This window comes from Ciconia boyciana, chromosome 2 (assembly GCF_034638445.1).
Source record: "Ciconia boyciana chromosome 2, ASM3463844v1, whole genome shotgun sequence".
In the NCBI taxonomy this organism is placed as follows: Eukaryota; Metazoa; Chordata; class Aves; order Ciconiiformes; family Ciconiidae; genus Ciconia; species Ciconia boyciana.
Window position 1 is genome coordinate 14,755,128 of NC_132935.1, and position 288,358 is coordinate 15,043,485.

Genomic DNA, 288,358 nt, shown 5'->3' on the forward strand with positions numbered 1-288,358 from the left:
TGAAGATGTATAAGCCAACTAGTAAGGCATACAGTCACAGCACGCTGGGTAACTACCGGTGAGCTCTTCAATACTGATGGCCCTCTAAACACCTATGTGGGTTAACAGGTATTTTTGATTGACTTTTTTTTTTTATGTCAGCACCTAAATTCTCTAAAAGTTTCACTTTGAATTCCTCATTTGGTTTTGGACGCTGCCTCAGTCCCCCTTCTGCTACGGGGGGGAGCAGAAGCTACCCTTGTACCAAGAGCTGAGACTTCAAACACTGAGATACATGACTGACTGTGGTGCAAGGGACATAGTAGGGAGAGCCAGCACTGAAGCGTATGGGAGGTATATAAATACTTCAGGACACCTGAGAGCTACAATACCTGTCATATTGCAAGCAGTGGAATAAACCTCAGGTTTAAGTGGAAATACTCAGCTACGCTGCCTCTGGTCTCATCTGCTGTGGCTGCAGTAGCTGCTACACCTTCTTATGATCTCATTGCCCTAATGGGAGCAGGTTGGTGTCTTGCTGTGACTCCTTGGGTGAAATTAGTACTTTTCAGGACAACTTAAAAACAGTAACAGCCAAAAAGCAGGAAGAGTCTGCTGAAACATGCAGAGAGTGATTATGTATGATCATTTCTACGTACAGATTACAGCTCAACTGACAAATGGCTCTGGTCCCCTTGACTGGAGATAGACAATTCAGAAACAAAGCTGTCCTTGGGTGAGAGGCCACTTTTCATCTTGACAAAAAGCATCAGAGGAAAGGAAAAGGAGACGCATTTCTTGGGACATTTAATAATAGCACATGATCACAGTCAGTTCTGCATGATATAATTGCATGACTTCTCAGAGAATTGGCTGGGTAGCCAGGAAGTTCTTTCCCATCAACAGCGCTGATTGAATGTACAGCTGGGTAACTCCCAGTGTGAAATTACCAGCTGTAAAACAGTTGAATTAGCTGATATTAAGTGGTGGTTATTAGGGATGTCGTTCAGTTGTTCACACATAGGTGTCTAGTGCCATTTGGAGTATCCTACAGTATTTAAGACATTCTCTGGGGCTTAGTCTCTAGATGTGATTTCAAGGGGCATGGGCTTCCCCGTAGGTCCTCTCCATCCTATAAGAATGTCTCAAATACCCTAAAGCATCTTTGCTGGCACTCAACATTTGTGTGTATGCAACAGAACCAAGCCCCTGGTTTCTGAGTTCAGATTCCAATTAGATAAGTAGAAGTAGATGCCATCACCCTGCTGCGATGCTTTTTCAGATTATCTGCAGATCGGGGAAAAGAGCATTGCATTAGCCCACGTGCCAAAGGTCATCTTTGCAATTACAAGCCCATTGTTAGGAGTTAATCTCGATAACTACTGGAAAATGGTATCATCAAAGAGCCTTTAAAATGTGGACAATTTGACCTTAATTATAAAATTTTTATTCCTGTGTAACATGCCTTCCTGAAGCTCTGCACATTGACAGCATTGTCTGTTTTTTTGCAAAAGAAAGAGTAATCAGCGAGAGTTAAGGTAAATGTTTTCTGTGCCTTCATCTTCCAAATACAATTTCCAACTGAACCAGAAGATAAGATTTTTTTTCTGTGACTATGTAGGAGACGAGGTCAAGGGGATTTATATTTGAATGGTCTCTGGAATGGAATACTGATGCTGCTGTAAGGAAGGTGAATCAATAACCCTCGGAAAATACTCTGTTAGGAGAGTGAACAATAATACAATCATGCAGATACTGTGGGTAATAGTGGGTAATGAAACAAAATTTTAAAAGTGTAATACATATTTTATCATGAAAATCGAACATTTAAGAGGGTAACTCAGTACCCTTTTGTAAATGCGGCTTTTAAGCATATTTTGTAACAGGCAATTTGCCTGCTGGAGTGTAATGGAAAATGAAATACTGATTTTTTAAAATATTCCAACAGGATCTTGTTGATTCTGGCAAAACAAACAAAGTACACACACATCCCAAACTGCAGTAACAAACAAAAGGGTGCAGTATCTTATCTTCAAAAAGCAGTTGAGCTGACTATGCTTATAAAACAAAACAGGCAACAGGAAAATGTAACATTAAGATCTTAAATACTTTCACGTTTCTTCCTTTCTAAGTTAACCCATAAAAGTTAGTCGGTTCCACCTGCCATATTTAAATGAGTTTTAATAAAATCTTATCTTGTTTCTAGAAATACTTTGCAGGTAAAGCAAGGCTGTTAGGGCACTTTGAGAACAGAAATTAAATGGATTCCCGATCCTGCAAACTACTAAGCATTTCTTCCGAGTGGAATCACTTAATATTTCCCAGGCTTTGCTCAACGTCACGCTTAATTAAACTTTTGTTAATAAACGTGGAGAGCTCGGTTTAGCCCCATTGCTGGACTCCATTGACAAAGCAGTTGTTCAGTCAAGCCTGCTTATCTGCCTGTGTATTTGTTTTTAGTTGATACATGCAGTGTTTGCACATATACAAATATTTTATAAAGATTTTAGAAATTGAAGATATGAAAAAAGTTTTAATTACTTCACAATGTAAATTAAAATTGTTTCTTTAAAGGAAATCTTTTGTTCGAGTAGCTTGTTACATTTGAAACTGAAATATTTCACAAACATTTATCTTTAAGATGTTCTTATCTAGTGCATTTTATGCTTGAATGTTCTGAAATGCAAAAGTATTAATTACAACTTTGTTCTTATTGAGAAGACAGGGTTAAGAATGTAAATTGTAAATTTAGTCACAAAAGTGCAATGGTTTTCTCCTCTGTGCTGCTATGAAGAAACATAACGGGACAGGACCTTTCCATACTACACCCTAACACCACACCTGCCTGGTGGATGCTCTTCTGGGTTCAACACTCATTTTGCTTCTAATTTAAAACCATCAACAAGAATTTTAAAACAAGGTATCTTGACTTTCTTTTTTTTTGCAAAAACTAATGGTTTGTACATACTATGTGTTTTCCAGCCACAATCTAGTAATAAGCATCATATTGCAGGTTTTGCTCAGGTAAAATTTTCCAGGGAGACTCAGTGGAGGTTTGCCTGAGAAGTGCAGGTAAGAACAAGTATTCCCTGAGTTATACTTGGGTACAAACAGAAAAGTATGATTTCTGTTCATCACAAGTTCCACTGCAAACCTGAGAGGGGAAAAAGAAGCATTTCCTAATTGGAAAAGCATAGAATAGAGGGATAATTTTTTTTTTTTTTCTGTTTAATACAAGAAACTCTAAAACCTGAAGAGGAAAACATAAATCCTAATGATTCAATTCTCCAGTCATTTATAGTTTGGAGTGAAGACATGAGTTTATCTGGTTCTAAGCCCAGCTATAGTTGGGAGGCTGTGCTCCAGCCGGGGCGCGATGGAGGGAAGGAGCAGAGGGTCTGTGGTAGCTCATCCAGAGGACGGGAGGAAAACGACACTCTTCTTTGGAGATCTCTCATCTTTTCATTCTGTAATCTGAAAAAGTCCACGAAAGCTATGGCCCATACAGTGTTATGAACCATATGAAGCTTTGTTAAGAGTAGGTGTGGTGGTATTTAATACCTTCAATGAGTTTTATTCCATCATTATGGTAACTTTGTCTTATTTTGTTCTCTTACCTCAAGGCCTTGTTTGTATGTTAGTTATCATTTGATAGTAAAGCAGCAGCCAGTTCACCCATTTTCCTTGAAATCTCAGGTTTGCTAAATGAGCACTGCTAATTTATGAAAAGCTGGTGAAGATGATCATGATAAAGAGCCACTCAAAAACAGACTAGTAAAAATGACAAAGAAAGCAGCCACCAAGACCTTCAAGAACCAATTTTTGAGCTGGAAGCAGAAAACAGGACCATTTTAATTATGTGGCAAAAGGAGCAGAAGAATAGGAAAAAAACCAAAATATGTGCATAAATCACTGATAGAGGCAAAACAGTCTGGTGGGCAAGGGCTGTCCTTTACAGCGGTGTTCCCCAGCGCGGTCTGCTTGGGCGCATGCAGCAGCGGGAGCATCTCCCAGTGGAGGAGGTGTTCAGCTGCTCAGGAGCTGTGTAACACCTCTTTGAAGTGGCCTGCAAACCACTAGCTGTCCACATACCGTACTCTAGAAACCATTTCGTAGAGGTCTCTGGGTAGAAGCACCTTAGGAACAGAAGCAAGAAGTTACACATAAAAATAAGAGAATTTCCTATGGCTCTAATCACTTGCAAATTCTGAAAAGAAATGACGATTATTCTTTGACAAGGCCATGCCAGTCGGCAACTGCTGTACTCTAAGTTCAGTGAGAGCTACAGTGATGTAGGATGGGAAAGGTATGCATGTACCGCAGCATTTTTATATAAAAGGCAATACAACAATTTGTGGTACCTAGCCTGCAGTGCCTCCTTCAAGCGTGTCCTCTCGAAGCTAAGCATTTAATTTTAAGCATGTGCTTATGCAACTTGAGTTTCAACAGTACTGGAAATGTACAGCTCCCATGGACAGTATGAGAATGGATACCTAACTGCAAAACAACAGCCATTTTTCTAGAGGACATTCAGTTTGACATTTAGAGCTATTCCCTTCTGAATATTTCTGAATTTTCCTGAGGAATTGCAAGTATAAAGACTCAGTATCTATACGTGAAACACTGTCTTTATGGTATAAATTCCTTGTATCGAGTCCTGTAACGTTCTTTGACATTCTTAGATTATCTCTTGCTTTAATGGCTCAGTTTAAAAATGAATGTGTAACTATTTATTTATGTACAAGTTTGTAGAGAAATCTAATGGTTTAAAATCACTCAGCTTCTCTGGAACATCAATGATATTTTTATCTGCACTGTGTGTATACAACAGGAATTATTACATTGGCAGTTACTATTTCTGTTTTATAAATAACACATGTATGTGAAAAATATAAGCCACATCACCCACCAGATAAAGAAAGACACATTTTAAAAGTATGATTTATGGAAACCTTTAATGGCAATTCTACTGTAAAAGGTTAGAAGTTTTCTCACTTTGTTTGAAGAGTGGTGTGGTCTAGCTTTACTTATACATGTGACATACACATGCTTTTTCACTTACACAAGTGGTCTAGTTCTAATTATACACTGGGAAGAAAATCATAATTGCAACAATTGATTTCTCAGCCTGTCTTGCATTAGGCAAACATTTTTGCAAACCATATTGTCTCAGTTTTTCCTGTCTCTAAAATTAGAATAAGTCTTATTTAGCAAAATTAACATTAAAAACCAGTATTTAATTCCCGATGTTATCTGAAATTATTAGAGCATTACCCCATAATCCGATCATTCTGTCTCCATCCACAGGGAAAAGGAAACCTCCATGCATCACAGCTGTCAGTGCAGATGAAGAAAGAAGTCAGTCACTCCTTCTTCTTCCTAATCCTCACACTACTTTCTTTGGCCATGTCTATGTTAGTACATCAAATCAGTACCGGGACTGTTCTCTGGTTCTAAGGCCAAGTGGCACAACACAGCCTGCATCCCTATGCCCAAATTCTGATCTCATGTTATTAGCTGAACTACACTTGGGCAATTTTCTCAATGTCTAGACCATGCTAAGGGGACATGCTGACCGTTAAACCAGTAATTGTGGGACAGTGTCAAAAATTTGACACATCCCTAGCACTCTGTAGTTATTAGTGAGGATATAACCAGAAAAGGAAGAAAATATTGAGACAAACATTCCTTCTGCATGACTTTTTCCTCCCAAACCTCTTCCTGAAGATAATCTCATAGAAGAGGGTAGTTGGACAGACCCACTGGTATTGCAGATGCTGCTATGACACCATTATGTCTTTTCGATGCTGACAATTTTATTTTCAGCTTCTATGGAGACCTAAAATGCAGACGATCAAATTCCGATACACTTGAAGTGGATTACTGCATTGTTTCATGAGTGAAATGCCTTCCATGGGACTAGCTGTGGAACCAGTGGTGTTCAATAGTATACACATGGTATTTGATCTTGATAAAGGTAATCAAAATTATGTATCTTGCAGGAAAAATGACAGAAGAAAAATAGGAGAAATATGCCACTGAATTAATGCTCCAATTAGCTTAACTGCTAGTTGAATTTAATTAACCATTATATTGCTTGAAGATGTTCTATAAATGACTTGCAAATGTACATGTGCAGAGGAGTGGCACTAATCTGTGTTATTAAGGCATAAAGATTTATTAGAGAATCTCACATGATCTATAGTAACCAAAAATACAATCACGTAAGAGAGCAAGTCTTACTAAAATGCCTATCTTTTTAACGAAGTTATTACTGCTGATGCCAGGGCTTTTTTCCTTTCTGGTTTCTTGCTTCAGTCCACACTGTGATAGCCATGCATCTCTTAAAGTGCCTCACTTCTGTGAATAATCTTACATTTCCCCTGCTACTTTGCAGGAAGCAAGGTGCTCTATTATATTCAAAATTCTGTGCCCTCTGAAGTGCATGAGAGTTTGACACTGGCTCCCATGGGATGTCTCGGAGGGTATGTATCACTATGTGCAGACAAACTGCAATTTAATTAGAAATGATACATTTTATAGCTTAATTGTTAACTTGGCACCCTTTTTCCCAAAATACAAAATTTCACTGCGGAGATAATTTGAATACCTTTGTCACATTGAAGAGGGAAAGAATTAATTAAATTCCAGATTGCCAATCAAGTTGAGACCACAATATGGAAATCCCCATTAAACAGCAGGCAAGTAATGGTGTTCAAATTGTGATAGTGACTAATGTATCTTGCAAATGAAAATGCCATCTCCAATCTGTAACATAATGATATGCACAGATTTCTCCCTGCCCCCATCCCCACTCTTTTTGCTCAAGTCTAAAGTGCACTCTGTAATGCATTATTAAGCTAAATTCTGACCCAGTTTCTTAATTATCTGTAAGCTACGGGGAACTTGTAGCAGAATATTAACTAAGGCAAGAGATGTAAGACAGAAGAATCCACGATGGCATTAGAAAGAATCATTAGCATTCTGCTAAGAAAATCCTTCACATTTTAATATTTAACCTAGCCTAACATGTAGAATTTATATTTTAAAGTGGTACGAAGTATCTACCAACCAAGCCACCAAAACAACCTGGGCAAAAAAGAAAAGAAAACAGAAGTATTTGGGGAAGCATTCCTGAATTCACAAAATCAAAAACCTGTAGCATACTGACACATTTCTGGGACAACAGGATTTTTTCCAACCGTTCTTAGTGGATACCATCGACAGTTGTTACAATCTCATATAATACTATGTGCTGAACTATTTATTTTAGATTAAGTCTAGAATATAATCTGCTATGTGTTATATATGTGTACCAAAATTTTGGGGGGTACAACAGGGATAAACAGCTGTCATAATAAATGACACTTTGGAAGAATCTTCCAAACACTTTTCTGCCTGGTTAGTGTCAAGTTAGCAGTTGCAGTTTTAGACCTCCCTGCACTGCTGCATATTAGTGGAATATGGGAAGTTTTCATGGTGAAAAATCAACCACGGATATGCTATATGAGAAACAAAGAACACATGGACTTCTACCTACAAAGTTGCAGGCATATGTGATTTTGAAGACTTGCTGTATCTCTGATGTAAAAGTGCTTGAGTGAAAAACATACTGCAAGAGCAATGTATTTAGTGACAACAATTTTTAATATAAAACATATTTCAAAATTATTTGAGGAAAAAATACTTTCCCCACCCCGTAATTGAAGGATTTGTGGTATGCTCATATAGAAAGTCAAGCTTTAATTGTAAAATTTAGACAGCAGAGAAAGTCTGCAATATATATTTATAATTTTGTGGAAAAGGATATATGTATTCAGTTCAAAGATCAAAGAAAACCCATGCAGTCCAATTACCATCGAGCTGAGGAGTCACCTAACTCAGCAGAATATGGCATTTGTATATGCATTTTTTAAAAAGATTTGTTTCATGAATTCATCAACGAAGAAATCCTACTGTTTGAAAAAGAGTGAGAGTCAGTTAAATACAATGTTTTATTAGTAATAGTGTCAAATGCAACTGATGTGGCAAGTCTGTAGTTTGCAAAACATTTGATGATTGGAAAGTGCTAACAAGCTTAATGTACATTCAAGTACATTGCTTCAATTTGAAGTGTACTTTCTCTAGTGGAGCATCTGGATGTGTCATTGCTAATGCTAACACTGTGAATTTCCCGCTTCAACCCACCAAATATTTTTCTTCTAGGAATAAAGGTGGCCAAAATTTCTCCAAGGTGACAAACAACAAGACTGAGACACCTTTCCTTTCCAGAAAAGGAAAAAAAAAATCAAGATTTTATATTTGAGCACCTAAACCAGTACGTAGGCATCTAAACAAATTTTCAAAGGCCAGATTTTGCAAAAGTACCACAGGCTTTTCCATTTGTCTTACAGTTTTACATTTTTCTTTCTAGACAGTCTTACATTTTTCTTTCTAGAATAAACTGTGTATTCGGTCAAACCCAAAAATTCATACCACAGTATTCCCTACAGAGAATGATCACCTTTTTTTCATGCATTTGCAGTTCGCTTGTGTTTGATTGCAATCAAGCCAGCATTCAGTCAGCTGTCCCTCGGCCCAAGGAGAGAGCAACTGCAGCAGCACATGATCCTGGGACAAAGCTGGACACCAGGAGGATGTTTACCGATTTAAATATGTCATGCAAACCGTCTGTGACATCCTGACCCCACAGTATTTGGTTCTTTAATCTCCTGAAGTGCTTTGATCCAGTGGTGGACTGTGAGGAAGTCTGCATGGCCTCTTAGGTGGGAAACCATTCTGACTGATGCAGACATGGCTGGACAGACAACCTAAAGGCCTCAACCTTGTCTCCATCGGGCAAAGAAAAGTCCTTAGTGAAAATATGCTGGTATCTATTGTTTGCTTCTTAGCATAATCACCAGTGCTATTATTGTTAAATGAAAGAGAGCCCCCCTCCCCTAAAAGCAAAATCATCTATTTAGACACAGCAACGTTCTGCCTCCTTGTGTCATGCCGCTCCATGGCCGTTGCTATTTCTCTCACAAAAATGTCCAGAAAGAGTTTTTTTCCTTCTCAGGACTCTATTTCTTCCATCACTTCCATCACAATCGTTCGAGGGCCGGTCAGGATGAGGTTGCTCACTGTCCTGTAATCCACGTGGAGAACGTTGAGGCCGTTGACAGACACGACAAATTGGCAAACCTGAGGAGAAAGGCAAGCAGCAAAAGTTACGCATTAGACGTTTTTTGATAAGGTTATTTACACAGAGGTACTATCAACTCCTGGGCATGAAAAACCTCCAGAACTCTTCATACCCTCTTATTCAGCACTCTTAAGAAAAACACATTTCTTAGAATTAATCTGGCAAGTTAATTTTCCGTAAAATTCTTTCTTTGAAATATCACTGCAACATTCAAATCTGTGGAATTTTTAAGTCCTACATCAATCATTTTTCTTATAACAATGACATTTTTCTTATAACAATTATATTTTCCGATGTCAATGATATTTTCTGATATCAATGGTGCTTTGCAGATAATATGGGGCAAGACGGCTCTGGCCATTGCCAAGAGTCTGTTATCCTTAGTTTGTCTTAAACACTTCCATAGAAACCATTTTAGACAGCTCTTGGTAGTCACAGTAAAAATATGCATCATGTTTCCCGGCTCAGGGCAAGGTCTGGATGATAACTTCACTAGATTCCATGCCAGAACCTTCACTTGTACAACATGAACCCAAGGGATCCAGATTCTAGGAAATAATATGGAAGTTGAAGTCAGTACTAGAATGGATTAAAATGTCACTGCCATTTTCAGGAGATATTCCTACACAGATTTAGTTCTTTCTACTTTTTATGTGAACAGGTTTTGGTTTTCTTCAGCAAGTATGGCTCATGAATTTATTTCAAATACACTAATATTTTGTTTTTAAAAGCCATAACTAATTCAAACATTGAAAGTCTCATATCATTAGAGGCCGTTTTCTGTCCAAAAAGTCTTGATGGAAATATTCTGACCAATGCCAATGTATATCTTAAAAGAGTTAATCAGAGAAAAAGTCACATCAGCATTGTAAAAACCTGACAAGGAAAAGAAAGATAACAATACCGATTCCTCAAAAACATTAAGCCTTCTCTGTATCTAATCATAATATTACAGTATTTGGTAAAAAGGCCAAAAATGTGTAATGTCTAGATCTGTGTTTTTAATGATAAAAATATGGAGCCTAAAGCAACAATAATATCATCCTGATGTTTCAATGAAACCAATGCATTCACCAGAAGGTTATCTTTCTTACCCATAAGTGATCTTCAGTCTGTATGAAAGAAGCTATGAAGTGAGTATCACTAGAAATTTTCACGCTTTATTTTATATTTTTACCTTTCCTATTTAGGCAGAAACACAACAGAGAAATGTATGCAGAAGAGGTGGGAAACATCTCTGGTGTCTTCCATTGCTAACTCTAAACCAGACTTTCTCACAAGCCAAGTCATTTCACTTTTGTGCATCAGCTACCTTCCCTCTCAAGTAAAACGTGTGGTGAAACTCATTTCATGTTTGTGCAAAATGTACAGAATGTAGCTATCGATGTTCTGTTTAAGGAAAATTACAGAGGAAGCAAAGCCAATCCAAAAATGTAACATTTCATCAAAAATACCACCAATGATTTTAATCTTCGCTCCTTAGAGCCTCTGCCCAGAAACAGCGGCGGCAGCCCTGAAGGGAGGGCAGACCTCTCTCTTGCACCTTACCCCTTCAAACTCAGAACTCCTCCGCAGAGCTGGCGATCCTGGAAGTCAGCCTTACTGGTAGCCTGAACGATCATCAAAGTATGGCAATCAGCAATACCACTTAGCCAGCTTCCATGGCAGTATGGATGTATCTTTCCTATACATTTATATGCTATATTTCAGCTACGAGTAGCACGAGGAAAATGGTTCAGCTTTTATGTGCAGACAAAGCCTTCTGAATTTTAAGGATTTTGGTTGAAAAGGTAACACATCATCCTCTGCAGTGTGCCTCGATTAGTATTTAAGAGGCACGTCTATTCAGTTTAAACTGCAGATTTTTGCAGTATCTATAGGTCTCTCAACTCCCAGCGGTATTTCCCAATGCTTTCTATGGCTTTCCAAGATTGTATCAAGTTTTACTGAATTATAGCTCTGGCTCCAGAATAATATTTGGGTTGATTTAAAACAGACCTGCAGAAATAACATTGTCTCTTCTGGCTTAATGCAATTTTTGGAAGTTGAATGGCTGACGTTTGTTTTAATGCTGCATACTCTCAGACTTCTTGAGTTATTGGAATCCCAATGCATGGGACTCGTGTTTGGTCAGGGACAGGCATGCAAGCATGTGCTGGATAAATCTGCATGCTGGGTTATGTCAGGGGCATTCGGGGACCTCCGGGGAACATCCCTGGCAGAGGAACAGCCTTTCCAGACCGGCCAGCCACTCGCACGAGGGCTGCAATGGCGTAAATGCGGACGGTACAGGCACCGCAGTAGTGAACAGCAATCTGGATGCCAAAGAGTGAATTTCTTACGCAAAAGACAAGAGTTGACACGTCTGCGTTCTCGATGTGTTTGTTTTAATGTATGCCCTTGGCAGTATTATTAATCAGCAATGCGTACAGGCTGAGAACAGTCCTCTGCGTGCCGTCCTTTGCACTGGATCCAAATGGCTTATTAGTTTCACCATTTCCAGTGGGTAGGATTAGATGCAAAAAGTCCACCCAAGCCAGATGAGAAGAGGAACGTAGAGAGGAGGACAAGGTGTAGAAGAGAGTACTTCTGTCCTAAAATTGCATGAAAAGACCCGTGAGGAACAGGAGATGATAATAAAGAGCCAGTCAGCCTGGGGGCAGAAAGCTCTCTCCATGGCCATGGCTTGGCCAGTGTCCCCAAGGGCTGAGTCTCTGCAAATTCCAGATCCGGCTCCCTCAGGGATAAAGAAATGTGGAGCCATTTGCCATGTCCTCCAGTCCTGACGAGGGGAGAGAGGTTTTCACAGTCCTGGGCCCTTCAGTATGCTGAGTGCCCTCGACTCACCCCGTTTTGGTCTCCCCACCCCAGTTTTCCATCCAGAGAAGCATCCAGCAAGGGGAAATGAAATGCAGCGCTGCTTCGTGCATTTTGGCCATCATCAATCCTGCCCCATCGTGCTTTTACTCTCTTGGTGGAGTTACAAAACGAGCGAGAACAAGCAAGTACCCACAAACCAGCCCTGACCGAGTGTATCAACCCACATATTATTATCTCAGGAATTTTCTTAAGGAGACTGGTTTACAAAATCACAATGATTTAATGTTACATTTACAAAAACACGTTTCAAAAAGCTGTAAGTGCTCAGCTCATAGCTACAGCTGTTAAGGTCTTTGTAACTATAAACATGTAAAATTTCTCTGTCGGTTTCCACACATCAGTAACTATAATAGATAATAAACTAAAGTTAAAAGAGTCTCAAAGAGCCTTTTATTGCTCATTTCCTCATAGCTCTCCAAGGAGCTTGACAGGAGATAAGCATCCATTTTTATCCCTCAGACTTCAAGAAATGACAAAGTCCAAATAAATTCCAACCATTTTGTTGATCAGGATGTGGCAATCTAAAAACCACAGAAACAATAACAGTTAAATAAAGTAACACTGAAATGAAAAGACTCCCTTAATTATTTTCAAATATTTAAATGTTACAGTAATAAACATTTATTGTTAAGTATTTGAATTTCCCACCCTAGCATACAGCAGCCCACAGAAGATAGCAGAAAAGGCACCTCTGTCTTTCTGCGGGTTTTCACTGGCACATACAGAAGATTTAACCAAGTCCAGGTGTTCCCAGGAAAAGGAAAGCTTCAACTTTGGGCTTACACTTGAACAGAAAGGATCTGGGAACCTATCGCTTAAGGGAGTTAGCAAAGATTTGTCATGCCATTTATCATCAAACTGAAGATGGCAAGAAGAGGAATTATAATTAGTTACCGTAACGTTTAATGGCCAAAGTCAGGATTGTGCTGTACTTGGAGCTGTACAACCCTTCCTCCCCCTCACTGGTTATTCTCTTCCCTCCGCAGCAAGCTTTGGCTGCCGGCCCCTCCTTGGTCTTGCCAGGCTGCCCTGGAGATGTACATCCACACCCCCTGATTTCCTGCCGGGAGAACTGCCCGCCGGCCAAACCAAAGCCCCGCACCCTCGCAGCGGGCTGTCTGCACCGGGGCTGCACGGCTGAGCCCGCGTTGATCAGGAGCTACAGTGAGGATGATCGCGGGATGCCCCCGAGGGATGTCAGAGACCGGCCACAGGCGTGGGCGTGGAATTGCACAACTACCTTAAAGCCAATTATTGAATAAAAACATTGTATACCTGTCACTAATTCTTACTTAGTGTTCTGCCTCAGGATGACCTTAACACTTATGAATGCTACAGAAATATTATTTGAGGATAGGCAGTTAGCCTAGATCCTAAGATATTCAGATGCTGTCTGCGCCGTAGACTTTAGTCACCTTTCCTTGTGGAGCCAGGCCTTGCTTGCTGAACTTCCTTCCATTTAATATATTAAAAAAATATCCTTTAAAAATTTCCTTTCTTTTTTCTAGGCACACTTTTTAGAAGGGTGCTGTGAAAGATCATGAAGAGCTGGAAATTCCCACTGCAGAATTTGGCTTAAGTGATGATTGCAAAGTTCTTTGAGACAGCCCTAAAAAGCATTTAAATTTACAGATGCAGTGAGCACAACCGTTCATCACTGGTCGCAAAGCAAGTAACAGCTGTGCAGAGTCAACAGATAATATGTCTCAAAACAGTAGGATAAGACCATGATTACACAGTTACTTTAATTTGACATAAATTTTAAAAAAAGCTTGAGATGAAGAGGAACGCAAATGCCTGTGCCAGCGTACAGGAGGCAGAGTGGCTGGGGGACTGCCCTTCTCCACAGCAGCAAACGTGTGCACCCCATTTCAGTGGCTGTGAGTTAAGGCTCTAATTCTCAATGGATTTATCATTTACATCTCAGTGTCAGGATCAGTGTCCGGAATCCACTCTGCTTTTTTTTTTTTTTTTGCTAACTTCTCTTTAAGAAAGAGAGTATAAACACTGTTACAAATACAGATCGAATAGGTACCAAAGAAATCAATGTTACCAAACACAACATAGGCTTGAAATTCTTGCATACAAAGCTAGATTATGCAATGACATATTAAAGATAGTGGCAAAACCACTGTTTTTCAGCAGTACTGATATTTTACCCAGTTATCTGGGCAGTAATGGGATCATTCAGGGTCTAAGACTGGCAGAAGTCTCTACCAGCACACTTGAGTTTTCTCCTCCAACAGCACCAAGGTCAACCAAACAGCGTAGGGATGCTGAAAACATTGCCACCAATTCATTGCCATTGAAGGTACAGATATTACTGTACATGTGGCAACTGCATGAAGGAAAAATCTTAAAAAAACACTGGAGGGAGAGAGTGAAATCCAGCCTTGCACTAATCTTTTGCTCCAGAGCAGGCAGGATTTCACTCCTGGAATCTGCGCAGATCTGAAACAGATTTCTAGCAGCTGGGGGCTCAAACCAGGGCCACATCCTGCTGCAAAGCAGATCCCTTTGAAACCAAGGTACTTCAAAAGTTATTAGCACATTGCACAGAAACATGCAGTTGTTGCGAAAGCTGTGTGCAAATCAGGGCTGGCTCAGTTGTCCACCATGAGACAGACTGGATTTAACCCTTTGCTCTGTTCATAATTTGTAGGCACACTGATTTACATATAGTTATCAGATAGTTTAGGACACGTTCCCTTAACTATTATTTCTTCTTATCATCTGATGTGACACCAAAGTCACACAGATAATTTTTTACTTTAAGACAAGCCATTCCCAAAATACCTGGAAAAATGTATTGGTTTCTTTTTGGTCTTTTTCTTTAAAACCTTATTAGCATCAAATAGAAATGATGCATTCAGGCAAATGTAGGAGTTATTTTCAACCCTGGAAAGTTCTTCAGCAATTTTCCTAAGAACTAAAATAAAAGCTTCTAAGTATAACTTATTTCAGAGCTGTCTAAAGAAAAGTGTATTTTGACAATTTTACAGAATAAAATTGATACCAGAATTGACAATAGAACTATTTCAAAAAGAAAATAATAGTCCAATGTTAGTGGTTTTGCTTTTCTTCTTGCTAATGAAAATTAAAATTAAATCCATTACAGAAACAGCCTGTTTACATTTCTGTTATAGACATACCCTCAATAATTGTAAATAAATGCTTTTTTATGTCCTACCAATCCTACAGGGACAAGGATCAGCTGGCCAGTTTGAGTAGCTCAAGCCTATAATTGTTTCATTATGGTATTCTGAAACTCACTGTGATCTTCCAGAGGAAAGGTTCTTCACACGTGGTTAGCAACCCCCATCTATTTTCTATGTGTAATCTGCACAAGACCTACGAGATCCTGATTTCTATTAAATATCAGGCCACGCTGTCAGTAAGAACACTTCCTTACAGGCACCCATGCAAATTGGGGCTGAAGGATTAACATTTTGCAACTGTCAGTGACCTGGAGATGTCTTAAGCAGAATACCCAACAAATCAAGCTCTTCACACTCTACAGATACTTTTTAAAACTCTGGGCCAGTTCTAAGATAGAAAACTTACTGGTTGATTCCTGTGGTATGGCCACAGCTCTCACCTGTGAAGGTTACTGAACTGCTGAAACTGAGAAGGAAAAAGCAAAGCAAAAAAAGAAAAGATATTCTTTACCATCGCTTGTTTAAAAAGGCGATATATCTGCTTTGGCTTTTCTTGTCTTGATGACAGATTTCAGCAAAATTTGGAGAAGGCTCAGGTGCTACAAGAACGTAACATCTGAAACGCAGCTTTCCAGCCTTCAGCAAGGAGGAAGGGCTGCCAAGCTTCCAACATTTTAAAGGAAGAGTTATGCTTCCAATGGGATTTCTCCCCCTCACATTCCCCTTCTCCTCTGGGTATGCTGGGAACTGCTGCTCCCATTCCTGCCTCCCGAGCACCACTGTGCTCTCAAGCAGACAGATGGAAATCAAGGCGTCATTTTTTAAATCTAATTTAAATATGACATATGAAGGAGTTGAGAAATGAGTGAAAGTAAATACTTACTCCCATCTAGGGATGTTATTTTGTCACAGAGGAACAAAAAATTACGCTGCTTCTACTTTTTATTGCAGTTACCATTTAAAAAGGAGCTATTTACAAGTGGGTAAACACACAGATTTGCCCTGCCAGTTGTTAGATCTCTTGAATAAATCTTCCGAGCTAATTACCACATCATCACCTTCTACCTCACACACCACGCCATGGGTTTGTACACAAAACCCTTAGCGACAAGATCAGAGAATGAGGTTTTCCTCTCCTTAGGGTGTAAAGAACTAATCTTACTTTTAAAAGAAACGTGGGGGGAAAAAAAGATTTCTTTATCAAAAGCTGGAGCAGTAACCTGATCTGGGACCCCACAACCCCTTCTGCTGGCAGAAACGGATACCCTCAGCCTGAATTGCCAAGGACTCTGTGGATCCAGCTATCAAACCTCTTCCAGAGAGGAGGAGGGTTCGTAGCAGGGGTTGGTGCCTGCACTCCCGAGAGGTGCTCTTGTCCCTTTCTGCTGGCTCCGGGGAGCAATGCGCCAAAGCCAGGCACCGCTCCCTTTTAATCTTGTGCCAGCAAAAATAAATAAATGAAAGGACTTGTCTCCAGGCAAAATAAGTTCCCTGATGTGCCTGACATGGTTGGAGGAAGACGGCAATAGGCACGTATCTGGTTGGAAGCAAAGGGAAAGAGGGAGATGAAAAGGAGGTGGAGATAGGATCAACCTTTCTGGCAGCTGCTTACACTTAGATCAGTAAACTGCAGCTTAAGTTATCAGATAACTTAAAGTCCCAGTGAAATCAATGGCAAGATGGATGTTAGGGTAGAAGGAACAAGCACGGAGAAATCTGAGGTAGAAAGAACAAGTGCAGATAAATCTGAGGCAGAAGAACAACGGTGGAGGAGAGAGGGTGCAGGGCTCAACTTCTTTCAAACCCTTACACACACAACCTGCATTTATGCTGATACAGGGGCTCTTCTATTTTAATAGGTAACCCATAGCCATAAAGCAGAGGAATCCCAATATTCAGCAAAGGGCCCAGGCCACAGAGATGCTGAACGTGCTGCCACAGAAGAGCCTAAGACACAAGACTAACCTTCCAAATAAAAGCAAACACAGGCAGCACTGAAGTATTTGCTCCCACTCTGCTAAGCTTTACATTGGCATGCTGGAATGAGAATAGCGATGAAAATCAGAGGTCCTAAAAGTTATGTTTCCAGTTGGATTTTTATCTTGTTGTTTTGTTTTTTTTTCCTAAGAATTCATGCAATCTTGCTAGGATTAGTAAATCAAAGCTGGAACCTAACAATTCAAAACCTACTGCATGTTGCCGGAAGGTTAAAAAATCATGCAATGTCCTTTTCTACATAATTGAGGTTACTGGATGAAACAGAATAAATTGCAGCTGTGTGTTCAGCTCTGTAAATATCTCTAGCAAATGTATAATTGGCTGTAGAGTGGGTGGTGTGGCAGTAGGCAAGTATCCAGGTCTTGCATAAACAGGATTTTCTCTCTAGAGGGACGCATTTCTTGTTCAAGGTCTACGCCAGTGTTAAGCTGGCTCACTGTCCCATCGGAGGGCTAGAAACTGGGTACCAGCAGAGCATGGTACAATGCATAGCAGAGAAAACCAAGTCCATTTACAGAATTACAAATGTAAGCGTGTACTTCTGGCTCTCCATCTTGATCTGTGGCTGCGGTCTGGTATGGCTGGTTTGCCTGAGCAAGGCTTCATTACATAGTTTCATTGCATACATTCATTACATACTTTTTTTTTTTTAAGGGAGCTGAATTTTTTGTAGTATTCCAAGCTCATCAGCCTCTAACTGAAAAAAACCCCCCAGAAATTAAACAACATAATATAAAAACTACATAATATAAAAAATTAATAAATACATCTAATAACATAGTATATATATTTATAACTTAATATAATAAGTCATAGAATATAAAATTAAGTCATAGATTCTCAAAGGGCCTCATCATTGATTCGGATGATCTCTCCCTCCCTCCCTCCCTTCCCACTGATGGGACTCAATGGGAATTTCAGTCTTTTTTTTCACCAGGAATAGAATGAAACCATTGCTGTGCAAACTCCACAAATAGAGTAGACAAATTAGAGGGGGAAAAGAGATGACTTAATAGCCCATGAGAACAACTCTTGTTTTGGGGTGGGTGGCTTTCGGTCTGCACGCAAGTCTTGGCTCTGCAGCGGCAGAATTTCCCCAACAGATTGACTGAGCGGTCAGACAAACGCCAACACAGCAAACGGGGAATACTCACGGAGGTAAACTAAAGCTATCTGTAGATACCTGGAGGGTAATAACAGTAAGGACCTAATACCCTGAAATGCAAACGTTCCATAAATAGGGAATAGGGAAATATAGGTCACTGCTTCTCATGGCCCTAATTGGGAATTGGTGTGTAAAATGACTAACTTAATCTGAGTCCAGCGAGAAATACCCACAGGTAAGGCCAAGCTGGACTGGGCCATGTCAGGAAAGCAAACCAGTGACTGCATGCTTAAATTTGTAAGCATTTTTATTGTGTACTGCAATTTGACACCTACCACGGAACAGCTCTGAAAATGTTAAATAACTCAAATGGCTAAAGGTGGCTCTGGGTGAAATACTGCATCAGCAGCAGAAGAACATGGAGTCTCTAGCTTGGAAATAACGTCTTTTTATGCTTGGGTTGACCTTTTAGTGTTCTTTTTTTTTTCCCTGGTATATCTATACCTAAACTAGAGTTGCTGAAAGAAAAACGTACATAATTAATAAAGAACTTTAAAACTTCAATTTACTTACAAGGTCAAATATAATTAGGCTAAACTAACTAAATGTAGCTCATTTAGGGCCCATATTAGTTAAAAATAGTCCCTAAACCAGCTCAAACAAGGGAGTTACAAGGGCAGCCAGATCTATGAAGGAATCCCTCAGCACCCTCCAGTATCAAGACCGTAGTGAGCACAGAATCATAGAATCATAAAATCATTTAGGTTGGAAAAGACCTTTAAGACCAAGTCCAGCTGTAAGCCTAACACTGCCAAGACCACCACTAAACCATGTCCTTAAGCACCACATCTACACGCCTTTTAAATACCTCCAGGGATGGTGACTCAGCCACTTCCCTGGGCAGCCTGTTCCAATGATTGACAACCCTTTTGGTGAAGACATTTTTCCTAATATTCAATCTAAACCTCCCCTGGCACAACTTGAGGCCATTTCCTCTCGTCCTATCGCTTGTTACTTGAGAGAAGAGACCGACCCCCACCTCTCTACAACCTCATTTCAGGTGGTTGTAGAGAGCGATAAGGTCTCCCCTGAGCCTCCTTTTCTCCAGGCTAAACAACCCCAGTTCCCTCAGCTGCTCCTCACGGGACTTGTGCTCCAGACCCTTCACCAGCAGGAACGGTCTGCGCCATTTGAGACAAACAGCTGCTCTCTGTTTGCACAGACAAAAGTGCAATTGTTTTTCCATGTGTTTGACTAGCTAAACAGAGCCTTGGCTTCAATGCAACATGTTTCCCAAATCATTCACTTATATCATGAAAGGAAGCCAGCTTGTGTCTTGAGCAGCAACAAGAAAAGACATGGAGAAGTGCAGGGAAGGTTCTGTAAAGTAGGCAGCCGAAGAGCGGCAGCATCCCCGAAGCGCTTGGGGCAGAGCTGCGATAGCCACGATGCTGTAAACCCAACAGCATCTGGGAAACCCTTCAAGGCTTCAAGTGAAATGGATATTGCAACTAAAACTAATAATACAAAATGCTTTTCATCCTCAATTGAGGGCAAAAGCACTTCAAAATGCCAGCATTTTGCTGTACTGGCCTCTAATTTTATGTCTTTTTTTAATAGACGCTTAGGATATTCTTTTTAAGGTTTCAGCCATTCTGCAGAAATCCAGCAGTGGGATAAGTTTTTCAGATGACAATCCTCTCTTTAGAGAGCCTGGACTACCTAAGAGTGACCTGCAATAGCCTAAGAAAGCTCGAGCAAGGGTAAGATCCCAGCTGTTCTGGCTGGCACTAAATCTCGCCGTTCAATGAGCTATAGACCACGCTGGAATTTGGAAGCTGTATCAAAACACAAGCACAGCCCTGTTTTACAGCGCAGCTGAAACCAAGACTGCTTTCTCCCTTTCTGAATGGCTACAGCTGTAAGACTTCAGAAACAATCAAGAAAGCACTTTCATAAATGCAGGGTGTTCAGATATCTGGGTTATCCTGCCACAAAACACCACTTACTCGAAAAGAATTTTTAAACCTACTTTTTATTAAAATGATGTGACTAAATTTAAGAAACCCACTGACCTCCAACTACAAACCTGCAGAGAATTTTTTTTTCTGAATTGTATTTGCTATTGATGAGAAGGAGCCAATGTACAGACACAAGTACAGTAGGTCACTTGTTGCTCAACAGCATTTTAGGTGACCGGCCTACAAACAAGTTCAATGTCAACTACACTGCTGTAAATACAGACGAAACAGCTCTGAGGTATTATGAAACTTTCTGTATTTGCATAAGGTTTCAGTTGTAAAGAAAAAAAAAAGTCATTTTATTGCTCAGTAAAACTCTCTCTCTGTTAAAAGAGTCTTTAGAAAAAAATCACACAGTTCTTGGAAATCCAATACTGTTCTGCAGAAAATTCGTCTGAGATAAGCAAGTAAAACCTTGCTAAACCTGTGTCCTACAAGTTTAGGGGGAAAAAAAGGAAATTCACTATTAAAGGTGAAATTTATACTCAAAAAGCTAAACCCACTCCCTTTATATTTTATGTAGGAATCCCCACTGCCTTAATTCCTTTTTTCACAGTGACTAACATGTGTCCTGTTGTCCAAAAACAGGACTGAAAAAACATAAAAAGTATTTTTCTCTGTTTTCTTTTGTGTGTGTAGTTTGTGGTTTGCATCCCACTGGAGTGACATTTGAGCACTGCCCTGCCTGTCTGCATGGGAGTGGATGTTTCCCATATTTTTTATACTTCAGGGGGGTGACTTTTCACATGCAGTTTTGATTTCTTTATCATATAACAGTCCCTGATAGCCACAGCAAGCACCTAGTCTCTAGTCCAATATAAAGCTGGCTGATTTTTTTTACGCGATTTTATGTCCACTGACTCAGAAGAACAGAAGCCCATGGTCCATTGAAGTGAGTGCAGTCCCGCACCCTGTCTGCTTGGTGGTGACTGTGCCCTCAGAGATACCTGCACAAGGGTGGAGCTCACTTAACCATCCAAAACAACTTCAACAGAAGTACTGGGGCCTCGGAAGAGATGTCTTCAAAACAAACTGATCCTTAAACAATTCTGTGGGCAAAGAAGCAAGGCAAACCAAGGAAACAAGCAGAGAAATGGAGATCCACCAAAAAAAGTAGGAATGTAGGATGAAATTCTGACATGTCTGAAGACCACAGGAGCTTTATCATGGCTTTAAAAGAACCAGGATGTCATACTTAAAGTCTAATGGCTTAATAGTGGAAAACAGAGAAAAATAGAGGAGAATTTTGGTAAAGACTAGCAGAGATTGGAATAAGGCGGCATTAGAAACAGAAAACCTCTACTCACCCCCAGAACAGTTACAACCTGGGCAGGGATGTCAGGGTAGTATGTTGCCAAGAAAGTATGTGGAGTTGATGCAAACACAAATTCCTCGTCAGGAGGAGGAGGATGGCTTAGCAAGAGGACAGTTGTACAGACCAAATTTTGAAACTCAGTGGAGCCTGTGCCGATGTAATGTTGCTGCACAGGAGTCCGGTAAGGTCCAGTCTGTAAATGTGGATCTACGTGTTGCTCTAAGATGGAGAAACCTAGACCATATGCTGTGAACCACAGCCCCAGGAAACACAAGGAAATTTTAGCAAACCTGGAATTTTATTGATTTGTACTGGTATGAAAATGGATCTACTCATCAAACTTTTTGATTATGTCAGATTTGTTGGCATTTTCCATCTGTCTAATCCCACAGTACTTTACAAGAATATCTATGTATTCTGTTAGGAAAACAGTCAATATGGTTGCACGGAGTTTGTGACAGGGTAAAGAAGAAAATCCAAATCCAAACTGTGTCTTCCATGGGGCCACCACGGGGCAGGTTCCACCAGCAGGCCAGTGGTACAGCGTCTCTAAGATAGTCTCCTGTCACTCAGAGAGGTCCAACAGTGATAGGGCTTCCACCATGGAAGAGGAATACAGCAGATGGAGTAGCTGGTGCAGCAAAGGGGCAGCAGAGGGACTGATTTGCAGCTCATCCAATGCTGCACTGGGATTTCCAATGACAAGGGGGAAGGGGGACTGCTGAGAAAACATTTCATGATTTCCATCAACCTAGAGACACTGTGCTAATGCAAAGGATGATCAAGGCCATAAGGACTCTGTTGTTGCACTAGTAGTATTCTGTAATGAAAGCAAAGGAGAGATTTGCCAAACCTTCTCTTCTTTTGGCAACCAGACAAAGTTCTGGCAGTGACGCACAATGCAGCTCCCAAAATAATGTTTTCCTTCAGTAAGAGAAGCCCCTAGCTGGTGAGAGGGCTGAAATCACAAAACTCTCAGACAAGAGGAGATGGGTACGATGCAGCCTGCTGCCCAGTACTCATAGAACTATGTTACTATCGTAATTTTGATGGCAATAATCCAAGTATAGTTAGAATACCAGGGTTTTAGGATATGTCCAACCTATTGAAAAGTGGGAACAGGACTCACTCTAAAAAATCTGGGAACTACTCATTGAGATTAATTAAACAGACCCACTGGAAATGGAAACTTTGTGACAGTTACAGAGGCATCACCACAGCTCACCAGCAAACTCCTTGAGCAAATGATGACCACAGAGCAAAAAGAGGAGGCAGGCATAGAGTAGGAACACCCAGGCACAGATTCATGCATCGATCGGGAAAGTACGGTGGCTGCTATACATGCTGTTAAACAGTTGTCAAGGACAACCAACCACTAATCCATTTTTCATGTCAATGGCAGAGTTGAGTATTTTCACATTCACAAATATTTGATCTCTTCCAACGTCTGTTGAATCATCATGCTACTGACTAACACAGCTGCCTTACTACATTTTTCTTCAGAGTCTTTTAGAAAGATTTCTATTAAAGATCAAATGAAAAAAAAATAGCATCCACACTGTTGACCATTATGTTCTTACTATGCTCTTAAAATGTCCTAATGTGACAACCGCTCTTCTTGAGCACAACTTACAAGATGTTCAAGGCTAATGGCTACCCTCCTCAGCTCACTCTCTCCAATCTCTGTGATGGATAGCAGCACATAAAATCTGAGGTTCTGGTCACAGCTGCATAAAGTGAAAGACCAAGCTACAACTTGTTTGAATTTTCTTTGGTTTTACAAAACCAGAGTTGATTTTATGGTAAAATATCAAATCTGGTTTCTTAAAATTAGGTTTCTCTAAAGCCATAGGTGCTTGAATACAGCTTCCACATTTCTATGGGGGAGAATGGACCTTTATGTTATAGTTTATAATTAAATACTACCAGAAAATGTGGCACTCACTTACAGAGACATGTTTGAAACTTATATATACATCTATATTCAAGCCCTACAGTAGTGGCATTCATCACACGAAGTGCTATGCACATTTAGCTCTGCTGCTTCTCTACTTATGGCCAAGCTATGAAAGCAGTTTGTCAGCAACTTTTTTTGAGTGTTCACATTACCAAATACATTCATTCTGAATTCACTCTAATGTAATTATCAAATTCAGCAGTGAGCTGGTAACACAGCTAAAGGAAAATACCAACCTGCCTCAGTGTTTTCATGCTGTAATTGAAAACAGATGGCAACTCGTGTAATTTATGCTTTTCTACAATCAGTAACATGTTGGTATAAGATAAGAATTTTAAGATTGAATTGCATCTGCTTCAACAACACCATATGCTAGTGCACAGTATAAATATTTATCCAAACCTACTTCATCTTCTCATTTAAAGCTCAGTCACATGAGATTGTGAAAGTACCCTTCGGATACCTTCAATTAGCACTGAAGCATCTCCCCAGTGCTTTAAAGGGTTAGAGTCCCAGCACCAAACACTGAGGGATTTTCCCTTTCCTAAGCTTCATGGAGAGGCTTAAATGGAGGCATGTTCATTGTGCCTTATTTATACAATATAAATCCCAGTCTTCAAGCTCTCGCTAGGCTGCCTTTAGGAGTTAAGAAGTTTCTCATGATGTCCAAGCTTCTCTACTTTTCCCACTATCCTGTAAAACATTGGAGATTGGCCACAGCCATAAATGAGATATTTTTTCCTGAGGGAATAATTTTTTTTAAGATTGTTAGACTGGTTTATCCTGCTGGTCAAACAGTTAAGCAATCAGTCTTCAGGTCAGATATTGGCAAGGACCATGGAGTGGGTTTTGCATTTCTCTGCAGCATGGGGTACGTTCAACCTCCCGAGAATTTCACAGTTCAAATTTCTTCCTATTGCAGCAACCAAAGGCATTGGCAATTCCTCTGATATCACATCCTTTTGGATTGGTTTCCCCCCCACTTGGCACCTTATAATGCATAGCTTTTAGACCTTTTTGTTACAAGCCTGTAAAATTTTGTGACTGTGGCAGTATTTGGACTCTGTGGGCTAATCAGAGAGTACCAATGTTCCTTTGATTGCACGGAGACTGGGCTGGATGACCTCGATGGACCTGACAGCAATCTGCTCCACAAAAACAGTGGCTACTTAGTTACACTTGAGATTTGGCTTTTATTCTGCTAGTGAAATCATTTGAGAACGCAGACCTGAAATAATCATTTGTGAATGTAGAAGACGATGGCACAAGCAGAAGATTTATGAGGCTGATCTCCTCCCTGTGCCTGCTTTTAAAGATCAGGAGAGCAGAACCATGCTGAAATGATCCTGGCTGTTTATCGTAATCCCCAAGCAGAGCTCAAAACAGGAGGGGTTGGTACCAGTGACCATACGTGGTCCCCCGAACTCCCTGCTAACTGAAATGAAGAAGAACTAGAATAGGGTAGAAAAGCTTGAGTGGCCATTGGCAATTTGTACGATACAAAGACCTTAGGCATAACAGCTATAAGTACTAATTTGCTCATAATCAGTTTAAGGAGACAGATACTCTTTAGCATTCTGCAAAGGTTAGGGCTGGGCACTGATTTCTCCAGCCAAAGGGAAGAAGAGATAATTAGCAAAATGAGTGATTAATTTGTCTCTTTCACAAGCCTCACACTAAGCTAGGTCTGCTCATTTTGTCACACTCTGTTGCAGTGATGTCACACTAAATAATGTGCAATGCATAATTTAAGTCACTAGTTTGAAGTCAAGTTATGTAACTTTTCAAAGAATACTTGTACCTCAAAACCAGAAATTAACTTACAGAATAAAACACTGAAAAAAGGGAGAAAAGAGTTTTCCTGACAACAACTGGCAATATTTAGCAGTGTCATCCACAGAGACCTGAATTTTGCAGCCAGTCAATACTGAATATTAAAGCAACCTGGGAACTTCAAAATGCTGCTGTTCCTGTCTTCCACTGCTGACGACAGCAGACAGCAAAACAGAGCTGCAAATAACTTAGAAGTACGCGTTGCAACACTGACTCCTTTCATAGCCCTGCGTCGCCTCCAGCTCCTACTTGTTCATGCGCTTACAGCAACCACGCTCTTCACAACGCTGTCACAGGCAACCGCACTTCAAAATATCAGGTCTAAAAATACTTTAATAAACCTAATTGACAAGATATTTATTAAATTATTTGCTCAGCTTCATACTTGAAACCTCAGATTGTAAATGGTAATCCTATTGACTGGCCCCAGAAGAGGTATCAAGATTTAAAGCCAAAACCATTACACCCTCTCACACCTCTTCAGCAGACCATGCTAGTAGGGATTTTCTCAGTATTAAATTGTCTGAAAATTCCCCCAGAAAAGGACGTCATGTATAACGAGATGGCAAGTGCTGCCACGCAGAGGTGCACGTGTGTGACGGAGACCCATGCATCCCAGCCGCCCCGTCCCGTGCCCACCACACAGCCGCTGTGTGTGGTCAGAGCTCTGTCCCAAGCTCATTGAGATTTCTACCGAGACTCCCAATTCACAGCGCTTTGGAGCAGGCCAGGAACCCAGCCAAGGTCAGGCTGAAAGCAAGACACCACAAAGTCCTTCAGGTATGTTGAGCCTGTAATGTTTACTGCTTTACATAAAACACGGTAGAGTTTTAAGTGCACAATGTGAGGTCCTACAATGAGATTGTAGGCAGCAGTCCTCTCTCAACAATTTGTCCAGCGTAACGCAAAGACAGGAATATAGTGCTCTCCAAGAGAGGTAAGTGCAAAATCACAAGCTTTACAAATAAAGACACTTCCAAAAACAATTACACTGGATACATCTCCTTAGGAGGAAAAACCCTGCTGCTACTGCCAAGAACTTTTCTACAAACTGCAACACCAAGTCTTGGCTCTTCTTCAAATTCTTGCCCTTTACATCATAGCCAACTTTCCTTGTTAGCGCTTCTTTGGTGTAGCGCTCAGAGCAACACTGGCAGACAAAAGCCTCTTGCACCAGCCCACCAGGAGTTACCGTGCCCAATAGTCTATTTTCAAAGTGCCCCTCCTGCAGCTTCCACACAGGGGAAGGTTTATTTTCAAGGAGCTGTCATCTTAAACCTGTCATACGATTCCTTTACATTTGACAGATTGAAGAGTTCTGTAAACAGATGGATTAAGTGACATAGTTTTTTAAAAATTTCAAATACTGCACTATAATTTACATACCTATTGCCATGGGAACACCTCAACAAAACCCCTTATTTTCAAAGAAACCTGGCATTTCTTCACCAGGGGCTAAAGGTATTCAGCGCTTCTGCAAATGGAATGCCAATTTTGGTGTCTGAACAGGGACTCTACTAATATGTGTGCAATCCTGCTCTGAAAAGCGGTTTTATATAAAGATAGCACCTTTGCAAATTATCAGATCTGTCCTTTGTGCAAATTCAGGGCTGTATATCCCAGTTTTACTGTCTAAAATACTGTTTGCTCCCCTCAGGACAGCAGACTATTTTCCATTCTTAAGTCTTGAATGGTTCAGGTAAACCCCTGTAACCCCATCAGAGCACATGAGCACGTGGAGAGCACAAATGGAAGACACAGGGACATAATTTCCTACATAAAACCCATTTCAGAGGTGAAACATGAAAGAACCCAGCTTAACTGAAATGTCCCAGTGTGTAGTTGCAGGGCTGTCAGCATGAAACCAAAAGTAAAAACAAACCAAAGGCCCACTATATTCAGCTTTAAGCTGCTGTGTTCAGAAGTAAAATCTCTAAGATTATACATACGACACCACAGTGTTATTTTTACAAGTCAGGTTTCAGAATAGAGCTACTTCATTGCTAGCTGCTACATTCAGAGGATAAAAGATGCTGTAAAGTACGAAACTCCCAAGTTCAGGATCTAGAACATACACACAAATAAATTCATTATTTTTAAGTTTAAGGCCTTTAAATTTTAGGCAGGATTACTTTTCGAAAACTATACTCTTCATATGAAAATTTTAACTGCGTATTATATTTAGGTATTGTGTAAAACATATAAAAAATCCCAGCTCCCTCAGGAATCAAGCCATTTGCCAGCAGGATGTGTCAGGGTGCTGCCTGCACCAACAGGCTCTGCAGCTGCCATTCCCCTTCCCAGGGGTTTGCCTGCCCACACTCAGAAAAAGTAAATGCTTCAAAGACAGTACATTCTTACAAGTTTCATGAAAAAACCCCAGAAGCCAGAGGGAAGAAACTGCTGTAGTGCATTTGCTAAGGAGGGTGCCACGGCAGGTCTGGCATCGTGTGATGGGCAGGACGCTCATCTCTGAAGTCGTGGCAGCGCACACGGCCTCCAGCTTGGTGGGTGTGAATATACGGGCGAGAGACAGCTGGCGTGAGTGTGATGGCAAAGGGAAATAACTTAGAAGGCAGGACAAAATTCGCAGCAAACTAGGCTGCATGTGGGATACTTCTGAAACCTTCATCTGTGTTGTTACCATACAATAAAACATGACATAAGCTGATCATTTAATCTTTGTGTCTGGCCCAGCCTGGACACCGGAGTAAGTGTCGCAGTTTCCCTTTCTTGCTTTTATCTGTACTTGGCATAATGCTTTGCTTTTATTTGTCCCACTGTACAAGAGAGTGAGTAATTCACAGATATATGTAGGATGTGATCCAAACCCACAGGTAAGTCAGTGGGCTCTGCATTAGCAGTACAAAAGCCTTCACATGGAATTTGTATTTATTCAATCTTAAAGCATGTATGAAAGTATTTAAACTCTTTATGAAATATGAAAGTATTGTACATTCCTCTTTCCAAAATGTCTTGAATCTTAACTGCTTTACAGTGAACAACGGGCTATGCTAGCTTCACTTTGAATCGGTATGTCTGACTTTGCCTCTTCCTATTGTCCTTCCAAGTCCTCTTTGGTGGACTTGGCAGTGCTACATTAACAGTTGGACTCGATTTTAAAGGTCTTTTCCAACCTAAACAATGCTATGACTTCTATGACTTCTATATAGGCAAAGTCCAGAAGCTGCATACCAACAACCACATAAATTGCAAAGTCAGGAGGAGGGAGGCTAAAATTGTGCAGAGCTGGAAAAAGGTGAAAATAAAAAAAAAACCCTACCACCAAACCCACAAAAAAAACAATCACCAAAACCAGCCAACCAACCAACCAAAAAAAAAAAAACCCACCAAAAAAGGGAAAAGCTCAAGAAAGCAACTTGGAAAAGATAAATGAATTTCATGTGAAAAAGGGACTTGAAGAATCTCAAGGACAGAAGAAAAGAAACAGGAGGGGGGGTGAAAGGCAGCAGAATTCACTGCCTGAAACTGAGACAATGATCCTCAACCCTGGAGCCAAAAGCACCTCTCCCTCCCCAAGTACAGGCAGCCCAAGACCTTCACTGAGCAGCACAAATAGCCCCGGTAAATCCTCCCATTTTGAAAACCCACCTTCATCCCAGCCGCGGCTGCCGGCCCGCTGGGGTCCACAGCCTGGATGTGGCAGGGCTTGCTCCCCCGCACCACAAAGCCCCAGCCCACCGCGTCACCAATGATCTGGAAAGAGAAAAGAAGGACGTGCTCACCTTCAGGCAGCTCGGTGAAGTTCAAGGGAGTAACATCTAAATGGTTCAAGACATAGTTTCAACATCTCTGCACTTCCAACATATAGGAAAGGACGTTGTGTACAGACTGCTGTATCACTCATGGGAAAGGCTCTATCCAAATTATTCCTCTTGCTTTTAATGAACTTTTTTTGTTGAACTAGGAGGCTGTAAAAAGCAAGGCTTCCGATGACTAGGGTCAAAAATGTCTTTACAGAAAGGCTTTCTCTAATAGTGAATATGAATCAAAATTTCTGTCCCATAATAGTCTAGAAAGACCTAAGTAGAAAACTTCAGTTTGAGTAGGTAATCAACTCCTGCAGCACATGTATTAACAGAAGCACAAAGTCTAGATGAGTTTGTATAATACAAATGTTATTGGCTTTATGTAATTTTACACTCCATTTAAGTCAGCAGTACTACATTGGCATAAAGACAGGATAAACAAGAGCAGAATCAGACCTGAAATGTGTGGAAGTACTGATAACAGAGTTTGGGATTTTAAAGTACAAACCTTAGCAAATGCAAATAAGCTCTAATTATCCCATCAGAAAATGTCTGTTTGGATTACCTTACACATACAACATGCAGAAAATGAAGAAAAATACTGGAGGCATACCGTAAAAGTTTTTCTTACGTATGGGGCTCCAGGCATCAAGAGCTCATCAGCAGTCACGGGTCTCTTCAATACTGTGGAGGTACATAAATGAATATTCAATATAAGCATTCCTCTAGAGTTTTACCTAATAAATAAGATACAGTGTTGGGATACAACATCTTTTTGGTCCCACTTCACATACACTCTTTCAGTTCTTGCAGACTTGCTTGAAAGTAGTAAAAGAGCCAAGGAAAAGAATGCAGAATAACTCTGAGTACAAATGATGAGATCTTTGGAAAATCAGGGCATTTAGCCAACAGACTTTGTTGTCCGCAATCAAGATCCACTAAACACTAGCACAAACATCAGAAATGGCGGTTCCCATGTCCAGTGTTGAAACAAGTGACCGACCTTACTGGCACGGAGCAGCTTTTCTTCCCGGCTTGTTCTGTGCATGTTGGGTGCTCTCTGCTATTTCATCTGAATCAGGTTTGAATCACAGAATTAAGTAATAAGAAAATTCTGCTTGAGTCAGGAATTATCTCAACAAAGAGACTTCTGCAATTGTAGGCACAGACATCTAACACCATCTTATCCAGGGACAGCCTAGGTAATCTATAGCTGGCTGGGATTTTACATGAAAGGAAATACCAGTGAGTTTCTGCAGGTTATTCCCCATTGCCTCGCTATGTAATGGGGTAATTTTCCCCTGAACAAAGTAAATGTAAAGTTCTGCCAAATCAGATCAATACTATTCTGCATACTAGTTCTTATCTGTCTATAAAATGCTTCACAAGATGGAGGACAATGGGAAGATATATGTTGTTCACCATATTTGCCTGCTTCACCTCTAAAATTACAGCTGCTTTTCTTTTAGTGATGAATAATTTTGATGATGTCTGCCTCTTCAGTCACAGGTGGAAGATAAAATTTCCCACAGATGGTATTCGAAGACATTCATGAGTTTCTTAATGACATTTATGGGAGCAGGGAGAATTCTAGCATACAAACCAATATGCATTTTTTTTCTTTCCCATGGATTTTGACAAACTGTCATTTAGCCACCGTTACACTTTGCAGAGCATGCCTGGTCAACATAAAAAACTTGAATGATTATGCTCATTCGACAAGTCAGAATCAGGTAAATCATCCACGCAGGACTCCTTTGCATGCCTCCTTTCATTATACCTCCAGAAATTTTTTTTGTTTGATGATTGTTTTTCTACATGACTGGTCAAGTCATGACCTGGGTTTTTTTTAAGTGTTTGCCTGCAAGAGAACAATATACCTCTGCCTTGTGTTTATTAGCGCGCTGTTCAGCAACATGCTCTGGTTCTGGATAGCAGGAAACTATTTGTGAAAAAAAGCACTTTATAGTCCAGCAGAGGGTTAAGAATTCCTCCATAACATTTACATCTGACAGCCTTATGTTAACCTCTGTGAGATGACGTGTGGATCTGTACTTGTGCTACGGGAGAAATTACCCTACATTGCCCGTAATCGTATAATTCTTAAAAATAAATCTGTTTATAAGTCTGTTGCTGTCTTCTTTCAAATATGAGTCTGTTAAAGCTATTCAGAATTTGAAAACTAGTCCTAAGGGAGAATTTCTTTTAAAAAATTAAGAATTTATGCAAGGGCAACATCAGCCTACCCTTTTTCTTCCAGTGTTGTGTAATCACCTGCATTAAAATAAACTTGTTCTCACTACTCATGGGTTGACACCTCGTATATAATCAGAACCATAAATGAATGGAATAGTTGGCATACTTCAGATAACACACACATTTATGGACAGCGCATGAATGCTGCTTTATCTGTCCCAGAAAATTTTCCAGGATGTAATTATTGATATACTGGTTCCAAAGAGCTCACCATACAAAATCTATCAGAGCGTTTCTGGGAAGTGTACCTGAGAGATATTCTGCCAAAACATGATAATGTGGAACTCTTCATATAGGGGCAAACACATTGCATATAGGGGCAAACACATTGCATATAGGGGCAAACACATCGGAAGGTGGTGCTGAACGCCCAACAGCAGCGCGCTCCAAGGGTGCAACGACCACCAGCGCTGCGAGCATTCCCCCAAGCTGGACAGCTGGTCTGGTGTAGGGCGTTATGGCTTCTGCAGTCATACTGAGTCCTTCAAACTATTTTAATTTAGAACCTCATACTGAATGCCCAGCAGAGCCTAAGGAGAGGGAAGGAAATGTGCTAAAAGGAGCAAGAAGGAAAATGTCCCCATAACTGTGCCTTTCTTTCTGATGGCCACTCTGCACAGCAGGAATGAAATGCACTTTAGCTCACTCATCTCCAGAGCAAATTGTCAATGTTTTGAACAGCATTCATATAGTGCTTGAGGCACTCTCTCGTAATCGTTTCAAATGCCAGCATCCCTTTGAAAGCAAAGCTTACACATATCCACTGAAGCCTTGCCCCATTGCACAACGCTCGCCAGACTGTCGGCAGAGACCCGGTAAATTTGAAATAATAAGGAGCACAAAGGTCACCAGGGACTCTGCTTTGAAATTCAGGGCTGTTTCTGAGGAAAATGGAAAGGCTGAAACAATATCTATCCTGGTCTCTTTTCCCCTTCCCAGATGTGCAGTAAGAAACAATTTTAAGTGAACTGTGGAAGAATGGGTGTGTTTAACCTTCCGGCGTGGGATAGGAAATCCTTTCAAAAGGAAAATAAGCTTCAACACTGCTTTTACCTTCCTAAACAGACCGGTGTAAGACCTAAACAAACGAAAATGTTGAAATTGTCCCTGGCAGGCTGGAACAACGCTGCCTCTTTTTTTACAGAGGAAAAAAAACAGAGGCTGCTGTTTTCCAAGTTGTGTTCTTTCACAACTGTGTTAACTCAAGCGGCCACTGGATAGTTAAACTCTCCTCTGACTTGCACCAAAGGAATGTCTCTAGGAGGAGATCTGAATCCGTTCAGAGCTTGGCAAAGAAGAGGCAAATCTGGGTCTCTGACTGCCTGTCCTCCTAAGAGATAAACTGCAGCTCAAACCACAGTTATGGGCTTGATGCAGAGATTATTGGAGACAGTCGTCTGGCTTGTGTTCAGCAGGACTTCAGGCTACAGGATGATAATAGCCCTTCTGGCCTACAAAACCTGTGACGCTGTGAATTTTTAATGTATCCTTGAAAAGATAAACTTAGACATGATGCTAGGCATTCTTCATGTCGCCTTCTCCCCAAACAGATGTCTGCGCCCTGGCTCCTGTGCATTGTAAGCGATGCTGGTGCTCACCGGATTTGGGGTTGCAGAGCACGGGGGGACTGCTGCTGAGCGTTGGGCTACTGCTGAAGTACCCGCTGCTGCCACAGCTACTCATGCTGCTCCTCCGTACCGCCGACACGATCTTTATCTCCTTGGTGGGGCTCACTACAAACAGAGAGAAAATACAGAGAGAAGGGGAACTGGTATCAATTATTAAACCCATTTCCCTGGTTTCTTTAAAACAATAGCAATACGCCATGCTTTCGCTGACAACACTGGGAAGGGGTTAGTGTGTTCTACATAGTTAGAAGAGTCACCGCATGAGTATGACATACTCATGTATACTGTAGCTAACACGAGGGCTGAACTGCGCCCATTGCAGTGTCTTCTAGGAGGCATCTCAATATAGGGAAATAATTTCTTCCATTTTTTCTTCTAGTTCCCGTTTATTCTTTCGGTTCCTGCTAGATATTGCTGTACAGCAAATGCTGCAGGACCCCCTCCTCTCACTTTTACTCTTCTCGAAAACTCCACATAGAATATGTAACTAATTACTTTGGGCTTGGAGGGATTTTAACCAGTTCTGTTTGTTCATGGACACTGATTTTTGATCAGCATCTGACATGCTATTGATACAGGTGCACAACCACCCCAGGGAGCTAAAGATTTGGTAAATCAAGTGAATGGACAATCCCTATGAACAAGGATACACAATACCCTGCCCTGCTTTTTTCAGATAAACACTGAAACTCCTTGGCCAAAAAAGGATTGTTTAACATCCCATGGAGTCTCCCTACAGACAGCAGTATAGTTGATGCGTCACCTGAGAGAAAACTGGTGTGTTTTCTGTTGTCATGGTTCTGCTTGCGCAGGCAAAACGGGCTGTCATGGCTTTCTGGCATCAAGCGAGATCTCTCAGTGAGGAGCTCCATTAATCGCCGCCGCCGGCGGAAATTCATTCTGCACTGGTAGAGCAAGTTGCTGTCCATAAAATGGTGCTTGTTGGACACTGGAAAAACAAATGGATAGAAAGTCTAGGCCTGGTAGGACTGAAATCAGAGTATACCTATCTGCAACGTGTGCACTGCACACCTTGGTGTAAGGAAGCAACACCCGGAGCTCGCCCCACTGCAGACTCAGAAAAAGGAGGAAGGTGGTCAGCTTCACGTGGGTAGCTTCAATATACACGCTTTTATAGCGTCTATAACAACACAGGAACTGTAGTGGTCATTGCTGAGAGGAATCTTTTACTGTACCTTGATGAATGACAAGCACTTCTTATTGTCAAGTGGAAATGGAAGTACTTTATCTTTCCGTGACAGGTTGCATAATGGTCCATTTCCACGCGTGCTCCCTCTGTATGCTGTTTGGTGCTGCTGGTCACTACAGACCAGACGTAGCTCCTTACATCGAGTTTTTTGTAAATTCATCAGTCTAGGGCAGCCCCTGGGAGCTCTGATTGACTGCCTCGTTCAGAGCCACAGGGCAGCAGAGAATCGAGACCTGTGTATTTCCTCTGTCGTGTTCACCACAGACACCATGTCCCAGACACTTCCTGCAGGCCACTTCCTCCCCTTTGCACAGGTTTGGGAACAGGCACCCGGCCAATAATCATTTCTTACATAACGAACAGAAGTCTTAATTACAACCTGTTTTGACACTGAGAGAAAAATCCCAGGTCGCTGGTGTCAGAGCAAGAGCGCCGAGCCCACCCGCAGACAGCAGTATCGCCGTAACGTCTGCGTGTTTGCTGCCACTGATGCTGCACCTTAATAGTGATGAAAAATGCAGCAGTTGGACGGAGTTCTGTGCCAGGTCCCAAAAGTGCTCTGACTCCTTCAGGGCTTGATCGCAGAAAAGCCCGCTGCAGTAGTCCCTGAATTAGTACTGCAGCATCTTAAATAGCTGCAGTGGATGTTTTGGCTGCATTTTCTCCATCTTCATCTAGCTCCCGTGATCATGTTCCACAGAAATGATTTCCCACAGTTGACCTTTTCCATGAAGGATCTAGATTCTGGATTTACCTAATTTATAAATTGCATTTCTTCCAATATCGAATCATAAGAACTGGTGGGTTATACATATTTATATGTAAAGTGTAAACAACAACAGAGATATGCACTCAGTCATCAGCCAAGTCTTGTGCTTCATTTGGACTCAACCTCCTACCACAGACACCGAACTTTTGCTTGGCTCTGCCTGGCACATGGGGTCCAAAAGCAGCAGAGCCCAAGGTGCTAAACCAGATCCAGAGCCTGGAGCCCTGCTGGCCCCCTCTCCGTTCATCCTCATCCCCAACACCCTCTTTCTTGCTCTCATCCCTTCTTAACAACACCTCTGTGTGTCTCAGATTGCTCTCTATGAGCCCCACAGAAGTACACCACATATATGATAGCCTTGCAAAAAAGGCTGTATTTAGACATAAATTTCCAGTACGTCATTTGATGCTTGTGAGCTGAAGGAATAGCCTCAAAGAGGAAAAAGCCCTGTCACCTTCTCCAGGAGCTGGTGGTCTCAGAGAGAATATTAATGCCAGGGATGTCAAGTCACCCAGACGATAAAGAAGACGCCAGTCCTAGCCTTGGTCCTCAGGGCACAGGCCTCCCTACGGATACAGAAACTGCCATTTGGGGTCGGACCATGTGTCCGTCTTGCAAAGAAGCATGTCTCTTGCCTGCCTGGGCCACTGTCAGAGAGGGGACACTGCCTGTACAAACGGACTTTTGCCTTTGGAACACAAGGAATAACCTGGACACAGGAGCTTTCTGAACTGCACGTGCTTGTGCCCGAGCTGCCATGCAGACTGGCTGCCCCAGAGTCCCGCAGCATGGCGTAGGCTGTAGGGCATTCCTTCGAGTTTTGAAAAAGGTAGAGTTTTGAAACTCTACCTTTTTTCATTAATAAAGCAGAAAGGTTTTGTCAGTCAGCCAAACTGCGAAGTTTCAAGTACCATCTACCCTGTTACCTAGATTGCCTGGTTCTGTTGAAGAGCTTTGGAAGAGCCAGGGCCACTTGGCTTTTCTCTGCTTCATTTTGGTGCTGAACCTGTTGTTTCCTCAAATCAGCCGTACGCATCCTCCATGAGCAAAATGGCTTTGCTAAGTCAAATTTAGCATTCCAAGCAATTCATTACTGTGTTTTGACATGTTAATTATTGCAGGCACACACTGCTGCTGTGCTCATCATTGTGGACACATATAGTATGCAATACTATTAAACAACACTTACTAATGATCGCTCTTTTTGAAGAACGGAAATAGAGGAGGAGAGATCTGGAGACTTGCCTACATCCCCCAAAGGATTCGCTGTCAGAGGCAGAGTTAATACGTAGGTGTTCACAGCTACCAGTCTCATTTTCAGACCACTGACACAATAAGTAAAAGTAGCAATATCTAGCAATAGCCTACCACATTGTTAGAATAACCTGATGCAAATACAAAAACCTTCCTTTTCTTTTTTTATGCCACCTTAAAGAGTTCCCTGAAACTTAAAAAGACAAGCTCTACTTATCCAGCACACTGCCAGGATTCACAACGTTAAGTGAAAGAGGGCCCCACAAATACTCACTTGGAAGTAGAATTACTGTTGCCAACCATTTGCAATATAACAAATATCAGTATGGCTTCTGATTCAAGTTAAATATTATGGCATTACAGTTCTTAAGTAAAACTACTCTGTTCTGTTTGTGTCATTAACTGAAGTGCTCTGCCAGTCTTCAGAAATTATGATAACCAGAGATCAACACACACTCGTGTTGCTGACATTGTAAAGCACTCTGAAATTCTAGAATAATCATTGACCATGAAACTACATAATACAAACTTTTTTATGCCAAGATACTGAACATATTTTAGAATAACAATACTTGTTTCGACTGAAATATTGTACCATTATATACTTAAAATAGCAAAGCTTAGGTCTTACATTGAAGTAATTCATCCCTGCTGTAACTGTTTTAGTCCATGGAAGGGTGAATTTTTATACAATAAATGAATACAAGTGGAAAAGGTAAGACCAATGACTATATATTGTAGAATATTTGTATATGATTTACACAACAAAGGGTTTGCAGCCAGAATGTTTATGACAAGTAGTATTAGTACAGAATCTGGAGTGCTCATTGACTTTCATAGTTTAATTCCTCATTTCTACAAGTTCACATTTCATGCAGGAGTGTTAGAATAACAGCGTGCATCCTCAGTTTGAGCAAGTAACATATTTGTAACACCATGTAACTTTTTGCATATTCCTTGACTAAAAGGTAATATTTATGTACATTTAAGGAGAAGCTCAAAAAATAAACAGGAGTAGTTAGCTCAAACCGCCTCCTTAAACATACATCATCAAATAAATATCTCACCAAAATTATTGGTGTGCCCCATGGGGCTTTTTTTTTTTTTTTTTTTTGAATGATCAACTTTCTGACATATTTGTGATTTGGGATGAAATGTCCATGCCGGGACTCTGCCTAAGGGTAAGTGTATCTGGAATGGTGTGGACAAAAACGGATTTCCACACCACGGATCAGAAGGAGGAGGTTGAGGAGGGGGAAGCAGACACCGGTGCAGGCTGTCTCTGAAGCTCTCCTCAGGTGCAGTGGCTGATTTTCAGCATTACCCAGGAGGAGCTACACATGCCCTTGTCCTTGATAAACCACAACTATGTGAATGCCGGATGCAGAGCACGCACAGAAGGTTGTTTTTGTTACGCTTGGTACATGCTGGGTGAGAGGTACCAGCGCAGGCACGGGTGCTCAGCTCAGCTGCTTTAACAGTCTGTGTTTTGCTGCAATCAGCAGGGAAAAGTGGGAGTGAAAAACTTTCCCAAACTGATTGCGGAATGCTGAGAGGACTGCACAGACTTGCTCGGGAGGGATTTCTTTAAAGGTAATTTAGAGGTTGTTACCTCGAGCTAATGTGGAGCGTTGACTCAGAGGCATCAGCAGATAAACTCGTGGTGCCCAACAAGGTTCCTGCTCCAGGTATCTGTCCCTCTCGTGGAAGCTGCTGCCTCCAGATAGGGATTGACTTAACTACTCCCAAATTAGTTCACTGCCCTTCATAATGCAGCACAGAAAAGCAAACTGGCACCCATTTCAGTTTGTCTTAAATTGTCAAGCCATGGCTGACGAAGATCAGGACCTGTATTTGTACATGAGGGTGACGTAAAGAGCAAGGTGGGGTGACTTTGTGGGGTTTTCGTTCCAATTTAATTCACCAGTGCTCGTGTGGCAACATGTTCATGTTACAATGTGCACGTTACGAAAGAGAAGGAAACTGTATCAAAGAGAGTAAAGAAAATATATGGTGACTGGCAACATCCAAAATCATAAAAGTGCACAAGAGCATTTGTGGTCCGGGAGGGAAAGGCACCAACAGTAATTCACAGTCACCAATGTCAAACTTTGGAGGTACAGTTACAACCCACCAGTCTAATCTCCCACACGGGCCACAAAATTTCTCCCAGAAACAGGATTAAAAAGATATCTTTTAATCTTACAAAACTATAGTTTAATCTTACTTTAAAGCAGCCTGTAATGACCACTTCACTCTTCCCCTTACGAGCCGTTCAAGCCTTCAGTTACTTTCCCTGCCAGGCAATAAGATTTAACCCAAGGCTGAATTTGTTTAACTTCAGCTGCTAATCCCTGGACTTTGTCACACCTTCATCAGAAAGTTACGTAAGAACTGGTCAGAAATCTTTGTAAAGAAGTCTGTGAAGCCATGAAGCCAACTCTCAAACACCTCTTCGATCAGCTGAATAAATAACACCCCTTAAGTTCTGACTTGGTTTTTTAGCCGTCCTCGAGTCCTCTTCAGATTTTCTTGATCCTTCCTAAAATCCAGCTATCAGAACTGCATGCTCGCAGTTTCAACCTCACGCCCCTTCCGTTACTTGCTGTCCTCCTTTCTGTGCATCTCAGGCTCACAGGAACAGTTAATACAGCTGTACTGCACGAAAAGCATAAGCTGGGAACAATTTGTGCCCTGTACATCCTCCTTTCCCTGCACAGCGTTGCTTCACACCACCGAGCGGAGCTTGTTTTCTCATTTCCTAGATGTACTGCCTTCTAGTTATACCATTAGTTATATGAAAACACATCTCTTTTTGGGTAATGACCATTTAATTAATAGAGTTCAATTATTTGTTTACTGTCTCGTCTATCCCTAGAGTTTGCAAACTTAATTGGCAAGGATTTTACATGGTTATTCCCCATGTACCTTACTGTTAAGAAGAGAAAAATCAGATTATTTATTTTGGCATTTCTCTGATTGGGAACACCTAATGTTGGAGCTTTAGTGGTTCTTGTGCCTGGCTGCCTCACAGTTTCTGTCCAGATACATAAAACATAAATTACAACGTCCATGCAAATCTTCTTTCAGCTTCTGATTCTGACATAAAATCCTGGGATCTGCATGGGGCTCAAACAGCCTTCTCTTTTCTTTTTTCGCAAGGAGGCTGATGCACAGCAGAGATAGAAATACTAGCTTTACATTGATTTCATAGAACTGAGGAGGCTTTAGAAAGTACAAAAGCCTATTTTAATAAGTGGTGTGACTCATGCCTTAAAAATCAGGCCATTTTCATAACTGGCTTTTCCCCCAAATCCCTCCCACAACTTCAATTCCCCATGATTTCAGCGCTGATAATCTGTGTACATCTCCACTGCTGTGATTAAAGCTTTCTACCAGCCGAAAGCTGCAGTCCCCAGTAGGCCACATCCAGCGATGCACTGCGCCTGCTCCGCACGTCCCCGAAACACGACGCTGTCACCAAGCGAGCACGTGGTTGGAGCCGGGGAACGGCTGCTCCGTGTCGAGGGAGCGGTGGGAAAGAGATCAAACTTCCCTGAAGAGCCAGACGAGCAGCTTCAAAGAGAGCAAAGGACATGCTGAAGTGTGTGCTTGTTTGTTTGTATGAGCGTGTGCTTGTGCTGGCGTTAAGAAGAAGAGGTTATAAAAGCATTCGCAGAGTATATGGAGTCTTCAGCGCTAATACGTCGTGTCTTTCCTCACTTAAAGGCAGAAGCAGCCCTGAACTCTTTCCAGTGGTGCACACAACACATTTCCAAGCCTTTCGCTGCATGAGGCAGTGACCCCAGACTATTTGCAAGTATACTTTATCTTTTTACTGAGGTAGTTTCCTCTATTAAAATAACGTTAAACCCAGTTTGAAGCTGCAGGAGATCAGTCTGGACCTTCACTATTACTGGCTGCGATGGTCTGCACCTTCATATAGCAAGTCACAGGTGACCATACCAGTTTTGACCTCTGAAGAGGCATTGCCCGGAAAGAGCTGACGAATGTAGGACGATGAGACACGCACTGGCGGGCTGCAGGGAGCGACGGGGGCTGCTGGTTTACCTGAAGGAGGGCACGGCCCGAGCTGCTCCCACCAGCTCCCGCAGCATGCCCGGGGAAGGGTCTGGCTCCAGCCCCGTCTCCTTTTGCTTCCTCACTCCCCTCTCCTAAGCAGAAGCAGTGTTTAAAAGGGAAGGAAACAAATCAACACTGCAAAATAAAAGTTCCTTAAAAAAAAGCCTCTCTCCATGGATAGCGCACAGCTTGCTGAGCCCATCTCCTCTGTGCCTCAGGCTTTTTGCCAGCTTGGTTTCGGTCCCTTGCCAGAGAAGCACTGGAAGTGCGTGTGTCCACTTTGGCTTGCGCAGAGCGGGCGTGAGCCCACGAGCTTGGAAAACACCGACCAGCTGCTGAGACCCGCACAGCGCAGCTCCCGGGCCATCACCTGGTCCTCGCCCCGGCTCCACGCTGCCCACCTCCGCCGCACTGCCCCGCCACTCCTGCCCCGACCCCCTTCCACTCCTGCCTTGCGCCAACGCACGTGCGGCCAGAGGAGAATAAGCGACACTTTATTCTGCATCGGACAATGCTTTTCCCACTCCTCTCAAAGCCTTCCTGTTTTTCTAAAGCTAATCGGGCATCTGCAAATGCCTTTTAATAATGGCACCTATTCAGATTAATTTCCTTTTACACATTGATGAATTCCACCTGCTTGGAGCTCCCTCAAATCAAGGCAGAGAGACTACAGATGTACGGCCAGCACAGGGCCGTGGGTCTTGGATTCCCTGCACCATATAAACACGACACTTGCATCTCCACCTTTTATGAATGTATATATGCTGCATAGATTGTAGATAAGCCCACCTGTGAATGTACTCAACCGGCATGTTAAACTCTTGGCAGTGCAGCTGTTCTAAATGGTATTGTTTTCTCATTTGGATTACAAGGAATTCACTTTCAACGGACAACAGATTTACGCTTGAACTGCTCTCATTTCCACCAACCCTCTCGTATAAAACTGCAAGGCAGATCCTGGCATTGAAATACAAAATCCAGAGAGCTGGTCCAGCTCATCCTAGCTAAGGGTGAAGCCAGTGAGCACGTCCAGAAGTAAGCAGGTCCTGGACCTATAAGTAGTTCCAGAAAAAAAGCTGTGGTATAATTAGAGAACCATGTCTCCTGAGCTGTTTCAATGAACTGTGGTATATTCATGTAGTGCAAAAAAATGTCTAGACAACTTTTATACTGCCTTTAAAGCATTAGGATTATGATAGACAACTGTCGAAAGTTCCTTGGGAACTGAAATACAGAGTATCCTGCTCTTATTAAAGTGGTATATTCTGCTCAGTGCATTAACATTTCATTTCAGCTGCCTTAAAATAGGTATGCAGATAAGTGTTTCTATATACATTTTGTCTTTCCAGTAGGTTTGCCATCTATTTGCAGTCTATTTTCAAATACACACGACTTACTCCAGCATGAAAAGCCAGTGTTGAATCACATGCATTTCAGCAGTCTTTTCAGTTTGTATATGAGGATTTATCATCTTTAATTTAGCAAGTTTACATAACATAGCCAACTGCTTTTCTTTGCTTCCAAATAAAGTATGGAAAGTACAGTCTATGGCAAGGGAAGCAGAAGATGAAAAGGCCCATCTGGGTATCTTTTTTCTGTTGCAGCTGTTAAAAACTGAAACCCATTCTCTGTCAGAAAAATAGAATTCGGTAGTTAATATGAAAAGAAGTCTTCATATGCTATTTACATAATGCATAGGACGTGTGGCTCTTTCAAACACCAAACCCATTCCTGCTTTAGATAAAGACAACTGCAAGAAGAGCACAATGAGAAGCTGATAGAATAGGAGCTGGAAGATTATACAATTACACGCAAAGTTCTTATTCTCCAACTTTCCTAACAGGGCAAAATCATGAAAAATACACAGTGGTCTCCAGATTTAGCACAAGGAGCTGAATTACTGTGGGTGAGGTTACTGTCCCTACGTATGGGAACTGCCGGGGAAGAACTACCACACAAATAATCAACTGAGTGCCTCTGCATGGCATCGCCTCGGGGGAACCGGGCTCATAATAAAAACAAAGTTGTGTTGCAGGACTTCAAAGACTAACTGAAGGTTTGTGTTTTACTGAGACAAATCAAGGCACCATCTGTAAAAATTTGATGTTTTATAATTTTTAGCATGGAGTATACACAAGGAATGCTTGGATATATATGACAGCTGATGTGATCCAGGTGTTAGATCAACTAGAAAAATTATATTAAAAATCTATGTGTTAATTTTGGAGCAGAAAACCTACAACCATTTAAGTCAAAGATTTATGCGATGGTTCAATGGCACTTATGAATTGCTACTTGCGGTTGATAGTTCCAAGAAAAGGGTTCCAAAGAGAAATCTCACATTAAGGCAGAAGTGTATATTTCACATATATGGCAAGTTTTCACTTACAAAGTAAGAAATGTCAGCTAACCAGAAGCAGTTGGCCATCTAAAGTAAATGTAACAACACATACTTTACAGAAACTTTAGATGAGAGGGAAAGCTTTTCAACAAAAGCAAAAGAAATAATACTTTGTAGCTATTTAATATACTTCCACAATTATAACAAACTTTCAACTGCATCTTGTATCTTGATGCTTAAAACTAAATGCACTGATCATCTTATTAAAGGAAATTTTGCTGTATAAAGGTACAGAGTCCTTGAAAAGAATAGGGAAAATTAAATATATGTTTTAAGACTTCTCTGGAGAGACAGGGAGATAGCATATGTCAATATTTACTGTTCCCACTAAGTCACTACAAAATGGTTGTTTTCATCTCTGAAAGTAATTTGCACAGTGGAGTTTGAAAGATGAACTCTTGAGAGGTGGTAAGCACCTGCTTCTGTGTAAGCCAGCAGAACATGTGCGTGCCTTGAACGCACCAGGTCTGGCCAAGTGCAATTAACTCAATAAAACTTTTTAAAGCTGAAAGGTATTCTAAAGGCGGGTGGGGGCAGGAGACACTTATATCCTGCCTAGGACATCTTACTACATATTTACTATCATTATAAAATCCTAGCACTGATAAAATGTTTCAAATAAAATACCTGCTAGCCAGTCATCTCCAAAAGAGATTTTTCCACCCCTCACTCATTCAGGAAAGCAAAGCCTATGGCCTTTCCAAAACCCATCACATGTGTTCCTTTGCTGGTCTAAGGCTGGGAATCTGCATCCCGCCCCCCTGGAGCAGAGTGGAGAGCCATGCAAACCGCTTCGTGCTGAACCGTGCTGTGGTCACTGCCTGGAGAAGCTGCTGGAGGGATGTCAGGTCCTGTGTGTCAGAGAGGAAATAACACCACGTGTGTTGCACTCAAAGGTAAGCAGCAGCTTGGAAAAGTAGCAACAGCAAAAGAGAGAGAACGTGATCCGGCACAGGAAGACGAGCTCTGCTGCTCAGGCCTGAACTTCTTGCCGACTTCTTGCAGGGAGCGCGGCACACGCCGTACTGTCTGCGGTGCAGGGCAATCGCTACGTGTCTACACTCCACAACGTATTGAAAAGTATTTCTAAATGTGCTATGGTTTGGTGGCTGCCACAGAGGAAATGCAAATATTCATCTTGCAAAGTGCAGGTGCTATCCTAAGAAGGCATAGGTTCCTCTTAACAGTATTAACCAGATTTTAAAATGGAAAGTATTTATCACTTGAGATTCCAGACCTTAAACCTTTCTGCAAGGCAGGCAGATGTTTCTCCATCTCCCCAGCTTCCGTACCCAACGAGTCCTCGGAGGAGGACAGGAGGACTTAGCCCGCCATGTCAGTGCTGCTCTGCTGCTGGGGCTGCGGGTGCAGGGTGAGTGCTGCAGCAAGTGCCGTAACCAAGTATGAGCCAACAAATGATGCCAGAAAGAGTTCTGTGGATACCCTCTTTCCCCCTTGGACATCTCAGTATCTCTGTTTTCCAGACTGCGCAAGCGCTGTACCTGTGTGTGGATGTTGATGCTCTCCTCTGCCTGCCTCCCAGCCCATCCTCGCCTTGGTCTGATCTACCCTGGAGCTGGCAGAGAACGTCCTTCTTCTCTTGCTGCACGTGAATTTTGACCACAGTAGCTAAGCTGTCTCACTATTTCCATATGAAGAACTAGGAAAGATCCAGTCTGCTGGAGGAAAGTCTTACCTGCTAATGTTACAAAGCTCTACATACTTCACTATACCAGAAATGGGCTTTTCTACAGCTGAGAAATGTGTTCTCTGTACCTTGAGTCCCTCCCCTTATTGAATATGCATCACCATGTTCATAATTCTTCGCACAATCGTTATTCCTATATTCTGGCGAAGACCATCAGTGTTCACAAATGCAGAATAATTCCTGGCAATTACACTGCCAACACAAGCCTTCGTGAAATGCACAGTGCATAATACCCTGCTACTTAATTTTTTTTTTTATTCCATAGTACCTGGGGGTACCGGTCCATAGGAAAGGACATCTGGCTCCTATTTGTGAAAACGGTGGTTTGTGGGTTACGATTTGTACGCACCAGTGGGATTTTGGAAGGAAGCAATTCAGCACTTAAGCACGTTTCATCATTTCCATGTATGGCAGGGGAAATATGTATAGTTACATATGCCCAAAGAGATCAGGAAGATTATTTTTAAACTGAAACATTTGATGTTTTTACAGCACTTATACAATCCCTCTTAAACCGCTGTTTTCCTTTTCAAAATTAGTATCAGTGTTTGTTTCCTGTGTGAAACCTGGTTTGTGTCTGACCAATTAAAGTGAAGATAAATGTGACAGGAAGCTGTTTTGAATACAGTACCTCAGCTGCAGAACTGAGCTCCTCTGAGTAATTGAAATGAAAGTCGGTATCAGTAAAAATAAATTGCACAATTCAGTTGCGGCTGGAAAATTATTACTGAGACCGGCAACTTGATGCAACTATTTCTATTACTTTCTATTGCATTAGGCAAGGTAATAAATACTTCATAAGAAGAGTAGCGCAAGCTTTATTTTATTCCATATTGTGGATATCAAACAATACTGCTAGCAAAAGATTGCCTTTAGGGCAGGAAAATATTTTATTCTCCACTCCTGCACAGTCAAGAGTCTTTCTGCTGGTTCTGCCGACAAGGATGCCAATTAGTGTCAAGTAACATTTTGGTACTGCTGCTGAGATACAAAAGAAAGGGAGCATAGTATGGTGAAATGAATTTACTGTACTAAGAGATAGAAAAATACCTTTTTTTTTTTTAATTGGAACTAGAATTCAGTAAGACAAGGAGAAAAAAGAGAATACCAGTCCTGCCGTTTTACAGTTTACATCCCCAATTCTGTACCGGGAGTTCTCATTTCGAGCTCCCTTCTTAGAGGAAACCAGCATTACATAAATCTTCAAAATGCACAGATCGTATCCACTTGCTAAGGTGGATCTCACACCAGCTCTGTGTTAATTCTGCTAGTACTTTCATCAATATTCCTAACACTATCTAGACAAATCGTTTCACTGAAATCCAGAGGAGAATGAAATCTCCTGTTTAGGAATGTGCACAAAGCATGTCCACGCATAAAGATAAATCTCAAGGACATCATTCAGTTTTATTTTACTTCCAGCTTCTCCATCAAGTCAGTGTGAAGTCCCCACTGAGTTACCTTTGCCCCAGTAAAAGCTGGGTGAGGAAGATGATGGTACCTTGGAGCGAGAAGGCCGCTTCCTCAGCAATCAACCAGTTCCCAGCGCCCTGTTTGCAGTCGCTTCATGAGCGTCAAATCTCTTTCTAACAGGGTGCTTTGCATGTGCTTTTGACTGCTAGAAGAGGATGGGCGGGGGACAAATCTGCAAAACTGGCCAGGGCAATCCATAAAGGCGAGCAGGGCCAGCATCGCTCAGGAACGCCCCCTGAAACCCGGCTTGATGGGGGCGAAATTATTTCCCTGCCAAGGTGCACTGCTGAGCATTTGCCTTAGTTAATAAAACAATGGTTGATCTGCAACAAAAGCCACATCCTGACTTTCTTAGCTCTGAAAAGATTTCAATAGCAAAGCAAATCCAGCTTTGCACCAAATGTCAAGTCCTGACTATTTTCTCTGCAAAAACATCAATACCAGCATAAATCTCACTTCTGTCTTTTTTTTTTCATTTTTTTTAAGAAAAGTTTACCTTGTATATAATACACAGAAAATGCTTGGGTAAAAATAGGAATGAAATCATTGCTGCTATAAAGAGGAGGGGTGGCATACCTTCCCTGTCCATCAAGCTCCAAGCAGTTGGCACCCTATAAATCATAGGAAGCACAGGGGTAATTATAGAACTGGAAGCTGATTACTGTAAACATTCAGAAGTAGCTCCTAGTAATTGGAAGCTAAAGATAATGCGAGCACGATTACAACCACGAAGGAACTGTGCAGGTCACTTACACCCCCATTTTTCTCTATTCCTTAAAACTAGGTTTTCTCACAAAGCAACAAGCAACCTAGTCAATCTAGCGCCTTGTATATTAACAACCTGCTAATATCGTGGATTGTTTGTTCTCTGTCAGAATTAGTGTTGATGTGACAACATTCGGATCACCAGGATCTGATTACTTTCCCGATGTGCATTAAGCAACATAGCTAACAGCTTCTGCCAGCTTGTTCTGTCATCTCCTGGCACTCCTTCACCACTCCCAGAGGCACTGCAACGCGTGTATGGTGGAAAACGCCTGGTCACAGAAGGGCAGCTTGCACTGAGAGTAGATGATGACAACATGTAAAATGGGGTTTAGTGCCAGGGCTGTTCATTTCTTCACCCTCGGGGCAGTACGGAGAGAAAGCTCCGTCTCCCCCACCCTTAACAGAGGGAGCTCCTTGGTGAAGGTGCATCTGCCAGTCACATTGTGCTGGACTATGAAGAAATATTTGATTCCTGCCTCAAAGAAGTTACACCACCAGGACAAATATAATAACACTTCAGCCAAAAGCGATACCCTCTTTCTTGCCCAAACATACTAGAACGACTCTGCAACATGACCAAAAGGGAAAGCTGCTTTTCTGGCACCAGAGTGTGCTCTGCTCCTGTCCTCAAGTAGCAAGATATACAGAACCTGTCATTTTTATTCTACATAGAGAATTTAGCTTATTTATGGCTCTAATCCCTATTTGATCCTTACAAAGCTATTTACCTCAATTATGCATATCGCTAGTAACAAGTTCTACAAGTTAATTACCACAAGTGTAGGAGCATTGATTTTCTCCACATCCTTACGTTGTTATTATACAATCCCAAATTCTAGCTGTATTCTGCATTTGAGGCAGAATTTCCAGAACTAATACAACGAGCTTTTGAAAAAAGCCACCCTTTTACTAAATAAAGTTACCTAGACTCCTATCTGAAATTATTTAGAACTTGGACATATTATGACCAAGAAGACAAGAGCCCCTCCACATGATTTGACCTGAAGAAAGTGCTACAAAAAGTGTAGCTTTTGCTACCCGGCAGTAAATTTCTCACCGTGCTGTATAATCCCGTGCTCCAAAAGTCTGCGGCCGAGCTGCTCTGCTTCAGTCCGTGTGGTGGCCTCTCCTTCCTGGATCAGCCAGTCGATGAACTCCGATGCCACAAAGGTCCGCTCGTACTTGACTCCTTCCTCTTCCCTGGCTTGCAGAAGAGTATTTTCAGAACTCATCAGCCTGGTATGGGGGGAAAAAAATTGGAAGGGAAAATGGTTCTTCAGAAAAGCAACTCCAGATCTATTCTGGCAAATCTCAGTGATACTAAGCAAACTTATGTGAACCTTTCACTGACTTACTAAATCTTTCCTCAAGCTATCAATCTAAACTTAGGATGTGAATTATAACTGCTTAGTCAAGAAATTTAGGCTTTGTATCCCTGTGTGAAGTTTATGCTTTCTTGTTTTTTCCCTAAAAGAAAACAAGGTTTTTCAGTTTTACATTTCCCCTATTTAGTTCTTTAGCTTCTCTAAAAGTTACTGTATAATCAACTTTAAAACAAAATTAGCCTAAAAGCACCAGATTGTGACTAATGTGTTCAAAAGTTCCTAATTAATTTTTACAGTCAGCAGGACTATGCCCCAAAGTCATTTAGATGGTTTTGAAAATTCTCCCCATAAGCTCTAAAACAGCTGCAGAAAAACTGAAGAGGAAGAAAACAGGTAGTTCTGTGGTTTGGGTGGTTGATAAATATTTAGCGTCCAACACTTAGTGATGCAGCTGCAATCAGTGAGTTACACACCTGAACACACTTGGACATCTGAGTCTGAGAGTCTCTGTGCCTCAGCTGGCTCCACATAACACCAGAGTTTGGAGGAACATCCTGAGGTGTCTCTAAATCTCCTAGCAATTGGCATGTACCTAGCTTAAAAATACTAATAAAATTCTTCTCCATTCAAGTAATCTACGCAAATGACACAGTATTAAAAAAAAAAGAAAAAAAAAGCCTCAGTATTTTGTTAATGCCAAAGTAAGGTTGACAGTTGGAAAGAGAAGACAGTTTGAAAGCAGAAATGAGAATAGCTCCCTTTTACTACAGAATCCCACCTTTTTCTGTTTTGTTGGGAGACTGAGCACCATAGTCTCCTTATTTACTAATTTCATTTTTCTTCATAATTATTTTATTTATTATAGGCTAATAATAGGACTAGTGGTAAGACTTTCAGAATAACAGCTCAGGAATGGCATGGGTTTTTTCTTCCATGTAAGGTTAATAAGTAAGTCCCCTCCCTTCACCACCTCTTTTGAAATTAAGGGCACAACTGAACTACAACAGGATTATTCTGGAAGTGCTTAATCTTTGCCCTTCTGATCAAAAATTTGAATTTCATGTAAATCCATACATGGGCCATCTCCTTCTTAAACTGCCAGCATGTCCAGAGTTCATGGAATATAACTTCACCTCCTTCGGGAGGCATCAGAAAAATCTGTGCCATAAGAACACAGAGAGAATTTCATTTGAAATAATTACAACGAAGAGGTTTGACAAGATCCAGCCCCTGTTATTTCACCTGAAAGATTTCTTCCTTTGACTTTAAGGAGAGCTAACCAGAAGCCTGAACTGCCTGGATCTGACCACCAGGCAGCAGGTCATCAAACCAGGCAAAGGCTGCTCAACCACAGTGGTGTGTAAGTGGCAGATATAATGAACTGCTCCTTCAGATGTTGGTGCGTCATTGCCAGCACCTCTGAGCTGAGTAAGAACTAAGAAAGTCAAAATTAGCTGAAGTCAGGGATGAGGCCAAAAGCAAGAGTATGTGCCACAGGGGACAAGGTATTGTCTCCAGAACTCTTGCAAAGACTTTATTATTTTTCATATTTTGATTTACAAGGATCTGCACACAAGGCAACATTTTGTCCCACACTAACTGCATCTAATACAGACAGACCTCCAAGGGACCATCTTTAAATGTGTCTCGTTCACCAGGCTTTTTTTCCCCCCAGAAAAAAAAAGCAAACCCAAAGCTCGTGTCTTTTCGTACCATCTGCTGCGTGGTTACCCAGAATTGGTTACCCAGGCTCTGCAGGCACCAAATAAAAAATCCTTAGGATTGTGTTAATTGGTCTTTGATGAGGCTATAATTAGTTGACCAGCTCATTGAAGTCACAGATAGAGAGGTCCTTGAAAAAGAGATGCTAATTGTCAGATTTTTACAGAGACACAAAAGAAATTTGGAAAAATATCAAGTGGAAAAACACTCAGCTTGACATTTCACAACCTTCTGCGTGTGCCTAGAATAGCACTGCAAAGGATTTGGACTTGTGAACAAACAGACATGACAAATTGACAGTTTTACAAACCCAGAAACAGCAATCCATAGGCTTACATCGCTAACTGAAGTAAATCACTGTAACTCCACGGCTGTCAACAAAGCTGTATCAATTTACATCAGCCAAAAACCTGGCCTTTCATTAGCCAGAATTGGAAACTGCCTCTATGTCTTCCATTTTCTCCTTGTTTCAAAGAAACACGAGGCCATTCATGTCAAAACATATTATTTGCTAAAACCGGCGTTATCCTGCATTAAGGGAATGTATTTAGCCAAACACTGAAATTCAAACCCTTTTCAAAAGAAAATTTTAACCTTGTTTTATCTAAATAACTGCACCAGAGGACAAATTTGAATTAACCACTGATGAGTTAAAATGAAAGTGATTCAAAGAATGCAGTCTCAAAATTATCTGAATGATTTCCTTCAATTAAAACCATAAATCTACACTTCTTTCACTGTGAAATCTGGTTGAAAAATCTGAGTTGAAGTCAATGTCATGAGATGATGTATAGCTCCTAAACCCGACTGCACCAGAAACACAACAATCCTGTGTGCCTGACCAAAACCTACTGAGAATTGCAAACATCATAAAAATAGGATGCCTGCACAACTTGATTTTTTTTTTAAAAGCTATGAGAGGTCTGTGCTGGATTTATTTAAGATTTGCAGGGAAGGTTTTGTTGAACAGGAAACACGTTTATCTCGTTCGATCTATTTGGTCAGTCCTGTAGAGTACGAAAACTGATACCATCTTTGGACCTAATAAACTATTCAACAACTTTCACACAAAGCTGTAGGAAAACCAGTAGGTTTCATCTCTAGTTATAAACTTGAAACTCAAAGCATGTTCACAGAAAGGATTACCAAAGTTTGCAATGATGTGCAGGGAATCTGAGCTGATTTATGATTTTCAGTGCAAACGACGGGAAAATACAATCAGAGACTGATTTTAAATCTTCTAATGGCACAAGTACAGCCACCAAAGACATCCACAGTAAGTGAAGGAGGTAATGCCACAAGAGAGGAGAATCCAGGGTACGAGGAGCTTTGTGGTCACACAGAAGAGAGACAGGGAAAGGGAGCTCCTCACCGTGGGGACAGACCTAATGTTCCCATGTCCCATGGCAGAGCACAGGGCATTTACCTGAAACAGCTCTCTGAATGCAAGGAACCTGCCTAACACATCCATTCCTCTGCCCATGCAACAACCTGCTGATCCTCCTAAAGCATTTTGCTCATTTTACCCACTGAGGGTACCAACTTGCAGGGACTCATGTTGGATAACGTCTGCAATTTTTGGCAAGCACAACCTACGCTGTCTTCTGGATGTAATGGTACTCCAGCCCTAATGCGGTGGGTGGAGAAGAGCAGGAAATAGTATTATAATGTTTATCTTAAACTAGCAAAGCCTAGTGAAGATCACCAACATCTACAAAATTAGACACAGATTCTTAAAATATGTTGGATTCAGATAGATTTCTTTTGGCATAGTTGCATTTCTCTTGAAATTAGGCCTGCAGGCATTTTGATAAACAAGTTGAATATACTGGTAAGTGACTTCACGTCTGTGCATGAATACTTTTCTCCAGTTGTTGCCATTTAACAACTACTTTATTGCACTGCATTAATATTTTCTTTCTCAACACTATAAGCAAACTGATACAACAGATATATTATACATACGCACATTCTATTGCAGAACTCTTTCTGTAGTAGTCTGACTTTCAGTATTAGATTTTGAGTTTAAAATACATCCAATGAAACTGTGAAGGTGTTACTAATAAGCGTGCAGGGACAAGGGACCTAATGAAATACGAGTGCTCTGCACACTGGATTTGCTACAATAAACACAGTGAAGCCCAGATAGCCCAGGTATGCGCTCTTATCTCCCATGAATATGAAATATTTCCAGTGATCCATGGAGAATTTTGGCTAGCTTTGACTGTCACAGAGTGGTTTTGAAATGCCATGTAATTTTAATCATCTAGACTATATTTAGCACTCAAGGCTGGTTTTAAAAGTTTCTGAACCCTTTAGATAGGTTGCCTAAGAGCAACCACCTCATGAGGATGCAGTTATATTTAGATATAGGTGCTGCTTTTGGCATTAACTCCTTTTCCAAGATGGGAACAATCTATACTGTTATGAACATTTTTCTGCTAGTATAGTGTTGGACAAACTGGACGCTAGAAATTCATTTGGAGGTAGTCCTTCACACAGAGAAATGGGGATGGAAGCAGACACTGGCAGAACAGAGTTCTTCGCACCATGGCTCCTTTCATGCAGAGGACTGTTATCAGCCTCACCAACAAAAAATTGTTTTGCTCAGAGAAGAATAGAAATAGAAATATAGAAAACAAATAGAAAAAAAGGTTTGCTACTGTAGACACACCAATCGGCTTTTCATAGTATGGGCCAGGCTTGCAGGCACTGCGTGCTAGAGTCTAAAGGAGCAAATGCTGTGCTTAGTAAGGCACGGGAGATTTTGGAGATGAGTGATTCAATTCATCTGTCCCAGTGCATCCAGTGAAGGATTTTTTCCAGCAGTGTATTTTCTTGTGTCTTATACAAATTTTTTTTTTTACTTTAAATAGTCACAGTCACTGAATCTCAGGGCATTTTATATGATGGGTGCAACAAAAGGAGTGACATTTACAATTATTGGTTTATATTTCAGTTTAATTTCTCTTTCACCAAATTGACCTTCAGACCCTTCTGACCTTGAAAACAATATTTATCATCAGCTTTTAAACTTGGGATTCTCCTGAGTGCATTATTCTAAGAGGGAAACAAAATTACTCCAGCCAGAAGACACAGCATCCCTCCCGGCTGCTGCACGCTTCTGCTCTAACCAAGCAGGAGAGTGGGTGGGATTCAGTCTGGAGCAATACTTCAAGCTTTTTGGTAAATAACATATCACAACTTTTGCATTAGTTTGTAGCATCTGCCAACGTGCACTTTATTCACTCTGCTTGAAAGTACCGTGTCATAATCTCTACACCCTGAATAAAAATGTCATTAATTATAGATTGGGAAGTATGGTTAAACTGCTGAGTTATTTGATGGAAGTAATCCAGTGGGATATTCAGTATCTCAGCATAATCATCTATTTCAAATCTTAATTAGATGTTCTTGGCTGGGATTTCTTTGAAACTACATTTAATATAACCTTTCTGATGTAGAAGCTTTGCAGACTGGAACACTGAAGATTAATTTCAACTATTGTTTAAAATCATACCTCCTGGTGAAGATACGGAGTCTCAACAGATATGTAGCCACTTGTTCAGGACATGTTGAGGTACTAAAGCTTTAGGTCTTGTGATTAAAATTTTACATGACAAATCATCCATTAGTCGTTATTTTTACAGAACAGAGTTCAAGGGCTTAAATTTACACTGGGTTCTCATATAGGATGCATTTACAACCCAGAACATAAGAAAATGCAATTTCATTTTAAACAAAATGCTACAAGCGAACATGGTAGAAAAGTGAAAGGGAAACAGGAGAGAGAGAGAAGGGTTACCAAATAAAGTCACGGGATTACCCAGACCCATTCCTGCATGATTTGAAAGACCCTGACTATTCAAAAATAGATTAACAAGTATCATTTGCCTCCTGTGGTACCATTAGCAACACATTATGGATACTGAATGCAACATACTTTTCATACAGTCTTTGTCCTCTCATGAAGACCTTCACCTCATTGTCCAGTGGAAATGTCCCATCATCTTTTCTGAAGCGGTAGAACAGTTTGACATCCTTGAATTCCTTATGCTCATCACAGACTGAAAGGTAAAATAAAAACATTTTCATAGGCATGTTAAGGAGTTGAGGATGCATTTAGCAAGCATCACTGCTGAACTTCAAAGCAAGCACGTATGGAGCCTAACCCCCTGTATTTCTGAGCATACAACGTTATTCAGTTCTAATAACTGATGAAAGGCTGGAGAAAACTTTCAGATAGGTAACCAGATTTCTAGGTTAGGTGTTCCTAACCTAGGAGGGGGATAGGTGTTCATCACTTTTGTGAGTATTACTGCGAACATAAAGAGCAAAAAAGCATCCATTAGCTATATACCCAGAAAACCTTTTGATGAAAACAGTCTGTTAGCTTGTTTGTTTAAAAGGCCACCAGCGTGGACACCCAATAATTTAAGGATTGGCAAAATTCGTAAAGTGACCTGTATCAGTTGAGTGATGCTATAGGAAACTTGAGACTTGCTGCGGAAACGGTCAAACTCAAAGCCTTCTGCCCTCTTAAAAATGCTTCAATTGCTCTGCCATGCCAGCTAGCAAATGGTAGGTGCAACAGGAGCACAATGCAAAATGCTAAATAAGGTTTACAAGAGAGCAGCTGACGATGGGCTCCTGTAAATGCAGAACAGAGCTCCAGCAAGGGCATAAATTAATGGGAAAGATAACCCAACCAAGCTGCTCCTAGCAGAGCTGTCAGCCCACATACATGGGCTCACCTTCTGCACCAGAGGAACAGGACCTGGTACCTCTTTCACTTGACACGGGAGTTGAAAGGATGCTTTGAGCATCCTGCAGAACCTGATTGAACTTCTCTGAATTTGCCCTAGCTCACTTCGCAAACAAATTTATTAAATTTGAGTGGAATACATGATTTTTTTTAAGAAACACCTGCTCTATGTGTACTATATACACACATATACATAAAATTTGTATGGAAGCTACAGTGTGCAATTGGATTCTGAGGTAGAAAACATTTGAAGGTGGCTAAAGCTTTAAACAAGCATTTAGCAATAAAACATCTATTGCTCAATTAAATTAAGTCACTCAGGCATCCACGCAACTCTTCACTGACATTTTCCCAATAGAGGATTAAGTAGTCAGATTTGAATACCCTATAATTACTTTATTCTTTAACTATCTACCGTGAGTCCCAGTTTCCATAACAACCCAGAATTTTAATTTAATAGCCGAGCAGAAGCTGTAGAAGTGGCACTCATTCAATATGTGCATTTCTTCCTTTAATTAAGGTGTTGTTAACGTATTGCAGATAGCAGCAGTATTGCTGCACATACAGTGACCCCTGCATAAAGTCAACATTTGTCTCTTCGCAGTTGCTCTGTTTTCTCTTAAAAAAGAAACAAATGGTACTTTTTGCCTTTTTGAAATGGGTAATACTATACGCTTGAAATCAAGGCCTTGGATTCTTCTTTGTTTGTGTGCTTCCTAGCCTTTTTGTGCACCAAAAGGCAACTAAATGCCACCACTGAATTGGAAGTCTCCTTTTCATCAGCGTAAATTGTTATTCAAGAAGCTGAAAGGAACAGATCTCAAATAGACAACAAGTTTAGGAGAAAATTAATCAGGGCACAGTCGGACCACTAACTTTCTTGCAGCTGTACCAGCACTAATGTTTGTGCAGCTGGTGTGAGGGACAGGGCCAGAGAACTAATCCACGTGAGAAAAACCATCTTTTTTTGCCGGCTGATTTTTCAGATGGGTTTTTCAGCTGGAAAACTGTGCTTTGGGGAGCAGGGAGGTGAGGGCAGCAGGGAGAGAGGGAACAGGATCTGGCTGGGGCTGCTCTGGAGGCAGGGAAGCAGCAGCACAGCCTCCAGTAACTTCTCCCCCTGTACTGACATGGGGAACGTCACTCCACACCTCTTCAGCCTCTCCGTGTCCCTCAGGACACAGGGGACCTGGCAGAGCTGCACAGTTCAAGGGAGATGCTCCCTTTCTGGCAGGGAAAGGATCCTACCTGTCCTATACTTGGTTGAAGAGCAGGAGTAGGATTTCCCTTTGTTTCACAGCAGTCAATAAAACTTAGCTTAGAACTGTTTAGCAGCTGATATTGCACTTACCATGGTGGATAATGCTGTGATCCAATAATTTCTGCACCAGTTTAATTGCCGTCTCTCGGTCGGAGGCCTCTTTATGGTCAATCAGCCAGTCGATCAGCTCTTTGGCAACGAAGCAGTTTGGGTACGTCTTGAGGTGGTGTCGCCGATCTTTAATGACCTTTTCTTCATGCAGTCGGAGCCTGGGGGTCAAATCACCTTGTGAATATCATTTGCAAAGAGCCTCTGTAATTAGCAAGACTGGAACAAGAGTGGAGCAGAGGCACCCGAGCCCTGCTCACAGGATGGGCTTTGCAGGTGTTGGATGGAGAAGGAAGAGACTCGGTCACGCGTCCACCCCTGGCATCTGACCACCAGGCAATCCACAGCAACCATTTGTTACAACTTTAAACACTGTACTTGGAAAAACTGGTTTTCTGCCCAGTGGAAAAGCTTAAAAAATGAAGAACCGCACAGCATACTAAGCCCATTAAAATACTTCCTGTAGGTCAATTAAACTGTCAATAATTTGGAAATAATTTTCCCACATTACCACTAATACGTTCCATGTTACTCTTTTATTTTGTGGTATCAGTGCCATAGATTTTTTTTTTGTTAATCATCTAATTCATTTTTTTAGCTGTAGTTTCTTCCTTGGTTGGGTAATCACATTTTGCCTCCAGCTGCACAACAAGCTCAGCATTTGTGATTTAAAATTCAGGCATAAAGCTGTTCCAACACAATGTTATCTAGCATAAAAAAGTTGCCTCCTACTCCAGATAATGGAGAACTGATTTCTCACTTGGGGAACTGTTGGTAAATGCTATCTATCTGCAAAATCTCCCCCATCATCTGGAAAGCAAGTTGGTTGGGTGGTTTTGAGACGTTTGGGTCAGAATGCAAGATCCTGATTAGAGTATTACCTTGTTAGTAAAGGTTCTGGGGTTCTGCATCTTTATGTTTAGTCATTTTTTTCCAAATAAACAAAATGAATAACTTTATCAATAAATTAATGGATAGAAGTTTTTTAAAGTTTTTTAACATTTTCTGCTTTATTGTTTCCATTTTAATTAATAATTTTAATAATTCTGTTTTTGTAGTGCCATGCATATACAAGAGTTCTGAAGAAAGCACAGAAACCACAACGCTTGGGCTCCTATCACAATTATTGCCATTCATTGAGAATTGCCATTCAGAAATATTGCCATTCATTTCCAAGTGGCCAGGATCCTACCTTCTAAACACTCTCACTGACTTCAAAGAAGTTCTGAGTGATGCTATAATAATTGTAGAGGGTACAACTATCTCTGTTTTCTAGAGAGGGAGATAGCACAGAAGGGCGTTAGCATGAGCCTCAAGAAGCACAAAGCAGGAGTCCAACAAATTTTCCTCTCAATGGGATTCCAGTATGAAACAATTATTTCTCTTTAGAATCAAAGAAAGGGAAAATATTTGGCTGAAATCAGTGAAGAAAATATTATTAGGGCATTAGACAAGGCTTACGTAGGCTTCTACCGAAAAATAGTAGCAAAGCAATGTTTTTGTTTTGCAGCATTTAGCCTTGAACTACACTGGAATGGCCAACCTGTGATAAGAATTCAAAACCAGCTTTGCAAACATCATTAAAAAATGAAGACTTTCATATTAAAAATACTGATAAATCAGATTAGTATTCTGGAAAGAAGTGCTGGTAAATATCCCATGCATTGTGAAATTCTCTGAGCTAAAATACCTTTGCTTAAAGCTTATTTTCCAGATGTGCTCTAACAGCTGTTGCCATACTTAGAAAGAAAAGCCTACACAGTTTTAATTATAGAACATGCAATTATCAGTATGTCTGATGGAGCTTTAAATTTAAAATATATTCCAGGTTCTGTTAATGTTCACCCAGTCGTACAATAATCTGCAAGAACAAAACTAGGGAAAGAGCATATAATACATATGCAGATGGCTTGACACAGCCTTCACTTATCAGTGTAAGTCTAAATGGATGGAGTTCATCTGATACAAGAGGGAAACCCCCTTCTATGAAATTCTTTGTCCAAACGTCGCGTAGGAGTGTGCCAGGACTCGTCTGGCATTCCACAAACAAGCCAGTAGCCAAGAGTCCCAGAAATTAGTATTTATGTCTTAAATTCTGACTGAAGGCTTTCCTGCAGTTGGTGGGCTTATAAATATTTCCAATTCTCTGTCATGTCAAAAGACACGGGTTCCCACTACAACCTTTTTCCTCACTCAGAGCATTTATAGGGTCTCTCTATATACCTTTTTGCCTATATTCATAAAACTCATAGAAATGTAATTGTTTCAATTATCTCCACCCACTTGCTAAAGTGGATCCAAATTTGCTAAGAGGTTACGAAATCATTAAGTCAAATAGAGCATGATCGCATAAGCCTCAAGAAACCTGAAAAACCAAATTTATCCACAAATTCCAAATGGAAGTGGGAACTTTTTCTGCAGTCTATAGCAATTGTATCCATACTGAATTACGTCCAGGCTAATTAATTTGGAATAAAGAACAGAAAGGGAATTCAGATTTTCTCCCTGGTGGTGTACGCTGTTCTCTGTGTCAGGGCTCCCTCACCTCTATAAACCTGCTAAAAATCAAACTGTATGGAGGAGAAATAATTAATAAATTGAAATTGTACCTAGTGTAAACTGCAAATATAAAAGCCTCAGGTAAAGACATTGAGCATATATTGCAGAATGCAAATCAAAAATTTAGGCAGGAATTCTAAAAATGTGTCTGTGTTCAGAAATATTTATCAGGAGCCAAATGAAATGGGATAAAAAGGAAAAAAATGTAGCAGTGAATGCAATGATACACTGGAATCAACGCTCAAGTGAAGTGGTAAATTCTTTATCCCTCAGCATTGGGAAACAGGCTTCTCACCAAAAGACCTTGATGTTTTCCCTTTAAATAATGTTAATCACTTTTCATCAGCTAGTCTGCATGATGACTGGAAAAGACCTAACTTGACACCGGTCACATTTCTCTCGCTAGAAGAAGTTTTTCTCAAGCGCTGCTGAGGAGAACTAGCTTATTGACAAACCCTGACCAGTTTGAGGGGAGAAGGGAGAGAAGAGAGAGGGCGAACAACAAGGGCTGATGGGGGACACCTTCATTCACCAAGCCTTTGAAAAGTTGTCCCTCTTTCTACAACTTAATAGCTTAACACTCTTTTGTATCACTCTTGTGTTTCACTCTTGTGAAAACAATCATCTTGTATACACCAGTACATCATCCGGATGTAATTCCATATATTATTCAAGATTACCTGCCAGATTTGGCACTTGGGGCCACAGTCTCCCCTACCTGCAGAAAACAATGTGTGAACTAAAGCGTTTGAGCCATTGCCTGTGAACAGTAACAGGCATATGCAATCCTTTAATATTTACAAATTAATATCCATGGCTCTTATTCATGCTTACAACAAATCAAGACCGTCTGTTTTTGCATGCATGCGTGCCAGAACAGTTTTCTAGGGGGCTTGTCTAAACAGGAGTTGCTCCTAATTAACAACACGTAGGGACTACTGCTCCAAATAGAAGTGCCTTCCCCCTGCGTAGCATGGACCGGGCTAACCTGGGACACTCTGCTCCTGTTTTGCAGTAAAAGTGTTCAGAGTTAATCAGGAACAATGTTATTTGTTGAGAGGCCGTTAAGCATTTTCTTTGCCAACTGTCAGAAAAGTCATGACAATGGAAAAATCAAAATCTTTGCCTAGAAATGAAGAATCAGGCACCAACTTGGGAAGAAATCGCTCTTGCAGCTACATGAAACTTGCGTTTTGTTTTCCACCAGGGAAATCACGTGTTTTGAAGTTTCTTGCATCTTTTTCTGAACCAACGGGTAAGGATTTTGCAAAGGCAGTGCCTGCGCAAGAGTCTAGCTTTCCTTTTAAGCCCCAGAAAAGGCCAGCACGCTGGCTGAAGACAGTAATGATGTCACTACCTGGACCACGGTCCAAATATCTCACCCAGCTATTTCCCTCTATTAAGTCTAGTAGTTTGTGCTTGGCTAACATAGATCTTACAGAACACCATCTAGTCCTGATTTCTATGCATGAAAAGACAAAAGCTTCCTGCTCTTCTGGGTAATTTTCTGAATAATTCATCTACCATTCCCTAGTACATCCTATATAGTCCTTACGTTTATCCTAGCAAGGCTCAGTAAAAACGCACAGGGAACAGGTTGGTTCCTGATGCTCGAAAGACAACATGGTATGAAGACTTTCATACTGTGCTCCACTCATTCACCTCTTTTAACCAGTGAGATACGTTCCTGAAGCAATCATACACACACATATATGCATACATATATATATGATATATATGTGTGTATATATGTGCATACATATTTGTGTATATATGATATATACATATACAAATGATATAATTTGTATTAATGTGATCTATATGTATATGTCATAGATCATTACATATATCTTAGATGTTACATATATGCATATATATCATAGATATCATAGAATACATCATTATAGAATTACTTTTTTTTTAATGGAAGAACAAAACGCCAGTGAAGAGACCATTTAAAATGGAGATTCTTAGCAGAATTTACTAATTACTGAACAATATACACTGATGTTGTAATTAGTCATGGCACGAAGCACGTCCTGCCCCAGAGTGCTCGACCACCGCTGATGAGTTCCAGCATGCCCACAGGTTACCACTGCGGTACACCTCGCTTTAGCATGTACCCTTGGCTTCAGGGACTATCCCAGCTTAAACGCTGCCAGTCAGCATGCACTGAACTACTACAGTTTTATCACCTTAAGGTAAACTCTGACCAAAACCATAGATCCCTTGAAAATTAACAGTGATACGCAGAAGGGAAAAGCATTGCAGGTGGTTTCTGCCATCTTCAAATTCATTCACAAGTTTCATATATTTGGAACTTCTGTCAGAGAAAGATTTACTTATTTCCAAGTAAAGCAAGTCAGGACATCCTTTGTGACAAAAATATATGGACAGAAACAAATATCTTGCCAAAGATGAGGGCAATTCATGGTGGCTAAAGAGCATGGGGTTTTCACATCTCTTCTCACGGGACATCATAGGAGCTCCACTGGAAGGTAGAATTGCCCCTTTCTGCTGGAAACAGAACAGTTTTGTATCCTCCCAGAGGTCACAATGTTTGGCTGTTTTCTGAACATAAGCATATGACCTGTCTACAGCGCGGCAGACAGGCAGCTTACTAAAAGATGGCATTTTCCAAAGTGTTTCAGCGACTTAGAAGCATAGTTCCCACTGAAAGTTAAATCTCACAGGTCAGCTGCAGACACAATTCATTACAAAATAAGTGAGCATATGGCAGCACTTGTGTATATATACACACCCAGGAAAATACAGAACTACATGAAATGTCCTTTACACTAAACTTTTGCCTCTGCACTGTCAGCAAAAAGAAAAAATAGGTCAGTGACGATATAAACTCTGTACATAGAGGCAATCGTGAAGGTACTCTGCAAATGCGATGTGTATTGCTGGGACAAGCATTTCCAGCCCGGCTTGCCAAGTCTCAGCTGAAGTGTCAGCGGTTTGCTGCTGCCTGTTCCTCTTTCTATTTATGCTTCAGCTCTGCAATCACTTAGTTCTGTTACTTGATATTCACAGGAGCTAAAATACCCTTTAAAACATGGGGTCATACTGGAAATAGGATGAAGATATTTCTGTATTGGTAGCTGTGGCAGAGAAGGAATTCTGCCATCTGAAATAGGGTTAGAGAGAGTGTCTTCAAAGCAGCTCCTGATATCAGTTCTCATCACTGTGTTTATCTCCACTTTTTTGCCTGTAGCCATGTAGTCAACGTGAGGAGATGCCAGAACGCAGAGCCAGATAGAAAGATTTCAGATAAACCATCTCTTGGTGCACTGCAGAGGAAAGCCTAAAGCTTCCAAAGAAGTGATGGTTCACCAGTGCCCCTGTGGCTTTAAATAAAACATTGGGGCTGCCTCTTTTACGAAGTCCTTTTTTATAAATTCAGAAAGTAATAAGGTCACTGAGCCTGCAACCCAGCGTGCACAGGGACATCCCCAATACCCATAGCACCTTGCTAACACTGGCAGGGGTCACAGCAAGCTCTGGAGAACAGACACAGGCATGGCTCAGGGTCTAGGATGAAATCAAAAGGACATCTCTTGGAGACACTCTCAGCCCACAAATTCATGCCAGAAATTCAGACCCACAGCCTCCCTTGTGAATACTCTAGACTGCAGAGGAAATTAGGTCTGTGTGCTTGTATCAATCCATCATAAAACTAGAGACCACTTGCAAAACCAAAGTTTGGATTTTTAAACCTCAAAGGTGTATAATCTGAGCCTGTATCTGGTCTTCATTTAAAACAACACAGCAAAACATTGTTGATCTGGTAAAACAGTGAATACAAATAGGATCTTTAGATAACTTTTATATCAAGTTTTGGAATGTTTATGTTGGTATTTTTCTAGGGTTTGACCGCTAAGGGAAAGGCACATGTTCAATGGACTGCTGACTCCCCTCCACTTTTCTCTTTGGGCTGTGATATACCCACATGTGAGGGCAGTCTAACAGTATCACCAAATCAGAACAGTATTTATTCACCTGTCTTTTTCAAGAAGCAGAAAACCTAAGTATCTTGCAAGGTTACAGATCTAATGACACTTTCTCCTCATGTCCACAGGAAGCTATGAAGTGGCTAATCTCCCTGCCTGCCAAGCCATTTCGCTTTCATTTCACTTTTAATCAAAATGTGTACAAACATGAATAATACTTCCAACTGCCTGCGCACTTGAACCTTGAGAGCTTCTGTCTCACTGGAAAGCATAAAACTGTGTTTTACAAAGATGAAAACACAAAATGCAGGCAAGTTATTATTTCACCTGCCCCTAGTCATAAGGAAAGTGGAAGTCTGTCTCGCTCTAGCTGCTTGCTTTCTGGGCTGAAGCTGTCAGAACTCAGGAACTCACAGTTCTCCTCCTTTATAAGGAAGTCAAATATAATTGTGCTTCTCACTCATGTATGGATGAGCTGGGATGCACACATGGGACGAACGCATGCAGACCAAGGTCTATGTGATACTGCTATGTGGATCCCCAAAACAACCGATGTACTTCTCACTGAAGAACAAGCCACCTCTCCTTATGTCCACTGACTAGGTTTTATTCACACTATTTTTCTCTGTCTCCATTGCAAGTTTATTCTTAGGCTTACTAAATCAATAAATACTCTGGGGACTAATTTTCTTGGGGATGTCTTCCCAAATCTCAACTGAAGACTTCTACCATAAACCACCAAAATTTCAAAGTGCAAACCAGAAACCGTAGGACAACTGTTGTTATAGACATCCCTTTACTGGATTAACACAGTAGCCAAAAGCCCACCAACTCTCGTGGACTTACGCTGAAAATCACTCTCAATAAAGGAAGTATTTTACAGATAGAAAACTGAGGAAGGAGCAGTGTAGGTCTCATGGGAGGCCAGTGAAAATCAATGAAATTTGCGTCAGGGAACACAGACCTGTTATCTCAGTAACATGGCTGGAAGAGGGGAATGTTCCTTTGAAATGCTAAATGGGGCAAATATGGGTCAAACACAGGTCGAACAGCCCAAGCCCTACTGCTACCGCTATTCCTGCTAGCACTGCCATTCAGGAACCTGGAGAGACAGACCCGGAACTGGGGAATAGGATGCTGGACTACAGGTCTGTGTCACTGGGGCAAGAAGAGGGGCTGCAGCAAGGACACAAGGGACTGTGGGTGGCAGAAAGCCGTGCTGTGTGACAACCACTCTCTTGGATGCATGTTGCATCCCAAGGGGGTAGGGCAGCCAAAAAAAGCTACAGGCTGAGGTCCCCTATACACCAAGACTGACATCTCTTTTACACTTATACACAGGGAAAAGCTGAGTATGACCTTCCTACACCCTTGCACTGCATGCAGCAAGTTTCAGTCCTCCTGAGAAACGAGGAGGTCTTTCCACCCACCCATGTCCCAGTGCATCTGGGGAAGAGCAGATCCATGACACCCAGAAAGCACCACAGTACTGAACAGGCTTGCACTGCAAACAGTAAAAGGTGTCGTTATCTGCCGGAGGTAACCCGAGAAATTCACAGGAGAACTGAAATTAGCCTAGCGCTTTATCTCAAGTGCAGTTGTGAGATTTCTCCCACTCTGTCAATGAGTGACAAATAGTTTTGCTGAGACGTTTTATGACTTTGGGTAACCCCTGATCTCAAAGTCCTTCCAGGCATGGCTGCTCTCAGCCTGAGCACTGCAGACCTGCAGATCTTCTCCCCAGTATTTTATGCACCAACTGTTTGCACTCCTTTCAGTGGTCCTTGGCAACCCTGCTGAAAGCAAGAAAAAAGATTTCTGCCTTCGTCATTAATAATACGTCATACTGCAGTAATATCTCAATTGCTTTTAGCAATTGTTTTCCATCTCTACACAAAACTCTTAACCAATTACTGTGCTGTGTAATCATGAGCATCATTAAGCACAAATAGCCACTACGTGACAGGTAATAAAATGAGTAATAAAATACTTAGTGCTATGTACTATTGTTAACAAACCCAATTTTATATTGAGGCTATGATTCAAGACTTTTTACTCACTTCCAACAAACACATACGTTCATCTTAAAATGAGTACAGATGCAACACCCTTTCAATATACAGTATGTTGTATTAAAACCATCACACTTTGTTTATCTCTTCCCATTCTAAATGAATAGCTTCCTTTTTTCATGCTTAGTATAACTGCATTACTGGGCTTTATTTGTATTTTGAAGGAAGCTGTGAAAGCAGTAAGTGAAAAAATACTGATTAGAAAAGGGACTCTGTATTGAATTTCTTTAAATAAAAAATAATCTTACCATATTTTGGCACTGATTCATGCTTTTTTTTACCTCCTACGGCTGGCAATATCGCAATATGCAGGATGTTAGACTGACAGAAGACATGATTCAAGGGAGTTCTTTCCACTGTCTTCCAGAAGTCTATTGAAATCTAGTGGTTGACCACTAAGCTATAAAATAAAACTGGAACTGATGCAAATTTTTAAACACTGAAAGTAATGATCCATTTGACTGGATCACCTAGAGGTGATGAAAGTGTTAGTGGATGACCTTCACAGTGCAAAAATAGAAATGGAGGAACAGGTAAGACTATAAAATGCAAGGCTGTGCACTAACAACAAAATGCTCTGCTGAAAACTGAGAACTTGGAGGCTGAAAGCAACAGAGAGTAAGAAATAACAGAGAGTAAGAAATAGCTGAATATGCAGTAGCTAAACTTTCACTGACTACAGGCTATCAACAGGCTGAGACCATACAAAAACCAAAGGCAATTTTAGGTTGTACTAACTGAGAAGTTTCCAGAAATGATGGGAAATCCAGTTGTTCATATCATTGTATATGACGCTACAGGACATCATCTAAATATTGCGTATTGTTCATGCCATCTTCATTCAAGAACAATAAGCTCGAAGAGACACAGTGAAGCAGTGCTACGCTGGTGTGAGAAATGGTGAGCCAGTCTCATGAGCAGAGAGAAAAAGATACTGGCTTGGGAGTCTAGCCTTATCTAAATGAGAGGAGCAGAATTGTTGTCTATAATCTTTCAGGTGAGTTCAAAGCAGAGTGCAAGAAAAGCTATTTAGGTGATGCTGAGAGATCCCAAGGTAAAAATTAGACAAAGTTTTGGAGCAAAATTTTCTAATTGTTACTTGAGGCAAGAACTTAAAATAACTTTTAGAGAACTGTAATAAATATACCAAAGGATTGTGTGGTATAATATTCTGCAGCAGACCTTCCAGTCCTGTGTTTTATAATTACATGATTTACACCGATACCTATGAACAACCTTGGGAATACTACAGGGAGGAAGAGTATCAGAGGCCGGCCTTTGAATGCACTATACCAGGACTCACAGCCTTTCTAAAGTCCTGTTTCATGTCAGACACAAAACAGAAAAGTTCAAGTACTGCCTATATTAAGACATTTGCAGTTTATATTAAGCCTTTTATTAAAAGTGGGTATGCAGATATACAGACATTCTTCATGTGCTTGCCAAAACACAGGAGCTGTAAGTATGACGAGAGACTCCCATATTTATGGGCATAATTCCTTGCTTTTGCAACAGGGTATTACTTGTTTTTCATTTTTACTGTGCAAGCATACAATAGTCCTTTCGTGGCTGATTGGAAGGATAGATATTTAACTGGCCTGTCATTATCATACAGTCAACACCAAAGTAGTGGCAAGTTTTCCTCCAACGTCTGAGGGAAATCCTACAACCTTTGTGACATACAACTGTGTCAAAAAATGGCTGGGGACCTGCTGTGAGGAAATCCCATCAGTGGGCTAGCAGCATGCATAGAGGCCAAGGGTCGGATCTGCTTCCCTGCTAAATCAGAGCATAGAAGCCAGGAGGAGCTGCAATGGCAGAGGATCCCTCTGCCAGCTCCACGGCCCAACTCTGCATTTTACCCTTGGGTGAAGTCTCCACATGTCTGTGCTCAGCTGGCTTTCCTGCCTTCACATGCAACACCCACTCATCCCACTGAGACCCAAACCACCAGGTTTGCAGGAACCTCCAGCCCCTCATTTGAGATCTTGTGAAGCTACCACGAAGAACCTGACTATATAGTCATAGTCACCCTGGTCTTTTTAAACCTGGAATTTGTCTAATTTTATATTGTAGCACATGATTTGTTTAAAAATTTATTTATTGAAATAATACAGAGTATGTAATTATTAAAGTAAATAAATCAAAATAGGATAGAAGCCTAAATAGACTCATGTTACAGCCTTTTTCAGTTCCCTTAAGTTGCCATGTTTGCTTAAGAAAAACATTGTTTTGAGTGTAAAATATAAGCCAGTATGACCTTCACAGCCAGCTGGAGGCAACAAATCAGTATAATCCTAATTAACATCCTGCTCATTTATATATGTTTTTCTTAAAGAGAAACCTGTAACGTCCAACAAGGTTTCACTGTGAATGCCAGATGCAAAAGAAGAAATTAATCACCATCTACAGAGAAAAAATGAAAAATGTCTCGGAAAGCTACTGATTGCCCCAAACTACACTGAATGAGTTCCAAACCTGTCTATGCCAAATGGTAACAATGATTTTACTCAACAATTCTGCAACATAACACTACTGTATTCATTTTTTAAACATAGAAAGGATTGCTCTCTGATACAAATGTTTTAATGATAAAGAACCATCCTATCTGCTTTAAATCTCTTTCTTTATCTAGGTCATACAAACATGTAACGTGAAGAATTACCATATACGAATTTAAGGGGATTACTCAATGGCATGAAGTTACTCACTGCTTACATTCTGTCAGGCTAATGAAGAACTTTATCGTTAAGGAAAATGTATTAACAAAAACCCTAGTTAAAGACTAATTCTATTTAAAGGAGTTTACTTTTGCAAAAATCTAGCCTGGAGATGGTTTCTTTGGATAAGCTCAGCATTTTTCTACATCTGATATATGATATGAACAGATACACAGCTGCTGCATAACCACTCTTCATGAACAGTTCCTTCTGTCAGGATGCTATCAAGGATCTTGTCTTGTTTGATTAGGCCTTGTTAAATGTTCACAAGTAGATGAGCTTTGCAAAGATAAATACTACAGAAATGTTCTTCTTCTGCTCTTAAGATTAAATGGAAATTTTCCTTTAAAATAATAAATAAATCAATAAGGAGCCCAGAGAAGTTCTGTGCTCTACTGAACAGCTTGCTCCCACTGCTGGGCCATGTGTTTGCCACTTCTCATTCTAGGCAAAATTCTCTCTCTGCACATGCAGAACAGGTATTTTTGTGCTCAGTGAACAGGTATTTATGTGCTCTGACAATAAATTCAAACCATGACTTCTTACTACTTTAATAACTCAGAACATGCACCCTGATCCTTATTCACCAAGTAACAGCATCAGCTTTACATATGCTATCAGCCTCAGTTGAATGCTGGCAGACTTAGATTACAACAATATGGTTATGTTTACAACATGCTCCAAACTCTGGGTCAGGCCTGAACTTGAATCCAAAACACATGTTGCACAGACGGTTAGGGACAGGCTTTACATGGGCAACAGGACAAGAAGAGGAGAGGTTAGGGCCTGCACTGTGCCTTTACACAGGCTCAGATGCTCACCTATTATTGGTGTAAACGGCCCAACACCGCGTGTTAATCCTAAATCAAATTCATTACTCAAGACGAGCCTTGACATCACCTGTCCTGAAGAAAGGCAGGATCTGTAGGAGATGGGGTATGGTTGCTCCTCAGGTGGTGTCAACAACCACGGTTGGGCAGATGGACCACGGGCACTTCTTGTTGTAGCTACCCAGACACGTGGAGGCATGCTAAAGAGCATGCCAAGGTTTAGTCTAGGACTCACCTTGGCTATCAAAGCACAATACAAATGGTGCCAATTAGGTCTTAATTTGAACTTAACTACAATGAGCTTTCTGAATGCTGAACTATACAAGATTTCAGTCCATATGTAAGTAGGCTGTACATACATGAACTGCTGAAACTGCAAAAGGTTTGTGGCCACTGAAAACGTGAAATCATTGATCAAGTGGCCAACACCTTTCTGTGCCTTTTTCCACAGGTCTATCATTTTCTGAGGTGCAATACTGATATTTTACATGAAAAGATGTGCTGTGTATAGTCTTCAGCCTGCAAGCAAAATGTCACAATTTCCAGCCCACTAGAACTTTTCCTTAGCCACTATATGTTTAAATAAATTCTTCTCTCCATGTTTATTGTGCTTCTCCTAAACAGTTTATGCAATCCTTTTTTCTTCCTCCTTTGCCTCAGTAATGTTTCCCAAGAGTGCCGTTGTTTCTGGCCTCATATAAACTCAGATGTTCCATGTTCATCAGAAAAGAAATCAACACAGAGTACAAACATATTTCATGTGAAATTATGTAGGATACTGTTTCAGCTGGTGTCGATTTACAGATTTAACCAAAAAAAGTCATATGAAGTTCTTAATATCTCTAGCCCCTCTGTAGCCAAACAAAGTGAATGTAGGCAATTATCTTTCAACCACCACTGTTTGATTTATTACAGTAGGCCCAAAGTATAGCACTTGGAAAAACCACCACTTTATAGGAATGTAAAATGATTGGATTTTCTCCTGTTATGAAATATTTTTAAAGGATCTAGGCCTTGCAGCATTGTGATTAAGCACAACAGCATACGGAGAAAGCAACAAATCTCATTGCTTTGTGCGTGTTGAAAGAAATATTATTATTTTTAAAAAGGTGGGATAATGGTTGGGCACATGCCTGATTTAATCGTGTCTTTGATCGCATCTGTAAAGGCAAGGGAATATATCTCGTTACCTTCCAAATGGATTATCGGATGAGACATGCCCCTCCGAGGGAAGAAGGTGTTAACAGTTCCGTTACCTTCTTCCCTTAATGCAGGAGTGAAAATCCACTTTCCACAAGCAAAGTTGGAGCTACGGGACTATGGAAAACCAGAAATTTATGCACAGAAATAAACTCCCAAACTGGGCCTTTTGCGCACAGTGTGAGAAGATCTGAGAGTGCTTGATCTGTTTGTTGTATCGCTGTGCAGGCAGCGAGAACAGAGGAGCAGGTGGTTTGCCCTGAGATTACTGTTCCTCTTGTAATGCCAACACAACATAGCCAGCAGGATTTCTGGCACTAACGTGATCTATTGGCCTTCCAGCATGTATTACTCTGTACACTGCCCCCAGTCTTTTCTCTATTCTCATCCTTCAAGGACTGATATAAAAGCAGTATGTTCTAAGTATGTCCACTTTGGTTTCTGTCCCCCCAAGTTCTTAAGAAATGGATCTACAGATTACCTCACAGACACCCTGAAAAGCTCTCATGGTGGCAGGAAGAGTTCCGATGTTGGCATCTCATGAATCTCACATCATTTGGGGTAAAATCCTAGCCTGACTTAAGACAGTGTGGTCAAGGGAACCAGGTTCTCACCTTCACATCTTCATAAAAATCTCAGTTGAAACTGAAAGATTTCAAAAGTTCTTGGGCATTCATTTGGAAATGGATACATTTCTCATCCTTAAATTTGCTTGAAAAGCTGAACAATGTGAAAGGAGTGGTACTGTCAACCACTGCATGCGTTGTACAAACTAACCCAGCTGATTTTGCACTGAAGGAGGTTAAGAAGTATTCTCACAAGCCCTCCTGCCACTGCAACCGAGTTGATAATAATCTCTGGTTACTAGTCAGTAACAAAATGCTGATAATATCAGCCACCACAGTTTAAAGAAGACATCACACTATGCCTTCATGAAATATAAAATAATTCAGGTTGGAAGGGACCTCTGGAGGTCATCTGGTCCAACCTATACTGAAAGCATGTCCAGCTAGTACAAGGTGCTCAGGGTTGTGTCCAGGCAAGATTTTAGTACCTCCGAGCTTCTCTGGGCCCCTATTCCAATTTTTTACTTACCCTCACAGTGAATAATTATTTCCAAATATCTAATTAGAAATTCCCTTGAAAATTTTGCCTACTGCCTCTTGTCCTATCCCTGTGCACCTTGGAGAAGACTCTCTCCCTGTTTCCCTACACCTTCTCATTTAAGTAGTTGCAGCCAGCAGTCAGATGCCCCCGAGCCTTCTCTTCTCTAGGCTGAGCAGACCCAGCCCACAGCATCTCCTTGTACATCATGTGCTCCAGCCCACCCCCACCCTAAAAGCCAGCCCTCCCTGGGGCTTGCTCGAGTGTGTCAATGCATTTCTTGTATGAAGACACCTTTTTGCTGTCTATTTTAGATAATTGCATAATTTTGCATAAATTAAGGTTGAGATAATAAGATTTTAATAAACCTTGGTTTTTTTCTTTTGTTCAGTGTGCTTTTAAGAACCGCCTTTCATCGCCCCATCTAATTAGACAAGCAGTGGAATGATACCAATGGCTCGTATTATGGAGCCATTTTTCTCATCACAGAGATCTACTTATTAATTTAACCTCATCTATTTCTACCATTTCCCAAAAGACTCGAAAGGTCGGAGTTTGTCCAAATGCTATTAGTTTTGAAAATACTTTAATTGTCCAAGACAAGCCTTTAAGCTTCTAGCCCCAAATAATTCTCAAAATGTTATTTGTACAATCTCTTTTGGGATTTGTACATGATAATGCTTCTTTGAGCTTCTTCACATCACAATCTCCCTCTGTTTGCACTGACCAAGCAGCAAAATAGCAGTTTAAGCTAGGAGTTACTCTTTCTACATCTTAGTAAAAATAAATTAATTTCAGCTAGAGGAAAGTATAAGTTAATTACATCCTGAGCATCAGGAAACAATTAACAGCTTCCTATCACATCACCCTGATTTCTAAGCTATACAATTATATGCTACTGCAGAAAAGGATGCGTGATTATCAAGAGAAGGATCTTTTCTGCAAAAAATGAAAGGAAATTGTTCCACCACTGACAATCAGCACTATAAATAATGCTTAGCTAATACCTTTCCAGAAGTCATTTCCATTATTTGCAATCCTAACTTTGAGTGACGTGTTGGACATGTGTTGTCAGATTCTCCTCCCAAAGAGGATGAGCGTAAGTGCTGGACTCTGAATCCTCAGACAAGCATTCACAACTTCAGCTTCCTGTGAATATTCTGCAATGCTCACTGGAATTAAATTAAAAATCATTGTTTTTACAAATCATATTGTAATTATGCCTTGCATTTGGTTTGCCTCTTAAATCAGAGCTGAGAATGGCTTATGAAAACACAAAGGAATGCACAGGCTTGCTTTAAGCAGCCCCGTGCTTTGAAGACACGAGTAACAATATGAAGAGCAACGGATACAACATACAAACATGTCTTTTTAACTCCTGCCTGTAAACTCATTTGGCCCAATAGGCAGGAAAGTGGTGCACGCACAGAGCCAGCAGATTATACAACAGTTCAGCTGAACACTAATGCAAACATTACGGAATACACTCATTTTGGCAATGGCCCTTAGTGGGAGAAGCAATGAAACAAACCCACATAAACCTCCACAACTCCAAGTTAAAGGCCACTGTGCTACATGGCAGCTGTGTTACTGGGGTGGAAGAATCTTCCCAAACCAGGTAGATTACATAAAATCCATAAAGGATAAATATGATAGTGTTAGTGCTGCTTATAAGCAGAAGAACTTTGGTCTCTGCAGATTCCTCATGCAATGCACCTCCAGGACAGCTATACCTCTCCCCCAGAAAGTTTAAGTTCTGTTCCAAGTTCTCCTTCCCTGTTATGTTACACCTCAAGGCTTCTTCTATGCACTGTCCTTGCAAACATCGTCTTGTCTGGCTCTTATGTAGCTGGAATGCTCTTGGAAAGATAGTTTCCACAGCTCGTGATCTCAACGTTGCCCATCTCCCTGATTCCTTCCACTGCCTCCTCCTCTTCTGCCACATCAAACACAGTACTACCATGCTTATCTTCACTTTCAAGCTCCCACCTTTGCTATCACCGTCTCTCAGGTGGTGTTGGCTTTTGCTCTGACCAGCTATTTAGTTCCAGTTTTGCCATTCGGTTTTAAATCTTCAAGCGAGCATCTTTGTGCTTGCTGCCTTAGTACACAGGAGGCACCCTCACCCAAACAGCCACAGAGCTGTCTGGATGTAGAGAGTCTCCCAAACCCTGTCCAGCGTTGCTATGATCTCTACCAAAAACTTGACATCTAAACAGGGGTTGGGCTGAGGAAGAATGGATGAAGGGAGCGAGAAGGGGCTCCTGGACGGGCACACCTGTACTTTAACATCAGGGTTTGACTCCATGAGAAGCCAATCTCACCGTGGGGTCCCCCAGTAAAAGGGGGGTCTGTGGAGCTCCTCAGCCCCGGACCCCAGGCCAGCTGACCTTAGCCCTTGCACTGTCACTGGTGCTAGTTTGACATGACAGCGACCTGGCTGAGCTCCCCAGACGGCTCACCACAGGGTCAGACACACACCAATGCACGTGCACAGGCCAAGCAGCAGGAGCCCTGGTCCAGGAGAGTTGGGCTGCCCATTTCTGCAGCAGCAGCTAGACACATCAGCTCAACGCCGCTGTTAAAACCCACAGCATGACCTACAGTCCCCTGGCTTTCCACAGAAACCAGAAAACTCTCATCTGCCTGCAAATCCCTGTGACACAGCTGTGGTAGCCCATGTAATCACCCACACAATTGCACGGAAATGGAGAATTACGGCCTTGTTATGTGAAAACCAGCTTTTATATTTGTTCTGAATTAGCAAGCCAAATCAGGCATATTTTTTTCATTATTTGTAAATGCACCTTTGAGATCTGAATGCATTTACTGGACTGAGACACTGTTAAGAAGCAAACGACAAAGACTGGAAAATTATAGGGCTGATAATTAAGGTAGGGGGTTGCATTCTGAAGTAGTGCTGTCACATTGGTAGCACTGTGATGTGCTGGTCATATAAATTACATAGTACAAATTTCAAAACATATGAAATGTCAATATTTGTCTCTATTCACGCACAATACCCTGACAAGAGTGCGGAAGTAAAGGTAAAAACCTTGAAAGAGAAATAATCTAGGCAAATTGAAAATGTATTTTCTGTTCCTATCTGGTAACATGTGCATTGGGCATTGAAACTCAACATGATTTTTATAGTCTGTCTTCTACTGGAGTCTGAAATTTGTTAATGGGAATCCAGCAAATGTTTGACCCATGTTGAGTTGAGGCAAATTAAGCACTGGGGGGGTGGTCAAGCAAACCCAGCAGTGGCTGCTGCCACCATTGCCTCTCTCCATCCTTGACCATGCGTTTCTGCCAGTTCCCTCACCCCAGTGCTGGCACAGGTCTGACCTCATGCTGAGCCAGTTTAGAAAGTTAAATTTCTCTTATTTGGCTTCAGCTGCTTTAGTTCCCTGAACTTCTGATCCCAGACGAACACCAGTGCAACGTGCAAGGGAAGCGATAAGAGTGGGGCAGTAGCAGCCTGCAGTTAGATCCGCTATATCAGAAAACCACAGCCTTAAACCGTAGTTCAGTGACATGGGGTAAGCCAGCACCCATTTCTCCCCCCGCACTTCTTCAGAGAAAGCTTTTATGTGGTCATGCGGTAAATCGGTTTATAGAACTGACCCAACTGAAATATCAACCATCCAAAAGCCCTGTGGATCCCTTCCCCAGTGCAGGTCACCGTATGGTGATGGTCCAGAGATACTTAAGCCAGTCCGAAGGAGGGGAAGCACAGAGGATGGAACCAGGAGGCAGAAACACCTGCATCAGTGTGGGTAACAAGAAAGAGAGGACCACTGCTTTCAGTGGCAGTACTAGCTCAAAGTTTTAGCCCTCCAAACTATTAGCCCCTCTCCATTTCTCTAGCTCCAGGCATACCTAGATCCCTGCATAGCTGTACCATGACGAAGAGCCCAGCTGAGGAACAGAGAAATAGATGTGACAGAAGCAGACCTGCTGATGATCACTGCCTGAGGAGGCTCCTTTGGCTTCACAGGTTTCTCTAGAGCCTGAGTGAGCCTGCGACACAGTCTGTGGGTTATCTTTTTCCTTTCTCCATGCTTCCATGCAACTCAATGCTTCAGAGTTTTCAAAAAATGAAGATTGCACATTATTTTACTTCCACTCCAGCTATATAGCACTCTCCTGGCAGTGTAGGTTTAAATATTTTATTTTTCTTTAAATCTGAGATCAGTTTTATTCTTTCTGCTGCAAGAAACAAAAGCATATTCACAATACAGTCATTTCTCCTTAAGGCCACAGGAAAAATGTGGGATTCAAGGGAAAGGTCAAATCTCCAAACAGTTTAAAAAAAAATTAAAAAATTAAAAGTCATGACTGTTGTTGATATTTATGAAATTGATTAAAAATCCCTTCTCAGCTTTCCTTTGGCTAGCTGGGGGAGGCAAACTGCCTTCGTAAATCTGTCTCTCCATTCTATTATAATACAAATAGTCTTAGTCAAATCAGTGTAACTAAGGATCCTTGTGAGTCTGTGTTCAAATAGGTTTAAGCTGTATTTAATTCCAGTGGTTTATACATTAAAATTGTTTAAAATATATGGTATAATTGTCCTGCTCTTGCTTAAGAAAAAAAAACCACAACAACCCATGACTAACATGTGAAGTGCATCCTTCACTCAATGAATGCCAGTGGTTCTGCCGAGACCTGAAGCTTTGCAGTTTCTGTCTTTATTAACCTTTAGAGCCTCAATGCAGTTTTTCTTCAGGGACCAGGTACATGAACCAAACCTGCTTAGCTCTTGCTTCTTACCCAGCCTTTCATCGCCTTCGCCAGTTCTTCATCAGTTTAATCTCTTCTCACAAGAGTTTATTTCGAGGAGTTGACTGTATTCAACCCTGGCCTTGAACACAGGAAAAAAAGTATCCTTCAGTTAACAAAAGGACTCACACAAGCCTGCTCTGCCAGGAAGAAAGAGGCCAAAGAGTTAACACAACCACAATACAAGCCTATGAAAATAAAAAGCAGGGTAAGTGGCAAGAAAGGTAGAAGGGCCCAGAGCCTCAGGAGGGAATGTCTGTTTCTGAGAGCAGACCCTAAGCCAAGAGCTACCACCCAAGCCAGGACTCAGTGCCTGGACACTTAGTGATTGGGATGAAGAAGTCTATGTTAGAAACTTAGCTGGACTGTAGAGAGGCTAACATTTACTGCTGTGACAATATCCTTCACTTTCTTAAGTTTTACATCACAGAAAGCACAGAAAATCTTTTAAGTTTTACACTCAAAAAGTACTGGAGTCTACAGATATAAGAAATACCTCAATTAAAATGAGATGCACAGATTCCTCCCTAGTCCTTGTCCATTTATCCCATAGTGAAAGCTGGTTGACCTCCCTCCTGGCTTCAGTCTGGTCTCTCACTCTGCAGATGTGACTTCAGAGGGAGAAAAGAGCAGATCTTTCCTGAACATGGTACCCAGAGCTCCCCACCCATCCTGGCACACACAGTATCACCTCCACATCTCCACACTTCAGTGGTATTTTTCTCTACGCTTTTGGGATGCCACTCTTGGGCTCAGTGTCTGACCTCCTAAACCAGAAATCCCAATCCCGACAGAGTCCCACTTTGGTTCCCCAAGTTTGGTGGCTTCATACAGACCCTCCTGCGCTGGCCAGAGCCTGCTACTGCTGCAAGAAACCGCTACCAATTGCAGCCAAGATTTGCATTGCAAAGGCTTTATTTTTCTTCTGAGCATACAGTGCCTACCCCTGCCGGGACTTGATAAATAGCTCAAATTCCAAGGCGCTATCACTACACAAGGAGTAAATAACAATGACAAGTGGTAGGAGGACTCCTCTGTCATGGTGCCAGCCTATGGCCACTGCCCCCACAGGAGCACGAATCATGTAGTAAATGCAAAGATAGATTGCTTTTGGCATGTTAATTCTGCCTTCCCTGCACAAGCATCAACATCAAAACAGTTTCCTTCACCTGTTCATGGGCAGCTCCTTTAATGTAAAATAAATAAAAAATATTCTTGCACATGCTACACACATCCAGGATCCTTTGCTTGCCTGCTGATCTCTGCTAACCTGAGACAAAAGTTAATGATTGACTCCATCTGGAACGGAATACATAAAATATACAGCACAAACCACTCGTACAACATCCGCCTTCTTGTGTACACAGTGAAAAAGCGATCGCTATTTGCACATGCGTTGTTAACTACTTGCTCTCTAAGTTGTGCTTGAGGAAAGCTGCCGACAGGAATGACTGAATTATTAAAAGGCATAGCTTAAAGGAAAGAACCGAGCAAATAAAAGCCTTACGTCTTGATTTCTAGAAATGTTGAACAGCCACAAATCTTACTGAAGGACATGAGAAATTGAGATTCCTGGCCCAGGAATCATATACATATACATATACATATACATATACATATACATATACATATATGTATCTATGCATGCATGCATGCTTATATATACATATGGGACTTGATGTCATTAAAAGTAGTACAAACGGGCAAGACTGAAACACATGAGAAGGTGCATCAGGTATCAAAGATTCTAGAAAAAATGAACATAAAAATTTGAGAAACACATGCTTTTTATAAAATTAAAATAATTTATATTAATTAAAATATATAATAGAAAGTCTTGTGATAGGGTAGAGCTAGTGGGAAACTTCTTGATTTCAGAGCACTTCACTTTGCAGCTTTACCAAGCTTCACTTTGAAACCTTTTCTTTCAGTGTATTACTCTGGTGGAACCTCACAGAGAAGATGATTGCCAATTTTTTGGTTGCTTGATTTTGGAAAACAAATTAATGAAAGTGAAATTATTTGGACAGAGAGTTCTGCAGCACTCTGTTCCACAGAGATCTGATGATATAATCTCCTGTGTCCTATCAGCCCCGAAGAGGTCAGCAGACAAAAGCCTTCTCAAGTGAGACAACTGAAAACTATTTTTTTCAGGGTTAGTTTTGAGCCCGATCAGTAGCTCTTGGCTAAGGAAAATGCAACCACTGGTGGAGAACTAAGGAGGTTGCAAGAGCAAGGTGCAGGGGTTAGAAAAACACATCATCCCTTTAGGTGGAAGTACAATATTGGATTGGCTTAGGCAGACCAAAAAATCTCATCTTAATGAATTTTGTCTCTAAAAATGGCATATACGTTTGTTTAATATCTGAAGATTGGTCAGGACCTGACTTGAGAGGAAGTGACCTCTAGACAATTCTGTATCTTAAATCCTTACGTTCCTTTTAGTGTATAAGCTTACACAGCTGTAGTAGTGCATCACTAGAGAGTTAATATACTTTCAAACACAGTGATAGCATTTAATAAATTATGTAACTATACGGTTAATATAGTTCTATATTATAGCAATACGTTAATGCTGAGGCTCTCTTGATTACATTTCTCTAGAAACTGTTATTGTTTTGTGCCCTGGGTTCTTTGCACCTTAGAATGCCAATGAACTTTTGAACCCTACCACTGTGAAAAAGGTTGACTATTTATTGGAAAAAAAATTATGGACCTGTAGGTGCTATCATCCTTCAGAAGTTAATGACTCTGAAAGTTATGCACTCCAATATATTAAGAAGTTTTCTTGCTGAATAATCTTGCTGAAGTGAGACCTTTCGAAGACCAATGAAAACTGGTTTTGACTTTTCTCTTGCAGCTTCAAAATGCATAGCTGTTTACCACGTAAAACCTCTGTTGTAAAATGAAACTCATATATAAACTCCAATAAAAAGGCAAACAAATTTCTGTGAACCATATCTTGCATTTTGTCTCTTCTGAAAGAAAGAAAAATCTCTAAGAAACATGCTTCGTGTTTCCCTAAGCAGAAAGAAAGAAGATGCTGAATTATAAGAACTATTCTATCAAAATCACTGGCTCATCTAACAAGTTTCCTAATTATTTACTCAACTATTTCACAAAGTGTGAGTCGGGAGAGGTGTTGCTTCTTGTAAAGGCTGGTGATAAAGAGGTATCCAAAAGTCTGCAAAGACACTAAATGTCATTCAAGTTACACCCACTACACAGAACTGCACCACATATACAATGGCAATTTCTGATTTAAAAGAAAAAAAAAAGGTGCTTTTTTAATATTGCTGTTTGGTCAACTGAAGCCTGAAGACACCCTGAATGACTAGGCACATTTTCTGCAAGAAATGAGGGACTTCTGGAAGATATACCAGATTTCAGTGACAATCTGGCATCAAGAAACAACTAGCAGACAAGGAAGATTTCAGACACCGCTGACTTGTAAGACAAGCAGCCAGCATGTGTATCAAAACATGCCCATTGAAACCGCTTTTGGTTGCCAGAGGCAAGATCAGCTCTAGCTCAGTTAATGCTCAAACCCAGGCAGAGATACTTTAATCCTTCTGCCAAACAGTGCTGAAACGGGGACAACCTGTTGACTTCAGCCGGGAGCAAAATGAGCTTGGACATGCTCTGCTTCCACTAAAACTCTTACTGACTTCAGTAGTGCCGTTATACGTCCCCGTTATTATGCTTCCAACGATGACTATCCAAAGCACTAAGGCTGTGACACCTTCCCGCAGGCACACCCAGCGAGACCGAGGAAGCTCAGGGACATTTGCTTCCCTGGGGCTGCCCTTTTTTTTTGCAGGCTGGGACGTAGCAGGGTGGAGGCTTCAAAGTGCTCTCCCAGTCCCGAGGAAGCTGAAGGCCCTGTGATCCTCTCGAGCACAGCTCGCAGTTTCTTCAGGAGACAGGTCCATACTCATCACTTGTAACTTATGGAGCGTTTTAAGGGCAGCTCTGTTGCAGCCATCCTCAAAAGAAAGGGCTCACCGCTGGACAGCTATAGGGTCTCTGAAACTGCAGCAGAACAGAGGGAACCGCTGGGTTTTTGGGTGGTTGGAGCTGTCAGACAGCCAGAGCCCCAGCAGTTTGTCCTTGCAGGGCTGTCGGTGTCTGGAGAGCCCGCAGCTGGATCATGCCCATCCCAGCTCTCACCTTGCTCTTCCTACTCTTCTGCATGGCAGCGAGAAGCTGCCAAAGGTCTGTCCTGAAGTGCCACACTGCTGAGATCTTCTGTTTTGTTTCATGCCTGCCAGCTTGATAATTAAAAGGCCTATCAAGAACCAAACTTCAGAAGTCCTCCCTTTAAAAAATATGTTCCCATTAACCAAAAGTAAGAGTTAGTTAGGTATTCGGTCAGCCAGCTACTAGGGTTAGAGCCAGAGGACACTACTGGATGTAAAAACCTACCATGTTACTAAAATATAGCTCAAGGTCCTGTTTCTTTTTCCATAAGTCACACCACCTATGGACCAGGATTTACATCACGGCCTCATCTCCCACAAACTGCTCATGACTGAGGCTGGTGGGTGCAAGCCCAGTGCCACCATGTGCCAGCAGCCAGCTCCCCGGGCGCCAGCAGGCACAGCACACACCGGGACAGAGGCTCCTGACCTTGCAAAGGAGAAACACAGATCACAACCAACCGAGGGACAGTAACAAGGAGATGGAAAAAAATCTTTGGCCTCTTCCTCTCCCTCTCCTAGCTGGTGTGCAGTTGCTTGGGGAGGGGAAGGGGGCACAGGCCTTCCATCCCCACCACCGGCACCGCCAGTGCGCAAAGCCAGGCTCACCAAGGCACTGCTCAGATGACTTCAGCCCTCACTGCATGAGGAGGTCCCTGCCACAGAGGGACAGATGTGCAACAAACAGGCCACAGGAATGGGGGCTATGAGGCAATGCGTGAGGCTGGGGCGAGACGGGCAATAGGAACTTCGTAAGGAATTTAAATCAAGCAGCTCCCACAAGTATTTGAGTTTAGACACACGTGCTGTTCAGTCTAGTACAAGAGTGCTTTAAATACCTACATTTGGTTGGTTTTGTGTAAACAACACCACGCTCACAGTTTCATTTTACACTTTTACTCCTAAGTTATGTGTTCAACTTGCAGTCTGCAACACTTGCTCACAGGCACTTTCACCCAAATACACCCATAATCACCTGTCTGGCTGCATCATCCCGCTGAGGGCTTATCTTGCATTTGTAAGCACCACTAAGAATAGAGTACAGTATGTTTCCTTGAGTGCATGTGTCTGCTGGTTTTCTATCATCTGTTTGCCTGCCCCAAAGGCTGCTGAGATAGCCTGTCTTTGATCCTGAAACCCCTCCATGTTTTAATTTAGCCTTAACAATTATACACTTATCTTGGACAGGAAAAGGGGAACTTTAAATGCAGGGTTGGCTAAACCTTGTCTACCGGCCAGTTTTCTATCACATATTTTGTGGCTTTTATTGTCTGGAAAACTGAAGAAAACTAACTCTTCACGTAGAGTACCCCGACAGAGAAACAGAACAAAGCTAACAAAAAAATGGGGGAAGAGAGACAATTTTGGGTGCAGTTTCCCAAGATGGTTCCAGCTGACCCAACAGGTTACTGCTGCCAAAATGGGAGATCTTGCTTCTTCTCCACCACCTCCTCTTCTTGCTCCTGGCTCCACATTCCCACCACCTATCTTCTGTGGGTTCTGGCAGTCAGCAGATCAGAAAACTAACCTACCCGCTGGATCGCCACATTGGATCTGCTCCTCAAAAGTGCAAGAAGTACACGAGCAGGCACGGGGGAGGAGGTGGGACTACACAGCCTGGAGTGGGGAGTAGGAACAGGGCCGGGGGAGAGCAGCTCTCCCCGTTCAGCAGGAGCTAGACATTATGCAGGCTGAGTTTTTCATGAAACCACAGTCCAAGGAGACCTAGGCCACATCCTACAGATTTGCAAAGGAATGTCCATAGGTAACTTCACGGGATGGGGAATAATTATTTTGTGTCTGTAGATCATCCTGCCTGAAAATAGCACCATGTTTCATTACCTTAGTAAGTAAGATGACAAATGCCATCCTTGATTGTGAGACTAATGAGCTGGTTCTAGGAGCCAGATTTGTTGAAGTCTCCTCAGTCTTCTTAGGTAAAGATTGCAAAGCTTGTGCTTTTACATTTAACTATGCAGTATACAGAAAGCCTTAATGTGATCTCAATAGAAATATTGTATTAGCCTTGAATCTTCAACTTCTAGTGAGATAAATTAGGAACAGCAGGATTCTTACCAGGGACTTGGATGAACACCTCAGCACTAAGTCCACCATGCAGAACATGCATGCCAGTGCACCCTGTCACCCTTGGTTTCACTTCAGGCTACTTTGAAGAGGAATCTCAAGCTTGGAGCAGGCACTGGTGTGTACTGGAGCCAGACCACTAAAACAACGTTTACTGCCCAAACACGGATATCACTGGTGTGCATCACAAGGTGTCAATGGTCCTTACCATGTGAATGCGACCAGTAGCAATGTCAGTGTCTGTACTAGCAGCAATGACGGCACCTCCCAAATCAAGCAACATTTGTACCATTTTGTGGTGTTCGTCTGGCATTTGAGTAAAAAGTTCAAAGAAAATTCAAGCAAAAACTGCAGGGAAAATATTTTTACAATCTCTTTCTAGTTACACATATAACACACCATAATAATAGGATTTTTCTTCCGGAATCACAAGACGTTCCACCAACAAACCAAAAGCTTTAAAATTTATTTTTCTGCTCTGTAGCGTATGGGTACAGATGGCACACTAAATACATCGCAGAAATTAAAAATTAACTGAGTCAGGCATTTTTGTTAACGGTTTCTGTGCTGCACACAACTCCAGACACATAGCACTGTTAATTACTGCTGGTGCTGACAGTAGGGATCCCCTTCCATCTGCTGGGACCAGCTGATGCAAAATAAAACCAAGCCCTTAGCCCAAGGAGCACCTCTGCAGGGTCACCGCCCGGCACGGCGGCCCAGGCCGGAGGGCGCACGGAGTTTGTGCGGGAGCAGGTTCCCTGCGCTCTGCTTATTTCTGGCTGGAGTGCTCAAACACTATTGCTTAAGGTTTGGTTGGGGTTTTTTTTTAATCTTTAAAGATGCAACTCTCCTTCTGCATCGCCTGATCCCGTCAGGGGTCCAGCAGCCTCTCCCCCAGACGCCTCCGAGCCCACGCAGGGGAGCAAAGGCGCCCGGGGCAGGAGACCCCCGAGGCGGTGACTTACCTCCCCGGGCTCGCAGCGCCGGCTGCTATCTCCCCTCCTCCTCCTCCTCCTCCTCCTCCTCCTTCACGTCCTCCTCCTCGCTGCGGAGAGCGGGGCCGGAGCCCGGGGACGCGCTGGAAGCAGGGCAGGTGCTCCGGTGCAAGGGAAAGCCCGAGGGGACAGACCCTCGCCCTCCGCCCCGCAGATCCCCCTCCCGCCTTCAGGGGGGCTGCTGCGGACCCCCGGCTACGTGGCCCCGGCAAAGCGGGGGGGAAGGCACCGCTTACCGGAGCTGCTCGCCGGTGAGCAGGACCTCGGCCATGTGCTCCAGCTCCGCCGCTTTCTGCTGCATGCTGCTCATGCCCTCCTCCATCGCCGCCGGCCTGCGGGCACAGCACCGCCGGCTGAGGGGCACCGCCGGCTGAGGGGCACCGCCGGCTGAGGGGCACCGCGGACCCGCCGCCCGCCGCCCCCCGGCCGCGCTGCCCCCGCTGGCAGCTCCGCGGGGCGCCTCCCGCCCGGCCCCGGCGGCTCGGAGCTCGTCGCCGGGGGTGGGGGGCCAGCGGCAGCCTCCCCCCGCCGCTGCGGCTCACCTGAGCGGGGCAGGTCACTTTTCCCCTCGGCAGGCTCGGATCCCCCCCCCCCGCTTCCCGTGTTATTGTGTCACAGGCAGGCGGAGAAACACATGGCTGCAGCCGCCGCAGCCGCAGCCGGGCTCGCCGAGGCAGCAGCGTCCCCCCCCGGCTGTCACACGGCAGGGTCGGCGCTGCCGGCCCCCGCGGGAAGGGGCCGGCTCCCGCCGGGAGCTGCGAGCCAAGCGGCTGCCGCCGCCTCGGCTCCCCGCCGGCACCGCTCCGGCGAGGGCAGCTCCGCCGCTGCCCTCCCCGCCTGCCCCGGCGTGGGGAGAGGGGGGAGAGGGGGCAGAAGGCGGCCGCGCAGGGAGGAACGCTGCGCTCCCCTCCCGTGACTGCCTCCCCGCGGGTGCAAAGTCCCCGCGGGCTCCCTTCGGTTCGGGCTGAACGCAGAAGTGCGCTCGGGAGAAGCGGGGCCGGCGGCGCGGGTGGGCGCGGGGCTGCCGGCGCTGCTGAGCGGCTGCTGCCGCCCGCTCGGGTAGCGCCCGCTGTGCCCTGGCAGCCATCCTCAGCGACACCGGGGGGGGCAGAGACGGAGCTATTGGTCCGGATCTTCACCCTCAAAACCTGCTGCTGCTGTCCCACCGCCCTGATCTCTGCTGGTCTGCTACCCAGGGGTTGCTTTCAGGCATTGGTCCCCTGCCCACCTCACCTCTCTGTCTCCAGGCGACAGCGGATGCAGAATTCCTGAGAGGGCAGAGGAGCATTTCTCTCAGCATTTAGTCTTGGCAATGGGAAGTAAAGTGCAAGGTCATGAGCACTGTTTGTCAACATTTTTGATGGGAAAAAAACCCCCAGCCTTTTTTAAAGAAAGTCCCGGAGGCATCTTCTGCAGTGGTCCAACCATGGCTTTCACTTACAAACACGTGCAATTAAGATACACCTTGATTGCCTACTCATTGCCTTTGTTTCTGCCTGCAGATACTCTGTGTGCATGGAAACTGCATATGAGTAAGTGTTTGCAATATTGTCATCAATTCGGGACCAAGATGACAGTTTCAGAACCAAGAGAAGAACTAAGAGGGAATCAAGTGAACCTAGTAGTAACCAGGCTGCAGACAACGGGAAAGAGGTGGTTTGTTGCATGGCCCATAGTAGGCTTGCGGTATTTTCTAGCAAAGGAAGCTCTGGATGTAAAAGAACGGACTTGGAGTCAAGGAAAAAATGGACAAGTACTTGGAAAAGAAACCTACAGAGGGTTACTAAGCAGACAGCAGCCACATCCAGCTCAGGAAATTCTCTGTTCTAAAAACTATTTCAATCCAGTATAGTCGTTTTAATGAGCACCTTTGCAGGTCTCAAAGAGCACTAGAGATCCGTGGATGGCAAAGGGAGAAAAACAGAATCTGCCTTCATTTCATTCGTGGAATGGGGCAGGGAGAGAGGGCGCCTTAGGACTGTAAACACTACAGCTTGAGCTTGCTTGCAGTAAATTTGGAAGACATGCATTTAATCTGAATACTTGCAAACACCCTCTAATTCCACTCATACTGCAAACATACAAAGTACAGATTCACAGAGCTGGAAACAAAAAGGGAATTGAAACAACCATCTCATCTGACCTTATCTTTAGGACAAAGAATTTACACAGTAATTTTTATCGAGCACTTTATCACATGACTGAAGGAAAGACAATTTCAAGATAATGTTATTGTACACTGCAGACCATTTCTGGGTAAGCCCTCGGCTCCATCACCTGGGTTTGGCTGACTCAGCTGTTCACCACTGCTAAAAGGGGATACACCGTTCCTCTCAGCTCCAGTGGCACAATCTCCCATGTGTCTTATGCTAGTTTCCCCACTTTTAGGACCTCTGCTTGCTGCAGTTCAATTCACTGAACAGGCAGAAGAGTACCAGAAAGTGGAGAGTTTCTTCTGGGCTAGTGAGCAGAGCTGTGCAGGTAGCTGTGGGGTCCAACAAGCACCAGAGCAGGCACTGAGGTGGAGTGGGCCTGGGCAGCTTGGAGCTGGAACAAAAGAGGAAGAAGAGGGAGAGGAAAAGGGGGAAGCGGCCGTCTTTGGGCAGTGACAAGCTATCGTCTTGACTCAGGGTGCTTGTGGAACTGCAGCCTGAAATGCATATCTTTCCTTGCATAGTCTTGCAACTTGGAAAATGCAGGCCAGTGCAATTTCCTGTACTGAATTATTTAATGATTGTACATGGCCATATTTGCCTTTGCACACTGACATCCCTTTTTTAATTTGCTCCACATGTTCACACTGAAATTTCTTACAGTTACAGTGCACCTAAGAGGGGGGAACTGGGTATCAGTCACTCCAAGCCTGCTGTCACCCAAAAATGGTGAATTAACGTAACCCCAAAGGGTCACGTTTCAGCCAAAAGCCAGTAATGAGCTACATAAAATAACCTGTTTAGATGTTTGTAGCTTGTTTGTTTTTAATGTACAGACTGTTATAGAACATAAGGTCTAGCAAAAGATTAAATTGTCTTGACCCTTCCTCCCAGGGGAGACTGGCCACCAAGACTGAGGTGGGACAGCATGTGCAGAGCCTGAAATCCTGACAGCAAGAGAGAGAGAGACATCCCTCTGAGGTAACCTCCGGGAAGTGGATTGATTTCTTTTTTATAAATATAGGATCAATTTTAGGAGTTGGTGTCTATTTTAGATATGAATACACACTTGGATTTTACCATAGCGTGGCCAGAGTTAAGGGAAATGAAGGTAGCTAGCCAACAGTAAGGCATTCCTCAGCCAACAGCATGGCAGATCTTTGAGCTGGAGCCCTGGTACACTTGAAAACTCATCCTCCACAACATCAAGAGAGTAAAAAGAGCTACACAGGTCTGGTGGAGAGTTGGTACCACAGGCATGAGGGAAGGATCAAGTGACTTTTGATGATGCTGGAGACTCTCTGGCATGCAGTAAGGTATTGGGCTTCACATTTGAACCCCCAAGGTCATGACGCTCTGTGGAACATTATGCATGAATAGGGACACTGTATTAGAGTACTGGTTTTAGAAAACATTCTAGTAATTTGTATAAACTTTCTTATCTCACTGAGTAAATGCCCAAGTGCTGAAATGCTAAATGTTTACATAGTGAAATAAGAATATTGCTTTCACTACTTTAAAGAATATTGTATCTGTGGCCTACATTTTGACTTCATAAATTAATCTGAGATTTGATAAATTAATTCTTTAGTCTCACTAATTAATCTTCTGCAAGCTTATTTTAGCATGAGACATTCACATGAAAAAATTACCAATATTAATGTGTGTACTTCTCATTTCTCCTACAGCATTGTTCCTGAGTCTCACATGAGGTTGTCTTTCCCTTGCTGTGATGACTAGAGCTTTTTAAACAGGACAATGACATCCGTTTAATGACATTAATCATTAAGGCATTGATCACCTCACGCAAAAGATGGTGAAGCACTTGAGGGAGAAAAGGCATTAGCAGGTGAGCTGTTCGATGGGTTAACAGATTTGTTTTTCCTAACATCTTTTGTATAAGAGCCAGCATTATGTAAACATAAAATTTAAAAACACTTGGTCCCTCTCTTGCTGAGGAAGACAAATACAAGATAAGTTTTTGGCTTTTAAGTTGGCCTTTCATTTAAGTAGGTCTTGCAACACTCACGGAAAACTAGTGTGGGTTTTTTTTTTTCTATATTCCCATGCTTATTTGCAAAGAGAGCTCACTTGTCTCTGTGTTTCAACTGGTGCACTTCCTTAGCACGAGGGGCCTGGCAAGGGGAACCAGAGGAACTACCAGGTATTGTCCAGTCTCCCCTCCTCTTTTCAGGCTATGTACAATAGTGTTTCCCATTCTTGGCAGTGCACAGATTACATTCATTGCTGCTCATTTGCTGCTCTAAGTTCGAACAATTTAAGTTGTCTGCTAGGAACCGGTCAGAAGAATCAGTGCTTGTGTGATTCAAAGGACTGAATGCATCTGGCCAAGCTAATTTTAGTCTTGTGATAAACCACAGGAAAAGTTAGCAAGTTTTCAGAAAAAAAAAAAAAAAAAAAAAAAGGTATGTTTTAAACTTCTCTTTTTCTATTATAACATCCAAGTTCCTGCAAAAGCCACCATGGTGAGATAACAGGAGGAATTTATCACAATCTGTTCAACATTTCAGCACTAGAGTGAGACTCATATCTGTTTAGATTCTTACATTCCATGCGTCACTGACCTGATAATTGTTATAATAGTGAGCTGAAGTCCAGAGAAAAAGGCATTTTGATCCTGAGCTATGCAGCGACAATCTGAAAGGGGCTTTCTAAGCCTGTCCTTACTCAGCTTTTCCATTTTGTATTAAATGTTCAAACACTCACTGGGCCAGACAGAGATAGTGAGATTCCTGTGCAGACTGACGGCTAAAGCACGACCAAGAGATGGGTACGTGTTTTAGTGCTTGCTCCTGTAAACAGATAAATATTTTATGGAAACAAACAACTTCGATAAGATAAAAGATCAGAAATTCCCATCAGACCAGTAGACCCAATAACTCAAGTTGACAGTATGGTCTGCTAGACCAGCATTTTGCACTACCCAATGCCAGTGATGCCATTTGTTTTATACACTCAAGTCCCTCTACTTATCTATTAAACCTGGAATATTTTCTAATTCCTCTTATTTCATATGTTCAGTAGTTTTGCAATAATTTCTCATTTTGAGCATCGCAAAAATATTTACCTGTCAAAAAGCACCTGTAGAACTGGCTAAAACCTTAATCTTTGAGGATTTCATATGTATTTCCAGTAGTTCTTTTTTGGTTTGTTTTCTCGTTATTTTATTCTGCATTTAACTGATAGAATTACGAACTCATTCAGCCTGAGCTATGTCTGCATTGTATGTTCAGGCCAGGTTGTAGTCCCGGGCTTTTGTAGTATCCAGCTTAGTGCACGGGCTGGGAGGTGTGAGTCAGCTGGGAAGTGTGACTAAGAGCTGAAAAGGAACTGCTTTCTAAACCGCATCTCAAGTGTGAAGACAACACCTACCAGCTAAGTGGTAAAAGCCAGCTTCTTCAGCTGTCCCCTCGCTATATCTGTGTTAATGCGCTTTGACGTCTGGTTGCAAGATCAAAAAGGTTTGCTTAAACCGCTGTGGCTTGAACTGACGGTTTGACTCTGCACTGTAACCAGCCCTAAACACTCAAGCACTATTTTTTTCTCCTTTGGGAGACAACACCTAAGAGTTGAGATTCAGTCTAAGACACTGTTCCTTACTAGTCCTTTGCTACCTATTCCTGCTTCTCAGCCCGAGTTTCTGTGGAGTGTTGCTCTTTCCACACCGCCTGTGATGGAGCACGCTCTGCCTTAGGTGATCTGGCGCTTCTGTGCCCTAGAGCGAGCACCACAGCCAGGGTTTGGGGTGGGGGGTGGGTGCAAGCGTGCAGTGCGCACGTATCTGTGGATATGTGGTTCTGGTGGCAGGAACAGATGCAGGCAGTTTGACAGGATGCCAAACAGCTGCTGCCATTCGATACACAATCATACTCCCCTATGGTTGATGAGGCTTTTAATAAAGAAAAACAGTCTTTGTCAAACAGTACTCTACAAAGCAGAGGTTTCAGCATTGTCTCCATCCTTAACCACATCACATCTGGTCGTTAGGTGAGGCTGTGCGGCACACAGAGACATCCCGGGGCTGAGGAACACCTGCCAGCGGAGCTGCTCCTCTGGCTGACAGGCCCCTCTGGGGCACAGCCGGCAGGCATGGCTCATCGCAGTTATGCCACCATTGCTGCGAGACGTCGGAAACGCTACAAACCGATGGCATGGCTCAGCTCCACTGGGATAATCACCACCAGCAGCTACTCTGCGTCGCCTAACACCCGTCTGTTTTTGTCTGTGAAATAAACTGTTTCCAGCAGATATGTTTTTAATCGCTCTGCCACCCTGTGGTCCTTTCAGGAAATCTTGAAAATGTCTGTTAGAAAATCGTTGTGAATGGATGCTCGACAAAAGAAAAAGACTGTTAAAGGAAGCTAATGGTAATTTCATAAGGGAATAATCTTTAGACAATGTAATTTTTGCACCGGATTACAAACACAAACATACTTGAGTCCATCATTAATTTCTCTCCACAGTGAACACCAAAACAACTACCCAATCTAGTCAAAATGAAAAATTAAAGCCAGTAAAATGCTAGATAGGTCAATATTCTCTTTTACGGAAGCACCTTGCAAGGAAGTGTTTGTCTGGGACCTCCTGGGTTCTCAAAGTATTTACGGATCTCTTGGAGTGCTGAAGCAATGAGATAAACTCAGTAGAACATGCTTCTAAAATAAATCAGGTATCGCATTGCGCTGAGATATATAAAAATGATCAGATATGACCACACCTTTATTGAACCAAAGAGAAGGTATTTTTGGTGCTACAGGGAACCAGAATCCTTTGCTGCAGCTCTGCATCAGGGAAACTGGGTGCCAAAGGAACTGGTGGAAGGAGGGACCAACAGACAGAACTGGGATGAAGCAGAAGCATAGCAAGGTTTTCTCGTAAGAACAAATTTGGGTCTCTTGCAATACAGAACCTGGTAATAATATTGCCAAGGCTGAACTGTACTGGGAACACTGTCCTGCTCTCAACATCTCAGCAGAAAAAAAAGCATCCAAAAATCTGTCTGTAGTTGTGTCTGGGAAGAACTTCACCAAGGTGAGTTCACCCAGGGAAGTGGGGTGAAATGAGGAGAAAAAGGTACAGGAAAGAGCTGTGAAAAGAAAAGGAATGGGGAAAGAGAGTCCCACTGAGAACAGAAGTGGGACTTGAGCTGAAGAAAAGAGGGGGAGAGAATCAGGAAGGGAAGAGAAGAAGCTGGAAGGAAGACAGCAGCAACAGAGCCAGGCTGAGGTAGGAGGTGGAAGGAATAAATTGTCTTTCTGATGTCCCTCAGAGCTTTTCCCCTCTGTATTACACTGTCTTCACAGTGGGACGCTGCCTGTCTCCACAGCAACCAGCAGAGAGACAAGACCTTTCCTCCCTGTCTGCATTGACTCCTCTCTCTGGAGAGGAGCCCTCCAAATCGTCATCTTAAAGATGTCAGTATAGAAAAGTGGCCTGGAAGCATCTCAGGAGACCCACTTACTGCACGTCCCCCACCACGGAATAGTATCAGCTACATCTGTACTTTTCCTATAATCCAATTTGGCAGACCCCAGCACCCACTCCCCCAGGAATGGAACTTGCATAGAATTTTTAATTAAAGATTTCTAAGTTTCTTAATTGCCTTTGACGTTTCTCTCATTCAAACTGTTAAATCTGGGGAGAAAACTCGTTTAGCTCTCCAAAGAGGACTTGAAGGGCAGGATCTCCCCTCAAGCCTCACACAGCATCTCTTCTCAAGCAGTTCATGACAAAAGCAGCCTCATCATCCACTTACCGAACAATTTTGAGGGGAAAGGCAATTCTGTTAGGTAAGGTCCATGCCAAAACTGGTGACCCAGCTTCCAACACCTAGATGGGAGAAGATGAGAGGACAAGGATCTCTCCTAACTGTACAGGCAAATGAAGTTAAGTTATTTTCCGAGTTGGGAGTCATTGCAAATCTGAGAGGCGAAAACATCCAATGAATGGAAAGTTACTTCCGTTGTCCCGGTTATAGCTTACCACATGATGTCAATTGTTCAGCATCTCAAGACATTGATATCCCTTGTGATATACTCGCTACTAATCATTACTCACAGAGCTGTAAGAAAAAAATTCCAGCTACTCATTGACACAGTGATTACAATGGAAAAACATTTGGCCTCATGACAAGCTCTAGTATTCAGCAGCAGGATAAAAAAACCTACAGACAGACAGGATCTACACAGAAAAAAAATATAAAAAATATAATTGATACAGGAACATTCATGCTTTAGGCATAGGCCCTAGTAATACCTGATGAGAGGGTAGATGGAAATATTCAGGATGAAGTGTTTCTTGCAGAGATGTCTGCAGAGTTTTTTGCACTTTCACGTCAAGCAGGTGGTTTGGGGATAAAAAGGACGTGGAAGTAGAAGGAATTCTAGGTATATTGGGGAGCAGGATGGGAAGGGGATAGCCTGCTCATCTAACATTTCAGCACCACGGGGAAAGTTGAGAATGACAAAATTGAGCTAACTGGTAATCCTTGGAAGGCTCCAGCCCAAGATCTCATTATTCAGTATGACTGAGGGTGAGACTAAAAGGCCCTACAAGCAGAAACAAGAGAAACAACTAGAATTTAACAGAATCAGATATTTGTTCTGCAGTTAATAGATCATGCCAACACTGGGGTTTTTGGACAGAATTTTTATGATGTGCTCATTTGTACTGTTGTTTTAATTTTTCCCTGCGTTAAGGCTTCTGCTCCTTTTGTTACATGAGCTTTTCCTATATTGGCTTCTTCATGGTCCTCAACAGAATATTTGATGCATCTTCCTGATTTTTTTATATTGCATAATATGGCTATGGTTTTCACATTAATTAATTAATCTAGTTATTTGTTTTAGATTCTTACAGATATTATAGGTATGTAGTTTGCCGGCATATACTTGTAACGCTTAGCCCTCGCAATGCCTCAAAAAATAATAATACATTAACTGCAAAAATAACTTTCTGAGGTTACTACTATGCAGATACTAGTTAATTAAGAAATGAGACAATATGATAACTTGCCAGATGACACATACTGATGTTTAGTATGTCACTATTAATAAAGTCTCCAGACTGAGCCTTGAAATTAGCCACAAAGCACTCTACATAGTATTTCAAAAAACTTACATTTAATTCCATTTTTCTATAGACATTTCTCTCCTAGATACTAATGATAACACTGTTTCAAATAATTTTAGCAGCAGGTGTATTATGTGATTAAATTTTAGGGCCCACAGTAAAGTATTGCTGTTAATTTTGCCAACTAGCAAAATCAGCTGAGTCTGAATTACAATTTTTGCTCTGGCAGAAGCACTCTGGAGATCTATCCAGACAATGTAGATGGAGCAGAAGACTTTCATGGTGTACTCATGCATTAAATGACATGCACGCCTGTCATATACTCTAAATCTAAAAGGAGCTGTGTCCCTATAATTACTATCTTCTTGAAAAAAATGTCCTGCTCTTTCAAGCCAATGTTAACAGAAATCATAGCACCTTCCCACCCGTTGCACCAGGGTTCACACTGTGAGGACACGCTCTGTAGCTAAGAATATCCAGGCTGACTGGCTGAGACTGGGAGAAGCTATGAATTTAGGCTGGGTACCAGCTTGTTCAGCTTTACCCCACCTTATCATGACTGACATCAGTGTGGCAGGACTGAACCTCTGGCTTTGTTTGCAATTACATATGCTGTCCTTGCAGAGAAATGACGTAACAACAAAACAGGTATCTAAGCACTAGTTGTCTCATAAGCATTGGGCATCTGGGGTCTTGTTTGTTGCAGCTGAGTACTGTGAAATTGTCAAAGTCATTTCCTAACAACTGTGTTGATGGTTTTTGTGCCCCGGCTATTTTGGCATGTGTTCTCCAGCTTTGTGCTTGAGTGTTTCTTCTCCACTGTTTCCAGCACAGAACCAATTTTATGTCACTGAGATATTCCAAGCTATTGTATAGTTTACACAAATATTTAGGTTTAGTTACAACTGTTTATTTTCTCCTAATTTGAATATAACTGTTTGCATCTCCCTGTTGATGGTGATTAAAGGTGACAAGTACTTATCTGAGGTAGCAAGGAGCTATCTGGTTATTCTACTAATTGGCTGAAATTTTCCCTGTTTGAGTCTTGGACTCATTATCTCCTGCTTTGTGGTGCTCTGCTGGCTGACATCATCAGATATGATGGTCTTACTGGGACATGATAATATAAATTAACCAATGCCTGGAACATAGAATATGCAAGCCACTGATTTGCTATTTTAGCCATTCATTAAAAAAAAAGTAAAAATAAAAAAAGTAAAAATATGTCTAACTCAATAACCAGCTCCAATAGAGAGCAGAAGAGCGTGTGCTCTGGTGATTTAGGGGGTCTGAGTTTACTTAGGGTCCTGAGCTATGACTAAAACCTGAACATTGTGATTAACAGAGACCAGCACATCTAACCTTTATGAATTTGTCTAACTCTTTTGTGGATCGCACGCGTTTTGACTTCTTCCACATATCACAAGTTCCACAATGTGTTGCATAGAAAGGTCTTCTCTCCTGTTACCCATAACTTACTTTCTGTTCATTTCAGCAGTATTCCCCAGTTCTGACATTTGAGACAGATTAGACAATCATTATTCAAGATATGTGTGCACCATGGATTTATACAGTGGCATAATTTCTTGTTTTCTCTTTCTTGTTTTTCCAGGAAGGAAATGTAGCACATTCATTGTAGGCAGTTATTATCCCAGTGTCTCACAGGAGTTTGCGACATACTGAAACGGCATTCCGAGCTCTTGTTGTGCTCTAAGTCCAGTCACACCTACAGGTCCAGCTGCCACGGTCACCTTCTTTGTTGAAGCACAATGGGCACGTCCACTGCCAGGTATTTCTAGACAATGAGAAACTGTCATTTAATGGGTGAAAATGTAACATACATACTAATCTTAAATATTGCAGATGGCATTTCAGCTGAAAAAATAAATCATTGAACTAAGTTTTGCAAGGCTTCAATCAAACAGAGCCTCTCTTGTGGAATAATCTCCGAGAACTGTAACTGTGAATTGTGTAATTATCACCAGGCTGATAATGTGTTACGGTATGCAACTTTGGTGCTGTGTCAGTTTTTCCAGTGCTGGCTTTATCTTTTAATTTTCACAGCTACCTATGTTGTGCTTTGAAAGACGTTCAGAACTTTCTAGTGTGTACCTCTTTCTTTGACATTTAAACACCCCATTTCATGTAGCCCAGTTTTCTCACTACATTTTACTATAGAGCTCCCAAGCACTTGAATTGAAATCCCACCTGGGAAGTCACACTCCTAACGTGCTGCCTTGATGACTAGAGCCTGACACTGGTAATGTGCACTGTTATAACATATGTTATGTTATCTCGCGGTTCATTGTTTTATTGTCTTAGTTGTGGAGCTTTGGAGTTATTTGAACTTCCTTTCTTTGATTTGTCACAGCTGCCCTTCATTTATTTTGCTGTTCACATCCTTGATGTTTGAGCCCTGGGAAACATTATACAGGGCCAGGAACTTCAAAGGCAACACTATAATAATCTTCAACAATCCATTTTCTGTTTTGCTAACTTCACTCAACGTTAGTCAACCAGATTCCGCTAACACTAATTTCCATTAACATTAGTCAATTGGAAAACTACACCAAAGCTTATCTTGCTTGAGACTTGACTTCATTCCTGCCTCCCCTCCCCAGCCCAGCTGAGGATGCAGGCTATTTAGCAGTTCAGTCTACTTCTCCCTTATACTGAGACCTGTTAAAAGAGGTGTATCTCTCAGCTGTACACTCACAGCAGTCACTTAAAGCCTCAAATGTGCACCTTGGGGGACTGACAGTTGGTGATCAGTTAAGTTGGGATGGCTGAATTAATTGCTTCCTCAACTTTTTCTTCCATTCTGCTACAGGAGAGTTTCACCCCTGCTTGTGCTATGATGTTACATGCTCCTGAACCCTGACAGTTTCAACCCACCATACCAGCTCAAAGTGAAAACAGTACTCATTTATGCTACAGCAACTCCAGAGCAAATAAATAATCCCACAGCATCATTATAAAATAATTTCAGGATCCTACCAAGCTCCCTTACCATAGCATGCATTTCCTTATAAATTGACAGCAACATTGATAGTTCAGCATCTCCTCATTTTCTCTGCAATCCAAGTTCATTAAATGATTCATCTGTGTTTCAAGAAACTAATTTCATTAGTTCCTACACAAAACAGTTTTTGTCAGTTAGGTCACTGCTCTAAAGCATTCTCAGTGAAAACAGAAGCATAATACAAGTTATTTCCTGAGAAATCAGACGTTTCCTATAGATTTATGTCCATGTTTTTGCTGACAGGCCAGTTGGCTGCTGCCTCTCAGAATGGATCAGAGCTGCTTTCCCCTAAGTAGGGACTCCAATATATTGTCCAGCCACTGATTTCCACAAAACTTCTAGGAACTTTACCTGCCAAATTTGCCTGAACTTGAACAGCAACTTCCAGAGTGGTAAGTGAGGGACAGGCAGAGAAAGATGGCAGGCAGAACATGCCTATAAGTTTCAGCTCCTTAGGAAACAAGATCAAAAGCATCTACAACCAGAATTACTAGGATAAACAAAAATGGTTAGAAAAATTAATAACTAGTACAAATGTTCCTGATCACAGATCAGTGCCAACTCCTGAATAACATTCAGGGATTTTCTTCCCATTGGGTTTCTGTTATGTAGCAGAGCTCTTAAGATACAAAGTCCATGAATTCATGCCTTGGATTCAGTTCCCTGGCTATATCAGAATCTCTTTTTTTATTCCACAGAATGAAAAGGAGAAAGGAGAAGAAGCAGGCATGCAAGGTCATTGGAAAACTGCACAAATTAAGGTATAAATTAAAACCAGCATAATTAAGCTGCTATTTAAACAGTTAGTAACTGTGTGAGCATTTACATGGTAGAACAGTGATTTTCTGGTTTACTTTAGAGGTGTGCAGGAACAGATTTCCATTAAAGCAAAATGCAACAATTTCAAATAAGGCTGTACACATATCAGTTTGCACCTATACATTAGTAGAAACTAGTCAAAGTCTGAGTGCCTCAGGTTTCCTGTGTACACAATGACTGTATTTCCAGCTTCCAACAACTGAAATAAAACATGAAAATATGATAGATGGCTGAGTCTTTGAACAAGCCACTGCACATGCGATAGAGGTAACTGCCTCATTACTTCAGTCAAAGTTTTCTCCAAGGCCAATTGCCTCACTGGCACCACTCAGGCAAAGGACCTTCTGAAGGCAGAAGATGCCTGACTCAGTCACATATAACAACAGTTGCTCTCTGCCAGGCTGGGTACCGAACCGAGTCAGCTCCATCCCACTGGCTCCTGCTTCTGTTTCCAATACGAACATGGTACAACCTCCTTGTCTGGGTCATTTGGTGCAGGCTTATACCAAGCACTGAGGGACTCTGCAAGCGGATATACACAACTTAGAAGCACAGAGTAATTATTTGTTAGCTAATGCACACAGCAGACAGCTAGGAGTAACACGCTACTAGGCCAGGCATTAATATGCCCCGCGGCAAAACGTTGGTGAGCCTTTGGGAAGCTGGCTGTCCTGGATGAGGCAGGGAAGAGGCGTCCTGTGCTGCTCCTTGCAGAGGACTGACTCCCAGTGGTGCTGAGCCGCTGTCTTCTGAGGATGTCAGTAGACTTCCTCTTGAATCTCTGATCTGCAGACTACTTCCATTGCAATAATCGTGCTTGCCTGTGGTTTTTACTCATTTCTGTCATGGCTTTAGCTCAAGCACTTCCTCACAGCTTCCTCAAGCAGACGGAGCCCAGGTCAGGGCACAGCGCGAAGCCCAGCTGGGCCCTGAGTCACAGGGAGATGAACCCATCCGTGGGGGCTGTGCAATCCCTTTCCTGAGGGATCATGTGGTGACCAGAGCCGGCACATACTTGCCCTCGGTCAGACTATCCCCACAGCTGTCGTGACAGAAGGAGCAGAAGTGGGTGACACCAGCGGGTGCCGACCTGCAGCTGCCTCAACCCGTGCCTTCCCAGCCACAGCCAGGCCCCGTCATGGCGGCTTGGGCCCTCGGCCTCCTTTCCACCCTTGCTCTCATGCTCTGGTGTCATGGAAATACCTAGAGGGTGCTGCCTCAGTCAGTTCTGGGCAGGGACTCCCATATTGGGCCTGTTTTTGTTGTATTTTATAGAAGATATTTTATTCAGGGCATTTTGTGGATATTTATGGCATTTTATTGGCATATAGAGAGGGTTTATTGCAGCCCAGCCTGGCTCTAGTGCAGCCGGACAGAAAGCGGGAGGTTTGTCCCCGATCAGACCGGCGGCGGAGCGGCACCTCTGCCGGCTGGGCCGGGCCTCGCCGGGCGGGAAGCGGCTGCCGCTGAGGAGAGCGATTTCCCTCAGTCTAACCCCGAGGTGTCGCCGCCCGCCCCGCCCGATTCGCAGGCAACCAGCGAATCAACCCAACCTCACCGCCTCCCGCCCCTTGCCGCGACCGGCACCGCCTCGGCGGGGGCGGGGGCTGGTGTGGCGCGGCTTTCGGAGCGGGTCGAGCCGGCGGGCGCCATGCGGAGCCGCGCGGAGGTGGACGCTACGCTGCAGACGGCCAAACTGAACCCGGCGGAGCTGCTGCCGGCCGTGCACTGCCTCAGCTTCGCTCCGCAGGCTGGCGCCGGCGAGTGCTGCCTGCTGCAGCTGGAGCCGGGCCTCTGCGCCGAGCTGGAGGCGGGACGCAGGTACGGGCGGGGTGGGGCGTCCCCGGGAGGGCGGGCGGCTGCGGGGGGTGTCGCCGCCGTCCGGGCCGCGCCTCGCCTCGCCTCAGGGGGCCGCGACGCGGCCCGGACGGCGGCGACCCCCGCCCCCGTCGCCGCTTGGGGCCTGGCGGCCGTGGTGGCCGGGACGGCGACCCGAGGCAGGCAGAGGGACCGCGGCAGGCCCGCCCCGCGGCGGGAGGCTGGAGTTTTCCGCCCTTAGATCTCGTCCCGCCGTGCGTGGGGGAGTCGGAGCAGCGGCGCGGGATGGAGATGGGGCAGGCCTGCGCTATCCCGTCCTTAGTGTGAAGTAGCTGACGTGGCTCTTAAAAGTGGCTTTTTCCAGACTTCTATTCTTCTAATACGGTTTGCATGAAAATGTAACTGTCCCTTAAAGCGACCTCAGTAACACTGGAAACTGAAAATTAGTAACACCTATAAGAAGTTGGGGGTTTCTTTTGCATATGGAAAAATTGCAACCGAGGAGATTTCTAGCCAAAACTGAGGAGAGTTTCTTGCCGGGCATTTAAAGACAGATGCCTAAAAACTTGCGTTCAGGAAAGGAGATTATGTCTTTAATAGAATCGCTCTGGCTTCTGAGATTTTCTTACTGGAACTCTTGAGGTCGGGTGGATGGCAGGGTGCCTACAAGTTAGACAAACAGGACAGCGAAGGACGTACAGTATTAGCATAGGCATTTGGTAGGTTGGTTACATGACATCTAACTCTGGATGAAGAACAGATTCTAGATAAGCTTTTGATACTGTATTAAAGTCTTCCTTTGCTGCAATGCCAATGACAAAATAAAAATGTTTAAAATTATACAACATTAGAACTCCCTCTAAAGAAAATAGTCCTCAGAGATGTGTGTTATTAAGTCTGTCCATACTCAGTGCGATATTGATAAACTGTCGTTGGTTAGAGGCCTGATTCACACCGAGGACCACTTGGGGCACAGCTGAGCTTTGTTCATGCATGCAAGTGTTTGGAAGAGCAGCAGTTTGATTAAATGGAATCTGAGCACTTAATTTAGTGTAGCCTGGGAGGACCTGAATGTTCCCCTGTTGTGGTCCTGCTTTGGTGTTACCACGTCCTCACTAAGAACCTCTATTTAATCACGTATGTGAGCTGAAGAGGGGGGGTAGCATTGATTCTTTGTACTGAAATGCTCTAGAAGGTTTTCTTTCTTGCTTGGGATTACTTGCAAGAAAATGTGTATGTTTTTGAGAGGGAATTGTGTGAAGGATGCTGCACAATAGACACAATTTCTGTTTGCTTTCTTGTTTCACAATGGGATGGTGTCAGTCTTCATTGAAGAACAATTCTAGTTGTGATCTCATTTCTAAGATTAGTGAACTAGTTCAGGCTTTCAGCATCACCTAATTAGTGTTTTAGGGAGTTTGTGTGCAAAGACAGGTGAGGATGTTCGACTGTGACCTGCATAAAAACCTTGAATACTTGTCTTTCAGAGTGGGAAAATGCAAAGAGGTGAGGAAAAAATGCAGTATTAAGATATTTTAGATTAATTGACAATTACATCTTTATATTTTGGTGTACTGTGACTGCTGCTACCAAACGAAACTGCCGTTTATAACTTCTTTACCAACATATAAATGTGAAAAAATATTAGACAAGTTTAATAGGTGTTCATCCTGAAATAGAGGTAAAAATACATCTTTATTTTTGTGCTATTTTTTTTCCAGCCTAGTAATCCGTGGTGAAAAGCATGAACAAGCAGTGTTGTGCAGCAAAGATAAAACTTATGACATGAAAATAGCAGATACCTCAGACATGCTGCTGTTTATTCCTGGTTGCAAAACTCCAGAACAGCTGAATGCAGATCAAGCATCTTGTAATATTATTCATTCACAGGTACATCTTTCTGGGTTTTTGTTTGTTTGCTTTAATTCTCTACTTTCTTATTCTTTATAATTTCTTGTATTTTATCCAAGATGTGTATGTGAAACCCAGCTGGGATTCAGTTGCCTAAACATAGGCTTCTAATACCATTTTAGATGCCTTGTGGTATTGGTCTAGCTACGAGCTGCCACTCCAGAAGGAGTGAGTCTCCTGTAGGTCCTTTGTATGTTGAACATCCCCAGGAGGATGTCTTTATAAACATGCTTTATACACAGGGGGCATGCTATACCTTGGGGTGTCCAAAATGGCTCTAGGGCCCTTCTTTAGGTAACTGAACTTTATCCATAATGTATGATAATTATTGTTTCTAAGAAGTTAAAACTTTTGGTTTATTTTCAGTGGATAGTAATTACTTGTGGTACGTATTAAAAGCTTTCAAAGAGAATCTAATTTCTCAGTGTTAGCAGCTATTTTTAAAATGAGCTGTTTGCAAATTGTTTCTTAGGAGTGCTTTCCCCAAAAGGCAGATTATACCATATCATGCCTGAATATTATTTTTTAAATACAGAAATATATTCAAAGGTGACTCTCTTTCAACTAGCATCTGGAAAGATTCACTGGCATGAATGATTTTAGAGTTCTCAGTTTAAAGAATTCATTGTTCTCTGCTCTTCTGAAGCATAGTTAATAAAATTCTACTAAAAATAGTTAGGCAAATATTATTGCTAGGTCATTTTTTGCTGTAATGGATATAATGACATCATTGAGGAGTGATTCTGCTTGTCCTTAGATGAACATAATAATCAAAACAACATCATTTCTTCTGTGAAGTCAGCAGTTCAGCTAATAGAAAAAGTTAATTCAAACTAAAGTAGGTTAATGAGAAAGAAATAAAACTCTCAAAAAAATTCCTAAGCAAATCACATTAGTATTGACATGTGTGACTTCAGAGGACTAGTGAGATCATTAAACATAGCAAAAAAAGAATATGGAAGAATATTACTAAGAGCTCTCTTAATGTTTTCAAAAACATTACATGGTGCGTGGACACTGCAAACTGTGAAACATAGCAAAAGATACTATGTTTACTCAGTATTTTGGGGCTTCACTGCCCTTCTCCTGCAGTCTTGGTGCTGCTCTTTGTACCACTTGTGAGGCTAATGCTCACAGCCAAAGCATCTGCCATTTTATTCATCTCACACAGACCAGCTCCAGTTATGACCTTTGGATTACAAATTAGAATTATTTATTTTCTTTTCTATGCAGAGCACCTTCTTGTTCATTACCAAATTGCTCAGAAAGTAACTTGGCAGGAAAAAAAATCTAACACTTAAGTAAATGCTATTTGACATGGAGGAAAAAAAAAGCTTCAAAGTTTATCAGGAAATTAGTATTTACCTGAATTTTGTGCCAAGCAAGCTATGGAATAGTTAGATTAAAAACTGAGAGCTTTCTCTGTATTAGAATTTGGATAGGACTTCTTCTACCTATAGGTGGTTTGCTTATAGTTGATTTAAATGGACCATTATTTTAAACTTTTGTTTGTTGTTTTGTTTTTGTTTTTTTTTTTTAAATGGATGACCTTAAAAAAAAAAAAAGTAGTCTGGTAAAGCATTTAGGGTATTTTAAAGTACTATCTAGAGGCTTTTTCATGGAGGCTTTTTTGCAAGGGGCTAGTGGTTGGGTCAGGACTCACAAACCTGGAGCCTGTTCTGCCTCTGCCATTCTGTGCCTACTTCTGTTGGTTTGGTAAATGACAAAAACAATGCTGAAAGGCCTCCAATACTCTGTCCTCTTCAAAGAATCTTCTAGGAAGTCTGAGCTGTACCCCATGAAACACCTTCAGAGTAATCCTGAGGTAAAGTTTTATTAGATTAGTGTTGTTGAATTGACTACATCTGAGCTTCCTGTTGCACGCTTTAAATTTGTGTGTTGAAGCAGAGTAAGGAACAGAGATGTCTTGTTAGTTGTGTGCAAGTGTAACTTACTCTCTTGTAAATGTTTGTTTTACTTGAGCTTAGTGATATGATGATTCATTAAGGTGTAAAAAGACCATGAAGTAGATCCCAAGCATGAGAAGAAGTGGGGAAGATGGAAACAGAATAATACAGAAGGGGTTTTATGACACTAATATAATTTAGTATTAAGAGGAAAAGAAATGTTCATGAGGACTGTGCAGGAATATATCCCATGATGATATTCTATCATTTGCATGTAGAGATGAGTTGTTCCCTTTGTCATATGCACCATGAACATATTTTTATCAACCAACAGTGGATTTTTAGTCTTCATTGCCTGCGGTAAATTTTTTTCTTGAAAATATTATGATGATTGTTTAATCTTTAAAGTAATTACCTTATTAATAAATTCTTGTTCTCAGTGACTAGATTAATACTTTTTACTGATAATTTTTGGTAAGTTTCTTTGAATCCAAATGGTAGATTAAAATGTTTTAAGAGTTGCTGTTTTTTCTTGTAGATCGCTGGCTTCTCCAATAACTATTGGGAATTAAGGAGATGTCGACCTAAACTGAAGAAACTGAGGAAGCTTTTAATGGAAGATCTATATGAAGGGCCAGATAGTCGGAAAGATCAGACTTCGACATTTTCAAAGGTAGATCAGCTACGTAAATTACCTTCTTGTAATTGGTAATGGGCAAATTAAAGTGAAGATACATTCTTAACTGGAAAAATACCTTTGTTCCCATGTTTCACAGTGCTGCTTTGAGTTAATTTTTTAAGCCTACTATTCTAAACAAGTTGGTAATTATTAGCACTTCCACTGAGTAGCAGGTAAGCAACTTTTTTTTAGTAAAAAGAGGAAAAGGAAGGACACTGAAAGAGACTGGCGATTTCCCTTTTTAAGTGGGGAGTTTCTTGAAGACAGTCTTCAGAACCTTTTTTAAATTCCTTGAGAGTTATATGACTACTAAGGTATAATGCAGCCTTTCCTCCTCCTTTGTGGCCATCATGTATGACATGTCACGTATGAGCTAAGTGTAAGGTCACAGGACACCCACATAAGTCACTTGCCAATCAGTAATTTATGATGACAAGGAGAAGCAGGGAGTTGCAGAGAATGACGAGGAGGATATATGGCAGAGAGTAAGACTGACAGTACAATAAGGGAAAACACAAATAAAATCCTGCCCTGCTGCCCTTTTATGTTTCCAGGAAATCCAAGTTAGGATCTTAATAGTAATGGAGAGACCTGGACTGTGCAGCATATGATCTCAGATAAAAGGCTTATAAAAATCCTGGAGTTTTGTTAGTTTGATTGGTTTTCCTTTTGACTTTAAAAAACAGAAATGGTTGCTCCGAAGTATTTTACATTGAGGCTTTGTTGAAGCTGATACTAACAAACCATCTGTGTGTGCTTGCATGTACAAACATAGATGTTACCTTTCTCCCCTGGAGAGAAATGCTGCCTCTCTCTGGATGATTACCAGTCTAATTTCTGATAAGTTTCAGAATCTTTCCCCCAGCATTGCCTTTTCCTCCTTTCATTTTTCCTACCTACTCTGGTTAGGCATAGAAGAACATAGCAGAAAAATAGGGGATAGCAGAGGGAAAAGGGCTTAAATTGTCCACAAATTACAAGCATTGACAAAGGCTAGCAACACAAAAAGATGTCATATGCAATAGTATTTACTGATAATATTAAATTAAATTCATAAAAACATGTCAATGTTTCCCCAAACATTAGTGCCTAGTTTGAGGACTGATCTCCATTTGTTTTGAAGGAGAATGTTTCATGTATCAGCTTACTGGAGAACAACTAGATAGATCCGATAAATGTAGATGAATCTTAGCTATGCCACTGGTGGAACTTTAATCTGAAAGCTCTCCATGGGAAAGCTCTCTTTGCTATGGGACTACTACTCACTGGAATTCAGAAAAATGTGTGTAGTAAAAATTTTTGCTGTGTTGTTTGCTTACACTTAATATTTATTGGGTGCTGGCAACAAATAAGCCATCTTTAATCTGTATGAAAACAAACTACTATGTTTTAGTGGATTACTGTCAACTTCTCATGGTTTTCAGTTGTTCGTACCGTATCATACACAGAGAACTACAGGAAAGGAATCATAAGGAACTATAGCACTATAAGGAATTACTGTAAGGAAGCCAGATGCATAGTGATGTGATTTAGCAAACTACAGGAAAACTTAGAAACAGGCTAGTACCCAGCTTGCTCAGGATGTACCAAATTAAAATCCTGGGTTTTACAGTGGGATGGCAAGGCATATTCAAATGATTGAATGCGTCTGAGTTAATGTATTTAATATGTTTCTTATCCTTACCTGGAAATTGCTGGTATGGACATGATGCAAGTCAACCCATTTCATTTTATGTTTGCAAATAAAAGCATCATAGCTGAGAGCAGCAATTTCTTTAAAAAGCTGTTGGAGTGCTAGCCCGGCCTCAGAAGGGGAGCACATGCCCAGGTCTCCTGTGCAGGGTCTTAATCCCAATGGCAGTATCTAACTCTCAAACACACTTGCATACTGATGTGGGGATATTTTTGCTCTCAATTGCTAGCAGTGTTTTTTAAAGTACTGTATAATATGGTCATCCCATGCTGAAATACTGATGCAAGTTCAGTGCTGCTTAGCCTGATGATGTTTCAACATACTAATAGGAATGGCATAGCAGGAAGAGGAGACCTTTCTGAATGTATTAAATGTTTTTTTTAACATGTGGATGTTTCAAACTGGGTGTTGTTCCATTTGTGTTCCCAAAGTCTAATAGTTCTCAGGTACTTAATCCAATTTTTTTCTTTTTTGATAGGAAATATTCTTATGCTATAATCAACAAAACTTTAATATTAGAGTTGATTAAAAAGGCTGTAAGGTGAATAAAGGAATTGATGAAACCCTGTTTCCTATGGATTTCAGTCTGGTGTTCCTTCCCTTTACTTCACTCCTCATGTGTTGTGGTTTAGCCCCAGTCGGCAATTAAGTACCACCCAGCCGCTCGCTCACCATCCCCTGCAGTGGGATGGGGGAGAGAATCGAAAGAGCAAAAGTAAGAAAACTCGTGGGTTGAGATAAAGACAGTTGAATAATTTGAAATAATAATAAAATTATAATGAGAAGGAAAACAACAAAGGAGAGAGAGAGAGGAACAAAACCCGGGGGGTGGGGGGGGAGGGGAGGAAGTGCTACAGCTGCTCACCACCGGCCAACCGATGCCCAGCCAGTCCCCGAGCAGCGATCGCTGCTCCCAGGCCAACTCTCCCAGTTACTATACCGAGCATGACGTCCTATGGTATGGAATAGCCCTTTGGTCCGTTTGGATCAACTGTCTTGGCTGTGTCCCCTCCCAGCTTCTTGTGCACCTGGCAGAGCATGGGAAGCTGTAAAGTCCTTGACTAGTGTAAACATTACTGAGCAACAACTAAAATATCAGGGTGTTGTCAATATTATTCTCATACTAAAATCCAAAACACAGCACTATACCAGCTACTAGGAAGAAAATTAACTCTATCCCAGCCAAAACCAGCACAGTATCATACCTTCTGTTCCTCCCATATCTCCTAAATCTTTACATCTACAGCACCCTCCCATCTCACCAAGTAACTGTTCTGCAAGGAGCTGTATGTACTGTGGCTGGGTCTGTGCTACGTGTCTGCTAATTGGTTAGCAGACACCAAAACACAACACATAACTGTTGGGGTCCTCCTGGAGGAGGCTTTCCCTCAGCGGAGGTACTACGTTGGAGTTCTGACTTCTATCCAAAAGTGATAAGTGATTTCTGTTTTGTCTTTTCTTTGAATCTCACTGATTAAAATAGGTGATTTAGGAAAGACAGAACACATTCACTTTTCATTCTTGCTATGATACTTCACTTACGATGCCTACTTGGGCTAGTTTGACATCCTGGGAATACAGGTATATTACTTATGCGTGGCACAAAGACTTCCCTGTAGTTAGACTGGTTTTTACATTGAATAACCCTTTGAGAAAATGTCAGGTACAGGAAAAGTTTCAGAGAGTGTGGTAAACCTTAGAAAATTCAGAGTCGGGGGGGAAAAAAACATCCATCTGCTAAGTCCTTCTTTCTTTCTATCTTATAATGCATTTAGCATGCTTGCTGAAGCAAAGGAGGAGTAAGTATAACCTGTTTTATTTCCTTCTTTTTTTCCTCTTGTTGCAGTATACAACAGAAGATTTGTTAAATCTGATTCAAGCAAGTGAAGAAGAAATACTGCACCAATTGCAGGTTATAGATGCCTGCAAAATTGAAGGTATTCGTCTCTAAAGAATATTATTGCCTATGAGGAAATAACCCTGCTTTTCTTCCCCAAAATATGTCTCCTTTTTCTAAGGCCCATTCCACATCCTCATCTTTCAAGGTGCAAATTACTTCAAAGTACTAAGATCTGCTTCCATATTTCCTATATCCTCTGCTGCTATGAAGCTGATCAAAAAGATAAAACTGAGCAGGCATCGACCAGTCTGGCTCTTTCCCAGGTAGTTCCTTCTTTGCTTCTACAAACACTGGTATCAGAGTTTCCCACCCACAGCATGAATATTTTTTGGCTGGTTGCCTTCTTTGTGGATGAGTGGATACTGCTTTCTGCAGTTCTAGAGGCAAAAATAGCTGATCCTTAGGTAACCCCAGCCCTTTCATAGTCCTTTCTTCCTCCCAGACTGGGTTTATCTCAGAAGTCTTCTTACCATGTGAGGTATATAGAGCAAGTACCTCACCTTGCGACAGCTCCTACTCATCTTATGCCTGGCCAAGGCCAAACCCTCACCTGGATGCCAGGTGACAGCGGTCCTAGAGTCATAGAATAATACAGGCCAGAACTGAACTATGGAGGTTATCAGATCCAAACCTCTGCTTTAGAACGGGGCCAACTTGGAGCTGGCTGCTCAGGGCCTTGGCTGGCCGAGCTCTGAGCATTTCCAAGGATGGAGATTGCACAACCTCTGTCCAGGCTATTCCAGTGTTGGACTATCCACAAGGGGAAAAAAATTCTCCTAATCACCAGCTGGGATCTCCCTTGTTGCAATTCGTGCTTGTTGCCTGCTGTCCCAGCACTGAGCACCACTGGGAAGACTTCTGCTCCATCTCCTCTATACTGTCCCATTAGGTAGGTGAGGACAATCTCATAAATTACTTTCCTTGTCATTTACAGCTGCACAGCACCGCTGTACCAGATCTGTGCTGGGTTTCTGTGAACTTAACGTCTGGGTTTCTGTGAACTTAAGGGGACCTGAACTGCCACTTTGCAGGGCCAGCGCAGCCAGTTCTGTTCATGCAGTTCTGTGCCTGAATTAATTATTAGTTTTTCCAGGTCTGATTCATCTTGGGATGGCATTTTTAGTGTCTTTGCATCTGTGGCAGTTAATCTACATAAACAGTTATGAATAATTGAGATAATTTTATTTCTTTCTCCTTTACATTTGCTCGTACTATTCTGTTCTTTTTCTCAATTTTAATCCTGAAAAGGACAGAATGCTGCCGCTGTATTTTGTAAAGGTGTGACCTAAATGTCCAGACTCCTGTAATGTATCTTCAGGGGAACAGCATTAAGGTGTTAATGTTTTCCTTCTAACACTGATTTGTGGTTTTCTATTTGGCAGGATATTGGAGAATTCTAGAATTTGACTATGAGATGAAACTCTTGAATCACGTGACTCAGCTAATAGACTCAGAGTCCTGGTCTTTAAGTAAGGTTCCTTTATGTACCTGCCTTGAGGAACTTGGATCTTTAGAGCCCAGGTAAGCAATTACTTTTAGTACTTAAAATTGTCTACAATCATTATTGACTATTACTAATTGCAATAATTATTAATTATTTATTAGAATTATAGTCTTGTAACTCTAGATTCCAGTTACCATGGTGTTAATGATATATTTTCTTTGGCTCTGAAATATACAAGGGCATTAGTAGTTTAGACAGACAGGTTAGTAAACTGATTTTAGTGTCTGTTGGTAATTCAATGGGGGTAATTCAATGGGGATTCAATAGTAGAAGCATTACTGCGGAATTGTAAATGATGGAAGTAGCATGTACTTAAGCCATAAATTGATGAACATCTTGAAATACTTGTTCTGAAGCTAGCCAAAAATGTTTAGTTTACCTCTTGCGTAATGTCTGGGATGGTGGTATATTTTCTGGTATAATACTGAATTCAGATCTTAAAGAGTTGAGTTTATTGCACTGCCATTTGGAGTTATGAAATAATTTAAGATTACCATTCAAACAAAGTCTTAAGTTTACAATATGTAGCATTTTCCATGTATTTGGCTTTTGGCTCAAAAAGAAATCTTTAGTATTAGTGTCTGCAGTTGGGTTGCAATTTTATGCCAGAGGTCTAGAAAAATGCCTGCTATTCAGTAAGGGATAATTAACTGCCAAATTTGTGACTTGAGTCACTTCTCATTGGAAAGAAGTGACATTGCAAGAGTCTCTTCTCCTTATTCTCCTTACGCCTTTTAGTCTTTGCTAGTTAAAACTAGAAAGTGGAAGAGACTTCTGGGGTTGACATGCTGAATTAACTTCCATCTGTCCTTTTTGTCCCCTTTTGTACTCTTTTAACTTACTTTTAAGTGTTTATCAATTTGTTCATTTCAGCCATGAAGACGTGTCCCATCCTCCATTCTCCTTGACTTTTTACTTTACCCGTTCCTTCATTTTCTTCTTGGTAACTGTTTCTGTAATGTCCTACTGAACAGTTTTAAACCTTGATTTCTGATTTCTTCTTTTTTTCAGAGAGATGATAGAACATATTCTTTTAAGCTATGGAAGGAAATACGTTGATGATGGTAAGTTTGGGAAAGCATGCATATTTTAATTTTGCATAAAGGAAATAGTTATTAATGAGTAAATGCAGATTTTGTGAGGCTGGCCCAAACAACTGAATTTGCTACAATGCCAGTAAAAGGAGGGAGGAGATGGTAAGCTAAAAATCAGTAAAATTGTTAAGAGAAAGTTTCACAGGAAAAAGGACTATTAAGCTGTACAAGACACTAGGGAAAAATCAGGAACTATCAGAGGTACCTGAAGTTATTTATGAGGTGTCTACAAGCCATAATTTTGTGACTGAAGACAGATTACTAGTAAAATTTATATGGAATCTCTCTTTAGATACCCTAGGAGGTCTCAGATGTTTAAGCAATTAATTGTGAATAGTCAATGGCATGTAGATCTCCCTCAATTCAGCTTGCCTGAAGTAGACATCTGCCTTTGGTCCCTTGAACTGCACCCCAAGATCCATTGATTGTGTTGATTTGTCCTGGTTTTGGCTGGGATAGAGTTAATTTTCTTCCTAGTAGCTGGTATAGTGCTGTGTTTTGGATTTTAGTATGAGAATAATGTTGATAACAAACTGATGTTTTAGTTGTTGTTCAGTAATGTTTACACTAGTCAAGGATTTTTCAGCTTCCCATGCTCTGCCAGGTACACAAGAAGCTGGGAGGGGGCACAGCCAAGACAGTTGATCCAAACTGGCCAAAGGGCTATTCCATACCATATGACGTCATGCTCAGTATATAAACTGGGGGGAGTTGGCAGTGGGGTCACGATCGCTGCTCGGGGACTAGCTGGGCATTGGTTGGCGGGTGGTGAGCAGTTGTATCAATTGCTTTTTCCCGGGTTTTGTTCCTCTCTCTCTCTCCTTTGTTGTTTTCCTTCTCATTACAATTTTATTATTTTGTTGTTGTTGTTGTTCCAATTATTAAACTGTTCTTATCTCAACCCACGAGTTTTCTTACTTTTGCTCTTCCAATTCTCTCTCCCATCCCACTGCGGGGGACGGTGAGCGAGTGGCTGGGTGGTACTTAATTGCTGACTGGGGCTAAACCACAACATGATTAAATCTCCATTGCCTATCTCAGATACAGATATAGTATTTCAGTGCCTTAATCTCAATCTGAATTCTTCCCCACAGTTGCTTTCATCTCACTTTTGGCTGAAGTAGGAGTTGCACTTAACCTTAAAGGACATAGGAAAGTAGTCGGAGTGACACAGATTGTCATCTTAATATATTTGGGCAGGTTGCACAAGGAACAAGTTTGAATTGCAGGAAGTCCAGAGGACAGAAAAAGTGGAAGGAAATGTTTATACTTCACGTTGTTCAGAGAATTTTAGCCAAGTCAGTGTGAAAGAAAATAAATTCTCATTATTCCCTTCATCATCTGCTACTATAATGATGATTAAGTGAAAGTTTTGTTTAATTGTTCAACCACAGGCAGCAAACACTTTCATACAAGCCATTCAGAAATAGGAATGAAAGCTGTAGGAGAAACATTGTGACTGTGAAAGGGGAAAAGATGGGAGGCAAATACATTTATTGATGTGAATTAATACTATAGCTCGGACAGTGCTGCACAGACATAATATTCTGCTTAATTTGTTCTTGAGAATGTGAAGATACCATCATTTATCCAAAGTAAAACCAAGTCAGGTTACTCCCTGAGGAAAAGAAGAAACAGGATGCTTGGTTTGTAGAAGACTGTAGAACAGAATGGAAATACGAGGCTTTTCTCTGTTCTTTTATCAAAAAGCAAGAACCCAAGATAACCTGTTTGTTTCTCTGCAGGGGAGGTTTACTTTGAAATGCATGAAGATAAAATATGCAGAGCTATAGCACAAATGCTTTTGCAGAATGCAGTTAAATTCAATCTATCGGAGTTTCAAGAAGTCTGGCAACAAAGTGTCCCTGAAGGGATGACAACAAGGCTTGATCAGCTTAAGGTAAAAACATGAAGAAGTATGGATTCTTTCATGAGTAGGCTGTTAACTGATTTGTGTCGTGTAGATTTTATCGAATAATGGGGATTGGTTGTGTTGTTTCTGTCAGCTTTTGAGTTAAAGTATATCTTACGACATCCTCTATGAGCATCAGCAGTCTGGAATCGTGACAGTTCAGGTTTCTGTAAGTCTGGCATGTTCCACGTTTGAAGAAAAGTTGCAGCTGTACAGTTAATACTTGTAACTAGAACAGAAGCTGAAGCTATTGTTGAGCAGACTGTAGTGACAGCCAGTCGAGCAGCAAGCACTATGGAAATCCTTTTGCCCAAAGGAGGCAGAGAGATGTTGGGACTTAATGGATTTCCCCCTCCCTTCTTGTCATAAAGGAAATGATAAATACTCCTCTAAAACAGCGCCTTTATGATACTTTTCCAGTTTGTCTCTAGTAGTGCAGTTTTAGAAGGCTTTGGAGGTGCAAAGGGCAACTTGTATGGATTATTGCCAGAAAGAAGGAAGTGTAATCATTTTGTCTTTACTTAACATTTTCTCCCTGATGCTGATCTACAGGGCTTGGCTCTTGTGGATAAAAGCTCAAGACCAGAGACCATCTTTCTGCTAAAAGTAGAAGACTTACCTGAAGACAATCAGGAAAGATTCAACAGCTTATTCAGTGTACGGGAAAAGTGGACAGAAGTGGATATTACCCCTTATATACAGTAAGGATCTATTTCTTTTTATTAAAATATCATTAGTGTTATATTCTTCCCTTTTTGCATAGCTGACTTCTTATCCGCTATGATTGATTAAATGAATATGAATTCTATATGAATAGAATCCCCACCCCCGGGAACTGTAGCTATATTCATTGGATTTAAACTCGTGTAAAAAGCTGATCCTACTGAATTTAAATGGGCGATTAACTCTGTCTTATTTGACTGAGGCAGACTTAACTCAAAGGATAAACCTCCTGACATTTATAGTCAGTCTCCATATGTACAACACAAGAACTATAGAGCAATGGTGCTTCCTATACTGCGTCCTTGGTTCTTTTGGTGATTAACACTCACACTACAGTGCTATCTGGAAGGCCCAGCCAGGACAGGTGTGAGCAGATATAGATGGTAACCCAGAAGTAACTGCATCAAAGCTTTATGAGTGGCTCTAAATTTACTGTAATATAATTAAGTAGTTCAAAGCTAACTCTTTTGCTAGATTGAAAACCCTTTAGAGAACATTAAAAATAAAAACCACCACCACCACCACCGCCCCCCCCCCCCTCAACCCAAGATCCTTGTTTTGGAAGTAAATGATGTAGTTTTGCCTGTTGCTTAAGTGTCAATCCAAGTTCTAAACTTTAGGTAATTTAAAGCGTTATGTGACAGTTACAGTCATATTTTTGTTCTCCCAGTACACTAATCCAGTTTAACGCTATATTTACAAGTATTTCATGGATTCATTTTGTATGAGAGTATCTCTAATGCCAATGTCATCTGCTTTATTTGCTCTATAGAGACCTATGTGCAGAGAAGCAGACAGTTGGTGCTCTTCTGACAAAATACGCCCGCTCCTCAATGCAGAATGGTGTTAAAGTTTATAATTCTAGAAGACCCATCTCATAACAAGTATTGTTTTAAGAACTGAGAATACTGAATGGAGTAACAGTGAATGTTGCTTGTTGCTGCCTTCAGGGGAACGGAGTTGTCACCCAATATTATACAGTGTTCTTGAGTATAAGCAGCTAAGCTTCTTGAACGAGTTCTGTTTTCTGCTCAGCTAAGTACAATGTGATGGCACTTGCCTCTTCTAAGAAACTATAGTGTCAGCAGCCTGCGCCCATCGTCCTTCCTTTGTGCCCGTCATCCTTCTTTTGCGCCTGTCGTCATCTTTTTCCTTTGTGTCTGTAGTTACGCCAGGAGTCAAGCTACTTTTTGAATACCCTTTAGCTGTCTATCCATAAACTGAAGTCTGACATGAAAAATTAAAACCTCCTTGATAATAATTGAGTCAATTTAATTGATTTTAACAGTGAAATGGAATGCTCGGTCTTTTGCCCATTAGCGAGCATTCTTAAAGATTAGGATTTCGTTGCAGTGTTAATGTTTTGAGTACTGCAGACCTTGACAAGCTCAGGAACAAATTATTCCTGACTGGGACTACACTAGTCTTAATTTTGGAAGGTGGTTCTTTTTGTGGTCATGTCTGCATAACATTGGCACAAGCTCTTGCCACTAACACTTGGCAGAATTGTCTTTTAAATATTACAAAAAACCCAAGTGCAATCAGGTGTGAAGATATGAGAGAATAGTTGGGCATTGTGTTATGAACTTCCTATAAATGGCCATTAGAATGTCACGGATGTAAAATTAATGTTTTACAGAAGACTACCTTTGCTTTTTAAAGAGAGCTTATAAAACTTTGTAATACAATTATTTTTTTAAAAACTTTGTTATGGCAAATAACTGCACATAGAAATTGTGTCTTGAAAACTTAGGGTGGAATATTACGTTGTGTAGAGCAATGAAACAGGATTTTTTTTATGATATTGTCATAAAGTGGAGTGCCTGAAATTGAAATTTTGTAATCATTAAAAAGGATTGTTTGCATGTCAGTGAACCAAAGTTTAATATTAGACAGTTTTCAGATTATTTTTTTTAACTTGACAATTGTAGGGTTTTTATACAAAAAGCATTTGCTGCATCAAACTCAGATGTAAGGCATGAAGAACTTCGGAATTGCTAGCATGCCACATGTAGGGTTAGCGGGGAGATGAAAGAAACTATAAGTCAAACGTAACTCTAAAGACGGATGTGTGCATCCTTGGAATTTTGTTATAGCGAAAAAGCTGAATCAAAACTACTTCCTGAGCTCTGCTTATTCTTGCCCACTGATACAAGATCAATTCCCTGTGCTCCACGTTTCTGAAGGGTGCAAGTGTGGTGTTTGACCCAGGTGGGTAGAGACTCAGCTGGCTTCTAATGGCTCTGCCGGGAAGAGCTGCCTTGTGCGCTGTCTGGTTTCCACAGCTGTGGTCCTTTTAATAGCACCAGAAGGTTCCCTCTCAGAGAGATTGAGGGTAACATGAATATGAAAGCCTTGGAAATCACTTCCATTGCGTCATGTAAGGTTCCTTAGTTGAAATACACAAGACAATTAATAGTCTCGTAGGCTGTGATACAACAGTGTATATTTACATGGGGTTTTGCTTATGAAACAAGTTAAGAATTTAAGTATTACATGAATAGAACTGTATCATAATACCAAGGTAATGATTCAGGTTTATCTAAATTATTTTGGCATGTGTAATCATTATACATGTTCACAGTACTCCTCATTTGTTTTGTCAGGCATTCAAAATAAGATGATGCTTTCTAAATTTCAGGAACTGCTGATGCTGAAAGGGCTAACTCCATTAGCTGCTTTGATGCAAGCATTTATTTTAATGTAAAATAGATGAATCAAAACTTGCTTATAATAGAACACATCTAGGTTAGAAAGAAACTTCATATTGGGTCCTCCTGATACTGTAACTAAAGACACCCCACAGCACACTTGGGGTGGGAGGGAACAGGTCATTGGACCCAACCCCATTTTGTAGCTCTGTGCCATGTTTCCAGCACCATTGTTATTGTCTTAAATCCTTTTTTGATTCAAAAGTGAAGGCTGATGTGTTTTAGTATCTTCCTGTGAGTCTGTGTGGGGTGTGCCCTCGAGTATGGCCCCTAGGTAAGTTCAGGTATACTTAGTTTGTGCATTCCAGTAGATGTGTTTTGTCAGTCACTGGAGCTTCACTAGTGCAGACACGGGTAGCGAGAGATTCATGCATGTGTCAGCCATCAGCAGCGGGCACAGCCGCAGAGCTGACCTGAAGGCCTCCGGTAGGTTTAGCAGCAGCAGCTGGGCACGTCACCGTCCCCTCTGCAGCACCTTAACAGCCCCACGCTGACTCTAGCTCGCTGCCTGCTGAGTAACAGCCGCCATCATGGTGGCAGCCTGCTCTGCTGTGTGAGGCGGGAGCTGCAGTCTGCGCGGGGGCTGCTGTTCCCCTGCCCAAGGGCAGCCCCCACCACCAGGGAAGATGACGGCTGAGGGCACTCCTGCACTTGAAGTAAATCCTAGACTGTAAATCAGAACCGAACAGTTATTTTATGCGCCTGAGCCTTACCCGAGGTCTCTAGATCGCGCTGCAAGCGGAGAAGAGGCTCCCCGCGCACACAGGGGCAGACGGGCCGGTCGAAGGCCACCGCCGCCCTGAGGCCCCGCCCTGCGGAAGGCGTGCGCATGCGCGACTTAGCGACCTGCCTGCCTGCTCCGGCACTGGAGGCCCGCGGAGCACATGCGCACGAGAACATGACCCGGCCCCGAATACGTCTCTTGGGTTAATTTTTGGGATTTCTTTTCTTCTTTTTTTTTTTTTGCCTACGGCTGCCTCTGACATTGGTACACCGCCCTTCTGAAAAACGGCATTCCGAGAGACTTTCCACCCTTAAAGAGATAAAGCCCCGTTAAATGAGCTGTGACCTTTCAACCGCCAGGGGTCAAGGGTTACTAACAAAATGGCGGCCGCAGCTGAGGGGGAGAGCGTTGGCGGGGCCCGGCGGGCACGCTGCTGAGGGGGAGCCTCGCGCGGCCTGGAGAGCCCGCGCCGTGCCGGTGGGCCGCCCCTGCCCTCCATGCCGGCCGGCCCCAGCCCACTGCCCCGGAGGAGAACGAGCCGCGGGAGCCCCCGGCCCAGCCGCCGCCCGGAGCAGCGCCCGCAGCGACGATAAGGTCGGGCCGCGGGGGGCTCTGCGGTGCCGCCTGCGTTCCCCCCTCCCCGCTCGCACGCCCCCCGGCACCGTCTGTCTCGCCTGGCAGCGGAGGGTGCTGCCCCGGCCGGCTGTCCCAGGAGCGGGGACCCCTCGGCCCTGCCTGCCCAGCTGCCCCGGCCGCGGCCTTCCTGATTCAGTAGCTCCCACCTCCACTGCCCATTGAGCCGGTTGATTTACGTGGCCTCTGCGGAAAGGAAGCACGCAGCGCCTCAGAACTGGTATCGTACCCCCAGTGGAGAGAGGGGTTGTGTGCTGCACTCATAAAGGGTTATGTAGAAAGACTGAAGGTTGTTTGTGTTCTAAGTATGGTGCTTATTCGAGCCGAAGATGCATGACTGTTGGGAATCACAGATCCACTGGGGAGATGAGTGACCAAATACGACCTGATACAGGGAAAAATCGAAGGACTCATCAGGCAAGGATGATGTTGATGCCAGTCTGACGGTCAGCAGTGTGTGTTTAGTGCTGCTGTTCAGGATGAATAGGAAGAAAGGAGACAAAGGATTTGAGAGCCCAAGACCATATAAATTATAAGTATCCATTTTTTTTAAAGTTGCTATACTTGAGACCAATGCACGTTTGAAACAGACCACAGGCTGATTACTAATTATTTACCTGAGAAGGTTGGAACTATTGCTTATGGTGTAGCTTGCACTTGGAAAATGTGTGTTGTAGGTGTATGTTTTATTGTGTTAATGGACTGACTCATGGACAGTGAGTCTGTCAACTATGCAGTCTCATTTTACAAAGATACTTACACTGTGCTCTTCAAACCTTGGAGATCTCTCCACACAATACCAGCACTACAGACCAGGCTACCATGCTTCATTCTTACTGCTGTGTCAAACCCTTTTGACTTAAGGTCTTTTTTATATATTAAAAAAATGCTTGCATTTGCGGCAAGCAGCTTTGTTAAGCAAATTGTCATTCTTACACATTCATTATTTTGGTTGTAACCAAGCTGTAAAGCAGGGATTTCAGTGGATCTTTACATATTTCTATTTATACGTCCTTGATTTCTTGATAAATGTGTAACACAAATGGATTTCTAAGTAGAATCACTCTTGTTCTCATATACATCTTAATGTCTAGGTAATGTTTGAATCCATCATTGGATACTCGATGTTATCATTCTCTTCTAGGAATTTTTACTGAACTTGCTTGACTGAAGCAAAGTCACTTTTTAATGCACAGGGTACATGAGTATGTGCATATAATGTGTGATGTGGCATAAAAGTTGAATTATTACAAGGCTGCATCTTGAGTCGTGAATAGCACTACTGTGAAGGGTGGTGAAGATGCCACCTACTACAGAAAAAATTTAGAAATAACTTCTGAAGTTTTAAAAAAGTTGGAATTACTATTTTTTTTCCCATTTTTTAAATCATGGTTTTATTTACCAGGAGCTCTAATACATCATTCAAAATTTAAGCAAATGCATTTGACTTGTTTAAAATACATATCTTGATTGATATATAACCATTATTTAAAATAATAAATTCTTATGACATACCAATTGTAAAAGCACATACTATGTCTTTTTTCATGTACAATACCTGCTTACAGAAATTATATATGAGCGTCAGCTCACCAGGTACATTTTCCACAGGTCTCTGACTGCAAATATTACAGCTGCATGCTGTTTCTAATAGTGCACATCACTAGAGTGTTAGAACTGGATTCTATGCCATTAGTAATACTATATTTTTATATACTGTTACGTGATGTTCAAAGCGATGTTGTTATCTTTCTGTGTTACTAGTAATATTCGTACTGGTATGATACTATACTTTGATTTTATTGGAACTTTTCCGATCTTGTGTGCAACTTCTGTTCATTATTTGTTTTGGACCATGTAAGAGGTTTAGACCGTCATGAATTCTCCTTATATAAATATGTGCTCTATGCAGTATTTATCTATATGTACATACATCCTGTATGACCTCTCTGTTTTTTTTTAAACTGGGTTAGAAGATTATTTTAAATGCTGGCATTTGTGCAAAACCTTACTTATTTAAAATTTTTTTTTTTTTTTTCCAGCACAACTCACCAGGTAGTGTGTATCAACAACATAAATTTTCAGAGAAAGTCTGTTGTAGTAAGTATTTTTTAATAAAATGTGAAAGTAGAAATTAAAAGTCTGGGTTTTCTTCATGCTTTTAGAGGAAACGGCGACACACAAGCTAGTTATGTTCTTCAGCATCTTTATATTTTATACTTTCTAATCTGATGCCTCTCATAAATCTGTCATTCCTTGAGAAGTGTCAAGTAAAATACCTTCTAATTGTGAACACTTTAATTTCTGTAAGGAAAAGCTTTCTAAAAGAAAGTCACTGCATGCTAAACAATATTACAAAGCAATTTGCAATTCAAAATTGACCTTCAACACAGTGTTAGCTAATGTTATGGAGGGTTATAGAGTTTTCTAGCTTATATGTGAGTTCACTGGGGCTTTGAAGAGACTTTCACGATTTCAGGCCTGAAGTCATTGAGGCTTTTTGTGAATTTAGATACCTGCTGAAATGGATTCTGCTTAGGTTTTAAAAATCATTGTCTCAAGCTCAAATACCAAAACCTAAAACATAGTGATGGGAGCACCTTGAAATCTAGTTGATAGAGGCAGATCATTTCCAGTAAAACAAGCATGATTGTCAGTAATTTTGAAGTTTTTTGGTTTGTTTCGTTTTATTTCACAGCTGGGAGGATTCACCTGTTAAATGATATGAAAGAAAATGTATTCTAGACATCTAAAAGGGCAAACTGATTTCCTTTTTAAATAAAAAAATAACATTTTTTTACCTATGATTTTCCTTTGAAAAGCATTAATAAGAATTTTCTTTATATATCTCTACTTTGTGGATTGGTAAAGATTTTACAGAAGGTTTTGATTTGTGTTTTTATAGGGTTATGTGGAACTGACAATATTTCCCACAGTCGCAAACCTGAATAGAATCAAACTGAACAGTAAACAGTGCCGGATTTACAGAGTAAGAGTCAACGATTTAGAAGCAGCTTTCATCTATAATGATCCAACGCTGGAGGTTTGTCACCATGAGTCAAAGCAGTAAGTGATGTATTTAAAACTCTGCAGATGTAGTGTCTTCTGTTGCAGTTAAGCATGACCTATTTTATTGTACTGGCAAGTTTTACCTGGTGATTTCCTAATGGTAACATAAGTTCCAGACAGAAACAGTTAACTTTTGATATGGTGACTTAATTTTGGAGCAGTATTTTGGCAATAATTTTGATTCATGCTATTCTTTGGAATTTCTTTTACTAACATTTCTTTGTATTGTTTTATAAAAGTATCAGAAGCTTTTTAAAAAGTACTTTATGGGGAAGAAAGTGGTGGATGCCAGTAGTGTTCTCAGTGCTTTAGGAAAATGTCCTTCTCGCGTGTTTTTTTCCCCAGTAAGAATATATCTTTGGCTAAAACATTTTATCTTTGTTGGACTTCAGGTTTATCTATGCCCAACTTTTATGCTCATTTATTTAAAGAAAATTTGGTTACGTTATTCTGGCAATAGCATTTTGTTTATGTTCTTGTAGAGAACATTTTACAGTGGTGCAGCTACATTTGTATGGGAGTTCCACGTTAGAGGATTGCCCTTAGTTTTGGTTTTTGTGGGTGTTTTTGTGGTTTCTTTTTTGTTTGTTTTTTTACTCCAGCATAGTTGGTTAGATCAGTTTGGTTGCATCAGTATAATATTATGTAGACCAAAACTGTTATGTTCTGATAATTTGTCCTGCAAAAATTGTCCTGATCTTTATGATGTATTGTTGTGGTTTAGCCCCAGCTGGCAACTAAGCACCATGCAGCTGCTCGCTCACTCCCCCCGCCACCGCGGTGGGATGGGGAAGAGAATCGGAAGAGTAAAAGTGAGAACGCTCGTGGGTTGAGATAAGGACAGTTTAATAGGGAAAGCAAAAGCCACGTGCGTGAGCAAAGCGAAGCAAGGAATTCATTCACTCCTTCCCATGGGCAGGCAGGTGTTCACCCATCTCCAGGAAAGCAGGGCTCCCTCACGTGTAATGGTTACTTGGGAAGACAAACACCATCACTCCGAATGTCTCCCCCTTCCTTCTGCTTCCCCAGCTTTATATACTGAGCATGACGTCATATGGTATGGAATAGCCCTTTGGTCAGTTTGGATCAACAATCCTGGCTGTGTCCCCTCCCAGCTTCTTGTGCACCTGGCAGAGCATGGGGAGCTGAAAAAAGTCCTTGACCAGTGTAGATACCTCTTAGCAACAGCCAAAACATCAGCGTGTTATCAATATTATTCTCATACTAAAACCCAAAACACAGCACTACACCAGCCACTAGGAAGGAAATCAACTCTATCCCAGCCAAAACCAGGACATGTATAATGTCAGATTGAATGATCATTTTTGTTCCTTCCTGGTTTTAAACCTAAGAATGTTCATATGGTATCAAAGTTCTTGGGAGTATTTCCCATTTTCCTATTATGATTTTGTAAGATTTGTTTCTGATTTTATTAAATATGTCTAGATAGCCTTATATATAATCAGCTTATTACTTTGAAACAAATAATAGGAATAAGGCAAATCATGTGACTGTATCAGGTTAACTATTGGACTACTAAATTAAGATGCTTATTACTGTCCTTCAGCTGTCTGTTTTGTCCCCTTGGACAGTGATTGCTCTGAGAGATTTGCTAGCTGAAAAGATGGAGAGGGCTTAGTAAGTAGCTTCAGAGGTGATATCACCTTGATTAACTCATACAGCTGATGAAGGCAGATAGGAACTAGCTAGACTTATTCTGAAGCAACAGAGACTTCATACAGTCCTGCTAGTTAGATTTATGAGAATAGTGGCATTCCCAAATGATGTAGCTAGATCTATAAGAGGTTGTCTACCCATTGCCTTAATGACTAGAGCCTCTGAGGTGTTTCTTAGCCCATCTCAGTTTTCAGGTTAAACCTTACAACTTCTCTGACTATTTTCTGAAAACTAGAGTATTAAAGAGAACTTCCATTGTTCAGTTACTGAGGTTCAAGTGCTACTTTTTATCCTAAGTTACGCATCATTGGATTTGAACTGTTTGTTTATGGTAGACACTCTATGTTCCTTTATTAGTCAGTTATGCAAGAGTTTCAATAATTCAGTTTGCAAATACAGTGTTCATTTATATAGGACACTGAATTGGATATCAGAGTTCTGAAATTTTGTTTGAGTCCTGATACTGAACCACTTGAGTCTATTAATTCTTTAATTCCTGTCTGTGTTGTGACTTGATTTTTTTGTTGTTGTGGTTGCTATTGCTGGGTAAGTCACAAATTCATGACCCTCATCGGGGGGATTCTAATTGTTCTGAAGAGCTAGAAAGTAAACCTTTTGGTCTTTTCTAAGGAATCAAACTTTCATTATTTATTAGCATCATAGATTAGGGTGTAAGTCCTAGCATGTTATCTAAACTCACTTTGAAATTTGAAAGGAAAAGTTTCAAATTCATTCACCATCTGATATTGAAGAGCAAGTTTAAAAGCATGTAACTTCCCACTTGTTTTGGGGAAATGATATGGGAAGAGACTTTGGTAAAAATGTCGTATCTGTTTGCTCTTCAGTAAGAGAAGCACCATGGGCAAATGTTTTCACTAAGTATTCTCTTTTGATTTTACTGAAACTTATGTTCATGTTTTCACACCTTCTTTTGGCAGCTTGGCTGAATTTACAGTTTGCTGAATTGTTATATAGCACTTCCATTAGAAGTTCTTTATGTTTAACAGTGGCTGATATGAAATCACAGAGTCCTTTAGGTTGGAAAGAACCTATTGAGATCACGTGGTCCAACCCCCTGCTCAAGCAGGGTCAGCTAGAGCTGGTTGCACAGGGCTGGGTCCATTTGGGTTTTGAGAATCTCCAAGGATGGAAACTCTGCAGTCTGTCTGGGCAACCTGCTCCAGTGTTTGATGACCCTCACAGTAGAAAAGCATTTTCTTATATTCAGATGGTATTTAATGTATTTTAACTTGTGTCCACTGACAGGATGAGAGGCAGTGGGCACAAACTGAAACATGGGAAGTTCCGTCTGAATGTCAGGAAACATTTTTTTTTACTGTGAGGGTGACTGAGCACTGGGGCAATTTGCCCAGAGGGGTTGTGGAGTCTCCATCCTTGGAGATATTTAGAGGCCGTCTGGACATGGTCCTGGGCAACTGACTCCAGGTGGCCCTGCTTGAGCAGAGGAGTTGGACCTCCAGAGGTCCCATCCAGCCTCAACCATCCTGTGATTCTGTAATAACGGAATCCTGAATAACTTCTGGAAGAGGTGGGAAAGAAGCAGCACTTAAAATGATCAGAGTGAGCACTCCATTATGTTAAGAAAAGGATCAGGAGAGATAACTGTCATTTTGTGGAGAAAGTGAGTTTCTTTGTTTAGCGTCCAATGGTATAATGGAACATCATCCTTTTTTTCATATTATCCTGTTTAAGAGCAGTGAACAAAATTTGAGGACAATGCATGCAAAGTGAAATCCTGTCTCACACAGGGCTACAGTGGCCTGTGATTTTCACTGCTGCAAGTTTTCACATTCCTATTCAAACTTAATAGAAAGTCTCTGTATTTCATAACTCCTGTGTTATTCATAGTTACAAAAGACAGAAGTCACCAAATATTCTTCACGAAAAACTAGTATGCCTCTCTCCTTTATCTCAGAAGTCAGAGACTACCCGGGTTATGAAGAATTACATGAGATGTGTATTTTTTCCACTGAAATACCTGGTCACAATTGGGTATTGAGCATGATGGTAGCTAAGTTTTGATTAAATACAGCATCTCCGCTCTTAAGGCAGGATTACAAACAGAAATGCTAGAAATCTAAAAACTCTAGAATTAGTACCTCAAAAAAAATTTCTTAAGTGGGTTTCCTCTGCCCTTCTTTACAAAGAACTGCTTCTAGAAACAGCAGTGGTTTATAGTAGTCTTTATATCTAATCAGTCCTTGCCCTGCTGGTCATCTCTTCCAAGTTCTCATTTGTTACGGCATGTTTAGTGATGATGTCCGTTGTATCCTTGCAGCTGAACTAGGTACATCAACTATTTTGAACAGGACACAGATTAGTCATCAGGTTTTGTTTCTAGAGTTACAAAGGATAGTTACCTTTGCATGGTTTTCTTCAGTAGCCTATTGAACTAGTAAATGTGAGATTAAGATGGTTCTTGGCAAACTGTTTATTTAAAATAATTTGTTTTATATCTTTACTCTTTCCTGTGGTGTTTAGCAAATAAACAATTAGTTCAAGTTTTAAGGTTTTATGTACAAACATTTTCTTGCTTTTGATAATGCTTTTGGTTTTCTTAAATGTTGAATTCTAAAAGAATACATAAAGTATGTAGAAAAAGTTGTTAATTTAATGGACTCTTTCCTACTTTTTTATCAAAGTTAAAATATTTTAAAGACTTCTTACTCCCTTAGTTAGCAACAAAGTTAAATTAAAAATGGAAAATCCTGTATTTAAAGCCACTGTAATTATTACTTTGGGAAGACTTGCTACAACATCCGTTACTTGAGAGGTTATGTTCGCTGGTATGAAGTGCAGGTCAAGTGAAGTGGTTAATTGTTTTTTGTTTATGTTGTGCAAATTTTGGCATGCAAGAAAACGTAGTTAAAAGAGGGTTGAGAAAGTCAAGATTAAACAGCTTTATCTATGAAATACAAGCAGCGCCGGCTGAAATTGTTTCTGTCTCACCACGATGTTCTCTGCTACTTCTTGGGTGAGATCTGTCAGATCAGCTCTTTGTGTTCTGAATTTGGACATTCAACTTGTTTTCAGGTCAAGTAATACTTTTGGGTTTTATCGTCTATTGATGCAAAAATCATTGACATGAGGTCTCTGTCATTTCACATTTTCAGTGTTGTGGAAGGTGAAATAATTTTTTTTTTTTTTGGTCTTGTATATTGTCACTTCTGCTGAATGACAAAAAATCTCTCACAAAAAAGGTAATTAAAAATTGATTAATTTTGTAGAAAATGTTAGAAACCTTTAGTTAGTACATTAAATATATTTGCAGCTTTGATGCCGTTGCCAGTTTATTCATCAGTCCCAAACCATAATTTCAGGTAACAACTGAAAGAATTTTTAAAGTTTTGTCTAGAAATAAAGTCAGTCTTCTGTCTTATAATTTCCTCTTGAGGCTTCAGGACATCATAGCTTTTTCATATCGGAATAGTCACTTCCTCCCTGACTGAGCAAACGTCTGAATGGTGCTGTAAGGTGTAAAACAATTCACATAGTTTTACCATGTGTACACAAGGTGGCAGAGAATCCCATTTTGCTCATACTTTTGAGTTTGAAATCCTGCAAAGACTGCAAATAGTGTTGGAGAATGTCTGCTTAACTCTTGTCTTAGGGCTGTTGTTGAGTGCTACAGCTGCCTCTGTTCTCGCCTTCCCTCTTTTCCTTGTAAATTGTTGCTTTCTCGATTCTGTCAATATAAGGGAAGTGGGATTTATTTTTCTGGGCTATGGCATGCAGAAATCCCACAGTGTGTGTTCTGACTACTGAGACAATTGCTTGTATCTCAGCCCCTTTTATGTTAAAATGGGCAAAGGAGATCTCTATTTTCTTAATCCTGTGGGTAAGACTGTAAACTGTTAAATAGCTGCAGCAAAAGTTTAGAGTTTTGATGCAGTAGTTTGAGCTGTGATAAGTGAAGTTTGTGATGATCCTGGTGTTGCCTGGTTATGTTCATTCACTAGTTCAGTTTGGGATTTTTATTTTTTTTTAACTTGAAGCCTGTAGTTTTTAAATATTAAAAATATATTTTGATATCCTCCAACTTCACTGTTGCTTTAGTTTCAAGCAGCAGTAAGCTGTCCAAGAGGGCAATGTGGTAGCCTTCAGGGCATGTCTTGCAATATTCTTTCTTCTGAGGAGTCGAAGATCAAGCCTTTAGCCTATGCACAAAACAGAAAAATTACTGCTGGACTGAGCTCATGTTGTTTTGCTGCAATAAACAGCCTTCATTTCCACTGGTATGATGCTTATCTAGTTGTGAATTCATGATAGACTTTGTTAGAAATAAACAGAGGTGTAGAGAGCTTTTGAAGAAAGAGATGGCAAAGCCCTTAACTTTGGGGAAGAATGAAAATTAAGTTTTTCAGTGTGCCAAAGATTCAGATCGTTGCCTTGTTAATAAATTACCTATATGTGTACATTATATATGTATATATAAAATGTATACTATATCATATATTTTGGGGTTGGACTCCAAAAGCAAGTGCTAATTGTAGTTGTGAAGCAAAGTAGAATAGTAAATGAATTACAGATAATGAAGGGTAATGCATTAAATGTGGATCAAAGACCTTATTTTGCCAAGTTGATGTTGAATCCTGTAGGAAGAAAGTGGTTTATAGACTGTATGTTTGGGCTGTGTAGCAGTTAAGTAGCACCGCTGCAGCTAGTAATGAGAGATGCTATGGAAAGTTGACATGGAGGTATTTGGAATCAATGAGTAGCTTTAAAAAAAAGTCTCTACAGGATTGCTTGTTTCTAGTCAGTCAGCAAGCATGCATTTGGGCTGTAATTAAGTGTTTTGGGTGAAATTTGGTAATAAAATGTATCTCTACCAGGAAAAAACATGAATGCATATTACTTTTTCATTGTCAAGCTATACTTAGCATTAGGAAAATTTATCTTTGTTCCTTGGGCTGTACCTTTTGGCATGTGCTCTGTTTTTGTTAAAATGGCCATACCCAGTTTATTGAGAATAGTTCAACCTATGAAAAAATTAATCTGTGGTACTAAGCCTTTAACAGATTCCTTTTACAATGAATCACCCATTTGAATTGGAACACTTCACCAAAATAGAAATATCAGAATAGACTGTTTTTCATAAAATGTTAAGCCCTGTGGAGTCTACCTTTCTTGCTATAAAATCATAACCTTTTCCTGTCTATGAACCCATTGATGTTTAAAATGTAACCACAAGCTCATCACGATCCTCAAACTTGGAACAAATTCTCACTGGTGTATTGGACAGGGATCCCCTATTAGTAATTGTGAATTTTCAGAACCAGTTTAGATTAAAAACTTTGAGACTTTACAATCTAACAATGTTACTGTTGTTTTCTGTTGCTAGTTTCTTTAATTACAAAGATAGTTTTTAGTCATGCAGTCTTTAAAAAAAAAAAGATAGTTTTTCCAATGGTATTTGCTTGCCTTCCTAGGATGCCATTTGAAGACAGTTTAAAGCAAGATGGGTTGGGGTGGTTATGATCCTATTTGCAGTCTCCCGTGCCTCAGTAGCAGCACTTCTTTGATCCCTCAGTATGTCAGATCAGGGAGCTAAACCACCTGAAAGCTGTCTGCAAAAAAGATTTTTTTTTTTTTTTTTTTTTTTCCATTTGGCACTTTCAGCTGCATCACTGCAGGGTCAGATGAACAGTAGTCTCCTTAGTGAAGGAGTAGGAATGTGTGGCTGAGACTAGGAGACAGCACATCAGCTGGAGTTTAAGTTGGTTTGAATTGTTCTGGAACCATAGCTGAAGTTACAGTATATTCCAGTGTACAAATTCAACCTTGTGCTTTTAAAACTTGTTGGCATTATATCCTATCTTTAGATACACTTCAGCTATGAAAAAGGAAAAAATGATTATGTATTGAAACTTGGGACTTGGGTGTTTCTGTGCTCATATGCTCCCATTTACTATTCATGTCCTATTTTCAGAAGCTTCCAAGCAAAGTAGACGAGTTTACTGCTCCTAACATTCTCAGTCTTGGTAGTGGTGCCAGGGAATTTGTGCACTGTTGTTGCCAAAGATCAAGAACTGCATGAAAATATGTTCTCAATATATTTCAGTGTTTTAGCAAAGTTTTTTAGATGTGGAAGGCTAGGAATATAAGCATGGTGTTTGACATACCTAGACTTATAGGATGATCCTACATGGTTAATTACCCTTCATTCTTCCAAGTGAGGTACTGTAATTTGGGTTGAATGCTCTTTTCTCTGTGGGTGGTGAATAGAGAATGGTTAGATGAAAGAAAAATCCTGAAATGAGATCATGTCTGCTTTGTGTGGACTTTAGATTCCATGGAAGAGTGGAGGCCACAGCCAAAAGTTAATTTACTCCATTGTGGTGCAGTAATGCTGCAGACAGCTTTATGCTTGATTGCGGCTCTGCCCCCACAGTGGTTGGATTCATCAGTGGTACGCACCTAAATGCTCAAAATTCTGGAAAAAAAGGTGATCAGTAATTCAAACACTTTCTCTTCACGTATAGAATTGTGCAAGCTTTTGAAGAACTCTTTGTATTAGAGGATTAGAATTAAGAAAGGTGTTGCTTCCATGTTTTACAGAGTTTAAAAATCCATTTTGAAAAAGTATAAAAGCTGTAGTATGAAGATGCAAAACCAAGGTTATTTTTGAACTTGACTGGTCAGTCCTCCAGTATCTGGACGTAATCACATTAAATAATAAGAAGAAAACGTCCTGCTCGTAACTGCTGTAATAGCAGACACATGCATGTTCCTGCGCGTTTCAGTTAATCTAATCCATAACTGAAGTAATGGTATTACTTTGGAATGAAATGTGCAGTCAATTAGCAGCTAATATATAGTAGCTTGAACAGCTCAAACCTGATTACAAAAATTTGTGTCTGCATCCTAAATAAATGAATGATGGTAACATTTTCAAAGAAATTGTTTCTAGGGACTAAAATGTATAATACGTATTTCTGTGGTTTAGTGTATTAAAGCCAAAACTCTAGCATCTAGTATTTTGTGATATTTAAAAGAGCATAAAATAAAACTATTCCTATCCGTCAAGCTAAGAGGGGGAAAAATACCATTGCCAAGCTAAAATCTTACTACATTTGGAAAAGCAACACTGCAATATATGAGGAGGCAGATCTTCAAGACAGACTTTTAGAATAAACATACAAACTTAATCCAAAATTTTCCAAACCAAGAATTTTTAATTTCTATTCCAATAAGCGTAAATATTACTCTTACTGAGAAGTGAAGAGCACTGAGCATTTCTCATTTAATTTACTGGGGATTATTACTGCTTAAGTCTCTTTGATCATGGATCACTTCTATAACAGCCTAGTTTTAAGTTCTGGTTTTTGAAATCTAATCATTACTCCTCCTTTTTCCCTTCACTCTTTTAACAACACAACAAAATACTTGGTTGAACATGTACCATGAAATTCAGTATAGAAATCCTATAACTTCAGAAGTTGTTTTTTGTAGTTCAGCATGTACTTTAAGAATTAACTGGGTATTTCTGACAGGAGGAATCTCAACTATTTTTCCAATGCCTATGCTGCTGCAGTCAGTGCTGTGGACCCAGATGCTGGAAATGGAGAACTCTGCATTAAGGTTCCCTCGGAGCTGTGGAAACATGTCGATGGTAAAGTAAAGAGACCATACTGAAAGCTGAATTAAAGATGCCATAGAGTTGTTAGCTACGAGTTTGCATAGGAAGATAGTAGATTTAAGTAAATAAAAATAGCATTGCATTATGAAATGGTGATTACTGTTTCCTTTTTCCTCACCTATATGTTTCCAGCTGAAGTCTGAAAAAATACCTGTGCACTTCTTGGTAATATGCAGAAATGGTTGCAAGGTTTCTCACCAACGTTTACAAATAAACTCTTGGGTGGTCATAAGCCCAGAAGTATACATGAGGATGTGGGTGTAATGGAGTATTTTGGGTGCTAAATTATAACTGAAGCTGCTTACAATATACATGAGCCAACAAAGAAAAGTATTTACAAGGATGTGCCTATATATGTGTTGTTTAAAAAGCTATGTTAATTTTTTTCCCCTCCCACTTTGAAGAATGGTTGATTTAAAACTGATCCAATAGTGAAAAGTAGGCTACTTTATAAACTGGTATACTAGATCCTGGAACAGTAACTTTTTAAATAAATTACTCTCCAACATTGATTATTTTCTTACATGGATTTTATTAGTTTCTTGTATTGGTTTTCTTATATGGTTTTATCAGTTTTTCCTGTGAATTTGAGACCTGTGAGAGAAAAAACAACTGTATCATGGAAGTGACTCACACAGTGTTGTCAGATACACCTTAATGGGAAAGACACTTTTGTTTATTTTAATTTTTGTTTAAGTTCCTGTTGTGTTACTTGCAAGCCTAAAAGGGAAAATATTCAAACAGGTATAATTTGTATAATTTTTCTTTTCAAAGTTTGAATGCCAAAATATGGGGAGACTTGTTGAATAAATTTCACCATATGCCTGAATTTCTTTTCTTGCCAGCCTATTCATAGGTGAGATTTCTGTGAAACTAAACCAAAGCAAAGACATTTCAGTTACAGGAAAACCTTTAACTATAATAAGAGGTTTTAAGAAACTGCAAATGACAATAACGTGTCTTTTAAGAATGTGCCTGTTACATGCAGTTTTTGTAGAAAATTATTCCAGCAAGGTACAAAGGAGATCATGGTTAGGCTACAATCACTGTATAAAGATTCTTTACTATTGGGCAGTTGGAAGATGAAATGTAACTCCAATTGCAGTTTCTATTAATTAATAAAGTTTCTTATAAATTCATAGCCTGTAAGTTAAGCTTAAGAGGTCTTGGTTTTGTAAGCTTTTGAGCTGTGCTTTGTAAGTCGACCTGAAGGTCCATGAGAATGAAGTAAACACATAATCTTGAAAGACCAAGAGTCCAGAACTGAATGATTATTCTAAAATAGCTTTCATGTCATTTTTATATATTTACTCTAATTTCGGTCTTGGTATGGCAGAGTTAAAAGTCCTGAAGGTGCATATAAACTTTTCTCTGGACCAGCCAAAAGGAGGCCTTCATTTTGTAGTACCCAACATGGAGGGCAGCATGGCAGAAAGAGGGGCTCATGTCTTTTCATGTGGTTATCAAAATTCTACAAGGTAAGAAAACTATCTTTGAATGTTAGACTGTATTTCCTATTTAATCTCAAAGTGTAGGAAAGACAAATAATTTCTTTGAATTATTGTAATTTTGAAAAATTCTAAAACTTAATTTGTGCTTGAAAGGAGCTTACCGATGTGAAGTAGCATCTAATGATTAGTAGTTAGGATTTCTAGTCTTTATAGCTCAGCAGGAGGTAATGGCAAAGAAACTTGTAGTGCTTTATAAAATTAATGTATGGTAGGAGTCAGTATGTCAACATGCAAAGTATTTAAGAATATTGTTTGGAACTTGAGAGAAAAATTATCTGTGAAAAAGAGAAGTATAATTGTTAACCATTTTTCCCCCAATCCTAACTTCCCTAGATTTTGGTTTCCTTGTGTTGATTCATATTCTGAGTTGTGTACCTGGAAACTTGAGTATACTGTAGATGCTGCAATGGTGGCTGTTTCAAATGGAGATTTGGTGGAAACTGTATATACCCATGATATGAGAAAGAAGACTTTTCATTACATGCTGACTATTCCAACTGCAGCTTCTAACATCTCCTTGGCGATAGGACCTTTTGAAATCCTTGTTGATCCATACATGCATGAGGTAATAATCTTCAGAGGCCTCCTTTTTTTTTTTTAAAAGAACTAGTGACTATTTTTATGTTGCAGCCAGTATATATTGGTCAAATATGGGTGTGTCTAGATATGACCTCCATTAATACAGTTATATGATAAAACTTGTCTAGTAATGCCTGTATTTAAATTTATCTCCGAAGTAAAGCCTTTGAATGAGCAATAATTCTATTTATGCCTGAATTTATGGGGCTAATTTAGTTGGAATTGATAATGGCATATTTCTCAAAATAGCTTTAAACCCCTCCTGTTGCTGGTAATAGATGAACATTATTGCTACACAGTTGAGTAGCTCCTGAACTAAATTTAACATTGAGTTTTCATTCTTAACAGATTGTTGCCATAATGTTGAAGTCCACCAGTTTATATTTACATCTGTAGTTTCAGATTTGGTAAGGATGGACTTGGCAGGCAGATTATATTACTGGTTCAGCATAAAGACTGGCCTGTATATTCTTCTTTTGAAAGCATGATAGGAAAATACTGGGAAATAGCTATGTTTTACTTGATCCAAAGGCAAATATCAGATTTTAGTCCTCAACAATGGTTTTCTGTTGATGTTCACTGGTGGGACATACTCACTTGTGAAAGATAATAGTTGTTTAAAAAAAAAATCAGTTGTTGATATTTGAAAAACCCAAACTGATAAATTTCTGTAGAGTTTGACTTCTGTAGAGCTCACTTAAAGCTATATATCATGCTCAACTTGGTTCCTGTGTCACTGCTGAAGTCAGTGTCGTTGGCTATATCATAAGATTGTGAAAAAAATGGTAATATCAAAGGTTACTTGTAGTTTTAGCTGTAAGAAGTCTTCTAAGCAGTAGCATTGCTTGACTGATTTGCAAATAGCTAATTCTTTACCACATAAAAGAAAAATATTATCTCCAAAAGACATTGGATTGCAAAATCAAAGAAAAATGTCAAGTGTTTTTAAATGATAGACATCACTAGGTAGACATTGTTATTGTGCATTGTCTGCTAAAACTTATTTTCCTGTTGTTGCTCTTACAATTACGATGGACATCCTGGTGCACTTTTCTGCCATGATAGTCATTATAACAGCTTAAAAATGCATTTTTCTTTTAAATTTATAGCAGCTATATTTTTGTTGTGTTGTGGGTTTTTTCCTGTTATGTAATATACTCGATATTTATGGATTTAAATATATTCATCAGTCTTGTACCAAGTTTTCCTTTGTTTGTAGGTGACTCACTTTTGCCTACCACAACTTCTCCCATTGCTCAAACATACCACGTCATACCTTCATGAGGTATTCGAATTTTATGAGGAGATTCTTACCTGCCGCTATCCGTACTCCTGCTTCAAGACTGTTTTTGTAGATGAAGCTTATGTTGAAGTAGCTGCTTATGCATCCATGAGTATTTTCAGGTTAGTATTTGAGAAAATTATACCTTTTAAATCCACAGGCTTAGAAGCTCTAGATCCAAGACTATTGGGAAATACATGAAGCTTTTATTATTTTTATAGCCTGAGTTTTGGGCTCTCTAGTTTGAAAAGCCTGGCTTTTATTGACATTGCAGGCTTTTAACACCATTTCCAATTTTATCTGTTATAAAGATGTTGGATTTGTATCTTCTTTAAGAAAAAAATTGGCAATGGTTTTCTTTCTGAATTAGAAACATCGTGCCTGAACTATTTAAGATCAAACTAAGTGCAGAAGTTTGATTATGTTTTATTTTTCTTCAGCTGGGATAGGGTACCAGGAATCCAAAAGAGTTTCAGCAGTTCAAACAAGCTACTTTGGCTTTACACAGAGAGTTGTGTATAGATGATAATAGCAGGAGATCTGTGTGGACTAAGGGTATTAAAAAAAAGATATTACTATCTCACTGGAAAACTAGTGAAGGAATTATTTCATTTTATTTGTTTTGGCTTTTAAAGCAAGGTCTCTATTTTGTTTCTTTGGACCTTGTGCTCATATTGTGTTATTTTCTTTTTATGGGGGTCCAGCACAAATCTCTTACACAGCGCAATGATTATAGATGAAACTCCACTGACAAGGAGGTGCTTAGCACAGGCCCTGGCCCAGCAGTTCTTTGGATGTTTTATATCCAGAATGTCCTGGTAAGTATTTTACCATTGTACTCTCTAGAAAATGGGGAAAATCTAGGAAACTGAGATTTTAATTTGCATGTTGCATTTTATCAGAAGAATAACTGAAACAGTAACTGCAGAAGAAAGCAAAAAAAAAAAAAGAAAAAGAAAGAATAATAAAACCAGCTCAATGAATGAAAATCCATGGGATTTTTTTGTTTGAGGAGAATGTGAGTTATAAAGGTTCCAAAGACTGTAGAGATTGAACATGTCTTCTCTCAGAAATTGTTGCTACTGAATGTTGTAGTGTGCTTTGGCACCTGGAAATTGAGAGGGGAAACTCTTTTTTATCATCAGTAAATTTCTGTCAGATATGTTGGATGAAGAAGTGTAGCCTGCATGGGAAGTACTTGTGGAGCACAGAACTAATAAATTACAAAGAAATTCAGGGAGGGGAATGGAGAAATTAGTGTCAAATGGGCAAATTCATTGGGGTAGTAAGCTGCCTGTAACTCCATCCCTCAGAAAATCTCCCCCAACTGGCTCTTGCTGTTCTAATCAGTGTTTATTTTAAAGCCTTTTGCATACACTTTATATATCAGGGACAGGAGCCCATTACTTTTTTCATGGCAAAAGTGTATGTCCCAGAGCATCCTTGGCTTAAAAAAAAAAAAGAAACCAGCATGTTTTTAAATTGGTATTTGTACTATTATAATTTCTCTTGCTCTCTTCCTTATTTCTAGTCTACTTCCGTTGTGAAGACATATTTTTCCTCCCTCATAACAACTCCCTTTGTTTTGTGTCTTTATTTTATTAACTTAATAATACATAAATGTCATTCTTATGTTTAGAGTTGTATTTCATGATCATTTTGTGGTTTTTGTCCATATTTTTCTCTCTTAGAACATAGCTCTCAAAAGAGGTGTTTAAATGGGTGTCCACCAAATTGTGAGATAGGTATTTTGTCTACTTGCTGTCCAAATCTTTTGCATTGCATTGAGATGCTTATCAAGAAATTAATATTCTATAGATTAGCAGTTGTTTAACTTTAGTGTCCATTTCCTCTGTTTTATTGTTACTGTTTCAACTAAAATAGTTTGGTTTTATATTTTAATCTGGGCTTCTGTGGTAAAAGTTCAGTTTTCACTGGCTTTTCAGTTTCATCGGTCCCATCCAGGTGCCAAGTTACATAAATTGGTTCACAGCTCATCAGACTCCTATTGACTTAGAGAAGTTATATAACCTGCTGAAATTTGTGGCTATTTTGAGCTGGTCAAAAATACCACTCCATACAAAATACCTTCTGAAGTGCCATAATTCATGCTTCTTTCTTACTATAGGTCGGATGAATGGGTGCTAAAGGGAATCTCTGGTTATATTTATGGCCTTTGGATGAAAAAAACATTTGGTGTTAACGAGTATCGCCACTGGATTAAACAGGTAACAACTTGATAATAGTATTTTCTATATCTTTCAGACATTTTACATGAAAGAAGTTGCAATATAAAACCAGAATATAATATAGCTTTGCACTGCAGTCTAAAGAAATGTTTAGTAGTGACAAAACTTAGAGCTAAAATATTTTTACCACTTGCTGCAAGGAAAACCACCAAACATATGAAACAAAGTATGTTTCTGTGACTGTCTTATGAATAATAATTCTCATTGTCTCTCTGTGCAATTAGTTTTCCTCTTCTTGTTTGGGCTTTTGCACAAAAACAGAAAGAAAAAGTCCAAAAAGATTGTACTTTTTAAACACTTAAAATAGAATATGGGATTCATAAGGAGATATGTTTGGTGAATTTATTATACTGTGATGGCCATCCATATAGCTCAGAAGGGCTCCAGTGTTAGCTTGGATCAATAGTGGATCAGGTATCCTTTAGTATCATTTAAGTACTAAATGAAATAATGAAACAGTAAAAAATCCCTGTTGAAGGGGTTTCCTTTCTTGGAAAAGAAATTTCTGTCTATACCTTACATTTCCAAATGTAATGCCCTAAGACAGGTACTTGCTAGTGATAGCAGCAGTGACTCTTCATTCTTTGCCAGTAACATTCATTCACAGAAAGATGAATATCTTCTTCTGCTGCCACTCGTAACGTTCTCTTACCCTTCCTCTTCCAAAAACTAGATTATGAACCCCATAGGCTCCATTTACATCCCTTACCCACATGGGGACCCAATACCATATCCTTATCTGCCTCATGCACAATCAGCTCACCAGTCATGTGCTGTCTGTGCTAAAGGTGTGGGTGCTATAGAGCACAGCAGAACTGGATGAAGGTCTGCCTGAGAGTTCGCTGCTGCGTGCAGCAGAAGTTGCTTCTGGATAGTTGCTCATGTTCTTCCCTATCAGTTAGTTCTATGTGGAAGCATTTAACTAAGAGGTGCTGCTGTCACAGTCTCCAGTTCTGCCCTTACTGCTTTGAATGTATTATCAGCATATGAAGGGTGTAAGTTAATATGAGTCAATAAATACCAATACATATCAACATTTGGAAATTCCTTGACTAACATTGGGTTGCAGACAGACATCGATTCACTCCCCCTGTGCTCAAGCTGAGCCGATTTGATTACAAACCATGTTGACTGTTGGGTGATAGTAAGCCCATGCAAACATCCTGCCTTGAAGAGTGCTTGTTAATGTGGGCACAGTACCACACAAATTCAAACTCATGTTCCAGTTCAGAGCCGGCTTCCGTCTGGCTTGGGCATGCGTCAAGGTGAGCTTCTGTATGCTGCAGTCTACTGTGTAGGTATACCCAGTATTACTTTCTACTGCAAGGCAATGGTGATCCCCTTTATTTCTTTTTGTCAGAGACAACTTATTTATTGAACAATAATACTCTTTAGATATATTGTCGTTAAATATTGTTGTGGATTGACCCACAATCCAGACCCAGAACAAGTATTTACTGCTAATTTCGACTGTTTTATTATTGTTTGCTGTGCCGAGGAACATCTCGGATTTTAAAATGCTCTTTGTGTTTGTAAACAAGTTTAATTAGGAGGTATGGCTTAAACAATGATATGAAAAGCTCTCCTGTCATCTTTAAATTTCTGTACTTTTCAAAATTATGCTTGCTTACATATGTTGTACTTTTTAGGAGTTAGATCAAATAGTGGCATATGAATTGAAGACTGGTGGAGTTTTACTGCATCCAATATTCGGAGGAGGAAAAGAGAAAGACAAGTATGTTTCTTTAAGCTGCAAGTCATTACAGGGTATGTTTTTATGGGGCCATTAATATATGCCTTGGGTGTGTTGTGTAGCACAAGGCCAAAGGCTGAAGAACTTCAGCTGCCCAAGGCATGTATTACCAGTCTCATAAAGTACATTTGAGTATATTGTATCACTGTTGTTTAATTTTTCTTTCACTTTAAATCTTGAAGGGGATTAAGTATAATGAATGTTTTTAATGCTGTTATGAAACTACTTTTTAGTAAGAGCATGAGAGAGAATATGGAGCCAAAATTTTGACCTGAGCTATTTCTGGAGTGGTTAGTAATCTTTCAGCTTTTTACAGTATCATAAGTTTTCTTTTTCTTTGCTCTTTTTCTTTCCACTCTCAGTTACCACCTTGCAATCTTATACTGAGATTTCTTATCAATTGGAAAAAAAAAAATTAGATCAGTCATCTGTGAAGTACCATTGGTAACTGTGAACTGGCTGGGTTTGTATTTTCCCAGTAACTGTAGCTTCAGTATTGCTAGCTTAGGAATTTTCCCTTTACCTCTTTTGTGATACTCCTGTACTACCCACTGAGTAGTGCTAACAACTGGAGGTAGAAGAGTATTACTAGAAGCCAGATCAGTAAGTTGATCCAGGTTTCAATCACAACCTTTTGCTGGGTTTTTCTTTTCTTGGATAAATTAAATCTAGTTACGACACAGCCTCACGAAGAGTTGCTCTTTGGAAACTCATGTGCAGCATGTGCAAAACTGTGAGGTCGAGCATGTGCAGGTGGACTGGGAGAATATGTGAATTTCTTAAGTCCTTTCTGCAGCAGAAGCCCCTGTATTATGAAAATACAATCTAAATTGTCTGCAGCAGTGGTTCTCTTGCTTTTAAGTGTGTGCAAATCCAGGTTTTGTTCATTTAAAATTAAAACTCTGGATTTAGAACTGAATGAAGTATACAAATAACCCATTTAAAATTTGAATAGTGATCTATTTTTGAGAGATGAAAAAAGAAGAAAGTGTTTTCTGAAATCAGGAATAGGACGTATTGGCTAGTTTCCCAGGCAGTCGAATCCTCAACAACTACCGTGTTTTCTGGATGTGGACAATCACAGATGCAGCTTGCGTATGTGTGTGCATGCCAAGCCATTACTCAGTTTTGCTTGCCTGCTCATGATGGATTTTGATTTAGTTCACTGTCCTGTTCTTTCAAGTAGTGAAGCAGACCAAGTACCTAGATGCTTTTGTTACATATACCTCTGAAAAGCAAGTTACAGCTAGCTGCACTCATTTTAGGCATCCTGTTGGTGATGATGCCTGTTTTTTTAAGGAAAATTTGGGGTACTGAATTAGGTCTTGGCAGACTTTTTAATTGGTAGCATTACAATTTGGCAACATACTCTCCTATACAGAGAGACTAAATTCAGATTAATAGGATCAGATGAATTATATTTTATAAATATAAATTACAACTCGCTGTTTTGTGTAGATTGCAAAGTTCCCTTGTATGTAAATTAAGTATATGTTCCTGACTCTGGGAAATGATTTGTATTTGGGGAGGTATTTTCATAATGATGTCTAGAACATTTCTCTCCAATATATTTTTTGCATTTCTTTGTTCTGGTTGTTATGATATGGTTTCCTGCCAAGCATATTTGCATTACAGCAGTCCCAATTAATAATAATGTGAAAAAAAATTAAGTTAATTAATAATCTCATTTTTCAACTAAATTAGAAGTAGAATATAGAAAGAAATCATTGGGGAAAAAAAATTCTTTCAGGCATATGAATTAATTTCTGTGCAAAACACAGGTCTCAGATTCTTCCTGTTTGTGTCTGGTGAAACACAAACACTGCTCTCCAGAGCACTTATTTTAAAAGAAAAAATCTCAGAGCTTGGGAAAATGAAAGAAAGGAAACTATAGGTTAACTACTGTTTGGATGAAAGCTTCAAAACAAAGCTTCACAAAACCAGCACAGCGTGTTACGTTTTCGTTTTGTGTTCTCCCTCTCAGATTTTGGTTCTCTTCAGTCTGATTGTGCTGGTACCACCCTGTTGTAAAAGTTAAAAACCTCAAGAAATTTTTATACCTGTATTTCAAATGGAGGAAGCATATTGACAGGTTGATGTTGAATGACCAGAGTGTGTTCAAGAGCATGAGCATTACGAATTTCCGTGGAAGAGCTAGTTCAATTTTCACTTTGACAATGGTTTTAGGTCCATATTGCTAATTTTAATTCTCATTTGGTGCCAGTTCAGGAACAGTTTTAGAAGTATAATGACTGAAGAAACATATAATCAGAAGAAATGTATTAATATTGAATGAACTATAAAATGTAACTGTCAAATGCAAACTTGTCTCAGTTTTGATTTGCAGTTAAATAATGTAACCAGTACCAAAATCAATCAACACTTGGTAAATTTAAGAAGGCCGACAACGTGTGTCCTGGCTTCGTTGTAATTTTCAAGAAAATAATTTTACCAAGATCAATCAACTGTATAATTGGAAGCTGGATAAATAGTTTTATACTGAGGCCAAAATATTATATAATGTCTGAGCCACAACCTCAGTTTCCTCCTTGCATTTCAATTCTTTCATGGTTGCTAACCCTTCCATACCTTGGAATAGAGAAGTATCAAAAATAACAGGACAATTTTGATAAGGAGAACTTTAGCAATTGCCTATCAACTAGAAACAACAAGTAGTAAACATAAGTAACTTCTTATTCATATACTCAGTATACCTAAGAAGGGTAGTCCTTGCTTAAACTTAGAAATACTTTTCTTTTTGTATCTTCTTAAGATGTTTAAACAGACATTCATGAGTAAAGTCAAGGGAGTCTCCCAGTAAATAGAAGGATGGAAAAAAATATTAAGGTGTTGCAGCTACCTTGGTTCTTTCCATCTCCTGAAATCTTAAGAGCTGCAGCTAAGGAGCTAAGTGCTGGTCCTGTCCTGGTAGAACGCTTCTTGCTGGCATACGTCTTTCAACTGCATGGAAAGATTGGTCAAAGTTAAAATGGTTTCTTTAATAGGTCTTTGAAGGTTCTGGAAGACCAGTCTTTTCCTGAGGTAGCTGGCATGAAAGAGGCTACTAGAATAAAGGCTTATAGCTCTTATCTTTGATGGTTACAATTCATGAATTATTTATTCTGTCTTGCAGTGTCTTCTTCTAAAGTCTTTGGACAAATCAGGTGCCTGGTCCATCTGGAAATGGTTTAGTTAAATTATCTGTAAGCGAGAATCACAGGGGAAGTATCCAATTTTGAGCCCAGAAATTTTAAGTAGCTGGCATTTTCTATGTTGCAAGGGCCAGTTTGTGATTCTCTGCCAACCAGCATAAAATAAGCCTGGATTCCCACTTCTGAAGAAGTTGGCCTGACATGGTGTGGGTCCAGTGTCTTAAGGTGTTTGTTATTCATTCATGGAAAATTCAAAGGTCCTGTGAAAAGAACTAAAAGAAAAAACATAGCACAACAATATACAGTTGCCACAGACTTGGTTCATCAATAAAATAAAGTCAGACTTCTAATTATCTCCACTTCTCAAATAATTGAAAGGGGGCAAAAAGATCTTATTTTTCTCAAATTACAGTATTACAGCTACTTTTCTACTTTAAAATTGGGCTATAGGTCAGAATGTGTTCTGAAATGTAAAACTTGGTGGAGAAAATGAATTTTAAAGCTCATAGAAATTAAGTCTTTTGGTGTTTTATTGCTGTACAGCTATGAAGGCTATCCAGAAATCAGTTCTGTTTTTAAAAGTTTCACCATTTGTTTGTCTTCTGATATGGAATGAAACTAAACCATTTAAAATATTTTGCTTATAGACATGAAGGATATGTGTGAAGGAGCACCACAGATAGTTCAAGTTATGGAAACAGTGTGGCAGCTGTAACATGAGGCTCTGCCTAGTCTTCCTTGGCATGTTATCTGATTTAGAAGACATCAGTTTGCCAAAGTATTGAAAGCATAACGTTGCTAACTAGAATAAGAAACAAGCAATTCCTTTGGCTCATCACATGAAAATATGCTGTGACTTTTTAAACTCTTACTTTTCTTTAATTGCAACAATTATTTATTTAAATATAAAATATTCACTATGTACAATCACTTTGAAATGGAAGTGGAATGGGGAGAATGTCAATTCATGACTAATTTCCAGACTCAAGTCACAGATTCCTTGCTCTGGTTGCTACTGTTACCACTGTCTTTACAGTAATACACAGCATGTATTAACTGTCATTATTCTCTATACTGTATGCCAGGTACTGTATGCTGAATGCCAGGTACATACACCCTTGTTACCTTTCTGTGCAAGTGTGTGGTCATTTTAAGCATGTCATAATTTACAAATTTAAAGCAGTAGAAGAAATCCTAAATAATTGTTGGTGCAGCTATAATCTTGGTTGCTAAAGTATATTTTAAGTTTCATTCCATAAAATGCAAAATAGAGAGATGGGTTTATTTATTTATTTATTTTTCAGCCCTGCATCTCATTTACATTTTTCTATCAAACACCCTCATACACTGTCCTGGGAATATTACACTATGTTCCAGTGTAAAGCACATCTTGTTATGAGACTGATTGAGAACAGGATTAGCATGGAGTTCATGTTACAGGTAGGTATTTAAATGGTTATGTGGAATATAGACAACTTCTTGTCTTTAGTTGCATTTCTATTCATTAAATGGTGTTTAAGAAAGAACAAAACAGGCCATCATAGGATTCCGTTGTATTTTCAGTTTTAGCAGGATAGAACAAACATAAAATGTAGGTCATTTGTGTTAGGGTAAGGTTAGCTATTTTCCTCATGCATAACTTTTAATACTTTTTATATATTGCATATTCTCTTTAATGTTAGGGTATTTCATTGCTTTGGGTTATTGTGATTGGTTGTTAACACTGAGGACCTGTTTTACTTACCCTAACTGGTGTTGCTGTGAGCTAATCTAATCAAATTACAAATAATGAAAGTGATGAGAATCCAGCTTCTGCTCTCTCCACTGCATAAAATTTTCAGTGCTAGAGGGAGCATAGATCTTTATACTAGAAGAAGCAGTTGAATAGAAGATTGTCATTTTATTCTGAAATGCTGAACTTCTGCAGAGTTGCAGTTTTTGTTCTTTACTGAATATGTTTTGTGACATACCTTAAAAAAAGACAGGGTGCTATAAACAAACACCCAGTTAGAAACGGAGTGATACCTTTTCCTATCAGCTTCAGGCTTTTGGATGGTTTTTTTGGTTTGTTTGTTTTGGTTTTTGAAGGATAACATGTACGTGCTTGTGCTAGAGCTATTATAAGCAGTTGTCAGGTTGAAAATATAGCAGATCACCTTTTTTAAAGCTTTCCTTACATATATTTTTATTATTCTTTTGCAATTTTTAAAAAGGAATAGCAAAGCAGAGAACTTGATGACTTTTATTTCTAAAAAGCAGATAGAGTCAATGATCTGTTTTACTGTAGATAACTTTTGAAAGCTGATGCTCTTTTAATGGATTTTGTGTATGTATATATAACTTTGAGGAAGTTGGTTCTTTGAAAAAGCTCAGGTGGAAAGAATTGATTAAAAATGCACCCCTTGCCCTCTGCATTATAATTTAGTCAATAAAGGCCACACCTGCTTGCAGTGACTAACCTCACAAATTACACGGTTTTGAAGTATAGAGGCACTTAGAACTAGAAAATGGATGCCAAAAAGTGTTTCTATATTCCACTTCGAATTCAACTCTGTTTGTTAAAAAGCTGCATGGTAAGTTGTACCTGTAGCAGTGATGATCAAAGATGACATTTTTAGTTTAATTTTGTTACTGTTAAACATTTCTCATGTTAAGAAGCTGGGGGTTCAGAGCTTTTCTCATCTTCGTGGATGGTTTGCCTTAAGTAAAAATACCTTCGTGTCTGCAAATAATTTCTGATATGGACAAACAAATAATTTTCTGAAATGTCTATATTTTGAAAGACTTTATTTGAGGCCAGTTATCAGAGAATTATTTTATTGGCCTTTGGTTGCAATTCAGCTGCAACTAAACAGAAAAGCTTATTTTATATATTTAAGTATTTAGTGAAAGTAATCACTTTTTATCATTTTAGGTTTTCAACAAGTTGTTGAGTCTGGCCAGCACTGCTTCATCTCAGAAGTTCCAGTCACACATGTGGAGTCAGATGTTGGTTTCCACATCTGGGTTTTTGAAATCTATCTCAAATGTCTCTGGCAAAGACATCCAACCTTTAATAAAGCAGTGGGTGTATCCTTTTTATTCTTGGTCTGGATTGTTAATATGGAGAATGAATTTGTTTTTTAATTGGCACTATTAAAGGAATGTGAAGAAAGGTATGAAGTCTCTCTGCTTTAAAACAGTTAAGTACATTATTCTTTAAATTAGAAATAGATGTAAGCCACAGGTTCACACTCCTTTCATAGACATTTAGAGTATGCTAGCTTTTCTGGGTGTTCTTTACTAGAAGGGATTTAATGATTTTAAGTTTTACTTTGAAAGAAGCACAAGAACTCTGCTGCAACTTAAGGCCAAATTATACTAAAGGGATTCCAGAGGACACTGCCCATAGAAATATGCTGAAGTCTGACATGGAAAATGCTATAGTCTGGTGCATTTTAAGATGAGATTTCCAGTAAATCACCAAGAAATAAGTAACCTAAAGCACAGATTGATAGTTTAAAATACAATAACATTTAATAGCTTGATAGCTTGTGTTAATATTACAATTTAAGGTAAAATAAACCTCTGTGTGTTGATTCTTCAGATTTCAGTGGTATTAGCCAAGAACTAGGATTTCTTACTTTGGATCGATAGGAGGGCAAATTTGAATTTGCTCCATTTAACAGGTTTAATTGGTAGTTTTAATTAATGTGACTGCAGGCTAAAATCATACATGACTGCAGCAAAACCATACCTTACTGTTCTAACAGAAGACAAAAGTAGGTTTTGTTTTCTCAATATCCAACTAAAAAACACTGTATAATTAATATTTATAGAGTAATATGAGAAGTTAGTATTTTATCTGCATCAAAAGTATTCATAAAGCATAAATACACATTATTCTAATTTCCATACTTAGCTGTGCTAAGCACTTGAGGAAAATAGGGGTTCTATATGTACATATATCCACACTGCAGCTATACCTAAATGTCAGCATTATGATCTGAGCTGGGTGAATCTTAACTATGTCTGTTCTGTAAGCAAGGAAGAATTGTAACTCTCAGATTTGGGGATTTTTCAGCTTCTCTGGAATTTGGCCCCAACGCTGATCATGTTGACTGTAACTTGTGTTTAATCCTATGGTTGCAACCTCCCTACCATGCTTCAAACACTGTTGCACCTGTGATAGTAGATTTTCCACCTTGTAAGACCACAGCAGGCCTTTGTATTGTTTGGGAGGGTATCTTATTACTATTAACCAGCACTATCTTAAGCTACTAAAGAGTGCTGTGTTGATGCTGGCTTTAAACCTTGTGCTGAAGAAACCACTAAAAATGCCTTAAGCTGTACCTGATGACAAAGTCACAGACCTTTATGAAGGCAACCACCATGAACAGAATCAGTCTGAGGTATCTAGCCAAATGACTGTCTTTCGGGAGAAAAGTTAATAATGCATGTACGATGATAAGCCTCTTTGAATCTGGCAGCTCTTCCCTTAAATGTCAGGACATGAAAGAACAGGTTTTCCTTCCCTGCTTTTCTCTTGTATAGTCAGAGACTTGTTGGGAGCATGCACTAAACTAAAATACTTCATTCTAGTGTTTTAGTTTTACTAGAAATAAAGTGTAGTAATGGCTGTCATACAAATAATGAATGAAGTTATTCACAGGAACAGTTGACTTGAAGAAATCGTTGCCTGGGATAAAAATGCAGAGTGAGATCATTACTTTTTATCAGTCATATCATATACTTTCATGTATATGTGAACTCATGTGTGTATGTGTGTGTATATATATACACACACAGAGATGTGAGTATTCACAATGATGCAGTTTTTCAAACTGCAATAAAATAATTGAGCTAAATGTACTGTGGGTATAAAACAGAAACTAACGTCTACATTTTCCCCCAAGTTTTATTTAACTGAAGTATATAATAAAACATATTTTTTGAAATCATATTGAAATAAAATCTTACTGAAATTACTGAAATCTTACTCAATTACTTTCGCAGGGAGCGTACCAAGGACATTGGATGTGGTGGGGTCCAATACAATTTTTCATAATGACTTTTTTCTTACTGGATAATTTTCTTTGTACTTCAGATTTTCTCTGTAAGGTACATGATTGTACATTAAAGAACTGTTTAAAGAAAAAAAACAAATCTTTGAAAGTTCATGAACAAACATTAGTGTTTTCATTTCCTGATTTTCTTGGGATAGGAAATTCTAGGAATAAAGAAGTATAAAGCAAGTATAAAGAGTGAAAACATTGAGAATTATGTTTTGTTTATAACTACTGCACTGTGCACTAGAGTTCCTATACTGCTTATTAGGGATCAGAGTGGAGTGGTAAAATTTTATGGCAGCTTTGCATTTAATAGAAAACGGAATGTATTGGAATTGGAAATAAAACAAGACTACACATCTCCTGGGACTCAGAAATATGTGGTAAGGTCAATTTTCCACATTTTACATACACGTACAAGTATGATGTATACATTAATAAGCATAATTTTAATGTTAATAACATAATCTTGTGAATGTGAAGGGTCCTCTTAAAGTGACGGTGCAAGAACTTGATGGATCATTCAACCATACATTGCAGATTGAAGAAAACAGTCTTAAACATGATATACCTTGCCATTCTAAAAGCAGAAGGTAAGAATTAAAATAAAAACTGCAAGTATTTTTAGGATATATGAAAACATATAGTGCATTGATGATAAATATATGCTTTCTAAATTTTGTGTTTATATTTTGTTAATCTTACTGAATAAGACTTACTAGTGATGTAAGGGGAGAAAACAGAATTTACTACTGTTTATGAACAGCAAGAAACTTTACATTTTATATGCAGTTCTTAATTATAAGTAAAGGTCTTAACTTTTATAGAATTTTTATGAAGAGATTATTTATATAGAACGAGCTGAATGAAGACTCTAATTAATCAAATTATTAAAAATGCCTTTGAATGGGAAAGACAAATTGGAGGGAAGACAACTGTAGGCCAGAGGAGTACCTCAAGTGAAGATATATGAATGAAGCACTTGCATAGTTTACTTTTCTGTTAAGAGTGCCAGGGCTGTTCACTAAACCTAATGAGCAAGAATAGTAACATACGTCCCGAATAGATTCTCTCAGTTTCCTAATGCATTTTAATAACTACTTTGACCTCTGCTTCTCAAAGTTGTATGCTTATGTGTAATTGTAAAAATGGTGGGAGTCTGGTTTAAACCAATGTGAAGTATTGGTGATGATTATTTGAACAAAACTGATGCACAGCTCGACTTCATGAATATGTTTTTGCTGGAGAGAGCATTATTTTTCGGTGTGGTGAAATACACAGAACACTTTTGCAGGCTTAAGCTCCATTTATAAACATATCTTTGCTAGTATGGTAAGTTTTTAAATACCTATTTGTTGTGGTTTAACCCCAGCTGGCAACTAAGCACCATACAGCTGCTTGCTCACTCTCGGCCCACCCCACCCCCCCCACCCGCCTCACCCTGGTGGGATGGGGGAGAGAATTGGAAGGGTAAAAGTGAGAAAACTCGTGGGCTGAGATAAAGACAGTTTAATAGGGAAAGCAAAAGCTGCGCAGGCAAAGCAAAACAAAGCATTCACTCCTTCCCATGGGCAGGCAGGTGTTCAGCCATCTCCAGGAAAGCAGGGCTCCATCATGCCTAACCGTTACTTGGGAAGACAAACGCCATCACTCCGAACGCCCCCCTCCCTTGACCAGTCCTTGACTGGTGTAAACACCACTTAGCAACAACCAAAACATCCCTGTATTATCAACACTGTTTTCAGCACAAATCCAAAACATAACCCCATACTAGCTACTGTAAAGAAAATTAACTCTATCCCAGCCAAAACCAGCACACTATTTTTTTACTATTTTCTCTTTTTTAATAGAAATAAGAAGAAAAAGATTCCACTGATGAATGGAGAAGAGGTGGACATGGACCTTTCTGCTATGGAGTAAGTTAGCTTGTTGGAGTTTCTCAGCGTGAGACTGAGCCATCTTCCCCTTATCTGAAACATGGTATTTTGAAGGACTTGATAGTAATGTTGTACTTCATTGTACGACTAGCAAATTTCAAGACTATGCCACATTTCTTTGCGTTCTTTGACACTTTTCTTCTGTAGCTGAGAAAATGCTGGTGAAGTGTAAAATGTATGGGTTAACTACTATAATCAGTTTTTAGAAAAAAAAATCTTAGGCATGATAAGGTGATAGAATAAATTACTTGATTCTTTCTTACACATTTCTAATGATGTCTTTCAGCTGAGTTTATAGGTAAAATGTAAACAAGAATTTGCTTGAAACAAAGTAAAAGCAATTTTTGTTGGACCTCAATGAATACCATTTAGCTAGCACTAAGATAGATGAGTTCCTGAAATCTGTGGTTAATTCCGAAAGAATCCTTTTAGATTGAAAATAAGTGATGAAATACTTCATACTGAAATTCATACTGGCATTAATTTCAGTTGGAACTGTTCAGCTCTTTGGAAGCAAACTCTTGCTCAATGTAAATACGTGCTTTACCCTCCTTGAGTTGGAGCCAGTGATGCTCTCAGAAATACTAAAGGTGTTGGTACCTTATGCTGGCTGAGGGAAGTAAATAATCTGCTCTTGAAAACTGATGGTGTTTCTTTGAAGAAGGATAGATTGCTTGTCACCTTAAAAGTGTTGGAGAGTCTCATAAATTCAACCTCATCTAAAATATGAGAAATAATTTTATAAGGGATATTTTCATTGAGCAAGTAATTGTTATCATTTCTGTATGATAATTGATGTATGAATAAATAGTTTTTAAAATTGTATTTAAATTGTATTTAAGAGCAATTAGCATAAACATTTGTGAGTAGTTCTAATCAGTTATATTCAGGTAGCTATTGCATTACACTGAGCTGACACCATAATGATCATCTTAGAACTACTTTTGAACGGGTATATGATTTTATGCAAGTCACTTACACTTTGTTTGTCTGCTAACCTTCTAATCTGCGATGCTGTTATTCTTTTGTCCAGTTTGGACTCCTCTGACGCAAGCATATATGATAATGTTCGTTCTTTTCTATTCTTCTAAATCCCGTGTATGCATCTTTTCACTATCCTTTCTTCTCTAGCTACTATCTTGACAGTAATTCTAGATATTCTACAAATTTGTATAGAAATACGCATCATATTTATAATGATGCTCTTTTCATCATTCCAAACTCTCTCCTAATTCCATGTCTGTATCTTGCTGTTATCCATTTTATGTGGAAAACTGAGTAAGAGACTTTATTATGTAGTTTGTCCTTGTTGCTCCCATAAATGACTTCTGCAGTCATGGTGCTGTGTGAATACTAAAGTATAAAATGCTTCTTTGGGTGGAATACAACTGGGTAATTTTATCTGTAGGACTAAAACATTAGTCTTGTCTGTTGATACTTCCACTTTTATTGTCATTTGGCTTGGCAGTTCTGTGCATTTGCATGGTTACCCTTGTCAGCTTTCAACATCATAGCATGTGTGTGTTTGTAAAGCACTTTCACATCTATTGATAAACAATAGCATATAAAAAAACCTGGGTGTTTACCACCAGATTTTCTTTGTTGGATTTTTTTTTTGGTAGTCTTAAACTGTAGAAGGTGATAAGGTGCTGCTCACCTATGAAAGTTACGGTGTCTGAGGAAGTAGAATTAAATATATTGAGATTATACAGTAGTTTACTATGAACTCAGGTCTGTAGGTTAAAAATACTGAAACACTGTATCCACTTTGACATTAGAGGTTTGGACAGATTGCCCTGGGAGGCTATAGAATTGCTGTCCTAGAAGCAGGAGATTGGACCAGTTGACTTTCAAAATTCCTCTCTAACTTAGATTCTGTTATGGTTCTTTGACTCTAAATACTTTAAAAATAACTCATAACAAGTTAGAACGTCTTTTGAATTTCTGTAGTCTTGAAATGTTGTAAGCTATTAATGTTTTTCATATCTGTCTTAGTGCTGATTCCCCTTTGCTCTGGATAAGAATAGACCCTGATATGTCAGTACTGAGGAAGGTAGAATTTGAACAATCTGATTTCATGTGGCAGTATCAGCTTCGATATGAGAGAGATGTGGTTGCACAAGAAGAAGCCATTCTGGCATTAGAAAAGTTCCCCACTCCAGCATCAAGGCTTGCACTGACTGATATACTAGAACAAGAACAATGTTTCTACCGAGTGAGAATGCTGGCCTGCTTCTGCCTTGCAAAGGTGAGGTTGTGTGGATGGGACTAAGGGAAGAAATCCGCTAGACGTTGTAAATGTTTGAAAATAGGTGAAAACTCATCACAGTTCTTAAACTGGCTTGATATTTAGCCTCTTAAAAGTGTTTGCCCAAGTATTTTTAACATGACTGATTTGAAAGGAAAGCTGTATTATTTTAGTCTGTAAACGGAGACGGCAGAAGGCTTTCATAATTGTAAAAATTGAGATGTCAGACATGAAAACCACAAAGGATTTTTCCAGATTTCATTAAGTGGCAGAAATAAAAGACTTTTGTTTAATTTTTTTCAGAGCCAAAATGTATTTTTTTTATTTTACTGGGAAGTTCCTTGGCCTGGCTGTTGAGAACTCTGAAGTGCTGAAATTTGTCTGTATGTCTAATGTGAATTCAGATTGCTGCTCAATATTGTTTCAGGTTGAATAGGAGCACAAAATAAACATCATATTGGTCTGCAATTAAATATTAAAACCCCAAATAATTGCCTTGAAAAGAGAAGATCGTCTTTGTTTAGACACAAAATTAGCATTAAGAATGAAAATTAGAGAACCCTATAAAACAACTGGGTGGAAACACAGAAGAATAAGAATTTCTGAAAAGGCATGTTATTGACAGTTTTATGGACATAAAAGCATACTTACTGACAATTTGTAGACTTCAGATTATTGGCATATAGCTTGCTTTCTGCTGTGTACCTGTTGAGAATAATTCAGTACCTGTATGGAAATAAATCCTTTGGCCGTATTTTGAAAATCAAAATCCAAGAAATGTTTGTGACAAAGCATTTTAATATCATGAAACACTGATGTAATATTGCCCATGTATGTGCTAATATTGGTACTGACAGTATCTGACTTAAAATATGCACGTTTCATAATGAATTCACTTGGAATATTTAAAAGTGTATATTCCACAGGTAGATATTAAAAGAGCAGTTGTTACAATGTTTAAATGCAATTGTTTTTTCTGTCTTTACTTTGAATTCTCAGGCAACTGGGCTGCAGATAATCATAACCAGTTTTGCTCAGTTGTAATTCTGTGAAATATCTTGGGTCTACAGATAAGGTTGTTGACTGACAGAAAAAAAAATATAAAGCTAAGCAAAAAGTATGGCTGTGACATTGAATCAAGGTGAAGGAGCATGGCAGGACAGAGTTGTAGATATATTTATGTAAGTTACCTAGGAGGAAAGTGTAATATATTCTATTACTAGTTCCAACATGAGGGTGTTAGTAAGAATTACTTCCTGTTGTCATTAACTCAGTTTAAATTTCACAGCTTGTAAATATTCAGGATTGTATTCTTTACTGAAAAAAAGCCAAGTCCCTCGTGTGTATTAGGGGGAGGGTTCTTTTTCGTTGATTTGCAATGTCTAGCTGGATTGTGGTCACTGTTGTAAAATGTTCTTGGTGTACTCATGTTGATACAGAGAAATGATAGGTGATAATGCAATTACAAACCTGAATTTACCACACTTTCTAAATGTACAGTATACTTCGTTGTAAAACAGCACTTCAGTCTGTCAGGCATAAAGTATCCAGGTAATGTATTAAATCCTCATTGATAAAGAAGTTGTTAGATGTGTGCGCACATGCACATGCTTTGAGTAGTTCATGACAAATAACCCTACAGAGAAAGGAGAAAACAATGTCACAATATTAATTCCTGGGAGTATGCAGGCTGATTTTTCCATTTAGATCCATTGCAGTGTTGGTGATGTGCTATAAGGTTTAAAAAAGCAACACCACCACAAACTCGTTTCCCCCCCCTCCCCCCAACATTGAGGAGTTTCATAGCTGTGCATGACAGTTACATCTTAGGCCAGTTTTTTATGCTATACTGAATTGAAGGATGCAGAAATAGAGTGTACCTGCCATCTTTTTAAGTAGAAATAATGCAAGACAGGCTACTTGTATTATGGTGTGAGGAATGTGTAAATGCATTTCATTCAGAATGTATACTGTATCAGTAGAATAAATAGAAAACTTGGATTCTGTTAGTATTTAAAGAGAAATTCAAATGAGTCAGAAGACATTATACTGAAAAGATGATGATATAACTACTGTTGATTTAATTTGAAAATACTGTTGTTTATGTATAGATTTTGCAAAATGAAATGCTTAAAATAAGTAGAAGTTAAAAAATATTTAAAAATTTACACCCCAATATTAATGGAATACTGAACATCCTGTAAATATAGTAACCTTTGATAATATTTGTGGGGTTGGGTTTTATTTTACACTGCTACATAAATTTAACATTTGCAGTTTTAAGTTCATCATCATGGTTTCTAAGGAGTCTTTGGGATTAAGCTTCCTCTGCAGGAAGAGTCGTCATGTAGCTTACAGAAAAAGCTATACCTGCATCTTTAGTTTGAAGACTTCAGTTATTGCAAAGGGAACTTCTAATCTGACTGCAGTATTTTCTCTCTGACTTTCCTTTTGAAGCCTGACTTAGTGGGAAAATGGTTTTCAGTAATAAAGGACCTATCTTAAGTCAGAGCAATGGTAAAATCAATTGCTACCCATCTTCAGATAGCCTCTTCCTTTTCTTTCTCTTATTGCATATGTAATACCCTTTGAAACAAGCTAAATAATTAAGGAGGAATTAGTCAAATTCATTTTCTTCTGTGTGAAACCAGATTTTTCCTTAGTTTGTGGTAGGTCTGTAACAATGGAAACTCCTGCTGCATTGTAGGGTGCATTGGCGCCATTTGTTTGCATGCACACACACACACACGCAGCCTCTCATCAGGCTTAATCCGTCATCAGGCGTAGGTGTTCTTGCCTGCAGGCTTTCATTGCTCCATACAGCAACTGTATGAAACTCTGGATGCTGGGGAGGCACAAAAGCAGCTTTTTTGGCAGTGAAAACTTAGCTAATATAAGATAATACATTAATGAAAATATGTATCTATTTGAAGGACAGTACGTTCTTGGCAATTATCCTTTTTGATTATGGGAAATGTGTATTTTTCTACAGCCAAACTAAACTTGCAGTGGTGATGTTAATACGATTTCCCTTCCCCCCTAATTATACAGATTGCAAATTCCATGGTAAGTACGTGGACAGGACCACCAGCCATGAAGTCACTCTTTACCCGAATGTTTTGTTGTAAGACTTGTCCAAACATTGTGAAGACCAACAACTTCATGAACTTTCAGAGCTACTTTCTGCAAAAGGTAATTTTTTTTTTTTCACTGAATGTTTTAAAAGAACTGGCAAAGTACAAAAATGTTCCTACAGCTGACAACTACAGAAACATGGATAGCACAGTCCTGCTCTACCCCTTCATAAAAATCAAAAATAACTAGTTCTTTCTTATATGGCATCTGTTTGTTCCATCTTAGTCAAAAATCAGTTAACAAAATTGTAGCAATTTTTACTGAGTAGCTGAAGTTAAATTAGCAGTTTATTCAGAAGAATGGAGTGCATATAATAATTATTTGTAAATATTTGTGAGCTCATTCTTAAATAGAATTTATTGCACAGTAACAAAGCTACTCATTTTATCTTTTAGGTGAATTCAGCAGCTGTCTTTATTCATTAATTGCAATAATATACTGCAAATAAAATCTCTGAAATCTTATCTTTAATAATATCTTTAACTACAAAGTTCAAGGCACTGCATAATCCTTCTTGCCCTCTCCTTTCTATTAGTTATGAACATAATGTATTGCTGCAGCTTATTTTGATGTTAATGCAGGTTTTTTTACTGGGACCTATAGTTGTTAGTTGGACAGTGGATAACAAAATGGATGACAATTGTTTTCTCTCAAGGTTCACTTTATAATTACTGGATGATTGAGTTCTTATTTTGCAGATTTCATATTCCTGATTATGGAGAAAACTCAAATTTTGTTTTCTTACTCTGTCCAAAACTGCTTCATCCTTGTCCCCACCGGTCTCTTTCTTGGACCTTCTTTTGTATTTTTTTGCTCTTTTTGTCATTGTTCATTCTTTCCCACTAAATCTTACATTTTTCTCCCTTTTAATCCCATGCCCCAAGTTTATAAATCTAGAGTAAGATTCCTAAATGTATGTGAGTGGAGCCTAAGAGAGCTGCTTAGCTCATTCTAAAATAAATACCTAATCAGGCTAATACCTGCCTGGCTAACAATTCTTTAGGCTTCACTGGCTGTATTGGATCTATACTTCTCAATGGTAATGGAAGCTTAGACATCATGTTCACATGAAAACACCCAAATTCAGTGTCTGTCTCAGAATTAGTTCCATCATTATTTTCTGTGTTTCATTATTTTTCATTCGTTATCTTTCTGATGGTGCCTTGACTTTCTTGGTGTCTTTTCTTGGATATACAGTTTTTTCAAATGTCTGTGTTATGACTAATTATTGAGCAATAATTACATAGTTTATTTGATCTGAAAATTGTATAGCATGTGGTAGGACTTTCAAAAACCATTTAAATACAACTTTTCAGAGATTCGCTATTGTAAAATTGTTAAGTGCTCGTTTTCAGGAGGTAACTGTCATTTCACTAATGTAAGAATGATCTTAGTATTAATTTTATTACACAGACTATGCCTGTTGCCATGGCCCTTCTGAGAGATGTTCACAACCTCTGTCCTAAGGAGGTTTTAATGTTTATTTTGGATTTGATCAAGTATAATGATAACAGGAAGAATAAGGTAAAGAATGTGTTTATTTTAATCTCTCACTTTTTTGTTGAAAAAAGTCCTAGTTAATATACTGCATGATGTTTTATGCCACTAATGTAAATATCTGGCTAGGAGAGTTGATGAAAAGGTGATACACTAAACTAAACAGTAAATGTTACAGGATGTTCTGTAGCTGACATTTCTATGGCAGCATTTCTTGGATGTTTCAAGCTCTTTTTGCTTGTTGACTTACTATGGACCTGCCTGTCTTCATTTGCACACATACTTTTCTGGCTTTACTCTTTTTTTTCATTCAAAAGACCCATGTGTTTCAAGAAAATGTGGATGAGGCTACCATGTAGCATGCAAAGTTAAGCGCTGGTTTGCTGGGTTTTTTTTCACCTTGAGAAGAGTATTTGAAAGAGCGAGGAAAGGAAATAATCTCTTTTTTTAATGATATACAGGACTCTGAGATTCTGGGTTCTGAATGTCAGCTCTAGCTCACAGAACTGGCTTGTCTTCATCTAGTTAAATAACAGCTGAAACCCAGGTTAATATTGTTCCATCGCTAGAATTGAAACATCTGAGCTGCAAGTGTTGTCATCTAAAGTTCCTTCCCACACAGACCACCTGTGAAGGCTGATTAGGTGACCTTTAAGATCCTGAGATGATACAAAATTCCATCTCCCTAGCTACAGAGGATGTCTACAACTGCTAGGAGCCTAGCATAATCTTCCCAATTAAGTACCCAAAGTTAAGTGGAGCAAATCTGAAGCCTCTTAAGCCTCACTTTCTTGTGTGTAGAAACACATACTGTAACAAGACACTTGTTGCAAGATTACTGAAATAAGAGGATGATAGAGGGTGGATAGGTAGAGAGTTAGACATGTGAATGCAAGCACCAGTAGTCACAGAATGTGGTGAGTTGTGCTAACATCTCCCTACCACCAAAGGAGAGATCTCGCCTCACTTTTTGCACGTCCCTTCCACACGTGTATTTGACATCTGCTGCTCGGTCTGACAGATACTGGGTTTGTTTAGATTAAACTAACTAACATTCAAATCCGGTACTTTTTTCTGCTTTTTGAATTTTATTTTTATACTTTTTCCTGCTTGCTAAATTAACACGACCAACAAATGCAACAGCCAGCACAACAGAAGGGGTGAAACTGTGAGCCCAAGTAAAAGGAGCGAATGAAGAAGCAAGATTTTCCTCAGTAAGCAGCAGTGAGCCCATTAGTTCACCTCAGAAGCTTGTGAAGTTGCTATCTAGATAAACTGTCTGATTTTCTGAGGTGCTAAGCACCCATTAACCTTAGTAACCTTGGTACTGAATATAGAAACAGACAGGTAGTTTTAGATGCTCACATTTAGAAATAATGGCTTTCATTTTCCATACCTGGAAAATTTTCAGTGCCTGATTTTTCCATTTTTATAAAACAATGTATTACTGTTAATATGCTCATATTACTATTAATATGCTCTTATTACAGAGCGAAGATTAATGATTTGCTAGTAAGTCTGCTTGCTCAATCACTCTTCAATCCATTTTCAGAACAAATCTATTTCTGTTTTGCTTTCTCATGCAGTTTCTCACATGGTTTTTGTTTTAAGATCTTGTTCTGTAACAGTGCTTCAACATTTCTTAGATTTTAAAGAATATATATTGTTATGTTTGCTTGTGTTTAAATGTCTTTTTTTATCTAGTTTTCAGACAACTACTATCGTGCTGAGCTGATCGATGCCCTAGCCAACTCTGTAACTCCGGCAGTCAGTGTGAACAATGAAGTTCGAACATTGGATAACTTAAATCCTGATGTTCGACTTATACTTGAGGAAATTACCCGTTTCCTGAATATGGAGAAGCTTCTTCCCAGTTACAGGCATACCATTACAGTCAGGTGTGGTTTAATAATTGTTGTACACATGAAGAAAGCAGACACATTAACACTACTTTTTTGGTTTTTATGTACCCTTCTGTAGTTAGTATTTGAGATTTTAGCTTGCGTGTCTTAATCTTAAATGTCAAATTCCTTCCATTTTCCAAAAGCTGATAGTGCAAGTTTTTCTTGGTTGCTTTATTTTTGACATTAATTTCTACCAGTGTAGACTTCTAATAGCAGGCAGAAGTTGAGCATGCTTGTGCCTCTTTAAGGAGAGCATTTATGAAGGTTTTGCAAAAGCTAGCCTTGTAACAATATCTGTAGAGTACACAACATAATCTGAGCTGTGTTATCTCTGTAAGTTAGTACAGTTCTACTGAAACCAAACAATGGATTTGACACAGTGGGGAATTTTGTTTGTGTTTCTGCCTAGTTCAGAGTATTGCAGTGCTTGATTTTGAAGAAAGTAATTTTATTCTTCTTGGCTGGCATTCCAGAAACCTAATGCAAATTTCCTGTTTGTCCCGCATCTAGCTGTTTAAAAGCTATTCGAGTGCTTCAGAAGAATGGTCATGTCCCAAGTGATCCTGCTCTCTTCAAGTCATATGCAGAATATGGGCACTTTGTAGATGTCCGAATAGCAGCATTGGAGGCTGTCGTTGATTACACAAAAGGTACTTTTTCCAAGTATTTTGACACTTTGTAACACTTTTGATATAGTAGAAAAGTGTAATACTTACCTCATTAATATTAGGTTGAAATACTGTCCAGCAGAAGAGCTTTTGTGGTGACAGATGTATTGGTAAGAAGCTGAGATTGCTATTAATGCTTTGTCCTAGAGAATGCAAGTTTTGTGAAGATGTGGTGAGCATTGTTTCTCAGTGTCTTGCAAATTGAATCAAATACCTAAGTTTTGAAATAATGAGTAGACAGCATAATGAGTAGTGGTAAGGGGTTTTGGTAATTTCTTTTAACACTTCATTTCCAGTGATTTTGATTCAGCTGAGTTTAGCCATAATTGCTAGTCAAAGTTCTTGGGTTTGCTTTACCTTCTTGCTAATCTGTTTTGCTTTTTGCATGCATCTTACGGTTGTAAATTTTGGAAACTTAGATTATTTTAGTGGTTATTGGTGGATTCTGCTTTGCCATTCCTTATACGTAGCCTGTGTTTGTGAGATGTTTCCATTCTTTTAATATTGTCTTTATCTTAGTTGACTGTTGCAGGTCTTTTCTTAAATGCCATTTGAAGTTGAAAGTAAATCCTGACAGATTTTCTAGAGGCAGTTAGAAATTATAGCTTTAACGATTTGCATTTTATAAAATGAATTTAGTACTACATTGGCCTGTTCATTTATTTGGGTTAGTCTTTCTCTGTTCAGCAGATTTGTGACAGTTCTTGTGTTTGAAGGATTATCCCTATCAAAGTGGCCAAATCCTTCAGTTCTTGCTCTGTGAGCAGACTGGTGATTCTAGACTTCTAATTATTCTGCCTTAAATATTATTTCATTTTCAGGGTAATGGAGAGCTTCCTTTGGTTTTTTTTTTCATGAATAATTGTTTTCTCTTTTTTAATAAGGGCTTTATTACTTTGATCTTACTGCTGTCATTCTGTCCAAAGACTTCTCAAACTAGATAGGCAATGGGAGGTTTTAAGGCAGTTGGAATCTTTGAGTGAATGTGGCTGGCAGAATTTGGACATACGCTTACAGACTGAAACCAGACTGTCATACAGAAAATCTAGTAACTTCAAGGGAGGCTGTGCACTGAGCGGTCACTCTCAGGCTCAGTCCTCAGCCTTGTAATTCACCAGGCATTCTGGATCCATAACCCACCACACATGTACCGTTTGGTGACCCAGAATTCAGAACTCTGCTGGTGCTGTGCATTTCTCTCTCTGTTAGGCTGCTCGCTTCGTTCCTCCCTTCATAGAGTGTTAGTGGAAAGATTTGCTGGAGAATGGAAAGCTTACTCATCAGCCTGCTTCCTTTAGAATAATCTCCTCACTAATTCATCCCACCCTTTGGAAATACAAACTGATAGAAATAATGTTTTCTCATTAAATTATTGACCTTTCATGGGTGGTGTTTATCGTTAATAACTGACCTGGATAAGAAAGTGTTTGTACTGCAAAGTAATATAGTACATCTTTAAAACAGCTGATCAAACGGGTTGCTGTATAAGCAAGATAGGGTAAGTTGCTCTAAATACTCTACAGGAAGGTAAAACTTGAACGGTAAAAAAAGTAGTAGAAAGATTACTTGAAGAAATCAGTGATTGAGCTGAACGTAATTTTTGACTGAACTCACTGAGATCTGGAAATGATGGATTAGAGTATTACTGTACCTAACTGCTTTTCCCCTTGCCAATGACTTTTTCGCTGATGCAGAGGTAGCAGATGCAAATATCTGTCTGCTAGAAAGTCACTACAGTTCACAACACGGCCTACTATCTAACTGGTCATCATTATCATTTCTCAAATACAACCTTCCAGCACTGAACACATTAGCTTCTGCTGCTGTAACACTGGTAAGGTTTTGGTGGAGGCTAGATCTGGAAGCTCAGTGTGCTAACTGACTTCTTCAGCTACCCTTATAGAACTTAGCAGTGCTTGTCTTGCAGAGCCCTAAACCTAGCTTTGGAAGGAGAAATAATTGGCTGTCTGTTGCCAAGAGGTCTGATTCTCGTTGTTCCCAGTTACCTGGTTTCCAGTTCATACTGGATGTAAACCAGCAGCTATCAAATGCCTGTTGCTTGTGCCAAAGCTGGCTTTTTAACAGTTCTTGTAAAGGAAGCTGACAGATTTTGTAATTTCCATAAAAAGGAAAGTCTGTATTTTCTGGGGCAGTGCGGAACTCCCATGTTTTTCTATCAACTCTCAGGGTAGGAATAGCACTACCTTTTTTAAGTTACTTTAAAAGAAATCATTTCTCCATGGAACTGAATAAGTTGTTTTCTTTGCTGTTAATAGTAAGGCTTTTTTTGAGACACAGTAACTCTGTAAAATGCTTGAGGCAGCGTATAAGGACTTGGACAGTTGATCTGAACTGGCTTGAAGTGAACAGGGTTTATTAACTTTTTAAAGTTAGCTTCTGATAGCTATATGACTATTAGTAGTTATATGTATACAACAAAGCAGTTGCATATTTATAAGAGGTAAAACCAAACTGTTCTGAATAAATATCCAAGATTATATAATCTCATGAATGTTAAAGTTTAGGGTCTCAGAGATGCTCTGCTGTAATTGAGAACTGATACACCATCTCTTGTAATTTGAAAAAATCTCAAGAGGATTTTTACTTCAGAAAGCAATCACTTGTTTTTATGTCTACCAGAAGTATGAAAATCTACACATCTTTCTTTTCTCACAGTCTTCTAGACAAACTGGCAAGATACAGACAAGATGGGTGGTCTGTGAGATGGGTAGGAAATTGGGTCATGGGCTGCACTCAGAGCATGGCGATCAATGTTTTTGTACTCAGGCTGGCAGCCTGTCACAAGTGGGGTCCCGCAGGGAACATCTTCATGAATTATCAGGACAACAGCATTGAAAGCAGCCTCACCAAGTTTACTGATGACACTAAACTGGGTGGTGAGGTGGACGCGTCAGAAGGGAGAGCCCTCTTACAGAGGTAACTGGACAGGCTGGAAGAGCGGGCTAGCAAGAACTGTATGAAGTTTAACAAGAACAAGTGCAAGGTCCTGCACCTGGGACAACGTAACCAAAGTAACCCAGTGCTGGCTAGGATCTGTGTGGCTGGGGAGCAGCCTTGCTGAAAGGGACCTGGCGGTCCTGGAGGACAAGCTGGCCGCGAGTCAGCAGTGCACCCCTGCAGCAATGAAGACAAATCGGATCCTGGGCTGCATTTGCAGGAGCATTACTAGCAGAGACAGAGATGTGATCATGCCACTCTACTCAGTGCTTGTCAGGTTGGACCTGGAGTACTGTGTCCAGTTCTGGCTCACACAATTCAAAAAAGATGTGGACAGACTGGAGAGGGTCCAAAGGAGGGCCATGAAGATGATCAGAGGGCTGGAGAACCTGTACCATGAGGGAAGATGGAAGGAGTTAGGTCTTTTCACCCTGGAGAAGAGAAGGCTTGGGGGGACCTTATCACAATATTCCAATACTTAAAGGGTGGCTACAAAGAGGATGGAGGCTCTCTCTTCACAAGGAGCCACATGGAGAGCATAAGAGGCAACAGGTACAAGTTGCACCAGGAGAGCTTTCATCTTGATAAAAGAAAGACATTTTTTACAGTGAGAATAATCCATCAGTGGAATAACCTCCCCAGGGATGTGGTGGAGCCTCTGTCGCTGGAGGTTTTTAACATGCGATTGGACAGGGTGCTAGATAATCTTGCCTAGGTTCTCTTTTCCATGAAAGGTTGGACCAGATGATCTTTTGAGGTCCCTTCCAAACTGGGCTGTTGTATGATTCTGACTCTTCTGGCTAATAAGATTTGTTCTGCCCAAGGTCAGGTTTAATTTGTCATTGCTCCCCAAAATGTTTCATAGTTGCTATATAAATTTGAAGAGCAGGCTAAATGCATTAGTAGCAAAGCTTTGGAAGTCTAGCAGGCCTAGTTTACGCTATAAGGCAAATAGCAGAGAAGACTTACTTTATTTCAAGCACAAATAAGTTTAAGAAGCAAAAAAGACTTTTTTTTAACCACTTTTTTCTTTAACCTGATTCTCATAATCTAATTTAAATAATTGCCTCTTCCTTTAAAAGCAACTTACTCTAGTGAAATAACAAGGGAATAATAGGTATTAGAATTGGTTGGACTAGAAAAGTTGTATTTAAAAATTGTTGAGTGAAAACTGACTGGGATCAGGAAGGGAAGTTGAACAGAGGTATTTAGAACTGAAAATACACTAAGCTTGGGGAAGAAGGAAATACCTTGCTAGGACCACAAAATGGAAAGCAACAGAAATGTTTTTGGAGCTGTCTATACAGGAATGATTAATATACCCCAAATTCTGAAGTAAAGCAAAGCCTAAGCAAGCTCTTCATTGTCTTGAGGAAATGAGAAGAGAATACTGCTGTAGAATGTTACAATTATGCACCTGAGAAAAAGATTACATAATTCTTTCTTTTTTTTTTGTGTGTATTCGGTGATGATGATATCCTGTGTTGTTTCCTATTTTGCAATTTTACTCTGACAATCAAAGGAATTTTGTAATGTAACTTAAATTTTACACTAACAAGCTGATTTTGTTTCCAACAATGTCAGGCAGCAATTTTCTAGAAGCGTGTGCTGATAAGTTTCAAGATACATCTTAACTGCAAAGTATACTGATTTAAAAAACTAAGGAAGGCTACTGAGAGGAGTATGCTTGCCATTTGGTATAAGCCCTGTAGTCTTCCTCTTTCTATCCTATTTATAGATAATAATCCTTCATAGATTCCTGTGTATGAGAATTGTATATTCTCTACTCCCTATAGAAAATATTATACTGCTGATTGTTGAAAGGATATTTGAATGCATTCATTTTAGGAAGCACACAATATCAAGATGATAATTTACTCTGTGATCTTCCCAATCAATGCTCACAAATGACAGAGTTACCTGCTAATAGTCAATTGACAGTTATTGAACAATTGAGGCATGAAGAAGCTTTGTGCATGTTTCTATTCCAATGTAAAATAAACCACCTTTTACTTTGAATTTGCACTATAATTAATGGAATTCCTCTTCAGTTGCGGTGATTCAAGCTCTTTGTGTGCTAATTCAGGAACTTCTGATTGTCTTGATCAAAATCCTTCCAGTTTATGTATATTTATAGGCATTTTATTTTATCCTTCTTTGCAGTTGATAGGAGTTATGAAGAACTACAGTGGCTGCTTACTATGGTGCAGAATGATCCTGTACCCTACATAAGGTTAGTGAGTTAATAAAGAGCCAGTATTTTTACTAATGCTGGAACTACTAATTGAATTCTTGGCCTGGAATCACTAGAATAGATCAAATGCTTAACTGCTTACTACTTCTTCACAAAACTGTTTTATCTTGTTAATTTATATAAATTTAAATGTGTTTTGGTGTTTCAACAGTTCACATCTCAAAAATTAATATACTCTGTTCTTATTGTCTATTATATTATTTTTGTCTTTTATGTTCTACCCCTGTGGTGGAAGTCTGAAGTTAGAGGTTGTTTTCTGATCATAAATAAAGAATATAAATCTGATGTTGCATATGGCAAAAAGACTTTGTGATATTTAGTAAATACAAAGGTTGAGACATAGTGCACACAATGTTTTGCTAGCAAGGAGTGTAAAGCAATTGTTAGACTGTAGATGGGGTGAAAGGATAACATGTGAAAATATGGTGTAATTTCTGGTATTCCCTGTTTCAACTTTGTTTTCACCAATGAGTGATTGGATATTTTAGCACATTCATTAAACCCTTGAACACCAAGGTTCATAATCATTGTTTTTCCCCAACATGTTGTTCTTATGGCCACCATTAAAATACTGAGTTTCAAAGATCAGTGATATTACTTTTACTCTCTCTATAGGTGATTTCTTACAAAAATCATAGCTGCAAGATTGTTCTCTATTTTATTTCTGTCATTCTTGTTAATGAAAGTAGACACAGTTAGACTCACTAGAGGAGGTTTAGCTTCAGTCTAGGAAGGAGATTTCATTTGATTTGTATCTTTTTAAAGAGGAGTTTAAATTTTGAATTGAGTGCTAAATGTAAGCCTCTTCTTAAAGAAAAGGGGAAAAAAAAAACATCTGTAAGAGTTTTCTTGTCCCAAATGTGTAAGACAGCAAGGGGAAAGCTGGCTATAGAGGGAAAATAGTTAAAATAGTAAGTAATGGAACAAATAATTATTGTCATTCATAACATGTTTTCAAGGCCAAGTTTAAAGAAAGAAAGTGGGGACAAATGTATCTACTCTCAGCTCAGTGTGTAAATTGTAAGCAAACATGGCAAGTGCAGAATTTTTATACACCAATGTAACTTAAGAGGTAACAGTGTTCCTTTCCAGCAGGATGTGCAAGTCACTGGTTTTGGTCCTGTCCCTGTCATTTTGTATCTGTCATAAACATTTAAAGTTATTTAAAAACTCTTTGGTGCCAGTATGTAAGGAGCTTATTAGCCAATGTTGCTCCTTCTTTGTAATTACCAAGTCAGTGTGCAAAAAAGATTGTTACTAAACAAAAGAGCATAATGTAGCCTACAATTTTGTACCTAACTGTTAAAAAAGATGTCTAATAACATCCTGCTGCTTTGCACCTTACTTTTTAACTTTAAGTTATAGTGCTAATAGTAAATCTGTGTATATGCATATTGTGAACAGAAGGAAGAGCTAAAAGCATGAAACATTGGTTAAAATTTTGGAAGAAATCCTGTATTTGAATAAGTTTGTAAGAATATTGCAAACTGAACAGGCTTTGTATTCTTAGTGTATTCATTTGTATTTAATAAAGATGGCTTTTTCTACTCTTTTTCAGGCATAAGATTCTGGATATGCTGACTAAGAATCCACCTTTTACCAAGAACATGGAGTCCCCTTTATGTAATGAAGCTTTGGTAGATCAGCTTTGGAAACTGATGAATTCAGGTCGGTTTTTGGTTTGGTGGTTTTGTTTTTTTTTTCCTATTGTAAGGTTTTTTGAAATAAGTGTTAGACTTGCTTCAGAATATGGCAAGAGCTCTCTTAGTTTCAATAATTAGAAATTGGAAATTCAGTCTCAGAAGTTCAATGTCACGTACGTACCTCCAGAACTTTCTCAGTGCCACAGGGTACCAAACCTCCTTGTTTTTCATTATTTTGTCTACTACTGTGGTGTGCTTTGATGTACTTTGGTACAGAATGATTCTTTGACCCAGATGTTCAAAGCAAATGTTTCCTCAAATGATGGTGTCTGTGTTACCTTTTTATTCATACTTTGCTTTAGATTAGATAGTGTCTCTTTGTCCTCTTTTACTAAACTCTGAGAGAATATGAGAGGATAACATTTGTATAGATAATTTAAACGAGATTTCTAGAAGTGTATTATAAACCTAAGACTCAATTTGCCTTGTGTGATTAGGAAAGATCCTAATGAGAGAAGGGCTTGCATCTTTACCACTGACCTGTTTTTCATTACTGAAGCAGTTTTATCCAGTCCTGACAAACTGCCCTTTAACATCTGGCACGTTACTACATAGATTACATATAAACGTTTATATAGCTTTTTTTAGGTCATTGAAGGTTGTCTGTTCTCTGTGTATCATTATTTTTAGTGTTTAAAAGTTTACAGCTACACTCCAGGGGTTGAAGTGGGGAGACTACTAGTAGTTCAGTTTTGTAGGATTTGCCAGCTGTCAGGCACAGAAAATAAACAATTTTGATGTTCCTATCAGAGAGTTTGTTTTTCCTTTTTCTTGAAAGAAGAGTGTGTGCAGTGTTACTTACAACCATTACCTCTTTTTGCAAGTAATAAATAGGGTATACATTCTTATTATGATTCACTGGGCTTTAAGTACTTAAATTTCTATGCATCGAGATGACATAATGTTTCAATTTATTTTCTGTAAGGGATAACTGTAGCATTCCAGGGTGCCTTGAAAAAATGTTCGTTAATGTGACACAAGTTAGTAGCCAGGTTTAAAGCTGCATGATTCTAGAATCAAAAGTTGCTTTCATTTAACATAAACACATGCAATAGAAGACAGACTCTGATATATGTAATCTTTTTTTTCTTCTGTGTTAATCTGCATTAAATTGATAATGCTCACAAGTTCCAAAGATTGCAGAGAAATTCAGCAACCAATTGTATTTAAGTTTAGCTGTTCCACTGGAAAATGAGACACACACTGAATGGGAATTCATCATATCATTTTAAGATGTACTAGTTTAAGAAGTTGAGTAAATTATTTATTGTTAAAATATCATAATTGTTTTAAAATTAGTATTTGTGAATGTGCCATTCTCTGGAGAGTATTTTAGTGTTAGAAATGTCCAGATTAATATTCATATAACTTTCTCCTTACCCAGCTGTTCATGAAACTCATCAGAGTTACTTGTAACTGGGTACGTGTATGTATAGCTAAGCTTACTCAAAACACTATTTAGCCCCATGAAGCTTAGTATTTACAGGGATAGATCTTGTAATTTTATTTTGTGCTAAGTCTTGCACAGCCACATTAACATGGCAATTGGCACATCTGTGTCTTGTTTACCAGATATAGTTCTATTCCTGCTGTGGAACAATTATGTTCAATAAACTTGCAATCAGTCAAGAGCTGGGCTGAGTTAACAGCAGAATCACTGTATTTGCAGCATTGCACCAGATGTTAGATGTCTTTCTGTTGTGATTGGTGCCAAACATGCTTTGACCGTTTGTGTATGAAGATATAAAAGCAGTACACAGTTTGCAGTGAAAAATAAAATCAGTGAAGCATTGCTTTGTGCAGTAAGAATACATATCTCCAGTATGAATACAAATGAAAACGTTGAGTATCCAGTGAAGTATGTGACTTAGTAGTGACATCAGAAAGCATGTTTCTGCATTGCTGGTTTGTGTTCTCTATCAGTGCAGTTTCCAAAGGGTGCAGATCTCAGTCATGCTAAAGGCTCCTACTACATTTCACGGAATACATAGGCAATTGCGACCAAATCCACTGATATGGGAAGCCAGTTTGGTAACAAAATGTTCTATTTAATTGTCCAATAGTAAAACCTAAAGTGAAACTTTAAAAATAAAAGCATATGGATGTGATTATTTTCCTTTTATTTTTCATTATGTTATTAATAGCACTTAGTTTCCCAGTCTTGTTCTACTAAACACGTCCAGCTTACAACCCACACAACTTAAAGCCTTCCTTTTAAACAGGATGTGGCAGGTGAGTTTGAGTCAGTAAGAGGCAGGAATAATGAGGGAAGTGTGTCTTAAGCACAGAAAATGTCAGACTCTGGTGGATCCAGATCACTTAAACTGTCTTAAATGTGGGGGAGGAGAAGATTTTATCTCTGTATTAACCATAATCTCTTTTGGATTTTAGGAACTTCACATGACTGGAGATTACGATGTGGTGCTGTGGACCTCTATTTCACACTTTTTGGCCTCAGCAGACCTTCTTGTTTACCATTACCAGAGCTTGGACTTGTTCTTAATCTGAAAGAAAAGAAGGCTGTACTTAATCCGACGATTATCCCTGAATCAGTTGCAAATAATCAGGAACCTGTGAATAGTACTAACAATCACGGACAGTCAGTAGGATTTCAGAACACCGTAAGCGCAAACCATCTGCATACATCCCATTCAGCTGGCTCTGAGTCTTTGCGTTGGTTGCTGATTTAATTTTGTATTGTGTTCAAGCTTCTCATGCTTTACCTAAGCTACCTTTATACCTTGTTACTCTTTATTCCTTCCACTTGAAAAGCTGGCATATACCATAACGTTTTTGACTTTTTTAAACTGTTTTGCATAGCGTATGCAAGCTTTTTACTTGTTTTTTCTAGTCTCATCATTTCTGTTCTTTATAAAACTTTACTTCTTCTATATTGCTTATGAGACATGAAGTGATTCACAGAAATGTTTGATGCTGTGATGAAAACTTTTTTATTAGTCTAAGAATATTGCTTATAGGCAAGTTATGCAATTTTACAAAACAAAACGTTTTATCAGTAAATTTATTACATCTTAAAATACACAGATATACCTCTTTTTAAACAAATTTAAGAGATGTGAAAGTTGGAACTTTAACACATCTTCATTGAACACTTGAATCTGACTAGTACTGTGCTCTGAAGGATTTGTAACAACTTCTGAAAAATCACATATGTTAAGTTTGATATCTTTCTGGCTTTGGAGGCTTCAGTCCTAACACATAATCCATTGTGTAGTTAGAAAATGGATCTTACAAACTATTTGAGTCATACTTTTTTTAAGAATAACTGCCACTGCTGCTGCAAGACTAAGTCTTTTTGTTGGACAAACTTAATTATGAGGGAAGAAACTCAACGGGCATGGAAATAATGAGTAATTTTTTTAACAGTTTCAAAAACTACATTTGATTAAAACTCCTTAGGAGTAAATCCTGAAAGAGAATGTGAACATGTGATTAGCATGTTTGAAACTCTTTCCACCCTTTTGAATGGGATGGTTTACTGTTACTTTATCAGGCCCATAGTTAATTTCTAAATCGTTTTTATTCAGAAGTATACTGAGAGTGCAAATTATCACAGTAACTTGCAGGGTATTTCCAGTAGGGGGAGAAAATGATGATGGAGTCGAATATCATTAGAGCTATCCTACATATTTACAGAACATGTAATAAGTCCTAATTTGCTGTGCACAGACATCAGAATTAAATAACAGGAGACATTTTGTTGGCAGATTTTTAGGCTGCAGTTCAGTGAACATCCAAACTTTTTTAGCAGCCAGACTATCTTAATAAAAAAATTTCCTCTTAACTCTTCTTTTTCCTATACTGTCCTCTCCCTTGTGCTAGCACAGTTGTTGCTGCTGCATAGTGAGCTGGATCAGGGGAGCATCTGGTTGAAAAATACCTTTTTATGAACAGATATTTCCTGCTGTGTCAGCTTCCTTGTCCAGTTCATCATGTAGTTATACAAATGCTTGTGGCAGCCCAGGACAGAAATGTGTGAGGAAGGGGAAGAGGCTGCTTCTTTTAGCAGCAGTACTGCCTTATACTAGTCTGAAAATACAGCATTAGTATAAGCCTCAATTCACACTTCATCCCTCGTATCTTCTCCTATGCCTCATCTCCATTCTCCTACCCCTTACTTTAAGGTTACTGTTTTCACTGTAACTCCCCCAAAATTCAGGGAACTGATTTTCCTTGTTAAAAAAACACCAAACCAGTAATATAAACCAAAGGCTGCCTCTCACATCAGCCAAAGTTTATCCAAAAGTGTTTCACAACAGCAGTGTGGTGGGTTAAATAATAGGGATGGAAAAAGGGAAATACTTATTTGAGGGGAAAAAAGAATTAACAGGTGATAGAATACCTCAGATTAACTAGATTCTTTAAAGCAGACTGTATATTCTGAGAGCATAAACACGTTAAAATCAGTACTGATAGACTGGTGACACTGAATTTTCTGAGAATGCTAAAAGTTACCCACTTGATAAAATTGAATTTGAATTGTTCAGGGCGAGAGTTTGTGGGGCTGGAGTGCCCTTTGTATGACAGAGGAAGAGCAGTTCAGTGGAGCAGCATATGCTCTTGACAGTCTATGATACGGCTTTTATCTAGTTTTTAGTGGGCTTTTAATTATGTTTGCTTCTGTGGGTACTTTATTTTTCCTTCTCTATTTTGTGTATTGGACTTGTTGGAACACCTGTCTCCTGTTTTAATGACTATATGTGTAACTTAGTGGACTCTCCTGCTACTTTTATATTCCTTTGACCCTGTTTTTTTGATAATCTAAGCAGTAATTTACAAAACAATTTAAGTCTTTTTAATAAATATTGTTGTGAAATAAAAAAAACCCCCAAGTTATAAGTGCTCGTTATGATTTGTATTTAGCAAAGTAAGCATTAGCTTTTAAAGCTAACTAAAAGAAGATTTAGCTAAATCCCATGTGTAGATCAGAGGCTATCACAGTTTTTCAACTGAGATTTGGACGGAGGAGAGTCTGCGAGGCACAGATTTATAGAAAGGCTATTCAGAGGCAGCAAATGTTGTTGCACACCAACAGTACCATGATTGTGAGAAGGGACAGAAAAGATGCCAATGCTAGATATGCAGAGGGAGCAGGGATAGAAGTAAAGAGAGACTATGTTTGTAGGAGAGGTTGGCACAAATCCATACAGGGTTTTAGAAAATACTTTTTGCCAGAACTACAGGGAAAACTTTGTTCCAATCACCCACTTTACTCAGAAGTGTTTTCAGCTATCAGGTCTCTTTTAGGCTGAAACATGGCTCTTGCGATCTTCTAATTTTGGTCTTTTAATGCTGCTTCAGGAGGATGATCATCTTATTAAGGAAACAGCATCCAGCATTTCTGGTCATCAGCAGGGGGTGAAGAGGAAGGCTGATATGCCACTCGGGTCTCCATTGGAGCCAGGGCAAATACTAGAGAAGAATGAAGACAGTAAAGTCAAACTCAAAATCAGAGTAAGAAATGGGAATTCAACTTGCACAATATGTAGGGTATTCAGAATAACAGCAGTGGCTTCTGCTGACTTCCCTTAAAGCTGTGTTCAAACAAAAGACATGTTGTGTATCTGTGTACAGTAGTTGTTACACTTTGGCAAAATCATTTCCCATCAGATTCTTTATTGGCTGGCAAGAACTAAAGTTGACAATTAATGCTGTTATTCACACAGCTTCACGGTAAATTAGAAAGAAGAAAAGACACTGACCCTTTTTAATTTTACTGAATTATTATTCCTTTGCAGTGGTAGATATCACTTCCTTTCCCTCTCACCCTCAGTTTACCTCAAAAATAAAATATTTTGCATTCTATTTAGTGATATTCCTATGAATTATTAGCATTTGCTTATTTTTTTTTCCTGATATCTTAGTTCTCAAACTCTCAAGAAGAGGAGGAAATTGATATGGACACAGTTCATGACAGTCAAGCCTTTATTTACCATCATTTGAATATGTTGGAGAGACCATCCACACCAGGTACAAGTAAATTTATTGGCAAAATGATAGTATGAATTTTTCAACTGTTTCAGTTGTGGGGTTGTTTTTGCTCCTGCTTGTTCCCATACATACAGTGCTGGTAAGCGTTAACTGAATTCAAGGAAGTATGTCAAGAGTGCATAAGAACATTTCTTCAGCTTCCAGTATATTTATAGATAACTGTGTACCTGTGTATTTTCATACATATCTAAGTAAGGCAAGTATGTATTGTGCTTATAAAAGTGAAAAGCTAAGGAATGAATAAAATAACATAAAGCTGAAATAGAACCCCATAAGCAATTAGGTAAAACTTATTTTGCCATAGTTGTCATTTAAAAAACAATAATTTTGAAGATTAACTTAAAAAAAAAATAGTAAGACTATTCAGGTTAAAAAAAATCTAATCTTAATTATTTATAACTTAAAATCAATAGTTAAAAAACATGCAAGCCTCAAAGATGCTTAGAAGGGGTTTTCAAAGTTGAAAAGGTTGCGTCTATGAGTAAAATGGTTTCATTTCAATCACTTATTTTCTTTGACTACTTCTCTTAGTATCTTTTTCATACAATATTTGGCAAAATTACTTCTCAAAGAATAGTGTTCCTTAAAAATCTTAAAGGAGGCTGAACTTCATTGATGGACTTCCACCTTCTTTGCTTATCTGTCGCTTCTACCTTCTTTGCTTATCTGTCACTAGCAAAGAAATTCAGTGCTTAGTCTAATTTTCTCAAAATATTTTAACTGCATTTCTTAAGTTTAGTTCCAGAATGTGACAGTGGAGCTAAGCTGAGGTCGTGTGACTACATAACAAGCATTTTGAGAGATCTTCGGTATACATCCAAAACAAGATTTTAAGGTTGCAGTACTGCAATGTGTAAAAGTGAAGTATTTGGCCTTAGAAGTAGGATTCAGAGTAATTACCCTCTTGCTTGTTTTTCTGTTTTTATCCAGTGGTTGCCTAATGTAAAACACAAGTAGACCTTAGCAGCAGGATCTGGAACATTGGTTCCGTCTTGAGTGCCCTAGGTCCTGAGCTACGCTGACAGGTGACCTCATCTGCATTCCCTGTGACCTGGCAATTTAGTGGCCCCGTTTAAGAGAAGAGCTGGTGGATATTCCTGCTCTGAGTATCCTGCTGAGGCTGGTGTCTTGGTGCTGGCTGGGGGTGTGGAAGCTGTAGGCTCAAACTCCCTTAGGGATTAGGACTTACGTTTTTACTTCCTTGGCAGATGCTCTAGCCACTAAGGGGTTTTTGTTTTGTGGGTTTTTTTGTTGTTGTTTGTTTGTTTGTGTGTGGTTTTTTGTGGTTTTTGTTTTGTTTGGGGGTTTTTGGTTTGTTTTTGTTTTGGGGGTTTTTTGTTGGTGGTTTGTTTTTTGTTTTTTTTTTTAATAAAAGGTAACTGCTGTCATTGCTCAGCTAACAAATTAAGTTTGTATGGGGACATAAAACACAGGGAGGTCTAGCTTCTGGATTCCAGATGGCCTTTGGTTAATGACATGTGCCTGTACAGCCAGCTCCACCAGGATGGATTTGCTGTTAGATATGTAGAGTAGCAAAACTCAGAACTTTTTGTCTAAATCATAGGCATTTCAGGAGAGTAAAGGGGAAGGCTGCATATAGGTTGCTCTCATAAACTTAGGAGCCTAATTCTGCAGAACCTTTACTTGTTCTCTCAGAGCTGCTTTGAATTTTGTCCTCAGTGTTATGGTCAACCATCACATTTTCTGTTACGGCAAAGAATGACACATCCAGGTCACACGAGTGCAAAGCTGATCCGCTGAGGATTAGTATTTATAACTCTTACATGATATTTTGCAACAATTTTTTTTTTTTACTAGGTTTACACGCTCTATGGAATATAAAGTCATAAACAAAACTCTGCCAAATACTTCACAAATAGGACTTACGGGACCCTCTGTCCGCCAGCTCTGTGCTCCAGCACTGTTGCATATTAAGTTTGCACTAGAGTTCAGAAAGGGTAAGGTCTGATCAGGAAAGGAGTAATGGCTAGTTGACTGCTGCTTTTGTAGACCTACAGCAGACAAAAGCTACTTCGAGTTTCAGTTGTGTGCTGAACGACCTTCTCACCTCTGCCATTCAGGCATTCAGCATGCTGGAATACATTTTCTTTCCTAGGTAATAAATGAGACAAATGCTGTTTTTTGCCACAGAATTCATTTTAAATAATAAGCCTTTGAAAAGCATTATTTTGAAACACTTCAGATTAATTTCATTATCTTTGGTTTGTGCGGTTAGAAACAGTTCCACTTCAGATATTCTTTGCTTCTAAAATTTCACCTGTTTCTTATTCATAGCATTTTTCTTAGAAGCAGAGATGTATGAATTTCAGACTGAGCAAATAAAGACAGTTCAATCTTTAGGAAATGGTATACTTCTGAGAAGAAATGCCAAACAGATGGGGAAGAATAAAGGCATACGTAAATAAAATTGTTCACACATAGGAGTGTTCTGTTTTACAAAGGAATCGCAGATAATATTTCCTGAGGGCCTTTGAGTTTTTGCAGCAATGATGGAAGATGGATGCACTTCAGTGGGTGATTATTGTGAAATAGATTGACAACAGGTTCTGAAATGGTCTCAGTATCTTGTTAGTAGATCTGTTAGATCTTGTATCTGCCTCAGTTCTGAGACTCTTACTTGGAACGCAGCGAGCTCTTAGTCCATACTCAGTTTTCCTCTTGCAGCTGTGGGTTATGTCCCCACATGTCACATGAAGTGTTAGTTCATCAGCCAAACACAGCCTGCGAACAGCAGCTGCCAGGAGGAAGTTCATGTTGGGTCTAAATCCTGCCATATCTGTGTATTCTTTTCTTTTTTTTTTTTACACTCTTCACACCACCCTGAATGATAATTTGGATTTGTTCAAGTTAATGTAACCCCATAAAGCCAGGAAAATATTATTTTCCTTTAAAGCTTTTCTTCTGTATGCTTCTGCTCATGGATGTGAAAGGTTAGGGTTGAGACACTCTGCAAGAGCAATAAAAGAAGTCTTGTACTACAACTCTTGCAGGATTACAGGTTTTAGTACTATAATTACAGCACCTTTCGTAGTTGTTCATACAGAAAATGTTTTAAATCCTACTAAAGCATCCTGTCTACGATAATAGAACTGTGGACTCTGGTAGTTATAAGGGATTCTGAGCATTTTTCAAGAAGTTATTAAAACAAAAAAAAAGCCAGTTGTGAACTGTCTGAAGAATGCCATTGTGTTGATTATTCATCTGCCCTAAGGACTAGAAACATGGTAGCCTCCTTTGAGCCTCTAAAGCTGTGCAAGGTCACGTTTCTAATGCAAGAACAGATTTTTATTTGCTACTAAATCACCAAGAATAGTAGTAACACTCCCTACTCTTATCTTAAGATCAAAAGAATTTAAGATCAGATTTCGTGTAAGCAGTAGATTTAAACTCTCGTTTCAGACTGTAAGGTGACTTGTCATACGTTGTTGGCTTCAGTGAAATCAGATTAAGATATGCTTCTTGATTTACTTCAATATTTCGCTCATCTGAAAGTACAATACTTCAAAAGTAACCTTGAAAAAGTTCTGCTGTATGTGTCAGTGGTTATTGATTGGTCTGTTCTTTTCTGCTTCCAAAATAAATGCCTGGCTGTAGCCTGTGTGATCTGCCAGTGAAGTTACACATCGTTATGGCTCAACAGGTCATTGCTGATAAACATTTAATTAGAATTTTCCCAACTCTTTTTGGTAGTTTGATAGTTGATACAAAGCAGTGTCCAATTCTCTCTTTTCTTTATTTCTACAAAAGAAGAAAAAAAAGTAATTACAGTGATGTTCTCTTTGTGCACTGGCAGTCCTTTTTCTGATCACATTCAGGAGCAGTGGGCTTTGAGGACACATCCTGAGCATTCAAACTCAGATCAGAAAAATCCTTTGGCTATTCTATTAATCCTTTTGCTGTTTTCCAGGATAATCAAACTGGGAATTTCCACTGCTGACCTTGTAGGTCACTCTGTTTACCATGTAGATGTACACAAAGCTTTGAAGGTCTAGGCCACAGTCATACATGTTGATTGGATTGTGGTCTTGTTTATTCACAGTTCCTGTCTGCAGTTTCAGGAAATAATGGTTTAGCTGGATTGAATTGTTTCTGGAACAATTTGAAACTGGATACAGTACATACTGCAGTGAACTGTAGAGGGAAACTACTGTAGTCATTATGTTTAAACAGTACAATTACAACAGTAGATTTGAGCTTGTGGTGCAAATCACTGTATTTCGATACAGTAGTTAATAGGAATTCAGTCTGAACTGTATAAAAAGCCCAGTCTTCTGCAGCTCAGCAGAGGTACCCAAGTTAGCTGTAAGAACACAAGTATCCCAAAGCTCAGCCATTAGTTAGTGGCTCCCTGCCAAAAAGGGTTATTGAACATCAGCACACAGACAATATATATATAAATGAACACTTCTTGGATATGAGGACACCACTGACACTGATGGATTTTTGCTTTACTTTTTAAGGAGGGAAAAGCTGTTACAACTGTTCTGTTAGACTACCCTTTAATAACATGTAATATTAATATAATATCTGTTTGATAGTATCCATTGCACATATGTTGACTTTATTAGCTAATATATAGCTGTTTCCAAACTGGTAACTCATAGGCTTTGAGGTTCTGTAGATAATTTTGCCTCACTGAAATAGTATGTGATTAATTGTACACTTCACAAGGAAAGGGTGTTTTTCAAGTGCTTTATCCTAAAGTGCATGAAAGCAGCTTTAATAGAAACATAAGCCCTACAGATAAAGTGACAACATAAATGAGAATTTCATCAGTGTGTGGCTGCAGTGTGTCAACTAGATGATTTAATAAAAACCAACATAATAGTGTAGCTGTGACTGTCTGAGAAAACAACTGATCACTCTCAAACCTAGAAGATGGGTAAGGCTAGCAACTAAATTTTCAAGTGAACTACCTGAAACTGTTAGAGGCACAAAGTATTCTGAATTGACTTACTGATTTAAATGTTCTTTTTCTCTAGAGTAGGGAATACTCTAGAATTTTCTAGATTGAAGTAAATGTAGTGAAAACAACACCACAGTTAAGCTATTATTTTAATGCAAGGACAGAGCAATATAGTTGTTAAATGAAAGTCAAATGAGGAAATTACTAAAACAGTTGCCAGTTAGAAGTATATTTTAGTTAAATCACCAGCTCGTCTATGCAATACTTTAGCAGAGGCTGTCCTTTGGTATAGGTGTACGGAATTATCTATCTGGATATAAATCCCACTAAAAAATATGAAGTCAAATGAATCTGCAAATTGGAACTAGTTAAATTTTTAATGATGGAGCCAAATTAACTGATTTGTTTAGCACATCCTCAGAAAACTTTTGGTTGTGGCTTTTTTTGTGGGTTTTTTGGGGTTGGAGGGGGAGTGTTGTTTGTTGTGTGGTTTGTTTTTTTTAATTAGACCTTTACTTCTCACTTTCAAACTTTGAATTTTGTCATATGGTCCTTAAAAGAACACTCTACTAGACAGAAAATGGATAACTTTTTTCAGTTATATATAATTTGAAAATTTTGCTTCTTAAGACAAATTACAAGACACTTGCATTCTGGAAGCTTGGAATTATTTATGCTTGGTAACTTTCTGTATGTGCTTTGTTGATGGTTCAACAGATGCATAAACACAGCATTAAATTAAAAAATAGTATGTCTTGGGTGTTTCCAGGGTAATGGTAAAAAAGAAAAGTAGAAATAAGGAAAAACAGGGTAATTGTCAAAGCAGTTTTTAAGATCTTTTCAGCTTTTTTAGTGTTCTCCCTTTAGAGAAAATGCTAGCCAGAGCCACAATTCAACTGCTAGGCAAAGAGAATGCATTATTTTTCTCATTAGCTGGCTTTCTTTGGGTTCTGGGAGAGATATACTAAGTACTCGCATGCTTGTGTTGATGTCCCTTTCTTCCCAGAGGTGGTCTGTGTCAGGTTCTGGAGCACCAGCCTGTCCTCAGCTGAAACACTGGACCCATGGGCCTTACCCTTTGCTGTGATTTGTGAAGTTGGTTTCTCCCTCTCTGACGTTTGAATAAATCAGGGTGCAAATGGGGTCATTTTTAACAAGTGTCAATTTGGAAAAGTCCTATATGAGCCAGCTGTTTTAAATAGATGGTACACGCAAAGAAACAGAGACTGTAAGTCTGTGGTGTCCCACCCTCTTCACACAACATCAGAAATATAGGAGAGACCATGTGGAAGATCTTATGAAAGCCTGTTGGCATGTTAAAGTCTCAAGTTACGTGTTCCCAAATTGTAAAGGTTCAATAACTAAATAAGAGGAAATAGGTAAAACACTGCCCAACAACATTGTTCGATGTTTGTGTAGCAATGATTCTTAAAAAGAAAAAAAACTTGCCCTAGATAATTGATGAACAGGATATTATAATTATCTGACAGCAATTTTTATTATGACAGAAAATGTTACTTTAAAGCTCATGAAGATCTAAACCCCTTTCATTCTAAAACTAAACTACGAGATCTGTGTTTTCATATTTTATTCTCTCTCACAGTATCTACAGCATTTGTATTGGTCCCTGTGACAAGGTGTCCACAAAGTTTCTGATCTTTCTCCCATAGGATAGTAATCCTGTCTAGTTTTAAACGCCTACTCAGCTAGCTGGAACACCGCAAAGCCAATAATTATACTGGAATCTCCACATCCCAAACAGAAGGAGATCCAAGTGGATAGACACATGCATGTGCATTTTCTTCCAAGGAACGCCACTGACCACTTCAGAAGCAAGCTCCTGGGCTCACCCTCCACTTATTGTGTGTTTCTGTGATTTGAGAAACCCGGGTTCCAGTCCTGCTCCCTCTGCCAGGAGGAAGTGGGTTCCCTGCAGGAAAAGGGAGTGCTCTGTGCCTCCTTGCAGTAGTCCTGCTACCCCCGTTAATATGAGGATGATATTAATGCCCTGTAAAGCAATTCTTATTTAGCCTTGCTTTCCTAGTTTGGCAGGTTCCCGGCATGGGCTTTAAGTAGATATTAATTAAAAAGAAATTAAAATGAAGAAGTGTTCTGCAAGTTTAACAGTGAATTTTACAGGTACAAATCTATAAAATTTTTTTAGAGCTTTTACAGCTCCGTCCATTTTACAGACAACTGAGTTCGGTAGTCTGCGTACATCTTTTCTGAGCCATCATCCAGGATCAGTATATTTGATCCCTGATTTCAAAGCGCTCTTTAACAGTAGGAGGAAATTTTCTGGATAGTTGTTATTTTTGCGTTTAAAAACCCAACAGATTATAGCTATCATTGACCTCTCTGAAGAAAGTGTATGTACTTGTAGCACTGGCTCAGTAAAAGTAGATTTTGTAATGACATTCTTTCATTTTTTTATTGACATTTGTGCCATACTACCAATATTGACTGTCTCCTTAAGCATCAGTAGCCCTTGAGTTGCAGTTGGATTCCATTTCTCCCCTTCCTGAAGAGCTTCCTGCCTTTTTCAGTTTCCAGGTGCTCATCACCACCCCTTCAGTCCTGTTGGCTGAAGCTATTGTTGTATTTGCTCCCTAACGTGCTCCAGTCAATGGTATTTAACTGCTTGAAATAATGGATTTTTTAAAATAATCTACCTGAAAAAAGTAAAGAAGTGATAATGCAGACTGTTGCCTTAGCAGAGCTGGTAGTTCAGTAAACAGCAGGAATTTTGCACAAGTGGCAGGTAATGCAACAGAGTCAAGATGGTCTGTTTGATTCCAGCCTTGGTCTTCACTGGCACTTGGCACTACTGCTGCATCATCCCTGCAGACTTAAGCCAATGTCCTTATACCAGTTATACTGGGTTAAAATTTTTAAAGCACTGAGGCTTAGCTTTGGTTTGAGGTTGTTACAAATGTAGTGTCTAGACTTACAGGTTCGCTTTCCGTATAAAAATAACTCCACAATTTGGAACTAATGGAACTGTGAAATTTTAAGCGTTTGTGTCATATGTGTGGGTTTTTTTGTTTTCTTTTAAGTTGACTTTAGTTTGCCTTACATCTTTTAATGCATCATGTACCAGTAGCTTGAGAACATGTGAGAATGCGTTCCATACCTTGGATAATCTTTTGTACATCTTCTATGGACGAACACTGATCAGTCATCCTCAGGCTTTTTGCCACGACCTTTATTTCTGTGTTACTAGAAGCTGTGTTTGTGTCACTGCAACAGTTCACCTTTAACTGCTGTAGCCTATTTTAATGGTGTCAAATATTGTGTCCTTTGGTTTTCTGAGGTACAGCCTCCAACCATTCCTTTTCTAATGGCCCGAGTCAGATATGCTCCTTTTTCTACCATTCTGTCTTCTGTTTCATGGCTGGTTTTGCATGCTTGCAGCTGCTAAGGAAAATTTTCTTGCTTAAAAGCTGTATGCTTTAGAGGAGTGAGCTCAGGTTACAGGGATAAGTTTAGGTACCTAGTTTAGGTAGGAGTTTAAGAGAAATATAATTGGAAATTGTTAAATTGTGAAGCAATTTTGTATCTTTTTGCATCAAATACAGTACACTTGCATGCTGTCTGCATTGTTGAGAACTGCTCCAGGTAACAATGTAAAAAAGTTGTAGTAACTGTGCATTGAAGTCAGCAAGTGGAAGTTTGAATTTGTGTGCATATCTTCTCTCTGCCCTAATATACATAAAGTGAAGTCATTGTGAGTTCTAACAATAAATCTTTGCATTGATAACATGAGCATACTACTGCATAGTTCTGATGAAATAAAAATTATAGTTTTTTAAAATACTTGCATATTAGAGATTTTAAGTCTGAAGGAAACTATTGGACTCTAGTCTGGCCTCCTTTGTAACATCAGCAGAATTTTATATTGCACCATATTCACATCTTGCGGTCGAGCCCAAACATATTTCTAGAAAGACACCACTTTTGCTGTCTAAGACTTTAAGCAATAGAGATTCTACCGTGTCCCATAGTAACTCATTGATTACCCTCACTGTAAAAATGTTTCGTATTTCTATTCTGACTTCTAAAACTGGTTACAGATGTGGATTTTGTTTTTTTTCCAGCCATATTTAAAAACAAACAAACAAAAAACAGAACAGCTGTACTGTCTAGAAACTTTCCTATATATGTGCTTGATTGAATCAGTTCTTAATCTTTTGGATAAGGCTAGGAAGATTGCATGGAAATCTTTCTCAATGCTTGTTTGTCATACTACAGGGAGATGGATCTTCAGACTTCCAGAAATCATTGCCATAGACGAATCTTTCTTGCCTTTAAAGATACAAAACCAACCAACCAAACAAAAAGATGTACTGGAAAAAAAAAAAAAATCCATTTTCTAATATACAGAAAAAGATATTTACAAAGTATATAACAATTCCTTGTTATTTAACAGGGTTATTTTCGCCCAAAACTGGAGGGGGGGGGGGGGGAACCCCAAATATTTAAAGCAGTTGTGAAGAAAATCCATTTTAAGTAAAACTTAACCAAGTAGTTGCCTTCAAAAATCTGATGGTGCTTTTCTACATTTGTCTAGCAGTTAAAGCACGTTCTTGCAACGTGAGTGACTTGATTCAATTTGTGCCTAAAGGAATTCGAGCTTTCCTACCTTCCAAGTGTTTCCCCTCATTAACAATGTTATTCTTAGATTATTGCCCTTTAATCGCTACTATTGAAGCTATGGCAGTTTGTGTGAAATAATGAAATATTAAATGAGCCAAAGAGAAAATGAGAAAATGGTTCAGGAATTGAGAGGTCATGGGTCAGATTTTCTTTCCTCAGATTCAGATACCATGCTTACTTGATATATAAGTAGTTCTAGTGTATTTGTGAAATATATACTAATAAAGATGGTGTAATTGTCTTTATTGGAATTAGCTTTTTGTTAAAGAACAAAGCTTTGTATAATCTTTCAAGTAGGCTAAATTGGTTGTAATGCCGTTTTTGGAAAAAGCAATTTAATTCTTCTGTTCAGTATCAAAAAGCTTGTGTGTCCTTGCAGGGAGCTTTAGCTCCTGACTAAAAGGAGTTCGCATCCCAAAACTGCACTCTGATGTATGCCAGTCCTGCACTTTGTATCACAGTTTTCATAAGCAGTTCTATTTTCATTATTCATGGTCTAGTGGCCTTCCTACTCTCTAAAAATCAATTTCTGGAGGCTAGTATAACTTGCAGTTTCTTAGCTCTTTACAGTTCCTAATTGTCTGGGGTACATTTATACTTTTGAGGGAGGAAGGAGTTCTCTGTAAAAATTGTCAGTAGTACGGGAGCATTAATGGCATTGTTCAGAGCCTTTTCTGAAAAGCCGAAAAGCTAATGGTACAAGTATAGTAACAGATTCTGTGCTTGCCTGTTTAAATGATAATGTAGGTGTGATCTAATATTTTAGAATTTCTTATGTTTGAAAACAATGCAAGTTAAACATTTATTAATCCCACTACATCCATTTTTTTTAGGTAAAGAACAATCTTCGGGAGAGATGAACATACACCCTGTCTCAGCAGCTCCACTGTCTGTGTTTAGTAAAGAATCAAACTCCTCAAAACATAGTGATCACCATCACCATCACCACCATGAGCACAAGAAAAAGAAGAAGAAGCACAAGCATAAGCATAAGCATAAACATAAACATGATAATAAAGAAAAAGAAAAGGATCCCTTTGCTTTCTCTAACAGTCCAGCCAGTGCACGATCAATCCGGTCCCCGTCACTTTCAGACTGATACCGATGGCTTCTCTGGAGTTCAACTTGCAATATTCTCTGAATACTTAGAAGGATGTATATAACTATAGCTTCTATCTTTTTTTATGGAAATAAGAATATGTGAATTGCCTTAGCAATTCAGAAGCTCTGCCACCGTCCTCATTTGAAGCCTTCTATTTGCATATGCGGTCGTTGAAATAATCTGATTCAAAAAACATGTTATGATTCTGAGTCATTTTGTATTTCACTGTTCTCCACACCTCCCACTCTTTTTTCCATTTTAAACAAAGAAAACAGCCCTTTATGTAAGGGCCCCATGTCCACTGGCAACCCCCTGCACATCATGCTGACCATGTGTCCTGCCAGAATCAATTATGTTTTAATCCTTTGAAGAATATTATGAGGCAGAGTATGTTTTAAGCAGAAGCCAATTGCCAGACCTTTGGTGAAGTACTGTTTCCAGAGTCGTATTGTATAACCAAGTGTAGACCTCCTGAGAAGACAGGGATTTTCTGTAGTCTTCAGTTGAGCTGGTTCTTGCTTTAACCATTGCAATGTAATGTCAGAATTTTAAGAACAGTGTATAGAACATTTGCCTTTCTCGGATACTAAAACTCTTAAAAAATTCCAAGCTGCTTTTAAGCTGCAGGTATTTATTATGGACGTGACCCTTTGAATATGATGACATTCTGCAATTATGTTTTTGGAATTTTAGCACAATGCTTAATGCATGTTTTGTCCTGTAATCAGGCTTTTAAAAATCCAATAAAGTTTGCAAATTATTTTGACAGAGGCAGAATTTTTTCTTCAAGCTTGACATTGGAATACGCTTTTGAAAGATGGCTTTACTAAAATTAAAAAAAAATATTTTTGAAAAGCTTAAAAATGGAAAAATATATATTTCCTCATGCTGAAGGGTGGTTTTTTGGAAGCAGTCTATATGATCAGCTCATGAATCCACAGGAGAAATACATTAGTAGATTAAGCTAGGTCTGGGACTTTAAATGATGGATACATTTAAATTTAATCAGCTGTGTTTTATGCAGTGTACTGTTTACACCCAGCAAATGTTTTATTTAAAAACTTAGGGTTTTAGAAGTTTTGATAATAGACATAAATAATCCCTGCCACTTTTTATGTATTTTCTTTATTTGTATGTAGAGGCAGGGGTTTTATTTCCATGCACTGGTTGACTTCTGTTGCTGAGAGTTCACATTTGGCTTTCTAGAAGATGGTTGTATTTGGGTTAAATATTTTTAAAAATTTTTCCCAAATTCCTGTGAGAGACTGCTTCTCCTTCTTAGGGCAAAGAGAGAAAGTTCAACAGGGACCCAAGAAGACTTTTTAAAACCATATTCTGTTTCATTAAAGTTAATAAATACTTTTATATTATATACCTGCTGTTGAATCCTGTAGTTTTTCTAATACCAAATTATCTGTAGAACAGAAGGATGATAGACTCAGGTATTTTGTAATACATGTGTACTTACTTTGTTATTCAAACACCATACCCCTGTAATACTGTGTGGGTAGTTGTGCTAATCGTTATACTCGGAACACAAGTTAATGTATGTTTGGCCTGGATTTGGACGTGATGGACCTGGGCAGCATCGCACCATATCCTTGGGGGATGTGGTGCTTGTCTGCTACTGTGCCAGCAGCTCTTTGCATTGGGTGAAGCCCACCTTGGTGTGATCTGTTTCCTCTCTAGCAATGACTGCGAGCTCTTACAGCTTACATGAGCTAAAGGTGCAACAGGAACAGGAAAACACCTAAGTGTGGGTAGAATGAGGTCCTGAGCATGTTTTGGGTAGACTAGCCATGTGTACAGCTCAGCTTACCACCTCTCTTGGGCCAGCAAGCTGTTGTGTTAGCCTCATGAACTGGGAGTCACAGGGAGAGGTTGGGAGGCTATAGTAATAGCTCGATGGAAATATTTTTAGGTGTTTTTCCCTTGGCTAAAGAGTGAGGTAACAGTGCCAAAGGTGTTTGTGGGAGACCTGGGCTAATAAGCAATGAAAGCTGGCATTGTTTTGGGACAGCGAAGGCAGATGCATTTATGTTTTAAAAATGAGGTCATGGATAATTTAGGCTGGTGTAGTTTCTACTTTTGGAGACATGGATTTACACTCTGAGGGGAAACGTATTGTTTAGTGATGCAGGCACGGAACTGAGGCAGAGCTGTAACACGGTAATTCTAGCGTCATGTTTAGCTGTATGACTTTTAAGCGAACTATTGAATATATGCTAAGGAAATATGGTGAAGACACCGTTACTAGAAAATTGGAGGGGAAAAAAATCTAACACGACTTTTCCAGTGCCATTTCTGAGGTTATGTCATGGTCCTGGTTCAGAATATCCATTAACATGGTTGATGGAGTACAAAGGAAGTTTGAGGTCTGCAGGGCTTACACCATGGACAGGCAGTGCTCGCAAACTGGTAGGTGTGCTCAGAAGTCCGAACAATTCAGCAGATTGCACAGGTGATCCAAAAGCCGCAAGCTCAAATTCAGTAGGAATGAATGTGAAAAACTGAACTTGAGGGGAAAATGAAGTGCGTGAAAGCAAGCTGTTCCCCCCCATCTTGCAAGATGCAGGGAGGAAAAAAAGCATCTGGTTGCACAGAGGTGAGCGACTTGATACTATTGCAAAAAGCAAAACTCACTTAAGGGTTAGCAGGAATTTTTTTTTATATAAGATGTGAAAGTAATTATTCTACCAAGTGCCAGTGATGTGGGGCAACGCATTTTAAGAAATAGGTGGGCAAGTTCCCCTAAATGGAAACAATAGGTAACATTGCGTATAAGAAAAAAAAATAAAGGGAACTGAGTATTCCCGGTCTAGGCTAAAAGAAGTCTGAGGAAGGAACTCCCCTCTAATACCTAAAATATTGCTACAACAAAAAATGTTCATCACTTGTTCTTGATATTTCCTGTGGGAAGGAAGCGATTAGCTTTATTTGCAAGAAAAAATATTTTTGTTGAATGTTAAGATGGAAAATAGTCTAACGGGCACCTACTGATGATGTGAAAGCTCTTTGCGTGCAGGTTTTTAAGCAGCAGATGGGCAAACATCTGCAGGGGGTGTTTATGGGATGCTTCGCACTGCCACAGTGCGGGGACCTTGCTGCTACAGTGCGTTTTCATGGATTCTTTGATCTTCCATTTTTGTCAGTGAAATTACTGTGGATGTGATGGGCACTTGTGGGAGGCTTAGGAAACAGAGGTCTCTGCCTGCCAAAGATCTTACCAATTGCAGTTTAGCTTGGGTTTTTCTTCTACTGAAAAATTAATGATTATTTCAAAGTTATGACCTGACATGAAGTTAAAACTTTGTATTTGGACGGTGGACTAAGCTCTTTATCCTCGCCACCTTCAAACCTCGTAGGGTGGCTGTAAGCTGTGCAGTTGATTTTGGTCTGGGTTCTGATTTTTGGTTAAAACTTCTGGTTTATAGTGCACTCTCCTTGACACAAAAGGAGAAATATTTGATTTACAAAATCACAGAATCATATAGGTTGGAAAAGACCTTTAAGATCATCAAGTCCAACCGTAAAAGGTTTATTTAGGTGGGGTAGTATCCAAATACTGGAAGAATACGCACTACACACATAAAGTAGAAATGCACATGTTCCTGAAAATGCACAAAGAGGGCAAAGTCTGGAGAATTTATTTTGATATCTCAGTTTTTAACATGAATTCCTTTGTTTTGTTCATTATAAACATTATAATGCACGTAAATGTAGGGAAAATATGTAATATTAGAAGACCTATATGCCTTTTAATTGCAGACTTTTCATTTATCTTGGTTTTTTTCTTTATTTCTCAGCATACTTATAGAATAAAATGTCCATGAAATAACTGCTGCATCTCTTAGATTTGTAGACATGCTCAAGTCTCTAATTAGGATATAGCTTTTTCCTTAGGTGTCCGAGTAAGCAGGCGTTTCAGCTTTGATCGGTTCGCTACCAGGCCCTGTCAGTCTGTCCTGGTGCTGCGGAGGAAGGACAGCAGGATGCGAGTTCTTTGAGTTCTTGGGAGAGCAGGTACCATCTTGCTATCATAAATTGTGCAGTCCCATAAAGTACTCCAGCTGGCATTAGGGTTTGTATCAATGATGACAAGGTATCCTTACACTGTTTAGCTTTTTAGGATATAAAAACTCTTTAGTTTTAGTTGATTTCATATTCACAGAAATCTGATAATTTATGTGATCATTTATCTGATAATTCCTTTTAATACAAGGAATTTTTAGTGATGTCAATATTTTTAGTTCCTTAAGACAGTTATGTCACAGAAAATTAGGAACCTGATTTTTAATTCAGCATCAGTATTGCACTGCGGCCCTTAAAATACATGCTGTAAATATAAAAGTTTTGCATGAGATTTAATTACTTTTTATATTTATATACATGTATAAAAATATGTATTATTCATAAAATATATATTTGTTTCCTGCTTTTATAATTTAAACAGCAATAGTAATATATGAGTGTTTGCATGCACATTAAGCCATGGCAGCTAATAGATAAAGTCTGTTTTATTCCATAGTCACCCGATATCCTAAACATAGTTTTGCTAAAGGCATTTCCAAGGTTTTCTTTTATTATTATTTTTGTCCAGATAAATCTACAATGTTAGTGACCTTTCTTGATGTAGATAAGTCATGATTTCATTAGAAAGACTTTGTATTTTATTGAAGCGTGCTACACCTAGTATGGTGCGTTGGAAGAAAAGCACGAATATTTTTGTGGTAAACATCATAAAGTGACAGCAAAAATTGAAAGCGTATTTAGCCAGATTTTTTTCATTTCTGACTAAAAGCAAAACTGCGTGGGTATGCTCTGGGCTGATCTAACAGCTTGCCACCGCTGCAGCAAGGAGCTATTTCTCCCCCCAGCTGCTGACCCGCAGTCCCACGTTGGATTTTGTGGGTGCTGACCGGGCTCTTCTGGGGCCCGATACAACTCTCTAACTTGCAAACAAAATCGGGCTCATTCTTGCTGCATTAGCGAGCTGAAACTTTTGGGCAGAGGCTGAGTAGGCAGCGAGGCTGAGGCACGGGTGTGGAGCCGAGGGTGGAGTGGGGAGAGGGAGGGAGGGAGGCATGAGCAGGAACAAAACCCTCTTTGGCAGCAGCCGCTGGTTCCTTTGGCTCCGCGGCTCCTTGCGACTTCACTCCGAGAAAACAATACGATAGGGTGAATTCAGGTTTTTACATCTGCGCCTCTTTGGGAGTCTTAATTTTGTTGTGAATTGGTTGAGTGAATGTTTTGAATCGGATTCATTTTGGAAATTTTGGAAGGCTGGAGTGAGATGAGCTGACGTGACCGGCAGTTATTTTTTTCTTTGCTGTGTTAAAAATAAAAAAGGAATGGCCTCAACAATAAATGGCAAAAGAAATGCTCTTCAAAAATTACTCCAAAGGTCGTTTCAGGTCAAATAGATTTTTTAAAATTATTTTTATTCTTTTTTTATTTTTTATTATTCTATTTTATTCTATTCTATTTTACGTTTATCCACAGAATTGAATTTCAGAAGAGTGCTAATATGAAGCATTTTGTTCTGAAGATGCACTTTTCATTTTCTAAATGTTCCTGTATTTTATAAATAAATCATACTGTAAAATAGAAGTAACTGATAAAACTTCTACATGAAAATATGCCCTAAAAAGAAGGAAAAAGTTTGAAAGCACATTAGGAATGAAAGCACATTCCAAGACCTGGTTGACTCTTCCCCTTTTCAAAACCTTATTTCAGGAAAAAAAGCCTCTTCTGGAAGTTATCTGTTTCTCACCTTTCCAGGAAAAGGAGGGATGACTCAAACTCACTCATGATTTAAAAGCTGTTTGAGTTCGTGTGAGTAACCCTCTGTTTCTCGTGGGTGCTGGAACGGCTTGTGCCAAGCCTTGCTGTCTGCCTGGCTGTGGGTTTCAGCGCGGGACCCAAAGGGACACCGTGAGAGCAACGGAAAGGTGGCCACAGTCTTCCTTCAGTGCCCAGCTACAGCGTATGTAGAAGCAGTCCTGGACATGTTTTACCTTACACTACTGGTTCTGCTGAGCTTCTAGTCACTTATTTTGCTAAATCTTTCAAGTTTTTTAATGCCTTAAACTTTGGCATTATAGAAGAGACTTTGGTCTTTTGGTAGGTCATCTCCCACCCGGGAATCAAACTGAAGTATATGTGGGAAGAACACTTTCTAGCAGCTTTGGAAATATCTGAGTACCGTTTTTCAAGTTGATATTGAAAGTTATTGACAGTGCATCATTGTTTTGCTAGTTTTAGTCACTTAATTCCTAATTTTTTGGTACACTGGAAAACTGGAGGTAGGAAAGCAGGAACAACTGGAGGTAGGGAAGAAGGAAGAGGAGGGACTGAGATGATCTGTCACCGCAGTGAAGAGAGACTTGGAGAGATTAAAGGTGTTGCGTCAGTTCTACCACTCACCTTCATAAGGCAGTTTCTACTGCTTTTAGGTATTTTGGACTCACCCATGGAGCTGCTGCCATCTTCACTTGTTTTCCTCCATTATTTCTTTACCTTCAATTCTTATTCCAGCTTATTGATGTAATAGTCATCTGAGAGATGTCCAAGCTTCAAGAAAGGCAGATCACTCAAAGACATCCACCAAAGCAGAGGGTTTAAGCTGCTTTAGAGCAGGGTGATGCCCTGCGCTGGGGGTTTGAGTCTCTTCTTGGTTTTTCATGGTCTGTTCCCAGCTCTGTGGCCAGCAGGCTACTACAGCTTATTTCTTCTCCAGGCATAAATGTTCCTTGTCCCTTATGGACATCTTACAGTTCCAGAGTCTGTGCAAGCACGCATCTTTCTTTTTCTTGTGTTTGGGGCAGTATGCATAGAAAATGTTTCTCTATCTCAAATGCATTTATCAGAGGATGCAGTCGTTTTAAAATGCTGGAATTCATGTGTTTGTTACTGAGTCCTTGACTAATTTCAAAATACTGAGCACTTTCAATTGCTTTAATTTTAAGACTCAGATTTTTTAAAATAGACATTTGTTTTTACAGCACTGAAAATCTTCCGGGTACTTAATAAAACACTCAGCACTTACAAGCTGGGACAAGACATAGAGGAGGAGAGAGAACAAAGCTTTTTTGTATGTCTCTTCATGGAAGAGAGAAGTGCAATTATGTTATAAGAGAATTGATAAAGGACTTCAAGGAGTTGGTTGTTGACTACTGCTGTGATGTAGGAGATATGAAAAATCTAAATAAAATAGTATGGAGAGGGCAGCTGAATACAGTATTATTTTTTTAAATAAAAGTTCAACAATTTGATTGGAGAAAAATGCATTTATAATATGAAAACAAGACACTGATAATGTGTATAACATATAACAGCTGCTTACTTTTTGACTGTTGTCCTCGAGTGCTGTATTCCTTAGTGTTAATTGAGAATGCAGCAAGAGCTCCCTTTCTTTTCCAGAGTCAAGCAGTTTATTGTGACTGAATACCTGCCATCTACCTGAAACTAAGAGCTTGGCTTTTCTCTTTTAATTTTCCTTTAATGATTTGTGCTATTAAGAATAGGGAAAGCTTCTAAATATATGATTTACAGTTGTTTGACAAAAATCAAATATACTTTGAACCTGATTTACCTGTTCTATAATTACATATGTAATGTGTGCTCGGCTGCACAGAAATACAATTGGGAATTGGTCTTTGTGCACAGAGGAGCTATGTTTTTATCAATATGTATTTCTGGTCGTGGTTCTGAGTCGAGCCGATGACTCCTACCTGTCCCTAGAGTCTGGGCCAATTTAGGTAATCGATGTCAGCAGTTGGAGCAGATGTTACCAGGCCATTGAGAGTCCTTCCAGCTTCCCCAGTTTGAGTGCTGGTTTTTCTCATTCATGTACCTTTCTTGTACTTAAATATGATGGAGGCTTCACCCGAGGATGAAGGGAAGAGTCAGTCTGGGCAGACTTTCAGGGTGGGATGATCCTCTTCCACACGCTGGGCTCCTGAAGCAACTCCTGACTATTACTTGCCTACTAGGGAAAAACAGGGAAGCTGTAAATCTTAGGGTGTTTTTTTGAAACTCTTATTTAAAGTAAAAATGAATTAGTATAAGGCATCCATAATGCCTTATACTGTTGAAAGAAGCTCCAGGTGGTAAGTTGTTGCATGTCTAGTACCTAGTATTCTTGGGGCTTTGACATTCATTGGAGGGACATGACTACCCCAGCTTTTTGGATCCTGGCATCATTCAGGCTGGTTTTTGTTTTGTTTTGTTTTTATTTCATCTGCAGAGTTCCTCTCTGTCAAGGCAACATGCCTCTCTCCCTTCAAATTACAGCTCAGGTCCTCTTATTTGCATGCAAAAGACTTCTCTGCCCTTCCGGGGAGGCAGGATAAAATAGACAAGAAATACTTGAGCTCACCCGAGCTGCAGTCATAACTGCCAGGGCTTTTTCTCCAGCCTCTCCTTCTGCGTGATGACCAGTCTGTTCATTGGCCACATCTGCTGTTCAGGCGAGTTGTTTAGGAAGTTTTGTGCGCCTGCTCATGCTGTACCAGCACCTTGCCAGGCTGGGGAAGGGGGAGAGACTGGAAGGTGAACTGTTGTGTCGCTCTTACAAGCTGAATTCACTGCATGGGCGAGGGCCACCTTGCACCCCATCAGTTCTCAGGCTCCTTCTCTTCTCCGTGCCCCCCTCCCCTTCCTCTTGTGTCTCCCCTCTTCCTTCCCCCCATTTTCCTTTCCTCTACTATTTTTTTTCATTTTCCACAGCCTCAGACATGAGCTGCTCAGGATGTCGACGTTTCAGACCCCATTGGGATGAGGAGCAGAACCAGGAGATGGAAGTATATTCGTGCAGAAGGTATCGGTACATGCCACCAAATAGTCTTTCATGCCCTTGAGACAATTACAGAGATGGTTAAAACTGTATGTGCATGTGTGCAGGTGAGGGCAGTCTGCAAATTAGCTGCTGCCTACTCCCATAGCATGTTGTTTTACTTTTTCAGAGGTTTGGACTTTCTCCTGTGCGTTTTCTACTGCTTGCATGGATAGCGTTCTGCCCTTGGCTGCCCGGCACAGCTCCGGCGTGGCGGAGCTGATCGGGGAGCGAGAGCAGCGCCGCTGCCTGGCACGGCTCTGCTCGCTGGGCTGAGGGTCACGCTGGCGCTCCAGCAGCAACCGCCAACTTGTTTGATCAAAACCGAAGCAGCGATTCACCTCCACACGCAGCTCGCATCCAGCACCGTGTTTACAGGCCAGCTTGTAAACAGGCAACTGAGAAGCATTTTCAACGTAGAGGAAAATAGGTAGTTTTGTTTAGGATTGAGTAGTTTTTTCTTTTTAAAAGGCTAGCCTTCTGTTAAACATATTAAGCATGTGAAGTTGAGCTAATCATGTACTATGTCCTTTCCATTCAGAGACTCTAGATTTTTTTAATATAAAATTTGTTTTGAATGATTGCAGGATTTTTATATAAACTGACTTTATATGGCACCAATCATGTCCTTTGGAGTTAATGCTCATATTAAGGTTTGATTCTGAAATATAGCAAAACCTCAGTAGGGCATATGGAAATGAGAGGCCCCGTTGTGAGCTAATGACCTCTGTGAATGAACGAACATGTCAGCACCGTAAAATGAGATACACTTAATAGCTTTTTACAATGGATGCTTGTATACGATACACATCAGCGTACTGTGAAGTGGCTTGTTATGATAAGACCATAATATAGAACTTTTCTGTTGAAAAGGTTCTCTCTCCCTACTTCTTGGGAAATATTTGTTCAAATAAATATGTGGGTTAGTGAGGCAACAGATAGTTATTTGTCTCTCAAGTGTGAGTAATGTAATATGAACAAGCACTAATGACCTAACTCCTTAATTCAACAGGAGATCCTTATTTTTCTTACACGCTAGCTTATTTCTTAATATTTTGGAATCCATTGCGCAGTGTGTGTTGTGTGTTCCCAGGGGAGCTGAGCGCAAGCTACAAGCTTTGGATAACTCTCAGTTCTGCTCAACTTTATCATCTCTTGGCCTCTCTCTTGAACTTCTTCAGCTCAGTGGCTGGCAACTATGTGTATCTGCTCCCTGAATCATCCACTAACATCTGCCTGAAATAAGGAAAAGACTCGCAGTTTTCGGTAGACATGAGAGGTAGAATTGGCCAAACCATCCACGTGATTTAGAAGTCTTTGCCCGATTTCCAGAAGAGACTTCAGCATGGCGAAATCGAAGCCCTGTGAATTTCTGTGAGGCTTATCACTTTGATACACAGCTGAAGCAGTTCAAAAAATTGCTGCCCCCAGGGCAGAGGCAGCAGCAGGGAATGGGAGCTTCGGGCTCAGCTGTTCCAGAGTGAAGTCTGGTGGTTTAGACTGACCCTGAGGAAAGCAAGTCAAATGTGAAATAGAAAGTTAAGCTAGCCCAGGGAGTGAGGGAACTAAGTGAATGGATCGAGAACTGGAACAAGGAAACAGTGACAGAATAAAGTCAAAGGAAGATCTGAGAGGGAACAGCAACAAGGAGGAGAAGCTGGGCATCGAGGGACAATGGGCAAAAATGACAAGACACAATCCCTTTGAACCGCAATCCCTTCCAGAAGTTGGGTTGTAACCAGAGGTTCAGGAGTGTTAGTGCTCCTGGGCAACAGGTTTCATAGCCGTTTGCTAAAATGTATGCTTTATTCCTCTGTAGGTATCAGTTACCAAAAGGATGGCAATCTACAACAGCTCTTAGTTGCCAATCTCTTACCTTGTGCGAGCCCAGTTTTCCAGTGCTGCTGTTGAACCACAAGAGTCAACATGCATCACATCAGTGACACACTAGAAGTTACTCTTCTTCAAATTCAGTCTTTTTAAAAAAAACCACACAAAGTATTCTCTTTGGAGAATAGGATTAAGGTTGCAATTCAAGTGGACATAAGACCATCTGGGCAACTTTACTCAGCTCCTTGGCATCAAAGTATGATAAGACGATCTCAAAGCAGTGTCTTGAGTGGGGAATGAGGCTGCAGGAGGAATCAGGTCATGCTCAGATCAACTCGGTCTTGTTCTGGAGGGCTGAATCCTGTTTCTGTGTCTCCATAGACAGAATTATTATGGGGTGCTGCCAGGTCATTTCAGGTATAATTTTCAGAAAAGGTAATTTTTAACTTTTCTGTTCAGCACTCAGCTTGAGATGCACAGCTCTGATTAGGAGAACTGCTGAGTCTTGATGGCTTCAGCTGGAGATAACAGGGGTCTGTGCTGCACACATCCTGCACAGCAAGTCTCTGGTAGTGCCTGTTACAGGCTGTAGTAGTAGTGCTATATAATGCTATGAAATCTAGAAACTGGCATTCTTGAAGTCTTAAGGCAGGCTCTTAAAATTAGTGGAAATAGTTTGTTAATGTCTCATCTGAAAATAGTGATAACGCTGTCTTTACCTCAAAGGAGTATTGTCACGATATTTTGGAAACTGCTTGGACGCTGCTGCAAGGACATCTCTTGATCGTCTTGTCCAGAGAACAGTTTTGAATGGTGCTCCATAAATAAAGAAGTCAGGAATTCGTATGCGGTGACCATGCTGGGCTGCTCTGTGTTGCTGTTGGTATCGCTGGCAGCACCTGAGAGATTCAGCTGGTCCCACAGCCGCAGTGTGCAGCTATGCAGCGTACGAGCAGCAAGGGTGTGGTTCTGTGCCCCTTTCTTCTTGGCAGCATTTAGCTTTGCAAAATGGATCTGACTGAGAGCAAGCTGGCTCAAAATTTCTGATCTGGAACAGCTCCCTGACTTGGTTTGCAGTGTGGTGTTGATGTGGGGAAGCAGATGGAGCAAGGGTCTGTAAGACTATCTGCTTGTTGCTGTGGATGATGTAGGTTGAAACAAGGGTCTATAGCACCAGGACCTGTGCAGAAAGCACCTGAATAAACAGGACACACTGGAGTCAGAGCAGCAGAGCCATGAATCAGTGTCTTACCAGAGGACATGCTCCAGGGGGAGTGAGAAGCTACAGTGGTTTGAGTGACTTGGAGTGCATTTTGGGTGATGGATTTTACATTTAGGTGACTGTGCTGATACCTCTAAAAGCATGCTAAAGCTGGTTGTTGCAGAGATATGAATATATGAAAAAGTGCAGGAGGAACGTTGGCCTACGTTGGTGTCTTCTGCAACACAAAAGTGGTCACTGTCTTGATCGGGTCCTCAGTAGCAGAGAAACGCACAACCAGCTGGGAGCTCCTTCTGCAGAAGGCAGGATGCTGTCCCTCAGCCATACTGCAAGCTCCCTTCAGTCTTGTGCTGCATGTTGAACACCATGTGCCTTCTCAGGATTTGATCACTATTTGTATTTGACAAGTGACCTTGGAGCTGGGATGAAATATCATTCACATCAGTGGCTACTTGCCATCCCTTGTTACATCTGCCTGCTTTAAGGTCATTGCAAAACATTAGATGGACTTCTGGTGAAAATAATTGGTTTTCTCTTTGGACAACGTTCCAAATTTAGCACATCCTCTCTGAAGCTTAGCAAAGCACTTTCCTGGAGCTGCATCAAACCCCAGTGTTCAGTGTTTAAAGCTTAGTGTTAATGCCTGTTGGAGATGATGTTGTAATAGTGAGAAGCCCCTGTCACACTTTGAGTGATGGTCTTGTTTTCTGGAAAGCTCTCTAGCGTCTTGGAGATGTCAAAATTTGGAATCAAATGCTGACTTTAATGCAGGAATGTTCCCCATGGGCCCTGATGTTTTATCCAAAAATCCAAACCTTTGTATACAATTGTTGCTGTTGATTTCCAGTCTAGGGGATTGTCTCAAATTCCCCCCAAATTTGGTGTCACCAAAAAAGCTCACATCTCTTTGCAGCTAATCAGAGAGAAGGGCTGGGCATTAGGAGATCATCTGAGTTTGAAGACATTGAAGGAACCCTGGATTAGTAGCTTTGGAGCTGAAGATTTATAAAGTAATTTTATGTATTATATTCCTTTTCCTGGAGGGACTGAATCCGTCTCTTGACAAAATGAGACATCCCTTTTCTGCTTCTCTCCATTCTGCACAGTTCACGCTCCCGAGGGATGGGAGGAGTTCCTTCAATGAAATATAAACAAAAAAATCGAGATTCAGTTGCTACATGGAGAATAGCAATTAGCATTTTCACTGGGAATGTTTAAAACCCTTTACATGTTTTAACACTCTTATTCTTGTTTTCCAGGTGAGGAAATCGATTTGGCTTAAAACTCCCCAGAAAGGCCTGGGTAATCCTGTCACTGAAACACAGAATTTCTTTGCGTAATGGATAGAGCATGAGATCAGGAGCCAGAAAGTGCCAGCTCCCAGATTGTTTCCTCAAACATTCATAATGCATATGGAGTCATTCAGGCAACCTCTCGGTTTTGTCATGAAGTGTGAACTCTGCCATCACATTGTTGCACCTCCAGCTTAAAAGTATTTTGATGGAAGTGAACCCCACATGAAGTTCATATCCCAGTTGCTTTATGGAACCATGCAGAGGGTGAGATTTAGTGTCAGGTAGAGGAAGGAATCCCTTTTCTGAATGAACGGCCCAGCTGTGCATTACTGCTGTGCCTGTTGCTAATGTTATTTCTGATGAGGCGTGTTTACTTACTTTCACCGTGACTGTCCAGAAATCCCATGGCAAGGAGCGTCAGAACATTTGCCAAATCACTACTTCACCCATCAAGCTGATTGTTTCATGTTATTTGGTCTGGTTCACATTAAGGGTTTGCTCCATCGCTGCCTTTGCTCTTTTGGGGTATATTGATTACTTGTGGTGGGTTTTATAACAAACAGGCCTTTTTGAGGGATTACTCCCCCCTTCTCTCACTGAGCCTGTGGCGTGTTAGTAAATATACTACTAATCTCTTCTACTTCAGACACAATCTTTCTAAGGCAATTCATCCAAAGGAATCAAAAGCAAACTCTTTCCACTGGTTAATTATTATTATGATGTCTTTTGCAAAGCAAACGAGAAAGAAACAGTCTACCTATAAAATGGAAGGAATGTAATAAAACTGAAAGGGGCTTAATTTCTTCTCCTGACAGGTATCTTATTTTTCCATACATCGAAACTGGTGTAAGAAAGAAGTCCTGCAAGCAGAGGGAGGCTGGTGCTGCTTGAGAGCCAACTGGCTGCATGAAGGGAAGGTTTGGCAGGCTGGAGGTCCGGCTGGCTGGGGGTGCACGACGCCGAGCCCCCTCGCACCAGCACGCCCGGGGGGCTGAAGCCTCTCCAGGGGGCTCCTCCGGAGCGCAAGAGGAGATTTGACTGATAAAGACAGGCCTGAAAGGCTGCCTCAGATCTGCTGTCTGCAGTCCCCGTAAAACTCTGCAATGGACAGAGGGGGCCTTTCACAGCCCGGGCTTGGAAGCCTGGCGTACTCCCCAGCCTCCGATTTAACAATTTCGTCTTACTTCCAACCTTAGATGAATGGCGAAAGCATAAGGGATCAGAGAGAGAAGACTGTTGCTTTGCAAAAGAGAGGCGACACCTTCTTGGAACCCTTTGCAAGTTATATTATTGATCTTATTTATTTGTGCAGTTCCACATTGATCCTGCTGTTTCTACCTATTGGTAAAGAATGAGCTGAATTAATGGATGGGTGAAACTCTGCTGGAGAGTACATGCCCCAGTGATTAGTTTTAAAAAATGGATTACTTGTTTTATTTCTGCTATGCATGTGTTGTGTTTATACCTAAGTTGGCTTTTTGTTGTGCTGCAGGAATTCCTGAGTGTCTTGCAGGTAACTTGAGAAGGAAACAAGATGGGATTGTGCTCTGTCAGTCCTTTAAAATGTAGGAAAGCACCTTGAAAAATTGTCTTTTAAAATATATTTTGTGCTTAATTTTACTTTTGAAATTCATATTGGTCCCCTAGAAGATGTGTGAGGACTGCTAGTTCAAACAGCAGAATTCTGCTTCAGTAGTAAAGACATGTTTTCTGAAGGTGCTATGAGCACTTCGTAAAAGGTAAACTGTGTTTTTTGCACCAAGATGTTTATATGCTAAACATTATGTGGAAATGACTGTCAGTGGGGCAAGAAGAGACAGTGGAAGAAGGATGGCTGCTGTCACCCGTTAATTTGGGTCAGGCTTCCCTAGGCTTGTTCTATTAAACGCTTCTCTCTCCCTCTGAATTTATGGGTGGGATGATAATAAGAGGCATAGCAGGCCAAGCCTGGAGGTGTTTTCACCTTTTGAGCCAAAAGGGGTGATAAGAATATCAACGCTGCTACTAAGATTAAAAAAGAAAGAAACACTGCTACAGAGAAATCTAACCTGAAATTAGGCTGTGATGGAGAGCTTTTTGGAGTTTTCTGAGTCAGCTCAACAGCTCTTAATTAATTAAATCTGACATATGCTTATTTCAGTATTGTGATCCATAACGGCAGACTCCAAATGGAAGCGAGAAACTCAGCTGAACACAACTTGGCAAGCTGCTGTGGTGTCTGAGTTGTATATGCTCTTTTGGCTACGTGGATATGTTGCAGAAGAGTTTACAACAACTTAAACTGGAAATGCTCAAAGCTAGTGAAAGGTTTGATACCTGAAATGTGGAGGGAGATTATGCTCTGGGCACATGCCAAAAAATGAGACGGAGGAGCTGACACCACCTTAGCTGGATTTGAGCTTTCGTTGGCTGATAAGTAATAAGCTGGGAGAAGACCTGAGAAAAAAGTGCATCTCTGGTCACAGGAAACTGTATTGCTTAGACCTTCTACAGGGACTCCTTGCTGTGCTGTCCCATTCACTGGCATGCATGTCATGAAAGAGGCTGAGAGCTGTCAGGAGACACAGTGCCAAGAGACAAGAGATGACATGTAAAGAAAATATGTGTGTTCAGCTCTCACCTGCCCCAGGCCTCTTCCTTGGCATCCCCACGCAAGCCCATTGCCTCTCTCTGTTCCAGCCTCACAGAGCCCTGTCCTGTGCACGTGGACAGCAAAAAAACCCGAAACCCACAACCAAAAAATGCCTGGAGAAATAGCTTTCAAACCCTTTGTTTAGTAAAAGGTGGCTAAACAAGTTAACATGATCACCAGCTTAAATTCACTGTATAGGTCCTTGTCTCTGCTGGGAAGTTTGGGATTCCGGTTGAAAACGAATTGACAGAAGTAGCATTGATGGCAAGAGATCCTGCAAAAACTAAAGCAAAACCTCAGGACATGCAAATAAACAGCCATTTCTTGGTATTCCTATACACTTACTTGCTGCTGCTTGTGAGCAGCATGGTGCAGCTAAGAAATCTGATCTCATTCCTCAGGTCCTGCTTACTCTTCACCCCCCTAGGAAGGGATATGGTGCCATTGACTTGCCTCCTTCGTTTAGGCTACCATTCTGTAGTATTTCATCTCATCAAACAGCTAATTAAATATGCAAGCACTTATTATAAATTATGGCCTATCAGTGGGAAAATTCTGTTGCAGATAAGTCTCCAAATTTGCTGCTGTAAATCTTGAATGGCTCATTGATGCATGGTTAAAACACAGCCATAAATCTCTTTGTGAGACATGCGGCAAGGAAGAAAACACACGGGAGTTTTTCATGACAGCAGTTTCAAGGAAAATGCTCAGAGCTCCTCGTTGATGCCAATCCGACCCCATGCGTGTCCGAAGTAATTAACGGATTCCTGGTTTTGTACCACCGCTGGAAAGTGATAAAAAGAAACAATCAAGACGCTTTTACCTTGATTCCTGTCGCTGAGAAATACAAACACCCATAAAAGCCTTCAGATGTTTTCACTTGAGTTCAAGTCAAACATTGCAAAGTTTACGGTTCCCACCCCCTGCTTTTTGACCTTGTATGATGTAATCAAACTGTTTGCATCTTTAACTTAAAAGTAGGTGTATAGCTAACATGTGCTAGCTTTGAAATATGTTTAGATGCTGCTAAAAATCTGTCCAGGTACAAAAATTGCCATTGTTTTTGGGAAGCCTACACTAAAATATTTTCTCATATTTTTGTATTGTAAAATGCAGACAAAAAGGAGAAGGTGCATGGGGGCAGACTGTGGGAAGGATATATGGAGCTGCCGCTGTCTCTTCCTAATTAGGGTATGATTCTACAAAAATCCAGTACTGCTGAACGTCGTCATCCTGTCCTCCTCTCAGTCCGGTTCTGGGGATCCCTGTGTATGAGCCCAGAGGCTCACCTTGATGGGGTGAGTCAGCCTGCTAAATAGCCAGAAACCAAATGCAACCAAAATCATGGAAAAAACGTGTTTTGTGCCTTTTGGGGACCTAAATTAAATCCCCTGGGGGCCAAGTGAGGGCCAGAGGGTGGTACAAGCTGGCAGCGGTGCCAGCTGGGGTCTGCCAGCCCCTAGAGCTGCTGGGCTGCGGGTGAGACCCCGCTCCTGGGAACCAGTGGGGACCAAACTCCGTGGGAGTTTAAGCACTTGGTGGTGTCGAGCACTCAATGGTACTTGGCAAAAGGCTCCTCCATCGTGTAAAGGACAATGGCACAAAGCTGCGAGATGGAGGCAGCCGGGATGCAGTGGATTTTGCGAGCAGGTTTGGAAGATTTTGCCAGCGTGTTTGGGAACTACAAGTGGGAGGCTGTTCCCTTGGTGTAGTGCGGGGACGCAGCTATATGAAAGGAGGCATTAATTGGGAGTGCGGCTGCAGTGCTGGTTCAGGAAAGGCGTTCTGTGCTCGCTTATGTCCCTTCCACTCCATCAAAGCTCGAGCACTTCACTGAATAAAGGCATATGGGACCAATAAAGCAGATTTAAGGAGATGGAGTCCAGGTGGCAAAAGGGCATAATGGGAAGTGACTTATGGGAAAAAGTTGCATTCAAAACTCTTCTGTTGGTTTAGGTGACCCTGTAAATCCAGGCCCTGCTTTTAGTCAATGGGACTACTCATGAGAGCTAAATTGCTTATGTTGCAGGATTGAGCCTACTGACAGGAAGACTTTTCAAGGAGGTCCAAATAAATGTTGTAACTCACGCTTATAGTGCTCTTGGTTTTTAGCACCAACCCAGTTGTGAACACAGCCAACTGATGTGCCACAATTTGTGTATTTGGTTGACATGTGTTTACAGAGGGGAGATGGGGATTTATTTTAAAGAACTGCTTTCCCCCTGGTTTCCGTATCCTTACCTTAATCCCTCTCCACAAAAGAAGCTCAAACAAAACCTCCAAAACCTCCCTCCCCCCACCTGAACTGAAAACTTGAAAGCAAACCCTGCACAGTGTACCTTTCATATGCACATAGGTACCTTGCAGTGAAATGAGAAACAGCAGAAGAGCTTCGCAATAACCATGACAGAGTGGGCAAGGAAAAAACAAAAAGCCTTCAGTAAAATACTGCTTTGTTAGATCTTAATAACAGAAAAAGTCCCCCTAGAAATAAATCCTCAACATGATTCTCATATGAAAGAGAATCCTTCCACGTTGAAACCAAATGTTCAAAAGCTCTCTGCTTTGTTTTATTAATGCCCATAATTTATTCTTCTTAGAAAACACCCCTCACAGTCTGCCAGAGCACTCAGTGTGGTGTACATCATAATAAAAACAACTTAGAAGGCAAAATGTTAGAACAAAAACAAAACTCTGAAAGCTTTAGTGAATAAAACCATGCAGGGGGGTCTGGAAAAAGGACACAGATGTTGTGAGGAATCAAAAGCAGAAGACAGTTTATATTCCTGCTTATAATTTGAGTTTTGCGAACAAACTGGAGTCATTTTAGAAGTCTCAAATAGTTATATGTAAAATTCAAGTCAGAGATCATTTGTGTAGCCCCAAAACCTTCACTGTACAATGGCTCCTCTCTGCAGCATCCCAAACCCAAGAGGCCGGTTTGCTCTGTTTTTTCCTCAGAATTGAGTGCATTTCGATGCAGAAACAGCTGTCACCATGATCAATACCTGCTCAGTCTAGCACTCAGAAGGCCCTAATCCACTTTCACAGTGGATTTTCTATGGTCTTCAGCCAAAATGCTTAGAAATGCAAGGATGAGTTGTTCATTCACTTGAACTACCTTTTATACCCCAATTGTAGGCGATGAGAATTAAGATTTTTTTTTTTTTTCCCTTCAGAAAAAATCAAGCAATTTCCTCAACCCCCAAAAGATTGAGATGTTTATGTTCTCTCCAGATTATAACTTTCTTTTCAGGAAGATGAAAGTCCTGGGCTTTATGGAAGTCAGACACTCTTGTAACGGTGGCCAGCCTGCTGGTCTTGAATTAAAAATGCTGCATGAACAACCCAAGTCATGCCACAGCTTTGGACCAACAGCTTCTTGCTGGTGGGTGGTCACCATGCTTCAAAGGCTGGTATTGTCATGTGACCTGCAAATCCAGCTGTGCATCCAAACCCTGTCCTGCAGCAGGACCTCTTGGAAGTCATCGTCACCCTGTCCTCTGTGAGCCTTTTCTGGAGTTTCCTGGCTTCTCCATTCTCTAGAGTATGTTGGTTGTGTTTGTGGCTGTGTTTGTTGGCTACTCTCACCTTTGGATGGGTATTATCTGGTGCACTGCTCTTTGCTGAAAAGGCTACAGTTCGTGGGGAGTTTGTAGCTATCATATTGGTTCATCAGTTTTTAAAATTTTATCTATACACCCCTTATTCCTAGTAATATATCTCTTCAAACCTTTACAGCTGGCTTTCAACACTGGATTTTCTGTAGCAGGTAAGAGCAGCCTTGAAATTTGTGGTGTTCCCTTTTGGGCATATGTATGTCAAATTTCTTGAAGGATTTTATTAACTTGGTCCCTAGTTACAATTTGTGAATTACTGTTTCATTTAAGAAATTTGTACATCTTGTTCAGAACGTGGAATTTGACACACTGTACAAGACCAGGAACTTCAAAATGAGGTAGAGCTGTATCTGTGTTAAATTACAGAGATGTTGTTTGGGATAGGGCATAGGGCTTGGCTTAGGGCAAGAAAACCAGCAGGAGAAGGATAGGAGGTATAGAAAGCGATGTTTTTGTGATATGGAAAGTAGATAAAGGAGTTGTGGTGTCAGCCCTCGACTCAAGGAGCAGAATCTTGTCTGATGCTGGCAATATGCTGCTCTCCCGTGTGGCCTTTTCTGGCCTTATCCAGGATCTGGAGTGCCTTGTGCGATGGCCTGGATGATAAAGCTTTAAGCTATCTCACCAAGTTCATGTTCTCAGAGGAAACCTTCAGCCAATGCAGAGCCTTTTCATGCTGATGAGGGAGAATGGAACTTTAGTTTACGATCTTTATGATTCTTCACGTATCCACGCTTTGTCTCCCCGCACACATTTACCCATGACTCCAGTTTATGGCCATCGCTCTTCTATCCCAAGCTCCCCGTGGCAGATACCCTCAAGGAGGTGGATCCTGCTGGTGCAGGTTCGTAAAGCTGTGCTATCTTACAGCTGCTCATAGCCTGGTATACTGTGGTTAACAGAGCTCAAGAAGGGAGGATTAATCTTTCAACAGAGGATCTTTAGAAGCTCAGGGTCTGATGACTTTTCAAAGTGAAGATATGTTTTTGCATAAACTGAGGATAAAGGATACCATAACATTCTGGCTGCTGGGCAAAGTCTAGTGGAAATAAAACAACATTTCATGGAAGGAAAAATGTTGTTGAACAGGAGAAGTGGTAAACCTTTGGAGTTTGAGCAAAACTGTTATCCAGCCCAAATACTGTAAACTAAGGGTTAAGAAAAGGAAAACATGTCAAAGCAAAACCAGAGATACAAGACCACATCATCCATTCAGATTGCAGAAAGGGTAACTCCAGCCGTGCCTAGAAGGTAGCCGGACAAAGTATGTTTTTTCCATTAGCTCAGCTCATGCAATTATGCTTGTACAGAATTACATATTTCTGCACAGTTCTGGCCACAGAAGCTGTTTCTTCATGCTCAGACCTGTTTGCAGGAGGTGAAACTGAGCCGGGACATTGGAGCTGCAGAGAAACTCCTAATGAAGCAAAACCGCATGAGGTTGTACTTTGCAGGGGGTGGATGGCTGGATTAGGCGGTATATTAAGTAATCCCCAGGGATATTTTTCAACTGTAATTCACGCTCAATCATCAAATATGGAACAGATTAACAGGAGGAGGGGTTGTATATTTCTTGTAAGTCACAATCATCTTTTATTCGTGACTATCTACAGTGCGATTTTTTTTTTTTTGAAGCACTGTTTTTTATGGTTGATTTTAGTGCTGTACTACCCATGGCATATTTCACTGCCATTATAATTTTTCTGATGAATTAATTTGCAACAATACTGTTTAAAAATGAATGCAGAAAATGAAGGGATTAAAAGGAGTAATGTTCAAAAGGTCTTTATTTCTAGCAGGCTGGAGCATCTGTAAATACAGCTTTTAAAAATAGGATCTTAATGTCAGCTCCGGAAATCCATATGTAGGTGCTCATTGTGTGGCCTGCTTTAAGTATATAGCTACTCCCTCTGATTGCACAAGATCAGGAGATGTTCAGATTTCTGATTCTGATGAGGAGAACAGCTGCTTTAAAGCTGAGCCTGTATCATCTTTTCTCCTATGTTGCTGCAGAGGTTCAGTCTTACCCACTATCATCTCCTTAAATTCTGAATATTGAAAAAGAAAGAACATTTTTTTATTGTTTTCATTAACCTTCCAGTACAGCCTGGCCTGTGCTACATATGAAAGCATGAGGCTATGCCCCTCAGTAAGTCTCCTCAGTGCATTTGTTGTAAAGTCAAATTCCTGAATACTCATTTCTGAACCTAGTGTATCTGGAAAGTTGTTGTTTTGGTTTTCATTAGACTGGATGTTTTGCATGATCAAAATAGGACTTTGGTGGATTTTTAGTTCCTTATCCAAGACTTGCAATCCACTGTCTGTCCAGCTGAGCTGCTCCTTCAACTGGGAGGTGGGTGCCTGCCACACCTGGAAATTTCCGAAGTGCAGCAGCTATATTCCTGATCTGAGCGCCTTGTGCCTTGCTGCTGCCTAAAGCCAAGTCCAGAAAGCAGCTCCAACAGCTCTGGTCATAGCTCACTGGGGATACACTGCAGGGAGAGGACGTTTGATAAAACGCAGTGATGGCCACAGTCTGTAAAAGAGTGGTGGTGGCACTGCACACCCCCCCTCTTAGGGGTCTACCACTTCAGACGCACATGTGGGAAAAGGATGTGTTTATGGGTAGAAAGCCATTCCTAAAGCCCTTCCTGTGCCTTTTGGGCCCTTAAGGACAGGCACTGGCTTCCGCTTGCAATGTTGTGTGCTCCTCTGACCGTGCCCTGCCCTGAGCCACTGCCCCCGCTTGAGCTGTGCTGCTTGGTGTGCGTTAATTCTGACGAAGCATTATCTAAAGCAAGAGCCACCGCTCCCCGTGACATCTAGAGACAGCAACGTCTGTTTTGCCAAATAGCCGTAGTTTGTTTATACAGAATGAGAGAGAGTTGACAAAGATTTATTTTAACTGAGAGTGACTCAAAGGAGTCGATAGCCGTATGACTAAGAATGCTGTGGTGTTAAACAGGGGTAAATATCTACCAAAATATTTTTAGATTGCACTGAATATATTGGGAAGTACTAAATCATGCTAGTTCCTGCTAACTGTGCTGAAAGGAGACTAAGTGGGGAAGCTTGTGCTTGTCTCCAAACACTGATAATACATAAACTCTGTAAATGTGGAGAAATTATCGAGTTTGTTATGTAAACAAGTCTTTATTCAGCAGAGCACTTGTAACGATGAGTTTAAGCCCCTCTGCTCTAGAACTGATGTATTTTTCTGGGGCAACAAATAATTAGAAGTGATAAGCTGCAATTAAAAAAATGAAAAATTCAAGTCAGATGGGGATCAAAGGATAAAGAAATTGTCAACGGCACTGCAGGCTGCACATTAGCTTCTAAGGGAAGTAAGAGGCATCTTCTTTTAAATGGAATTCAAACAACTATTAGGGAGCACAATGCTGGGAACAGCCAGCTGTGAGGTGGGGACATCGTCTGTGAGTTCGCTAATTTGTTTCTTCTTCTTCCGTACTCTTTTTGCTCCCTTGTGTTAAGATGCTCACATGTTTTGCTTCTAGACATTGCAGAATATTTATTTTTTTAAAAAAATTACTTGCATTTAGTACTTGTATAACTCTAACTGGATTTTTTATCTGAAATTTTTTGATCTGACATGCAAAAATACTGACATAGTATTTTAAGATTTCTAAATCAAACACTTGAAATCTGTCTGCTTCTATGGTCTGTGTGCATTATAACGTACTCTGCTCTTGTTTCATTTACAATACAGGACCCACCACGTATTCAGCAGCTCCTCAAAGCTTTGGTTTTATCCTCCTTTTCCATGTTCCTTCTCTTGAAGGACTGATGGTGAGGGAAGGGGCTGTAGCAAGCAGGGAGGATGGATAGGGAGTCCATGGGGAGATTTCACAGTGGGGTTTGATTTTGTCTGGAGGATGGGGCAGGATTTATTTCGGGACAAGGAATGCCCTTCCCCAGAATGCACAAGCACACACTTTTTACGGGAGAGATGTGGGTTCTGCAGGCAGCTGTGCTGGGGGGCGGGGGTGTGCGTATGATGGACGGACGGACACGACCCCACTCCTGGATCCTGTTGTGACTGTGAGCACCTTTTAAAATTCCTCTCCTTTGAAATAAACCTACACTGTGACCCATGGTCTGTAAGGGGCTCAAAGACACCCGGAGAAGATGATCTTCAGAGAGCTCAGCCTATAAGTGTGAGCAAGTAGCACACAGTGCTGAGCATACACAAAGATCTCTTAAAGATTTATAACTTGACCAAATCTGTCTGGAATTTGGTAGGGATGGATGAACGTATTCAGTGAACAAAGGCCATTCTTCCCCGGTCCCCAAAATCCAATCTGTTGCTCTAGGGTATGTAAGCCTGGGATCTGTTTACAGAAAGGACAGAGAATTTTGTTTAACATCAGTATAGCAAAGTATGCATCCTTTCATTTAATCTCAAAAAATGTTTGGCATATTTTGCCTTAAACTAAAAATAGATTAAAAAACCCCACTCTTTCCAGCACAAAAATAGTCAGAGCAAATGTTAGTTTATCAGAGCAATAAACAGCAAAAATCAAGATCTTACAAAGGTAAATGTTGGCTAACCTTAAAGAAGCACACTGCTATTAACCTTCCCTATAACCTAACAAAGAATCGCTCTGAGAGACCTTCCTTTGACCTGCCATAGCTGCAGCATTCGCTTCGGTATCCCAAGGCAAGGATGATAAACTCCATCTTCACCCTGCCACCTCCAGCACAGCTATAGCGATATTGGGATTTCATGTGTGCTATGTATTGACAGCTTCTATTTTATATCCAATCAAGTAGGAAGCCTTAAAAATACCTGAAAATCACAGTTACAATAAATAAATTTATAATAAATAAATAAGACACTCCAATCCATTAAAAATCCAAAGGCTCATCTGTTCTTATCTGGATACATAAATTTAAACCTATATGCACTCTAGCAAAGGTGGCCTGAGCTTGGAAGCGGCTCGCAGGCTGGCTCAGGACACGGGATTGGAAGTTAGGGTACTCTGGTTTTGTAGTTAAATTCCTAAAAGCAGATAAAAGCACTCCAGTTACTAGGTTCTGGTGAAGGACTTTGAAAAGTGAAGAAAATAATCCTATCCATTACTGAATAGCTCTATTAAATGATCAGAAAGAGCTCAGCACCACCTTGTTATCTGCACATGACCTCTCCTGAGGCATCTGTGGCCAAAAATAAAAAAAGAAAAGAAAAAAAAAAAAAGGACAGATTAAGCAAGTGCCTCAGACCGCTGCGTTTGAAAGCAGATCTTCAGGACAGGGATGCTTTCCATAGAGGAGGCATTTCAGGCAAAGGTCACATGTGTGCATATAAAATCCTTCCTGAAAGCAGTGCCTTTGTCCCCCAGCTATCTCCCAATGGAGCCATTGTCCCGCCGGGGCAGCTGGCACCCTGACTTCAGCTGCACGGCATCGGGATCCCAGGCCCAGGGCGGCCAGGCAGCCCCCCAGGAGCTGGCCCGGGGCCAAGGCAGCCCACAACCTCCCCGGGCAAGCGCATCTGCCGGGAGCCGCTGCTGGGGCCAGGGCGAAGTGAAGTTTCTACATCAAGCTTCAGTCATGGAGAAAAAAGACCTGCTGGTACGGTAGGAGCATCTTCCCTCCCCTTCCACCCCATCTGTTTTTCTGGCTTGTTGAAGTAGTCTTAAATAAATATAATTACAAGCAAAGTCAGGCTATGAAGTAGCGTGAATGTGTTTTTGCCAAGTGCATCTTGGATTGGGATTTGGCAAGTTGGAAGTCCTTTCAACGTGCATTCAGGGGGTGATGTTGGAAGTGCTCTGATTCCTAAGTGAAGTAGAAAGTATTATTTAATGCACAGAGAAGAAAATGTATTTTAAAAATCATAGTAGATCTCTTATAGCTTGTTTTGCCTTCTGAAGATGCCTTCTCTCTTAACCTTTTTAATATAAACTGCCTTTCATATATTTTACCTTATAGCAACGTTACAGTTGGCACCCAGCACAGACACAAGAAAAGTATCTTGTTTTTTGTTTGTATTTACCTCCTACAATATTAATATTATGCAAATACATAATTATGAGTTTAAAACTCCCACATCACTTGGCTTTTGATTTATATTAAAATTTCCAGTGTCTGGAACTTCACTGGCAAAGTCCTGGGCTTAAAGGCAATCTGTTTAAATAAGGTTCCTATTACAGGCACTTCTACCTAAGGCTTTTTCTCCCCAGGAAATATATGAATTTCTTTAATCAGGGCAGTAACACCTCAAGGATCTGTAATTTTTTTCATAACTCCCTCTGCCACAAATGTAAAGTGCTGATTAAAGAGGCAAGTTGATAAGGAGTTAATAAAACAGTGCATGCCTTGTAGTTCCCCTCCGTATGGTTGGACTCATAATGGTTTTGATTACTCCGATTTTGAAGTACTAATCATTGGGTCCCTCTTTTGAGTCTCTTTTGCTTCTGATTTGCTTAGATTTTAATTGTGATTTGCTTCTAATTACTACTGATCTATGCAAGCTTCCTGTCAGCATGCGTCAGTGCTGCGCAGGCTGCTCCTTATTGCCGCCACAGCTGTGATGGGAACGCTGAGCTCTGCAAGCCGAAGTGGGGCGCTGACTTGTCGGATTCAAAAATAGAGCATTTCTGTTGCAAAGCAGGTATTGCTCCCCTTGTTTGAAAGACTGCGTTACCGGAGCGGTGTCGAGGCTCTGTCTGCACCTTACGCGAGTGCTCCAGCCCTCCCCGCTGGACGTGCCGTGGGGAGGTGGGCTGGGGCTGGCCGAGTAGGGCCTGCTGGGTGGGGACAGGTAGCGGGGGGCTGCCTGTACCTAAAAGAAAGAAGAGGCTGACTCTGCCCCTAACAGTGGCTGCCCACAGGTGACCTGCTGAACTGTTCAGGGATGGCTATGGACATTTTTAGGTTAAGAAAGAGCTTCTCATGAAGTCCAAGGCTGTAGAAATATTTCCTCCTAGCAGGCCTGTATAGGATGTTAAAAAACCAAAACAGTGCTCCATTTGTGTAGCAATATTTATTCTACAAAATCTTGCCTTATTTCAGAGCATGTAATATGATGGTTAAACTATGAGTTTAAAGTCACTGCAGTGGGGAGGTTTCCAATTATTCATAAAGGATGCCAGCTGAGTTTGAATGCCAGATAGCTAACGATATGTTAGCATCATTCTTGAAAGCTGTAGCTGTTAATAACAGCACTCGCAAGCAGCCTTTTCCCAAGGATGCCAGTTGTAATCCTTTGACATTAGTTCAACTGGAAGTGGGGGTAATGAATATTTCTGAGAGATGAATGAAAGGTGGCGGCATGAGACTGCTCCTGGCAGCGCTGGGGCTAGCACCACCTCGTCCGAATTCCCATGTGCTATTGTAAGTGCTTATTTACGGCGCTTCACCAAATTAATGGGTCACTTACGGAAACGGAGCAAAACCTGTTATTGCTGACACACCAGTAACACAAGCTGGTTTTCATGTGCTTGCAAAGCTGGAGGTGTCCTTGACCTCTGCGGCACCTTGCTGGATGGGGCTTTTGAACCTCCCCGTGCCGCTCTCCCCATGCTGCCCATGCCAGCCCAGCTGGGATACACCCTCCCTTGGACTCACCACCCAGTGAAACGATGACTATGTTTGCAGGGTGTTAGACCAAATGATCTCACAGGCTTTCTTTGTCTCAAAACCCATGAAACTGTGTGCACTCCACACATTTAGAGTAAAGGAGAACAGGGCCACTGTCACTTTGGTACACAAAGAAATGTAAATATAGAAATAAATACGTATGGACTATTGGCATTGGAGAAATATTTTGCTTTTGTGTACTGTTTGAATTCCATGGGAAAGATTAATTGTAAATGGTCTTTTGTCCTAGCAGGCTTCATATTTCAAAGTATTGAAGTGAGGAATTGCTTAGCAGTTCCAGTTGCTAGTGCTGTACATGCAAAATTGGATTAAAAGACATTAAAAATACAAAATAGTAGCAGGTATGCTTGGCTCCTGTCTTCTTGCCCTGTTTGAGCCAAACAGAGCTGTTCTCCTATTGTAGATGGATCTTCCTTACATCCATGACTGGGACAGAATTGTGTCCCCAGATGCGTTCTCTTCTAATACAATTCCTGTCCAGCCACTCTCTTTTCATTTCTGCGGGAGACTTCATGCCCTCCTTCCACTCTTTTTATTGTGAAGTATCTCAAAAGTTTCATCGCCTTTCTCCTTGTTTATCTAATTTCATAATAACTTGTAGAGATTTTTAATAGGAAGCTGTGGTGGGTTGACCTTGGCTGGCTGCCAGATGCCCCCCAGCCTCTCTCTCACTCCCTCTCCTCAACAGGACAAGGGGAGAAAATAAGAGGGAAAAGCTCATGGATTGAGATAAAGACAGGGAGATCACTTACCAGTTAGCGTCATGGGCAAAACAGATTCAACTTGGGGAAAATTAATTCAATTTATTGCCAATTAAAATAGATTTAGATAGTGAGAAGCAAAGACAAAAATTAAAACAACACTTTTCTTTCCCCTTTTCCCAGGATGAACTTCAGTCCTTCGTTCCCGATTCCTCCACCTCCTCCCCACCACCCCAGGCAGCATGGGGGGTTGTGATCAGTCCATAACAGCCCCTCTCTGACGCTCCTTCCCCCTCGCACGTCTCCCTGCCCCACTGTGGGCCCTTTCCACGGGCTGCAGTCCTTCAGGATAAACCCACTTCACAGAGGTATTTTCCCCTGGCTGCGGGGGAATCTCTGCTCTGGTGCCTGGAGCACCTCTGCCCCCCCTTCTCCAGGACCATGGTGTCTGCAGGGCTGTTCCTCACACTTTTTCCCTCACTCCTCACTACCTGCACAGCGTTTTTTACCCTTTCTTCAATATGTTTTCCCAGAGGCGCCACCATCTTGGCCGAGGGGCTCGGCTGTGCCCTGTGGTGGGTCGGTTGGAGCCGGCTGGAACCGGCCGTGTCCGGCACCGGGCAGCCCTGGCCTCTCCTCACAGAGGCTGCCCTGCAGCCCCTGCTGCCAGCGCCTGGACACAGACACCCAATACAGAAGCCTTAAATCTTGACCTCATATCTATAAAAATAATGCACAATTTTACATGTTTCTGGACTCTCACCCTCTGACCTTCTGTTTCCATGTATTTTTTGGCTACTTAAAGATATTAACCAGAAAGCCTTCTAGTTTTGGAAGACATCTCTGGTTTTGCTATCACTCGCCTCTTCACTGGCTTTCTCTCTCTCTTTTTTTAGTGGGGTTTTTTGGTGGTTTTTTTTTTTTGAGGAGTTCTTGGGAACTCATCCTTGAACATAACCTTATTTTTTCCTCCCGTGTCATCTGGTATAGAAACCTGCACATCATTTGTGGAACATGGCCAGAATTGTTCCTGCCGTTCTTCTGAATCCTCCCATCCCCATTACTGCAATTTCCTGTTTTATTCTCTTCACAGCTCTTTATTTCTTGCTGCTTGCTGTTAAATAGCATGTTCAGCCAAGATCCTTCCTCTCATCCCTGTGGTGCTCAAAAAACTTGGGATATATTAACTGTCCCAGGTAATACCATTGTGTTCATACAAGCTTTTTGATCTAATGCCAAATTTCAAGCTTCTGGCTTTGTATTGGCACGTGTGGAAATGTCGGTAGCTGTAGGGACAAGGCAGGGCGTGCTTCCTCGGCTGCGGAGCCACACGTGTGCGTAGCCAGGACTAACCCATGAGGAGATGTTCCCAGACAGGTGCCTACACTTGTGTTCGCACACAGACCAACCCACCAGGTCATTCCTTTGCCAGATATGGATAATTTGCAAGGGGGAAACGTGTGGACCTGGAGATGGGATGATTTTACTGCTCTGTCTGTGCTGTAGCAAAAGTTGTTGGGGTCAGTGCAGGCAGGACATTTCCGAATGGGCTCCACAGGGAATCACTCCAGGTTTTATGGAGAGCCCCGTGCAAACCAGGGATGGGATTTGAACACCCCTCAGCACTTTGCAAACAGCATAACAAAGCGGAGGGGAGGAATACAGCCTAGGGACACCCCACCCCACCCCCTGTGTTTCAAAGACTTTACTCCAGCAGCTCAGCTCTGCAGAGTTGCTCCAAACCGCCCTGTTTAAGTGTGAGTCCTTGAGGCAGGACAAGATTTTGGTGCAGCAGGATGCACCAGCACTCTTGACAAATAGCAGTAAAAAGGGCAAAGACAGTAAAGTGAATGTCAAGGTAGAAGTTACTATCTACAGAATATTTGCTCACCTATTGCTGTATATTTCCCCTTGCAGAAAAACCTTTTTAGTCATATTAGCTGTATGTCCCTGGTGCTGTTGATGAACTTGAAAACCTTTTCTGGCCATGGCAGGAGAACGGGGGAATGGGCAAAGGGCTGGTGGGGGTTACTGGAGCTGGGACAGGATGGTGGTGAGGAGCCCGTGTTGTGGCAGCAGCACAGTGACTGGGAGATCAGCCCTGCACCAAATTCAGTGTCGGGGCTACCAAAGCTGGGATGGAGAAACTCTGATTGCAACTGCAGGGACTGTAATTGCCACAGGGAATAGGCCAGAGGTGGCCCGGCCTTCATCTGTATCAGGATCAGTGAAGGATGTTGGGTGCAATACTTAAAGACTTCATAGGCTGTATAAAGAGAAAATATGGCTTAGTTCAGCCATCTTTGGAGAAAGAAGAGTATGAGTTTGTGGCTGCAGTCTGGTACCTGCAGCAGGTGACAGTGGAAGCGCGTGGCTCAGCCCAGGAGAGTTATGGCTTCCTCAGTCATTTTGGGCATTCCTCAAAGGCTCTCTTTGCACCCCCAAAAAGAATTTTGGCTGAGACAATCAAAAACATCCTGTGGATGAAAATATGGCCACTATGAGGGGGTTAGGAGAAAAATGTCCTGATGAAACAACACTTTGTAAATAATTAAGTTGCTATCACCTGTAAATGCTTGCTTTCCTTTCTTTCCATGCTGAGGCTGCACAGCTAAGGTGGCACTGAAGACAACAGGCAAATCCCAGACAAGGTCACCCCTTTGGGCTGGGACAGAGGGAAGGGATCGCTGCTATGAAATTGGGTGAAATTCCCTTGAAGCTGATGGCCCTTCACTCAGGATAAATGTAAGAAGCCCTTAAGTGCCTCTTGGATATCCAAAACAATAGGATTCCTTTCCCAGCTCAGGGAAACAGCATTTTTTTGTACATTCTTTGTAAATGACAGGATTGTACCAAAGGATTGCTTGATGCCACAATCTAAGTCCTCTCTTAAAGGAAACAACCTGAAGGATCCCGATCTCAGCTGGCTGCCAAGTCCAAAAGGATTCGTTACTCAGGTCATTTGTGCTTGACCACATAAATTCAATGCACCTAAATAGGCTCTAATTTTTTTATGTCCCTTAATGTATATTGGACTTGTGTGGTAGAGTACAACTGAAACAGAGCGTTAACAGTAGAGCAGAGATCACAAGGATGTTTTCTTCTCCCCAAGCCCCACAACAGAGGGAACAAGAAGGAAAGTTTCCCTTTTGGAATCTCCAAAGCTCTGATCTCTTCATATATTTTGTCTCTTTTTACCCCCAACACTAAGATGTCCTTTTCTGCCCTTCCATTGCTCTGCCCAGCCAGCCCAGCATTTCCCCACGAATGGTAGGAGATGGCTGTGAATCAGGTTCTCTTCATCTACCGTGCTGTCCTGGCAGTTGCTGCTGGCAGCATCAGGCCAGGTTTATTTGCCGAAGCTCATGCCTCTCCAAAAGCCTCCCACGCCTCTGCCCTGTGCCCTCTGTCCTGGCTCCTTAACACAGTGCTGCGTTCTGACTGCACTTCCACAACGCCCTTATACAATGGGGCTTTGGGGTTGGCTTATTTGTTTTATTTATAATGCGTCAGAGTAGGAAGCAACAAAAACAGAAGCTTTCCTAGTGTCATTTTTTTTTAATCCAATACCTTCTAAAACCATGTTGAATTATCTGCAGAATCAAGCAGATGTTTCATCAGGCTTAGGCCGCCTACAAGCAGGGGTATGAACATGAGGTTATAGTCCAATATTTGTTTTCAAAACAGCTCTTGTGGCTTAAGCTACCACAGAGAAAGCTTGTACGTGCTCCTGCTCTCTCTCAGTGCAAAGTGAACCCGGTTCGCCCCAGGAGTAGGGGTGCTCCTCCTCTGCTGACTTCAGCTCTCACCTGAAGATATTGCTGCTCCTTGCCTGTTTCCATCGTCCATCCTGGCTGCTTTACCCGAAGTGTGTTGTGTTGTTTTGTTTGGGTTTTTTAAAGGTGATTTAATCATAGTGTTCCTCAGCACCAGGCTGGAGGAAGATCATGCAAGCAGTGAAACTCCCGTGGTCAGTGTGGTGCAGAGGAGGGGGAGAAGCAGCTGGGCTGGGCAACTCCTCACCTGAAAGGACGCATGTTGAGTTCGCACACCTGAGCAGGGACAGCAGGCACTGGAGGCCTCTCCATCAGCTGGCAAAGCTATTCCTGGAAAAGGAGGTGTCTCCACTCTCCTCACCAGCGTGGTAGTTTACTCAAGTCCTTTTTACGTGGTTGGATCAGACATTGCCTTCAAAGGTGTTTGGTTGCAGCGTCTTGGATAAGGAGTAGCCATGGGCAGTGAAAAGATGCTAAATAAAGTAGTCCCAGCTGTTTTGCAGGTTCTCTGGGGATGCCCAGGAACATCTGTCTCTGCCCTGAGAAACTTCAACAAATATAATTTCAAGCTGACTTTAGTCTCATCTGCTGTGAAAAAGAGATTTACTGGGGTGGGGAGCCTTCTGTGAAAGCTGAGCAAAGCAGAGCTGCTTTTGTTTTACAGCAGTCAGCAATCATTAAACCAAGGAACTGATTCTTTCTGAAAATCTTGTATTGCTGGATGAAAAAAACAATAAGTTGAACAAAACTTAACTCAGTAAGATTATTTGCTTTAAAATATTGCAGAAATCTATTAATATTTAAGTGGCCAGAGCTTCCCTACAGTCTACTTGTTTAATCCACTAAAAAATTATTCTTTATTCCTTTCCAAAGTTTTATGCTGAAAAGATGAAAAAAGTATTTACATCAAAAAAACCCTTGCTATCCTTATGCAAACCCATGCTAGCACAGAGCTGCATATTTTTGATTTCTAGCACTTTCCTTCAGTTTTTTTATATTGCATTCCTGCGGAGTTTGAAATTTATTCAGTTACACATTATGATATGGGTTTAAAAACAAATCCAGCAATGGATCACATTGTTTTGATGTTGAAATGTCACTTACTTTTCTCACCCGGAGAAAACAGGGAGTACTGTTCCAACAGGATGTTTTTCCCTTTGTACTTACATTTGTCATCTTTGCACTTGGCTGTAATCAGAAAAAAAAGCTGGCGTTCGACTAAAGTGATGGTGACACAGTTCAACTTAGGAAAATTTGTGATGCTTGGAAAGTAGCCCATCTGTCTGAAATGACCTAAAAAGTAATATGCAATTGTTTTACGCTTTTGTGCTTTGCCGTTAAAACAGGCAGCAGCAGATGTGTGTTTAGAAACGTGGAGAGCTGAGCATACGCTGTGGTGACACTGCTCCCCTGGCAGCGGCAGCGAGTTGGGGGGGAAGAGGAGAGCTCATCTGTGCTCTGCCCTCGGCTCCCCGGCCATGGGGTGCTGCTTACAGTACCTGGCTTGGGGTTCAGAAGCAGTAGCGGTTTGCAGCTCACTGTATCTCACAGGCCTGCTTCTTCCAGGGCTGAGGACCAGAGCAGGGAACTCCTCCAGCTGCAAAACCTGTGAAAGGAAGGGAATTTTTTAACCTGTTTTGACTCCCAGTGTGGCCCTGGGAATGGTTGTTTGGGGTAAGAGGGATGGAAGTGATGGCAAGGACTAACCAGTCTGCCAGGACTGCTGGTAGATGCTTGGTATCTGGACTCTACCTGCGGGTTTTATTTCTGTTCTGAAGGAAAAGGGCAGAAAATCCAGTTATTTCCAAATTAATCAAATACCTAACCCCTCTCAACAGCTGGGGATATCTTAAGCTTGTGTAAGTTATAAAGATGTGTCTTTCAACTATAAGAGAAATCAGTACGCCCAAAAAGGGGTTGCAAATGGGGCTAAGTCTGTGACAGTGTTAGCTGTGTCCTCATTTTATGCATTTTTTTTTTGGGCAGAAGCCTGTGCAGTTCCTATTGTATCCTTCATGGGGCCGCTCAGTGAATCAGATCAGGGAGTTTAGCCATCTTTTAATAATTGTTACTTTTCTTTTTCAGAGGTCATCTCTTCTTCTTCAGCTGTCCTAATTTCTTCAGGATTTTTTTTTTTTAATAGAGGATTTCCTTCTCTTTATGCTGGACTGATTGCATTTAGTGATGCAGTCTTGCAGTCCCTATGCAAATAAAATAGCTCTGAACTTGAGTTAGACTTGGGTTCATGTGAAGTAGGTTCAAGCCGCAGAAGGCCCACAGCCTTTTTTTGTCTTAACTATAACACTGCCACAGCCTGTCCTATGTTCATGCATTCATTTACTGTGCCAAAAAAGCTTTCATAGGTATAGACACTTATAGGTCACCATGACAGCAGCCATTTCTTCAGTCTTGAGATGACTCCTTGCGCATAGAAACGGGAGGAAAATGTGCCCATGTGAGGGCATGTTTCTGTTTGTTGTGGGGAAATCCTCTGTTTCCAGCCTGATCCCACTTTGCTTTTTCCCCAGAAGAAGTATCAGTGCTGCAGAGCATGGATGTCCAAAGCCTCAACTACAGGCAAGTAGAGAACAATATTCCTAGTGACATATCTCTTTAAACTGAAATCAAATAGGGTTTTGCTATTTAGAAAATACCAGTGGTGTTTTTAGATTAACAAGAAGAAAAATATTAATTAAAATACTTTTTTGATCCAAGTGCCAAAAACATTTTAAAAAAAAGAGATTTAAAACAAACAAACAGAAATTCTTGTTTGGCAAAGAAAACAAACTCAAAGTAAACAAAACAGTATTAATTATATCCACATTTTACTTGTAGGGAAGAGATTAGCACTTGGAAATTTTTTAATCATAACCAAGCCTTGAGCTTGAAAAGTGTGCCAAAATAGAGTTTGGGCCGAGGGTAAGTATGATTAAGTAGGAGAGATATGTTACAGGATTATTGTAGAAGTCCCCACAAGAAGTTTTATACACCCAGGAAGTTCAAAGCTAATATTCTACTGAGAAAGGTTTGAACATGATAAAGGATGGACATACAAGTTACACAAAGAAACTAGGAACATGATTTGAAGTCTAGAAAACCTGCTTATTGCATCTTTAAGTAGCTTTCCCATCTTTTTTTTTCTTCCTCTTCTCTTTTAGCTTTAACTCGTCGTTTCTAAAGGGCTACAGTTTTTGTGGGACAGAATAGGTTGTATCACTTGTAAAATTCAAATAAATTAACAGTGGTTGTGTGTGAGACATACAAGGTACTGTGCAAGGCCCTTGAGACCTCCAGACTACTGTCAGGGGGTAGGTGGGTGATTTTCACACCACTGAAGTCTACAGCTCTTTTTAAAAGATGGATGTAAAGCTGTTAATGGGCACCTGTGATAGCCGTCACCATCTCAAACAGTGGAAAGCAAGGATGAGGACCTGAGGACATACTTAGCCTTGCATGAGCTGCATTAAAAACACATATGGGCTTTTTGGCTCTGTGTTTCAGTCATTCATCCCCTCCACGAAGAAGCGATTTTTCATCACGGAACGGTTTTTATTCTGCAGCATGCTGGATTTTTTATAGATTATTATCTTAAGAAATATAGTTCCAAACTCAGTGCATTTTAGTGAAGTACTTGCGCTGCTTCATAATAATAATATTGACCAGAAACTGAATTGGGAAAATGTTAGTCTCTTTGAGGACGATGAAGGTATATATGTTGGACTAGTGTTAATGCTGTTGCTGTCATGCGTGCAGTTCACAGGGAGAAGTATAATACCCTGCACTGGAGCGGCTGGTCTCTTAGCTGTAGTACTGCTGGGAGGAAAGAGACAGGCACTCAGGCAGGCAGAGCTTTCTTCAGATCACTGAAAACTTGTCATCTTTTGTCAGCTAACCTAGCTGCTCTGATAAAAGACGTGACCTCACTTATAAACATTGCTTTGCTTCTGTGTTGGCCCAAATGGTGATTGCATGTGGAGGATGCACTAGAGCTAAGGTCCCTCCGCAGGCATCAGAGGCAGCTTTAGGAGCTGCAGTGCTCTTGACAAATCCATAGCCCTCATTTACCCACTGAAGCTGCTGTATCTGGTGTGTGCTGTGGGAGAATTTAGTCCTGTACTGCATTTTGCCCTCCATTTTTCACCAGGCTACCCACCAGGGTTTCAGTCCTTGTCCCAGTGAGTATATAAGTGTTTTATATGAGTAAAACAAAGAGACTGGGACTCAGGTCCTCCCTTGGCCGGCGGTTCCTCTTCTCTCTCTGGGTAGGCAGAGCATGTTAGGCTCAGTTTCAGACAGGAGTGCACCCAATACACCTGTGTTTTGTGCAGGACGCGGTTTGGTAGCTGTCCTGAGAGGGCACTTACAGGAGGGCGAGGCAAGGAGGAATGCGACGTGCTTTGCTGGTCGTCCTCAGTGAGATTCAGGCCAGATTCAGCTGCTCAGCTCCTAGCCCTGTGAACCCTGCAGGTGTTACGTAGGGTGCTCAGAAATGTTGATGGGCCTATAGGTGCCTGAGGCACTTGGTGCCTCAGGGGTTGGGCTGCAGCAAACTGCAATTTTAAAGACTTTAATTTGTGCATGATCATCCCTGAGGGTCTGGCACCCCTTTATGGATCTTTCTGGTTGAGAAAGTTGTCTTCAGCATGCTCCTCTGGTGCACCAGGCACTATGGTTTGCATACCTTTCGCCTCAGGGTGGTGATGAGCAGACAGATAATTGACTGTTCGGCAAGCTGCAAGGTGCTGTGAGGTGGTGCCCTGAGGTACTGCGTGAGGAGGGTGTACTTTCATGAGTACAGCCTGATCTGTGGGTCTTCCCGGTCTCATGGGGTGGCAGTGGGCTTGGTGGTGCAGCTCCTCAGCAGTCAGTCCTGTGCCCTCTGCCAGGGAAATCGCCTCCTTGACAAAATGCAGCTTTTACGTGTGTAAGAAAAAAAGATACTTGCAGAAGCTTCTGCAACTCTCGCAACATGTCCTAAAGCCCAAGGAAGGGATGATCTTGACCCTTGTCTGCTAATAGATCTCTGCTAATAGCTTCTTTTCCTCTAGACCCTACCTGCCCCCTCAACACATCCCTGTGAACATCTGTGTCCTCTCCTACCCTTTATGATCAGATTGTAAATTTGTTTCCAAGCCAGCTTGCCAGCCATTTGAAATCTGTCACTTGCTGGAGTGTTTTGCCTCCATCAGGTAAAGAGGACTTCTCAGTGACTGTATTTTTGGGGCTTCAGTGGTACTCTTACAGGCCAAGCAGATACAGGTCCCTTGTCCTTCAGCAGCTCTTGTGTATTTTTTCCTGCACACCCAGGCTGTGCAATCACGTTTCTGGGCTCCTGTATATGGCTGTGGCCTGGATCTTGGCCTGATCTCAGCTGAGGTCATCGCCCTCCTGCACTGACTCTTACTCTTCTCGCCTCTCTTTTTGTCATCAGACTGCTGACCCTGGCTGGCTTTGCTGTCCTTTTGCTGTCCTTGCCCTCACATGCTCGCCTTTCCTTCCTTCTCTGTCTCATTTATCAGTCACTGTGCTGGCTGAGTGCCAAAGATATTTGATTTTGATCTGTAAAGTCCTATAAAAACATAGCTTAAAGTCCTTTATACATAGGATTAAGCTTTTGTTGTTATGTCGTGCCTCTTTGGTTTTGCTAAAAAGCCTCAGGGTGTTTTCAGCGAGGTACCCACATCTTCCCATGCTCATTTCAACTTGCTGGAAGCTTATTTGGTTTCACAGTGCTTGTATCTGAGGAGACTTGATGCGGACACTGCTTGAATTTCTATAGTTTATCAAAAGGTTTTGTTCTTTGAAATTGCTATTTCATGTACCCAACTAACTGTTTTTCTTGGCCACAACCATATGTGGAAGCTGCGCTTGCGGGGGTGAGAGCTCTGGGTCAATTTGGAGAAGTCCTTCACCTTTCTGCCTTTCACGCTGCTGTCAAGCATACTGGAAGCTTTCACCCTGGGCCCCAGTCGCCCGATGTGGCTGCACTCAACAGTGCAAAGTGGAGATGAGTAGCTAAAAAGGCTCATTTCTCTAGAGCCCACTCTATCCCCAACCTCTGAGTCAGCCAACATACTTGATTTCTCTGCATTTTCTTTTCTCATTAAAAAAACTGCTCAAGAAAAATCAGTTTTATATAAGACACTAACTATTGCCTTTCTTATATTAACTCTGTGCAGCAGCAGAACAGGAATGCTTGTAACTGGAAATGTTACGATATGAATTTCTCATTTAAAGTGTCACCTAGTGGCTGGTTGGAAGTTTTACATCCTGAGTTAAATAATAATCAGTATGATCATATAAACCATAAAAGCCAAAGGCCAATTCTTATGCACAATAATTGATGAAGAGGCATTTCATATTCTGTTGATCTGGTTAGAATTCCTTTTTAATGTGTTTCATTTAAGCCCTAAAACTTGCACTGAACCACTGCATTCTTAGGCTAGGAATACAGTATTTCAGCTTTAGTCTTCCCCATTCTGATGAGTAAAATGGCAATTAATTGCTAAAAAAGTTAATTGCCAGTGATCCCAGCAGTGAAATTTTGCCTAAACAAAATCATTAGACCTTGTTTATGCTAATAAGTTCCTTGTGCATCTGTGGGGTGGCTTCAGGCAGAATCCTTGTGACAAAAAGATGATTGTGCATCTGAGTATGTGGTCAGTTCAGAGCTACTGGAAAATGTGTCTTACATAACACATATGAAAAAGATTAGCAGTTTCAGAGTCGTCATCATCTCTAGTTCTAAAGGATATTACAAAGGAGGTTAATTAATATAATATACTTGTAGCATGGACCAGGAAACATAAAATGAGCTCCTCCATTTATGTGGAATTGTGCAGTTTACAAGCTCCAGAGAGGTTACATGAATGGAAAAATGAAATATGTATTGTCAAATCAGTAGAAGTCATCCATGATGCTGTATTTTTTGGGTTTGTTTCTTGCTTTATTTTTATGGGTGGCCATTTTTAACTTACGTAGGAACTTTCTTTCAAAAGAACTAAGCACCTGTGTGTTAGGAAGATATGCAGGAACAGCAAAGGCTCAGCATCTCTGAAAATGAGGCTGGATGTATTGGCTTGGGCACTTAAAACTGGCCGCCAGATTTGAAAATTCAGTTGTGTTTTGCCTGGGTCACTTGGTGACCCAAGGATCCCAGGCTGGGTGAGAGCTTGGGGCTGCTGATTCTCATGTTTTGCCCATGAAATCATGGACTTAATTAGCTGAGACAGGTAGGCAACACCGTTGAGCAGTTTTATTTGTAACATCTTTGGTTTCCCTTCTGCTGCTGTCCCACACTGCTGTACTTACCTGGTGCTTGGGGGTGAAGTTGTTTAACCACAGGATATACCAGAGGCTAAGGGTGAAGAATTTTATAGGAACGGCTAGTAAAAATTTTGGTGATTACCTTTCTCTAGACCTCTGTGCCTGTGCCGTTTTTTTACTAGAAAAATATTGCCTATCGCAACCTATTTAATTTTCAACCCAGCTAGTGATGAAGAGAACATTAGAAGATGGGTCTTGACTTCACAGTCCTGGTCTGTGCAAGCGAGAGGAATAAGATGTCCTGGTGTAGCTAAGATGTAGGTCTTCTCAGGCTAATTACATTTCCCTGAGGCTTGCAGTACAAAGATGCAGCTGCACAATGGAGCCACTTTTGGTTAAGAAACTGCATAAAAAAGGATCAGCTCCTAGCAAAGGCTGGCAGGCTGATAAGGTGTGGGTAGCAAAGAGGAGGGCTTTTTAGCCACTGCCCTGTAAAGCTACATGGTGGGGAAGGACAGATATTGCAGCAGGTAAAAGGTACCTCTAAACAAAGCTCAAAATTGTATGTGTTTAATATTGCAGGGTAGTTTAAAGAAAACTGTACTGTGTTTCTTAATGCTGGTATAGAATATGGGACAGGTCCCAAGGGAAGCTCCGTCCATCCAAGGGCTTACAGACCTTGACTCTGTCCCTTTAAATGTAATTGTTAGTAAACACTTTAATGAAAGAAGCTTTCATCAGAGAAAAAAGTGGCAAACTACACTGGTAAATAATTTGCCTTGGCAAATAATATTTAAGCCACTAATGTGAACCGTAATTCTGCTCAGCATTATCATTTGCTTTGTAAATAGAAGTCCTTATCCAAACAGCTGAGCTTTCTGTTGTTGTTGATGAAAATGGGAAAATGTGGGGCAGAGGGAACGTGTCACTTCCCTTCCTTTCTGGAAGTCTGCCGTTTCCAGCTATTCAGATAAAACTGCTTGCGTTTCCATCGATCCGAGCCTTGCACTGCCACAGCAGCGTGGGAGAACAGCGTTGAAAAATAACCCCCTCCTCTGAAGGTGTCCCAGGTTTTGGGGAGACTCAGCTGTGCGACCCAGTTAGAAACTTCAGGAGCGCCCTTGGAGAATGAGATGGGTGCCCGAGCTCCCAAAACCCACCCGGCCGTTGCAAGGTCAGCAGCTGTGGCTGCATGCTCACCCCGTGCGCGGAGCCCACCGTGCAGCAATGACTGCAACGTTGGGTGAGGTTTGAGGGTGGCATCAGGATATTTTCATGTCGCAGCCCTGAGTGAGCTTCCCCCCCTTCTTCTCCGAGCCAGATGGAGACGCATTTGGTTTCTCTTTTAACCATGTTACTTTTGCGAGAAGAATAAAATGAGCAGGAACAGCTATTGGCCGCAGCAACATAAGAAAGCCCTGCTTTGCCAGAGGAAACCACATAAAAGCGTGCGTGTGTGTGTTTGGGGGGAGGGCGCAGCGAGGGATGATGCCTGGAGCTTCTTGCACTCGGAGCTGCGATTTGTGAGTGAAACATGATGAAATCACCCCCTGGACAAATCACACGAGCCTGTCAACCTCACCAGGTGGGATTACTTGTAGCTAATAGCCCGAACTCCCAGAGCAAACAGAGCTCTGCGCTCACTATAAAGAAAAGGCGACGGTGCCGCGCAGGCTTTTCAAGAATTCTCTAGTATGGCTAAGAAGGGCTGCGTCCACTCGCACCAGGTAGGGGAGGAGAGGAGCGTGTTTGCTTTTAGAGGAGGAGTAGCCCGTCTCTCCTGAATAAGTTCATACAAAAAGGAGCGTTTCAGCTTCGGACAGAGATGTTTTATTCATAAACCCCTTCTGGTTTGTGTTACTCTCCAACGGTGACGCTGTCAGCTGCTGCTCCAGTGATGGGAACTGCAGTGCTGGGGAGCTCGAATGTACAGAGGACCATCTCTGCCCCTTTAATCGTAATGCTCTTAGCTCCAAAGTCCCGCTTTTTGCACAGTTTGCTCACTTTGCTGTTTTACTTTTGCAGGTTATATCTTTATTTGCTTTTGCCTTTGGAGTAAATGTCTGCATGGGATTTACAACAAATCGATTTAGGAGATCTGAAGAATGGGATGAGGGCCCGGTCTCAGGTACAGTAACGGACATAAATTGTACATCGCAATACCCTTATGTTACATACTGTGGTTAGAAACCACTCCTACTCCGAAACAGTAGTTTGCTTGTTCCTTTTCCCTCTAGGATATAGAGAAGAATAAATAACTCGCCGAGCCCGAGTCAGTTGACCTTTGGGACTCACCTATAGGTCTCCTATTTACTTAAACTTTTGCTCTGTGTGCATGTGACTATGGAAAATCTACGTTATTTTAGGACTGAGCACTGTCAGTCTCACAGAGACCAGTCTCATCAGCTCCTACATAGCATTTGCCATGTTTTGTGCTCTGCACGGTTTCCTTCTGGAGCTAAGAGAAACACCCCGATGGGTTTAAGGGTACTGGTTTTATTTTGGTAGCTATTGAAGCGGTTTCTAGAAACTTGATTAATGCTTTCAAGAGGCGCTGGTGAGAAAAGCTTTTGGGATTTCTGTGGCTCCTGAGGTCATGCTGGTTTGTGAACAGTAGACGGCAGACATCTGACGGCAGAGAGGGCCGGGGAGAGGAGAGCAGGTGTTCGCGCAGATGTGCTGTCACCAAGTCGTCTGTTTTTCTTTCGCCTCCTACTTTTTTCTTTGGAGGAAAGCAAGAACATGCCACAGAAGGGACTATTGTTTGTGTTCTGGGGCAGTATAGGGGTTTGTGAGCTCAGGCATAGTCCAAGTGGAAAAATATATAAAATGGAAAACTAGTCTTTTTTTCCTTTAAAAAAAAAAAAAAAATAGGCTTGACTTGTGTCTCTGTTCCTTCCTTTGGCAGGAGAAAGGAAACCTGTGGTCATTGACTTAGAGCTGGTTAATACAACTGAAGTGAAAGGGTTTCATTTGCAATACCCATCTGTAATGATAGTTTGTGAATTTTAATTATAAAATTGTTTACCGTGGCCTGAGCTGCTTGTGTTCGTGGTAATCAGTGTCCCTCTCTCCCCGGTCTTCCACAGGAATTGGTGTCTAATCACAGCCACAATCAGGGCTGCTGATCACTGAGCAGAGGCATTTTAGGTAACCAAAAAGATAGCGGCTGTTGCTTTTGATCTTCATATAACAGTAAAAAAAAAAATTGCTTGAAAACCAAATTTATTTCTATTTTTAACTTCTAGTATGTTAACTGTAGAGCAGTTGCATAGTGTGTGTAATAGTGACATGAAGGATTTGCATTTCATGTCTTCAACACCTGACTGCCAGTTGCTTTGCTTTCGCTGGTGACCATCTAGGCTTTAGGGCAGGGCTGCTCAGTTGATTTTTCCTGAAGTCCCAAAGGTCTGATATTGGGGACCCATTGCAGCTCATCAGTGCCAACCCTGCTGAGCCAACCAGCACTGTTCAACACTGCCAGGGCTGGGATCAGTAGCTGTGGGCTGTTTCCAATAGCAGGAGGTTTAGCTCAGCATTCCAGGAAAATAGGAAGAAATACAGGTTATCTTGCAAGAGGGTAGGAGATGGGGTACTTCTGGCAGTCTATTGAGAATTTGCTTACATGTGGGATTGGAGCAGCACCTGGCATTGAAGTAGTCCAGTCCAGGGTGCAACAATGAGAGACAGAAAAGTAACGGAGGGTTTTTCCCTTCTGTGTTTACGCAGCTTGGTTACTTTTATTGCAGTAAAAAAAAAAGGATGTGATAGCAAAGAATAAAGTATTATAGTCACATCTGTCTAAAGGAGAAAGTAAAAGGTTACACTGGAGAGGTGCTTTTCTTAATAAAATTAAAGCACTGTGATGAAAGAACCTATTTAGGCTCTCGTAGTTGCATGACTTCCAGCTGTACTTCTTCAGAAGCCCAGTGCAATGAAATATCCAGAATATAAGATTGTTATAAATTCTTTTTCAACTCCGCTCTGCTTTGGTTTATCTATTTCCAAGTTTCTTGGTGTTTAGAATTAATTATTTTGGATTGACAAAACACTGTCTCTTTACCAACCATTACTGTATATGACCAATTTGTTATTTCTCCAGGGGTATGCCATGATTATAAGCAAATTTCAGTTTTCTTCTAGCATAGAACTCATCTATGAGTCAAAAACAACAAGTTTTTTTCCTAGTCCCTTATTAATGCATGTCAGAGAAGTACCATAATGCCTAAAACCCCCGTCTTGTTCTCTTTTTACAGTGTACAGATATATATGCCATTATACATTTGAAATGTTTAATATTTGTACCCAACAAATTATTTAATTGAAATAATTTTTTGACTTAAAATTTCTAAAAGACATTAGAGAATCAAGGCTCTCATTTTTTTATAACTTTGTAAGTTATTTGCTTTATGAGCTTTCTAGACATCTTTGTAAGCACTTGCAGGGAAAATGGCCTTAGTAGTCTCTTGAAGCATGTTCCTTGGTCATGATAGGGTGATATCTTAAATTTTGGAAGGAGAAACACTGAAGTTTTTCTATCCCTTCTCACTGGATTTTTAAGGATGTCATTAAAAATGGAGTAATCTCTTTCTTGTATTGGAACAGTTAGGAGATATTTTTTACTTTATGTGACTTTTCACTGAAATTTTACTCATTGCAATGGCATTCTGCAAAATGAGATGCAAGTTCATAATATGAATATTATCTAGCAAAACTGGTGTTCCAGATTTTTTGAATAGGTATTTGGTTGATCCATATAGGTTCTATATAGGATCCATAGCATCCGAAATGGCAAATTCTTACCAGGTATTCTCCTTCCTGTAATGACTGCGTAAGCATGTCTATATTGTGTAGTCCTATGATTGAAATACTACTGGAAGTAAAAGGATTTTTTTTTTTTAAATATTGTAATCAGATAGAATCAGAGCAAGTAGTTTGATATGGCACTTTCCAAGGTAAATATAACACATTTACAATGGAAATGTAATAATCTTCATGGACTGAATCAGGAAGGCATTATTGCCCTGTGTAACTCCTCTCTCTAACCTATGACATAAGAGACAATCCTTAAATGGTTGTTTTGAGCTTAGTTGGCCAAAAAAAGAATGCATGGAAAAAGATGTGAAAAGCTTTATGTATTAAATAAGGAGGGGAGGATCTTCGTGTTGAGGTCCCTCTGCCTGCTGCATGTTCTGCTTGCAGGAGCTGTGGAAGGATGCAGGAATTTTGAAAAGGATTTTGAAATTGTGTAAGTTTGTTCTGTACAGGATCGTCTGTTAATTTGAAAATGCTCACCAGGGATGGAGTTCCTGATGATGTATTTTCAAACTATTCTGCATGCACCAGTACCCATGCCATGGCATTGTGCATGACCTGAAAATCATGGTCTGGCTGCAAAGGCAAGGTCAAGCGTGATAAACAAAGGAACGATCTTAATGTATTCAGAGATCAGAGGAATTAAACGAAGCCCTCTTTTGTGTTGCTATATGGAAAGTGTCCTACATTGACTCAGGAGGTGTGACTTGAAGTTGCTAAGTAATTTGGGATAATTTGTCACATCAGTAATAAAGTGGTTGTCAACAGATGTGAAAAAATAACAGACAAGGTAGCTGGGCTAAACCTTTCTTATGTGAAATGGAAACCCTACGTGCAGTTATAGAAGATGGACCTAGAGGGGACCTTGAACAGCTATGTAGACCTTCTCTATATCCCAAGACGTGGTCAGTTATTACTGAAGTGCTCCTGACAGATCTTGGTCTAACCTGTTCTTCAAAATCTCCAAGATCAGAGATTGCACAGCCTCTGTGGGCAATTTGTTCCAGTGGTTTCCTGATAAATGAGCTGCTCTTTACAACAGCTAGACATTCCTTGAGCTGCAGTTGACTCTGTCCCTTATGTAACCTGCAGTCAGATTTACACCTTCTCTTTCCTAAATGCATGTTGACATGTGTTTTTTGACCTTCTGAAATGATCTCCCTCTCATCCCTTTGAAATAAAGAGGGCAACGCCAGTGTAAGGGATATATAGTTTATGCTAGTACGTAATACCTTTGAGTCCATAATACCTTTGATTTGCAGCTTACTGGATCTGTGATCATATATTACCTAGCTTCCAAAAAGGAAAGTAGTAGAAGAGGTTAAATAACATGGAAATATTCTTTAGTAACAGATTTTCAGAAGCATTTGGCAGGAAGCAGCTGTCATTAAGAATAAGGAACAAGACTTCATATCTCTGAAAATCTGAGTGTTAGCATGCTTTGAAACAATTCTCATGTGATTAATTTCTAACATAGCTTTGTGACCTGTTTATGTGAGCAAAGAAAATACTGATCTGTGTGTTGCCAGCAAAGATACATGACTTTTAGCTCCTTGGAACTCCAGATGGCCAAAATATTGATGGCTCATTACAAGCATGCTTGCAGGTTATGTACCTATAGAGTGAAACTTCACTGTGTGTATGTTACTTGCTCTGATCATTACTGACCTGACTGAAAAAAACACAAAAGCAGAGAGAGCCATAGTTGTCTACTACTAGCTTTCCCAGAAGTCGTATGAATGTGCCTTGCCACTGCCATGATCCGTGACTGCAACCATGGTAGGTTTGGTTTTCTTACCTGTTATCTTGCTGTAGGGTTGATTTGCTGCCAGGTTTGCTCCCTGACGTGGTTTATGCTGGTGTCCAACCAGTGCCAGTGCCACTCCAAGGGAAGCGGTGGAGTAGTAGTGCTGGGGATGGGAGTTGGTGGGGTATTAGCTACTACAATGTCACCTCCAAACTCCTCCTCCATCTTCTTTTCCATTCATTCTCACTGTGTTGGCATAATGCTATCTTGTTTGGGAAGAGATTTTCCCTCAGTTTATGTGGAGACTAAACTTTCAGCTATGTAAAAGAGTAGGGGAAAAATCTATAAGAAAAGATCAGAGCAACTGCTTCCCAAAAGTGCCATTGCATCAGTCCTCTTAAAATCATACTGCTAATCATGGTGAGGTTTGCCAAAACCAAAACCAAACTGTGGTCTAAAAGAAAACAAACCCCAAGACCATTTCAAAGACTTAATTTTAATAGGTCTTTCCAAGGCAAAAAAGGCATTGTGAAATTTTTCTTGCAACACCTCTGTTTTTAAAGAATACCATACATTCGTTATATTATTTCATAAAATACTATTAACCCTGGAGAGTAGCACACAATTTTTCTGCTTCATATAACCTGCTATGAAGGTTTATCTTATAGGAAAAATGTATAAAACTTATAAAATATATTAAGTGTATAAAATACGTAGTTTTGAGAAAAGAGCAGAGAAGTACATATCAGCTTTGACAGTAAGGGCCCTAACTAATAAATAGATTATTGATGTCTAATACATTATTCATGGGTTTCAGACTGGCAGTCCTACATTTAGTTACACAGATCAAATATATTGATTTCTTACATACTTTTGTATTTTGTTAAGTTTTTATAATTTAGTGCTCTGCAGAAGCCCACCAAAAAGCCTTGCCTTGTCTCTCCATTAATTTATAGAGCATCTTACAGTTTTCTTTCACGCTTGACATTGATTTGGTGCCTTCCAGTATAACAAACCAAGTCCTACTGACTGCATGTAGATTAATTGCAGTCCTTTCCTATGCAAACTGCCCAGCCAGCCATGAAAATGTCACTTGGTTTCTGAAAACAAAGCCCTGCTTCTGAGGAATAGCTGCAGCTCCTGGAATGGGGCCTTGGAGACTTCAATACATTTCTGCTAATGATCTCTTGATTGTTACAGAGGTAAAGCCAGGGCTGTTTCTTTGCAGGACATTATCACAGCACGCTGCTTCCTCCTCCCCCCCCCCTTTTTTTTTCCCCTCCACAAAAAGAGCAACTTTTTTGGAATTTGTTCTTTTTTTTTTTTTTGGGGGGGGGGGGAGGGGTTGGCGTGGGGTTTTTTTTGTTTCTTCAAGCAACGTTCTCTCCTTGCTCCCTTCTCTTTCTCATAGCAAGCAGCTAAGGTTTTGCTTATCCAAGTGGCTTGGGGCTGAGCTGCCCATCCCACCACTGCCAGCCTGACAGATGTTGCCCTGTTTCTTGTTCCACACAGTCCTGTCAGATTCCCCCTGGATCAGTACCTCTGGCTCCTGCAAAAACAGATGCTTTGAACTTCAAGAGGCAGAGCCTCCTGGCTGCCGCTGTGACAACTTGTGCAAGAGCTACAACAGCTGCTGCTTCGACTTTGATGAGCTGTGCTTAAAGACAGGTACGATGGGTCTCCTGTCCCGCACCGCTGGGCACTGCTGATGCCTGGCTTATGCCAGCGGTCGGAGCCTGCCACAACAAACCAGAGCTCCCTGCCATAACCTGCATCTCCTCTGCACCTCACCTTGCCAGGCAGGCTCGGCTCTGCCCAAAATGCAGCCCATGTTTCCTTGCAAGGAGCAGTAGAGATGCACACCTATTGCTCCTCACTACTGGGCTTCGGCCATGGTTTCCAGAGCAGAAAAAGCAGGGTACTATTCATACTACATGAAAAGCAGATCTTCTGATACTCAATTAAAAGCAATAATCAGCATTCAGGCACTAGTTTGACCTCCAGGGTACAATGAAAAGAGCCATGGTAAAGGCTGGAGGTTGGTCATTCTGTGTCAGCCATCTTTTTTCTCCCAAGTACTAACTTAATATTGGAGCAATTCATGCTTGTTTGTGGACTGTGCATTATGGTTACTCGTGAAGGCGCCTCTGAAGCTGGAAGTATTGAAGCGGCGCAGGTCCTCTCGGAGCGAGCTGCAGGTGACAGGCTGGGCTTGTTACCCTTGCCCCAGACTCCGATTTCCAGATGTCAGGATGCATATAACACACTGGTAAAAACGTTTGACTTTAATTCATTGGACCCTGGGGGATGGAAATACAGCACTGGGTTCATTTTCTTTTTGTTTTTTTCATGAGTCATAGGCAAGGAAAACTTCAAAGAGGGCCATGAGTTATGTTTTACTTCTTAGCGTAGTGCATTTAAATTATTAGTTGTACTCATCTCCTTGAGTGTTTGCACAGTGGTCAGAGTTGACACAGGTGCCTTCTACTTTTGCCATTAAACATTTTCTTGCTTTATCAAAGAATTACAAAGCAGACAGAAGAGAAGTCTAATGATTAAAAATATCGTTCCCCATGGATGTGCCATGCTTGAGAGTCCTGAATTCCTCAGTTCTGTTTATAATGATATAATTTTTAGCTTGGTACCAAAAAATGGTGAGCTAATCCAGTATGACAAACTACTTTGGTTCCAGGCCAAAAACTTCTGAATTTTAGGCTGATGCTGTTTTGCCCCTGGTGTAAATGACTGCAGAATGAGAGGCTCTTTTTGAAGACTTTCAGCACAATACAAGATGTTTGCTGCCAAAGGGCAGATTTTCAGTTCCTCAGCCTCCTGTCCACAGCACGCCATGTCCACATATGTGTATCGATATCTGCATAGCCCTTGGGACTGTTGTGTGAATTGTCATATACTCCCATAGGCATTTATTAAGGCAATTATCACATGTACAATCTGAAATATTACTTATTTATAGAAAAAAGCCCCAATTAAAGGAGAAAAGGGGGTAAAAGACATGGCTCTGATGTGGTGTGTTTTCTACTGAGTGCATGTTGTGTAAAGTGATTTTTAAAGTTTCTTGTTGGTTGGGCCAGGATGTGGAAAACCATATGCTTACAACCTTAGGCCCTATTCCAAAGTGTAGCAATGTACTGCCCTTGAGAGAGCACCCTAATTTAGACAGGCCCATAGATGCTGACTTCATTTGCAAGATGAGAAGAGCTGGAGTGTTTTACAGCAGCCGTGCCATGCTTTTCCTTGAAGAGCAGCTCTTGTTCTCATAACTTTGCAGTTGGTGCTGAATCTCCCTCTGTGGGTGAAGAAGTGATGGCAGTAAAGCATCAGTTTGTATCTACATAGTCTCTTTTCAACTTTCTTTTATTTCCCATGGATTGAGCCGGGGACTCAAATAGTTTGGAGAAAAAGAATGGATACCCAAGAAACACCAGAATTCTTAGTTTGTGCTCTGGGCCCCACCATTTATCTTTCAAGATCTGTTCTTGTCTTCTCCTTTCCACACTTTTCCTGGCATTTGGGTTGTATAAAGCCTGGAGTACACCACCTGAGGATAGCAGAAGCACTTGTGTGTGGGTGGAGAAGCCCTCCTGCACCTGCAGGACCCAAAAAGGGTCCTTTTTCTTTCTGGTTGACATGCCTACTTCAGAGGTCTTGAAATCCCTAAAATAGGGCCATAAACTTTACATCCAACTTTAACGACTAGAGTGTTGTCATTATGGCTTGAGTGAGTACTTTTTGTTTTGATTATAATCTCTCATTCTTGCTTACCTTGTGAATATTTTAGCTCGGGGCTGGGAATGTACCAAAGATCGCTGTGGAGAAACCAGGAGTGATGACAATGCTTGTCACTGTTCTGAAGACTGCTTAAGTAGAGGAGATTGTTGTACTAATTACCAAGTCATTTGCAAAGGTACGACTTCGGTCTTTCTACCTCTTATCTTTCCAAACCTGATAGAAGACAGCCCTGTGGGTATAGAATTTTCTTCTAAAGAAGGAACCCTCTCCATGTTTAGTTCTGATTTTTGGGAGGAGGGGGGAAGAATGGGGAATTACATTTGTAATTTTTTGGGCATTAGCAGAGGCGAATACTTCTAATTTGTTGATAGTAGAAGGACATTGCCTTTGCCTGTAGAGATACTGATAGAAAGAGAAAAGGCGTGGCTGGATGAAGAAGAGTTTAAAGCAAACTGCAAAAGTGTTCAGATGCATTTGTCTGCATCACAGGGAAAGCAGGGATATCTGATGTTCTCAGAAGGAATGGAGCATTCCTAGATATGTTATCTCCATCTCAAAGACCTCTCCCCACCCCCACCACAAAAGCTCTTGCTCAAACTACTTGGCCTAACACTTGTAGGTTTTGTTTCTTGTGGGAGAGGGGTTGCAAGAATACAAGGGCTGTATTTTGCAGGTGGGTGGCACAGGCTTCAGGTAACATGTTGGGGATGACCATGCCACCTTCTAGACACACCATAGCTGCAGTATGGCCTGCACTGATTGGTGGGCGGATGGGCTGCAAAGGCTTAATTTTCATCCTCTACCCTGATCTCTTGGAGCATGTCCTGCTTGTGTAATGCATCTCCCATTCGGAGCAGGTCTTCTGATCCTTGGTAATGAGCTTTACAGGTTTTCATTTTTGTATCTCAGCTAGTTCTTAGTTTTTTCATTCATTAACTTTACTGGTGGAAGGGTTACAGTTTGAAATTTTTTCTTCCACACCATTTTGGCCACCTGCATATGTTCAGAAAATGATAATAGTCCAGATCCATACTTTCTTTACATTTTTTTCTTCTTTATTTGAGTTTTGCTGTTGGGAATCCAAATGAAATATGTATCTTCCAGCAAGTCCCCATAGATTACGTTCTTCCCCTTCCCAAAGAAACCCAAGGCTGAGACCACTTAAATACTGGTATAGTTTTCAGTTCCTGCCTTTTTTGTGAGCTCCCTCTTACAAGGGTCAAGACAGAGGAATTTACACGTCTGGAGCTTTAATGTACATAATCTTTGTTTAATTGGCTAATAACAAATGATCTCAATGTCCCTGGCACTTTGACAGGAGTAAGCCTTATGTGAGAACAGTGTTTCCTCTTTATTCGTGCCTTTGCCTATCTGAGGATAGTGTGGTTTTTTTTTTTTTCCTTGGAAATTGTCCCTCCACCTCCTGTCATGGTCAGTTGGAATTGCTGCAGGACACATTTCCTGCAGATCTTTTCTATGGTGCTTTTTGTTTTGTTCTTTTAATTGAACTGCAGTTCCTTTAATAGTGCCAGGTTCAGGAAGCGAGTCTCATTAGCTAATAATTTGTTTTTCAATTGACCTGTGAAAGTGCAAGTCATAAGCCACTCTATAGTCAGCATTCAGCAGTGAAAACCTTAAGAAAATAGTTGATTACATAAAGTAATTTTAACTAATCTAGCTCTGAAAGAGTATTAATGCTTTTTTTAGCTGTGTCTGAGTCTCACCTGATCCATGAGCTGATCAGCTCTCTAAACCAGCTGGAAACTATTTAGGGTTGTTTTTCTTCCCTAGAATGAATTTTGTTTTGTGTCTTTAGCCAGCTGAATCAGCTCATGGAGACATCAGAGCTGGTGGGGAGGAGGGTGGGAATTCACAGCCAGAAGCAGCACTACCTGTTTTTGACAGATCAAAAATAAAAAAATTAAAATAGATGACCACTGTGCCTAAAGCATTACCACTGTCTCCTGCGGTCAAAAGGACACTTTTAACTCCAGTTTTAACAGCTACTTCTAGGAGTGCTAGTTTGGATATTCTTGTTGAATAGAATATAACCAAATCATTTGTTCAGCTTTGTGAAAAGACCTGCTCGTTAGTCATGGGAAGTATGACAAGACAGTCCATTACCTGGAGCTAGACTTTATTTTTTTGACATTTTCTGTGAAACCTGTAGCTGTGCCCACAGATATTTTTTTTTCTTTTTTTTTTTTTAAACTCCAATGTGACTTTTCTGGTAGGAGAAACCCACTGGGTGGATGATGACTGTGAAGAGATAAAGGCTCCTGAATGTCCAGCAGGGTAAGTGTTTCGTACACAACTGCGAAGTCAAATGCAGCAAGGCCAATGGTCCCTGGCTCTGCCCTGGATCTCTGAACACCACATTTCTGTACTGGCCCTATCACGCAGGCTGAATTGCTGTGGGCTGGATGCTTTCCTGTGCTTCACCATTTGTACAATTAGTCCGGTAATATTGTAATGCATTTGCCTTTGAGTTGCTGTATGAGTAGTGGTGTGTGATATGTGGGCTTGAACTCTTTGTCTTTGATCACCTGCTGATGGGTTTACCTGCTGATGGGTTTGCCTGCTTCACTTACCCGCATAGGGAAGGGAACCAAACTCCCTTGAAGTCAGTGGAAAGGTTTAGGTTTTTCTGATTTCAATAAAATTCAGGTTGAGCCATATGTGAACACAGTTCAGGCCATTTTTTTAAATTGAATTTTGTACTTTCAGTGTTATCTTCCTAAATTAAAGGATTTCTAAATTGCAATGGGATAGAGGCTTGACTTAGTGAGATATTTGAGCACGTGAATAACATTGAGAAAGTAAGCACTTTTGAAACCAGTTGGCTCACTATTATCCTTAAAGGTAAGTGTCTGCTCAGGTGCTGCGTTGGGTTGCAGCTCAGTCTGTGCTATTAGGAAGATAGTTTGGAGGAGGTAGGAGCCCCTGCTTCTCCTGGTGACAGTGATGGCTGCTTACCCACGCAGCAGGTGACTAACATTAAAAGCCCAGGTGTGTCTGTCCAGGACACATCTCTGCCTGCTTAGGGTCAACTCCCAGTAGTGGTAGTAAACAAAAATGTGATAAAACAACATGAAATACTGTCATCCTTACTATGTGAGAATGAGCTCTGCCTCACAGAGCTCACTCAAAATACTACACGGACTTTTGTTTGTGAAGAGAGACAACCAGCTGTCATGAGACATGTGGTTTTTAACTACAGATTTTATGCTAGGGTGGGTACTCATGCATACTATTTTTTTTCCTTCTCCATCTCCTTCTATAAGCACTTGCCTTTTTGGGCTATATGCTTTTAGCTGCTCAAGGAAGATGTCTTTTATGTTGGAGCTCAGCCTTTTCACTGACTGTGAGTGAACACTGGATGTTACTAAGCATGAAGATTATCAGTTTGTGCTGATATGTTAAGTAAGCAAAAAAATTATAGACATATAGCATATGCAGTAACTGTACTTTAGATTCTCTGGAGTCTCAGCAAGTGGAAATAAAAAAAAATCATTTTGAAATTCTGCCTTACACTCCTGCTGCTTTTGCTTTTAGCTTTGTTCGTCCTCCTTTGATCATCTTCTCTGTTGATGGTTTCCGTGCATCATATATGAAGAAAGGGAACAAGGTCATGCCCAATATTGAAAAACTGAGTGAGTACATCCATTTTCTTACAATAAACGAAAGACAATCTCTTGCAGCCCAGTTGTTTTCATTGTTCATTGAGCAGCAGGAGCCAGCGTGGAGCTGGAAAGTAGAAGGGCTGTGCCAAACGCAGGGGTCCTCTGACTGAAAGGTCTAACAAAGTCTTTTTTCCATGAAAGTGAAATGGCAGAAGTCCCCTTTGGTTTAGATGGTGTCAACTGGTGGCTTGAAAGCACCCTGGCTAAAGCAGTGCACAGCAATCAGAGCTGCTGCTTTGGGGAACGCTGCTCAGAATTGGTGACCTTCATGTGGTTTTGTCAGGAAAGAAATGCATCTTCAGTACATGATATGTATCATGCACTCTTACAGGCTAGTTAGGAGGTGCCCACAAAATTTTCCACTTGATTCAGAAATGTTGAAGATATGGGTAAGTGGGTGCAGGAGCTGCAGTGAATGTGTGATAACTGGCTGGGGACATGCCCCAGCGATGGGCAGCCCTGCACTCACCTCTGGGGGAGCGGGCATCCACCTGGGTTTGTGGAGTACCAGATGCAGTGCCTATTTGAGCTTCTCAGTATAGCATGGCAGTTTGTGTGTGTGCCCATACCCTTGAAAGGTGTTTGGGTTTTTTTTGTTTGGTTGGTTGTTTTGTTTTGTTTTGGTTTTTTTTGCTCTGTGTGTGCTGGCCCTCATGTTTGTGTAGCCATCTGGGAAGCTGTGGCCAAAGCCCATTGTGAAACTGCAGCTTTAGTATATTTGTCACTTAAAATTAGCCTCCGTTTTCTCATGTTGTTTTACTTAGCAAGATATTCTAATGACTCTGGAAGGAGGCTAGCTCAGAAAGGAAAATAGTCTGTGGAAATGTAACTGGTTCTGTAGTCCTCTGGCTGCATTATTTCAGTTGTTTATTGTGAAGTACAAAGAGTGTGTGCATGGATTTACTACTGTCTCACGGGAAGACCTGCCAATGTTAAGCAGCAGAATGTTCATTTAAATTGGTTAACATTTAACCAGTTTCTGCAGCATTTTAAGTCACAGCAAATGACTTCCTCTGTTTTTGTTTTCCATGTCTGAGAGCTTCACTTCCTAATGTTTGCATTCCCTATTGATTTTTCAGGATCTTGTGGAACACATTCTCCTTACATGAGACCTGTCTACCCTACAAAAACCTTCCCCAACTTGTATACCCTTGCTACTGTAAGTCCCTGGGAAGGACTTTTTGATGATAAGATGTTGCATTGCAGTAGAAACGTGGGTTGTGGGAAGCAAGAATTTTTTTTTTAATAAAACTGCTTTGCTGTCCATCCTTTTCAGCCTTCAGTTATGTTAAGTATTTTCTTGAGTATTTTGAAGTTCTGAGATAAAGTGTATCTACCATTATACACTGTGTTACAGCTTTCCTCTACTTCTTATGCCTGCTTCTGCAGTTATTTGTACTGCTGTGTAATTACAGGTCACAGTTTTTCTAGGGGGAAAAAACCACCCCTGAAATCCTACCCAGAATACAACCAGCAGTTGTTCCTTCATAGGAGTAGCTGAAGTCAGTGGGGCTGACTTAGCAGCCGACTTACAATTTACAGCTGCTGAGTGTGTCTGGATGCTGCGTTGGCCCTGCATTAAAATGAACCATCGCTTCTGCACTCTGGTGGCACAGCTGGTGGCCGGGCTGTCCCCACCCTGGGATGCAAACACTCCTGTGTGACAATGACAGTGTTCCCAAAGCTGGGCTAAGGGACTTCCTACCTGCAGTTGCATTTTTTTCCCCTTCCTTTTTTCCTGCAGCCTCTGCACAAATGTTAAATGGGAAGAGAAAGGAGGGGATGGAGAAACGAATAGCTGGGGATGGGAGAGGGCCAAGAGAAAGGGAGAAGAGCAGAAACCTCTTAAATTGCCTTTACTGCTGGACAAATTGTGATATAAAGCCATGGCTTTGGGTGACTTGTCTCGATTTTTGCTTGGAAATGACTCTTATCTCACAGAGGCTCTGGTGAAGATAAAACATTATAAAATGGAAATGCTAAGTGTTACTCTTGCAACCAGAGAATGAATTACTGTTTCCAGAAAGGGAATTAATGAAGAGGAACTGAAAGTTCCAATCAATCTTCTTTTCATAAATTTTTGCTTACTTTACATGGCCTCAAACTAACTTCTAACCAGTGTGAAAATACTTTAAAGTATCGAGTAACAAGAGTTTTTGTGCTTTTTAGCACAATTCAATCATCTCCTACTGCTTTCATTACTACAGCCAGTTTTAAATGTGCTTATCTTGAAGTTAAAAACTTTTCTGCTGTGCAGTTACAAAGATACCTATTTTAAAATAATTTAGTGCTATTTGCAGATAGCTATGAAGAACTGGATTTGTGTGCATTAGGGTTTTACTAATTAATCTACTTCTGCACAAAGGGACTCTATCCTGAATCACATGGAATCGTTGGCAATTCGATGTATGACCCAGTGTTTGATGCCAGCTTCAGTCTTCGAGGGCGAGAGAAATTCAATCACAGATGGTGGGGAGGTCAACCAGTAAGTTTCAGATTCCCTCCTCCTCCTTCCCTCCTCCCTCTCCTCCCCTCCTTCGGTGCTGTGGAACATAGCCAATAATAATAATTAAAAAAATACATCTGTGAACAATTTGTACCTAATCATCTCCCCCCCCAGCTGGCCCTGTGTCTATCAATTTGATGTAAAATTTTGAGTGGGCTTTTGCTTTTCAGAATAATAAAGCCATTGATTATGGAAAGGTGCTTGCATTGATAAGTATAAATTAGATGTGGCTAGGAAAAAAACCTCACTTTAGGCAGCAGTTTAACACGAATTACTATATTTTCATCACCATGGCATACTGTTTCCTTTTCATTAAGGGTTTCTCAGGTTTTCATCCTAGTAATGTTCTTGTGGCAGTTTTAGTATTAATGTTCTGTCAGCATAGCATGGCATGACTTCATAGTTACTATTTGTTAAGTCCACAAGCGATCGCTGTTACCTGACTTGCTGCAGAGGCTGTAGAAGTTTGTGAATTAATTTCTGCCTTGAGCCCAGGAGCGGTGGCTGAACCAGGTCCTCTCTCTTAGATTAGTGTTGGACTTGGTGGTTTCTCTAGCTCTGAATCCTTATTCTGGGCAAGGAAATGGCCTCCTTCAAAGTATTCTGCTTTACTACAGCTAAGAAGGTCCCCTTGCTTCTGCTGCACTTTCCCCTATTAGTGCATGCTGTGGTGGCTTGCTTTGCCACCAGAAGTGGGTTTAAATTAAACCAGTAAGTTTTATGTACAAGCAGCCAAGGTGCATGCACATTTCATTGCACTGATTGCTTAGGGAACTGTAGTTTAAAAGCTCCCTGACCAGTTAACCCCACAAAAGACTGGGATGATAGAGGTGGGGAAATTGGTAGGGGTTTGGGAACACCGTAATCTGTCATTGCTGCTTGCTAAAGTGATCAGTGTCATCCCCCAAATCTCTTAAGACAGAAATATCCCAAGAGACTAAAGGAAGTTACTCAGATGGTTTTAGGCTTAGCAAGTGTGTGTGTTATTTGTCTGCATGTGGTTTTAGTCCACAACAAATGCAAGACAAGACAATTTAGAGCTGCAGGCAGATGTGTCTGGCTGTAGCTGAGCCAGCATGAGGTATTTGGGCTCTTGTAAAATTAGTCAGCATAACAGCGAGCGTAGTCACTCCCTCACCCAGCTATGACCTGGGTTAGCTTTTAGCATGGGTTGTGTGGAGAGGAGGGGGTGAGGAACGTGCCTGGCTATTATCCCCCTAGATGTGAGCAAAGAAGCAGGATCAAAACTAGGAGCAGTGAAAGGGCAGCAGTGGGTAGCCTCTTCTTCCATCTCAGCTACAGCCAGAGCCACACAGCTAACAAACCATGCCCGCTGCAGTTGAGCTCATAGAAAATATTGGGGTTCAGCTGCTGTATGACAACTTGTTAAGCAGGTGTAATTTAATTATGCATTGCAAATTTAATTGTGCATCTTACCTTAATCACAATTAGGTAGGAGTTAGTGGGGAACTAACTTTTGGGGACTGTACAGATGTCTCTATTTTTAAACTACAATATTTTAAAAGTAAAATATAACTCTATAAATACTTCATCACCTGCTGTGTTGAGTGGGGAATATTGGTAATTCCCACACCCATCCATTAGAAACACCTATGCTGCTCCAGAGAATAAAAGTCTCTCTGGATTGTAAACAAGGGTCATGAAAAATGTCAGCTGAGAAGAATTCAAGAAAGTTACACAACAGTGGATGACCATACACTGGATGAAATTCTCAGAGGACAGGGGGAAGTGTTGCATACACAAGTACGATAAAATAAACCAGCTGATCTGAAGAAGTGTTAAAAACAAAAAACCACACAAACAATGTAATAAACTGGAAATGTCTTTGGAGAATTGGAAACAAATGCATAGAGGAAGGGCTATAAGTCAATCCCTACACACTTAATATGAGGGAAACCTGTAAGTTTCGCAAACCTGATAGAGTGGCCATAGTGGTTGGGTGGTAGGTCTTTTGCAGAAATATGATAAATATTATATTCTCTCTGCACCTGGAAGAATTGCACATTTCATAGAATCATAGAATTGTTTAGGTTGGAAAAGACCTTTAAGAAAGGTTTTGATAAGAGAATTACAGATTTTGATATGATAAAAAATTATCTCCATCTATACATGGATTAGATACAGTCTCTTTCCAACTCCTTTTTATCATTTTCTCTAAATATCACATTGAGATAGACTGCCAAAAATAGCTGGGTATTGAAAGACAAGACAGTAGAATTAAGGGGGGAGGAAGGGAAATCTGGTCTGCATATCCCAGAAACCTTGTCTGTCATATCACATATTCATCTGGTTCATTTTAGGTCTTGGGACTCAAACTGGAGTACTCAAAAAACTGCAGAGTGGTACTTGGTTTGCACAGAATTAATATTTTTCTGCCCAGGAAGGCAGGAAAAATGTCTGGGACCCCCAGCCTTGTATTATGGCTAAAACTGCCTAGAAGAGAATGTCATTTAATGTTGATAATTTCTGAAATACTTTCTTGCTCCTGGAAACTGGCCAATTGTATATGGCTTTTTTAAAATGTGGGGGTTTTTGTGTTTTCTTTTTTTTTTTAATTATTTGTTCTAATACTCAGCATCTTGCTGGGAAACAGCCAGATTACCACAGACATCAGTGGGATTTGGCAGATGAGTAGCTGAATGTTTCTACATGAGGAATTATGAGAAATTAATATTAAGAGCATTAGGAAAAGGAGAAGGGGGGGAGAAGGTAGCTTGGAAGTGTTTTGAGGTGCTCTAGCTGGTTGTGGGACTTCCTGAAATCCAGTCTTTTTATTTAGTATACAACCTTGATTTATTATATAAGCTTAAAACCACCTTGTTTTCAAAACAAAAGTGTTTGACAGGAAACAGCCGCAAAACCACTCCTCATATTGCTCAGCATCTCACAGAAATGGTGAGCATCAGGGCTCATACTCCCAAGGGTGAAACTAAGTTTACTGCTCATTTTTCATGACACTGAGACTCTGTTTTCATCCCAAGTAACTTTAAGCACTAACTTAGGCCCAGCTGCCTTTGGCTTCTGTTAAGCAGTAGTTTTTCATGTCTTGATTTGATGTAGTGAGCTTAAGCTTACACTACAGTCAATACATTGGGGTTTTTTTAGTGATCTTTCATGATCCTTAGAAATAATCCATTGGCCTCCCCAAGGTCAGAAGATGACAGGTGTAAAACTGCCTGTCTGTGCTTAATGGGGACAGAGAGGCTCCTTCAGAAGGTAACCCAGCTTGGATCTGAGCTTGGCTCCGAAGATGCCTCTCTCTTCAGAAATATCTTAAGTATAAAAGTACTGAAGGTTGTTTACAGCACCTTGTAAGAAGGTTTATTTTCACTATTAACCTTTTAGAGAGAATACAACCCTCAAAAAGGGCCCAGCTTGAGATCCTGAGATAATCCTTAAAAAGGGCCATGACATTCCTAGATAAGTGACAGCATGTCATGAAGCTGTCTTTACAGTCTGCAAGGTATGTCTGTAGACACTAGGCATCATCACTACACATCTTAACTGGATATTCCTGATTTTATCTAATTTTCACATTCTACATCAGTCTTTGGGATAAAACCATTTTGCTCTCCTGTTTATTGGAATGTTGTTGTTTTGACAATCTAACAATTACAGAAAGAACTTATTTTCATTTGCTTGCCTAGTCAGCCTGAACATTGGCAGGATATTTACATCTGAGGAGCCCAGGCTCTGCAGAAAGCTGTCATCTGCCTTTTTGTCCTAAACCCCAAGTGACTGTCAAAATCCCAAGTGATTTTGCAATCACTTGGTTGGTTGGTGGGGGAAGCAGAAGGAGGCATGTCTATAATTGTCTTTTTATAAGTATTTCTTTTTGTCTAGCTTGAGCCATGAACAAGCAACAGGGCTCTTTAAGTCTGTCTAATTATTTAATAGGCTTCTTGTACCAAAATCTTCTGTTTGGGCAAGAAGGCAATGCTTAGTTGTCAAGGCTGTGAGATCATTTGTATTCTGTTAAAGAGTAAGGAGTGTGGAAGTGGCTACTCCACGTTTTACCTTGTTGGCAGGACAAATTGTAAATGGTGCAGGAGTGTAACATTTGGCACCACCCTGGTATTAATTCTGCATGTTTGCACTAATCTTGTACGTGTTTCTTTACCTGGGAAATGCTGTGATTTCCCCCTTCCCACCTTTGCCTGGACGTGGAAGGCATTTCCCATTCATGCATTACCAACTCTTCGCTGCAGTGGGTGTATGTGCTTCCTCTGCTCCTGACATGAATCTTCCTCCCTGGTTGGCAAGCGGGAGCATGTTTGTGCAACTCGGCCCAAGGGCAGGACTTCAGAGCCGTCCCTCCCACCAGCCCTCACCTGAGATGTGCTGCTGCAGATCCTTTCATAGTGCCACAAATATGGGGCAGCCTTTGCAAAGTTATTCATGGAAGATTAAAAGTAGGGAGGTGCCCCACTTTCTGTGCAGGTTTTCAAAGACAATTCAACAGCTATCTTGAATAACTCTGTACGTAGTATCTGTGTGCAAATGTGTCTAGCAGTTAGAAGAAGGGAGAACTTGGGACTTCCATGTTCCATATGGCATTGCCACCTAAACTATTGCTTAGCATGTCTGTTTTTATCCATACATAAAGGAGAAGAAATGTAGTCATTCAACACAGAGGATATAAAAATGACAGTAATTCAACTTACAGGGTATGTTTCGTATACATCTGGAAAAGCATGTATATTATTTCTTGGGACATTTGCCAGTGTACTAGGGTTGAATCTGTGGGTCTATAATTTAACAAGTCTTTCTGCATTGGAAAAGGTTGATATTCTCTAATTCCTGTGGCATGGTATGAAGACAGAGTGGTTAATCTTTGATTTTTTTTTAATATTTATTCCCCTCCCCTCTGCTTAAGCAAATTAATTCAGAAATATGGCCTTTATATAGCTTGCAATACAGTAAGGCTTGTCCCATATGCAAACCAGGGGTGCACATCTGACATAGTTGAACAGCTGACTATAAAATTCTAACATCTTAACAGTTAAAACCAACGTACTTACATATGGCAAATAAATTACAGAAGCTCACAAATGGTACTGACCTTGCAACACCTAACACAGCAAACTTTACGATAAGTGACCTGAACAGATGTGACCAGCCATAGAGTGTATATAATGCATTGCTTTACGTGCTCAGTACTGGAACATCTAGGATTAATTAACTTCAAGACTGTGACTCTAACCATCAGGGAGGAAATTGAACAATAATCCTTATTCCTTTCTCAACTGCAATTGTTTTAGATGGACAAGGTTGAGAGGGCATCAGCTAACTTTTTTTTTTTCCTATCCTACACTGACTGACAGTGTAGACTCATGTTAGCTTGGGAGAGGCATGACTTGTAGTGAAACTGGCAGGTTTAAACCAAACAAAAAGAAAAATACACTCATGCAGTGTGTGACTACATTGTGGAACTTGCTGCTACAAACTGATTTTTTAGCCAGAAAAATATATGGGATTTGAAGGATTGAAAAAAGGATTTGAAAAATTCATGGAGATTGTTTCCGTCATTTCCATCAATCACTTCAGGTGATCTCAAAAAGTTCTTAAATGTCTATGGAGGAAGGTGTCCTTCCCTGCTTTCTTTATACCCCTGCTCACTCATCTGCACCCTTTTTTGGGTTCTCTTTCCTGACGCATTTTCTGTTGATGGCTTCTGATGGTAGAGTATGGGGAAAGAGGGACATTTATGCAGATACTGATTAGGGTTAAGCTGTGTTCTTTCCTAACTGAGTATCCTTCAAAATTTGAACACTAAAAGGCTCAGGTGACTAATGGCTGTTTTTTGAAAATTAAATGGAATACTGGAGAAATTCCTGGCTGTGCATGGTAACGCTTTGCATTAAAAGCAACGCAGAGATTTAAGGGTGAAAGTCTACAGCACAGCAGCTGATCCACTGCTACAGAATTTGTCACTCTACATGTTGGAATTAGGGACGCAGGCTGAAGACTGCAATTTTCACTTCTAGGCTCAGGGTAGAAGAATGTGTCTTAAAAATGTTTTCTTTTGATTTCAGAGGGTCATTAAAGATCTGAACACATTCTAATCCTCTTATATTTTCCTCATTAGATTTGGATTACTGCAGCCAAGCAAGGGGTGAAAGCTGGCACGTTCTTCTGGTCTGTGTAAGTGCCCTCTATTTTCTGGAGATTTGTAACTAATAATTCAGAATTAATTTGATAGAAGTGTTTATTAAGTTGTTTCCCTCACTGTAAGCATTTGGTAGCTGGGAGACCATACCTGTAACCCTCCCTTGTTTCTTTCGTGCAATGTTTCTGACAACTAAAGCTAATGCTACAGTTTGCTGCTTTAAGTTCATACACTGATTTTTAGCAGTTGTCTTGAAGAAGAGATGTGTGACTATGTAAAAAATTACTTTCGTTTCATGGTGTGTTGTTTTGCCCCCTTAGTATTGCTAGCAATGTTTCCTAGTCCTCTGAGTGTTTGTGGAAGACACTTTTATTGTCCTCTTACATCATCTGACATCAACAGCCTAATTGACCCAAAAGCCTGACTCACTCATTTTACAATCCAGTCTGACCTTTGAGTAAGACATCCAGTTTCCCTTTCCTAAAAGACAGCCTTGAGGATCTTTGCTGTTTATTCTTTTGTTTAATGGTTCCAAATTATTTTCTCTTGTCCCAACTAAGATATATCTTCCTAACTGAAAATGAATGAATTTTGATAATTTCTGAGTTCTGAGGAATTCATGTGGATCAGTCTCTCTATTTCATTTTAGTGGCAGGATTGCAGGAGCAAAGAAAATGAGCAAACTGTCGAGATCAAAGTACTAAGGGGGTTTGCCTATTTTTTTGTGATTCCGTTAGCAATAATGCTCTTTTGCTACTCTAAATATTATCTAGCATATGGAGGAAATAATAAAATGTACCACATATAAAGCTGATGATAGGTTTAGGGTTGCAAGACAGTTATCTGACAGAGCTCCAGTCTGGTGCTCTACAAAATAAAGAAATTAATGTTATTCCTAAGCCCTACAACTACATTGTCACCATAACAACCTGGCCAATGCATGCTTGGGGATATAAAATGATACGGAAGGTAACCAAGGATATGGCATGTGAATGGCAATAGTAAGGGAGTGAGACAGCCACTTTCTGTATGAATGAAATATATATGCCTTGAAACGGTATCATTTCATTTGGGGCACAGAATGCTTTTTGGGAAAATTCAGGCAAACTCTTCTAGGAAAACAGAAGTGTTAAAAACATCTTAGTCACAAATTACTTAATTGAAATAAGAGATTTTTGTCATATTGCACGATTAATAAAAATTTCAAAACTGGGAAATACCCAAGATCTTTATTCTGCTTTATGATATTGCCTTGTTTACAAATTTTAGCATAAATTTTCATTTTTATAGTTGTTTTACAACCGAAAGTTCTCTGTGTAGGTGGAGATTGAGGACCACTGTTGTTCTACAAGGCATTAAAACCAAACTTATTTCAAAATGGCTGTTGGCATCTCTATTTCTCTGTCAGACATTTCCAAAGAGTGCTGAATTCAATTCAGCATGGTGAATCCAAGATGGTTGTATTTGATTCCTGCCCTGGGATTCTGCTATTGGTCTAATGGAATCTGGACTGAGTATGCTATTGTATTAAAATAACTGCGTGGTCAGTGACCTGCAGAGCTTTCCTAAGATGAGATGTTTGGAAGTTTAACAACTGTTTATAAGGTTAGTCATTCTCATAGCATGAACTTGGCCTCAGCAGCCAAGTGAGAAGTCTCTGGATACAAACAGTGAAATAGGATGAGTCCGTTCTGCAGTGTGAGAAGCTGTCAAAGTTGTGCAAGTCACCGTGCTGATGGCCTGGTGTTTCAGGTGGCTCTGTTTTGATTTACACCAGCCCAGCCCTCAGTTTGGTTACTATTAAGTCAACGGGAACTTTTCCAGTGTCTTCAAGACTACCAGAGCAGGATGGTCATTTAAACCCATACTGATGTGAGCAATTTAATGGTTTTTACTTATGCCAGCTATCCAATGGGAGCACCATTATGCATAAAAAAGGTTCATCTGCATTAAAGCTACCAGAATGGATCTTTATTCACTCCTATTCAGAACAGTTAGATTTACTGCCTTGAGTTCTGACTCCAGTTACAAACTTCTAATCGTCTTTCTTTTGGAGTATGTGGACATCCAGGAGATCTGAAGTGATTCTGTTTGCAAAATAAGAATCAGTATCAAGCAAGAAAGAAGATACGGCATACTAAAAACAAATTATGTTACTATGATATATTTTAATCTTGTTAAATCAGTTCATAGCAAGGCTTTGTTGATGCTTTTTGTATTCTATGATAACAAGATATATTTTTGTATTTTGTGGTCCAGTGTCATCCCCCATGAGCGCAGAATATTAACAATACTGCAGTGGCTAACACTTCCAGACAATGAAAGGTAATTCCCTTATTGTCATCTGCTGTTGGATAACTGATAGCTTGTCTTCTCCCTAAAACTAGCTGGAAGAGCAAGGGGAAATTTAATTCTAAAAATTATTTTTGTCTGTTACATGCTACCATTGATTTAAGGATTTGTTGGAGGATTGTGTTTGGGGGAGGTTTTTTGTTTTTTGTTAATCTCAGCTTTTAACCATCAGCATTTTGATTCTTCTCAATAAACGTATGGTATGAATTTATTTCTTATCAAGAAGCATTTAGTTACATGGATTAACTTGGATTGTTCTTATCCTACTGAGTCTAATATGGTTTAACAACATTACAGGCAATGGCAGCTGCAGAACTGGACCCTGAGGACTGGGAAAATGTTAAGATTTTAATTATGAGTATTTTTTAGTACACAAGTTCCCGCATGCTGCTGGCTGCAAAGTTCAGGCGAGCTGCTGTTGCGATCTCTCCTACAAGACTTAGAAAGAGCGTGTGTCCTCAGATGGTACCCCATGTGCCTCCCTGCATGTGTTTGTGGATTTAATAAAACTGTAGAACAACTAATTGCTTAATCATACCACGGAAACATGACTGAGAAACAGTTCTTTTTCCATCAAGGCAACTCTCATTGAAAGGTTGACTTGATTTGACTTGACCTAACAGGCCTGGGTTTTTTGTTGTTGTTGAAGGAAAGCTATCCTGAACAAGACCTTTCTTTCTTTCAGGCCTTATGTTTATGCTTTCTACTCTGAACAACCAGATGCTGCTGGCCACAGATATGGTCCTTTCAACTCAGAGGTTAGTATAGATTTTCTTCTGCAGAAAAAGCACGTGGCTCAAATACATTTTTGGAATAATTGCCACTGCTCAGGAGTAACATTTTTAGCAACTTTTTTTCACCCATTTCTGCAGAATGCTTCCCCACTGCCAAAGAAAGCAAAGTTGTTGTCTTAAGGATTTATCATGTGAGATTCACTTCTGAGAGAAGGAACTGCCCGTGCCTTTCAGGAGGCTGTTTCTCTGTGTGATGTGATAATGCAAATGGAAAGATTTATTTGTCAAAGACAGGAGTATATTTGGGTGCAACAGCATAATTTAACTTTCCTCAAACAATTGATCCTTCTTAAAAGTAATAAAAATATAATGCAGAAAATATTGAGGAAAAAATGCAGAGGAAAAAAATGCTTTCTTTAAAGCTGACAGCCTGCAGTAGCCAAAGTAATAATTCCAGTCTGTCATGAACTGTAAAAAGCTATTATTTCCAGTTTCATATAGGCCCTACAGGGGTTCAGAAAGCTTTGCCAGTACTGTTCCCTCAGGACCGGACTGCTGAGTTTGGAAAAAGTTTTGAAGCACCGTAAGGTATTTTAATGAAAAATTATGTGCAAAACACTACAGTAGTTAACCCCTTGTTTGAGCTTTGGGTAGCTAGCTGGGACTGATGAGTACTGCTTCCCTGCCAACACTGTCCAGGTGACAAGAATTTAAAGACTATGCACTCATCTGGGATTTGTGGGGAGGGACAGTAAATTCTGCAGCCAAATATCCTGCTGCTTTGGGTGGCTGGGATCTGGCATCTCTGATGATCACTGACATCTGGCAAAGGTCCCCTAGTTTCAGTGCAAATGTATGCCTGCAGATTGCCATCACAAGACTTTAGGAGGTTTTATACATGCCTTTTAGAGAGTAAACAAATGTTTGCAAATCTTCAAAAACTGAGGAGTTAATCAGATACCTACCTTTTGGAAGGTAATACAAATCTCCCCGAGCAGCCAGGTACCCAGCAGTAGTTTCTTACCTGTTTGGTATACATCTGATAGCTGTTCTCTAGTGGAGGAGAGAGCAAAGAGAAGCAGCATTAATCTTTTTTAATATGCTTGAGTTATTTGGGCTGTTTAAATAAGTTTGCAGTGGTTATGAACTTGCTGTGGGTAGCATCCCTGTTGGAGGAGTGAGCCATGGTCCCAGAGCAGCGGGTGTGAGGAATTATTCCAAACCGGCACCAAAACATCATACTGGATAAGTAGTAGTCCTTCTTCTGGACAAGTGGTGGTTAAAATCTGCCAACACTCTTGCTAAATTGACAGGCATTGATATGTCTCCATGTTGTCACTTGGCTCAGAACAGGAGAGATGTCTGACTCGGTCAAGCAAGGTATCAGTAATGAGAGCTCTCTGATTCAAGGTTATGTTACTCAATTATGCTTTATGGTTCCTCTTATTGAAGTGTTACAAATATCATGTGTGGCTTACGACCGACAACTCTAATTTTATTTATCTGTAGACAACCACTTCCTTCTGAACAGAGTTGTGGGGCTCTTTCCATGGACTTAAAGTACAATATGAAGATGATGACATTGAATTTGTTCTTTAAATTTTAGTCTTTAACAAGCCAGTTTAGTATCCAATGTGGTAATCTAGTTTCAGGTTAATTATAAGTGTCTAAAAAGTGAAGTGTAATTGTATGATCATAGGAAAAGTCCTATAAAAGCAAAAAAAGTCCATATAAAAGCAAAAAGCCCCCAAAGGCTCTTGTTGTTTGGGGGTTCTTCTGGATGGTTATATGGAGGTTGACCTCTAATTGGAAGGCAAAGCTTAGGCTCTTAATAAGTGTGAATTAATAGCTTCTGAAAGTTTTACAAATAAATTGATTTATGCCATTTGTGTTAAACACAAGAAGAGCATGAAATTGATTTTTAGCAAATTGAGAACAGACGAGTTAGCATATGAGCACGTATGGGTTTGCAGTTCAAACAGTGCCCATGACTTTGTGAATGGAAATGTAAATAAATGAATACAGCTGTGTAAGTCTACAGATGCTGAGATTTGCTAGGGGCCTGGTTTCAGGATAGAAAAGCTAGGAAGTCTTTTATATTGTTTCTCTTGACACTGTTTTTAATATAATTTTTAGGAGCTATGAAATTTACATAAATCAGCTGGGAAGAAAGTCCTCAAAGGGATCCCTTTCAGCTGCTTCCTTGATACCGAGAGCATGACCTCCCCGTGAAATCATTCTTTTCTTGTATACAGCTGGCAGCAGTTAGACAGTTGGAGTAGTTCTGACCACTTAATTTTTCTTCATGCAAAGACAGATCAGCCAAACAATAATGTTTGAAAACAAGCTCTTAATTCTGTGTTATATTTAAGATGAGCTTCTTATTTCTTCTTTTGAAGAGTGAAGATTTTATGCTGAGTTTTTCTTGCTGCATTTTGTAGCTTGAGGAATACACCTTGAAAACCTCCAAATCCTACAAATGTCCATTAGAGTAAAGTGGGTGTTTACTAGCACTTCTTATGCCCTATAGTGTTCTAAATGTATTTTAAAGGTATTGCCTTTAAGGTCTAATGGCATCCATGACTGATAATTTGCAGCTTCTAGACTTCAGTGGATGGCACTCAGAGCTTCACAGGACGTGCACAACAGCCTATGTGCAGAGTGTCTTAAAAGCTAGAAATAAAGGGACTTAGATGCGCTTAAACTTTATTGGTGAATTGCCAGTGTTGTTGATATAAATGGAATACAGATTATGGCCAGTGTCCACTAGTGTAACTTTGCATGTCCTCTAACATTATGAATTTCAATGTAAATGAGTTGTTTTTCTAGGTTTTTTGGTTTTTTTTGGCTTTGGGTATGTTTTGGTTTTTTTTTTGTGGGACATGAATAAACTTCTTAGGAATTATTTTAGTGGGTTCCATTACATTTCCAGGAGTAGTTACGGGAGTTATCAAATATGTGCTTGCTCTTGATTTACTTCTGCATATATTTTTTTTCTTTCCCTCTGTGCTTCTGCAGTTGAACTCTGGTAGGTTGGTCCATCCGGGTCAAGAAGCAGAGCTTTGGCTGGCTAGTTACCCTTGTGATGTTACAGTTCCCTTCTGTAAGCGGGGAGGGATTCATTTCCCTCCTCCATAACTCTGTTCTGACTCTTCTCAAGCAAGACTAAGATTTGGCTGGTTAATAAGAACTTGGCTTTTTTTTTTTTTCCTCCAAGCTATCTTTTTTTAAAAAAAACCAATAAATCTAGAAATATGCTACTATAAGAGCTCTAAAACACATCGAAATCTGGCACTGCTAAGCCGTTCCTGCTGCTCCTCTAACATGCTGTCTTGAGACGGCCATTTTCAGTGTTCAGACCTGGGTCTCCTGTGCTCGCGTGTTTCTTGCATTGTGGAGCTCTGTCTGAGCTGATTCAGAGACAGTAAAACGAGAATCCTTCCTTTCCCTGCCGCTCCTCTCATCAGGACTGCACAAAGCTTGAAGCGTTTTAAAAACAGAAAACTCTGGTGCTGCTTTATTAAAATGCCTTTCTGGAGAGAGACGAATGAGACTGGACTAGAATCTCCTTTCCAGCTGCTTGCCTTGGAAGCAATGAAACAGCATGGCAGATGGTAACATCCCCTTCCTTCCCTTCCCTGTTTACATAGCTCTGTAACTGAACAACTGTGAGAAGCTGCCTAAGTACATAGAAGTTAAATATCATCGTAAATCTTCGACTCTTCTCAAGCCCACTCAGCGTGCTCCGTTATATGCAGAATATTGTAGTTACTGTCTCCCGGTAGGCGTCATCTATCAGCACTTCACACGCAATCCCGAGCAGTGCCAAGAGCCTGCAACTTGTGTTAAAGTCAGTGAGAGTGGTACAGTTTAAAATTATGAGCAAGTTGATTAATGGGATAGTTGTTTTTCCAGTTATGTCTGAAAATTTTTTTTCCCTTCTGTAAGCCTATCTCAGGTAGTATTTGTGCATTTATGAACAATAATACTACCCAATAAGACACCATACTGAAAGTGCTAGGAAATTAAATTCTCAAGTTGCCCATAAAACTAGTAATGAGGCAGGTAGCAGTGCAGCTTTCTGAGGCACTGCCACTAATAAATATGCCCTGCCACTAATAAATATGCCCTGCCTGGCTGATTTGAAGGATACAAGCTCCATGCTAACTGAGTCTCACCTTGGTAGCTCTGTCCTGCAGACCTGCAGTCCCCAAATAGTGGCTAGTGGGGTTCTGGTGATTTCAGTGGGGTGTATGGCCTGGCACACAATGGTGGCACCTGCTAATGATACTGAGGAGGGTACCTAGTGTCACTGATTCAGCCAAAAAGTGGATGTGGGAAACCTTGCAGAAAGCCATTTGGACTGGACAAGCTCTAGTACTCATACCTGAACCATTATCCAAGTGAGATGTTGTGTTTCCACCAGCACTCTACCCCAGACACTCATTAAATTGTATGCAATGAATTTTATGTAAATTGAAATTAAGTTTACTTAAATTTTGATAATATTAATGGATTAATATTTGATCAATAAAAACCCCCACATAACTATATATTTTCAAAACCAGAAGCCTCACCTATCTTCTGAAACACCAATTTAATTTGCTTTTATGCTGTCTGCTCTCGTAACTGCTGTTCTGCTTTCAGTACAATTTGGTGGATTCCTCCTTAAAGAGAGACAGATCCTAAATTGTCCAAATGCCTAAATTTTTGAAAAGGCCACAGTATTTATGCTTCAGAATTAGCTGGCACAGGTAGCTTTACTATCTGATGTGAGTCGAGAGAGGCTTTTTTCTGAGTCCAGACATCTCTCCCCGCCAGTACAGGAGAGTAGTTATGTACCTCTTACTCCGCCCAAGAGACCTAAGAGAAAGCTTCCTCCTAAGAGGAGACAGGAAAGACCAGTTGCAGCTCCAAAGAAAAGAAGAAGAAAAGTACATAGAGTGGATCAATATGCTGCGGAAGCTCGTCGGAAGAAAGTAAGTTTACATATGTTCCAAAATTTTATGATGGAAGCACCACTTTTTAGGCACTACTCTAGCTTTATTTTTTTCAACTTGGGAGTTCACTCCATGCTTCAGGTTGGGATTTTGCAGACAAAACTTCTATAAATGTACTGAAGGACCCAAAGGAAAGCAGCCAAACCAGACCAAGTCTTCTGGGAGCTATGTTTTTCTTGTTTCAGACTCTGTTTGTGTTAGGGAAAGTCATCTTTATAATCTCCTTATATTTTTTAATCCAGCCATCAGCTGGAGGCAATGTCAGATAAATCCCTGGGAGACAATACCACTGTTGCTAACCCATCTGAGCTATTACAAATTCTGCAATATGTTGTAGCCTCCTTAACTCCCCAGCTCTTGGGAGCCTGATGATTATTTGAGATTCTGTGTCTAGTCATTGTGGTTGTGGAAAAGTCCTGAAAATGTGACTCATAAAATCTAAAAGGGAAAGAATTTTTAAAAGTTGTTGTAAAAAAAATATATTTTAAAGCCAGTTTGTGACTTTGGAGGGAAGAGGATTCTTGATTGCATGATTTCTGAATGCTGTATTTGCAATAGAAGTGGTGCAGTCTGCTTTCACAAGAAAAAGGTCAAATAGTAATTGCTTTACTAGGAAAAGGTGCAAGTGGAGGAAAAGGGTATTCCTTAGTGTACTGTCTTTCTCCACCTGGCACTAACTAACACACTGGGAGGGTTTATAGACCACTTCAGTATTATTTTTGTTTCAGAAATTTAACTAAATAATTCAAAAACTCTTCAAATAAACAACCTAAATATTTCTCCTTTAGGCTTTAAACAAAAGCTTTGACACTCCACTGTATCCTACAAGAGGCTTTTCTCAATAGCTTTTTGTGGGGTGTTTTTTGACTTGTTGCATGATTCAACTTAAAACAATTATTTTGAGACCCATTCTTTAAGTGTAAAGACATGACAGACAGGGACATGCAAACAAATTATCAGGTATAAGAAAACAGGAGTTTTCCAGAGAACTTTTAACACAGATTTACCTGAGAGGAGAACTGATAACTGCTGTGGGTGATGTTGCTATTAGTCATTAATTTGCCATTCCAAGTTATACCCTTCTGGCATGAAGTATAGTGGATAGCTTATAACATTCCTACTGATGTGAACATATGTGACTCTCTCTTTTTTTTTTTTTTCCCTTTCTTTCTCTGGATGAAAAGGTCATCCAAACATATCCCTAAAGAACTCTTCCTGATAAGTCAACTGTGAAAATTTATCACTATTATTTCAGAAAAAATCATCCTAATATTACACAATAGTTCCCATCATATCTGCAAGTTAATCTTTTGGTGCTGCTTGAAAGCAATGGAATATAGTACAGGCTGGATCCTACCAGGTTGTTTTTTTTTTTAAAAAAAAAGGATAAAGTGAAATTCTTTCTCCCTTCTAATCAAGCTTCTTCTAAGGGAAAACTCAGGAGAGAAGTCGATTGTGGTCTGTACGTCTCAGATCCCACGCCCAATGCTTTCACAATAGTACCAACTCTTTTTTGTAGCACCATCTTAGAGATCCATATATCTTGAAAGATAAAAGGTTTCTGTACAGCCTTCCAGAGTCTTGATATCAGCATATTAGGTGAAGAAAGGTATATGCAAGAGTTTTATTTGTTTACCAATAACTCTTTGGAATTTGTGTCTGGGAAAGAACATGAGCTGTAAGAGCAGCACGTCCACACAAAAAATCCTTGCCTGAATATGCCACCTACAGCAAGCCTTAGACTGCAAAGAGCATTTGGAAAAAAACTTGAGCATTGTATAGAATAATAAAAGATAGCTGAATTTAAAAATTGAAGAGAGACAGAATGCAATGAGATGAAGAATTATTGGTGAGAGCCTTTCTAAGAGCTGCTTTGAACACAGTCAAGTAGCAAAAACTGCAAAGTTGAAGGGGGTTTTTTTGTGGTTTTCTGTGTGAGTTTTTTGTTTCTTTTAAACTTTTCATTTATATTGATTTTCTTAGTTTCAGAAATGTCTCTGCAGCTTTACAGATTAAATTGGTGAAAAGGGTAGCTAAACAAAATTACCATCACTCATGAATCCTTGAAATCTCTGGAAGTATTGTTGCTCTCTTTTTTTTCTTTAAAAAAAAAAGAAGCCTTAAGCCTGCTGACAAAAGTAAATATTAATGGGAAATCCATCTGGATTTCCAGCTTCCTTGAATAAGCTTTGGATTCTGAGTAAAAGTTGTATTTCCTTATATGACTGATGTTATACAAATAGAGTTTCATAAAAATGGAATTCCCATTCGTTGAAGAAATTCTTTGTATTTGAGAGTGGAAGAATGCTGAAACAGACAATGTTCTTTTTTTCTAAACTCAAAATGTTTCAAAGTTTTAACTAAACTGACTACTTAGGCTTTCCTGAATTAAAATATTGCAAAATTTCACCCTTTGCCTGAACCACTTCCATATGTTGCAGAAACTGTTCCTCCTGTTCCCCACTGTGATTCCATCTCTCATGAGCCCCTTCTCCGGGTATTTATAGTGCCACGTGGGAGATGACATTTCCTGTCTCATCTTACAACCTATCGGACTCGTTTAACATCCATCCCTTAATGACTCAGGCAGAGGGAGAATTTCTGAACCGTCTCTTTCTGGGTCACACTAAAAGTGGTGTTTATTTTTTCTTCTCAGAAAATTCTGCCAAAATCTAGTTTTTTCTCATCCAAAATTTGTTAGCATTCTGTTTGTCACTGGGAGGATGTTTTGTTGCAGATGCTTGGACCAGCCAAATCAAACAGACAAGCAAGGAGGAAGTTGGCCTATAGTGACAAGAAATGTTTTCTTCTCAAAACCAAAACAAAATCAGAGTCCTCTGCCTAAAATTTTACTTTAAAACATTTCCCTTCTCTGTGCCATCTGGTAAAAAATGTTTCATTTTCTTACAGCTGAAAACACAATCCTGTGAACATGTCTTGGTGTTTTCTGTTGTGTTTCTTAATGAAAAGCAAACTTAAATGAAGAAATCACAGTACTGTATCAATGTCTTCTGGGGCCTGCTGAAAATTTTGCCAAAACTGTCATTTAAGATGTTGGAAACTCTTGGCTTTGAAGCTGAAGAACGCTCCCTCCGAGCCCCATGTGCTACTCAAGTGACTTGCATGTTGTCATCCTAGTATCAGATGTCCTTTGAAGTGAATTTCATTAAGTGACTTGGCATATGAATCCCAAGTCCAAAGTTTCATTTCACGTTCATGTTTTGACTAAACCATTCACATAAAATAGCCTTTTAAAAGTACTGCTTTTTATCTATAAGAAACAAACTAAACCCCAAAGTCACATGTGTTTTTCTAATATCTATACTTTGTTTTACCAAATGTACATGTGTCCATGGGAGGCCTAGGATCAGCCATAAAGATCTTTTGCTGTCTTGTGTCAACATCTCAGCAGGGCTTTCTCATGGAATTACAGTGTGGATATAGGAAAGGAAATGGTATAATTGTAGGTGTAACAGCTCAGCCAAGGCTTTGCCTCTTGACCTGGATGGTTATCCTATCAGAGTTTTGCCAAAGGACCTCCATTTGTAGATCAAGGGGGAACATTGCAATGACAGAAGTAACTTTTTTCCTTTCAACATATTTATACAGATGATGGTGAATCCCCTGAGAGAGATTGACAAGACAGTAGGACAACTAATGGATGGACTGAAACAGTTGAAACTACATCGATGTGTCAATGTCATCTTTGTTGGTGATCATGGTAAAATAAACAATATTCTTTATCAGTATATAAATGCTTGAGCAATGTAGCTGTACATATAATAGGTGGCTTAAATGAAAGTTCCATTTAAGATGTTTTTGTGCTGATTTTTTTCTGGTAGTTTAAATCCCCAAAACCAGCCAGCCAGTATAGACTGGCCACTCAGCTCACCTGTTAATTGTCATTGGAGGACACTTCTCTTTCATAACAGTGATCTGGGTATTTACATCTCCACTTAGAGTTTTTCAAAGCTTGGCATTTTTGATATTGCATCCAAGTGCATTTCTCCTTGCATGTATTGGAAGGCTATCATGTGTCTAGAGTAATCTTTTTGGCAGCTTTTATGGAAGGAAACAATTTAGTAGCACTGTTCTTTTCATGAGGAGAAGAGTAAAACTTTAGAGTGAGACATTTCCATGGTCATTAGTGGGTCAAGTTATCCTACTAGGAGGAAGAGTGGAATATCTGTAAGGGACTGTGTCCAGCTTGGACGGAAAATGTCATCGAGTTAATGGAGGAAGGAGGAAAATGGTAAAAAGATATTTCAGGGTCAGATGGAGAGTCACCCAAAAGCAGAGATACTATTTGGTAGGTCTCATTCTTTCAGACATCAGAAGAAACTTTACAATAGAAGAAACAGCAAATACCAGCAAAGACAAAAAGGAAAAGAAAGTTTTACTAAAGAAAATGTCACCACGTTCGAGATAAACGTGTTTTACATAACTTTTTAGAAATGCTACCAAAGGTCCTGTTCTGTTTAGATCTTTGTTTATGAAAGTCTCACAAGAACTGCTACGTAAGCAATAAAATGGAATATGCCTAGTTTCTGGCTTTGGGGAAAGAAGGGGAAGGGGCAGGAAGGATTTCCAGGGGAGGCAGTTTTGTCCTGAGAACCGCCTGTGACTGGCAATACATTCCTCCCCACCACAAACGGCTGTAGGAGAGAATTGTTTATCTGCAGCTGCCTTAGAACAGACCACCAACAGACAATACCTTTTGTGTGCAACTTCTCTTTAAATCCTTTGTTTAAAAAAAAATAATCCCATAGTAGTACACTAAACTAGAAACAGACTTTGATTTTTCCATGAGCTTAGTTTGGACATGTGTCAGTGCACACATAGTATATGTGGTGGCTGTTCCTACGACGTTGAGACTGGCATTTCTCTTGTGTAGGCAAGTGCTAAAATCACCCCTAGTTTGGCTCCTGCCAGTGTCTGATGTTGGAATTAGATGACTGGAAAGAACAAGAATAAGGTTAGTCATCCAAAAGAAAAGAATACATAAGCTGTTTGGGGTCTCTTTCTGTGCTGTTTTGGAAAACATGTTTATTTTCAAGCTGGATTAATTTTGCATTTTCCCTCTGCAGGGATGGAAGACACTACTTGTGAAAGAACTGAATTTTTAAGCAACTATCTGACTAATGTGGAAGATATAATTTTGCTGCCTGGATCTTTAGGGCGAATTCGCCCTAGGTCTAGCAATAACCTAAAATGTAAGTTAATTTAATAGTACCCCGTATGTCCTGAGAACTAGACTCCATCCTTTCCTTTGGCTGACGTTGTACGAAGGGTGTAAGTTTGCAGTGTCGGCGGGACGTTCAGAGGGAAGCCCACTAAAGACCAGCTGCTTATCCCCTTCCCAGTCTGTAGCTCACAGATCCCACAGTGGCAGAGCTGTGTCAAGTGGATGGCTGAAATGGTCTGGACTGAAACCCACCCTAATGGCAAGGAGAAGTGGGAACTTTTGAAGCTAGTTTTGCATGGCAGCACACATCATGACTTTATTCACACACTTTTCCCCTCTGTCAATGAAAACGAGACTTGAGGGAGCTCAGCACTGCACGGATTGGGTATAAAGAAGTGGTACCTCTGCTGAGCTAATGGAAAAAAAGTTAATGGTTAATTTTGAATTCAGTAGCTTCTTCTGGCTTTTGGCACAGATGAGAAGCTTTTGGCACAGATGAGAAGCAGCGTGGGTTTCTAAATAGCAACAGACTGGAGATGTTGAAGGATATAAGGGAGCTGTAGAGCATGCATTCAGGGCCAATGGTGACAGTAAAATTCACTGCTTTTTTTGTACCATGCTGGTAGAAACTCACCCTGACTTGGTGTTTGAGCTTAGCTGATCTTCGATGAGAGCACTCAGGGCTCAGGCAGGAGTTGCCTGGTGAAGCGAACTCTCTGATTTAAAGCATTACAGACCCAGCTGCCCCTCTACTGCTCCACTGAGGACTACCACCTCCAGGGCAGCAGTACCAGGACGGGGCTCATGCCAGCACTGTGGCTGCTCTGGTTCAGCGTACCAGGGCAAACCTGGCTTTGCCAGCAGTTTAAGCTACCATGCAAACTGTGAAACTCATAACCTAACCATAAGTACCTATGTTTTTGCAACGTATGCTACAAGGGTGATAACTTCTGGTAGAGGGGACAATCAGATAGCTGGGACAGCCCTCATAATACTTCAGATATACTTTGGTTCAGTACAGATTTCACAAAAAATTGATCTTTGAAGATTAAAGATTTCCAGAATAGTAGAAGAAATCATAACAATGTGGTAACATTTTCTTAGATACTGATTTATGTATGTATTTCTTTTATTATAAACTAATTTATCTGGGTATTTATGCTCTAGGAATATGGGATGAATGTGTAAAGATCTGTTGAAAACAGTGTGTATGTTGATATAACTTACAAGACTAGCATAAAAACTGAATTCCTGCACTTCACAGTCTACTGAAAACTTATATTTCAGTTCTGAGAATATATTTTTTTTTTAAAGATCTTTCAACCCTTCAATTCCCAAATTGCTGAGAAAAATTAGTTTTCTTTGGAGGATGAATGGCAATATCTTCCAAAAAGATCAGCTAGTTTGACTGACCTCTGAGTCATACTACTGGTGTTCCCGCAATACCATTTTCTTCTTTTGGCCTCTGTCTACAGCTTCCTTGTTTGAGTATTTGCGATTTCTTATAAATCAGCAGTTTGAACACAGAACAAAGAAGCATATTCCTTGGTTTTAGAACTGGGGTTTGCCCCCTTACACGGCAAATTACCAACTTTTCTGTTCCTCCTCCATTTTCCTATTGATAACACTGCCTTAAGGCCTGCAGACATACCTTTGCAATGGATAAGCCTGTAGCTTATGTTTTGAGATTCAGTAGAGCTCTTTTCAAGCTCAGCAAGATCATACCTTAAGCAACCAAAACAATCATAGTTAAGCAAGAGATTTTTGCTTCCTAACATTTTCTCTTAGCCTGTTTTTTCTCTCAGGACTGAAAAATGTCTTGTGTGTGTCCCCCCACGCCCGAAGAAGACAGAGTTAGTGTGGACTGTTGCTCTGTTGCTGGTTTGGGGCTTTCTACATCTTGCATGTCCCTTTAATAGTTCAGAGATATATCTAGAATATTTTACTGTGGCTTTTCACTTACTCTGTAGTAGCTTATTAAATATGTAAAATGTTAAAAGAGACAAAAAATGTTACACATTTATCTTACTGCTTCTAAGGAAGTGCATTTTTGCATTCAAATGTGCTTTCAAAACTTTTCAAGGAAAGCTTTTGTGTTTGGGGATGATTTTTTTATTTTAAAGAAAGGCAGTCAAAAGACTTGAAATTATACGTTTTCAGAAAATAGAATAAATATTAAGCTAAGGCCCAAATCATAAAACAGTGAGCAACAATACCGAAGCAACTAAAATATCACTAAGTAAAGGGTATACAGTTAAACTTTAGTTCATATTCAGGATATCTTATCTGATATATACAGTGAACGTTTAGTAAAGATCAGCCAACTTTCAGGAAGAACGCTCTGTAAAACTGAATTATTACATTGTGTTTTCATCTGCAAATTGTTCATCATTTGTATTTTTGTCTTTTTTTTCTTTGCTTAACAGATGACCCTAAAGTGATTGTTGCCAACCTTACAGTAAGTATTTAGGACTGGGAGGTATCTCTGTCTACTCTGCACTGCTCACTTCACAGCTTAATTTGGGGCATTATTCAGCTTTCTCTCCTCACGCTTTAGGCAGGAAACCCAACCATTAACATGAATAAAGAGTGTTAAATGGTGCCCTTCATGACTACAGATTGTTTGTCATAAATTCAACTGTTTGCTGCTGTAGTAGCTTTTATAACCTTTTTGGGCAGTGCAGAGCCAGAATCTCCCCGACCATCTTGACTCCCTGAATTGAGTCTATTTATTCATTCCTTCAGAAATGGAAAATAATCTTTTAGGGTAAATATTTTACTAGCACTTTGAAGATGCTGAAAAAGTTCATTTGATAGCCTTCAACTATAACCTTGTTTTTAATGGAAAAAAAAGTGTTTAAAATAAAAGCTGATTAAAAAAAAATATCAGATTTTGTAACCAGATGGCTTTAAATATATCTGCAGACAAGATGTGTTTTAAGCATTCAGCTTTCCTCTGAAACTTAAGCTTTGGTCCGGTTAGAATAAAATTCTTCATCTGTGAGCTAAGTAAGTGTGATGTTTTGCGTGATGCTCTCAAAAAGACTGTCACGAGAATGAAGCTTTCCAAATACATCTTTGAATGACTCCCTGGGCCCTGGTCTTACGTAAATACTGCACAGAAAGGGCTGGACCACGTACTCTAGATGTACACTTTGTTTTCAAGACATCATCAATAATGACCTTAACAGCTTGATTTCTGTAGTTCAAGGTTTTATGCACGTCTAAGCTAACTGACAGCAGTGTCGTTTGTAACCATTTATTTTTCAGTGTAGAAAGCCAGACCAGCACTTCAAGCCTTACTTGAAACAGCACCTGCCTAAACGCTTGCACTACGCTTACAACCGAAGAATTGAGGATGTCCATTTACTGGTGGATCGCAAATGGCATGTAGCAAGGTAAACTCTTGCTTTTGCTTCCATCCTGATTTTCAGCCTTTTTTTCTGAGGAAAAAAGTCACCTGGGATTGCCCTGTCTGTCAACATCCCACTCTTGTACCCCGTGAGCAAGAGGAGTTTTGAACTCCTGGTGAGGTTCAGTCACACTTGGTGCAGGGGGATGTGATCAGAACACAAAATTGTTTTAAAATTTGGGAAAGTCAGTAGCTGGATAGAGGGTAGAAACTCAGATTGGTTTCCTCAAGCAGCTGTGTGTTTTTTGACTGATTAGCTGAAGTATAGGAGCTGATAAGCTTTTTTAATGAGGTACAAGCTTATTCCAACCAGGAAGCAGGGAATATGGGAGGAAGGGGAAGGCATATGCGACCAGGGGATGTTAGGAAACAGGAGGCTGAGTGGATGCAGTGGGTGAATGGAAAGAAAATTGACATAGTGGCAGAGTGGGTGGCCTGAGAACATGTGGAAGGGTGTGACAGGGTGGCCATCAAAGTGCCCGCAGCGTATTGTGTTGCAAAACAAATCCACAGAAAACCAGGATGCTTTAGCTCAGAGGAAACCCTGTTTTGGGTTGTTCTTCCCCATATGCCTCTGAATTTTCAGTTATAAAATATGAGCAATTTTTAATATTCTTAGTTAAAAATTGAGTGAGGAAAAACAAGTTGGCACATGTATGTATAGACTGAACAGGAGAGGAATAGCCTTTGTTTATGAATTGTGCACCCCTTCCTGGTTTAATATATGTTCTTTTTCTTGCTTTGAGCTTTTGACACATGTTGTGTATTACAGCATGAGAATGGCTGGGTCTTTACACATAAAGCTGACTCAGTGGTTCTTGGAAGATGACACAGCTTTTGGCTCATGGTAGTCGGTTACGAGCTTTAAATTATGGTAGGGTTTTTTGCCCATATAGCTGCCAGGCAAACACACAGTGTGTTGTAAGTGTGTTTTGACATCTGTGCTTATCTTTTCATGAATTATGCAAGGATCACTCTGCTGAAGCAGTGAATGAGAAACCCCAATTGCTTTCTTGCATAACTCCACTAGCTGGCTGGCTGGTTGCCCTATACAGTTTCTGTGGCTAGGATTCATGTACATTTCAAAGAATCACACTCTGAGTTTTAGGCCTATAAAAGTTTTAGTTTTAAGAATTTTACTGGAACTGATGGGATGGCCCAACTTGATTTACATTAAATAATTTCTTATTAATTACATCAGACTTTCTTTGGCTTATTTATTCATTAGATTTTCCGAAATCTCATTCACCAATAATTCATTTATTAATGTCACTGTAATTCATTGTATATTCACAGGCAGGAAAATTGTAGTTACAGACCTGACTGCTGTAACTCTAGTAATTTACAAGGCCAAAATCAAACTTTGGCTGAGCATCATTTTATTGCAGAAGAAATTAACTTGTAGGATAATCTGGTCCACTGCATGTATTGCCTGCACATGGCTCTCATAAAACTGTAAAAAAGTACTCTGGAACAAGCTGGTAATTATAATTCCTATGACACAATACTTATTTTTCCACATATTTTGTAAAAAACATACTCAGTAACAAGCTGATCATTAGCGTTCCTATGATACAGCACTTATTTTCTCAGCTATTTATCTTCATTACAATCTTTCTCTTTTCCCTCCAGCTTTGTTTCTGCTCCCCATTTTTGTTTATTGGGTGGAAGGCAAACAGGTGAAAGCACTTTACAGTATTATATGACATTTGCATTGTAACATCACAGAAGTGCTTTCTTAGAAGCCTCTGTTGGCCTTTTGAGGATTGGAAGAGTATGGTACAAAATATCTCCAGTCTGTAGGAGATGATGTGATATGAGAAAGTCTGAGAAAGTAAGTAAATAGATGCTAAGGTTGTTATCAATGAGTCAGAGTTGGCTCTTAGGATTGCACCCTGGTAGTGGGAGCAGAGGGAGTTGGATGAGCCTGAAGTCCCCACTACTGCTATTCAAGAAAGATGAGCAATGCACTGCCTTGTCACCTTATACCTCCTACTCACAAAGTACGTCGTCAGGTCAGCCACCATACCTACACCTTTGAGGAAATTTTCTAATAATTTTTCAATTTAGGAAAGCTGTGGATGTTTACAAGAAACCAACGGGAAAATGTTTCTTCCATGGAGACCATGGCTATGACAACAAGATAAACAGCATGCAGGTATGAGCAATGCAGTGACCTTTGTGGGACGGTCACTGAAGGCAGAAGGAACTGGAGGTCTCTAAAATGTAAATATTTACTGAAAAAAACCCTACCTTTTAATGCTCTTCTCTTGTATTCTTCTCTCTTCTTTTTTTTAAGACTGTCTTTATAGGTTATGGCCCTACATTCAAATACAAGACCAAAGTACCTCCTTTTGAAAATATTGAACTTTACAACATCATGTGTGGTAAGCTACCTGCTTGAGAAATTGGAAGAGAAACACGCTGTTTTAGCTAACAGGGCTTCACTTAGGTACTGTGAGCTCATGCCCTGACTCCCTCCCAGTGTCCCTTCCCCAGTCCCCCCTTCCCAAGCACTTGCTTTTTGGCCAGTAGGGCTGAAGGCACTTCTCAGGGACCTCAGTTTGCTCTACTCCAGCAACTGGCCAATAAAGGGGGTTACCACAGTTTTGCTGCACGCAGCTTGGCAGAGATTGAACACACACCACTACAGTGCGTGGTGTCCACACCTGAGCAGTCTAGGGAGGAGGTTTCTGCTCCAAGACTGCTTCTGCACCTGCATGTCTCATGGAGCAGCTCAGGGGCATCACTTAGTTTTCTATGGCATCTCCTGGTATGATTATGTTTCCTACACTCCTACTGTAGCCATGAAGCAGGATCTGATGATGTATACAGATATTCATTATGATCTTTTCTTTAATAGTGATTTTCCAGGGTAAAAAAACTTTCTAGCCAAAGGTGTAATTCACTTATTTAATTTCTTTTTTCAAACATGAAATACCAAAAAGGTAATTATCCCTTATCTCTAAAGCAGGCGACTAATAACACTGCATTCCAGGTGGTTGGTGTAAGGTCAACATATTGACTGTAGGTTTGCACTGGAAGTTGCAGGAGTAGTTATAAAAAAACTGTTTTCCATTGTCTTGATGCAAATTAACCTTCTTGTTATAAAGGTCACCATACTATTCAGACAGAATTTGCAATTTTATGATTTGGACGAAAGGTTAGTATTTTTATTATGTTAAAAGCATTCATTAACATGTCATGGGTGTAAACAGTATTGCAAATAAATGTCTTAGCTCAGTAGAGATGCTACTGCATACACATTTGCAATCTAACGATCATTCATTTATCTTTGGTGTTTTCATAGATCTGCTTGGATTAAAGCCCGCTCCCAATAATGGCACCCATGGAAGTTTAAATCACCTGCTGAGAGCCAACGTTTATAAACCAACTGTGCCAGATGAAGTTGCTAAACCACTCTATCCTGTCGCTCTACCTGCATCAGATTTTGATATAGGATGTACATGTGATGATAAGGTAGGCATTTAGGATCTGCTGATGCTTCCCCTGTTAGCAGTAGTTGCCTAGTACAGTTGTAGCAATTTTATTTATTTTGAGAGGGTTTGATCTGTAGGAATTTCCCAGATCCTTCCTGTGAAGTGTTTGTGCCTTTTTGGAACAATTATGGCTTTTTGTAAAACAGGAAACAAAAAAATGTTTTAGTGTTTTATAGCACTAGTTTTGTTTTGCTAGATGCCTAGTAAAATGAGATGTCTGAATGCTCCAGTGATCCTAATCTTGTTCCTTTTTCTATATTCTTGAGAAGAACAAGTTGGATGAACTCAACAAGCGCTTTCATGTCAAGGGGACAGAAGGTAAGAGCCCACTGCCTCAGTTAATAAAAGCTATTTGGGGTTTTTTTTGCAAGTTAGTTTGCATCATTGATACCAGACAAACTCCTGCCTTGGTTTAGTTAACGTGTAGTAAACCATCTTTTCAAGTAACTGTCAAAATAGCACATAGGCATACATGAGACGTGGGCAAGATTAAGTGCTGCTCATGTGAGGAAGTGCACACTATATTTTGCTGTAACCAGGACTAAAGGATCACTTAAAGCGATAGGAGTTTTAGCTCTTCCTTTCCATCACTGTTAGGAGGTTTAATCTCCGCTATGGAAGTGGAAAGATGAGGAAAGGAAAGGGAGCATGAGGCAGTGCTCCACTCAACCACAAGCAATAAATGGGGTAAAAAACATAGACCACATCTGCACACTGTGTTTTACCAGTATTGTTCAGGCTTAGGTTTCACCAGGTCAGTGTCAGGAAGGATGGTACAGCTGCTTTGACAATCCCTGACTGGGTCTTTAATGTTTGGTGTTTAGGGTGCAGGTTATCCACTGAAACAAGTGCAGAAATGCTCTGCTGGTTCAGGGATGCTCAGCACAATTCTGTCCCTTGTCAGCATTCAAGTCAACGTTACTCCCAGGAGAAAGCATGTCCTGCTCTCCTGGACACTAGCTCCTGCACCCTCCCTGCTCTATACCAGCGCTGACTTTTGTGTGGCTGCACTCGCAGCCACATCAGGGCTGTGGTCCAGGTTAAAACGTAGCAATAGGACCAGAGGGGAGAGGTTGGGAACTGCTTTTCTGAGCAGCAATACTGACTGAAAGGCACACCAAAGCAGAGCTTTCCTTCTCACAGCTGTGATCCAGTTCAGCATAACAATTCACAGCATTCCCCTCACCATAACAATTGTCCACATTAGCAAATTATGAAGCTTTGAGTTTAGACCTGGACTTTTGAGATACTTCAAATTATATTGCTCAGATGACTAAGGAGATTTTTTTAAAAAAATTCCCTTGTGTAGCTAATTCTTCAGTTTTTCTGTTGTGAACAGGCAATGCCTCCTATCCTTTAGTTTCTAGAGGTGAAATTATTCTTTTTCTTTGTGAATTAAATTGCCTTTCTGCAGCATTCCTCTTGTTAAACTGATTTTTCCAGTTAGTGAAGAGCTACTCCCTGCTGTGGCAATTTCTGGAATCAGGAAAAAAACACCCTCGCCATTGTACTCCTAGATATCTCAACATCTTTATTTTGGTTTAAGGTTTTGATGCTTCTTCACTTCAGTAGTATAAAAATAGTATTTTTGATGTATTTTAAGATATACACATTTAAACCAATTTCACTTACTCATTTGTAAGTTGTCTGTTATGAAGTGCCCCTTATTCAAACACAAGCAGTTCTGCTACCTGCAAGTTATTTTGTTGTATTTTATGACAGGCTGGGTAGCATCTGTTCAGGGATCTTCCTGCGTTTAGTTGGTAATTCCCTTCTCTCACATAGCGCACCATGCATATTTAGCTGATGTTGTTATTCACATGCAGAAGAAAAAAGATTCCTTTAGCTTCTCTTGAATAAAACAAGTTTATCATCTTTGTCCTTAGACAAGGCTTTTCCTACTTTTCTTTCTTTTGTCTTATAAAAATATCCTCTATTTGGACACAAACACTGATAAAACGTGCCCTTTTCTTTCAGGTTAAATGCCGATCTGTGAAGAGTGTTAGGCCGCTTTCCTTGTTTCTATGTTTTGATTTCCAAAAGCAAGCTAAGCCCGTTTGCCAAATGGTTATAAAAATCAATGAACTGTGCAGCACAATGCAAGATTAGCCAGGAAATTTATTTTTTGTCTGTCTTTCAATTATTTTTTTGTCTTTTTATAAGCAAGCTTATCAGAGGTACCTACTGATGTTTAACCATAACATATCACCAAGACAGAAGAAAACCAAGTTTTGCAGAGTTAGAGGTGTCTTTTTGTAGCTAAAGTTAGGAAAGGGGTTTTTTTGTTTGTTTCTTTTCTTTGATATTACTGACAGATAGTAGCACATCAGTTTTCAGAACATCACCTGTATCAGCCAAGCGGAAAAAAATACTCTTTTAATGGGTGAGCACCTTTGCCTCCCTTTTGCGAGGGACTTTACAAAAAACACAGGAAGGAGAGAAAGTCTGGAGAAGAGTGCAGGAGCGGTAGGATAGGGGCAGATTTAAAGATACAAAAAAGTGCTTTTCATCTCCTGTGTGACTGAAATGTGGACACGAAGATCCTTGTGGAGTCTCCTGCGTTTGGAGAAACACCCTCTCTCTATGCTATGACCCCAACAAGCTTTCAGGTGCAGAAGGGACTTTTAACCTCAAAGTGGGTTGTGAGTCTGGAACGGGGATCCCAACCAAAAATATTGAAGAACTGCTGCTCTCTCTGTTACAAGATTTCCTTAGCAGTTATTCAGGGTCAGTATCCCATTAAGGATCACTGTAAAATCAGCATGTGTTGGAAAGCCAACCCCTTTTTTTTCACAGAATCACAGAACCGTATAGGTTGGAAAAGACCTTTAAGATCATCGAGTCCAACCGTAAACCTAACGCTACCAAGACCACCACTAGACCATGTCCCTAAGCACCTCATCCAAACGTCTTTTAAATACTTCCAGGGATGGCAACTCAACCACTTCCCTGGGCAGCCTGTTCCAATGCTTGACAACCCTTTCAGTGAAGTAAAATTTCCTAATATCCAGTCTAAACCTCCCCTGGCGCAACCTGAGGCCATTTCCTCTTGTCCTATCGCTTGTTACCTGGGAGAAGAGACCAACACCCACCTCTCTACAACCTCCTTTCAGGTAGTTGTAGAGAGCAATAAGGTCTCCCCTCAGCCTCCTTTTCTCCAGGCTAAACAACCCCAGTTCCCTCAGCCGCTCCTCATAAGACTTCTGCTCCAGACCCTTCACCAGCTTCGTTGCCCTTCTCTGGACACGCTCCAGCACCTCAATGTCTCTCTTGCAGTGAGGGACCCAAAACTGAACACAGTATTCAAGGTGCAGCCTCACCAGTGCTGAGTACAGGGGCACGATCACTTCCCTAGTCCTGCTGACCACACTATTTTTGATACAAGCCAGGATGCCATTGGCTTTCTTGGCCACCTGAGCACACTGCTGGCTCATATTCAGCCAGCTGTCAACCAACACCCCCAGGTCCTTTTCTGCCTGGCAGCTTTCCAGCCACTCTTCCCCAAGCCTGTAGCGTTGCATGGGGTTGTTGTGACTCAAGTGCAGGACCTTGCACTTGGCCTCGTTGAATCTCATACAACTGGCCTCAGCCCATCGATCCAGCCTGTCCAGGTCCCTCTGTAGAGCCTTCCTCCCCTCAAGCAGATCAACACTCCCACACAACTTGGTGTCATCTGCAAACTTACAGAGGGTGCACTTGATCCCTTCATCCAGATCATTGATAAAGATATTAAACAGGACTGGCCCCAGCACAGAGCCCTGGGGAACACCACTTGTGACCGGCCACCAACTGGAGTAAACTCCATTCACCACCACTCTCTGGGCCCGGCCATCCAGCCAGTTCTTAACCCAGCGAAGAGTACACCCATCCAAGCCATGAGCAGCCAGTTTCTCCAGGAGAATGCTGTGGGAAACCGTGTCAAAGGCTTTACTGAAGTCTAGATAGACAACATCCACAGCCTTTCCCTCATCCACTAGGTGGGTCACCTTGTCATAGAAGGAGATCAGGTTGGTCAAGCAGGACCTGCCTTTCCTGAACCCATGCTGGCTGGGCTTGATCCCTTGGTTATCCCTTGCTTATCCTTGGTTTCATCTTTAAGGCTTTCAGTAATAAATGTAAATGTAATTTTTTCTGATCTGTAGAGAAGCATCTCCTATATGGGCGCCCTGCAGTACTGTACCGCACAAAATACAATATCTTGCATCACCATGACTTTGAAAGTGGCTACAGTGAAACATTCCTGATGCCTCTGTGGACATCCTACACTATTTCCAAACAGGTCAGTGCTGTCTTTGCTCTTGGAAAGTGCTTAAAAAATCCTGGGGAAATCTGTTCGGTAGCTTTATTCTTGAAGTCCTAAAATTCGCCTTCCCCAAGTAGAGTTTCCCACCAGAAATTATGTCAAATACCATTCAAATCAATCCCAAAATCCCTTTTTTCCTTCAGGAGAAAAGAGTTTTAAGGCAGAAGGGCTGTTCTGTATTTCTGTTCCGGTTTTCATTTTCTTTCTAAGTTTTGCTCGATGGGGGTTTGTTTTATTATGACAGCATAATCAATGGATTCATTTGAATTACTTCCCATGGTGACTTCTGCTACCGGAAGGAGGGGTGCTGCGGCAGGTACAGGAGCAGGACTTGGTTGTACAGCTGGGTGCTTTATTTTACTCCACACAAGGCCTTCCATCTAATCTGTCGGCTATATGAAATTGTTTTCTTTTGGCTATAAATGCTGGAATTACCTTTCTTGTAATTTCTGTGTATGTTCCTCAATGCAGGCAGAGGTATCGGGTGTCCCAGAGCACCTGGCCAGCTGTGTGAGGCCCGACCTCCGCATTTCTCCAGGAAACAGCCAGAGCTGCGCAGCCTACAGAGGCGACAAACAGCTCTCCTATGGCTTCCTTTTCCCTCCCCGTAAGTTCAGATAACTTTTTAATACCTAGAGCTTTTCTAATTTTCTTTTCTGTTAGGGAAAACCTTAGGTATGAAAAAAACCTCCCATCAGATATAAACAGACTAAGGGCTTTTTTGAGATTGTTGGGAAAGAATATAGGTAGGAATGGTTTAATTTCCCCCACTCTGGGGTGATTTCTGCCCCTCTGATGTCTTCTCAGAGGAGCCGCTTCTGCACCGGTGTCACATACAGGGCTAAATGGAATGGATACATTATCCTTGCTGAGGACCAAGGGCCCAACGCCACAAGTTGCTATCATGGCTGTAGTCCCTCGACTCTGCAAGAGATGCTCCAAACTGGTGCCCAGCTTCATGCACCAAAAATGAAGTGTCCCAGTTTAGTTAATAAAAATAAAGGTGAACAAGGAATTGCACAGACTAGGAGTACAAGCTAGAAGACAATCTTCAAAAGCTGGCCCTTTGAAGTCAGTGGATAGATACCAGCTTATATGAACTGGGAATCTAGTCAGAGGTTTTAATTTTGGATTCATACAGCAGAAAGATAAACATATATTTAATTTATAAATCCATATTGGACACTTGCATACTGTAAAAATTTCTGCCATCCTATAGAAACAGTGCTAGTAGAACACCTGTGTTAAATGAGTGTCCTGAATTCTTCTGTTGCAGTTACATTGCTTTAGTCTTGGAGCAATGATCTTCTGGGATTAGTAAATGTTCAAAGGACACAACTGTCTCACAGCTGTGAACTTAATTGCTCTGCCTTCCTCACTCAGTGGCTGAAATATTTGATGGTGGATTTCTGATATGGAATTACAGGTGCAGAGGCTTGCTCAGAACTAGAAGACAATCACACACTCCTCTCCCTGGAAACTGTGTGCATCTTTTGTAAAAGCCTGCAGAGCAGCTCTCTGAGTTTTGAGACTACAAAAATATATGAGCTATAAAAATATTTTTAAATGGTTGACACTTGAAGCAAAGATAAAATCCTTACTTTCCATGTCCAGCTGTCACATTAAAGAAAAACTTTATTTATATAATGTCCACTTCTGAATATAGCATTCAGATTGCTGTTTAGCTTATAGTATTCCCTTTGGTTGATCTCTGAAGCCATTTTTCAAAATATTTTTATGTTACTTGAATTTCTGATATTTCACCTTATTAATATTTTTATGGTTTATTTTTTTCAGAATTAAGTTCCTCTGCAGAAGCAAAATACGATGCTTTTCTAATAACAAATATCATTCCAATGTATCCTGCCTTCAAAAGTAAGTACCCTTTCCATGGCTTTACATCTCTTTCCCAAAATTTTATTTTTTAGATGATGTGTGTGTTGGACTATGGAATGAATTGATGGGAGAAGTTTAGAACATAAAGTTCAGTTACCTGTAGCCAGCAGATAATACATGTGGCCACCTGTATAGTTCTAGGTATAGGCAGGCAAAATAACACAAGAAAGGTTTAAGCTTTAAGAAAGGTTTATTTTCCTTGGTACTGGGCTAAGATAAGAGCACAGACGTGCTGTAGTTCAGCAATTTTGCTTCATGCCACAGTAATTCAGTTTGTGCAAGACCATTCAGATTTTCTTGTCTGTAGCCCAAGCTAGTGCAGAGCGTACTGAGGCAACATGTTTTTTCTTCTCAACTGGAGCCGCCTGGGATTGTGTACTTAGCATGTTGCTGTAGTTCAGGGACAAGTGATTATTTTTTATTTTCTATTCATGTCTTTAGAGGGAGACCAAACATATTTATTACCTATAAAGAAAAAGGAAGAGGAAAACAATTTATGGAAAATGAGGAATGACTTAAACCTGGCTGAAACTTTCAGTGCTGCAGGGATATAATATTAATGTTTCTTTTGTCTGCACATCCCTTTTCTCTCTAGTTTTGCCAAGAGGTAGGAAAACCATCAGACTATTCTGGTGGCATTTTTGGCTTGGCAGGAATTGAGAAGCCTTGGAAGAATCTCAAGAGCCTGTTCTTGTGAGATTTCCAATTCAGATTTTAGGCCAGAGAGGTTTGGATAAACATCAAAGCCTATGGGAGGCTTTTTCTTTTTAACCAGAAAAGAGCGTTTTTAACTGAAAAACCTCTGAGTAGGAACAAGTGGTGATGTTTGCTGGAAATCTGAGCAAAGGCACTTAACTGATTACAGAGGGCAAAATTATTGGGGATTTCCCACTCTCAAATCACTTAATAAAAATGCTCTTTATGCTAATGTTAGTCTAAGCAAATTAGCTGAGATGCTAATCACAGGAGAAAAACTCGCCACCAGCAGCTCATTTTGTTTAGTGGCCTTCCTCTTCATCACAAGTGGGTGAAGGATTCCCTGAGAACAAATGCTGGAACTAACATCATTCCTGGGGAGTTATGAACCGCTACGTGTGTGCAGCTTGCAATGTAGAGAGCTGATTGTAAGCTCATTATACGGAGCTTTTTCCACAACAGGGAAAATACAAGGTGGCAGTTTTGTGTTATGCTGGCTTTGGTGGCAGTGCTGGCTGCAGAGGCCCTTCCTCTGCTTTGTTTTTTTAATTCACTGTCCCATCCCATCCCCTCAGGCAATAATGCTGTATCCATCTTTTCTGTAGTGAGTCTGGCTTAAGCAGCTCCTGTTTGCTGGAGCTGCAGGATGATGCCCCTGGGCTGGCCCCCGGTTGCACTGGCATTGCTGTCTATGTGGCTGCAATGGGAACCCAAGTGGGAAACTGATTCAGCTGGAAAACTCAAGGGGGGGGGGGGGGAAGCTTTCCTTTTTGAGCTATTTTTATTGTTAAGGCTGATGCATTGGAGGAGCGAGCAGCTGGAGGAGTGGTACTGCCAAGTGGTTACCGCAGCTGAGGTTCTTGTTAGACCATTGCTTGTGGGGCCCTCTGCATCAGCCTGAGCAGGGAGTTCATGTGGCACTGAGCAGTCTTAGGACAAGGCATACCTGGCAACTTGCTGAGGCTGGCATTGCCATCAGCACTGGGGAACCATGGACTTAACGGCCTGAGCTGGCAAGACAAAAGTTAAACTTTTACAAGTTTGAGATGCTTTGTTTACACACATTTCTGTTAGTGTCAAAATAAAAAGGAAAAAATAAGGAAAAGAATTATGTAACTGGAGATTTCAGTGTGTTTCCCGTCTCTGCAAGCATCTTAACAAGTTAAGGTTGAGGAGGATGTAGTGGGAGAAAGAGTAGCACACTCTTCCCAAAAGTTGCTGTAATGAGATGCCATACCTTAATTTGGTCATCCTTGATGGCACCTAATTTAAAAGTTGGACATTTTGTATCCAAGGAGAATTTCACTGGAAGAATATGACCTTTGTACTTCCCTTTCTTTTAAAATGTTTGTGTTTTGCTTTTAATCATGGTGCTGTTTCCTTTCTAGAATTAAAAAAACGGCACCATTCCCTGTAACTAGATAAGAAAGACAAAGGAAGTGTTTACAGGGACATCAAAAGCATGTGAATAGCTGTTTCTACTGCTTGGTGAAGGAACAGCAAGCTCTCTGTGCAATGTCTATGGCAATGCCAGCCTGGGAGTGGTACAGTGCATTTCCTTTATCACTGGTTGGGGAAAAAAATCAACAGAGCAAAGAAGTCTGAATAGGCTTTATTGACCAAACTGAATGAAGCTGCAGTAAATCTGTAATGCTTAGTCTTTAATTTCCCCTGCCATTGTGTGAATGATATCCACTGGATTTTTATTTTCAGGGAAAAAAAAAAATTTTATATTTTTTGACATGTTTTGGCTTATCCAGATTTTGGTGTGTTTATTCTGTGTTGGTTGTTTTCCCCCACAGAGGTATGGAACTATTTCCAAAGGGTTTTGGTGAAGAGATATGCCACTGAGCGAAACGGAGTCAATGTTATAAGTGGACCAATCTTTGACTATGACTATGATGGTTTACATGACACACCTGACAAAATAAAACAGTAAGAGTTTGTCTTTAAATTGGTTTGCTGTTGTTTCTCTTAATGGTGGCTTTATCTTAAACAATTCGTTATCTGCACATTATTCAATTTCTGGGAGGAGATATAATTTTCTAGCTCTTTCTAAAAGTATTGTTCATCAGGACTGAATGCCCCTGTAGGTAGGACAGTAGTAAAAATAAGGAAATGGCAATTCAGCAGGTAACTGTTCACCTTGACTTTGAAATTACATGTTCATTCATCCTTGAGATGAAGCTGAATTTTGTTCCAAATAATCTATTTTCTCTAAAAATCTCCAGAACTTGAGAGTTGACAACTGGATACCAGAACAAACCATAGCAGTGCTATTGAGTTAGTTACTCAAGTCTTTCGTTAATTCAGTAATGCTTTCTCTCTATGTCTCTGAACTGAAGAAGCCTTTCAGCACTGGCATGTGGTATTTCTATAACACAGTATCAAAACATGAACTAATTGAATGCTCATTTTCAGGCAGTGTCTAGGAATCAAACACATCTCAACAATGTATGTGTGTCCTCACACATAGGGGAGGAAACTCCATGCTATTTGTGTAACCTTCTTCCAAACAGGTTTATCCTTTGTGGATAAATGTTTGCTTTATTCCCCCAGGTTTGTGGAAGGCAGCGCCATCCCCATTCCTACTCATTACTACATCATCATAACCAGCTGCTTAGATTTCACTCAGCCAGCCGACAAGTGTGATGGACCACTCTCCGTTCTCTCGTACATCCTTCCCCACCGGCCTGACAATGATGAAAGCTGCAATGTAAGTTCTTCTGTACTACTGTAACCCCATGCTAAATATGTCCCTGGGACATGTGAAACCCCATTACAGTCAGATACTAGTGCTCACTGATGTCTTGAATGAAAGCACAGGGTAGGACTCTATTAAATGTCGTGTTCAACTCATTAGACAAAAGCACTCCTCCATGGTATCAGAGAAAATATGGAACTATTACTGCATCTAAAATTGTCTGGAAGAGCTGACATACACTACATTGTCAGTAAACAACCTGTGGGCTTCTATGTTTTGGCAGACACTGTCAGTATAACCTCAGAGCAGACTGGGGGGAGGTTGTGTGCGTAGATGTATTGTGCTGGCAGCCAGCCTGATGTTTTTATTGAGGTCTGTTTCCATGTGCAGGTACAATATAGTCTGTCTGCTATGGCAGTCTGGGTGTATCAGACAGCATGATTACATCCAACCCACACAGTATTAAAACTATATGGTAAAACCTGCCGAGGGTAGAGTGCCAGCTCTTGCTGTTTCCAGAACATGTCTTGATTCAAGGGAAAAGTTTGGATTCTCATTACCAGAGGTGACCAGACACCCTCCTGGTTCCTTTCCTATCTTCCCTTAGGATGCAAGATCCTATAGTGTAAGAATCTTGGTGAAGTACAAAGGCTTTGGTCTGGTCAGCACTGCAGAAAGTAACACGCACACTCGGCAGCTGATCGTGTGGCAGGAGAGCAGTCTGGTCCCCATGGGCTCCGGCGCTCTGCAAGGACAGTAGTCCTTCCAGGCAGCTGTATTTAGACTTGTCCTTCCGCCTGAACTTGTTCTCCCATTACACAGCTGTGTGGATTCCTGCACACAGACACTTCACTATAGGCTGCCAGGAGACCGTTTCCTGAATGAACGCATTAATGTTATGAATTTTGTATTGGCACAAAAAGTTAAGACTTCTATTCCAGCTACAGGCAGAAATAGTCATTCCAACTCTGTACACAATTCACCTGGAACACTGTCTCTTTCTCATTCATCAAACATCGCCTGCCTTCAGGTCCCTCTTTTTAAAACCATGCTTTTGGAGCAGTATCCCTCTCTCTTGAGCAAGTCTGGCTTCCCCCTGTTTAGACTCTTAACTGCTTTGTGTAGAGCTGTCTTCCACCAGAAGTCTCGGAAAGTTCTACATATTTCATTGTGGTTTTTCTCTGGACTGCCTTCCTCTGAATCAAGGTCCAGTTGGTGATCTGGAAGTTACTAATCTGGCAGTTATTAGTGCCTCTGTCCTTGTATCTCTGCCCATATGTAATTTTATGACAAAGTAAATTTTTTTTCCTCCCTATATTGTGTGTCACGGTCCTCTTAAACTGCTGAAATCTTTTTATGAACTATTTAGAATAATGGCCTCTTCTGCTCTTCAATTTCTTATATTCCAACCCAGGCTTCTTTTCTCTATAGGACATGCTACTTACGGTGTACATATTTACAGTTCTCGGAGGAACTTTGGTGCTACTACAAGGTCATTAGCAGATATTTGTCTATGCTTTTTACATAGCAAAGAACCACTCCAAAAATATTTAAATGCAGCTCTTGAATGAAAATACAGTTAGGCAAAATTTTGCCATCAAATACAGTGTCAGTCTTACTTTTGCACATGGTGTTCCATCTGATTTGTTCAAAGAAGTGATTGTGTAAAACCTCACATACTTCATGGATGAAATGCATGGGATAATATAAGAATTTTTCCTTAACCTCTCCACAGCTTTCTTTTAAGATCTGAAGAAATATTAGCTTTCCCTCCGCTTTGCTCTTGTTGCACACACTTTCTCTCTCTTCACACGGCCGTTGGAGAACACCACTACTCTTCTCATTTGAATTTGTTCCATTTCCAAACTGTGTTTATTCATGGTGAGGTTATACCCATTTATTCTTGTGTCAACATTTTTCTATGGCTTAAATAGCCCTTCACTGGACTTCTTCAGGATTTACCCTAGTGATGATTTATGATGATTCTCAAGGTATATACTTCTCTCTATTCATGGGCGACCCAGGATCTTTTTTGCTCTTCTTGTAAGAGAGGATGAGCATTTTAGTAGCCTTCCTATGCATCTGTTCCAGTCTGATTTTTTTTTTTTTTTTTTTTTTTTCCCCTGGAACATGAACGTGATGAAGTACTCCAGCTGAGATCTCAAAGTGAAAATGGTTTTCTTTCCACTGGACACAACTCCTCTGATACAGATTTGCTTTTTCCATAGTTGTGTTATAATGGTGGCTCACAATCATGCACAACCAGTACACCCAGGTCCTTCTCTTCTATCTGCTGTTTCATCTGAGAAGCTCCCAGCTTAGCAGAAATTTTTGCTGTCAATGTGGATAACCCAGTTTCATACTATACCAGGGACTCCCCCGTCTGCATCCTCCAGTATGTTATTCCAGTCTTCCTGCATTGACAGGAGCTCCCAATTTTATTTTATTTTATTTTTTTTTAACTAGCGCACTAATGACCTTGGCACAAAAACCATGTATGAAAACATTACACAAAATGTTTTCCAAGACCAAAGCTGGAGGAACCCTACTAGAAACTTCCTCTAGGCCACTATTTTCCCTTTCAGAAAAACCTTTAAATTTCTCTTTTAATAAGCGAGTTCCTCACCCACCTGTCTACACTCTGATCATGTTCAGCTTTCCAGCTAATAATTTGATATCCAGAGAGATTCTTTTGTCCAGAATATCTGGCATCTTTTCCAGTGTATTTTAAGTTAGCCTCCTAATTGATTGCCTATTTCTATTTACCTGCATATTTTCAATTGTTTTTTTTTCCTTCTAAGACTCACTGTACTATTGAGGTGAGACTAACCAGCACAGATGGATAAAACTATCATTTTAAATGTATACACTTTATTTGTTATTCTGCAGTAATATAATACCATGTTAGCTGATCACTGTGTTTAAAATCGTTGCTGCTGGACCCGAGGTTTCATTGGCCAGTTGTGGAATGGAAAAACTAAAACCTAGATCAGTTGATTGATTTTCTGGGGTCATGCAAATGCTGTCTTTCTGGACTTGGTTTAAAACCAACCTCACAGTCCTGTGATTTATTCTTATTGCAGATCTTTTGCAAACTCTTAGGAATCCTCCTTGTATTCAGAAAAGTGAGCTTTGTAGCAATGGGACTTCCCTTTAGCTCTGTAAACTGCAGATTTCCTGCTCAGAAGGAAGGCTTGAAGACAACAGAAATGTCACAGTGATTGCCTTTGCAGTAATGACCCTGTTGAGGCCTGTTTGCAGACTAGCAACCTGATTGCCAGGCTGAAGGCTGAGCAAGGGGCTTCCTGCAGTTTCCTGCAGCTTCCAGCTGCTGGAGCATGGCACTGCAGGCGAAGGGGAGCAAGCAGGGCATGCTTCCTTCTTTTCCTTCTTAAGCTGCATCTCTCTTTTCGTGCTCCAGAGCTGGTTTTGGGCCTCAGGTTGCTAGCGACGTGGAGAGGAAAGTTGGTTTGGAGCTGAAAAGCTTCAAAACAGACAAGTGTTGACTGGGTCATGGACGTTTGCTTTAGAGCAACCGGCTGTGACCTAGCTGGTACTTCATGTCCTCTCTGTGCAAATGATCACGCTCACCCTCCTGGCCTTTGCGGGGTGACCCACAGCCTGGTCTGTGGCACATCTACTGCATTGGGTAGGCTCTGGCATTGCTGAAGCTTAGTCTTGAACGGTGAGAGGATCACTTTGTAGGAGGACATGGCTGAGACAGTCAGAAAGGGGCTCATTTTCAGGAGTAAACCCAGAAATGGAGTTTTATCAGCAAGATTTCCAAGACACATGGGGTCCAAATGTCCGGAGGCACAACCCTCCTTTCCTAACTTGCTTCCCCGACAGCGGTGTAGGCGTACCAGCCTGAGAGGCTAAAGGAGGAAAAGTCCTGTTCGCTCTGTCCTTTTCCCACGTCTGCTCCCTGCTGTGCAGTCCCCAGGGCTGGCTGCAATGCTCATGGGACACGTTGCTAGGCTGGTTAACGCACTCAAATAGCCAGTACTGCAGTGTTTTGCAGTGTGGATTTTCTCATGTGTTAGTGAGTTACATTAGTTTGTGGATGGCTCCAACAAGCGCCAGAGCTGGCACAAGGCATGCAGCAGGAGCAGTCCCCTAAGAGAGATTACACCCACGCAACCCGACCCCAATTGCTCTGGCATCACCACCTTCCTGACTTTTTTTTTTTTTTTTTTTGTATTGGGAAATGCTTAGTGTGTGTCTTTTTTCTATCAGTGAATAATATGTATGTTCTAATAACTGGATTTTACAGGTACCAACATAAACCATAGTCCCAACTGTGTAATGAATCATAATGGTCTCCTAACAGTAAAGTGGAAAGATTAAAATAATATTGTGTTAGGTGAGGTGCTGGTCAGATAAGAATAATGTGTAGGGGTAGCGTTCAAAGCTAAACAGCCTCGAGTTTGGACTTTGGTAATACACAACTGATTAATATGGAGCTCTTTCTGTGAGATAAAAAAATATGTAGTGACCAATGGATCTTCTAAAAGCATATGGCTGTTCTTCTGAAACACCTGCAACATGAGGCCAGCTTTTCCTAGATGACTATGGTCATTGTCTCAAGCCCATCCTAAAATGGGTGCCAAAATAAAACTGTAGGAATCATCTTGCATGTGAAGTTTCAAATCTGTTTTCTTGGAACTTGTTTACCTCAGTCATTCTTGAATAGGGCACAGAGATTGTTCAAATGGACCCAATCTTCAGAAAAGTTGCATTTGCTTTCAGAGCTGACTTTTGACATGGCATGTTATGAAACTTTTTTTTTTTCCCCCCACATTTCAGAGCTTGGAGGATGAATCAAAGTGGGTTGAAGATCTTCTTAAGATGCACACTGCACGTGTGCGTGACATTGAACAGCTCACAAGCTTGGACTTCTTCCGAAAGACCAGTCGCAGCTACACAGAAATCCTCTCCCTAAAGACATACCTGCATACGTTTGAAAGTGAAATTTAGCTTTCTAACTTTGCTCAGTGCATCCTTTTATCAACTGGTGTATATTTTTATATTGTTTTTATATTTATTAATTTGAAACCAGGACATTAAAAATATTAGTATTTTAATCCTGTATCAAATCTTAAATATTAAACCCTTGTGTCATTTGTTTTGTTTCTCTAATGTTTAATATAGGTATGTCTCTTGGTTTATTTAGTAGCGCTTGTAATACTGCAGCTTGAGTCCTTACTCCGAGCTTTTAAGTGGTGCTGCAGGATTTGATACGTGCATCACGGAAATATTAATTTCCAATGCTCCTTTACCACACTTGTAGTCCTGTACTGTGTATCAAAATACTGAACATGTAAAATTACATTCATTTACTGTTAACTATGTGACAGACATATTTAAACCCTATAGACAAATAGCATCTTAAATATAATAAACCACACATTCAGGTTTTTTTAATGTGTTTTGATTTCCTTTCACAGGGACATTCAGAGGCACTTGTGGGCAGCTGAGTGCTGCCAGATCTCTCTTATTCACCAGGCAGAGCCCTTCTCAAGAGCTTAGGTTTGCTGGTAAGAGGACTGCCAGGAGCCCAGGTGCCCTGCCCTGGTACTCAGCAGTGAGACTGTGAAACAGTCATTACTGGTTAGGTTTTGCCATAGGGGCAAAGCTGGGAGAGGAGGTTGGTTGGTGTCATAAGCTACCGGGGTACCCCACGCTTGAGGCCACTTGGCCCTCCTCTGGAGTCGTGGGGAGGATGCAAGGTGACAACATCCACTGTCACCAGTCAGGCTGTGTCACATCCCTTCACCACCACTGCTGCTCTGGGCTGGTTCCTGGGGATACCTGTTCCATTGCCCTTTGCTTTGACTTTGAGGGAAGCTGAGATAAGGCAGATGTTGACGGAGGTGACAGTGCTAAACACTCAGCAGTGGGCTTTTACCTGGGAGGAGAAAATCTGATTTTCATCATCTTGTTCTAATAATGGCCTGATTTGACTTGGACAGCTTTTGTAGAAGGCATATGGTACGGAGCATTAGTTAGTGTAGTTAGATGATGTAAAAGATAAATTCTTGTTTAGAATGCTTCTTGAGGCTGAACTCACTAGTGGCACTATTACAAAGCCATCATTTGGGGTTACAGGTTTCCCTCTCTCCACAAAAGTGGTTTTGTGTCTATTTTGTCTTTGAGGGTTGCAAATGTTGGAGGGAGGCGGGAAGGGCTGGAAAGCATCTCAGCCATGTACACAGATGAATAGCCAGGTCTCCTAAGTAAAATTAATCTGGCACAACTTTAGCAATTTGCGTCCCTGTAGCTTCCATCTAAGAGAAAGTAGTAAGCTGGAATTAATCACGTTAACACTGATGATAAAATTCTTGTGACCAGTAGACAAAATTTTATTATTATAGGTGCCAAATTCTGTTTAAATTAGAAGAGCACAAAACTTGAATGCTTTAAAATCCCCCCCAAAATGTTAGGATGGAAATTCTAATAACTGCACAAAGCTCTGGGAAACATTCTATTCTTGCAACTTAAAAATTGTCTCTTGTGGTTGTCTGGTAGCACAGAAATATTTTTCTGTAAGCTTTTGCAGGGCTTCCTGCCATGATAAACTTTACGTTCTTACACGTGCTACAAAGGGTATTTCCTCTGGATTTAAAACAGTTTTCAGTTAAGACCTAATTCCTCCAACACTGACTTTAGCAATGATATAATGTGGTTGTTCATAAACTAAACTAAAGACCACCACTACTGTGTTACTTTGACATTCATCTGTTGCTTTGTTTGTTTGTTTTTTTAATGCAATCTAACAAATTAGATAATTCTTTTATTTTCTTCCAAAATAAGAGGACATTTATACCAAAGGAACATTTAAGCCCTGAAAGATACTCTTCTTCTTGTGTTCAGACAAGTTTGCTTTTGAAATACAATAAGTGATGATTGCTGACAGAGACGGTTTAACTCTGTCTTGGTTTCACTAAAGAATGACAATTAGTGTGTAGGAAAATGTGATTTTTTTTTAGTCAGTCGCTTGCTGTGAGAATAAATACTAGTAATTTACTTCTGTTCTACTTACTTCTCTTCAGCCCTTGGCCTTGTGCTCTTGTATGGTATTGCTGTTTCATTTTACCTTGCTGGCAGAAGTAGCTGTGCTGGGGAATGTTTGTGGTGACTTCCGTGAATTGCATGGGGTTTTTTTCCTGTTGAAAGATGCCTTATCAATACAAAGCTCCAGTGCAAAGCTAAAGACTTGTAAATCCCTCTAACCAACATGAGCTCTTCAGGAACAACAGACATTTTAAAGGAAACTTGTAATTTCCCTTTGGTATTCATCGGGGTGAATGTTAGCTTAGGGCAGTATGTAGGAAGGAACCCCTCTGCTTTCCATTCCTGTTAGACCATTTTGAAAATATGAAATACCAGTTGCTTCTGTTACATGTTTCCTTTTCTTGATATTACTCTGGCTTCTGCAAGAGGTCCACTGAGGAGAACAAGCACTGAATTTTTCTGTCAAGCAAACACTAGTTTTGAGGGTTTGGGTAATTACTGTTTGCAATTGGTGATGTAAATTTGGGGCATGTTTAATGAGTTAGAGGCAGTTCAGTTGAGCAATTGTCAAGGCAACAAAAGCCGTAGGTGTCCTGCACACCTATCAAAGTCCTTTTGCTCTGGGAAAAATCCTCCAGAGGTAGTTACGCAACTGGAATATCCCTGCTACAGGAAACTGTTACTTTTTTTAACCCCTTTTTCACAGTCACATATCCTTAATAGATAAGCATTGAAAGCAGGTCAAGTAACCTGACCAACGGCATGGTTATGATGGCAAAATTATAGCAAAAGTCATCATCCTATACCGGCAATACTGACATACTTAATTACCGCTGATTATATTCTGTCCTGATTGGCTAACAGCTTGATTAGATTGATACTTTCTGCTTATTGCTACTTCCCTGTTCTTCAGTTCCAGCCTTTAGTCCCTCTGGGGTGTTAGGTGCAGCGTTCAACCGTTTCTGCAGCTGCTTGGACACTGGCACTGTTTTGGTAATAGCAGATCAGTTTGTATTGTGTTATAAAGCACTTTCAGCTCCAGATGAACAAGAAAATTAAAAAATATAATTGTCAGGTCTGTGCCATCTTGTGAAGGTTTTCCAGTATTCACAGGGGTATCGTGTGAGTAAATTTAAATACCCATGTTTAATTAGGCCAATCTTGCTGTGTCCCTGGAGGCTGCTCCAAAACAATCCTGCCATAGTCCCCAGCTTCTTAGTGCTTTATATGTAAACAGTCGGTCAACTGATTGTGTGAAGATTTTAACAAATGAAAAAACGCACTTTTTGTAGGAGAGGCCAGAAAACAAAAGCAGTGATAAAGAGATACGAGAGGAAGTTTCCCACTTCAGGAGACAGAAGAGGCTGAACAGGTTGAAGGTCCAGGAGATGCTGCCAGAAGGGAACCAGGGCTGGAGAAGATTTATTTGGCAGGTTTATGAAGTCCCTGTTCCCTCTGCATCCGGCTTCTTCCACTAGATCCGTCCTTCACGTACAACGGATGAAACAGCTCCCTAATTTCTGCACACAGCCAGGAAACAGAAAACTTCTCAGGAAAGTTGAAGGAGTTCCCCTCTGAAGGTGTTCCTGGTTGCAGGAGCAGCACATGAATTCCGGAAGTGTCGGGGCCTCTACCGTGAGGACAGAGTGCAGGATCTGACCTGAAAGAAACAAATTTGTAGCAGCTGGAGCTGACGTTCCAGCAATCCTTCCCTTCAGTCTCATGTCCACCCCAAATTTCTTTAATTAACTTTAAATTTGCATTACAGAGCTGTGCAGCTTACCTCAGCTGCTCTCTGCAGGAGACAGAGGAGATATTGTTCGTGGTGCTAAGCAGCATGAGAAAATTCCCTTTTTTTTTTTTTTTTTTTTTAAACAGCAAGCCCCCTACCCACAGGAGGGCAAATGTATTTGTTCTGCCCTGTGAGAGAGATGGGAGAAAACCAGGCTTTCCTGGGACAGGGGAGCGTGTGGGTGCTACAGACCTGCCACCTCCCCTCCGCTCCGGTACAGTGCTCTTCAAACACATTTTGCACTTATGGCAGTGGGGTTTATTCTGCTGTTTTGGCACAGAGGACAAACAAAACTTCACAGCCTTCCTGGGAAGCGGCTGTTACCACAGGCATGGATGAAACTGTGGCACCGAGAGGTTGAATAATACGTTTAAAGACATGTGTACGGTAAGCCCAGTAAAGCTGGTTACAGCACTCCTGCATGGGGTTTGATATGTGGTATTTTTAGAATGCTTCTGGTAGTGCTACCACTGGTGGGAGGGCACAGAGTAAGTTTTGTAAAGCAGAAGCCTCAGAATTACTGAGGCTGAAATAAAATTTGAATACAGGGCTATAGAAGCAAAACTCCTTTCCTTTGGGGATTAAATCATGCTGAATTAGTTTTCTATCAATCCCATCCATCAAAATGCTTGTGATAGGCCTGGTTCCTTATCAGAGTCCTCCCCTGTCTCCAGAGGGGTGCCACACTACGTGTCTGGCCATCTGTCTGTAGTCCTAGTCCAGCTCAGTTTTGTGACTCTAGTTTCCATTTGCCCCTCTGCAGTCCCAGACAACCATTGCACTTGACCTGAGGTACATGATATAGCCATGGTAATACAAGTATACTCTGATCAGGATAGGCTTGCCAGCAAATGATTAGTACTGCGTTAACTGTACATCTTCCAAGTGGGTTCATATGTGTTTGAAATGTTTAAAGTTCAGCCCTTGTTCAAGACGGGAGGAAAAAAAGGCATTTTAAACACTGTGGAAAAATACCTAATCTCCTTTCTTTGCACTTGTTGTGTAAATATAAGATAAGAGCAGTATTCCCAAGGTTACTGCAAACAGCCCATCACTACAGAGTACAAGCTAACATTTACTAAAATGTATGTTGACATAAAAAGCAGCATTGCTGCAGTCAACCGCGGTAAACAAAACCACAAGTTTCTTTGCCTTTACAAGTCAAAAGTTTGGGATGTAACCTACTCAGACCTGCCCTCACAAGGAAAAATCCCTGCCGTGCTAATAGCATCCACAGTATGTGCACAGTTGTTCTGGAGCCTTACCTTACCTGCTGTTTTCTAAATACGGTACGGGAAGGCAGATGGAGGTCACCCTGGTTTCATCTGCAGGTTTCGCCATGGAGAGATCAGCAGGCAAAGTTAGTAATTGTGGATTAGCACAGCTGTAACTGATTGACCCTAAAACTGGAATTTACTAGAAAAGAGGTGGGATTATTTGACATCATAAACCCTCAACGGAAAAGAATGAAATCCTTCTCAGGGGCTATTTTCCTGAGAAGTTTTCTGTTTCCTGGCTGTGTGCAGAAAGTAGGGAACTATTTCATCTGTTGTATGTGAAGGCCTGATCTATCCAAAGAGGCTGGATGCAGGGGAAACAAGGATTTCATAAACCTGTCAAATAAATCTTCTGCAGCCCTGGTTGCTGTCTGGCAGCATCTCCTGGACTTTCAACCTGTTCAGCCTCTTTGGTGTCCTGAAGTGTGAAACTTCCTCTCTTATCTCTTTATCACTGCTATTTTTTTTTGCTGGCCTCCCTGTTTTCTTCCAGCTTTGATCTGTTCATCATCTCCGAATAGCTCTAGTGTTAGTCTAGCCAGTGCAATTTCTGTGCACGCGCATATCTCTACAGTGTGCACTGCCACCAGCTCTCCCAGCTCTTAGCTCTGTCAGGTCTTACACACTCCTCCTGCAGAAGAGGGGGTGTGGAAGATCCTGATATATTCCCAGCTTCTTCTCTAGTACAGTTAAAACCTCAGGGTGAGCTTTTGCAGGTAAAAACCCTCTTCAGAGTATTTAAGGTGGTGACCTTTACCTATGTGCATGGCTTTGCATGGCGGCATTTAATGTCATTGAGGGTAGGATGTCAAAGATCTGATGTATCAACCAGGAATTCTCCACACAGGCTATGACCGACTAGATCATTACTAACAACTGAGAAAATGAACTATTAATAATGTCAGTCCTTTCTCCTCTGGGACTGGGAAGTTCAGACCCAATCCACACACATCAGAGGTCAGGATCTGTCTCAGCATTGACTTCAGTGGGAATTGTGGCAGACCATCTTCTCCGCTCATCTGCCCCTTTTCACCTAACAAAGTCCCTAGGACATTGGCGATGGCTGTAGTTTCACCTGCTCTCTTCCTGATGCACATTGTCATTTGTACTTCTAGTCTTTCCCATATTTCTAGCTGGCTGTTGGGATGTGTTTTGCAGTGCATGGACATGGTGTTCTGGGTCAACAGCAACTGCACCCGCCTTTTCCTCCTCCGTTGTACAACCATATGAACAGCTGTCCCTACCCACCTCACTTAATCACATGCTCATCTGCCTTGACCACCATTGCCTCTCCATGCCCAGGGGCCCCTGGCTGAGCTTATGGTCTGTAGTCCACTTACTGGCCACATCTGCAGAGTCTAGAGAAAAGGCAGTAGGAAGCAGGTCATAGCGGATGTGTTATCTTCTGGCAGGCTGTATCTAATCTGTGTGGGCTACAAGTTGGTCAGATGTTGATAGTCCTTTCCCATGTGAGAAAAATTGAATCCCCAAATGTTATTCACTAGCAGAAACCACTTTAATTTAACAGGTTCTCCTTACTGGTAACACCAGAAGAAACACTGCTGCCTCAGGGATCTAACACCTGCCATTTTCATAATGATTCTTGTATGGCAATAGAGAAAAAGAAGTTTGCAGAAAAATAGTTCCTTTTGTTTCTCTATTTTGTTGAAAAAGAAAGCCATTATATGTAGTGTGCTCAGCTGGCCTAGCAGGCATCCAGTCTGAACTAAGGGTGCAACTCCATGGCTTTCATCTTCCATGCCTCACGATCTATTTCTAGCCTTTGTCAAAAGGTTTCCATAGCATTCATGAAACCTGGGAGCCCTCCTGTGGTCAGAATCATGAGCTATTCTTCTGGTTGTTACCCCAAATCTGATGTAGTACTTAATTCAGTTTTAAACTTTATCCTTGGAATATTCATTGAGAAAAGCTTCAATCAATTAAAAAAAAAAGTTTACATGGTTTCCTGGGTCTTTGGGGGATGACCTTATTACATCTCACTCCCCTTGGCCCTTATCTCATGCTGTCCACATCTCTTTCCCAAGGTTGGGGGGATTGCCTGACAATCTGCCTGTTACTTCATCTTTCTTGCCTCTTCCTCCCTGCCTGCTGTCCTGCATAGGCTTCTCCTGTCCTGCTCTGATTAGCCAGGTTCTCTCCACCAGTCTGTGTAAGGACATTCCAGTTGTGCATTAAATAATGTAATTAAGATATATTCCATGTCTATTGTCTCATTGTCTTCCAAGTTGGAGAAGTATGTGATTCAGAGGGCTTTGGTGTACTTAATTTTCATGTTGTGCTGAAATTGGAGAAAAGGTTTTATGGTTCCTCAGGGAGTTAATTTTGTGGTCTTTGTCCAGCCCCCCAGGAAAATTCTGTTTCCACATGGGCAACTGCTTGCTTTTTAACAGTGTTTCATTGTACACAAGGAGCAAAACTGTCAGTTATCTGGAGCAGGTTTATGACGGAGTAGGAAAGGGTGAGGTGAAAAATGGGGAAGGGCAAGAGGAGTAATAGCCCCTTTGCTTTTGCTTTAATGGGGCTGATGCTGTATGTTTCTTCCCTGCTGTATAGCTAAAGAGGTGAACAGCCACACAGCTGTGCTATCTAACACCCCTGACATCGTGGCTGTTTGTGGTCTACATCCCAGATCCCAGGGTCGTCCATTGGAGAGGTTGGATTCACTACACAGAGTGACTGGCAGAAAAGGGCTGAGATCCTCAGCTCCTCCCAGTACCCTCTCTGCCCTGGAATATGTAAAGACAGATGGGTATTCATGAGGGTAAATACTTCAAGGCTTGTCATTTGTAACATAATACAGCACATACCACAAGGGCTTGAAAAAGGTTTGAAGCTTCTAGTCTACGACTGTTACAACTTTTGAAGATATGGAGGAGCATGGAAAATCCCACCCAAAATTTCAACATCAAGTATGAATTGAGTAGGTCCGACAAGGCTAGCCTAGGATGGGGCAGAGTTTGGAGCTTTGCTTCTATCATAAGCATTACCAGACAGAGAAAGAAGTGTCCAAAACTCCGTAGTCTTAGAGTCTGCACTTCTGAATTTCACCCAAAAGACTGCACAAATACTTTCAGTAGTGAGACTTTTTCAGATCACTGCATCTCAACTTGACACTGAAGGCAACTGGTCTAGAAAACCACTAATAAGAACTGCAACAAGCTGTAGCTCCAGTGGAATTAAGCTGCTGGCCTCACTGGTCTAACTGGAAACTAGATCAAGAACTGTAATGATAAAAAATGAGAAGCCTAAAGGTGTTCATGGTCAGATTATATTTTCTTATCCCTTTTGTGTCAACATCATTCTTATCTTAACAAGCTCGCCTTCCTCACTGGTATTTAAATAATCCACCCACTCCTTCCCAAAATGTATTTTTTTGTTGTTGTTCGTTTGTTTGGTTTTTTTTTTTAAGCTGCAAGCACATCTCTTCTGAATAAGAAAAGAAACTGTTGCAACTGATTCCTGGAAAAGAGGCCTGCTTCATTTTTGTTTTTATTTTATGGATTTAGATTTATGGGAGTACATGCCTACACTTTATGCCCCAGGTACCTTTGCTTAATTCTAGTTTTACAGTATGGAAGTCATAGAAAGGATTGTATTTTCCATTCTCATAATTAAATGTACACCAGCAAATAAAGCTTGCACAAAGATAATAATTCTCCAGCAGCCACTTAGTCCATCCCATACGTAATTTAGTGTTGGATTTTGCCTGAGGATATATTCCTGTGGGACTTTCTGGAATGGTTTAACAAGTCACCACCTCCAGCAGAAGGTTAAATTTCTTGGCATTGCAGAAGCAGATCGTGTGATGTTCCTGGGCTTTGGACACAGACTCTCAGCCGCATTAAGCTGGCTGAAGAAATTATTGCCTCCTCTCCCTGCAAGGGTTATTGTTTCCTCATTGCCTGCAGAATTGCTCTCCCCTAACCCACTCCAGTTGGAGTAACAGATTGTTTCACTGAACAGTTTAAAAGCTAGAGATCTACTCATGTGGCTCATTTTACCTGGAAATGGGTTGGGAAGCAACACAGGATATGCCTAGTTAGAAAACCAAAAAGAGTGGTAATTAGTGACGGAGGGAATGAGTTGATCTAGTGGGGACTGTAGATATTTGCATCTGGGACAGCTGGAATCAGGAGAGATGATCCTTCACAGCCCTTGTCTCCTTCAGACACCAAGTAGCCTGATTATTTTAAATCACCTTTACTAATGGTTCAAACTAATCCAGTTACCCATGTTGGTGCAGGCTTGTCCTGTAGTGCTACGAGGCAGCTGAGCCTGTTAAACAGTGCATTGCTACCCAAAGGTATGGCCTTACTGACCTTAAGCTTCTGCATGCTCTCAGCTCAGCCCATCTCCTGGCACTTCATCCCAGGGCTGCTCTCAAAAGCAATAACTGAGGGCTCAGCTGAGGGGCTGTCAGGTGTTAGCAAAGTAAACCTCTGCTGCTGTTCATGAAAAGTAAAAATGAGTATGTCTGTAGAGTATGTCCATGTATCAAAGAGTATGTCCTTAGCTGCAGTGGGGCAGAGTTAAGCAACATTTTTTTACTACACTTTCTTCCAACTAGCTATGTCCCCGCTCATTGCAGGGGGGTTGGACTAGGTGACCTTCAAAGGTCCCTTCTAAGCCAAACCATTCTACGAGTCTATAATTCTATATCTTGCTTAAGGGAACTTCAGTCCAAAGCACAAGGACTTTGCATGTGCTGAGGTCATTATTTTACAGTGTTTTAAGGCAGTTGCCTGACTACTTATTTGCTCAATTAGCCGCATGACTTGATTTTTAATGGTGCTGGCCGTTTCCATTGACTCCAGTAGGATCCTTAGTTGCTCATAAGCCCTGAAAATAAAGCCCTGACTTTGCTGAGCTCTCTGTTCAGCAAAGCATTTCAGGAGCTACCTAAGTCCAGGTATGTGTCAGTGTTTGATGCAACTGCTGGGAATACTCTGTGTGTGAAAAATACACTCCTCTCTGGAGTGCCAAGTATTTCTGGCCCGGTAATGTGATCATGCCATTTGTGTGATCCCCTCCCTTCAACAACCTTCGTCTCCATGGACCTATTTCAACTCATATAACCATTGGGTAAAGGTCTGAAAAATCTGGGTCCCACAGGTGTCATAAATATGGGTGATGGTCCACCCAGTGCTCTCCTTGGGAGAGGACCTTTGCAAATTAACATGCATAAACCGGCAAATCGCAGACCTGCTAGTCAGGAGGAAGCAGAAGATGCAAACACTGGCGGTATGTTTTGGCATCTATACATTGTTGTATGTCCTGTATATGCCACTTATCTGAAAGGAAACAACCAGCTGTGAGGAGAGGGAGGTCTGATAGCTTGCAATTTCAGCCTGTTGCACTGTACCAGACACTATTCCTGGAAAATCCCTGTTAGATGATCTTATTCTTGCCTGTGCAGATGTTCCCTGCAGCGTGTTCTCGTTTCACTTCAAATGACCCAAGGGCTGGGGTTTAACCACTTCACTGGCAGTCTGTTCCCCTTCCCCACAGGCCTCCTTGGTGGGACTTTTTTCCTTCACCCAACATTTTCTTCACTGTTTCACACCTTGCTTCCAGCTGAAGATCCTCTCGCTGAACCCTCCCAAGCCCCTTTTAGGCAATGCCATTTTTTTCTGTTCACTTTTTTACCTTTTCACTGGGTATATTTGCAAGGCTGAAAGAACAGGAGAAGCCCTTGTTGCAGCACTTCACTGCAAGTGTCAGTGTATGTAGGATCTCTTCTTCAAAATGTGCATAACATTTGAATGAAAAAGCTCCTATTATTACCTGATTCATCTGTGTTTTCTTTGATACCCTCTATTTGCAATGTAAAGAGCACTATTTCCCTCTGAAAGGTGCTTAATCTCTTTCTGCCTTTCATCCTGGTCTTATGCTGAATTATCTTTAGATCACGACTCTCCACTGTGAATTATTTTTTGGCCTCCCTGCCCAGGTAGAGCATTGCCAAGCCATTTGCTAACCACATTTATTGAGGGAACAAGGAGATGGGTTTTACATTGGGTCCTACATGTGGTTAAAACTTGGGATTCTCCTGGTTACCCAAGCTGTACAAATTAGTAAATTTGTAAGTGTAAAACAGTTCCAAGAAGTTCCTTTCCAACCAAAAGGAATTTCAGTGCTCCGGACCTTTCTAGGAAAGATTAATATTTCATCCCACACAACATAATTTTTTGCGAGGATAGATGAACACTGACTGTTACAGCAAAGTAGATCGAATCATGTTAAATAACAGTTACTTCTTTCTGGCCTGGCCAGTTATTAAAAACCCTGGAGTCTCGAAGGCTGCTTAAGTTAAGAGGAAGAACCAGTAATGTCGTTCCTTTCCAGGAACAACAATGTTTATTTCCAGGGAAGTCTCCTCTAATTTAGCCCGGGATTTGAGAAGATGGGTGCAGTGAGGGACAGACTGTCTGTGGCACACCCAGAGCCTGCCCGGGACTCCTGGATGCTCTGAATGTGCCGAAGCCATCAGCGCAGCACCTCGGTACATCCCAGGGCCCAGATCAGATGCACAGGATGAGCATGGAACATCTACTGTCTGCTGGGACCAGAGCTGCATCCAAAGCCTCTGAAAGCCATGGCTGAGAGGCAGCAGTGACCAAGTCTTCAATATGGAAGCTGCCTGGACAAACTTTCCAGCTGGAAAAAGAAGAGGTGCTGCAGGAAACAAGGCCTTAGGGTAGCTCTGATTAAACTGAAATTAAAAAGTTGTGTTTTTCTAGATAAAGCAGGATGAAAACTAGATAAAGCAAAGGAGAAAACCCTTCTCAGTGTCTCTACTCTTTCCTAACTCTTTTGTATAGACACCTGCCCCTTCGCAGAACAACTCCTGGGTTAAATACTGGGGTATTGTACAATGGATATGTTGTACCGTGCAACTGCCTTGGCTTTAGACACATGCCTGTTACTGGACTGTGGATTTGCTCAGTCATATCAAATCTGTGTCAGTGTGTAATCCAGCAGGATACTTAAGTGTGCTTAGCTAACATCTGTATACCTAAATCCCTTTGATTTCTGAGGGCACTTGGGCATGTGTTTAAAGCTGTAAAGCGTTTTTCTACACTGGGTTTTACTTTGGGGGAGAAGTACATTGGGGTGTTGGAAAAAAATATTTATAAACTGGGAATCCTTTCATATATTTTGGATTGCCTGCTGTGTCTGCCTTCTCCTCTGCAAAGCAGATTAATAATCTTATGTACATTTGCTAGAGTATTGTGAGGATTAGACAGTGCTACACTGCACTTCTAAGTGTAGAATGCTATGTCCTACTGCGGTCCCAGGGTAGGTCCCAGACTTAACTAAAGTCTGCTCAAGGGTAATTCCTGTTACCATGGCAATAGGAGGCTTTGTATTAAAATATGTTTGGTCTCTTACACCATGAATTATAGGGCTGAACTGTTCTGTGTAGAAGAGATAGTGATACCAACTGTCACTATGATACGTGTTCCCTTTGGAAAGAAATCACAGTTTCCAGTTTTCCAAGTCTGTCTAACCATGTCCTTGGCAAATCACTCAATCATTACTCCAGTTCCTAACCTGTACTAAAAATAATGTAGATTGATTTTCCAGAAATGGTAATGTATAGTTGAAAACAACCTTGATCTTTATAAGTGTGTCTGTCATATACGAGTTATATGTATAAATTGACTTGCCCATTGCCTTTCTGTATAACTTCCGCATGCTGGAATAGTAATTGTTTGCTCCATTAGCTTGTGTTTATTCCAAAATGCATGGGTTTGGAGGGCTTCTTGTTTGTTTATTTTGTTGTTCTTTAAGTATGCTGAACTGCAGTAAATTCTTATATTCAATGATTATGCAAAATAGCTTATAAAAGGAAATGAGAAAATAATTACGTCTCTCTAAGAGTGCCTGCAAACCGGCAGTGATTAAAAGGCTGATTAGCGTGCAGTGAGCTTAGTATTTCAGGGCCTACCAGGTAGTGAGCTTTCAGTAAAAGCAAACAAAGAAAGCAATCTTTGTCTGTTGATGAGATGTTTGGTATTATAAATTATCGAACGATGTAAAAATTGCCTTTTATTTTTGTTAGATAAATTGCCTTGACCTGAGGTTTTCCAGGAAGTTGAGAAAAGTGTTTCTGCAAAGTTTGGGGGGAGGAGGGAAAAACAAAATAGATTTTGACATTCTGACTATTGTCGTGATAAGGGCTGTTGACTGTAGCGTTTGTGCTGGTGCTGGTTTAGCACACAAGTTTCAAAGCTTAATAAAGAATCTCTTTAAGTCTTCTAAAAACACACACTTAACTTGCAAATGCCTTTCAAAATCTGTGGTTTTTTCCCTGTATTTTTTAAGTGGTACATTTATCTCAACTGATTTCTTCTCAGTATAGATGACATTTTAAATGTTGAACCATGGAAAATTTGTAAGCACTTAACACTCAAAGTAGTTCTTAAATAATCTTTAAATGTTGAATTAAAATCTCTGTTTACAATGAGGTAAAAGATAAAATACATGCGTACCAGGTATTAAAGTTGCAAAATGTTAAGAAGCATCCAGGCCAGAGATATAAATATCAAGCTAGCATCTTTTCGTGTACCATTTAACCTGTTTTACATATACAGCTCAGTCTGGTTTTGACCTGTTGTGTTAAATCTGTTCAAATATATCAGTAAATCTAATGTGTTAAGAAAGAAGATGACCTCAAAATGTGAAAATCAAGCAGCAGCTCATGGGGTTTTTTTTCTTAGTGGGGAGGCTCAAATCAAGTCCATTTTTTTTCTCCAAGTTAAAAGATTAATTCAGAACACCAAAATCCTTAGGTTTTCTAAACTTTTTAGGAAAGCAAGTCTCCCAGCTAAAATTTTCTTAAGCAATGCAGGGCATAATTTAAGGTAGTAAATTTTCATTGAGCAACGTTCCTTGAAATAACTGCTAGAGCGAGAGATAATTGTATGCCTAAATAGGACTTAAATCTGGGAGCATGTCTGAACAGTTTCCAAAGAGGTGCCTGACTACTTTGCTCCCCCATTTCGTTGCCTTCCTCTGGGAAATGCTGTTGCAGCCATCTTGGCAAGGTAAGAGGGTGAGACGAGAGAGCTCACAGAGCTCATTGTTATCAAATAATCTAAGAAGGGAAGAAAATCCCAAGAGGTGAGGGAAGCCCCTGCAGCGGACCCCACCAGCAGCATCACTCCTTGAAGCAACACTGGTTGCAAATAAAAGCTCGGCGAGCTTTTTCTCCAGTCTCTGTTTCTGTGTGGAAATATATAGAAATAGGAGTTATATTTCCAGTCCCCCTTGCTTCCAGGACTTGCGTGCCCCTCCAAGTAGTTTGCCCCACTGCCCTCTG

At 40.5% G+C, this 288,358-nt stretch overlaps 4 protein-coding genes and 3 long non-coding RNA genes across 14 annotated transcripts; 4 read left to right on the forward strand and 3 right to left on the reverse strand.

Annotated features, from left to right (window-relative positions):
• Positions 1-1,415: 1,415 nt before the first annotated feature.
• On the reverse strand, positions 1,416-6,197 carry LOC140647404 (uncharacterized). Its single transcript, XR_012040755.1, has 3 exons — positions 5,254-6,197; positions 3,597-4,115; positions 1,416-3,453 (listed from the first exon to the last, which is right to left on the reverse strand). It is a non-coding gene; the product is annotated as an uncharacterized lncRNA (long non-coding RNA).
• A 918-nt stretch (positions 6,198-7,115) lies between these two features.
• On the reverse strand, positions 7,116-83,234 carry DEPTOR (DEP domain containing MTOR interacting protein). 4 transcript variants are annotated; one of them, XM_072851971.1, is made up of 10 exons: positions 82,982-83,230; positions 82,676-82,771; positions 55,914-56,092; positions 53,741-53,864; positions 47,808-47,986; positions 33,848-34,033; positions 33,055-33,189; positions 29,814-29,884; positions 29,043-29,147; positions 7,653-9,162 (listed from the first exon to the last, which is right to left on the reverse strand). In XM_072851971.1, exons 2-10 carry the CDS (start codon positions 82,759-82,761, stop codon positions 9,034-9,036), a joined length of 1,194 nt encoding a protein of 397 aa, XP_072708072.1. In that variant the 5' UTR covers positions 82,762-82,771; positions 82,982-83,230; the 3' UTR covers positions 7,653-9,033. The 4 variants fall into 4 exon arrangements, 3 of the variants coding, with proteins under 3 accessions (XP_072708074.1, XP_072708072.1, XP_072708071.1); XM_072851970.1 differs by having other exon boundaries at positions 82,676-83,229; XR_012040754.1 differs by lacking the exon at positions 29,043-29,147 and adding an exon at positions 29,177-29,362 and having other exon boundaries at positions 9,034-9,162; positions 82,676-83,232.
• Positions 83,235-85,485: 2,251 nt separating this feature from the next.
• Positions 85,486-88,953, forward strand: LOC140647406 (uncharacterized). Its single transcript, XR_012040756.1, has 3 exons — positions 85,486-85,573; positions 86,281-86,441; positions 88,601-88,953. It is a non-coding gene; the product is annotated as an uncharacterized lncRNA (long non-coding RNA).
• LOC140647407 (uncharacterized) lies at positions 88,509-114,187 on the reverse strand. Of its 2 annotated transcripts, XR_012040758.1 has the most exons (4): positions 114,091-114,187; positions 93,164-93,479; positions 90,369-90,442; positions 88,509-88,847 (listed from the first exon to the last, which is right to left on the reverse strand). It is a non-coding gene; the product is annotated as an uncharacterized lncRNA (long non-coding RNA). The 2 variants fall into 2 exon arrangements; XR_012040757.1 differs by lacking the exon at positions 88,509-88,847 and having other exon boundaries at positions 90,314-90,442.
• On the forward strand, positions 97,115-111,758 carry DSCC1 (DNA replication and sister chromatid cohesion 1). Of its 2 annotated transcripts, none has more exons than XM_072851975.1 (9): positions 97,115-97,346; positions 99,065-99,233; positions 101,700-101,834; positions 105,380-105,470; positions 106,816-106,954; positions 107,949-108,001; positions 109,777-109,931; positions 110,496-110,644; positions 111,439-111,758. In XM_072851975.1, the coding sequence occupies exons 1-9, from the start codon at positions 97,177-97,179 to the stop codon at positions 111,545-111,547; spliced, it is 1,170 nt and encodes a 389-aa protein (XP_072708076.1). In that variant the 5' UTR covers positions 97,115-97,176; the 3' UTR covers positions 111,548-111,758. The 2 variants fall into 2 exon arrangements, with proteins under 2 accessions (XP_072708076.1, XP_072708075.1); XM_072851974.1 differs by lacking the exon at positions 97,115-97,346 and adding an exon at positions 97,433-97,741.
• A 118-nt stretch (positions 114,188-114,305) lies between the features above and the next one.
• On the forward strand, positions 114,306-178,481 carry TAF2 (TATA-box binding protein associated factor 2). 3 transcript variants are annotated; one of them, XM_072851977.1, is made up of 26 exons: positions 114,306-115,266; positions 116,780-116,834; positions 117,640-117,800; positions 126,998-127,113; positions 128,477-128,618; positions 128,985-129,216; positions 130,450-130,634; positions 131,217-131,330; positions 132,641-132,740; positions 134,411-134,496; positions 138,971-139,106; positions 140,581-140,735; positions 142,983-143,097; positions 143,198-143,307; positions 144,565-144,630; positions 146,647-146,899; positions 149,951-150,091; positions 151,448-151,558; positions 153,236-153,429; positions 153,946-154,085; positions 159,225-159,294; positions 160,874-160,983; positions 163,410-163,639; positions 166,341-166,493; positions 166,904-167,009; positions 177,447-178,481. In XM_072851977.1, the coding sequence occupies exons 1-26, from the start codon at positions 115,214-115,216 to the stop codon at positions 177,710-177,712; spliced, it is 3,600 nt and encodes a 1,199-aa protein (XP_072708078.1). In that variant the 5' UTR covers positions 114,306-115,213; the 3' UTR covers positions 177,713-178,481. The 3 variants fall into 3 exon arrangements, with proteins under 3 accessions (XP_072708078.1, XP_072708079.1, XP_072708077.1); XM_072851976.1 differs by having other exon boundaries at positions 114,312-115,266; positions 126,995-127,113; XM_072851978.1 differs by lacking the exon at positions 166,341-166,493 and having other exon boundaries at positions 114,307-115,266; positions 126,995-127,113.
• Positions 178,482-218,210: 39,729 nt separating this feature from the next.
• Positions 218,211-273,906, forward strand: ENPP2 (ectonucleotide pyrophosphatase/phosphodiesterase 2). Its single transcript, XM_072851165.1, has 25 exons — positions 218,211-218,243; positions 218,542-218,644; positions 224,591-224,746; positions 226,878-227,003; positions 229,063-229,123; positions 230,384-230,481; positions 231,591-231,670; positions 232,877-232,996; positions 239,127-239,182; positions 241,407-241,472; positions 242,185-242,257; positions 250,843-250,954; positions 252,321-252,446; positions 254,845-254,876; positions 255,689-255,816; positions 257,901-257,988; positions 258,130-258,217; positions 259,141-259,310; positions 259,600-259,648; positions 263,473-263,609; positions 264,105-264,240; positions 265,431-265,508; positions 268,028-268,160; positions 268,785-268,941; positions 273,736-273,906. Exons 1-25 carry the CDS (start codon positions 218,211-218,213, stop codon positions 273,904-273,906), a joined length of 2,577 nt encoding a protein of 858 aa, XP_072707266.1.
• Positions 273,907-288,358: the final 14,452 nt, after the last annotated feature.

Coding starts and splice junctions, on each gene's coding strand:
- ENPP2 (XM_072851165.1), top strand. CDS start 218,211: ATGGCTAAGAAGGGCTGCGTCCACTCGCACCAG. Junction 230,482..231,590: donor GCCCAATATTGAAAAACTGA/GTGAGTACATCC, acceptor TTGATTTTTCAG/GATCTTGTGGAACACATTCT. Junction 242,258..250,842: donor ATGGTCCTTTCAACTCAGAG/GTTAGTATAGAT, acceptor ATATTTATACAG/ATGATGGTGAATCCCCTGAG.
- TAF2 (XM_072851976.1), top strand. CDS start 115,214: ATGAATAGGAAGAAAGGAGACAAAGGATTTGAGAGCCCAAGACCATAT. Junction 132,741..134,410: donor ATCGCCACTGGATTAAACAG/GTAACAACTTGA, acceptor TGTACTTTTTAG/GAGTTAGATCAAATAGTGGC. Junction 151,559..153,235: donor ATGATAACAGGAAGAATAAG/GTAAAGAATGTG, acceptor TTTTTTATCTAG/TTTTCAGACAACTACTATCG.
- DSCC1 (XM_072851975.1), top strand. CDS start 97,177: ATGCGGAGCCGCGCGGAGGTGGACGCTACGCTGCAGACGGCCAAACTG. Junction 101,835..105,379: donor AGACTTCGACATTTTCAAAG/GTAGATCAGCTA, acceptor CTCTTGTTGCAG/TATACAACAGAAGATTTGTT. Junction 109,932..110,495: donor CAAGGCTTGATCAGCTTAAG/GTAAAAACATGA, acceptor GCTGATCTACAG/GGCTTGGCTCTTGTGGATAA.
- DEPTOR (XM_072851971.1), bottom strand. CDS start 82,761: ATGGAGGAGGGCATGAGCAGCATGCAGCAGAAAGCGGCGGAGCTGGAG. Junction 56,093..82,675: donor CTCACCGGCGAGCAGCTCCG/GTAAGCGGTGCC, acceptor TTTGACCCCCAG/GCTCCGACTGCATGAAGAAA. Junction 29,885..33,054: donor GCTCTGCAACCCCAAATCCG/GTGAGCACCAGC, acceptor GTACCTCCACAG/TATTGAAGAGACCCGTGACT.